This window comes from Podarcis pityusensis (genome assembly GCF_964106645.2).
Source record: "Podarcis pityusensis genome assembly, chromosome: 16".
NCBI classification, from domain to species: Eukaryota; Metazoa; Chordata; class Lepidosauria; order Squamata; family Lacertidae; genus Podarcis; species Podarcis pityusensis.
This window is the reverse complement of record NC_138041.1, coordinates 22,580,131-22,868,488: the sequence shown is the minus strand read 5'-3', so window position 1 is coordinate 22,868,488 and position 288,358 is coordinate 22,580,131. Positions and strand designations below refer to the sequence as shown.

At 46.1% G+C, this 288,358-nt stretch overlaps 5 protein-coding genes and 1 long non-coding RNA gene across 16 annotated transcripts; 2 read left to right on the top strand and 4 right to left on the bottom strand.

Moving 5' to 3' along the window:
• Positions 1-10,554: 10,554 nt before the first annotated feature.
• CASTOR1 (cytosolic arginine sensor for mTORC1 subunit 1) lies at positions 10,555-35,335 on the bottom strand. Of its 2 annotated transcripts, none has more exons than XM_080986456.1 (9): positions 35,153-35,335; positions 29,537-29,607; positions 24,634-24,827; positions 22,246-22,378; positions 20,174-20,297; positions 18,548-18,661; positions 16,034-16,116; positions 14,647-14,741; positions 10,555-14,169 (listed from the first exon to the last, which is right to left on the bottom strand). In XM_080986456.1, exons 1-9 carry the CDS (start codon positions 35,263-35,265, stop codon positions 14,104-14,106), a joined length of 993 nt encoding a protein of 330 aa, XP_080842582.1. In that variant the 5' UTR covers positions 35,266-35,335; the 3' UTR covers positions 10,555-14,103. The 2 variants fall into 2 exon arrangements, with proteins under 2 accessions (XP_080842582.1, XP_080842583.1); XM_080986457.1 differs by lacking the exon at positions 35,153-35,335 and adding an exon at positions 35,000-35,119.
• A 2,453-nt stretch (positions 35,336-37,788) lies between these two features.
• Positions 37,789-41,070, bottom strand: LOC308465248. The gene is made up of 2 exons (XR_013980385.1): positions 39,443-41,070; positions 37,789-39,064 (listed from the first exon to the last, which is right to left on the bottom strand). It is a non-coding gene; the product is annotated as an uncharacterized lncRNA (long non-coding RNA).
• An 8,045-nt stretch (positions 41,071-49,115) lies between these two features.
• Positions 49,116-99,034, bottom strand: TBC1D10A (TBC1 domain family member 10A). Its single transcript, XM_080986364.1, has 9 exons — positions 98,619-99,034; positions 71,252-71,351; positions 59,552-59,659; positions 58,397-58,503; positions 56,947-57,061; positions 55,994-56,059; positions 55,062-55,251; positions 53,191-53,345; positions 49,116-51,363 (listed from the first exon to the last, which is right to left on the bottom strand). The coding sequence occupies exons 1-9, from the start codon at positions 99,017-99,019 to the stop codon at positions 50,971-50,973; spliced, it is 1,635 nt and encodes a 544-aa protein (XP_080842490.1). The 5' UTR covers positions 99,020-99,034; the 3' UTR covers positions 49,116-50,970.
• Positions 99,035-112,070: 13,036 nt separating this feature from the next.
• TMEM233 (transmembrane protein 233) lies at positions 112,071-136,604 on the top strand. Its single transcript, XM_080986540.1, has 3 exons — positions 112,071-112,639; positions 124,979-125,113; positions 134,434-136,604. Exons 1-3 carry the CDS (start codon positions 112,418-112,420, stop codon positions 134,443-134,445), a joined length of 369 nt encoding a protein of 122 aa, XP_080842666.1. The 5' UTR covers positions 112,071-112,417; the 3' UTR covers positions 134,446-136,604.
• An 8,444-nt stretch (positions 136,605-145,048) lies between these two features.
• Positions 145,049-154,953, top strand: PRKAB1 (protein kinase AMP-activated non-catalytic subunit beta 1). Its single transcript, XM_080986481.1, has 8 exons — positions 145,049-145,200; positions 147,945-148,139; positions 148,703-148,869; positions 149,399-149,492; positions 150,122-150,236; positions 151,203-151,336; positions 153,236-153,304; positions 153,392-154,953. The coding sequence occupies exons 2-8, from the start codon at positions 147,984-147,986 to the stop codon at positions 153,467-153,469; spliced, it is 813 nt and encodes a 270-aa protein (XP_080842607.1). The 5' UTR covers positions 145,049-145,200; positions 147,945-147,983; the 3' UTR covers positions 153,470-154,953.
• Positions 153,745-274,656, bottom strand: CIT (citron rho-interacting serine/threonine kinase). 10 transcript variants are annotated; one of them, XM_080986144.1, is made up of 49 exons: positions 274,525-274,656; positions 272,709-272,863; positions 271,531-271,672; positions 270,286-270,461; positions 267,683-267,784; positions 265,332-265,474; positions 264,043-264,136; positions 259,946-260,149; positions 258,637-258,790; positions 250,875-251,055; positions 238,096-238,198; positions 237,068-237,211; positions 236,131-236,250; positions 235,626-235,805; positions 234,477-234,530; positions 231,488-231,541; positions 228,526-228,666; positions 227,196-227,321; positions 221,980-222,075; positions 212,374-212,490; positions 211,045-211,154; positions 209,417-209,591; positions 207,284-207,481; positions 203,512-203,565; positions 196,766-196,963; positions 192,969-193,162; positions 188,405-188,540; positions 186,905-187,009; positions 185,005-185,145; positions 184,753-184,860; positions 183,672-183,834; positions 183,244-183,408; positions 179,757-179,894; positions 176,944-177,124; positions 176,645-176,736; positions 175,526-175,630; positions 174,593-174,762; positions 171,762-171,842; positions 171,448-171,583; positions 170,414-170,553; positions 170,120-170,212; positions 169,083-169,191; positions 168,188-168,316; positions 167,804-167,884; positions 166,659-166,737; positions 166,364-166,543; positions 163,726-164,059; positions 155,643-161,952; positions 153,745-155,218 (listed from the first exon to the last, which is right to left on the bottom strand). In XM_080986144.1, the coding sequence occupies exons 2-48, from the start codon at positions 272,802-272,804 to the stop codon at positions 161,929-161,931; spliced, it is 6,246 nt and encodes a 2,081-aa protein (XP_080842270.1). In that variant the 5' UTR covers positions 272,805-272,863; positions 274,525-274,656; the 3' UTR covers positions 153,745-155,218; positions 155,643-161,928. The 10 variants fall into 10 exon arrangements, with proteins under 10 accessions (XP_080842270.1, XP_080842274.1, XP_080842272.1 ...); XM_080986148.1 differs by having other exon boundaries at positions 163,726-164,029; XM_080986146.1 differs by having other exon boundaries at positions 175,526-175,627.
• Positions 274,657-288,358: the final 13,702 nt, after the last annotated feature.

Sequence of the window (288,358 nt, the reverse complement as noted above, 5' to 3'; positions counted from 1 at the left end):
GACAATCTGACCTAGTTCACAGAAGCCTCCTGCATTCCTAGCTTCATTGATATGGCCAATACAACTCTGACTGACTGTTCGCTGAGATTCCCTTTTAGAATTTCTAAAGCAGCTCCCTTGGAACCCAATTTAAGGTGCGCAGGTTTGTGTTTAAAGCCCCCAAACGACTTGAGCTCTCAAATATTAAATACCTACTTCCCCACTGACCCTCTTGCAGGCACACCAACTCTATGGGGCTGAGGCCTCTATGTCCCCCAGGATGGGGTTCAGCCCCCCCCCCCCCATTTTAAGGGGGCAGAGCAATTTTGGTGGGATATTTCCCTGGAGAGTTTTAATGTATTTTCCACTGGTTTTAATATATGTATGCATGTTTTCTGTCTATGGCAAAAAAGTAATAAAAATAAATTCAATTAATCATTATAATTATTATTTTAATGTTATATTTTTATACTGCTGGGACCTTGTGGAAAAGGTCAGGTTCACCTTCAATCATTTTCCTAGGATCTAGGTATTCTTTTGTAGAGTTGTATCCTGGAAACCGTTCCGGGAATCCGTTTGACTTCCAAAATGTTCTGAAACCAAATGTGTGTTCTGATTGGCTGCAGGAAGCTCCTGCAGCCAATCGGAAGCCCCGTCGGACATTCTGCTTCCAAAAACAGTTCGTAAACCGGAACAGTCACTTCTGGGTTTGTGGCATTCAGGAGCCAAAACGTTCGAGAACTAAGCTGTTTGAAAACCAAGGTACAACTGTATTCCCTCTCAGGGATGGAGTTACTTCGTGCTCCGGTGTCAATCTGAAATAATTATTAGCATTTCCTTTGGGCCTCTATGGAAGGCTGGCAACAGCTTCCTCTGCTCCAACGTCATCACTTATTGTGGTTGCGTCTAAGCAACAGCCTGCTTCTTCTCAAGAATGTTCCTAGTCCGTTACTTGCGTATCTGCTTGCATGCTTGCGTGCGCTTCTGAAATGCTTTGTCATAGGAGGCAGCCTCAGAACAAGTCATGCCACTGGTCCATCTAGCTCAGTAGGCAAACTAAGGCCCGGGTGCCGGATCCGGCCCAAACACCTTCTAAATCCGGCCCACGGACGGTCTGGGAATCAGCGTGTTTTTACATGAGTAGAATGTGTCCTTTTATTTAAAATGCATCTCTGGGTTATTTGTGGGGCATAGAAATTCGTTCATTTTTATTTTCAAAATATAGTCCGGCCCACCACAAGGTCTGAGGGACAGTGGACCGGCCCCCTGCTGAAAAAGTTTGCTGACTGGCAGTGGCTCCCCGGAGGTTTCTGATATGGAGTTCCAACTCAACCAAGAGATGTCATGGGTCCTTCTGCATGCAAAGCAGATGTTCCACCTCTTCCCACTAGAGTGGATGCTCAGGCCTTTTGAACCAATACGGATCAGAAAATGTGTAGAATTTTCTTTGGGAGGGGGAACCCCACAACCATCAATGTTACAGAAGCCCAAAGGGCTTTAACTCTGGCGTTTAGCATTGCTGGTCCCATTTCAGCTTCCCAGCAGAGATTCACATCCCTCACTGCTAACTTAAGGCCATCCCTTGAAGACCTTTTTATGCTAACAAGCCTATAGAGCTGTTTCAACTTTCCAGTGGTGGTTAGTGTCTGCTGGGACTGATAGGGTGGAACACAGGGAGCCCAAACATTGGAACGCCCTCCGATCAGATGTCAAGGCCTCGGTCCAGTATACCTGAAGGAGCGTCTCCACCTCCATCGTTCTGCCCAGACACTGAGGTTCAGCGCCAAGGGCCTTCTGGCGGTTCTCTTGCTACAAGAAGCCAAGTTACAGGGAACGAGGCAGAGGGCCTTCTTGGTAGTGGCACCCGCCCTGTGGAATGCCGTCCCACCAGATGTCAAAGAGAAAAATAACTACCAAACTTTTAGAAGACATCTGAAGGCAGCCCTGTTTAGGGAAGCTTTTAATGTTTAGTAGGTTATTGTATTTTAGTGTTCTGTTGGAAGCCGCCCAGAGTGGCTGGGGAAACCCCGCCAGATGGGTGGAGTCTAAATAAATTATTATTATTATTATTATTATTATTATTATTAGGAGATAAGTAAATATACAACCTTTAGAAGACATCTGAAGGCAGCCCTGTATAGGGAAGTTTTTTTAAAAAAAAGTTTAATATTTTATTATGTTTTTATATATGTTGGAAGCCTGCCAGATGGGTGGGGTACACATAATAAAGTTGTTGTTGTTGTTGTTGTTGTTGTTGTTGTTGTTGTTGTTGTTGTTGTTGTTAAACAGGGGGTGGAACCAGAGCCAATGACAGGCAGAACCAATAATTCTAGTTTTGTCCGGATCAAGATCAAACCTTCAGTACTGGGCACCAGAGTTTAAGAAGGACAGCTAGTTACAAGCTGGAAAGTGGGCAGAGACAGATGACTAAGATGATCAAGAGTCTGGAAACCAAGCCTTGTGAGGAATGGTTGAAGGATCTGGGTATGTCTAATTCTGGGGAAGAAAAGGCCAAGAGATGATATGACAGCAACCTTGAACTACAGTAGTACCTCGGGTTAAGTACTTAATTCGTTCCGGAGGTCTGTACTTAACCTGAAACTGTTCTTAACCTGAAGCACCACTTTAGCTAATGGGGCCTCCTGCTGCTGCCACGCTGCCAGAGCACAATTTCTGTTCTCATCCTGAGGCAAAGTTCTTAACTTGAAGCAATATTTCTGGGTTAGCAGAGTCTGTAACCTGAAGCATATGTAACCTGAAGCATTTGTAACCTGAGGTACCACTGTATCTGATTTGTTCAGCAACTAAGCTGTTTGGGAACCAAGGTACCAATGTACATTTGATCTAGTTAATTTGGGCTACTGGTACTCCGGTATCTGGCAGATAGCCTTGTTAGAAAAAACTTCCCTTAAACTGAAAGTCTCTAGGGGGGGTCTAGTTTAAAAAAAAACAGATTTTATGCAGTGCGGTTTGAATAAGGCAGCCTATGGATGGATGTTCCCTCCAATTTATGCTGCAGTATGGATTACAGGAAAATACAACCAATAAGATACAACATATCCATGCTCTTTCGTTTCATCTTATTTTATTCTTATGACATCTCTGTTCATATGGTGTACACCTGATAAGAAAGCAAGGGAATTAAGATTAACACTTTTGCTTGATTCATCACACGTTCATCATATTGGTAATTGCCGTGTCATTTTCTTTTTCAAATAGGCCGGCGTGTTTCTTAAGCCACAATAATATTTAGGCTGTGTTCATATTCCATGTCTGCACTGATGCTGCATAGTGATTTTCTTCTGGTATCTTCTTTTCCTTCTGTAATTTTTTTCATTTATCATTTTAAAGCTTCGGCAAAAATGATAGTTAAAAAAATAAATATTTTAATATAAGAAACAGGTACGTGGCGGTGCTATTATTTTCTAGAAAAAGAGGTTCCGGAACTCACCATGAACGCTGCCTCCCTTGTTCTCTTACAATGGCAATGGCGCACACCTGAGGTGTGCCAGAACTGAGTTATGGAGAGTTCTGGCTGGAAAAAAAGCCCTTGCATTTTAATAACTTGTAAATAAAATGTGCCCCAGCACCATAGCCCTTCCCTTCCCTTCCCTTCCCTTCCCTTCCCTTCCCTTCCCTGCCACTGCTTTTACAGAAATGCATTTCTTTTTTTAAAAAAAGATCAGGAGATCTGAACTTCCACGTCATTCTAGCTGGCCAGACGCAATGTAGGCAGTGAGAAAGGAGGAATATTATTTGTCTCACCCAAGCGAGATTAAAAAAAAGACGAGTGGGCATTGGGGAATCCCAGACCACTGCTGGCGTAGTAATGACTGGGGGGGGAGTTCTGGGGGGCTCTCCCCGGCTTGGAAGGCCCTTGGCTTTGCCCCTTAAATTCGCTGGAAAAGGATAAGAGGAAACACTTTACACAGAATTCGGTTTAAAAATAGCCTCTGTGGTTGGCTGTAGACTATCACGGTCTGTGGTTTCTTAATCTTACTTGCTCTTCAATAGACGTCACTGTGGCCTCATGATTCGGGAAAGAGCAGGGCGGCATTGCAAGGGAGGGAGCGTCAAGCTTCACTAGAACTTCTCGAGAGTTGCCCTGCCCAAGCAAGTCCACGGCGGCGCTGGGCAGTTCAAAAACTGCTTGCCAAGGTGGAAACATTGCCACGTGAATGCCATGGTCTTCTGCATGACCCCAGCCATATTCAGTATGGCTGGAGGAGAGGGGAGGAGATGGACTAGGGGGCTGGGAGATTAACCCGCCACCCCACCCATCCCAAACTCTGGATTGCTGCTGCCTGTCAGCGTTGCCAACACTGAGCTAGGTGAGGGATTGGCAAGGTTTTACCTGCCTGGGGTGGTCAAGTCCTGCAGAGATCTCTGCATGGACCAGATCACACACATGTGCAATTTCCAGTGTCTGGGCATGTGCAGACGCGATTTCCGTTGCCGCGCCGGTTTATTTTTATTTTTTCCCAATTTTTTTTAATTGATTTTCCGGAATTTTAAAACAAACAAACATAAATCTTAACTGTACTTAATCCAATCTTAGTAACATTGTTAAGTGACTTCCTCAAATCCCCTTGGCTGAGTTTCAGTGTATATCATTGTAACAGTTTTCCCAACCCAAATTTCTCATCAAATTAACTTAATCACTTAACATCATTCTTCCTTTTCATTTTAACTTTAAACATATTATTCTCTAACATCACATATTTAAATCCTAAGCCTATATTGTATTTGCAAGTTTTCCCAGTTAAGTTATCTTAGCATATTTAACTAAATAGTCTTTGAATTTCATCCATTCCTTCTGGTACTCTTCCTCCTTCTGGTCGCGGACTCTTCCAGTCAGGTCGGAAAGCTCCGAAAAGTCCATCATCGGTTTAGCGCAGCATGCGAGAACTCGTCGAGCAGGCGGCTCGGTTCGGGGGCGGCTCGGGGGCCAGTTAAACCGCCCTCGGGGGCCACAGGTTGCTGACCCCTGAGCTAGGTGGACCAGCGGTCTGACTCAGTGTATGAAATGTCTGGGTTGGCTTTTACAGCCCAGCTCCTGAATGGACTCAGTCCCCCCACTCCCAGTCAATTATCTGTCAGAGAAGAATGGATGAAGACAGAAAACAGTAGAAGAAAATCAAGGAAGATCTTTATTTTTTCTTTTGCAACAGAGGTTCCCTGCCCCTGCCCCTGCCCCTGCCCCGCTCACCCTGCAAGGAGGTGAGGACCCTAAATAAAGGTGTGTAACAGCTTTTAAAGGCTTTAGAAATTGCCCAACCCCTTAACCAAAGACCACCCAAAAGCATCACATGAGCATCACAGAAATTTGAGAGTGTGGCTTGTCTCCTGTTTGTCAATATAATGCTTGCTGGTTGCATTATCCTGACAATCTGGGCTGTCTTCTGAAATGGCAAATACCCTAGTTTCTGAAACCATTGTCACAGAAGACCTCCCCTATTCATACACAAAATATGCTCTTTTGACAGCGTTTGAAGGATCTGAAAGCGAAAAGGAACTATTGGGAAAGGTTTTTCCGAGATACTTCTACTGCAGAGGAAATATCTGAGGTCATTAAGAGAGTCAAGATGGCTTCGGGATTGCTCTGGGTACACAGATAAAGCATATTTATTTTTCCTGGAATATTTCCTAATTTTGAAGGTGGGGGGAGGATTCTAAATATTGGAATAGAAACCGTAAACAATGCAAACTACCACATTCATTTTTTAAAAAATGAAATCCAGTTTTTTAAAAAAGGGCTGTATCCTGCGGGGGCAAGGGCAGACGGTGCAGCATTTTGTTGCAACAGGTCCCCCTTGCAGGAGCTGATTCTCAGAATAAAGAACAGCTTGCTGAGGAGTGTGGTTGTGCACTGCCTCGCGTCCCCTTTGTTCGAAATGCACCCTGCGACTCCATTGCATGAGTGGAATGGCATCCGAAGGGATAATGTGCCGCGTGACTTCAGCCTGCAGGGACCTGAGGAATTCCTGCGTGATTCACGGCCATACAGTGGAGGCAGTGATGTGGAGCAGCTTCTGAGATCTGGTAGCTCCGGGTGGAGCCTCCTTCCAGGTTACCAGGGATTATCCCAGTATGTAGTCACATCCTGTCACTTTCCAGTCACGGAGGGCAGAGGCAGAGTCGAGCGAGGACCTCAGGGCAAGGGCCGTTGGAAGCATCGTACGAGTGACGGCCAGCCCAATAACACGCCAAGTGGACGTCATTCGCCTGTTCCTCCATTGGCCCAGGGAATCATCTGCCAAGGACATCCGTCCTTGCTGGAACGCTGCAGATTTGTGTAGTTTTACTTAAGTCTCCTGTTTCGTTAGAAGGGAAAGCACAAAAAAAGGCCTGCTCTTTTTCATCAGCAAGGGGCAGGTCTGTTCACGTCCCTGAATTAGTCATCCAACTAGATTTCAGAGATTTTCTGCATCAAGGGCCCATCTCGTCTGACATTCCTGTTCACACAGTGGCCAACCAAATGCCTCTTCCTGGGGAGCCCAGGAGCAGGACCTGAACTCAGCAGCCATCTCCCACCCTCCTGCAGTTACCAGGAACTGGTATTCAGAGGCATAATAGATACCAGTCTAGCCTCTGGTGGAAAGTTATCTCATGTTAGTTTCGTACAAATGCATTCCTATCCTGCCTTTCACAGTATGAGAAAACTGTGAAAGGCGCCTAACATTAAAATCAAATTAAACATCCCAATTAAAATCTAATGCACATAAATATTTTTAAAAAGTCATTCCTCTTTCGAGAAGCCTTCCATAATCTTTTATCTCGGTTGGTGTTTGACTTGGATTTTAGGAATGGGTTTTTTACATTTATGAGTTATTATATTACATTATTATTTAATATTTTGTTTTATTTTGTTAATCAAGTTTATATCCCACCCTACCTCCAAAGGAGCCATGGGCAGCAAACACACAAATAATGAAACCCTTAAGACAGCTAAACATACGGTAATTCCAGTGCAATTGTTTTAAGTGTGTATATTTCTGTTTTATATAAGTAATGATATTGTAAATTGCTTCCTGATGCCTCATGGAAAGTGACTGAAAAATGAACACATAAATCAATGAGAAAATTAATACCCCCAAAAATGTCTTTTACACATCAAAATAACAGCAGCCCAAATCCCAACTTGTTGTTGCCCAAAGAGCAAAAGATATGTCCTCTTTTGTGGGGGCCAGCATGCCCCTCTGGTGGGAGTTTTACATTTTAAAGGAAATGTCTGGGATTTTTGGGGGGATGGATGGAGGAGGGAGGGATGTGTTTTTTGACTTGGGCTCGGGTGTGGGCTTCTCTGCATGCCATGGCTGCTGCCAGCCTGAGCTGGGGGAAAAGGCATGCAAGCATGGCAGCAGCAGCCCCACACACCTCTTTCCTGGCACAGGCTGGCAGCAGCTCAGGCTGTCCTCTTTTCCGCTCTTCAAGATATGGCAATCCTATCTGGCTCTCCAACCTCTGTTTGAAAACCTCCAAGGAAGGAGTCCACCATTTCTTGTGGGAGACTGTTCTACTGGAAAACTATCAAAGCAACATTCATTCATTCATTCATTCATTCATTCATCATTCATTCATAACCCACAGTTCTCCCTGATTGGACTTAACATTGGCTGCGTTTTCCCCAGTGCATAAAAAGGAGAAACAGCCCAATTCCCTCAAAAAGCAAGAGTCTGGCTCCCTCTGTTGACCAACCCTGTCATTTTCACATTAGCCAACTATTTTAACTCTGGAAGCAGAAGGAAAAACAACAACCCAAAAGCCTCTCAAACGTCTCCCCCCTATTTTCAAGCAGCAAAACCAGGTGCATAATTTTAGAAAATATTCTCCAAAGGTAGGAGAAATTGTACAGCAGCTTCTGAGGAAACAAATCTACCAAAAATGCTTTGAGGTGGTGGTTTTACAATCATGCAGTTTATGAAATAAATTATGAGATGAAGAGAAAGCAGTGATGAAGTTTGGGACCCGGTACTTTAAAAGCATCTAATGCAGTAGGGGCACCAAGCGGCAAAGAGAGGCAACAGGGCCAGAGGGGTAAATGACTAAAAAACCTTGAAAAGCTGGTATCATCAAATCAGCTCCATCCATTTTGCTGAATTAATTATAAACCAAATCGTTTCAACTGTATTTTGAACAAATGTGCAATTCCCTGTTTAGGGAAGTTTTTAATATTTAATGCTGTATTGTTTTTAATATTCGATTGGGAGCTGCCCAGAGCGGCTGGGGAAACTCAGCCAGATGGGCGGGGTAGAAATATATTAGTATTAGTATTAGTATTAGTATTAGTATTAGTATTAGTATTAGTATTTACTGTTTTGGATTCTGTTGCATCTTTACCATATTGGCCTGAATATAAGCCTCACTCCCCCCCCCCCCCCCCAAATTCAGACTGTGAAAAGTTGGGCAAAATATCCCTGCACTGCAGTGTGTTGGATTAGATTATCCTTGTGGTCCCTTCTAACACTGATTTTTTTATTATTATTATTTCCAGAGAATATTGTGGAAAATACCACCCTCTTTCTTCAGGGGGAAGCAAAGAAGTATCAACATTTTGGCTCGTGTCTTTTACGTGTCATGTCGATTTTCAGTCGGCTTTTCCATCCTGCGGATAGATTTACATTCTGGGCTGTGAATGTAAAATTTATTGCCCGTGTCTCGACAGCGTTACCACATAAACAGCTCCTGCAGAGCTCCCACAGGCCCTGTTCCCTGCCAGGGAGAAGCCGTCCTGCAAGAAAAGCTGTAAAAGAAATTCCTCTGCTGATAGGAAAGTCAAGTCCGGGTGTTTGCTGTTCTTTTAATGCCCAGTTTTCACCACCCGTCTTCCTTGCCGGTAGCTGCTTAACAGGACTGGCGTCTCAATTTTCAGGCTTGTTTTCCAAGGCTGTCATTGGCGGCTGTCATCCCGACCTTTTACTATGATAAATCCCACATGGGGTGGCTGTGATAATCTATACAACGTAAGAACAGTCTGTGCTGGATCAGGCCCCTGGCCCATCTAGTCCAGCATCCTGTCCTCACAGCGGCCAACCAGATGCCTGTGGAAAACTGGCAGGCAGGATCCGAGCACAAGATTGCTCTCGCGTCCTGTGATATCCAGCAAGTGGCATTCAGAATTGAAACTGAAAATACTTTATTGTCACTTGTACAACTTGTATACAGTGAGATTACACGAGCACCCCCCACTCAGCTCTCTTAATTCCCCTCGTTTACTGACGCACACCCACCAAACCCGAAAGTCAGTTGCCCTGTTGTTATCTTTTCATTCAGCCGCCTAACAGCCCACGGATAGAAGCTGTTCTTTACCCTGTTGGTGCGACTAATCGTGCTTCTATATCTTCTGCCCGAGGGCAAGAGATCAAGAAAGTGCCAGCCAGGGTGTGACTCATCCCTGAGAATTTTCCTCACTCTCCTGAGGCAACGTTCTTCCGCTATTTCATCCAGCGGATTCACGGGACAGCCCATAATACCTTGTGCTGTATTCACCACCCTCTGTGGGCACTTCCTATCAGTTGATGTCAAACCAGCGTACCACACAGTGATGCTGTATGAAAGAACACTTTCTACTGTTGACCGGTAGGAGGAGATCATCAGATGTTGATTGACATCGTTCTTCCGCAATACTCTGAGGAGATGGAGTCTCTGTTGGGCTTTCTTAACCACCTGGGTTGTATTGATTTTCCAAGTAAGGTCTTCACTGAGATAAACTCCTAGGAATTTGAAGGAAGAGACTCTCTCCACACAGCCCTCCCCGATGTACAGTGGGGCTAGTTCTCTCTTCCTCTGAAAGTCCAACACCATCTCCTTTGTCTTGCTGATATTAAGGTGCAAGTTGTTCCCTAGGCACCATGTAGATATTTTTTGGACCTCCCCTCTATATGCTGATTCATCTCCACCTGTTATTAAACCCATTATGGTGGTGTCATCTGCAAACTTAATAATTGCAGTAGACGTTAATTACTACATCCAGCTCTGGAGGCAGAACACTCAGCTGATAACACTCAGAGGGACACGGGTGGTGCTGTAGTCAAAACCACAGAGCCTCTTGGGCTTGCTGACCTTCTGATCAGCAGTTCAAATCCCGTGCAACCGGGGTGAGCTCCCATTGCTCTGACCCAGCTCCTGCCAACCTAGCAGTTTGAAAGCACACCAGTGCAAGTAGATAAATAGGTACCGCTGTAGCGGGAAGGTAAACAACGTTTCTGTGTGCTCTGGCTTCCGTCATGGTGTTATGTTGTGGCAGAAGCGGTTTAGTCATGCTGGCCACATGACCCGGAAAGCTGTCTGTGGACAAACGCCGACTCCCTCGGCCTGAAAGTGAGATGAGCGCCGCAACCCCACAGTTGCATTTGACTAGACTTAACCATCAAGGGGTCCTTTACCTTTTTACCTATAGCCATGGGTGTAGCCGAACACTCGGCTGAGCAATTTGTGACAATGTTAAAAATCCGGCAGGGGAAAATTTCTGTGGTGCCCCCCCCCCCGCCCGCTTCCCTTGATGCCCTAACCATGTGCTTATTCTGCTTAATGGTTAGTCCAGCCTTGATTAGACACAATCACCTGCCACAAGCATTATTTGCAAGAAATAAATGACCTTTATTGACAAAATGTAAAACTATGCGCACACGCACAAACACACACAAATAATGTAAAGGACTTTGCATTCTCGTGGCACGCAAACTGGCTTTCATTGGTGTAGTGTTGAAAAGAAGTTTCGCCGGGTAATTCGTCTTAGAACTGAGCCAGGAATCCGGAACTAGCAGCCAAAATGAGGAATGTCAGTAGCTGTGAGTTACCCCCTTATGAGAGCCCTTCGCTTTCTTGAGATCTACATAGGAGGCGATCTCCTTATCTGAGCACACCTATTCTCAGCCCTGTATTAAAATACTGAAAAAAAATTTCAAGGATGCCATCACTGGTCTCTGTTCCCTTGCGTTCTGCCAGAGGTCTTCCAACGGTGCTGGGTGGCTGCGCAGGAGTTCTCAGGCCGGGTTTAGTGTCTGCAAAAAGCTTCATTCTCTATATAAACTGGCACAAAAGGAATCCAGGACTGGGAGGGTCGATTTCAGGCTCTGTGGTGTGGAGAGAGATGAGGGCAACACCATCCCTCTGGAGGGCAGGCACACAGAGCTTGGGCCAGCCCACCCAGAGGGCAAGGACTCCAGCCCTGATCAAACCTACCCTTGACTTACCCAGCTCCCACCACTCCTTTGTGGCTGCCTGCTGAGACCTGGCCCTTCACCATGGCCTAGAGAAAGCACAGACAGTGTCACTTGGCAGCTGTGCTACTTCCCCTTCACCTGTGCGCCAGGTGAGAGGACTAGGGATGAGCAAAAAGGTGGCCACAAAGGGGGAAAGCATAAAGGAAACACACTGTGCAGCTCTTGGGCAGAGACTAAGAATGCCCAGTCAGCTCTAGCTAATTGGCAACCGTAGAAACCCAGTTGTGCAAATGACAGACAGCCACACCTTTTCCTAAAGCTCTTCCTGAAATAAGTCTGAAACCAGACATAGCTGTGAGACCTTACCCAAACTAAAGGGGTTGCACTTCACTTGGTTAGCAGGCCCAGATACAGTAGAACCTCTATTTGCGACCATAATCCATTCTGGAGGTCCATCTGGAGGTCAAAACGGGTCGCTGGGAGAGGCGCCATTGTGCACAGGAGCAGGCGGTGATCGCCCGCTTCTGCGCATGTGTGAACGGCGCTCGCTGCTCCTGCGCATGCGCGAATGGTGGCAAACCCGCCGGTTACTTCCGGGTTTGACGCGGTCGCGACATGGAACAACTGTAAGAAGAGGCAGTGGTAAGTAGAGGTTCGACTGTACTGGCAACCTGCTTTATTTATATTTATATATATTAAAGAGAAACACAAACAGAATAGGTTCCCTTTAGGCTAGCTTGCAAATGAAAAAGTTCCAGTGATGCAAGGCTGATCCATCACCACCAGGAAAACTACATTCAAAGCTGATTCAAAAAGTTAGCACCCAGGAAACGTCGAGAACTTGCCAAAGGCTCACATCTAAGCACTTCTGATTGCCCGAGGCCCAGCACAACAACACCCCCCCCCCAAAAAAAACCCCAAAGCAGAAAGGGAGGCAGCATTCTTCAGCTCGCTCTGGTTCCCTAGCGGGTTCATTTCAGCAGGCAAGGACCCTCAATGTCTTTCACCTGGCTGGCTCTCTTTGGGGAAACAAAAGGGCTCTCACCCCAAACAAGAACAGAATGAGGGTGCCTTTTTCCTTGAGATGAACCCCAGCAACTCAGGTTTGGCACTACCCTCCTTACAAAGCACCTGCCATCTGGAACAGCTCCAAAGGTCTGCATGATCTCGACTACCCCCTTCTCCAGCATGGAGTTCTTCAGCTGGTTTGGCGTTGGTTGTTTTCAAAACAAACAATACCCAAACCCCAAATCAAGCTCTCCAAGCTGGATCTGCAAACACATCAGAATAAGCTGGAGAGAGCTACGGGCACCAGTTTTAACTTGTTCGGAGCAGCTTCTGTAGGGGGGGTGGGGCAACCAAAAATAGGATCCCCACCACCACCACCCCACTTTCCAGCTTACCCCACCTTCTTCTGGTCCTGGCACTGGGTGCCCCTTTGACTGGGCTGCTGGCCCAGCTGCTCCTCTGTCTGTCTGTCCCCTCCTCCCCAAAATAAAATGAAACCAAACACACGGTGGAGGGCGATAAATTTCTCAGGGTACCGGCATGAGCTCCTTCGCCCGTAGCCCAAAGGAAGGAGGAGCGAGAGGAATGGGACTAACTTCATACATCATTATTTTGTAAAAAGTATATAAATGCTTCATGATAAAGCACAATAAGGCACCCTCAGGTTTTAAGGCCACATGAAATAGAGGAATTGGGGGGGGGGGTTGCTCAAGTCCTTCTCCTCACCCTCCTCCAGCTCAAAGATCTGACGAAGTATCCTGTCTATTAATGCATGGGGGGGGGGCCGGCACAGATGCTGACAGATGCCAGCTCCCATCAGCTCCAGCCAACCTGGCAACATCTGGAGGGAACATCTGGAGGAATGATCGTTGCCTTAATACTGTTAAAACATGGGGCACTGTCCCAGCAGAAAGCATAGGGGGTGCAGGACGTGCATCAGTGGTTCTTAAAAAAGCCACTGGTCAAGTGACCTACAAATGGGAACTTGGCGGAAGGTTAAAGTTAAAAAAAACCCCGACGATGATCAATCACTTAGGCCATAGTCCCACCATTCACAGTTAAAGCCCTGTGGTGCCCCTTTAAACAGTCCTAGCTTCTCTCAATGAATTATGGGAGTTGTAGTTTGTTAAGGGTCATTGGAGGAGACACGCCCCACATTCTTCTTCCAGAGCTACAACTCCCAGAGGGATAACAGTCAATCCCTCTCGCCAACGATCTCTGGGAAATGCAGCTCTGGGAGGAGAAATAGAGGGTCTTCCTAACAACTCTTCAATGAACTACGGTTCCCATAATCCTTTGGAGGAAGCCAGGACTGTTTAAAGCGGTATTCTAGAGCTTTAAACTTGTGGTGTGAACGTGTGCTTTTTGCCAACCACCTCAACAAGGAATGGCCCCAGTTATATCCCAATCTTAGCACTGTGGATCAAAAAAAAAAAAATCACAATCATAAGTAAACTGTGCAATTCCAACAAATTAGCAACCACAATGAAAACAACAACAAAAAGTTCCAGGCTTGTCTTCCTATTGGAGAAGCTCAGGTAATGTGCAAAAGAGAGAGAGAGAGAGAGATTCTCCAGAAGCCCATCAGGAGCAGGAATCTCCCTCCTTGGCTCCAGATACACAGCTAGGCCGAGGACCAAACGATAGGGCCGGAAGGCTAGAGCGGGGTTTGGAGAATACTAAAGTCTGACGCAGGCAATCGGAACTGATTCACCGGGTTCTGGGGAGTGTCTAGATAAGGCACAGGTTGGGGCTCCCCTCCTGGGAGCAAAGGAACAACAGAGCTCTCCTCCAGCTGGAGGGAGACGCACCAGTCGCTCCACGTTTCCAAGAAAACACTGTGAAAAAAGGACAGCTCGGCTCACACTCAGGGCAAGCGGCTTCCGCCTTGCTCCAGGGAACACCAGGTGTCAGGTGCAGCAGAAATCGGCGTACATACTGAGCCAAGGGGCTATCTCCCACTCTCCTGCCGTGTCTGAAGCACTTGGGTGACGTTATCAATGCCATCCTCTGGAACCTGGAAGAGATGGGGAAGGGTAGCAAACCAGCCGGACCAAATAGCAACTCCTCCCTGCAGTACAGCTCAAAAGAGGATTTAGAATATTTTTTCATTTAACAAAATTTATACAGTGGACGCTCGGGTTGTGAACATGATCCGTGTGGGATGCACGTTCACAACCTGCAGCGGCGCGTCTGCGCACGCACAGGTTGAGATTTGGCGCTTCTGCGCATGCCCAAAGTGGGATTTAACGTTTTGCGCATGCGCGACTGCCGAAACCTGGAAGTAACCCGTTCCGGTACTTCCGGGTTTCGGCAGTCCGCAACCCAAAAAAAGGCAACCTGAAACGTCTGTAACCTGAGGTATGACTATGCTGCTTTAGTTCAAAAGACAATCAAACAAGGCCTCTAAATAAAACATTAAAATGATCATTTAAAATAAAATAAAATAGGTAGGCAGCTGCTCACAATTTGGAAGAAAGCCTGACCGACTTACCAGGGCGTGGTCGAAGTTGAAGGTGCTAATGTAATACGCAGAGATGTCTGCATCGGCGAGAGGTTTGGCAATCTGAGCCACAATCCCACATTCATCTGGGGAGGCAAGAAGGCAGGTGATAAACTTGTGCCCTTTTAAAAATAGTAAGAAAAACCCTCCCCTTCTCTTAAGCACTGACTGGAGCACAAGCATGTGCCCTGGGCAGCAAAGGTCACATGCACACCACACATCTAAGGTGCTATGATACCATTAAGCAGTCCTGGTTTCCCCTTCCCCCAAAGGATTCTGGGAGTTGCAGTTTGTTAAGAGCGCTGAGAGTTGTTAGGAGAGCCCTGTTCCCCATCCGTTTCGCAGAATTCCATTTCCCAGAATTCCCTGTGAGGACAGATTGACCATTAAACCACTCTGGGAACAGTAACCCTGGGAGGGGAATAGGGCCCTCAAAACAACTCTCAGCACCTTCAACAAACTACAGCTCCCAGAACTGTTTGGATGTCTTCCCCATTGATTATAATATGGCAGCCAACACCTACCTTCCAGCGTTGGCTTAATGTTTTATTTTATTTATTTAAACACACACACACACACACACACACACACACATAGAATATCCCACTTTTCACCATGTTGGTTTCAAAGCAGCTTAGAGCAATAAAATATACAAACTATATATACCATGAGCACATGGTACATGGTAAGGTAGCTCTTAAAATAGCGTCACTAAGGCTGTACCAGCTGCACAAGGAACACATTTTTACTAGATAACCCACGCTTACCTGGTACAGGTAAAAAGGTAAAGGGACCCCTGACCACTAGGTCCAGTCATGACCGACTCTGGGGTTGCGGCGCTCATCTCGCTTTATTGGCCGAGGGAGCCGGTGTACAGCTTCCGGGTCATGTGGCCAGCATGACTAAGCCGCTTCTGGCAAACCAGAGCAGCGCACAGAAACGCCGTTTACCTTCCCGCTGGAGCGGTACCTATTTATCTACTTGCACTTTGACGTGCTTTCGAACTGCTAGGTTGGCAGGAGCAGGGACCGAGCAACGGGAGCTCACCCTGTCGCGGGGATTCGAAACACTGACCTTCTGATCGGCAAGTCCCAGGCTCTGTGGTTTAACCCACAGCGCCACCCGCGTCCCTGCCTGGCTTTAAGCGTGGCTTAAAAGGGAAGGGAACAGAAAGAGTCGGCTCTTGCAAGATCTCGCTGCCTGCTCACCTGGAGGAAATTCTAACTCGCCGCAGGCGATCAGGTAACTGAGCACTTGCAAGGCTGTACTTTATGGCTAGCATCTTATACTGTTAAAAACAACAGCCGTCCCTACGGCTATCAGTAACGCCACCCACAAGGAAAAGCAGAGCTCAGAATATGAGGATGCAGACACTTACCAAAGCCCAGGGGCTGGCCACCAATCCTCACCATCCTCCAGAGCTCCCCTGAGGAGCTGGTCAGCAGGAGGTCGCTGGGGAACCTGGGAGAAGGAGACAGGAGAATTTAGTCACTGCCAGCAGGCACCTTTTCTAAAGCCCCACACCCAAGTGACAGTCTGTGCCTTCTGCCCTTCGGCTCAGTTTTTCCTGAACACAGCAACACACCAGCACGATCGCATCCACACCACGCATTTAAAACACACGGCTTATAATTATATTCCAACCAAAGAAGAATGGTTGAATAAATTATGCAAATATTTGGGAATTAGCAAACTTGACCGATTTGATAAGACAAAAACCAAAAAATATAATCCAGAAACAATGGAAATGATTAAAGGATTATCTATGTAGACAAGGATTAAATGTAAGGTATTGGTTGTGTTTAGAATAGATTTATGAGAGATTTGGAAAACTTATTGACTAGAATATTTGTGTGAGATTGTATGGGGAAAATACGGAACAACAGATACAATCTTGCTTAAAATGTATATAGGAAGTGCAGTGTAAGCGATGGAAGTCAATCAATGAAGTTTTATTATTATTTTCATATTGAGATATCTGTAGAATAAACTTGGAAGAAATTCTTCCAACATTTCTTCTTTTTTCCCTTTTTTATTTCTTCTTCTTTTTTCTTCTTTTCTCTTTTGTTCCTTTTTTCATATATATGTGCTTATTTGAAATATATATGCATGTATGTATTTCTAACATTTTGCTTACATTTTGTAACAATTATGTTAAATAAACAATAAAATTATCCTAAATAAATAAAACACGGCTTAACCAGATAACCCTGGGAACTGTGGTACATTATCTGTGCTTTTACAGTGCTGCATGGAAATGACCCTTTATCCCAAGTCTGCCACGCGACAAATAGAAATCTCAGCCAAACCACCGCATGAATTCCAGCAATTGCCTAGGAACATAGCAGTGGGCAATTTCCTAAGGCAAAGTACGGGCTTTCAAGCAAGAAAGGGGATTCCTGCCCTGACAGACACCCCCCACCAGGAGATGCTTTGACTGGCACTGCACATTGCCATCATTTGTGAAAGACAACGCTGGTGATCATTCTTGGAATATACTGTGTATGCCGTTCTGGTCCCCTCAAAAAGGATATAGCAGCATTTGTAAAAGGTTCAAAAAAAGGGCAACACAAATGATCAAGGGAATGATGCAGCGCCTCTCTATGAGAAAAGGTTGCAAAGTTTGGGACTTTTAGCTTTAGACAAAAGTCAAGTAAGAGGCAACACAATAGACCTTTTTATTAAAAGATGCATGGCAAGGCAAGAGCAGACAGAGAAGATATTTTTCCCCTCTCTCAGAACACTGGAACTTTTGACTGATATACTGGCATGCTGTGCTAAATTTCATTTTGTGGGAATGTTCAGGGTGGCAGGAGAGGATATATTGTTTATTAATATTATTAATATTAATTATATCATTCCTAACTTTCGCTAGCAAGTTCCTTCACTTAGCAGAGTTTACATTCCCATTTACACAACAGAAAACTAGTTGCGAACTCGTGTGAGTTTCTGAAGACAATACGCAATTCAATCTGGCTTGCCCAGAATGAAATGTGTTCTAATATTTTCCTGATAAGGCCCCTGGAATCCCTCCTAAAAGAATAAAGACACCAGAGTCTTATTCATAAGCAATAAAAAGAAAGTTTGCTCGTGATCAGGCAGAGCACAGTGTGATCTCTGAAGACAGGCTTTAGGCTTTAAAGTTACAAACTTATACTAACAGGTTTATCCCATAAGGGAGATGAGCTGGGGGACTGCTTGGTTGGCAGCCAGCAGTTCATTCCAGGAAGTTCGCAGGACGAAAGGAAAATGGAAAATAGAGAGAGAGTGGCAGGATGCCTTGTCCTTTTACCAGGTCTGGAAAGGTCACGCCCACCCACTAGTCGCATGCAAGGAAGGATGCTCCAGGCCAGGAGGAACAGGAAGTTTCGACTGGCTGGGACAAACATACCCTTGCATGTCCACTCTAGGAAAACAAGGAATGTTGTATTTGACTGCTCCCAGTGGATTACATCCCACACATTTACACCAGAGGGCCTGGTAAGGCACAACAACAAATGTCATTCAATGTTGCCGATTCTCCTTATGCCTGTTTTTGTTCCTCCATGGAAACATCAAGGAAGAACTTGCACGCTGGTTTACTGCTCCAAATTTTGTCACTTTCCTCTTGCAAGTTTCTGATTTAGCGGGGCTGCAAACAGGGTTCCCCACTTCCTCGAAGCAATTAATATGAAAACGAGTGCGAAATTTCCATAATGTTCTGCTACGTTTCCCAGAAGCGGCTTCCAAGTCATGCAAAAGCTCAAACGTAATGGGGAAATTAAGAGTCAGGGAAATGTTAGGGACGTAGAATAAACTGCTGTGTGAATGCAGCCGTACTCTGAGAAAACATTTAATTTAATAAAAGTTTTCCTGCTACCTTCAGCAAAGCTGTCTACCTGACGGCACTTACTTCTTCTTGGTCTCAGCATCCATGACGATGGAGATGTACCCCTCGATCAGCGAAAAGGCAAAGAAAGTAATGGAGTCGAGGTCCTGGCTGGCTGAAGCAGCTTCTTTTGTGGGGCTGAAAAATGGGGTGAGGGGAAAACACATGAGTTGCCAAAATAAAGGACTGAGTAGCACTAACTGACCAGCTTTTTAAAAAACAGAGGGGGCGGGGTAATTATAAATGTCTATTAATTTTCAATTACACTCCAATAATAGCTTCATTATAACAATACCAATTTATATTACAATTATTAATACCAATACTTCAAATACCAAATTATATAATTTAGTTAAAGTGGGGCCCATTGGGTGCTAAATTGATGGTTTGATGATTTTATTAGTTTCAGTTACATTCCGGTCATAATAATGATCCCTTATTCAACAACTGCAATATTAGTAACTTCTATTCGTGTTGACAATTAAATGGATTTATAAGACTGCAAATGAGGAACTCAAACTATATCCTTGTTCTTCCTGTGTGGGGCAATTATTCTGTCCATGGTGTTTCTTCCTGTCCTTGTAAGATATTATGGCTTTCTTTCCCCCAATTTTTGCTGTTATCCACCATGCCTTGGGCAGAGCTGATATCCCATTGTGCTTCCAGAAATTTCTCAATCGTTCCATCCCATGCTTCGTTGTTTTGCACCGAGAACTTTAACAACAACTGCAAAAGTCACGCTGTCCCAGTAAACAAACTGTTGTCACCATTTCCCCGCTCAGCTTGGGAAGAAGAGAGGTCTGTCGAACTGCAGATGACTCAATAAAGAACCCTATCAGTTTCTCGGCAGTTCACACACTCCTTTCATCTTTCCTTCCAGCTGAAGATATATGAGCAATTATACTTCCAATTAAATTAAATTCCAAGTCCTCTTAGCATTATTCAGTTCACTCCGTAAATAATAAAGGATGGAGAAGAGTCAGCTCTTGGTTTCAACCGTAAACCTTTTGCAAAATAGAGCTTCCCTCCTTTTTTTATACACACCGTTCCGTTTGATGGATTATTTATATTCCATATTTATAATCCAATTTCTTCCATCCTCATTTGTATAAATATAATTTGAACTAACATTCAGAGGAGGGAAAGAAGAAAACTTTAAATAAAGAAACCGTAGGCTCCCCACCCCACCGTCTTTTGCACCGAATGAAGTCTTATCTCAAATTCAAACCTTAAAGTCCTTGCAATTGGTTTGTTCCGCAGTTTGTGATCTCATCTCTTCTAGCACACGCCTGTACTTTAGCCCAATTAAGTTCTAACAGGAAAACCTCTGCTTAATGGCGGCGTTGATTTTCGGCAGGCGAAGGGCTTTTACACTTAGCGCCTTCCTGCCCCCCACATTCCATGCCAGACCGAGAGCTAGGTACAGAGACGAACTGCGAGTGAAGCCCACTCCCCCCGTCCTTGTGGAGAATTTGCAAGGATGATTACCCTCAAACATCCTTGTTTTTCCTTCGCCAATGAACTCCCCGCTGTCATGGAGCCTGCTTCCACTAAGGCAGAGCAGAACCAGAAGCCCCCCAAAGAAGTTTTGATCTTTGCACAGAAAGCAGAACATGGTTGGTGTCCGCTACACCTCTGCTGTGCTCTTACCTGTGTGAGTAGAACAGGACGTCAATGAGGATTGTGGCGATGGCGGGCAAGGAGTCCGGAGAGATGCTCAAGATACAGAACCTGTTTTGGGGGCTCTGCACAGGGTGGACAGTGGGGTTCACGTCTAAGGACAAGAGACAAAAGTGTTAAGACACCCGACACGGAAACAGCCAGAATTCCCAAGGGACTGGCTTGGACCAGACAAGGGAATGCCATGGCAATGCCAGGAGAGTTTCCAAGCAGAGGAGCAGGGCTGAATTTGCACAACACCTGCAGCAACAGCCCATTTGGCTAACAGACATCTTTATTTTCTCCCTCTCTCATTGCACTAGAATTTGGAGACATCCAACAAAGTTGAATTTTGTTGTTGTTGTTGTTGTTGTTGTTGTTGTTGTTGTTATAATTTAATACCCACTATTCATCCACATCTCAAGTGTCAAAATTTCAAGCGCTGCTCAGATCCATATAGTTTGGTTACTGGATTCTTTTAACTGCCTGCTCAATTTTACCTTTATAGTTCTTTTATGTTTTAAATCTATGGTTCTCAATGTGGGGCACACGCCCCACAGGGGGGCAATTTGAGAAGAAAATAAATTGACTGGATATCACTAAATGAGGAGACTTGAGACTGAAGTGGACTAAATTGGTGCCTAGTTTAAAATCTGTCTGCAGCTGGCATGAAGCACAAGGATCTCACTAACTTTAAGTCTACTTATCTTGAGCTCAAATTGTATTTTGAATTTGTTAAAGGTAAAGGTAAAGGTACCCCTGCCCATACGGGCCAGTCGTGTCCGACTCTAGGGTTGTGCGTCCATCTCACTTAAGAGGCCGGGGGCCAGCGCTGTCCAAAGACACTTCCGGGTCATGTGGCCAGCATGACGAAGCTGCTCTGGCGAGCCAGACCAGCGCAGCACACGGAAACGCCGTTTACCTTCCCGCTATAAAGCGGTACCTATTTATCTACTTGCACTTAAAAGTGCTTTCGAACTGCTAGGTGGGCAGGAGCTGGGACCGAAAGACAGGAGCTCACCCCGCCGCGGGGATTCGAACCGCCGACCAAACGATCGGCAAGTCCTAGGCACAGAGGTTTTACCCACAGCGCCACCCGCGTCCCAAAATTGAATTTGTTAGGTACCTTTTATTTTAGTAATTAAAATGATCAAAGGATTACAGGAAAAGCTTCCATTAAAATTATTTTATATTTATGCATTTCAGTTTTCTATTATATGTTTTGAAACTTTATTTGCTATTTTTTCATATCAGTTCATATTACATTATTATTATTATTATTATTATTATTATTACTACAATAATTTCTTAGTGATTTCTTCCTCAGTACTTCATCTGTCCTTTTGTTCTTTTATTTTTCTCTTTCATGGATACCATGTTCTTTGGAAAGTTTGTTTAGACCAAGTTAATGGCCCTTTAGGCTTCCCCCACGTGAATAGGCGTTCACTTTTTGAATAATAAGAATTACTGTATTTTTCCATGTAGAAGACTAGGTTTTTTTATTTTAAAATTCTGCTAAAAATTGGGGGTCATCTTATACTCTGGGCAATCTCTCCCCATTTTCTCAATTTGGAGTCCCCAAAAAGAATGGGCTGTCTTATACACAGGGGCGTGTTATACATGGAAAAATATGGTATATGTCACCGGGGGGGGGGGGGGGACATCAGGATTTTAGAGATGCTTAGGTGGGGCATGGCCAAAAAAAGGGGGGGTTGGGAACCACAGTTTTTTTAAATGTTTCTTGGTTATGCTACTAAAAGAGTGGCGACTGAAAAATATATATTTTAAATCAGCCAACAGCTCCCACAGCTTTGTTTGCAAGGCTGCTGTTTGCAAGGTTAAAGCACAAACCCCACTATTGTCTAAGCAAAACAAAAAGATACTTTCTTCTCCTCCGTGCATCAACACAATGGATGAACTTTGTCCCCATCGGACTGGCCTGACATATTTTTGATATGGTGGCGGTGGAGACAAGGAATCCAATTACAAAGCCTCCAAAAGGAGGCCATAAGGTTACAGAGGCTGTTTCCATGCAGCCCTCTCTCGTTCCAAAAAAAACTCACCTTGCTTTGGCTTGAGGAACCCGTTGGTTGCGTCGTCGCAGCTTGCGGGGACCGGCTCCCCGTTCACCTCCTTGTAAATATCAAATTCGCCTTCCAGGGTGTGGATCACGACAGGGAGGTCCTTCTCCCGTACCTGGAAGAGAGAGCCAAGGTCGTCGCCGGTGCAGAGCAGCGGCTGGTGCCTTTTGGGATGGGTAGAGTGGAAGGCAGGGAGGCCAACAGTAGGTGGCGCCAGTGGCAAGCAGAGCCAACCAATTTGAGCATTTGTCCCCCATCCTCTTCTTCCTGGCTGAGTTCTACAAGGGGAACACAGAGGAGGAGGAGGAAACTGAGAGGCAGGGTCTCCCCCCTTCATCAGTTGTAAGAAGGCAGGCTGAGGTTGGTGGGGCACTGCCCCATTAACCCTAATTGACTAGCCTCCACTGGCGGTGTCCCAAGAGGCTGAAAGTCTGTAGTTCGAATTCTGGCTCTTGCCAAAACTCATCTGATGCGCTTAGGAGAATCTCCTTTTATTATGCATAAGATGAACAGCCTAGGACAAGAGTTAGGAACCTCGGGCCTAGATGCTAAGTGTGGCCTTCTAAGTCTGTCTATCTGGCATTCGGCCACACCCCACACTGACTTTGCTTCGTGCCCTCCTTGAGTGGTTCTGCCTGGCTGGAATGTGTCCTTAGACTCTGGTCATGCCTCTTGCTTGTCCAAGTGGAGGATAGAGAAGGACGGTGGGAATGTGTGCAGAAACTAGCCTACTGCCCAAAGGTAAAATTTACATTCATTGCTCTGCCCACTTTCACCTCGGGCACTGCCCAGAACTGAATGTGGCCCCCAAAAGGTTGCCCAGAACAGAATGCGGCCCTCAGCTTGAAACCAATTCTCCACCACTGTCCTATGACTCAAGAAAACGGTCTTTTTTCCCTCGGCCACATTCACACCAAACATTTAAACCACTATGGCGCCACTTTGAACAATCATGGCTTCCCCCAAAGAATTCTGGGAGCTGTGGTTTGTTTAGGGTGCTGAGAGTCATTAGGAGACCCCAACAATCCTCCAAGTGGTATAATAATAATCAATCCCTCTTCTCAAGGAGCTCTGGGAATTGTAGCTATGTGAGGCCTCCTAACAAAACTCTGAGCACTTTCATCAAAACACAGCTCCCAGAATTCCCTGACAGAAGCCATGATGGTTTAAAGTAGTATCACAGCACATTAAATGCATAGCTGTCAACCGTCCCTTATTTGGCGGGAAACTCCCTTATCCCAGCGCTGTGTCCTGCTGCTGTCCCTTATTGATGATGTCCCTTAAATTTCCCGGGTTTCATGCTCTCCCAGCTCGGGAGGGAAGCAGCGGCTCGGGGTCCTCCGCCGCGAGAGAGAGCGTGCGCGTAAGCTGCGTCTCCATGTCTCCCTTTTCCCCCTCAGGGGTGCATCGTGAGGAGATGGGTGGCAGTGGCTGGGCAGGCAGCCCCTCTCTTGCGAGACTTCCGCCGCACTGCCAGGGGAAGCTGGAGGCAGCGGCGGTGGCGGCGGCTGAGGAGGCGGCCTGAGGGAGGAGGAAGAGGAGGGGATGGGGAGGGACGCAGAAGGGTGGCGCTTCAGCGGCTGCCGCGGCGCCGCAAACACCTCATGCCAGGCTCGTGGGCGGCGTGGGCGAGAGTCTCTCTCCCTCCCCCCCCTCGGGCAGGGAAGGGCCGATGGAACTCCTCGCGACAGGACGGCAGCCCCGGCGTGCTGCTTTGCATACCCTCCAACCAGTGCAGCATCTTAATGTAGTGATTTCCCCCTTTGCATCCCTTTCATAACTATTTTTATAAATCATTTGTCCATCCATAGTTCAAATTTTTACTACAAGTTTTCTGTCAATCCTACCAATGTATGTAACTCTTGGCAATAGCTTTTCAAATAAATTATAAACTTTCCCCATTCTTTATTAAAGAGGTCCTCTTCCTGGTTTCTAATTCTGCCTGTAAGCTTTGCCATCTGGACGTCGTTCATCAGTTTTGTCTGCCACTCTTCTTTGGTCGGAGTTGTAGACCCTTAGGATCATCTAGTCCAACCCCCTGCAAAACACAGTCAGTGGCAGCCAAAGCAGCATGGCTCCATCAGTTCCGGATTTCTGTATAAGCTAAGCCTTATTTTGGCTGCTGATCCCTTATTTTCGAGGCTGCTGGTCCCTTATTTTCAAATCTGTAAGTTGACAGCTATGGTTAAATGTATCATGTGCACACAGTCCCAATTGTTTCTAGAGATGTTGGGGGTTGAAGTTCGGGCCTTTGGGAAAACAAAGGGCTCAACCAGTAAGTGTCAGCCCTTCCTCAGGTGGCCTCCTCCCTTTACAATTGTCAACTGTCTCCCCTGGGGATGGGGGGGAAGCCACCCCCCAAAGACTCACCAGGATGAAGTCTGTCTGATAGGTGGAGAGCATTAGCACCGAGACGTTGTGCTCTGCCAGTGGCGCGATGACCGACTTGGCGATCTTGGTGACCCCAATAGGCTGGAGGTTAGCGGAAGCGCTGCCGTTGGATGAGACATTGAGCACCAGCCAGGTGGAATCGACGACTTGCAGGAACTCAGATGGGGGCAGCTCTGGAAGACAAGGGTGGGGGGAGATCCAAGATTTGTTTTCGTGCTCCCCCCTCCAAAAAAATAGAATGCTACTGATGAAGTACAACTTACGTTCGTCAGATAAAATTACAAATATTACACACAGCTGTCTACGCAGGTCAAAACCTGAACTAAATCTCTTTATCTTCCTATATACATAAGAACGTAAGGCTGTCGTCACAACAGGACAGCAGGCAGGTAAGCAAGGAAGTGAGCAGTGCTGGTGGCCCAAGTGAGTTGTTTAATGGAGGGGGGCAAGCACTTCACAGAGGTTTAGTGAGCAGTGGGTTGGGCTTTAAAAGGGGGTGGGGCTTTGGTCAAGCTGTGAAAAGACAGTGAAGGAAGTGGGTAAGGTTTAAGGAAGGGGGGCTGGCAAAGGGGTTGGCAGGTAGGCAGGGCTGGCAAGCAGAACAAATGGGGCAGTAGCCCCTAGTAGCTACATAAAAGATTACCCAAACAACCATCTTCTTCGTGGTTTCTGAAGAAGTGTGCATGCACACGAAAGCTCATACCAATAACAAACTTAGTTGGTCTCTAAGGTGCTACTGGAAGGAATTTTTTTATTTTGTCCAAACAACCAAGTTTATCCCCTTGCACAGACCTGCAAGGTTACGTAGATCTGGGAAATTCTACTCGCAGCAATGCACCCTACTGAATATTACAGGGTGGTGACCCCAAAATGAGCATATTTTTGTATTGCACAGTCTGTAGCACTTAGGAATGTTTAAAAAATATTAAGCTGTTTAGAAGGACTTTTAATTAAATAAACAAAATGGTGCTGCAGTTTTTACACGGAAGTTGTTGGTTGTTTTTTTTAAAAAAACTTGTCTCTTATTTTTAAACGATCCAGGGAACTTCACAGAATTTTGAGTTCCAATGAGGTTTTGGAATCAGGAGCAGCAGTTTACTGCAAGACTCCAAGCCCAATTTCCTGCCAATGGGCTCTGATGCCTTTGGCAAGCCCGTTCCCACCTAAGACAAACTGTCCCTCTAACCAGAGATTTTAGCGCTCTCTCTCTCTTTCTCTCCCCAGAATGAAGCAGAGCCAAAAAGGGGCTTGGAACAGTCCCCAGTCAAGGAAGGAAGCAAGTACATGGTGTTCTCGACCAACAAGGATTCTTGTTGATTCAGCTACTCCAGAGGTTAATTCAGAAGATATGAACCGCCTTTGCTCGACCAGACCAAAAGACACAAGGAGGAAGAACAGGAGAGGATGCTGGATTAGACCACTGGCCCATCAAGTTCAGCATCCTCTTCTCTCAGTGGCAAACCCGCAAGCAGGAACCAGGCATAAGAGCACTCCCCCGCCTCCACCTTCCAGCAAGCTGCCTTCAGAGGCAAACATTAAGAGGTTTAACATAGAAGACGCCCGCTGAATCTCTATCGGAAGAACACCCCACAATTTAGAACCCTGCACTGTTCAAGGTTCTAAGTCAGAACTTTAACCCAAGGTTCTAACACTTACAAATATCCAAGAGATGGCTTCCTTCCCTACAGACCTTCTCAGGTGTTAAAAGCGGAGGTGTGTGTTTTCACCCTATTCCTGTGGCTGTAACCTGTTTTAACTGCTCTTAATTTTAAGTTTGAAATTGCTGTAACTCACCATAGGGCGTGCTGGTGAAGAGTGGGTAATAAATTTAGTAATAGTAATAATAATGATAATCATAATATTGATAATCATGATAATGATGATATAGAAGATACTTGCTGAATCTTTATTGGAAGAGCATTCCAGTTTAGAACCCTGCACTATGCAATGTTCTAAATGAGAACCTTACTTAACCCAAGGTTCTAACTCAGAATCTTAAGATTCTAACTTGCCCTCCGTTGCAGATATTCAGACGCAACACATGATAGGGGTGGGGCCAAGGGTGTCAAAGACGTTCCTGCTCCCCCTCTCGTGCCATGGGAAATGCACAAACGGCATCTGGCTTGGGTGTCAAAGCACAACCACATATCTACATTTATATATGGAGAGAGGGAGCGATGCAGGTGGGAAGCAAAGCTGTTGCGTCATTTGCCGGCGCTGCCTACCCTTCCCAGCGGAAGGCAAAGGGTTACTTTTGAATGGGCCTTTTGGGGGCTTCTGTTCCAAGGAAACAGGATGGAGTCGTTCAGAAGAACAATGGCCAACCAGGCTGTAGAAATCCTGGGAAGGAGAGCAAGGACTTCTCAAAAACAAAAAAAAACAAAAAACATCAACCAAGAAAGCACCAGAGCTTTTTATCCAAAGAATAAAACTGCATCTCTAGACTTCTAGAGGAAAAAAAAGCACTGGCAAATCAGCTGCTCTCAACTTCCAAGGGGGCGGGAGGTCAGAATGGCCCTTTTAAGAGAATCTGGTGTGAATGAAAGCAAACATCTTGGAAGCAAGTTATCAAAGGTTATGTAAATCCCCGTCACTGCCTGGAGAAAAGGCTAAACACTGGAGATTCCAGAAAAGGAACCCCCTCCCCTCCCCATGGCCTTTCCAGGTTGCCTATACATCATACAGTACTGCAGCACACATACTTTGGAACTCCCTGCCACTTGACACCAGGCAGGCATCTTCACTGCACTCTTTCTGGTGCCTGCTTAAAATATTTTTGTTTATACATGCCTATCAGGACATGGACAGCACACAGAATGTTGGGTGCTTTGATCTATTTTTCTGGAAAAAAATGTTTAAAATATCTTCTTTTTTACTGGTAATTTTATTGTTTCCTTCTTTCTGCAAGTTCTTCCGAGGTCTGCTTGTTTGTTTTACAATCAAGCGGTGCAGTATATGTAGAAGAAGAAGAGTTTGGATTTGATATCCCGCCTTTCACTCCCTTTAAGGAGTCTCAAAGCGGCTAACATTCTCCTTTCCCTTCCTCCCCCACAACAAACACTCTGTGAGGTGAGTGGGGCTGAGAGACTTCAGAGAAGTGTGACTAGCTCAAGGTCACCCAGCAGCTGCATGTGGAGGAGCGGGGAAGCGAACTCGGTTCCCCAGATTACGAGACTACCGCTCTTAACCACTACACCACACTGGCTCTACACCACACTGAGATAAATAAAATGGGGGGGAAACCCCAAACCATCCCTTGGCTGAGTAAAAACCAAGACTTCACCTGCCTGGCCCCTTCCAGCTTCTCTCACACAAGCAGCCAGGTAGCCACATTTATGCATCACTCCAATGGATGTGTGTGTGTGTGTGTTGCTTTTCCATGGGAACAACACCAAAAGAAATCACAGCTTGGGAAGGCCACGCCTTCCATCCGCTCTGAAAAATGTCCTGCCAAAGCCATTCTGGAGTGCATCCAGGAAGCAGTTATACAAAAGCTGCTGTTGTCAGCAGTGACCGGGGCGGCTTCCTATCTCCCTTCCTGTGGCCCTGCTCCCTCTTCCCCATGGGGTAAATAAAACAGACGCACAATACCAACATCTGCTCTCCATCTGTTCCCTCCTATACTTGGAAAAAGCAGAGAACAGCAAGGAGATTTTCTTTTTCCTCTCTCTCTCTCTCTCTCTCTATCTCTTGATAATGCTCAAAATTAAGTCCAGGGTGGGGTCACCTGGCAAAATTGATCAACAGCACATAGGAAGCTGCTTGCCTTACAATATCAGTGTGTTAAGTCCCTCCAGGCCAGTATCACCTGCTCTAACCAGCAGCATCTCATACTAAGGAAATATTTTTTTCTTTAAATAAAAAAAAAAGACTGGAGATGCCAGAAATTTAACCAGGGTCTGTCTGCATGCAAAGGATGTTGTCTGCCAACCCCCATTAAAAAACATCCTTTTCTCAGGGCTTCCTGGACTAGATGAACTTTTGCTCCTATCCAGCTAAGGCTCAGTGGCAGGGCCTAAATCCTTTTCCCACGTTGCTTTTTGTCCAGGCGTTCCCTGACCCATAAGGTTGGGTTCAGATTCATGCGTCTGAATCCTCAGAATTTCCATTTCTCTTTCTATTACTAGTGTTTTTATAGGACTGGTTTTACAACGCACTTTTGTTTTAAGGATATATTGTCCGGCTTTCTTAGATCATATGCGAAGAGATTTTTTTTTAATTAAGAAAAGTTAAGTGGCGTATGAATGCTCTTAAGTGTAGACTCCAACCAAGGTGCCAGTTAAGACCCAAAAGGCATAATAACCTTGTGGTGGGCCATTTCAGCATCAGAGAAAAGGCTCTCTTTTTTTGGTAAGCAACAAAAATTAAACCCAGAAAATTGCATAAAGTCAGGGATGGGGAATCATTCACTCCTCTCTATCTGGCATTAGGGACTCTCCCCAGGCCCCGCCTCCTCCCCCACCTTGCTTTACACCCTCCATGATTGCCTAGCAATAATCTTTTCTTAAACCCGCACCTCCAGCCAGATGTAGGAGAGAGGGGTGTGGGAAGAGTGTAGATACTAGCCTACCCTACAAAGGCATCACTTACATCCATTGCTCCCACCCATTTTTCCCTCTGGCCCTGCCCACCACTGACATGTGGCCCCCAGAATATCACCCAGAAAGGAATGTGGCCCTGAGGCTGAAAAAGGAACAACTTAAGCCCCAAGTATTCCTTTATCGGCAGGTATAAGCTCTTCCTTCACCATAACGTCCCCCTTGAGGGTTTCACGCAGCTACATGGAAGTAATCCCGTGCAGCGCACCCTAAATTAAACTGAATCAACAGCTGTCGGAAACGGTAACAATGCCACGCTGGGAGTCAAGGACAGACATTGGTACCTTTAAAGCCTTCTTCATCCAGCATGATTGTATAGTCTTCAGGAGTCTCTGTCAAGCTGAAGAATTTGCACCTGGGAAGACGGGAGAAGAAGAAGAAAAATCAGCATTGTGTTTTTTTAATTTTTAGCCAACTGCATGAATGTTTGCTAGCCTTTGAAAAAAGCACCCAGAAATTTCAAGTAGCCCAAGGTGTGGCAGGCAGGAGTTTTGTTTTTTTCGTTTGTGTGTGTATATATATATGCACGCTACATACAGTGGTACCTCGGGTTACATACCCTTCAGGTTACATACGCTTCAGGTTACACTCTCCGCTAACCCAGAAATAGTGCTTCAGGTTAAGAACTTTGCTTCAGGATAAGAACAGAAATCGTGCTCCAGCGGCGCAGCAGCAGCGGGAGGCCCCATTAACTAGTGGTGCTTCAGGTTAAGAACAGTTTCAGGTTAAGAACGGACCTCCGGAACAAATTAAGTACTTAACCTGAGGTACCACTGTATATATATTACTCCACATGCATCTGCTTCCAAATCATTTCCAACCCTAGCACAAGTGCCAGTTGCTACGTGCAACTAATGGCTGGCTAATGGGAGGCAAAGTCAACTCAGGAACCTGCCTATTACATTCAGACCACTGACCCCTCTAGCTCTGTACTGTCGACAGTCCGGAATGATTGGCAGTGTCTCTCCAGGTACTTGGGTAGGCAAACTAAGGCCCACGGGCCGGACGATCCGGGAATCAGCGTATTTTTACATGAGTAGAATGTGTGCTTTTATTTAAAATGCATCTCTGGGTTATTTGTGGGGCATAGGAATTCATTCTTCTTTTTTCAAAATATAGTCCAGCCCTCCACAAGGTCTGAGGGACAGTGAACCGGCCCCCTGCTGAAAAAGTTTGCTTATCCCTGGATTTCAGGCATATTATTATTATTATTATTATTAATACCCCGTCCACCTGAGGACTCTGGGCAGCTCCCAACAAAATACTAAAATACAATAATTCATCCACTATTAAAAGCTTCCCTAAACAGGGCTGCCTTCAGATGTCTTCTAAAATCAGAAATTTGTTTATTTCCTTGACATCTGACAGGAGGGCATTCCACAGGGCAGGTGCCACTACCGAGAAGGCCCTCTGCCTAGTTCCCTGAAACCTCACTTCTCACAGTGAGGGAACCGCCAGAAGGCCCTCAGAGCTGAACCTCAGTGTCCGGGTAGAACGGTGGGGGTGGAGACACTCCTTCAGGTCACCCCCCAGCCCTACCTGGAGATGCCAGGGATCGAAGCTGGGATGTTCTACAAGCAAAGCAGATGCTTTGCCACTGAGCTACAGCTGTGTTTGTTCTAGTTTTCTTCCCATTCTCTCATTCCCATTCTCCCTTGCAGAATTCCAGCAGGTAAAGGTAAAGGGAACCCTGACAATTAGGTCCAGTCGTGACCGACTCTGGGGTTGCGCGCTCATCTCGCTCTATAGGCCGAGGGAGCCGGCGTTTGTCCGCAGACAGCTTCCGGGTCATGTGGCCAGCATGACTAAGCCGTTTCTGGCGAACCAGAGCAGCGCACGGAAACGCCGTTTACCTTCCCGCCGGAGCAGTCCCTATTTATCTACTTGCACATGACGTGCTTTCGAACTGCTAGGTTGGCAGGAGCAGGGACCGAGCAACGGGAGCTCACCCCGTCGCGGGGATTCGAACCGCCGACCTTCTGATCGGCAAGTCCTAGGCTCTGTGGTTTAACCCACAGCGCCACCCGCGTCCCCTAATTCCAGCAGACGCTTGTGCAATTCTCACGCCAAAAAGCTTGAGAGGAGAAAAACATGACCTCCATCTATTTCTCCTTCCCTGGAACTTTTTGATCAGAGGTTGGATAGTCATCTGTCATGGACGCTTTAGCTGAGACTCCTGCATTGCAGGGGGTTGGACTAGACCAGGCTTCCTCAAACTCGGCCCCCCAGATATTTTTGAGACTACAATCCCCATCATCCCTGACCACTGGTCCTGCTAGCTAGAGATCATGGGAGTTGTAGGCCAAAAACATCTGGAGGGCCGAGTTTGAGGAAGCCTATAGATGATCCTTGGGGTCTCTTCCAACTCTACAATATACGATTCTATTATTCTATTTCACATTTCTAGGAGTCAACATCAATTACCCAAATAGAACTGTAACTGTTCAGTTCTGCTTCTACCAAGAGGGATGGACAAATAAAGACCGCAGAGAGTCTCCAAAGGATTGGAAATATACAGATATCGCTCTGGGAAGACACAGGACTCCTTGGCAAGAGACTTCCTATCTGAAACCTTGGAGAGCTGCTGCCAGTCAGTGCTGGCAAAACTCAGCTAGATGGACAAAGGGTCTGACTCAGTATAGTGAAGGGATGCTAGCTCAGAAGCGAAGCATCAATCGCCAGCATCTCCAGGTCTGGCTAGGGGAGACAGACCCTTGTTTAGAAACCCTAGAGGGTTGCTACAAGTTATGTGGCATTTCAACAAAACAAAGTTTAAAAACAAACAAACCACTGTTTACACTGATGCAACCTCAGAGATGTAACAGAAACTCCTGACAACCGAGAACTTAAAATTGTAACATACTAAGAAATTAAGGTAAAATATTATGAATGGCGAATAAATGTTCTGATTGCTGTAGAACTAAATCCATTGGTACTTTGCAGAAGAGAAAACCACTCCCCGCAACTCTGCAGGGAAGAAATTCAGATTATTTCACTACAGAAACCTCTTAATTCCATGTTGAAAATAAACCATGCAGTTGGGTGAGTTTTAAATGCATGATGTATTATAGTATTTTAATATTCTTTTGGAAGCCGCCCAGAGTGGCCGGGGAAGCCCAGCCAGATGGGCGGGGTATAAATAATAAATTATTATTATTATTATTATTATTATTATTATTGGGATCCTATGCAAGGCAGAACTCAATCCTGAGGATTTTAACAGAACTTGGGGCAGTACCGGGATTTTAAAAGGCAACAACAACAGCCCTTGATTGTCAAGAGACCAAAAATTTAACAATGGTGGTGCCTGAAGAATTTTTATTTCTCGGCTAACTTCACACACCCCAAACCGCCCCCCCCTCATTCGCTCTGCAGCGTCGGGGACTCTAAATCTTGATGTGATCTATTTGGACTGGACTGGGCTACGGGACTAAGAAACCAGAACATGAGCAATGAAATTATTTGCTTCAGGTCAGTGGCTCCCAAACTTTTTCAAGCCACCATAAACTCATTCCCAGTGCCCCTGAAGGATAGCTCCATCGGTAGAACAGAAGGCTCTTAATCTCAAGGTTATGGGTTCGAGCCCTAGGGTGGGCAAAAGATTCCTCCATTAGACTAGATGATACCTTTCAACTCGATGATTCAGCACCCTATAAAATGCATTATTCAGAACAGAGGTTTGCATGACCCACTAAGGAAGATATCAGCACAATAACATCCAAAACTGTAGCAGTTAATCATGCATTCATTCAAAATCCGATTTAAACTAAATTTAATTAATTCAACACAACTGATAAAACTTGATCCAGCGATACCAGCTTCCCAGAGTCTGACAATCATTTAGCAAGTCTTAGATAAGAGGCTTAGATTACCATCTTTAGTTAACTACTTCACTGCTCAGCAAACTCTTAGTGTGATAGATGGGCTTGACGAAGGGATACCAGTTTCCCAACATCTGGAATAGGTCACTCAGCAGAGCATGAGACTCTTTTAATCTCTGGGCAAGATTCCTGCCTTGCAGGGGGGTTGGGCTAGATGACCCTTGCGATCCGTTCCAACCCTACAATTCTGATTCTAAGTCACTTAACAGGAGCCTTAAAACACCACCTCCCGGTGACTCCCTATAGGGGGCAGTACCTCCTATTTCGGAAACAGCTGCTTTAACTGAAAGACTCAGCAAAAACACAGGGACTTTCTCTCCAATTCCAGAATCCCAAAGCAAAGGGGGGGGGGGCTCTTGCAAGTGTGGAACTCCAGAAATATTTCCCTGTGCTGACCAACTTCTGGCGTTCCACACTTGCAAGAGTCCTCCCTCCCAATGAGTTTAGATTCTGGAATTGGAGAGAAACCCCCTGTGTGTATTTATATATATTGGAAAGAGAGGGGCTGCCAGCCAACTGTGAGATCCAGTTGGAAGGGCTGATCTAATAACACCCTGTAATTGTTTGCTTATTCTCTGCAAGGCGGGTAAGAGGAGGGTGTTAGTTAGGTTGTTTTTGCCAGCCTTTGCAAGCCAACTGTAGGAGGAAAAAGTAGGGGGGGGGTCCATTTTCAATCCTGAGAAAAGGGAGGATTTTTCTTTTTTCCTTTAATTAAAAAAAACCACATTTTTTTCCACATTTGACTCCAAGCACAAAGTGTGGGAGTGCTTATAATAAGCAGAACATATTTAAAACCTTGGCCTGCACTTTGGAGGCACTGAAAGGCTTGCTTTGAAAAACAGGAGAAAGAAGCAGAGTCCCACGGGCTCAAACACCAGCAAGAATAGTCTGCTGTTACTACAGGAATATTATCACTTGCTCACCCAACACCCAGCTTTTAACCCTTAGTTTGGGAGAAGAGGCGCACAGAGACCAGACTTCCCTGTTTCAGGCAGGGTTGGGTCTTCAGCTGCTCTTCCTCTGGGTTTTAAACAGGGTAGCACGTTCTGTGTTACAAGATGCTGAGCAAAGATATTTGCTGCCCAAACAAGGCTCACTCCATATAAAGAAACAGAAGTGTTTTCAGTAATTCCCTGAGCCGAGTCTGCAGCAAAGCATCCTGCCTATCTTATAAGATCCCATGCAAAGCAAGAGTTTGGAGGCAATCCTTACTATGTCCAAGTGGGGTCAGGATTGCATCTGCCACCACACACACCCCTTCTTGGCTCAACAGCACAACCCTTTGGTACAAGCACAGAGGACCCAGTCCTCTCCCCAAATAGGTTTACTCAGAATGCTCCACACACTCCCTACAGCTCTCAGGTAGGTGGGCCCAATCCTGCAGTGACAAAAGAGGCTTTCGCACATTGCACTCAAAACAATGCACTCTTGTGTTTGTGCATTCCCACAACCTACTAGTAGACTCATATACACGCACGGAGGAACCCAATCCATTGAGAGAGAGGAAGAATGTAGTCCAGTTCTCTCTCAAACTCTCTCTCTCTCTCTCTCTCACACACACACACACACACACACACACACCCTCATTTGCTCCTCATTTGCTCACCAAAACAACCGCTTGGACCATATGTGCACGCGCCCCCCTTCACCCCAATCCACACGTTCAATATACCACCTTGATCCATCCCCACAACTTGCACCCAATCCTTTGCGGCACGTGAGCGCACCTAACAGGGACCAATTCTGCCCCTTCCCCAAAGGGCTTCACCCTGCGGACGGTCCACAACACTCAACACGCCTCCTCGGCCCAGCTTCCCACAACCTCAGTTTACACGTGCGCGGGCTTCTAAAATGGGTCTCGGCAACCTTCGCTCAATGAAGCCTTCTCCTCTCGAGACTCTCGCATCCCCTTTCCGTCCTCCTTCCTTCAACCCCTTGGTGTACACGCGTGTGTGTGTACGCACGACGACACGCATACACGCCGCTCGGAACCCGAGCCACCCAGTCCCTTTGGGGCACCTGCTTCGCTGGGGCAGCAGCAGCATCTTGAGCAGCGGGTGCGTGTAGAGCCAGAGGCCGCTGCGAGCCAGGCTCAGCACCCGCACGCGGGGCTCCAGGATCCGCAGGTCCATCGCGTCGGCGGCCCGAAGCGCGTGTCTCGGCAGCGGCGCACCAAGCAAGGCCGGATCGCAACCCCGGCGCTCGGCTATAGGCGAAGCCGGGGCCGCGGCGCCGCCTCCTCGGCCAGGCCTGGCCCGGCCCACGGGGTGGAGGCTCGCCGGCCCGGGATCCACCCACCGCCGCCTCCTTTCCGCCCCTTGGCTGCCGGCGGCCATGGGCACCGCTGGGAGAAGGAGAGCTGTCGGGGTTAAGGTAGCCCGTCTGAAAACGCAGGAAGCTGCCTTATGTCGAGTCGGACCCTGACCCACTAATAAATAATAATAATAATTTTATTATTTATATCATCTGGCTGGGTTGCCCCAGCGGGGATCCTTTAGTACTGAGAGCAATGGCTTTCCAGGGTTTACAGCAGGGCCGGATTTAGGTTTGATGAGGCCCTAAGGTAATGGGGCCCTTTATATGTCCAGCTGTCCTTTGTCAACAACAAATTGTCACTGTTTTTTGTGTTGAATATATGCTATATGGTAATTTATGGACCTAATAGGTATCTAAAGCCATTTGCACATAACAAATAGGAGCCTACACAACACAAAACACTGTTGCTGTATGTAGGTTTTAATTTATTTGTTTTTTATCTTATATTTTGGGAAAGTACATCCAGTTTTTTTCCCTTTAAATTTTTTGGGGGCCCCCAAGAGAGTGGGGCCCTAAGCTTTAGCTTATACGTAAATCCAGCACTGGTTTTCACAGACATACCCAGCCTGTGCGCAAAGCAGATGCCCCCACCACTAAGCTATAGTCCTTTCCTTAAAAGTAAGATTCTAGTCCTCATGGTCCTGTAAAAAAGAGAGCTGGTTTTCAATAGGAACCTATCGAACCAAACCATTGGTCCACCTAGCTCAGTACTGTTTGTACTGACCGGCAGCAATGGCTCTCCAGGGATTCAGGTGAGGGACAGCCCTGCCTGGAGATGCTGGGGAGTGAACATGGGACCTTCTGCATGCAAGATAGGTGCTCTGGCACTAAGCTACGGACCATCCATTAGGTAAAGGTAAAGGGACCCCTGACCATTAGGTCCAGTTGTGACCGACTCTGGGGTTATGGCGCTCATCTCGCTTTATTGGCCAAGGGAGCCCGGCATACAGCTTCCAGGTCATTTTGCCTGCATGACTAAGCCGCTTCTGGCGAAGCAGAGCAGCGCACGGAAACGTCGTTTACCTTCCCACCGGAGCGGTACCTATTTATCTACTTGCACTTTGAGGTGCTTTGGAACTGCTAGGTTGGCAGGAGCAGGGACCGAGCAACGGGAGCTCACTCAGTCGCGGGATTCGAACCACCGACCTTCTGATCGGCAAGTCCTAGGCTCTGTGGTTTAACCCACAGCGCCACCCGCGTCCCAGACCTTCCATTAAGGCAGAGTAAAAGGTGAGGCAAAAGATTCCTGGAGTACAGGGTATTGGACTAGATGGACCCTTGTAGTCCCTTGCAACTACAGTTCAATGATTGAATGAAGCTGGGAATCACCAATTTAAACCATGAGACCCTCTGTAACCACAAAACACACATCCTTTCACTCTGGATATGTTTTACAGTATTCCTCAGTACGTCTTAGGTCTGTATTCCATATTTCCTTGGCAATTGCAACACTTTATTATGCTTAAGCCTTCTTTCCTTTCCTTTTTTCTGGAACCTGTCTGTTGGGATTGAAATTCCATTTAAAAATATATATTTGCAAATAATTGGCAACGGGTTGGTGTGACGATGGTGGTTGTTTTTTACTTTTCAGCTATTCCCTGGAAAAGGGAAATCCAGATTAAGTTGTGGAGGGGAGGGATTTGTGGACTGGCGTATTACTGATGCTGCCAACATCATGTAGAAGCTGCAAAAATCTTGCATCCACAAGAGTGCAATAAACATGCCTCTAGAAGCACCCTCCTTGCTCTCTTTCCCTCGAATGAAAACGCTGAGCATGGAAAAAGTCGCCTCTCCCAAGTGTGGAAAATTTCAGCCCCGTGGCCAAATTTTGTGGAAAGTTACAGGCAGCTTTGACGACTGCTCAGTTATAAAGAGACCTGTTGTGCAACTGCCTGGCTACTAAGTTTTATTTCTGGTAAATCCAGGTTGTAGGATATGCTTTATCTCCAGCATTCAAAAAGTCAAGAACTGCAGCTGTCTTTCCGCTTAATCCTCAACACACCGCTATGTATCTATGTCATAAAGTTATAACACTGCCTTTGGCAACCTGGTGCCCTCCAGGTGGCTTGCACTACAATTCACATCAGCCCAAGTGCTGGCAATTCTCCCCACCTCCTTCCCCCTTTGCACAGAAAGGGCAAGAGAGGTCCTCAGAGCAAAGCAGCTGGGAAATTCTGTTTAAATGCACACACACACACACACACACACACACAAACATCAAAGAATCGTGTGTTACGGAAAAATCTAGGTGCGAGGCTGCTCAGTCACCCAGTTCGTCGGGCAGAGCCCGCGGTTCCCTGTGGAATAAAGGAAGGAGTCCAGACACCAACCGGAGCAAATAGCTGTAGACCAAAGTTTATTGCGCAACAGGTTCAAAGAGGAATTTTGAACCCCGAGGATGGGGTGACAAGGACTTTTAAAACTTTCCCACCATATCCCAGAATACAGTTCGTACAGCATCATTGATACATCACTGACATGTCACAAAAGGGGAGGGGTAAACAGGGGTTACACTAGTTTAACCTTGGCAAACATGTCCAGACAAGTCCTTGGTACAAGATTAGCATAAGCAGATATGTCAGGGCAAGACCCAGGTATAAGATTAGCATAGGAAAACACCTCTGAAGTCCCACCACCCAAAGTACAATAGAACTTCCTTTGCATGTCTGGACCCTTTGGCAAGTCTGGTGATGGGACCAGGCTTTCCTTGGCCAACAACCAGCTCAGCAATTGTCACCTCTGAGCACTTCCTGGGGTAGGAGGTTTGCTCAGCTTAACAGACACTTGCCAGACTGTATTTGAACAGGGAGGTGTAAGCCCCTACAGTCCAAAGACAGTTGGAAAGCTTTCCCCATTTCCTTCCTCCTTGCAGAGAAATATTTGAGGTCAATTTGGGAGAGTCAAAATGGCTTCAGGATTGCTCTCCTGTACTATTTCAGACACGTGGTTTAAATACTTATGTATGTGTTTGCCTTGTACATTTATGAATATTTATTCTGTATTTGAGACCTTAGAATTCTTATAACAGTGGTATGGAGGGTTCTGTTCTGTTCTGTTTCTATTATATATTTTGTGTTATTATCTTGTATTTTTATGCTGTGAACTGCCCCGAGATCTGTGGATGAAGGACGGTGTAATATTTATTTATTCAATCAATCAATCAATCAATCAATCAATCAATCAATAATCAAGGACCCCTTGGGCTTTCCTCAGAGCAAGACAGGAGCAAGTCAAAGCCTCATGAGATTGGCGGATGATGGCCAGCAGCAGCAGAGCAAGGGGATCAAGCAGCAGGAGAGCTATGGGGGGAGCCATTTACCACATACACCCCATATATGCCATCTGCCTAAGGCAATTAACTCAGCTTGATGGGAGTTGGAACCATAGAATCAAAGTCTTTTCAAAGGGAGGGACCATGAGCGTCATCTAGTCCAACCCCTTGCAATGCAGGAATCTTTTGTGCAACACAAGACTTGAACCCATGACTGAGACTAAGAGTCCTGCGTTCCACCAACTGAACTATGTGTCCAACAACATTTGGAGGGCGACAGATTCCCCCCTGCCCCGTAATCCTTGCAACAAAGCACAGGGTATTCTATAATTTGCAGTCAGCTCCTGCTGGACTGGGACGCGGGTGGCGCTGTGGGTAAAACCTCAGTGCTTAGGACTTGCTGATCGTAAGGTCGGCGGTTCGAATCCCCGCGGCGGGGTGAGCTCCCGTCGTTCGGTCCCAGCTCCTGCCCACCTAGCAGTTCGAAAGCACCCCTAAGTGCAAGTAGATAAATAGGTAACCGCTTTATAGCGGGAAGGTAAACGGCGTTTCCGTGTGCAGTGCTAGTTCTGGCTCGCCAGCTGCAGCTTCGTCACGCTGGCCACGTGACCCGGAAGTGTCTTCGGACGGCGCCGGCTCCCTGCCTCTTGAGCAAGATGAGCGCGCAACCCTAGAGTCGGTCACGACTGGCCCGTACGGGCAGGGGTACCTTTACCTTTTACCTGCTGGACTGAAGGCTGCAAACTGCATGCACAGTTGTCTTAATAATTATTGCTATAGATTTGGAGGAGACCCCCCCCAACCTCCAAGTGTCCATATTTTCCTGGGACAGTCCTGGATTTACAGAGGCCGACCCAGTTTCTGATTTGATCCTGGAATGTCCCGCTTTTCCTTAGGACGTCCCTATTTTCATTGGAGAAATATTGGAGCGCATGGTTTTATGAGACCCCTGAGCCGATAATATAAGTAACTATACAACCTTTAGAAGATATCTGAAGGCAGCAATGTATAGGGAAGTTTTAAAATGTTTGTTGTGGCTGGGGCAGCTCAGTCAGATGGGTGGAATATACAGTACATAATAAAATTGTTGTTGTTGTTGTTGTATAGGACGTCCATATTTTTATCAGAGAAATGTTGGAGGGTATGCTAAACCCTAGAAATTAATGCTAGGATTTTGATTATTTGGGGTGTGAAGGGAGAAATGCAAGCTGCAGAGGAATTCCTGGGCTAGCCTATGAAAAAAGGACCTGGCTAAGCTAGGGCCATCAAGAAACAATACAGGGCCATTGAGGACCATTGGCAATGCGAGAGTCCCTGCTTGCCCTGAAGTGTGAACAGAGACTGGGGGGTTGGAAGGCTGCCTGGATAACAGGGTGTGAGGTGACAGGAAAAGAGAGTTTTTAGCATAGCTGTCAAGTGTCCCTTATTTGAAGGGACAGTCCCTTATTCCAGCGCCATGTCCCGCTGCTGTCCCTTATTGATAGATGTCCCTTAAATGTCCCTTAAATGATGTCCCTTAAATTTCAAAGGAAGCAGCTCCTCTCCCTCCCTCCCTGCCGGCCAGGGAGGAGGGAGGCTCCAACTGTGTTGCTTGGCTGCGTTGCTCACCCAATAAGGAGTCTAAGAACGACTGGGGGGTGGAGCTTGCATGCCTTGTGTGCGGCTAGTTAATGCAAGCTGAGGGGTTTTTTCAATGCTGGACGCCATTTTGTTGCACGTGCTGCTGCAAACTTTGCAGTGCAAAGCCAGGCCGGGGAGCCATCTTAAGTTGAGGCTGCATAGGCCTTGTGGTGCATGTGATTCAGATTCTATTCAGTTGAACCTCTGGTTACAAAGTTGGTTGGACAGTGTTCTCGAAGCTACCAGCATGAGTTTGACCAGACTGCAGGAGGACAGGAAGACTGGAGTGCTTGGAACAGGTGAGGCTGCAGGTCCCTTATTTTGGCTGCTGGTCCCTTATTTTCAAATCTGTAAGTTGACAGCTATGGTTTTTAGCAAGGTGTTCTGCAGGGAAGAAGAAAGGAGAAGACAGACTGGGATCCATCTTGGGCAGGCTGGCCGCTTGCTGCCTGGGAGAAAGGCCTCGGACTCCAGGGCTGTACTGAGGTTCAAGCCCCTCTTGAAATAACCATGTTGCAAGATCTGGACTCCCTCCATGCGGCCCAGCCGTGTAAATGGGTGAATAAACCATATTTCTTCAAGCTGTGACCGTCTCCGCTGTGTCTCAATCCTCCGAAGGAACACAGACCCTGGGTGAGGGCCTGGAACCCCCTGAGATCTTGCTATTGCTCAGCAGAGAGTGGGTTGGCACCTAAGTTTTGTAACTTTATTATCATCATTATTAAAGGCACTCTCACTCACCGGGAGATCTATGCCTTCCACCTAGAGGGGTTCAGGCAAACCTGGGGACTTCAGGTCAGACCTGGAGATCTGGCAACCCTTCCTTTGTTTGCATGGATAAAGGACAGAGGAGCATGTGAATTCGTATGGAAACTACTCTAGTGTGCAAAGGACGAATTTACATCCAGTGCTGTGCCCACTCTTGCCTCCAGCTCCACCTGCCATGTGGCCCCTGGAAGGCTCTCCAGAAGGAAAGGTGGCCCCCAGTCTGAAAAATATCCCCTATCCTTATTTTGCCATTTTCTCCTGAACAGACTTCTTTTTCCTAATCCCTGCCACTCATTAATCATCTGGAGCCAGGGGGTTAAGCCAAAGTGGGTTACTTATTGATTTTGCACCTTTGTGTCGCCTTATCCCCTTGTCTATGATCAACCAGTTGCATTCTGACTGATGCCACCACCAGAACATAATTCATGCCCCTTAAGGAAGCAATTTCCAGAGGGGTCACCACATTAGACCTCTGCAGCAAAAGCAACCCTCCAAAAGCCTTGGGATTTCCTTGAAGACGGACACTTTTATTATAGCATAAGCTCTCCTGGACTCGACAACCTGGTCTGCTCCCATTCATTGGGCACCCCCTGAGTTTCCAGTGCTGAGGTTTTAATCTGTGTTCACATGGATAGCTCAGTTGGTTAGAGAATGGTTCTGACAACACCAAGGTTGCAAGTTTGATCCCCATATGGGATATTTGCATTGCAGGGGGTTGGACTGGACCAGGGGTAGGCAACCTAAGGCCCGTGGGCCGGATGCGGCCCAAACGCCTTCTCAGTCTGGCCCACGGACGGTCCAGGAATCAGCGTGTTTTTACATGAGTAGAATGTGTCCTTTTATTTAAAATGCACCTCTGGGTTATTTGTGGGGCACAGGAATTTGTTCATCCCCCCCCCCCAAAAAAAATAGTCCTGCCCACCACATGGTTTGAAGGATGGTGGACCTGCCCACAGCTGAAAAAGGCTGCTGACCCCTGGACTAGACAATCCTCAGGGTCTCTTCCAACTCTACAATTCTTTGATTCTGTGACATCCTCCAAAGGGCAAATGTATCCTGCGCTTGGTTAGAAAATCCTCGTGTCTGGTGGGTTGTCGCTCAAACCACGTTCGCACCTTCACAGGAAAGTGGAACCCAAATGGATTCAGACCCTCCAAGTGTCCTTATTTTCCAGACACAGTCCTGGATTTACAGAAGCCGTCCTGGTTTCTTATTTGATCCCAGAATGTCCCACTTTTCCTTAGGACACCCCTATTTTCATTGCAGAAATGTTGAAGGGTATGCCCTATGGGGAAAGGTTGCAAGTTTAGAGAACAGACTGAGTTTGACCAAACTGCGGCAGGCAGTGGAAGACAGGAGTGCCTGGCGTGCTCTGGTCCATGGGGTCACGAAGAGTCGGACACGACTAAACGACTAAACAACTGAAGTTAGATATCCATCATTTTCAGCGAGTCTCTACAGACGGCCTGTTGTTGGATAAAACCTTTACTAACTGTGGGTGCACAGAATGGGAATGATTTGGTGATTTAACAGGGAGCATTAAAAGGGGAAAGAGACTTGTCCCTTAGAAACCAGTTGGACCACGTGCAAAATACCACAAGTAACTGGATAAGACTATAAGATAAGACTGCAATCCAAAGGGTAACTGGAGCCCCAAAGTACGCAAGATAAGACTGTGATCCAATCATGACAAGTGTGTCCCGTTTGACAATGCTGTCTTTCTCCTTACCCTTTGCTAATCTAACACCTCTGTGGGGAAACAAGAGCAGAAGCAGCCCTGATTATATCAGAACTGAATAGAGAGGAATTTGCTGACACATTTTCGATTCAGCATTTCTACCCCAGAACCTCCCTTTGAAGTCTTTGTGCTGAGGCACTCCCACTTTTGAGGTTGCAAAGGCTGTCATAGCAAATGTCATCATTTCCCCCTCTGCTCTCGTTAAGTTCCCTTTTTGTATGTGTGCATGCTCTTAAAAAAACCTGAAACATAATACTTGAGAAATTGAGTCCACCACAAGTTTTAATTTATTCAAAAACCTAAGATGAGCCCTGCAGGATCAGGCCCATCGAGTCCAGCATCCTTTTCTCACAGTGGCCAACTAGATGCCCATAGGAACCCCGTAAGGCGTAAGCAGGATCCAAGGGCAAGAGTTATTTTGGGGTACCACCTTTGTTCTGGCAAAATACAGGGCAGGGCAGGGGGTTGCGGTGCAATTTATTTCCTCACCAGTTGCTGAAATGACTTCAAAGCAATCCATTACAATCTATTGCAGCCTAACAGGATGGCCCCTCTGGAATTTCACACAGACACACGAATTTGCAAATTTGTCTGTGCTTTGCTACCCAAGAGCTTAAATGCATGACCTCTCACACACATACAGCAATATACATTCCTCCCATCAGATGTCAAGGAAATACACAACTCTCTGACTTCGAAGACACCTGAAGGCAGTCTTGTTTAGGGAAGTTTTTAATGTTTGATGCTTTATTGTATTTTTAATATTTTGTTGGAAGTCGCCCAGAGTGGCTGGGGAAACCCAGCCAGATAAGCAGGGTATAAATAATAGATCATTATTATTATTATTATTATTATTATTATGCAAGCAACTGTCATTCAGAAGCTTCGCTGTCTCCAAACATGAAAGAAGCAGAGTGTAACCGTTATGGCTAGTAGTCATTGATAGCTTTCGTGAATTTGTCTTATCCACTTAAAAAACAGACAAGCCACGTTTTTATTAAATATTTTCTTGTGCTACAAAACAAACAGATGAATGGGGGGAAAGTATATCTTTCGTCTCCACTTTCAGTGAGATACACTTTTGTCATGGACCTTCTTCCTATGCTTGGCTTAAGTTGTGTCATGTTCAGAAAAGGCAAATGGGCAAATGGGATTCTGCCCTGCCTGCCTGCCTACTTAACAGCCAGCCTAGGGGGTGGGCCTGTCTATCCATTTCCTCCTCCTCAGGGTTGCCCCTGTAGAACTCAGCAGGGCCAAGTATGGGGACATGGCAAGGAGGAGTTGCTTTGGCCTGCCATTGGGCTCTGGCGCCACCTGCTGTTGGGCTCCCTGCTTTCTGCCCCTCAAGATTTCCAGGATTCTTTAAGATCAGTATTGTCCTCATTAGGTTTAAGTAAAGAAAAAGAAAACGTCCTTTAGCAGCAATGACTGTGAGCACGAGAAGATGCTTCCAGGAGTGAGGAAAAGCTAAACTTAGGAGTTTTCATTAAAGGCTAATGGTTCCTAGGTGCTAATGCAACGCCCAGACATGTGAGAATGGCAAGAGGGTTCTCGATGGCTTGTTGTTGTTGTTTATGGAGATAATTGCTGTTTTTTGCATTCATTCCTTCAAAACCCCATCTGGGAACGCTGGCGACCACACCTCAAGAGAAAGACCGAGTGTTGGAACTTTCAGGACAGACAAAATAAAGGGTCTCCTTCGCACAGGTGAACTATGTGAAACTGGCTAGGAGAGGTAGCAATGGGCAACAACTTGGATGGCTTTAAAAGGTGGTTAGGCAGATTCATGAAGGAGGCTGTCAGTGGTTACCAGATGCTGTGGCTACATTCTGACTCCACCATCAGGAACCACAGGAGGTGAGGGTGCTATCTATCTGTCTATCAATTGCATTTATATTCTACCTTTTTCTCAATGGAGCTCAAGGTGGCTTACATCATTCTCCTCCTCCTCATTTAACCCCCACAACAACCCTGTGAGGTAGGGTAGGCTGAGAGTGAGTGACTTGGCCCAATGTTGCCCAGTGAGCTTCATGGCCAAGTGGGGATTCAATCCTGGGTCTCCCAGGTCCTAGTCCAACACTCTAACTACTGCACCACCTTGACCGTCAAGTTCCTATTATGAGAACAAGAAGCCTGGCAGCAGGTTTAACACCTTCCTCTTCCAGCTACGGCTGGGTGAATCCGACACTGTGGATTTCTCTCAGTTTCCCATTTTCCTAATTTTAAAGCTGAGTTCACCTCATTTCCGCATCAGTTTGCAATTTTTCTTCAATGGCCTCGTGAAAATTCACCAGCATTTTTGGGCACACCTCTCCTAACAGACACATTTTTGCGTGCAATTTCCCCGGACATGATGCAACTCGCAGGATTTCCCTCTAAGACGTCTCCTTTTATGCACATGACACACCACAAGCTCTGCAGGCCTGGACTGACGCTAAATTACTTCTTTTTTATTTGCCCTATACTTTCTCTCTTGCTGGGCTCTGCAGAGGCAAGATGCCTCCTTCCTGTTCCAACCTGTCTGCTGGCATCACTGCAAAGCTTCTCCAAGTGCTGCTAACCCTCATCATCCAAACTCTGCCAGGTGAGAGAATGCTTTCTCCTCAACCGTTAGTGGTACGGAAAGCGGGTCTTGTGACAAGGGCAGCTTTCAGCCAAGGTGCATCTTCCACAGAGAAAGTCATCGCAAATGTCGATGGAATCTGCCTGGTGTCAGGGAATGGTCTGAAGACAAGGACCGGGGAATGCATTCTATGGCAGACCAGTTTCTCTCCAAAGGAGAGCAGGAGAGGGAAGAGTCGCTCCTCTTGTCCACAGCGTGTTCAGAAGCAGAGAGACAAAAGCTGAACAGCTTAGGGAGGAGTTATCCAGTGTCAAGATAATGACAACAGAACCAGAAGGGAGGGGGCAGGAAAAAAGCGCTGATTACAACCATCAAAACTTTGAATTTATCTAAATGCTGCCAGTGTTTTCAAGTGTACACAATTTCCCCCATATATTCAATAGACGTTTTCCAATCTTCTCTAAACGTATGTTCTTCTTGTTCTCTTATTCAGTATGTTAAGTCCGCAAGCTGCTTGCAATTTCTTCATCTCAAGACTCAACAGACGATATCCTCCAAATGCCATTTTTGGATGTCTATCTAGCATACAGCCCTTAAATAGTTTAGTCTTTGGAAGAAGATAATAATTGTAATGTCTTTCAGTCTTTTTTGTACCATTGTATTGACGCAAATCTAGCTGGACCACAATGCTAAACTGCTAGTAGGGAGCAGGTTTTAGCTCTGCAATGCATCACCAAAGCTGCAGTCAGTATTGCTGGTGTGATATATTTGCTTCTTGCTTTCACCCTTGGTGAAACTGAGTTTTGGAGGAACTAGGTTGCCAATTACCACCAGGAATTTCTTCTCATTAGATCACAGTTAAGTCCTGAAGTGATGGCTTCTTCAAGGTTTTGAGCCCAGTGACCCTGGCTTCCTGCCTAAGGCTTGTCCTTGAACAGCAGACAGAGTTGCATTCATCTCCCAAGTAACCTTCCCAACAACCGCGGACTGATAACTGACCTCCCAAATGTTATGTACTAACATATGTAGTGAGTTACTTACTTCAAGCTTACATACCGGGCTAAATTCAAGGTCATGGGTATGGTGTATGAAAGCCCAATACAACTTGGGACCAGGAGAGCTGAAAGATCCTCTCACCCCGTATATACCCAATGCATAATTTTATAAACTTCTGTCATGTCACCTCTCGCTAGCCTTTTCTCCAAATTATAAAGCCAATAATGCATGAGACCAATGGTAATGTTTTTTGAGGGGCTTCAGAATGCAGGTCCAAACCTCAAAGAACACTTCATCCAAAACCCATGCCCTTAACTTTGAAAGCTAGCATCACACAAGGCATCAGGGTCAAGCAGAATAAAATGGATGGGCAAATCCCTTCAATGATTTACCCATTTGCCACATTACATCTTGATCTCCAGCTTCATATTAACCAGCCATCCTCACAATTCGAGTTTTGTTGATCACATAACTGTCTTTTTGAAGGAGGTGCCAACACAGAAGTAGTTCTTACTGCTGGGATTTTCCACCATGGATTTTGCTCTTAACGCAAGACGTCGGGGACCTCCAAATGTTGTTGGACTACAACTCCCATCATCCCTGACCATTGGGCCATGCAAGCTGCAGCTGATGGGAATTGGAGTCCAACATCTGGAGCAGGGGTGGCGAACTGCAGGCCTAATTAGCCTTGACAGACTCACAAGGTCATGGTCACCTATCCTACACCACCTGGTATCATACGTCAGGTATGGAGCAGGTAAAAACTTGGCGCAGCTGACAGGCTTGTTTGTAGGCATTGGTGTTCATCTGATGGGCAGTGCCTTCACAGTGCAACATGAGGTAGTGCTATGAGAGGGGCTTCTGAAGACACCTCGCACAGCATTTTGAAAGAGGACATCAGAAGAGCTTGTTGGGTCAGGTCAATGGCCCATCTAGTCCAGCATCCTCTTCTCCCAATGGCCAACCAGATGACCCAGTGGGAAACCAGAAAGCAGGACCTGAGCACAAGAGCACTTGCCCCTCCTGTGGCTGCCAGCAGCTGGTATTCAGAAGCACTATTGCCTCTCACCACAGATACAGAGCACAGCCATCAGGACTGGTAGCCATCACTATCCCTCTCCTCCATGGATTTGTCCAATCCTCTTTGAAAGCCCTCCAAGTTGGTAGTCATCTCTATCAGGAGCTCGTCCTACACTCGAGTAGGACCCTGGCAGAGACAATAGTCCCACTTCACGGAACACAGTAACACAAACATCCTGTCTCCGTCTTTGTGGAGTCAAAATATACACCGTCATGTGAAAGACAACAATCCCATGACTGCAACCATGGAGCAGGAATTCTAACAATCCCTGCCTCCTGGGGAAGCGAGTTCCACAGTATATATATATGTGCTGTGTGAAGAAGTCCTTTCTTTCACCTGTCCTGAATCTTGAAACATTCATCTTCATTGGATGGCCACAAGTTTTAGTCTTATGAGAGAAACGTTTTTCACTATCAACCCCACCCAGGGTGCGTGGAGGTAGAAAAGAGTTCTCCCTATCCAGATTCTACAGGGGCACAGGTTTTCCCTCCAAGCCCTAACTAAAGAGTTTACTGAGAGTACAAGGCAGGGGAAACCAAGGAAGGGTTTGAGCAAAACCCTTTGCTTTTTTCCTTCAACTGTTGAGGCTCTGCACTCAATATTTTGCTTGCTGCCTTGCAAAATGCTTTCAACCAATCTAGCAAGTGGAGATGTTGCAGCGTGATGAACTGCGTGGGGAACACACCCTGTCTCAAGAGTCTGTTAGCTCTACAAATGATTCCTGGTGCAGGAGTCAGAAAACATTAAAAAAACACAGACACACACAAACCAACAGCCAGCTGGTTGAAGGTCGGAAAATGATCTACTAGCATGAAATACATGTGAGTTACAGAATAGCCTATACATGTATTTAGCCAGATTCCAGGGAAGGCAGACTAAGAACTCCACCACCATCCTTTCACTCACTTCCTTAGCAGAATGTCACTTTTGACGTCCCACTGCTCTGGATTAAGGATTAAAATGCAAGTGGAATTTGGCAGACAAGGAGAAAGCAGCCCCTTTCTACCTAAACACATCACTGGAGCGTCAAAACAGATCAAAGGTGATGGGACAGAGCTTAATTTTTCCCCAAAAGTCCCATGCTCGGTCTAGACTCCAACCCAAAGTCACGTTAACATGGATGCCATAAAACGAGTAACCTGCTTTCCAATGATGACCGCTAAGTCGACAAGCAGTATACATAGATCAGGGGTCAGCAAACTTTTTCAGCAGGGGGCCGGTCCACTGTCCCTCAGACCTTGTGGGGGGCCGGACTATATTCCTATGCTCCACAAATAACCCAGAGACGCACTTTAAATAAATGCACACATTCTAGTCTTGTAAAAACACACTGATTCCCGGACTGTCAGCAGGCCGGATTTAGAAGGCGATTGGGCCGGATCCAGCCCCCGGGCCTTAGTTTGCCTACCCATGACATAGATGCTTAGGAAAGCAACACACAGGGTGGGCTTTTCTGCAGCAAAGGCCACTGAGGAGAAAATCAAAACAGAATTTATAGAAGTGGCTGCAGGCTCAGCTGCCAAAGACACTCACAAAGACTACTTGCCAGGCGGCTACCAAATACTCACTTCTTTAACCGCCCCCTCTCCCCCAATACCCAACAGAAAGCCACTCAGTCAATGCAGACCATTTACATAATTATGGTTTTATTTTGCCTTTTGTACAAAACACTTTCAGCTAATGATTTCCCGTTTTAAAAAAAAATGCACAAAAATAACTCCAGACCCATCAGTAATAACCTAGCATTGGGGGAGAAGGAAGACAAGCCTCCACCTCCCCACCCAACCTGGACACACAACCCCCTGGGATGGGACGGTGCAGGCGAGGTCGGCTATCAGAAAAGATGGCCTCAAGTGCCACTGCGTCACCCCATCCTGACGGATCTGTGTTGAAGGAATGAAAGGGGGCCTGTGGAGAGGAGGGAGGGGCCTCTCCTTGAGCCTTCTTAATAAACTGCAGTCTCCCACTTTTTTGCTTTGGCCAGGAATTAAATTGTTGCCCATGGGAGCCTTCAAGAACAGGGGAGGTTCAACCTCAGCCTGCAAAGGGCTAGAGAGAAAATGAACAGTGAAGGGTTTTGCATTTTGGAACCAACCATTCTATGAACAGCACCATATCAGTTGGGAGGCAGGGCCACAGGCAGCAACCAATGGGTGCTGCTCAGTCCCTTCTCTCTGGCCATTCAGGGTTCCAGCTTTAATTCCATCAACTGGGGGAGGTTGTAGGTGAAGGACCAGGACAGCCTTCTGAAGAATGAGAGGGTGGGCAATGGCAATGACTAATGCCTTGGAAACAAGCTGCCTCGTTTTCCAGGGCGTCACCGGCAGAGCTGGACCGTATGTCAGCTCAAGCCAATGCTCAAAGACCCAAATCGCACACACGAAGCAGCAAAAGCTAAGACATTTCTGCAGCGGTTCCTTCTATAAAGAAAACTGATCCAGAAGTGAATGGTGATTTCAGTACTCCCGATTCCAGCATGGAAAAAAACCCTTTCGAGAAATTTGGTCAAGACAGCAAGGGAAGGTGAACGTGTTAGTTCTCTGACCTTCACAAAACTCTGAACCATGTCTGCACAGAACAGGTCACCCGATTGTTCCGGCGTACAGGGCAGAAGATACTGGGGTAGGAGGGGAAGAGGTCGGGCCCTCCAGGAGCAGAAGGATTTCCAGATCCAGGTCAGGGCCACCAGAGTACCAGCAGGCACCCGCAATGTTTGGGCAGTAGAAGGAATAGTTTCATCAGTTGATGTGAGGAACCCAAAGGGAAGGGAAGAAGGCCCAGAGGGGAATGTTGGGAAGGGAATGTCAAAACGATACGAGAGCACACAGCTACTCCCATGATTGAGTTTGGAATGCAAGTCCTGTAAGAGGCAAAGTCTCGACTGCAACCATGACTGCGTGAGGAAAGAGTGACAGGTGGCTAATAGGCCAAGAGAGTCAGAGAATGGATGCAAGTCCCATCCGCCTGAACAGAGAGGGCAGGGCCACCATCAGCCAGCCAACCTGGCTCCTGCCAATTCCCCACAGAACAGATACCCACCGGGCTGTCCCCAGCACTGCCAAAGCAATGATGGTGAATGCATAGCAGGAAATAAACCTGTATCTATACCTGCACGATCCTCACAGACCAAACCCTGCAGGTGTACAGCAAGGGCAGCGCCCTGCCCCATCCTGTGAAGACTTCCCAACAGAAGGCAGAACAGCAGCTGCTTGCTTTAGCCTTTCCCACCGGAGACACAGAGAGGTGCACTTGTTGTGCCTCACCTCCGGGCCACCGGGGGGCACTGCTGCATACAGTTAAGATCAAGCTAGAGAGCCCCTGCAGTCCTAGCTCACCTTGAGTGCAACAGCAGAAATTCTCAGAATCCCAGCTACCCACTCACCCCCACCTATGGGTCGTTGGCTCCCTCTGGCTGCAGAGGCTACTTAAGACAGGCGGCAGAGCAGGCCAGGGGGTGGTGGTCTGGAGCGTTCAGCCACCCAGTTTACAGGTAAGTGTCCTCGCTCTCCTGAGAGCTGAGGCTCTCCTTGGACTGGTGGAGGAGAGAGGACTCTGGCTCCAGCAATGTCCGAGTCCCGTTTTCTTCGGGGATGGGGCCGTTGACCGGGGTGCTCTTCCCTTGGCCCCCTCTCTTGTTCCCCTTCAGCGGTTTGGTCTTGCGGCCCTTGGGCGAAAGTGTGGTGCCGGGGGGCAGGATGATGGAGGGCGAGGGCTCCAGGGCTTTGCGGGAGTAGGGCTCGGCATCGCTGATGGCCTTGGCACCGTGGAAGCGGGGAGGGGATTTGCATTGCAGCTCCCCGCGGGTCTCTTTCCACTTCTTCAGCTGGATCAGGTGCTCTCGCTCTATCTGACGCTCCGTCACTGGCAACTCTATGATCTAAAGGAGGACCAAATAAATAAATACATCAATAGCCAGTTCCTCCTTGGGCATCATGCCAGAACATGATACGGAACAGAGGAATGCCAGCACCCAAAGTTTAAGGGTATTCTGTCCCCCTCCCCAAATATCCACCAGGTTCAGCTTCTTCAACATGGAAACGCATCAATATCCACATCTTAACTTCCATTCAATAAAAACCGAACAAATGTTGACTTCTGCTCTCAAGACGCAAGCTGAATTTTGAAGGGGACCAGGTGCACAAGCTTACTCAAAAGATGAAAGTGTGTCTCTCTTCTTGAACTGTCTGTGCCTCTCTCAAGTTTCCAGTTGCAAGAGCTCTGCCACACATCGCTCACCTCAGTCAGAGAGGGTTTCCTTCTGCCCTAGGAACACCTGGGACTGAAAACAGGGCCCACATCCCTCCACCTCTCTTTAAGAAGGGACGCTAAAGAGCCTATTGCAAGTGGGGGACCCTAAACTTGAGTCCACCCCAGGGGCTGCATGTCAAAGTGGGTGTGGCCAATTATTTTTAAAGGATACATTTGGAGGGTCTGGAGTGGGGGTTGGGTGGAGTTCACGGCACTCTTTTCACATTAGTAGGATACCCATGGGAGCAGCCAGGTATAAATAAACTGGAGGCTGGAGTTTCAGGTCACAAAAGAACTATTGGGGGGGGGGGCAGATTTGTCCCATCGTTACAAGGTTAGCTGCCCCTTGCCTAGGAGAGACACTAATATACAAGTGACTAATCTTCGGGATACAGCCCCCTGCAGAATATTGATTACACTTTGTGCTTGTTGAACAGTTAAGGCAAAAAGCAAGGCCTGCCTGTATAACACAGCACAGTGGCAACCAGGAAAGACTCTACTTTGATCTTTTGTAAGCCAGTTATAAAAAGGCTATTCCAGCAGAGGGCAGTGTTGCCTTGAAGACATCAACATCCCAACAGAAATAAAGTTTCTTTCTGCAGAGTACCCCATTGGTCTGCCTAGTCCATTACTGTCAGTTCTGGCTGGCAGCTTCTCCAAGGCATCAGGCAAGATTCTAGAAGCAGGTGTGCACAGTGAGATTGAACCTTCAGGCAGGCATGGGCTGTGTTTTATATTACTTTTACACACTCTGGGACCTTCTGCTGAAGGAATCATAGAATTGGCAGAGTTGGGAGGAACCACAAGGGTCATCTAGTCCAACCCCCCGCAAGGCAGGAATCTTTCACCCAACGTGGGGCCCGAACCCAGGACCCTGAGATTAAGGGGTCTCATGCTCTACCAGTTGATATAAACAAACAAACAAACAACAACAACAGGTGAGGGGTGGGCAGAAGGTAGACTTCGATCTACCTGAACATCTTAGGGTGATCTGCAGTAGATCCATAAGGATTTCCAACTCTCAACTGTTTCAGCAGGAGCAAAACAAAAAACTAAACAACACGCCCATGTGACACAGAATTCTACTTCACTAAGCTTGACAGAGTTCTGTGTAGCCTGGAAACACACACACTGCTTCAACTGACACAGCTTGTGGTATAGTCAAATCTGTTTTTTTGGAAAGGGAAGTAGCAGTTCAAAAGCAGCACATTTGCTGTGAATCTCAGGGAAATCCAGTTCTGGTTGCACTTCTCCAGAACCACAAGTTGGGCCTTTTTGGGGAACTCTGAGCTGGTGTGGCTGCCTACTGACTTGGGGGAACCAAGGCAGCGATCAGTGCTATGAGCTGCACTGGGGAAAAGTGACTCCTTCAGTCTGATCAGGTGACCAGCTTACAGCCGCGTGCAGTTAGGAAACCCACTGAACAGGCTGGGGCCAGGCCCGACTCCCATCTTACCTCTTGCACAAGGAAAGTCTCCTGCATGATCTTGGGGTTCAGGGCCCTCAGCCGTTCCATTGTCTCATACTGCCCCTGGCAGGACTTGAGCTTCTCAGAAGAGCCCAGGGTGTACTTCAGCAGCACCAGACCCACTCGGAATATAATCTTGACTCCTGGAAAAGAAGAGCAGGCTGTCAAGTTAACCATCAATATGTGGAACAGTCATCAAGAGGCAGAATACAAGTCAATCTACCTGCCCCTCCCAATTTATTTAGAATACAGTGGTACCTCGGGTTAAGTACTTAATTCGTTCCGGAGGTCTATTCTTAACCTGAAACTGTTCTTAACCTGAAGCACCACTTTAGCTAATGGGGCCTCCTGCTGCCACTGCGCCGCTGGAGCACGATTTCTGTTCTCATCCTGAAGCAAAGTTCTTAACCTGAAGCGCTATTTCTGGGTTAGCGGAGTCTGTAACCTGAAGCATATGTAACCTGAAGCGTATGTAACCTGAGGTACCACTGTACTTCTGCCTTGCTTTATAACCCTGAAAACAGGCATGGAGAAGTCCCAGTGCTGGGCGCCAAATACAGCGCCCCCCAGCCTCTCCACCCGACTCTCAGGACTCGCCCCAGGTGCCACACACCCTCCCTAAGCCACATTGCCTTACAGATCCTGCTGCACCTCCTCCAAGTGCTGTTGCCTGGATGGAATCCCATCTTTGAACTCTTGGCTTGTCTGGATGGGGGATGGAGAGGGGTGCCTGGAGAACTCTCTGACTTTGAGGTGTGTGCTCTATACAATGGTGAGACTCACCCACTTTTGCCTCGGGGCCCACTGAGGTTGCACACAAGGAACTGCAGCCTTCAGGCTGAAAAATGGTTCCCCACACCCCTGCCTCAGAGACAGAATTCGCCCAAGCACTGTTACGCTGGTAAAAACAGGGCCAATCTAGGCTTTTTAGTCACCTTCCTCAGCAGGAAATGCCCAATACCACCTGATCAACACACACTCAACATGCACAGAGGTCTTCCACCTTCCCATTCTTCCTCAAGTAAGGAAGCATGGCTTTACATTTAAGAGGAGAGCCATCAGTGTGCTGTAGTAGAAGGAAAGATAGTGTTAGATTTTGAGCCAAAGGGCTCAAATCCCCCCGTCCTCAGCTACAAAGTCTACTGGTGATCTTGGATCTCTCTCACACACAGACCCCACAGTGTGGATACAAGGATCAAACAAGCTGCATATTGCTGCCATGCAGATATACACAATCTGGGAATGAAGTTCTGGCATTCCTCAATATAAAGATGCACATATGCCAATTACCAGCAGGAGGCAGCATTTCAACACAAATGGATTCTCCCAAAGTGGAAGATGAAAGTTCAGCATTGAGAATGCTGCTTGCCCCACATCTGCAGTTTTAGGAGACCCTCACGCTTATGTGACCTAACCAGATATGGGGGACAACCTTCTGGGGGCCACTTTCCGGAGCTAGACAGGGCCAGAGGCAAAAATGGGAAGAGCCTGCTATAAAGTAGGACAAATTTGTTATCAAGGAACCTGGGAACAGTAGCCTGGTTCCAGAAGGAAACTTTCTCCAGTGGGCTTAAAATACAGAGACAGGGAAGCTGCGGCCTTCCAAACGCTCGTGGACTCACATCAGCCCTGACCACTAGCGATGCTGGCTACTCCTAGAGTCCAGTGATATCAGGGGGGTGGGGGGCACAGGTCCCCCAGCCCGGGCATAAAAAGCCCCCCTCTATGGTTGTGGAGCCAGAGACAGGAGGATAAGCTGGGATTATCCCTCACCCTAATGCAGCCAAGTGTGCCTCACCCCCTTGGTCTCCCCGGTCCACTTAGCAAAGCGATTCAAGGGGCCCCACCCAAGACGGTACCTTCGCAGAAAAACATGTCCCAAACGCGCAGCACAGAACTCCAGGGCAATGTCCTGGAGAAGGCGCACATAAACCACTCTGTCATGTACAGGATGGGGTCAATCTTCTGCTTGCTCAGATGCTTGTAGGCCACAGGGGAGACCTTGTGCAGGAGAGAGAAGAGGATCTCCCCATCCAGCTGGATGGCCTCCTGCGCATGGAGAGAGAGAGAGGGAAGGAACCTGGGTCAAGGGCAGGCAAAGGGGTAAGGAAAGGCCTGGGTTGTCACAGGACCACATGCTCAACTCCTGCTGGTCACATGACAGGTTGAAGGCCGAAAGGAACATAGGGAGATGCCTTATGCCAAGTCAGGCCATTGGGCCCATGCTGCTCAGGGCTATTTACACTGACAGGCAGCACCTCTGTGGCATTTCAGTCTCTCCCCAAGCTCTAAGGATTGAACCAGGGATTGTCTGCTTGCAAGGGCAATGCTCTACCACTGAGCATGATTTTGAGGGAATTGGGTGTGGTTAGCCTGCGGAAGAGAAGACAAAGAGCTGATACAACAGCTGTCTTCAAATATCTGGAGAGCTGTTCCATAGAAGATGGGAGTGAGCTGGTTTTCTGCCGCTCCAGAGCAGAGGACCCAAACTAATGGATTCAAATGACAAGAAAGGAGATTTCGACTAAGCATTATGAAGAACTTTTGAACAGAGGTTGGATGGCCCTCTGTCAGGGATTCGTTAACTGTGCTTGCTGCATTGTGGAGGTTTCGACTTAGATTATCCTTGCAGCCTCTTCCAACTCTACAATTCTATTATTCCATGTCCCCTTCCTCCTCCCTGCTGAATTCTACAAGGGGCAACACAGACTGAAGATCGAAGAAGTTGCCATCCCTTGGACTAGCCTGCCCCCGTCAAAAGGGGCATTCAGGATTGCTCCAGTTAACTCACCAGCTTCTCACTGTAGTAGCCAGGAAGGTACTTCTCACAGATCTGCACAAGGCACCAGAACGCTTGCTGAGGGCAGGAAGGAAAAAGGAGGAAAGGCATCACTCTGAAGCACAGCACAGAGCTGATTGGAGCAACATGCATTCAAAGTGGTCACTGTGCAGACTGATTTAACACCCACCCCACCGCTTTCCCCATCTGCGCAGTCCCATGATGGGAGGAGCTGCAACAGAGAAAATTTCCCCTTCTTAAGCAACTATTCATAGCTGCTTCATGCACCCCACTCACTCCCAATGCTCCCAGAGAGGCAACATTGTAAGTGAGCAGCACACAGAGAGCAGGAAGCAGCAGCCATTGGGACAGAGCAGCTGCCTGGACATCTCCAGCTGTTTCAACTACATCGAAGCGGGGGGGGGGGAATGCACAAGGGGCTTCTTCAGCTCACCATGTAGAGCTGTGCCTGACATGCAATACCTCGTGTGGATATGGATAAGTCTGGCTAAAGATTCCCGGGAGTTTGGGGTGCAAATCCAGGGCCACGGTTACTGGGTCCCAAATTGCTTTCAAAGCCAGATTCCAGATAAGAGAAGTGTGAAGTACGACTGCAGGAAGAACCGCAAGGACCATGTCAGAGCACAGAGACCCCCGCCCTTTTAAGCAAATTTAAACAGACAGCACAGGATGTGTATGGGGGCTGAAACACCTTCTCTCCCCAAGGGCTGCTGACCCAAACAATCTTGGCCTGCCAGGGGGTCCAATGAGGGTCTGACCTGTGGAGCCAAAAAGATTCCCTATCTCCGTCTTAGATGGAAGCGAGAATCAACCCAACAGGTTGAGTAGGTTGAACTATGAGGGGAGAGCTATGAACGGCACCTCAAGCTCCTTGGAGGTAAAGTTGGGATACAAATGTAAGAAATCAATCGGGGAACCTCTGTTCCGAGCAAAGCATCACCTACCTCTGCAGGCATGTGCATCAACAACACTGCAGCAATTGGAGCTTGGGCCTGGCAGTAACCTTCCTCTGGCCGATAGAGTGTGTAGGCCTTCAGTACCCGGAATAAGTCTTGCTGCCTGAGGGAAAGAGCAAACCATACCACAGGCATGAGAACTAAGGGAATGCAAAGTCTGCTGCTCATAAGTGGAGCCCTCAAGGACTCGAAATTGCACGCAAGCCAGGAGAGAGATGACGTCCACAGTAGGGATCACAGAACGAACTTCAGCTTACAGAGTCCTGGGTTCAAATCTTGCCTCTTTGCTGCTGCACCACCCCATCTGCCACTCTGGGGAGGCCTATTTTGCAAGGTTGTTTTAAGGCAAGTGTAGGAAACCTTGGCCCTCTGGATGTCACTGGACCACAACTCCCAGCATCTCTGACCATTCACCATGCTGGCTGTGGAGAGACGGGAGCCCATGAACATCTGGAGGGCCACAGGCTCCCATGCCCTGTCCAAAGAAGGATTGCTTTTACTGAAAGGGCTCTGAGTGGTTGAAAAGCGGTGTTAAAACAAAAAACAAACGTCATGTTTGGCTACCTGAAAACAATCATGCTTGTGGTTTGCTTAGTAGAATTTCCATTCCCTTGGCAGAGCCTTGGAGATTAGCTAAGCTTGGAAGTTCTCAATGAAATTTCAAAGCGGTTCTCCTTGTCCCTCACCATGAGCTGAATTTCAGTTCTCCAAAGAGGGAAGGAACCTAGCGATCAGAGTTGAGACTTTGGCCCCTTGCCCTTTTCCATTACTAGCAAAAGCAGGGAGAGGGAGGTAAGAGTACAAAGTTGTAGAACTACAACCGATGTAATCACACCAAATCATGATGCAAGCTTGCTTATTTGCCTGAGCCACGGAGGCAGCAGGATTCAGCTGCCCTTGGTGCCAAAAGGTAACCTGAAATACTGCACCAAATGCTCATAGCCCTGTGAATATCTCTAACAATAATAAAACAGATTGATGGCAGCTGATGGCTTCCATGGTCTGAAAGGAAAGTGAACTGCCTCTATTTGCCCAAGGGTATTGTTTTCTTCCCTCCCCAGGCAACCCTCCCACCCCAGAGATTTGTCAGGCATGCCCAGAACTGCATCTCTTTGTATGCCAGACGTGCCCAGGTGGTCAAGGCAACCTGAATACCTGGCAGAGAGAACTTCCTTATAGTCACTGCCCTCTGCTAATCCACTTTCCTCAGCCCCCGCCAGCAAGACAAGAGGGTCAAGTGGGGTTGCCAAAGAGATTTCAGACAATGCCAACAACGCAACGCTAGGCAACCTGCAACACACACCTAAAGAAAAGCTGGGAAGCCTGCCCAACGCTGGGGTCACCAAGCCACTGGGCGGGGAAGGTGGGTGCCCACGTGTTTGCCTTGAACAATAAGGATCAGCTGGTATTTGACAAGAGGAGAGACATTCTGGCTTACCCATGTCCTCCACGAGCAACAAACATTTCGTGGAAGGGAAACTGCCTGTGGAGATCCCGCTCGATCACATCCAGCCACTTGGGGTCTCCCGGCGCCAAATCCAGCTCCTGGGGAACAGACAGAGTACCCACTTTGTTAGTTGGGAGACTGTGATAGAAAATGAGTTGTTGGGAGAGGTTTTCCCCCAAGTATCCAAGGTGATCTCCTCTGGATTGATGCTGTTAAAGATACACCAAAGTGGATGCTTAAGAGATCCTTGTGCAGGGGGAAATAGTAAGATGGGCAACGACAAGACAGACTCTCAAATGAGGGAGTGTTGACACTGTGGGTTAAAGGTGAGGACAACAAACACCACCTCCCTCCACGAGTGAAGGAGGAAATGTACAGCTCAATAAGAACATCAGAAGAGTCAGATGGATCAGGCCAATGGTCCCTCTAGTCCGGCCTCCTGTTCTCACAGCGGCTACCCAGATGTCTGTGGGAGACCCTCAAGCAGGACCTGAGCACTTTCCCCTGCTATGGCTTCCAGGAACCGGTTTTCAGAAGCATTACTGCCTCCAGCTATGAAGGCAGAGCATAGCCATTGATAGCTTTATCCTCTGTGATTGACACTAGAGGGGTTGAAGCAGAAAACACTCTAGTATCCCTGAACTAGGGTGCACATAACAGGATCAGAGAAAGCTGCCTTACAGCAGGTCAGACAATTTGCCCATCAATGGCTATCAACCCTGATGGCAGTGTTTACCTCTTGATCTTTGCGACTGCCCATGTTTGTTCTCATTTATATATGCATGCACAATGCCACAGAGAAGGAACCCCTTTTCGTTACTTGCGCTAGAGAAATTATTCAGCACCAAAACGACATGTTCAATTTTTTGTTAAGGGTGCAATGTCCAGAGACTTGGTTACATTTTAGCGCCTTTTTGCAGACTTTGCCCTTTTAAAAAAAGTGAGTTGCCTCACAGGATCAGAGCAGGGTCCGAATTACACAAAGTGTTAAATGCATCTTTACAGTCCTCCTAAGTCACATGGACTTTTCCATCTAAGCAACCGAGAAGTCAGCACATCACATGGTAGCAGATGCCCTTGAATAACTCTGCACTGTAGGAATGGGGGCAGAGAGGTCGTCTTATCCCGCCTCGAGAAACGCCTTACATCAAACTTCCCGGAATTCTGCTCCAACTTGACTTTGCCTCCAGAGAGGTACTGCCAGGCCCTACCCCGCAGCGATGGTGGGATCCCCTTCTGGCATCGCAGCCGGATCTGAAAAGGCAAAAGAGTTATTGCAGAGGTGTGAGAAAGCCGTATTATACACAGCATGCAAGAATTGCACACGAACACAGAAAGCAGGGTCAGGCGTCCCAATGCCTGACTGGGTTGCTTGTAGGATGAAACCCAGAAGGCAGCTGTGTGTTTAGTAGCTCACAGGCCCATACAAAGGCCCCTATCTCTTTACCATGAACTCAGGGCCCCCTCTAGACATCTGTTTTATTGTGCATTGACAGTACTGGAAAGATGACATATGAACTTGTTCTCAATACTGCTTGCACTTACAAACACTGAGTTGGATGGACTGCTTCATTTCCAACAGTGCACATCCCGTAGCTTCCTGCTAAAACCTTGTAACTTTTCATGCCACAAAAGTTCAGAAGGGTGGGGGTGGGGGTCACCTACTTTCATTGAGCTGCAGTGCACAAGAGAGCCCCTCCAGGCAGCAGTATTGCTGCAACACTGGGGATGCATAGCAGAACAGCTAATAAACTGGAGCAACGTGTGGACAGTTCAGTATAAATCCACCATTAATGCACTATTATTGCATCAGTGATGTGCTGCAGAATACAACTGCCACAACAACAACAACAACAACAACAACAACAACAACAACAACAACAACACGACTCTACAGGAAATCTAAGCTAGGGTGACAGCAGCAGAAGCAAAAGTGGTGCTGCCAACTCTAACTACACGCTTGCATATTTTATCTGTGCTGCTCTAAAATGTGAATTTCTTTTTACTACTTTTCTGTGTTTGTCATTTTATTCATGATCTTTTTAAGTTGCTGTAAATGGCTTGAGATTTTCTTTGATATAGGAAGCAGTGAATATCAATCCCCTAAATCAAACACTATAGATTTGCATGGGGGTGGGAAGCTAAGGGGTTCCTTAGAAAAAAATCAAGGACAGACACTCCAAAACAGCAGAGCATGTTTGGATATGGATGGGGGGCGGGCTGTGGGCAGGCAGAGAGAAAAGTCAACACGGGATGCAGTTGCATTCATGGGAAGGCGCCAGAGATTAAATGCTGGAAAACAAAGGAAATCTGAAGGTCTAGTGCAGACAGAGGAGTCAGCAGTCTAAGGCAGGGCCTGGCCACAAGAGTCCACATCGACGAAAACCAATTGCAGGCAGACCTTTCTCTCTCCCCACCCCACCCATCCCAGGGTCTGTGGGAAAGGCAGCTTGCACTGCTAGTGCCAAAGGCAACTTCGGATGCAAACTCCTACCTCCTGCCAGACTCTTTGATGTTGGGGTGGAGGAGGAGCCAGGGAAAGCACAGGAGAAGAAACAGACAGCCTGAAAGGGGGAAGCATTGAAAAGTTTGCAGTTGTCAGGGCCCCACAGGGAGCAAGGTTCAGCCCATTCTAGGAAAGAGCTTGAAAACACAGTCGGTAGAGGCGATGGGCTCCCTGTAGGGCTGGCACATTGACAGAGCAAGTGCTGCCAGGAATTTGCAGTCACAAAGGGAAAGGCCTCCTCTGGGACGTGCCAGGTGCAAATTCAAAAGCTGACCTGGGGAAGTGGGCAGAACTTGACAGGGCCAAGGAGGCTTCAGAGAACCGCACAGTCCCTTTAAACCCACCCACCCCGTGCCCAACAGAAGTGGGGGCAGGCGTGATTTGGCACCATTGATTCAGGTTGCAAAATCCAGCCACCTTTTGTGCAGGTGAATACAAGTTAAGTTGGGCACAAAAATAAGAGGGGAAATGTATTTTCCATTGGAATGGTACTTGCAACATGCTTTTATTTATTCTGGTTCTCCCACCCAGCCACCCATAACCAGGGAAGTTGGCCTGACAGGTGCCCCCGAGCTACTTGCATTCTAACTCCTCTCGTTACTTAAGAGGGAAGTTGGGGAAAGGGGGTGGGGCAGGGCTGTGTCCAAGGCATAGCTGTGCCCCATATGATGAAGCATGGTGTCTGTTTCAATAGTTCCTACAAAATCTAAGCAGCATGGGTTTTTAGGACAAAAGTTCCTAGTCTTCATGGTTGCATGGTAAACCAGGGACTTTACCAGACGAGCCTTTGGTATCGTGTAGAAGCTACTAGTTTGTGCCCTACACACTTTGACAAGGCATGTCAGACACTGATCCAGTTCACCAATCTGATTACACTTCAGTTGGGGTTTCTATCTCCGTACACTCCCACCTTTGATCTCTCCAGAAAGGCGGCGGGGGGGGTGTTGGGCTGCACCTCCCAAAAATACAACAGAGGGATTTTTGTGTAAGAAGTGATCAAAGTATTTTGGGTAAGACAACCTGCTAGAATGTTTATGGCTACTTTCGCTACCTTCCAAACTCTGGCTCCGTGGTGAGGCTTACCCACATCAATCCCAAGTTCCTAGTTCTTCCATTTTAAGACTGCACTCTTAAAGCCCACTCTGATCACCTCCAAGGGAGGTTCTGCAGGGGGAGCTCTAAGCCTGTCCTATGCCACAGCTGGTAGGACAGCAGGCTCAAAAGTGCCAGGGAGTGTCCCAAAATACACACACAGCAGTGCTATCCTGCTTGGTGACTTCACAGGCAGGAAGGAAACAGACAGGAGGAGTTTAACTGGATGCCGCTTGTTGAAAGCTCTGTCTCAACAAAGCTGAGCCAAGCTCCTCTCGATTAGGGAAGCAGATGGATTCCAGCTTTGCATGGGGGCGGTGCAGGGAGACAGAACAATTAAAAGGCCCAGCAGGACAAAGGATCCCTGGGAATTTCTGGGTACAGAGTCACTGATCTTGGCAGGGATGGCAGATTCTGTCTGCACAAAGCAGAAGCTGTTATCATGGGATGAGCCGACAGTGTAAACAGGAAAAAAGGGGGATTCCCAGCCTGTGCATACAAGGGATTTGATGCAGGATAACAAGTCCTGTTGAGAGATCCCTGTCCACAAAGCCTGTATGTTTAGCAAGCCCCCCCTCCTATGATGGGGTTGAGGAGGGGGCACTAAGACCAAGAATGAAATGTTAACAGGAAATGCTTAGCTTCACCATCAAGCCACAATTATTCCTACTATTTTTGATTTTGCTTTGGGTTTGTTTGTTTTTTAATTCTTACTATTTGAGTCCAGAACAGGAAAAAACTTGGAAGACCTAAGAAGCACTTTAGGGCCAAGCTCCGTCTGACAAGTATCTTGAATCACTGCAGGTTGCTTTATGGCACAATGGATTTGTGAGGTTTATCAATGCGTTTGCTTTACTTGGCCAAGTTGGTCAGCATACCGATTATGAGGGACTGCAGTCACTGCTATGGAAGTCAGTGAGGATTATCAACCAGTAGAGATGGCTCTATTTGGTCACCAAACCACAATTCGGAAGTCATGCAAGTGAAGGCCCCAGACTCACATTCTGCAAGCTAGAATTGTGAACCACAGTTTGATCAGTGGAGGCTGGTTCATGAGGGTGAATAAAGTACTGCCCCATTAACCTCCGCCAGCCCTCACCAGCTCTGCCAGCGGGTGGCAAACCTTAGCTTCAGTGTTACCTTTGCAGAACTCAGTAGGGGAGAGAATGCCATCAAAACCAGAATTAGCTGGCTCTGCTTGTCTTTGTCCCTGGCTCCCTGCCTTCTATCCTACCAGCCACTGCAGTTTGATCATGGTTCAGATGTTTATAGTGAAGTGTGGTTTGTGCTAAATAGAAAAAAATAGAAGCCCAGAATTGTAGAGTTGGAAGAGACTTTGAGGGTCATCTTGTTCAACCCCTTGCAATGCAGGAATCTCAGCCAAATCATACATCTGCTTAAAAACCTCCAAGGAAGGAGAATCCACCACCTCTCGTGGTAGTCTGTTCCACTATCAAACAGCTCTTACTGTCAGAAAGTTCTTCCTGATGTTTTTCCTACAGTGCAAAGGGAATGTGAGGGTATGAGCTTTCAGTATGTCCCTGATCATGAGTGTCAGAGCTGCTTCCAGATCCTAGCTCACAGAGGATCACGCTAGCCAGCGATCATTAAATAAAAGTCTTTATTGAGTTACAGTTTCCATTCTCAAGCTGCTGCGTGCAACTCTACGTCTCATGGTTAGATCGGCGAAGCTCCATCTGAGTCTCCGCCCCTTGTACACCAACTTAATATCCTAGCCTTGCTCCACCTTTTCCGCCTGACTGTTCTTCTCTGGGTCCCTCTGCCCCCCGGGGTCTCTTCCTTCCGGGATTCCTCTGACGCTGACCCCCCTGACTCTTCTCCCTCCTTTCGGCGGGCTTTAGGACCTGGCTCCCTTTCCGGGCTGCCTACTGCGCCACCTTCCTGTGCATTTGAACTTGGCACGCGCGCCCAACCTTCCACCTTCCGTCTGACCGTTTCTTCGCTCCCCGATGGAGGTGTGGCCACTCCTGACTCGTGCCCTCCCCCCTGTTGTGAGCTGCCAGCGCTTGATCCCTGGCGCCCTTCCTCTTCCCTGCTCTCTGGCGGTGACGCTGGTCCTGATTTCCAACTGCTCCCCTCTGAGTCCCCTCTGGCTCTATCTTCCTGGGGTGTCCCCCTAGGCTCCCCCCTTGCCCTGGCCACTGGTGCTCCTTTCTGTGAATCTTCTGATTCACTGGAAAGACTCGGAGATCTCGGGTCGTCGTCATCACTCATCTTTTCTTCTGCCTCCTCTCCCTCGCTCTCTGTTTCCTCCCTTGCCCTTGCCTCTGCTCCTGAACCCCTGACATCCATCCCCCCCTCGAAGCCCCCTCTTCCCCCCTCCCCTCCTTCCGGTGCGGGATCTGGGTGCTGCCGTGTCAGGGGGACGAATGTCGGATACAGTTCGCTTCCCGTGGCGGGCCGCCATCCGAAGTCTTCCGGTTCTTCCTCCCTGCTCTCGTTGACGACGGTCACCTCCGCTTCCATCTCTGTGCCGCCGTGCTCGAAACCCGGGTCGTCCCCGAAAACGTCCATGTCCGTCTCTCCCTCGTTGCCTTCTGGAGACGTTGCTCGTCCTGGACCCTCCAGCCACCTTCTGCGGAACTGCTCCTCTGGTCGATCATCCCACCAATACGAGGGTTCTGAAGCAGATCCCGAGGGTGACCCCTCTGGGGAACGGGCGTCTCGTGTCGGTTCCTCGTCCGAGTCGAACCCCCGGAACGTGCTGGCTGAAAGCGTGGGCGTGAAAAGCCAGTCGTCGAAAAAGTCTGCTGGCATTGGCCTATGTGGGAAGAGGGCATGAAACTCTTCTTTGAGCAGAGGTTCGTCTAAAGCGTAGCCCGGCACCCAGCTGTTGGCACTGGCCGGGGTGCCCTCCTTGGCGAGAAGGTATTCTACCCCCTCTTCCCCCCATCTGGAGTCCAAAATCTCCGTGACTTCGTTGATGCGCTCCTCCTGTGCCACTCCCCCTTGCCCGGTTCTCTCTCGGAGCGGACCCGGTGCCGTTCCTGGTTCCTGAAACCTGTGAGGTGCCTTGTAGGGAGTGAGCACCGATCTGTGGAACACCGGATGCATTCTGGAACCCTCCGGAAGAGCCAGCCTGAAAGCCACCGGGTTGACCTGTTCGTCGACTTGGTAGGGCCCCAGTTGTTTATGCCCTAGTTTCTTCTTCGCCAACGACCTGGCCGGCACTGCGTGGGCTGCTAACCAGACCCAGTCTCCCACATGGATCTCTTCGCCAACCCTTCTGTGTTTGTCCGCTTGTACCTTGTATGCGTGTTTAGCCAGCTCCAGGTGCCGCCGCAGCTGATCGTGGACCTCCTGCAACTCCGACGCGAACGCATCTGCTGTCTGCGGCTCCCCCTCCCCCATTCTTTCCAGTCCCGGGAAGGTTCTAGGGTGCCTCCCGTTGTTGGCGAAGAACGGCGTGACCCCCGTGGACACGTGCTTCGTGTTGTTGTAGGCGAACTCGGCGAGAGGCAGGTAATCCACCCACGTCGCAGGCTGTTGATTCGCATAACATCTCAGGTACTGCTGCATGATGGCATTGACCCGCTCCGCTTGCCCGTTGGTCTGCGGGTGTCTAGCCGACGCCAGGTTGATCTTGACGTTCAGGAAGCCCATCAGCCTCTGCCAGAAGTTTGAGATGAACTGTCGCCCTCGGTCGGACAGAATAGACCGCGGCAGACCGTGAACCTTGAACACATGGTCTATGAACAGTTTGGCGGTTTGTTCCGCCGTGGCCACCTTCGCACACGGAATGAAATGTGCCATCTTGGAGAACAAATCCACCACCACCAGCACAGCCGTCTTGCCCCTCGAGCTGGGCAGATCCGTGACAAAGTCCAGGGCCACTCTCTCCCATGGCTCGAACGGAGTTTGCAGCGGTTCGAGCAGTCCGGCCGGCGGTCTGTGCACTGGTTTGGACCTCTGGCAGGTGTCACACCTCGCCACGTAGTCCGCGACTTCCCCTCTCATTCCGGGCCACCAGAAGTCTCTGGCTACTAATTCCACCGTCTTCTCCTTGCCAAAGTGCCCGGCAGTGGGCGCGTTGTGCAGCTGCTGCAGTACCTTGGCGCGAAGTTCGTCTCCCGGCACGTAGATGGCCCCTTTACGGATGAGCAAACCATCTCGCAGCTGGAACTCGTCGGTCGCTGCCGTGCCCCTGTGCACCTCTGCCATCTTTGCTTGCGCGAAGGAGTCATCCTGCAACGCTCGTCGCACCGCATCCAGGTCAACTGTCGCCGCCGCGCACGCCCACACTGTCGGTGCGAAGATGTGCATGGCGGCCGCTGGCGTTGCCTCCTCCAGATACTGTGGCTTACGGGAGAGAGCATCCGCCATGATGTTGGTGTCCCCCGGGACATACTCTATTCGGAAGTCGAAATTCGCAAAGAACTCAGCCCAACGTATCTGCCTCTGGTTCAGGAACTGTGCCGTGCGCCAGTGCTCTAGATTCTTGTGGTCCGTGCAGACCTGCACCGTGTGCTTGGCGCCGATCAGGAAGTGCCTCCACGCTTTGAACGCTGCATGAATGGCCAGCAACTCCCTGTCCCAGATGGTGTAGTTCTGTTCGGACTTGCTGAGCTTCCTTGAGTAAAACGCTCCCGGCCTCCAAACCCCCTGCGGGTCTTTCTGCAGCAGGACTGCTCCCACGGCTCTGTCCGAAGCGTCTGTCTCCACCCTCATCGGCCTGCTGGGGTTGACATGAAGCAGCTGCTCTTCCGACGCGAAGAGACGCTTGAGTGCCTGAAAGGACTGCTCCGCCTGCTCTGTCCAGATGAACTTCTTTTTCTTGGAGCTGAGCGTGTCCGTGATGGCCGCTGTCTGCATCGCAAAGCCTTTGATAAACTTGCGATAGAAGTTCGCGAAGCCGACAAACCGTTGGACCTCCTTCCGGTTGCGTGGGCTTTTCCAATCCAACACTGCTCGGACCTTGGCGCTGTCCATGGCGAGCCCTTTATCAGACAACTTGTAGCCCAGGAAATCCACCTCCGTCACGTCGAATTGGCACTTCTCCAGCTTGGCGTAAAGCCTATGTTGCTGTAGCCTGCTCAGCACTTCCTTGACGTGTCTGTCATGCTCCTGCTGCGATTCCGAAAAGATCAGGATGTCATCCAAGAAACAGACGCACGTCTTGTAGAGGAGCCCCGCCAACACGTGATGCATGAAAGCTTGAAAAACGTGGGAGCCATTTTGCAATCCAAAAGGCATAACTCTATATTCGTAGGTGCCCAGGGGCGTGAACATGGCTGTCTTCCACTCATCTCCCTCCCGCATGCGAATGAGGTTGTATGCCCCTCGCAGGTCCAACTTGGTGAACACTCTGCCCTTCCGTACCTTTGCGAGGAGGTCGTCGATTCGGGGCATGGGGAAGTCCGATGGCTTGGTCACACTGTTCAAGATGCGAAAGTCCACTACAAGTCTTTTTTGGGGCGTGTCCCGCTTCTTAACAAAGAATACCGGACTGCCCCCCGCTGCCTTGGACTCTCGGATGAAACCGCGCTCCAAATTATGATCTATGAACTCTTTGAGTTCCTGCAGTTCGTCCTCAGACATGGAATACAGCTTCCCTTTGGGCAGCGCCGCCCCCGGCAGCAGGTCAATTTTGCAGTCATATGGTCTGTGGGGGGGTAGCCTGTCTGCCTCTTTCTCGCAGAAAACCTCCAAAAATTCTGCGTACTTGTGGGGAACCGCTTGCAGCGTGCCTAGCTGCAGCTGTGACTCCTCTTCCCCTCCTTCCTGCCTGGGCACGATGCAGTGTTCAGCGCAAAAGGAAGAGCCGAAGGTCAGCTGCCTCTGGTACCAAGCCAGCGTCGGGCTGTGCTTGTCCAGCCAACTCATGCCCAATACAATGGGCGTGTCCGATAGTTGAGTGACATTGAAGCTGATGATTTCCCTGTGATTCCCAAGTCGCATCACCATTGGTGGCGTCTGCTTCACCACTTGCCCCCCTAGCAGCTCCCTGCCATCCACCGTGACAACCTGCAGGGGCAGCGTGGCAGGCAGCAACTGTATAGCGTGCCGGTCGACAAAGTCCTGCCCTATAAAGTCCGCATTGCTTCCGGAGTCAATGGTGATTGGCACGTCCATGGTGATTCCATTGGGCAGCTGGAGCGACGCGGTGAGCCTCACTACCGGTTTGGGCGGGAGGGGGTCCATGGGCTGTAAAATCTCTGGGGACTGCTTCACTGACACGTCTGGCTGGGCCCCAGTGCCTCTTCCTCCAACCAGACTCCGTCGTTTCCCTGCTGTGGTTGTCCTTGCTGCGTTGCTGCAGTTACCATTGCTGAGGCTGCAGTGTGCTTGTGGAGCCTCTGGGGACACTCTTTCGCCATATGCTGTGGATCATCGCAGATGTAACACTTCCTGTTCCCTCTAGGAGGCTTCGCTTTCACTGCTGCCGGTGCTAGGGCTCTGGCTGCTGACTGAGCCCTTGCACCTCCAACCTCCATAGGTTCCGCTCCTCCTCCTGGCGGAGGCGTGGATTGCGCACGCGCTGCTTCTCTGGGAAGGAAGGAGGAGCCCCTGGCTGGTTCGCGCCCTCCACGCCCTTCGTCCCTGCTCCACGGACGTCCTTCCAGCCGCACCCCCACCGCCAGCGCCCTCTGAACGATCTCCTGCGTGGTCCGGGGTCTCTCCCCCCTCGCAATTTCATCTTTAACCGAGCCGTGCAATCCCTCCCAAAACAGGTCTCTTACAGGAGCCGAATCTCTGTCCCATTCCAGGGCACTGACCAAAGCGAAAAAGCGGGCATGGTACTGCCTTACGCTGGCCCTCCCTTGCTTCAGTCCATGTATCTGCTGCCGAGCAAGATCCACGTCAATGCTTGATAAAAAGCACCCATCCATCGCTTTAATAAAGGCATCCGCATTTTGGAGCGCCGGATCCTTATCTCTCCACAAATTGCGCAGCCATGCTTTAGCATCTCCATGCAAATGGGACATGATGAATCCCACCTTCTCTTGCTCATCTCTAAAGTCTTTGTTCAGCAGTTGCAGTGCACACATTACATCTGCTCTAAAGTTGGGGTACTGTTGCAAATTCCCATCGAAGTGAGAGACCAGACCGCCTGTTCGTCTCCCCAACCCAATCCCCTCCGGTTTGGGTGTCAGTTGCCCTTGCTTCGTAAGCACTTCCAACCTGACCTGGAGATCCCTGTAGGCGGCAGCTGCGTCCTCCTCTCTCTTCCTGGATGCAAGAGCCTCGGCATTCAGTCGTGTCACTGCTTCTCTGAGTTCCACTATCTGCTGTTCGGCCGTCATGTTGTCTGCCGTTCGTGAGCTCGCTAGTAGGCACCCGCTTTCTCTCCTCTCCGCGAGGACGTAGATGCCCACAATCTAGGGATGGAGCTTACTGTCAGAGCTGCTTCCAGATCCTAGCTCACAGAGGATCACGCTAGCCAGCGATCATTAAATAAAAGTCTTTATTGAGTTACAGTTTCCATTCTCAAGCTGCTGCGTGCAACTCTACGTCTCATGGTTAGATCGGCGAAGCTCCATCTGAGTCTCCGCCCCTTGTACACCAACTTAATATCCTAGCCTTGCTCCACCTTTTCCGCCTGACTGTTCTTCTCTGGGTCCCTCTGCCCCCCGGGGTCTCTTCCTTCCGGGATTCCTCTGACGCTGACGCTGACCCCCCTGACTCTTCTCCCTCCTTTCGGCGGGCTTTAGGACCTGGCTCCCTTTCCGGGCTGCCTACTGCGCCACCTTCCTGTGCATTTGAACTTGGCACGCGCGCCCAACCTTCCACCTTCCGTCTGACCGTTTCTTCGCTCCCCGATGGAGGTGTGGCCACTCCTGACTCGTGCCCTCCCCCCTGTTGTGAGCTGCCAGCGCTTGATCCCTGGCGCCCTTCCTCTTCCCTGCTCTCTGGCGGTGACGCTGGTCCTGATTTCCAACTGCTCCCCTCTGAGTCCCCTCTGGCTCTATCTTCCTGGGGTGTCCCCCTAGGCTCCCCCCTTGCCCTGGCCACTGGTGCTCCTTTCTGTGAATCTTCTGATTCACTGGAAAGACTTGGAGATCTCGGGTCGTCGTCATCACTCATCTTTTCTTCTGCCTCCTCTCCCTCGCTCTCTGTTTCCTCCCTTGCCCTTGCCTCTGCTCCTGAACCCCTGACAATGAGTGTTGTATCTGAACCGAACTTTGAATGAAGGACGGTATATAAATTTAATAAACAACAACCTAGCAGGCAGGACTTAAGCATTCTCTCCTTGTCCCCCTCTTTCATCCAGCATATGGAGCTACCTAACAGGGGTGTTTTACAAATGAGATAATCAAAGAGTGCTCTATATGTGTCATGCATTAGTAGTCCATATAGAGAATGGACAGGGGTGTGAGTTACCGATTCCGGCAAGGTTAGGAAGACTCTTGCATGCCCATGCAAGCACAAATCCAAATGTTATCATCTTGGGATAAACTGACAGTATAAAGAAGCCCACAGCGGGTTAAGTACATCCTGGGATTCCCAGCCTGTGTAAACAAAAGCTTTGATTCAGGATAATAAGCCCTGCCAAGAGGCTGACTGGAAGCCTTTCCCAGCAATCTGCGGCAAGCTTTACAGCATGGCCAAGTCAGATCAAAGCAGAAAGGGTTTCGCTGACACACAGAGGCAGGGCAACACAAGCCCTGAGCCCTCATCACAGGGAGACATTTTGCATCAGGAAGCCTGCCTTGGGTAGAAGTATAGTTCAAGCCACCTTGCCTGTTTGAGTGCTCAGTCTGCTCTCAATCAAGATGCTGAAATGCAAGAGGCAGAAAGGGGAAATTGTGGGAGGGCAAGGCAGTCTGATTGCCCTTCGGATGCATCATCATGATACACTGCCAAAAGCCCTTGATGTGGAAGATGTTATGAAAAGCAGGATGATCTGCTGCTAAAACGGACCACCTGGGAAGGTGGAGTCCTAACCTGGAGCGCAGAAACAACACTCCCCCCCCCAAAAAAATATATATGGTGCACTGACTTTTGCATCATTCATGTGATTATCTCATGTTGCAAATTGTTTTGTTTTTTAACATTCTGGCAAAGAAAGGAAGCAAAGAGCACAGGAAACAGAGGAAAGGTAAAGTCTGTAGTGACTGGGTCACAGCATGTATCGCCCTGCCCAAGAGTGGCTCTACACATCAACTGCGGCTATAGCAGAAGACAATGTGGCACAGGAATGTTCAGCAAGTGTTAAAAAACATAATACGGTGAAAGAAAGAGGAAGAGAGCAACAGCCATCACCCGACGCTTGGCCAGCGACTCACCTTTTTGTGTTTCTTTGCCATCCACTTGTCCCAGTTGTTGAGCATATCTAGCCACTTGGATTCCCTCTGCCTCAGCACCTCCAACGGCACCTCCTCCAGCCTAGGAAAATGAAGGTAACAGGCCAATTTACCCCTCTGAAGGTGATCAGTCTATCACAGTAGTGAGAAAGCTGTGGGCCTCCAGATGTGGCTGGGCTACAACTCCCAACGCCAAATGTGAGAAGCAAAACAACAACAAAACCACACCATTGCCAAACTCCCATTTTCTCTCTGATCTATTTGCAAGCCCCATCTGGAACCACCCAGTTAACAGCCACCCTTCCCAGGCTATAGGAATCACTTCCATGTCTAAAAACCTTGGGCTCTTCCAGAAGACCTGTTCATTCATCCTGATTTGGTTGCACAAAGCTTACATAGCGGTTAGACTATGTCTGGTATTTACTGAGTTTTTGCTTGGGTCTGTTTACGGGGCAGTTATGCAAAAATTAACATTCATCCCAATTTGCTGTTAATCATCCATTCGTTCCATACTTTTCAATGTCTTTCCATGTGACTTTCCAAGCTGTAAAAAGCCAATTGCATACAAGAGATTCCTCAGCACTCCCCCATCCAGGTGAGACAAAAACTAGGCTCTGCTAAGTTTCAAAGATGACTTACACACTCATGGTTGTAGCCAGGATTTTTGTTAGGGGAGGGCAGAACCTCAGGTATGTATTGATTTCCCCCGAAAGGGTTCTTAATGAATCACCCCTCTAGTCTAGGGAATAGACAGGGTGAAGCAGAACAATTGAGTGTCTTGTGACCCCAGACAGCCTCACTCATGTCCTTTTTAAATTTATCCCACGGATCTGAAATGTCTAAACTTGTAATGCCAATAAAGGTATTTGTATGGTATGGTATTGTATTGTATTCATTTTTATTGATAGGGGCAGCTGCCCCCCCCCGCCTCCCTTGGCTACGTCCATGTACACACTGAGCTTCTTTGGATCATAATCCGCTACCTCCTGCACTTCCATCACAAAGCAAGCACCCTCTCTCAACTGTAATCCATGAGTCACTCTGCCAATATGCAAACTGCAATATTAATATTAATAATATATTTACATGCCACCCATCTGACAGGGTCGCTACATTCTGCCAAATATTGAAGGCACACCCACCACAACAATGGGACTGCTATAATCATAGTCCTCGCTCCCTAGGGATTCCTGGGAATTGTAGGCTGGAACTCAGCTTGGGAATTCCCATCAACCTCAAACCACAATTCCCAGGATTCCTTAGGGAAAGAAAACAGATGAACCAATTGTAAGATGCTGCATTCAGCAGCAGATACAGTCCCTGGACCAACCCCAAGCATAGCCTCCCCCGCCCCCCACAGCACATCACAGTAATTGGCTTAGTATACATGGAAACCTGGGAGAAGGGGACCATATTATCCTGCACCTCAGGCAGCAAATAGTCTTGAGCCAGCCCCAATAAACCCCATCTGTGCCGCACAGGAGGAGGGTAGCAGAGCTGGAGCACCCCATAAGTGAGGAAAGCAACCGCCAACACAGAACAGGCACCAGCTACGCAACTCCCTAGGTTCAGCAAGCACAACTAGTTACCATACAATCTGCAAATCAGGGTCAGGCAAAGTTTTCAGAAGCTGGGCCAGGGAATCAGGAGGCATTTTTTTAATAGAAAAAAAAGGAAGTAGACAAGGCCAAACCATCCCGCCCACCTTGGAACTGAGCTGGCTGCTCCCACTTTCTCTGCCGGAAATGTGCATTTATGGAATTTCTAACGCTGAAAAGCCAAAGCCCAGTCCACTCACTTCCTCCCCCCTCCGGGCCTCTTGCAATGCAAGAAGAGTAGCAGAAGGGAGAAGCCAGCACAGGCTGCAGTCAAAAGACTGGGCAGATAGGAGTGACAGCAATGCACAGAGAATGGCTGGTGAAGGAAATTGAGCCCTAAACATCATGTCCAGGAGTTCACTGGCTTGCTTTAAGTAGGGCAAAACTCTGTCCCCAAGCAATACCAAATACTGGTGTGTGTGTGTGACCCCAGTAGGATAAATCAAACCATTTTTTCCAGGTCACAAGGTCAAAAATTAAGAGGATTTTTTGGCCTGGAGAATTTTGTACAGATCCTTTCAACTAGCAGGAGCTTTTTCCAAGAGCACAATAAGGCTTGGCAGTGGTGACTGAACTCAATGCACGTCCTGTCAATGTACTATGAAATGGGGAGGGGGGATTTCAAGCACAGAATAGGAGCTGAACTCTCACCACTTTGTGGCTAACCTGGGGCCCTCCAGATGTCAATAGACTTCAACTCGCATGAGCAGCAGCCAGCATGGCCAATAGTAAGTGATTATGGGAATTGTAGTCCAGCGAGGGCCAAATGCCACCCTTGGTAGGAAGAAAGAAGGTGGGGAGAAAAATCTTCTTGGGGCAATGCACAGATGCGCTTGCCCATGATAAGTCTTAAGTCACCCTTTACAGAGAATCAGCCATAAACCACAGGTGGGGAACAAGGGCCACATTCCCTCCTAGAAAACCTTCCAAGGGCCACAGGCCAATGGGGGCAGAGCAAGCAATGCAAACTTTAGCTTAGTACAGCAGGCTAGTTCCCGCACACATTCACACTTCCCTCTGCATCCTCCATCCATGGAAGCAAGCAGAATCAGAGTTCAAGGACAAGCCAAGCCAAGCAAACACATTTCAGGTGTGAAGCAGAGCCAGTAAGTGGAGCAGCCTGGAAGGCCACTTTTGTTCACAGGATTGAGGTTCTCCACCAGTGCCCTAAACCTTCTCCAGGTGCTTATTTTAAAAACACATCCTCCCCAGAACTGGAAGGGTTCCCCTCCCCCACATCACACAGTTTCAATCTAGATTCCATTCTGCACACCTGCAGATGCAAGACATAAGCCAAGGCCTGCCGATAAGCATGGTAATCGGGCAACAGTGCCTCGATGTATCAATAGGCAGAAGTCACCACCAAGGCCAGTTTCCCTTGAACAAGTCTCAACAAGCAGCCAATAACTGTATAATCAATAACTGTACATGGTTTATTCATTTTTTTACCCTTTTGAGTCACTTGCATTCTCACAGTACTAGAGAATGTACATTTTAAACCCACTTACTCCAGCAAAGGCTTAAGGTAGGCAACAGAACTAAATGCCAAGAATTCCTTGGCTGATTGTGCTGAGATTGTGCCAAAGCACCTGGGATTTGGGGGGGGGGGGAGAGAAGAGAGAACCAGCTCTGTGCCTGGCTTAAACATGCAATTCAGCTGCGGGCACTGAGCGATAGGGAGCCTATAATGCACTCCTTCAACACATTCTGAGCCAAGCATGAAGGAAATGGGAACCATCCATTGCAGAAAGCCTCAAACATTCTCCACAGATGGCCAGCATTGGAAGCTGCTTTACGAAGAAGTCCAGCACCATCTGGAGGGCCACAGGTTCCTCATTCTTGGTGCAGGATGAACATGCGCTCTAATGTTTTTTCCTCCTGAATCATTTGGCTGAGGCAGTAAGGCCTGCTCATTGGGGGGGGGGGTAGAGAGGAGGGGGCTAGGGATCTTTTAATCTGATGCTTGGAATGGACCCAACTGCTTGAGGCTCTCAGGGCTGCCTAAACAGGCCTTTGTGTACCTCTGTGAACAGGCTAGACGATTCATTAGGAGTTCGGGGGGCTGGACAAGGTCCCCTTTGTTTTCACATGGGGGCTGGAAAAAAGCCGGGATGCAGAACGGCCTCAAGAGGAAGTAAGTGCACAGCTCACTGCCAGCAGACACACCAGGTTGCCTCTCTGATGGCCTTCTGGTGCCACACACAGTAGGAATGCCACCTAGGCACATTTTGAGGCCCCGGTTCAAGTGTGCCAATGAACTTGCATCAGGAATAGCCCACCAGGGCCAATCCTCTGAGTCTACAGTGATGCTAGGTGAAAGCACAGGAACATAGGATGCTGCCTTATACAGAGCCAGTACTGCCTACACTGGCTGGCAGCATCTGCCCAGTGTTTCAGAAAGTGAATCCCTCCAAGCCCTACCTGGAGATGCCAGGGATTGAACCTGGGAACTTCTGCATTAAAGCTCTCCCACTGAGCTATGACCCTTGCCCAATCTTTCTAGGAGAGCTAGCACACTGGTGATGAGACAGGGCTGTGAGCCAGCAAAGTCAACTCAGTTCACATCTCCCTGGTGGGTTCTGTCTTGTGCCACCATTAACCACCTTTCAGTGCCAGGTAAAAAAAATTCTCCCAGGTATTTGGGGAATTACTGCGGTTGTGCTTTCTATTAATGGCATGTTTTTGCTGTTGAAATCTTCCCTGTTTTTTCCATAGGTTATTGTATGGCTCTTATTGCAACTAACTGATCCCCCAGCCCCAATTTTATGTCAAGCTGTACACTCCTAAAATGTTTTAAGTCGCTCAGAGACTCTCACGCGCAAGCAACTAATAAACTGAATAAACATTAAACAGGTAAGTGCCTCTGTCCAGTGGTTCCAGCACCACAGTCAGCAGACGGGGGGCCCTAATGGAGCAGGACTGGCTGACCACATTTTGGCGTAAGTGAAGTGATACATATTACCAACAAAAGAGGGAGGGTGGTGGTAAGGTAATTAGGCTCTGGATTTATTAGTTTAGCTGCATGACTACCTGTTACAGACTGGCCTAAGGCAAGTTGTTTCTGTCTCAGCCACAATTGCACACACTCACCACTGCAATGGAAAGAATAGTGACCTACCTTAAAGGGGCTGTTAAGGATCACAGACAAAGTCAGCAGAATCATGGTGTTACTATGACTGGAAAGGACACGCCCTGGCACAGTTTACCTTGGATGGCAAGAACGAGCACTTATCCCCTTTCACCACAAATTTGGCTGCTAACCTATTAATTTACCCCAACAGCAGTCACATGGGGAATACCAGGAGGCAAAGGGCCATCCACACCTGCCATCTCTAGCCTGCCTGCTCTAACTCTGTGTTCATCATCTCAGGTCGTCCAGACGGTGACAGCACAAGAATGCATTTTTCAGTGGTAGCTCCCTACTTGTAGAATTTTCTCCCAAGGGAAGCAGGCCTGGCACCATCACAGGCTACTTTTAGGTGCTAGGCTTTTGGCCTTTAATTTGGAGGGCGGTAGACATCATGGTTTCTATTAGCGGGCGGGATTTGTTAGACTGCTTTTTATGTATATCAGTGTTTTCCGCTTTTGTTTTGGCTTTACATTGGTTTTAATGCTTCTTTATATTATATTGTATGCCATAAAAAGTCCAATAAGTAATTAATAATAATGATAAACTTAATCTAGAGAAAACAGCCATGTTTTTCTTACACCTCCTGACCTAGATAGCCCCATCCTTTTAATCCAAAATGGATATAGACCATCTGCTGTGGCCATAAATCTCTCTTCCATCCACTCATCCATACACACCCCATATGGGCAAGTCAAGAAATACCACTGACTCACTCGTAAGGGATCATGAGGAGACAGTTGAATCCCCTCCAGAGAGCAAATTCACTCATCCCAACCATGGTTAAGGGGTACATCAGCAGCAACCCTAACCACAGTTAACATCAACCAGGGTTCCTTCTTCTGAACCCTGGGCACAAAACCTACATTCAAACTGCTATGCTTGCACCAGGTCCACAAAGTCACCAAAGCAGATAATCCAAATCTGACTTCTTGTGTCAGATAAATAAACTGTGCTTGCCTGACCTTCCTGAGAACTTGAAGCCTGCACAGGTTGATTTGATAATACAATCTGCACCAGCTTATAAACAGTTTGGCGACACACTGCCTAGCTGCATTGGCCCTATTCCAGGCTAGATTACCGGTTTCAGGCTAGGGAGAAGGAGTAACAGACAATAATAATCTATGAATGTGGGAGAGGTTCTAGGAGCAGGAAGCCAAGCAAAGTTGCACTGACAGATGCAGTCTTAGTGCAGGAGGGTGACCGGAGGCACAGCTAACAGAACCAGCACAACTCAGTTTTTCCGGGTGTTGCCGAAAAAGGAGACATAACTCTAGAAACAAGCAATGCTGCCAAACCAGACTGAAATTAAAACTGGGGGCAGCCAGGACAGCACATTCCACAGAGATCTAACTGGCTCTTTGCACAGAAGTGTGTGGCCTTACTAAATCGAGAGTCCATGATGCAGAGGCTTCTCCCCACCCCATCAGCAGTTTAGGGGTTTCGAGAGCCAGCAAGTCTATGAAATTCCTAGATATCCAGCATGTCTAATAAAAACTGAAGCTAGAGCGATAAGCAAGGCAACTTTCATCCAAGACCTGCCCATTTTATTCCCCAGTGGAAAGATGCGTCAGTTTCTGTTAGACCTGCTGGGTTTCTGTCAGCTCAGAATTCCCTGTTTGCTCTTCAACTCCCGGCTGCTGATGGAAAAGCCAACATTACACCTACGTATGGGGTGAAAAATTTGGGTTGGTATGAATCTGAAAGTGAACCCTCCTAACTCATACTTGCTGAAACAATATGCAAACTTTAAAGCAGCCACCCTTCAAAACTCACATTTCTCCAAATTTTGCAGTGCATTCTCAAACCAAAAAATATATACAAAAGTACAAATATTAGGGGAAAGCATACATAAAATGCACATATTAGTAGAAAACCTAGCAAAATACATTTAATATAAGGCAAAACTGCTAATAAAAAAAGCATTATCAGGAGATTGTACACAGTAAAGGGCTGATGAATTTTTGTAAGAACTTTTTATACAGTCGTACCTTGGAAGCTGAACACCTTGGCTCCCAGAAGTGAGTGTTCCGATTTTCGGAAGCCAAACATCTGGCACGGCTTCTGATTGGCTGCAGGATGCTCCTGCAGCCAATTGGAAGCCACATTTTGGTTCTCAAATGATTCCAGGAGTCAAACGGACTCCCGGAATGCATTCTATTCGAGAACTGAGGTACGACTGTATTTTAAAAAATCATAAACTGATGGAGAAATGTAGAGAAGAGAACCTAAAGGGATGGGGAAATGAGAAAGTGAAATTGACAAATTCATCCATCTCTAGTTACACCCAGCTTCCACCTACATAAAGAATTGACTGCCATCAAAAACAGGCCCAAATATAGGAGTCTCTACAAAGCACTTCTGGAAAGATGCTCAGGCTCTGACTTTGGCAAACCTCCAAGGAAGAGCAGTAGCCACAAGATTTATTTATTTATTGGATGTGGTTTAAAACTCTACCTCTCCATGTGCTCAAAACTGCTTATTAACAAAAATACACATTAATTCTATAACCAAACCATTCTGGGAACACCCACACACAGCTGCAGCAGTATTTTATTTAGATATTGGACTGAGTGAAGGATTCTGACTCCGCTCTTAACTGGGGCTGGGGAGGGAGAAAGGGGACTCCCAGAGCAGCTTACAAATATCAATCCCACCAACAGTTAGCGCCCTCAATATTACGGTCTAAGAGACACAACACAAAAGGGGAAAGTGGCAGGAAGGGAAAAAGAGAGAGATGAAAATCAGCTCAAACAGTTCTGTCATTCCACCAATCCTTACTTAGTAGAAGCCTTGAAAAATATGGTAATTACAATTTTCTTCAAGGAGATGTACCAACACATGGAGTATTATTGCATAATTTGAGATTCCAAGAATTCTGCTAGCGATGTTTCAGTCTTCTGTAAAGGGATATATGGAGTCCTATGACATCTGGAGGGCCATAGGGTCAACACACACCCCCTCCTAGTATAGAGGGTGTGATCCTCTCCAAACATTACATCTCAATCTGCTTGCTGGATTTCCTCTACTGGACAGATCAGGATGAATTTGCACTCTCCCACCACCTTAACACTATTCAGGGCTCCTTGCTTCCTCTCTACTTACAGAGCAGAGAAGAAAGCAAGAGACCTGGGCATAAGAAGCATTTGAAATCTTTTCTTTGGGAGGGTGGGAAATTAAGGTCCTAATCTGGCTCTACTGGAAGAAGCATTTTTAGTTAAGGTATTCTCCCAGCCTCCTTCTCCGGGCTTGCTCCTTTTTAATCCTACAACCACCCTGTGAGGTAGGTGAGGCTGAGAGAGCACACCCAGCAAACTTGGGGGCCGGTGACAGAATTTGAACCTGGCCCTCTCTAGTCCAAACTCAACCTCCTAGCCTCAACAACACACTGGCTCTCCAAAGTAGTTCTGAATATGCACTGGCCATGCATGCACCGGGAATGCCAAGTCAGTGCTTCAAAGCTCCCCACTCTCTCTGCACCTCAGTCCCTGCTTGTATACGAGCTGCCATTTTACAGTCAATGACAATTGTCTCAAGAAGGATGGAAGGCAGTGTACAGGTACTCAGCCTTGCTCTTTTGCACAAGAATTGCCAAGTATGAACTCCTCCAAAATTCACGGGTGAGCTTTAACAGCAGGCTCATCCGCAGCTCCAAAGTGACACCCACCCACTCTTTTCACAAAAGCGAGAGATTTTCCCATTCCTCCTGTAGGAAGGAGATTCTGAAGGGAGCCAGATAAAGCTGCTTATCTGACAATGCTTAAGCCAAGTGCACATCAGTGTGCAAAAATCCTGCGCTTGAATGGAAAAACCAGTTTTGCAGCAGACAAGAATCTGGCATGGCTTGACGGAAACGGAACAGCAAGATCCTGGAGCCTGGAATAGCTGCCAGAGATTCATTCCCTGCAGATTCTAAAAGCACTGGGCCTTCTTCTAGCCCACTTCATGTAGCTGGTGCCGGCTAAACTTCTATTACTGGTGGTGGAGCAGATGAGACATCTATTTTTTTTTTTTTTAAAGCAATTTATTAAATTTTACAATAAAAGTAGACATAATAAACAATATAACAATGATCTTAACATATTTTCACATTTTCTTTGGACTTCCTCACATCTCCCGCTCCCATTTTCATCGTTGTAACATTTTGTCAGCAATTTATCATCTTATTTAAATTCTTATATCCCTTCTATATTTCATAATCTTATAATTCTCAGAAGGAGCTAAATTTCACAGTCTTACTTATTTTCTTAAAAACTTCTAAATTTAGTGGTGCTCAGTTATTTTGATCTAGCATCTTGTTTAGCATTCACTCAAATTACAGTACTTTTGTAAATAGTTCTTAAATTTCTTCCAGTCCTCCTCAATCCTCTCTTCTCCCAGGTCACGGATTCTGCCGGTCATTTCAGCCAGTTCCATGTAGTCTATCAGTTGTATCTGCCATTCTTCCAGTGTGGGTAGATCTTGAGTTTTCCAATGTTTTGCGAGAAGTATCCTTGCTGCTGTTGTTGCATACATAAAGAATGTCTGGTCCTTCTTTGCCACCCCTTGGCCGACAATACCCAAAAGGAAAGCCTCTGGTTTCTTAGTGAAGGTATATTTAAATACCTTTTTCAGTTCATTATAAATCATTTCCCAGAACGCCTTCACTTTAGGGCAAGTCCACCAGAGGTGGAAGAACGTTCCCTCACACTCTTTGCATTTCCAACACTTATTATCAGACAGGTGGTAAATTTTGGCAAGTTTGACTGGGGTCATATACCATCTATAAATCATTTTCATTACATTTTCTTTCAGAGCGTTACATGCAGTAAATTTCAATCCATTGCTCCACAACCTCTCCCAGTCCTCAAACATGATATTGTGCCCAATGTCCTGTGCCCACCTTATCATAGCCGATTTAACCGTTTCATCTTGTGTATTCCATTTCAACAGCAAGTTATACATCCTTGAAAGTACCTTAATCTTTGGTTCTAACAATTCTGTTTCTAATTTCGATTTCTCCACCTGGAACCCTAGTTTCTTATCATTTTTAAAAACTTCTTTAATCTGAGCGTAATGTAACCAATCTCGCACTTTGTCTTTCATTTTCTCCAAACTCTGCAATTTCCAATTGTCTCCATCCTTTTCTAGTATTTCCCAATATTTTGGCCATTTAGCCTCCATATTGGGTCTTTTTCGGGCCTTGGCTTCCAAAGGTGAAAGCCACCTTGGTGTTTTATTTTCCAGCAAGTCTTTATATTTTGTCCAGACATTAAACAATGATTTTCTGACAATATGGTTCTTAAAGGCCTTATTTGCTTTAACCTTGTCATACCATAAATATGCATGCCATCCAAAAGCATTATTAAACCCTTCCAGATCCAACACATCAGTGTCCTCAAGAAGTAGCCAGTCTTTTAGCCAGCAGAACGCTGCGGCTTCATAATACAACTTTAAGTCTGGCAGGGCAAAGCCCCCTCTTTGTTTTGCATCAGTTAATATCTTAAACTTAATTCTGGGCTTTTTGCCCTGCCAGACAAACTTCGAAATGTCTCTCTGCCACTTCTGAAAGCACCCCGTTTTGTCCAAGACCTGAAGTGTTTGAAATAAAAACAACATCCTTGGCAATACATTCATCTTGATAGCAGCAATTCGGCCTAACAAAGAAAGTTTCAATTTTGACCAACTATCTAGGTCTCTCTTAATTTCTGTCCAGCATTTTTCATAATTGTCCTTAAATAGACTTAGATTTTTTGCTGTTATGTTTACCCCTAGGTATTTTACTTTTTTAACCACGTTAAGTTCCATCTCATTCTGAAACTGTTCTGACTCTGTATCCGTCAAATTTTTCCCCAAAACCTTAGTTTTCTGTTTATTTAGTTTAAATCCAGCCACCCGACCAAAATCATTAATCAATTGTAATACTCTTTTCGTACTGGGCTCTGGCTTCTGCAGGGTCAAAACCAGGTCATCTGCAAAAGCTTTTAATTTATATTGTTTCTGACCGACCTGAATTCCTTCCACCAACCGATCCTCTCTAATCATGTTTAATAGCACTTCCAGAACCGAAATAAATAACAAAGGGGAAATAGGGCAACCTTGTCGTGTCCCTTTTTCAATTTTAAACTCTTCTGTAACCACATTATTAACTATCAGTTTAGCTTTCTGTTCTGAATATATCGCCCCAATCCCATTCTCAAAACCCCGTCCCACTCCCATCTCTTTTAAATTTCCCATCATAAATTTCCAGGAGATATTGTCAAAGGCCTTCTCCGCGTCTATAAAAATTAGGACTGCTTTTGTATTTATGTCTGTTTGCAAAAGTTCCAAGATATCAATAATATTCCTTGTGTTAGCAAACAGATGTCTTCCTGGGAGAAAGCCGGCCTGGTCCTTATGAATTACTTCATTTAAAACTTTTTTAAATCTAATTGCCAGAATGTCTGCAAATATTTTGTAATCCACATTTAAAAGAGAGATGGGACGGTAGTTCTTAAGTTGTGTCTTTTCAGCTTCCGACTTTGGTATTAATGTGATAAACGCTTCCTTCCACGACTCCGGTGCCCTCTTCCCCTCCATAATTTCATTGCTGACCTCCATCAAAGGTTGTATCAAATAGTCTTTTAATGTCTTATAGTACTTGGAGGTCAGCCCATCTGGTCCTGGAGATTTGCCAAGTTGCATGTTCTGGATAGCTTGTTCAATCTCTTGTCGTGTTATTTTAGAATTCAGGATTGTCCTATTTTCTTGTGACAATTTAGATAGTCCGTTTTTTACCAAAAATTGTTTAATCTCAACATCATCTTGCGGCCCTTGGGTATATAATTTTTTGAAGTATCTCTGGAAACACTTTCTAATGTCCACTGGATTCTGGATGTTTTTTCCATCAACCTCTAAGTTTGTAACAGTATTTAATCTTTGTCTTCTCTTCAACTGCCAAGCTAGCAGTTTTCCACATTTATTCGCCGACTCAAACGTTTTTTGTTTCATTAATTTAACCTTCCATTCAATTTCCTGATTTATCAATTTAGAATATTGTGTTTGATAAAGTTTAATTTCTCTCAGAGTTGGCTGTGACTTCGGATTCACTCTTAATTTCTTCTCTAATTCTTTTATTTTTTCCAAGATCTTATCTTTTTTCTCATTTTGTGTTCTTTTCTTTACTGCATTCTGTTGTATCAAGAATCCCCTCATTACAGCTTTACTTGCGTCCCAGATTATTCTTTTTTCCACCATGTTATTCATATTTATCTCAAAATAGTCCTTCAGAACTTTTTGGGCCTTCTTGGTAATTTCCTGATCTCTAAACAAATTGTCATTCATCTTCCATCTAAAGGATCCAGTTGGTAATAATGTCATATCCATCTTTACTGCATTATGGTCGGAGCAGGTCTTTGGGCAGATTTCCACTTTTCTGACCTTAGGTGCCAGGCCTCTGGAAATCCATATTTGGTCGATTCTTGTCCAGGTCAGTTGGGCTTCAGAAAAGAATGTTCCCTCTCTTCCTAGTGGGTTCTTTGTCCTCCAAATGTCAATCAAATCCATATTGTCAGTCATTTCAAAAAAGGTTTTAGGTAGTCTGCCGTCTTTTGTAACATTTTGACTTTGTGACTTGTCCATGTTAGTTGATACGACCCCATTCATATCTCCCATCATTATGATGTTGTTATAGTCTAGGTAGTCCAGCATTGTCTCCTGCAACTTCTTGTAAAATTCCGATTTCCCTTCATTAGGTGCATAGATTCCTAATATCAGCAGTTTCTCACCTTGATGTTGTATCTCAATAGCCAAAATTCTTCCATGTTCATCTTTAAATAAGAATTTAGGTGACAGGCTCTCTTTTGCATATATCACCACACCTCTCTTCTTAACTTTGTCGGACGATACAAATTCCTGGCCCAATCTTTTATTTATTAACACTTTTCTGTGGAGCCTCGTCACATGTGTTTCTTGTAAACAAATAATGTCCAATTGTTCTTTTTTTAATATATGAAATATTTTCTTCCTTTTTTCCGGAATGTTACAACCATTAATATTCCAGCTCAACAGTTGCAGAGACATCCTGAACTATCTGGTTATTTTTCAAGGGGTGGTATCTTCTCAGGGTCTTCAGGTTCCACAGATGCTGATGTTGGTACTGGCGTTGCCTCAGGCCCAGAAGGTAGTTCAATTCCTTTTTGAAGGTCTTCTCCGTATGTAGACAAGAATTTGTCTCTCTCTTCCGGTGTTCTCACTTTGACCTTTCTCCCTCTAAAGGTAAAAGATATTCCTTGGGGAAATTCCCACCTGAATGGAATTGCGTTGCTCCTTAGTAGTTTAACAAGTTCAGAATAGGCGGCTCTAAGATCAAGCAGTAGTCTTGGGATATCTTTATAAATTTCAATTCTTCTATCCAACACCTCCAGTGATTTTACAAAGTGTAGTCCCAAAATCTTATCCCTTTCCTCCTTTGATCTCAATGTTATCAAACAGTCTCTGGGCCTCTCCTTCTTTATAAATCTTCCAAGTCTGAAAGCTGACACAATTTTAAAGTCCTTTTCTTCCAAGTTCCAGAACTTGGAGAATTCTTTGGTCAAAAACTCAGTTAGATGTCCTTCTTCTGCCTCTTGTAGTGATCTAATCCTTAAGTTGTTCTCACGGTTTCGCAGTTCTATCATCGAGAGATAAATCTGGTGTTCCCCGACTTGTTTAGTGAGTGGTCTTACCTCTTGCTCTAAATTTTCAAATCTTTGTCTGGTGTCCTCAGTCAATTTCCGATTTTCTGCTGAGGCCTCCGTTAACTGTCCAATTGCTTGTGCATTCTGTACCACTTGTGTGGTTAATTTATTTAGACATTCTGTGTTTTTATCAATCTTTGCTGATTGCGCATCTGCTTTCTTGTCCAAAGCTTCCAATTTTTCAAAAATTTTGTCTAGTACAGAAACAGATGCTCCTGAGGCCATATCTTCCAGTTGTAACTGCTCTGCTTCGCCCTCTCCCTCCACTTCTGAGGGCAAAGTAGGCACAGATGATCTGCGTGTCTGTGAGGCTGAGGTTAGAGTTGTTAAAGTTGTTTGTTTAGCTCTCCCTCTTTTTCTTGTGCCACTCATTCCAACGTTATCTGTCAGTCAAGGTCACACTGAGTTGTTCCCATGGGAATGGAAAGGTCCAGAGCAAGCAAACAGCAAGGGAATCGAAAGTGAAAAGTGCATGTAAAATCACTGTTATAATCCAAACCTCTAGAGGGAGCCTAATCTGTCTTTCAGAGTCTAATTTAATGTCCAAGAACCTTCAAATACAAATGTTTAGCAGAGTTTATAAATGGTCACTTTGTTGCAGACAGTGCTTATTTATCTCCAAAAAGAATGTTTCAAATTTAAAAGGTCTCAATACCCTCAGATTGTTTCAAGTTCCAATATACAGTATCCAAATCTGCAGTGCTGACAGCTCCCTTAGTACTCAGGCAGCTCCTGACTCTGGGTTTCACCTTCTAATTTGTAATCCAATAAGAGGAGGAAAGTCAAGTGCAAATAAAAATCCCAAATCTTTAACTTAAAGTCTTTACTTTAAGATGCAAGTTCAATAGATGCTTAGATCTGTAAAACTTAGAGTCTCTTTCTTTCAGCCTCCACTCCTCCAGCTGATTGCTTTTTTTTCCAAGTTCAATGGCTGCGGAAGACGGACTTCCTGCTCCCACGTCTCTCCGCTCTCAGCCAAGTTCAAGCCAATTTAAGTTTCCCTTTTAAAGTCTCAAATTCAAGTGATTCAGTCTTTTACTCACAAGTTAGTTGCTTTTTCGTCCGGATCCGTAATTTAGCAGGAAAAGGGATCAGCGCTCACCGACAGTAGCAGCGCGGCTTCGCTCCTCAGGCTGTGAAACAGCTCACAGCGCCGCAACCCCCCTCCGTGCTCCGGAGCCCCTTACGGGGTTCCTTCTGCACTTGGAGGGTCGCTCTAGGCGCCCACCGAGCCTCAAGACCCCAGGCTCTTGCCGCCTGGGGTTTTCCAGAGTGGGTCTCCGCTTCGCCGTAGCGGACGACCCGTTGCCTGCGGAGCCTCCTCTCCCTTTCAGAAGAGGACCGCCATTGCCGTTCGCGCCGCCCCCGGAAGAGACATCTAAGCCATGTGCCTTTCCTAACTATCAAGGCCCAGCTGAATCTACATGCTCAGGCCCATGCTTCACTAGATAGGAAGCTGCCAAATACAGAGTCTGACCATCTAGTTCAGTGTTGTCTACACTGACTGGCAGTGGCTCTCCCAAATTTCAGGCAGGGGATCCTCCCAGCCCTACCTGAAGATGCTGAGGATTGCGCCTGGGACCCTCTGCATGCCAAGCAGAAGCTCTACCAGATCAATCAGGCCAGCCCAATTTCCACAGTGCCATTGAACACTGATGAACAAAGGTAAAATTTGCCCAACCACTTCAGTAAGAGGTTATTCAAATCTCCCTACCATCTTTTATACAGTGGTACTTCTGGTTGCGAACGGGATCCGTTCCGGAGGTCTGGCTGTATCCCAAAGTTTTCTCAACCGGAGAGACCGCTTCTGCACATGCGCATGCGGTGGTAGACCGCTTCTGCACATGCACGAGCGGCAAAACACTACCAGGTTTGCCGCTTTCGCAACCCGAAGTTTACGTTACCCGAGGGTAACGTAACCCAAGGTTCCACTGTATATAACTGTAACGTATGCATGAAGAAGCTTATTAGTTAAACTGATTAGGCATGTATGCCAAAAGGTGGGGTGTACTTTGTGCTTTAAACACAATATTGTGCACCAAAGTAACTCAAACTTTAAGAAGCACAACTTGTGAGTCATGTCAAATTACACAAAGCATGTAATGTCCAGTGGCAAAGCTCCTGGCAGTGATCGGCAGAGCTGCCCTGAAGTCTCTGGCTGCCACTGGCTCAGCTGCTCTGACTCTCAAGAGGTCATGCTGAGCTGCTCTTACCCTAGAGAAGCAGGGCACATGGATGGGCCTAGGAAAGGAGATGTAAGCAGCATGAATATCAAAAAAGAAGGTCTGAGAGGAAATGGTCAGAATGAGGGCAGAGGGGAGAAAAACAGAGGAAGGAGTCAGAGTTGGAAAACTAGGAGGCCACATAAGTCAGCTTAAGAGGTGAAGAGTCAAAGGATATAAGACTTTGGCTGCAGGCCTCTGAGTAAATCCCCAGCCGGTTGTTCCGACCACAGGCCAACAACACAATGAAGTTTGGAACACTTCAACCACCAGCATAATAAACCACCTCCTGCTAGCCAACTGCTCTCAACCATACCCATCTCAGAAAATGAGAAAAAGCCTTCAAGCTTTTTACTCTGGAAGGCGGCCTGCCACCATGCTTAAAATGGACTGTAAACTACACAACGTCCCTTGCCAACCCCTTTAGTCACTAGCTTCTATTCTCAAGTTAAGCCCTAGGTTTCTATACTCTGGACTCATAAGGCTTTACCCCTTCCTTCATTCTGATCCCTTGCTCTCAACAACCCATTTTCCTTTTAACTTCCTCAGGTTCCTGCTCTCCTCTGCTCCCCTTAACCTAGGTGTGAGGAGCCTCTGCCCCACCCCTTTGCACCATATGTTCCTGAACTACAACTCCCATCAGCCCCAGCAAAAGTGGCCAATGGCCAGGGATGATAGGCACTGCAGTTCAGCAATGTGTGGAGGGCCAAAGGTTTTCCATATCTGCCTTAATACCCACACACAGCTTTTTAATGACCAAATATTGGGAAGTGAGATAATAAAAGCTTCTGCTTCCCCATCAATCATGTACTGGCTTTATTGAAGCGTTTTCTAGCTTGATTTACACACTCGATTTGTTCCGCTTCTTTGTCAGAAAACAAACCAGTGGCACCGCTTGCTTCATTGCAATAAAACAGCTCAGTTAGAATGTGGCACATCTTTGGTGCAGGCCACCCCTAGGCTAATCACTTTTGCAACAGCATCCCAATCCCACCACTCTGCCTAGTGCAGCATTACTTTAGGAACTAGATGGGATTTTAATGTGGAGCAAAGGCCCTGCTTTGACCTAGTTTTAAACGCACAATTCACACACCCCACTCACCCTTCTTTTCTTTTCTTTTTTTAAAAAAGAGCAAACCACCAGATTCATTAGGCTAGATCTTGCTTCTGATGCTATTTGTCAGCACAGAACAGATGAGGATGAGCTGCTAATAAATCCAATTTTAAAAAGACATGTTATTTACAGGCAAGCTGTACAAGTATTGTCAAAACATATGGGGAGGACAGCTCCCCACATTATAATTTAAATGACAGATGCCCAGAACCTGACATCTCACTCTGCCCTTAGGGTGCAGGAAATGGTTTACCCAACTCTGAAGGGATATTAGACCTGCACCATTTGCAAACAACCACTGAGGTAAAAAAATGGGTCATTGCAACTTAGCATGAAGGAAGTTCTGCTTCTCCTCCAAGTTCAGGAGCGTGTTGTCTCAACAATTCCGAGTCAACCTTTCGTAGGTGCGGCCAGTTTTAGGGCTATAATGTCCACTTGCAGCAAGATGACGACTTGAGCTTTAACCTAGGCTTTAAAAAATAGCTTCTAGTTAAAGAAGGTTTTCTACATGTATTTGACTCAGCTGGAAAAGAAGAGCCTGGTCACTGGTCAGGCCAGTGGCCCATCTAATCCAGCATCCTGTTCTGGCCAATCAGATGCCCCAATGGGAAGCTTGTCAAGCTGGAACTGAGTGCAACACATCTCTCCCCACCTGGATTCCTGGTAACTGGCATTCAGAGGCATTCTGCCTCCTGATTGTGGAGGGATAACACAGACAAGGTGGTAGGAGGGAAGAGGGCTCCGGACATCTGCTTTTGGGGGAACAGATGCTATTCTTTTTAATAAAAAAAAATGAGGATATTTAAGAACTGCCCCACACCCAATTTGCAGGTATGCCCCACCCAGTATGTTTGTATGCAAACATAATATTACATGACATCTCCCCACAAGGAGACCTGCCCTGTCCAGGTCTTATTATTCATTTATTGTGGACGGTGATCTCTCAAGGCTGGATGCCTTTTGCAAAGATATTGCTTAGGTTTATCTCATTTACTCAAAGGGCAGGGGACTTTCTTTCTATTGAAGGCTATACTCCTTTCAAAGGTAATCAAGTGGGGGTCGTGCTGGTAATGGATGGGGAAAGGTTTGACGTCTGGGGTGAAATACCTTGACTTTTTCTCTCTGCCACCCCCTTTTCCTTCCCTCCTCCCCTGAACATAAGAAGACCCTGCTGGATCAGGCCAGTGGCCCATCCAGTCCAGCATCCTTTGCTCACAATGGCCAACCAGATGCCTTTTCTGGGAAACCCACAAGCAGGACCTGAGCACAAGAGCACTCTCCCCTCCTGTGGTTTCCAGCAACTGGTGTTCTGAAGCATTATTGCCTGCAGCTAACTGACCAACTGTGTTGCAGATAACTCTGTTTTGCCCCTGAATATAAAGCCTGCCCCCCTAAAATAAATCTTAGCTATGCCCATGTCCCCGGAACATAACCCTTATGCAAGTTGAAAGTGTCTTGTACTTTGCCTCCTGCATCAACCTAAGGACAAAAGCAGATGCACAGCCCCAAACAGGCAACTCCCAAATCACAAACAAAACTAGAAAAACAAAACAAAATCTCTTAATTTTTGTAGGAAGTGGGTCTGGAAAGACACCTGAATGGGAAAGGCTACATTAAGCATACTTTCAATGTACTACTCAAAGTGCTTAATGCAGTCTGCTGGTCAACCTCCCAGCTGCAGAGGTCTTCCACTGTTTGCCCCCAGGCACCCATCCAAGCAGGATGTATTTGCCTCCTATCACAGCTGCATCTGTTCTCCCTCTAATCTTTGTTTTTCTGTTCTCTAGCCCCTTTGTCACCATCTTTCCTGGAAATGAGAGACTTTGGACCAAAATAATATTTAAAACTGCAGCAAAATCAGAGAAATCTGGAAAAGGCACCAAACTGCTTCTCGCACATTAACAGGATGTGTATTCCGTGTGCGTGCATATAAATTATGTAGCATGGTCTCTCAATCCAGGCCTCAGGCCTCTCCCTAGCCATGCCTCCTCCCCAAACTTCGCCTCTCAATGTGTCCTTAAACTTTGATCAATGCTCTCTCCTACCTGTATTGGGGGGGGGGGCGCTGTGGGTTAAACCACAGAGCCTAGGACTTGCCAATCAGAAGGTCGGCGGTTCGAATCCCCTTGACGGGGTGAGCTCCCGTTGCTCGGTCCCTGCTCCTGCCAACCTAGCAGTTTGAAAGCATGCCAAAAAGTGCAAGTAGATAAATAGGTACCGCTCCAGCGGGAAGGTAAAAGGCGTTTCTGTGTGCTGCTCTGGTTCACCAGAAGCGGCTTGGTCATGCTGGCCACATGACCCGAAGCTGTGTGCCGGCTCCCTCGGCCAGTAAAGCGAGATGAGCGCCGCAACCCCAGAGTCGGCCACGACTGGACCTAATGGTCAGGGGTCCCTTTACCTTTACCTGTATGGGGAGAGGGGTGTGTATAGAACCCTTTGATGTTTGCTTGTCTGGAAAACAGAGTAATGTACAAAGGAAAGAGCCATGTGTTGCTCCAGCTACTTCTGCCTCTGATCCCATCTATTTTTTGCCCTGCCCACATCTGGCAGTGGCCCCTGAAAGGTTGCCCATGAGGGAATGCAACCCTCAGCATGGCAACTTCCTAGGTTCTTGACTCGAGCTATGGAATGAAGCACTCCTTTAGCACAAGCACACCTTTAGCATGCCCCGTGGCATATGCAAAGTGCCTGTAGCTACAGGGCAGTTCATGAAACAAGGATTAGGCAATGAGAATAAGATGAGAGTGTCACTTTCACAACAGCCACTTGCTGCTCACCTGCAGTGTGGAATAATTGCCTTCCTGGCCACCAGGTAAGGGAAGTCTGATAAACAGGAAGAGAGAGACTGTTGTTGGATCATTCAGTTTCCTTTCAGGCTGTTGTCGGGTAACAAGCAACACTACAGCATTATGTGTGGGCTAAAGGATAGGCTATTAAATGCTCGTAAGCCAAAAATAAGTAATAGGTTAGGTTTGTGGATTTATCTGCAAGCCTGAGATAGCAGAAGTCTCAGTAACTGTTTGTTCCAGTCAGTGGTTTCACTTGCAACCTTCGTGCCGGCAACCTAGGAATGTGAAGAGATCTAAAAGCACCACAAACAGAAAGCAGGGGGGAGGCACCTACAAGCCTCTAATCAAACTCTGATAACTGCCACAGAGCCGTGAGAGAATAAGTTGGTTTCTTTAGACCTCACAGCTGCAGAGACAGACTCTGGGCCATTTGAGAGCTTCTGAAATGCTTCTGAAAAGTTTAATGGAAGGTAGGTTAAGATGGAAGAAACCTTATACCCTTATGCTATTTTAAGGCAGAGACTGGGTGGACATTTGTTATGGATGCTTTAGCTGTGATTCCTGCATTGCAGGGGGTTGGACTAGATGACCCTTTGGCCCCTTCCAGCTCGGGGATTCTATGATTTTGTTTCTTTTGAATGGAGCTTTAAATCCATCCATGGCTACCAGGATAAGGTAGGACAGTAAAAACCTATTCTGCATCTCAGATTATTATTGCATTGTTTTGTTTAGAACAGAAACTCCAAGCAAAAATGATCATGATGAAAGTTCCTAAGAGATGCATTTTGCATACAGTTGCCTTGACTCAAATGTTTGTTGCCCTCTTTTAATATTTCCTTGTAACTCAGAGATAGAGCACTTTGCATGCAGGGGTCCCAAGTTCAATCCTTGGCATCTCCAGGCAGGGCTGGGAGAGAAACCCACTTGAAGTCCTGGAGAGCTGTTGCCTGTCAGTGAAGACAATGCTAAGCTAGATGGACCAATGCTCTCACTCAGTATAAGGCAGCTTCCTATGGGTCTTTCCCTTAAATTGCTACCTGATTTTTTGTTGTTGCCAGTTCCTTAAGAGGAGCAATTTTTGTCAAGGCTCCAGCCAGGGAGGAAAATCCCCTCTTCTCATTCATTCCATTTCCAGTGGGGAGAAGTAGAAGGCGGACTCTTATGTTCCAGATCAGGCATCCCCAAACTCGGCCCTCCAGCTGTTTTGGGACTACAACTCCCACCACCCCTAGCTAACAGGACCAGTGGTCAGGGATGATGGGAACTGTAGTCCCAAAACAGCTGGAGGGCCGAGTTTGGGGATGCCTGTTCCAATTGTCATCTTTCAAGTATACTTATGAGATGCACATAGGTTTTCCTGATCACTTTGACATGGAACTCTTCTTAAGACTGCAAAATAGCCCAGTTAATATTGCCTCCAAACCTCTGATCATACCCTTTGGATCGGTCAGTCAGGGATGGCACCATGTTCCCTAGCTAATAAAGATGCTTCTATGGTAATGCTGTGCCCATCCACAGTAGAGCAGCAGACTGCACTGTGGAATCCCAATACATCCTAAGGCCCGCCCTCAAGTTGATGTCACAGTTCATATGAGCAGGAGACAGGATCAATCCCTCATGGGGCCTCTGAGCTCAAAGAGGTAGTGGGGGACACAGCACCCAATTTGGGAGTCACTACCACACTCAGAGCAGCCAAGGTAACAGGGACTAATTTCCCAAATCTCCTTTCATTGCAACCTTTTCTGGGTGTTTTGTGCAACAGCCATAGCCTCCCAGCGAATGAGATTCATGCTCTCATATATACAACGAAGCAACAAGAGGGAGTAGCTCTGGCATCAGCACACTGCAGTAGTGGCTGCTTGCTCTCTCCTTCACTCTCACTTATCTCCTCTGCTACATATTCCAGACACTCCTCCTGCATGTTAAGGAGCTCTCGCAGTCTGGCAAAGGCTCTCATAAAAAGCAACATTCACTCAGCCTGCATATCTTCCAACAGCCCTGAACATCAACCGTTTGCTATGTGTGGGTGGCAAATATTGACTCCTAGTCTCCATGAACTCAACCGGAGAAACCTACACTCCAATCCCTACGCCTCTTTGATTCAGCGTACTATTTTCTTCCTAAACACACCAGATCTCCTCTCAATACTAGAAGCAACTGAATTAAGTCAACTGGGCCCGGTAAACAATGGCTTATCTTGGAACCCCCAACAGGAGGTAGCATGTTCTTAGATACCTCAGTCCATTTGGGGCCACAGTAAGAGCTAACAGGTCTGCTGTGATAGGATGATCAGGCTGTCCAGTTGTGCCCCTGCTCCTTTCAATACAAGGTAGTCAGAAAGTGCTGGACAATATTTCAGACCTAGGTATATTCACACCAAAAGCAAGTATCCAAGATGTATTTCCTCAATGAAGGCAGTGCCACAATTTTATTTTTAGTTGCTAGGAAAATACCAGTTTCTCTCCAGCTACCACATTCATTGAGATTCCTACCAGAAGAAGGAAAAGCACAGACAGTGCAGGCACCTTTTAATAAGTGGCAATATCTAATACTGTACAGTATAAGCCATGGGTAGGAAAACAAAGGCCCGGGGGCCGGATCTGGCCCAATTGCCTTCTAAATCTGGCTCACGGACAGTCTGGGAAGCAGTGTGTTTTTACATGAGTAGAATGTGTCCTTTTATTTAAAATGCATCTCTGGATCATTTGTGGGGCTTGCCTGGTGTTTTTACATGAGCAGAATGTGTGCTTTTATTTAAAATGCATCTCTGGGTTATTTGTGGGGCATAGGAATTCGTTCACCCCCCCCCCAAAAAATAGTACGCCCCCCCCCACAAGGTCTGAGGGACAGTGGACCGGCCCCCCGCTGAAAAAGTTTGCTGACCCCTGGTATAGGCTAATGCTGCAGGCATGAGCAGAAAGGGAAATCAGAGAGATACAAGTTGAGCAACACAAATTCCTCTACCATCCCATGTCCAACGCCTACACTGTCAGTAGATTTTGGATATATTGTGTAGACTCAGCGCTCCCTCGCAGTATAGCCCCAGTTTACAAGTTCGAATCCGAATCTATGTGTTTTTTTAATAAACAAAAACAGGGTGTTTTCACTGCTTTAAGTCTATCCTCCTCTCTCTCTCCCTACCCCCCCCCCCAGTCAGGGAGTGCCTCACCCATTCTGTGAATCTCTTGAGATTTTTAATCTGCCTACTGGCATACTGTTTGAAGGCCACCCACTCCCATTGTTCCAGGGTAGTGAACAGGATGTGTCATTTTCACTTCCTCATTTCTGACAGCAAAAGTGAAATTGACAAGCCCATTTGAAAAAAACAAAAACAAATCAATTCTGCGGAACTCCTTTACAGCCAACCAGGATCCACCTTCAATCTCAGGCTTCAACACAGAGCCCACAGCTGTCCCTGGGTGAGCTTCCACCACCAACCTTCCGGTTAACAGCTGGTCACACTGACCCATTATGTCGTAGGAGGTGCTTCTATTTCATATCTTTATTCTTTTCTGCTTCTGCTTCCCCCCCTCAGGTGGTCTGAACCATCATATTGCTTGCTGGTGTACAAAAGTGGCCAAAAGCAGCTTCACTCCATAGTGGAGTGTGGCTATTTCTGCATCTAACACCTGCTTTTACCCTGAAAAAGCAGCTACCGTATTTTTCGCTCCACAAGACGCACCAGACCATAAGACGCACCTAGTTTTTGGAGGAGGAAAACAAGAAAAAAAATATTCTGAATCTCAAAAGCCAGAACAACAAGAGGGATCGCTCCACAGCAATCCCTCTTGCTGTTCTGACTTCTGGGATAGCTGCGCAGCCTGCATTCGCCCCATAAGACGCACACACATTTCCCCTTACATTTTAGGAGGGAAAAAGTGAGTCTTATAGAGCAAAAAATACGGTATTATAAGTTGGGAAATGAGACAGTGGCAGCACCACTGATACACTCCACCCAAGGTCCATTTGCAAACCACTTGTGAGTCACAGCTCACTGAATGAAGCTCAGTAGTTTAGGTTCTGCAGTTAAAGGACCCAATGCTCCTATCCTAGGAAGAGGGGGACGAGGCTCAACAGTACTGTTTCCCCCTTCACAGCAAGGCATCTTGTCCCTATAACTCACAAAGGTTAGACATGGCAGGCTACTCACTTGGTCACCTGTAGGAAAAACAAAACAAAAAACCAATCATCTCTCCACATGATCCAACAGGGAATCATTTGGGAAGCGGAAAAGACAGCATCTCCACTTCAGCATGCATTCAAGTTTTTAATGTGCCACAAATGACTATATATATCCATATGCATTGGCAAGCAGGCTGATAAACTAAACCAGGTGTGAGGAAGCTTTGGCCCTCCAGATGGCAACTCCCACCATCCCTAAACACTGGCAGTGCTCTCTAGGGCTGATGGGAGCTGAATTTCAGCAACATCTGGAGGTTGAAAGTTCCCCACACCTGATCTAAACAGCCATGGCTCCTCCTTCCCCCACCACATGGGCTTTTGAAACACCCCTTTGTCCCGAGGGTAGCAGAAAAAGAAGCTGAAAAACAGCTGCTTCAAAACTCCCCCCCCCCATTTCATGTATACAAATTTTTTATTGTCTCGTTTCATTGTTCAAACATTATTGTAAACTGCTTTGCAGGATCCATTTGACAGAAAGTATATAAATGCCTTATAGAAATATAATAAATTATCCGCGGGTTTATTTGTAAGGCTGGGTTATATTTTAATTGCTGGGTGGCTATGAAAGGAAGGCTGCCCTATGGGAAATATTGCTATCGAGACATGCTTTTTACAGCGTCACGTGGGTAAGTGAACAGTGCCAACTGGCTGGGATGGGCCAGGTATTGGATGCTAGCCAGCTTACCACCTTTCCACAGTGACCCTGCTCTCACCAAAACAGGTATACCTACTCTCACACAAGAGATGCTGGAATGCAATACACGTCTCATTTGCAAGGTGTGCATTAATCATTCTCCAGGCTCGCCCACCCCAGAGTGTCATGGGTTACGTGGCTTCTTCCCCCCACCTTTACTTCAGTTCAGAGGATATCATGCTCTTCAGTTCCAAAAAAAATCATGCTGAAGGGAATGTTTCCTCCTGGATCAATTGTCTTCTTTCAGAATGGGGAGGAAGCAGGCCACAGAGTCAAAGCAATACAAAGCAAAACAAAACAGTTGCTGCTTCTGTGGCGCAGCAGAAAAAATGCTTTACAATCATTAACCTGCCTCACGGTCAACTGAGAGAAGGGTGATTATCCAAGACAACTGCCTAGTGTCTTTGGACATGATCATCTATGCTTTACAGCAGACCAGCCCCTGAGAGGGAAAATTGCTTTGGGGAAGCCCAGTTCCAGGCTGGCTCAGATAGAGTAAAGGGACACAGACTGCAACTTAAGGAGCTTACATAAGAAGTCAAAACATCCTACAATGGAGGGCACCCCCTCCAAAACAGTGCATGAAGACTTGGGGAAAGAGGTTGATTTTAAGAGGCCCCATGTAGCAAGTTCTAGCCTACTGCCACCACCCACCCAGTGGAGACTGGGATGAAAGGTATCCCAGAGAAGGGGGATTTGGCAATCAAGATCCATTCCCCAAGCCACAACATCTGCATTCCTAAAGCCTGCCTTACTCCGCTACCCTCAGATAAAGCTCCTCTTGACTTCAAAACAAGAATACTCCCTGCACTGCAATTCCCACGCACTTGTGGCCCAGTTGCCCATAGACTGGGTTTGCTGCCTAAAGCCTCCATCCCTCAGTTGTTTCAACATCTCAGAAGGGCTCTGGTACTGTTAAGAGGGGAAGTTCAGCAGCAACTTCTCACTACTGTTGCACTGAGACAATTTCCATTTTTCCTCCACCCCTCACTGGGAAGAACAGGGGAGGCCTCCCCTAAATCTGGCAATCCAAAATCTACACATCCTCCCCATTCCATGCCTTAGTACTCAGTCCCTAAACCAGTTTCCAGACTCAAGAGTGCTAAACAGAGGGAGGGAGAATAAAAAGTGTGAAAACCCAAGCTCATGAAAAGTGCCTTCTACGCAACCATACCCTGGGACATCCCAGGGAGAAACTGGATAGGAGGCTTCAACCAAGTAGGCTTGGCCCCATTTTATTCTGGACCACAGTGGAGTTTAGAGTAACAAGAGGTCCTCAGAATCACTTTAATCACACATCCCTCCAAGCCAGGTGGTGGGACACACCCCAATCTAGGCAGGCTGGAGCCCTGGCACCTCTCTGAAGGCAACATACATCTGTAGCCAAAAGCGATATTCTTCAGCCTCGGGTCATCCTCAGACACAATTAGACTCCAACTCTCAAAAGCAAAAGAACCTCTGCCCATGGGAAAAGCTCCTCCAGCCCATCTGAGGTTACATAAATAGGAAGCTCTTTGTGCTTTACTACCAAAGCAATTGCTTACCCACCTCGCTTCTGCCTAGAAACAACTTTCAACACAGCCCACAAAAGCAATACTATCCCTGCCCATGGACAGAGCACCCCTGGCCATCAGGGTTACATATGCATATAGCTTCCACCGACCGTTCTACCTTCACAGGGCTCCCCGTCAGGGCTCATCCCTTTGGGATGCAAACAGCACCCCTCCCCACCCCATGAAAGAAGTGCCCCCTTGCCCTGGCTGCTGGGGATTACAGAAATTTACAGCCACTGGTTGTCCAGCCTCACCCACCCACCCAGCCTGCCAGCAAGACAGGACAATTCCCAGAAAGGCAAGAGTGCTCCTGCCCATGGCAAAAATGCCTCAGAGAAACTTGCCCTCACCACTCCGGGAAGGGAGACAAGCCCATTTCCCCAAAAGGCAACGGGGGTTATAACTCTTGGGTGCAAACCCCAGCCCATTGGGGGAGGGGTGTTACAGAAACTTAAGTCACCAGCTGTTCACCCTCACCCACACCAGGAGTGACAGAAGCCAGCTCCCAAACAGGGAAGAGCACCTTTGCCCACAGACAGAGCGCCTCTACACCACAAACATATAGCTACCACTTGCAGTTTCCCTTCCACAGGGTTTTCCTACCACAGCTCATCATTCTTGGCACAGAGAGTGCCTCCTGACCATGGCAAGAGTGCCCTGCTAAGTGTGTGTGTGCGTGTGAGTGTGTGTGAGAGACAGAAACTTCCACCTACCACCCTCCCCAAGATGATGAGATGCCAACTTGAATAAAATACAGTGGTACCTCGGGTTAAGAACTGAATTCGTTCTGGAGGTCCGTTCTTAACCTGAAACTGTTTTTAACCTGAGGTACCACTTTAGCTAATGGGGCCTCCCGCTGCCTCCGTGTGATTTCTGTTCTCATCCTGAAGCAAAGTTCTTAACCCGAGGTACTATTTCTGGGTTAGCGGAGTCTGTACCTGAAGCGTCTGTAACCCGAGGTACCACTGTAATGGGAGAGGTAAGTAAGCCCCACCCCGTATAATCGATCGCATGGTGCTTTGCACGCGCACACCATTCGTAAGGCAATGTCCATCAACTTTGGGGGTGGGGGCGGCCCCCTCGAATATTTTATTGGGGGCGGCGGCGGCGGCGGCGAAGGAACCTATGCCAATAGCAGAGACAGGCCAATCTCCGGGGAATGGCAACAGTGCCCCTGCGCATGGCGAGAGCGCCTCTGCCGCACTTGAGCCTACTACAAAGAGGTGGGGACCGAATACCACTTTCCTCCTGGTTCTGGCCGGCCACTCCCGGGCTCGAGGCGAGCCCATCCCCACCCACTCCCGAAAGGGGCAAGAGTGCCCCTGCCCATGGCAAGAGTGCCCAGCGCGCACCCCCTCCCCCGCCGCCACTCACGGCGCCTCCTGCTCTGGTCCGTCTCCGCCGTCGGCGACGAGGAAGCCGAACTTGTCGACGCGGCGCTCGCCGTCGGAGCTGCTGCCGCCGCCGCCGCCCAAGGAGCTCCGCGAGTCCATCTCGCTGGCCGCTGCCGCCGACGCCGCCTCGTCTTCGGCAGCGTCGTCGTCCTCCTCCGCCTCGGCCAGGGGTCCGCGGGGCGCAGAGCCCATGCCTCCGGCCTGGGCGGCGGAGGCAGCCTCCCCGTCGTCACCGCCGCCGCTTCCTCCCGCTCGGCTCTTGGCCATACGCGGCCGCCTCAGCGGGAAGGAAGGGGCGCCGCCATCGGACGAAACCCACAGACGATCCGGCCGGGCCGCCTCTCCCTCAGCCGATCCGGCCACGCCCATTGGCTGAGCCATCGCTCTCGAGCCCGCCCCTACGCAGCCGGCATTGGCTCTCGGGCGCGGGCGAGGGCCGGCGGCCTCGCAGGCCTCTTGAATGGAAAATGGGCGGGAAAGGGAGAGCGAGCCGGCAAAGCTCTTGGCCGTCCCAGCTGCCAATCAATTAAACGCTTAAAAGAACCCCATCTCCTCCTGCTTCTCACCCGCCAATCCAGTTGACCAGGAGGAGCGCGGTGTTTCCTCCTCCGCACCCGCCTCCCCTCCTCCACACTCCTCTTCCATTCACTTTCCACGTAGGACAAAACTTGGAGAAACGCGGAAGGGGCAGGAGAGGAAGGAGGTGTTTTCCAGTGTTACGGTCCTGTGGAATATATGCAGCTCAAACGTATTCAACAGAGTGGATTCAATTTAAGGATTACTTAGTTAAATATGTTAAGTTAAATTAACTGAAAATTGCCTGCAGGTACTTAATTGGCTTAGGATTTTATTTATGTTAAGTGATGAATTAATATGTTTAATTTCATAATGTGAAGATCTAAGGATGTTAATGTTTAAGTTAAATTTTATAAGAACTGTGATTTGGAAAACTGTTAAAAGGATATGCAGTGAAATTCAACCAAGGTGAAGCGAGGAAGTCACTTAACAATGTTAATAAGTGTAATTTTCAATAAGGCTATGATTTATGTTTGTTTGCTTTATGTGTTTGTTTGTTTATAATGTGAAAACCAATAATAATAATAAAAAAACACAAACGTATTCAACAGCAGGCTGCAATCCTATATCCACTTTTTTGGAGGGGGGGGAGAGTAAGCCCCATTGAATTCAGTGGAACTGATTTCAGGGTAGGCATTCATGGGATTACTTTGTCCTGCTTCGGACAGGCGGTTATGGAGAGGAGATGCAAGTCCTGTTGGGTTCTGTAATACAGCAGCGTTTATAAACCATCAAAAACATACAGTATACTACTGTATAATCTTGAATGGTAAAACAAGCCTACTCAGCTATGTAGAATGCTGGTGTGTCTTTTAATGTGTCCCCCTCCAAAAAATATTTCAATGTTTTCACTTTTTTATTTATTCAAGGATCACCAATAAGCATTCAACCATCTCCCCCCTCACCACCAACCGAAACACCAAACATCTATTTGATTACAATAAACTTTCACATCATTTCAGTTTTTAAACAAAAGTATCATATGTTTTATTTCACTTTTAATTTTTCTGAATGTTTTACAAAGTTGCTTTTAACTGTTTTTACCGATAATTTTATTGTTTTATTCTCTTTGAGGGTTGTTGTTTTTTTACAAACAGTTTATAAATTTAATGAAGTAAATAAATTAATTAAAAATAAAAGTGTGTACATTTCCTATCACCTGGGAGCATAGAATACTACCACTTCTCCTTTAACATAAAAAAACCTTATGGATGAGTTCAAATCCTACTGCTCATGCCATGTCATAGAAAGTTTGGAGGACAGTCAAGAAGCTAGACAATAACTTTCTGGTCTGTTTCAGGCAAAAGCAGAACAGATACAGGGAACTCCAGACAACAGCTAAATTAAAGTAAGTCCAGTGCCATCTAGTGGCTAAATCGTATACCAACTATATATATATATATATATATATATGTACACAGCTAGGTCGCAGAAATGTTTGGCTGCCACCCCCACTTTCAGTAGGAAAGCTTAAAAGTAAAGGGACCCCTGACCATTAGGTCCAGTCATGACCGACTCTGGGGTTGCGGCGCTCATCTCGCTTTATTGGCCGAGGTAGCCGGCGTAGAGCTTCCGGGTCATGTGGCCAGCATGACTAAGCCGCTTCTGGCGAACCAGAGCAGCGCACGGAAACACTGTTTCTACTTGCACTTTGACGTGCTTTCAACCTGCTAGGTTGGCAGGAGCAGGGACCGAGCAATGGGAGCTCACCCCGTCGCAGGGATTCGAACCGCCGACCTTCTGATCGGCAAGTCCTAGGCTCTGTGGTTTGACCACCCACGTCCCAGGAAAGCTTAGGCCATAATAAAATTGGTAATTTCTAAGGTGCTGCAAAACTCTTTGTTGTTTATGTACAGATGCACCACACCAGTTGGCACTGCCACCACCCCCTAACTCCTACAAAGGGCACATTAAAAACCTCCTACAAAGGGCACATTAAAACAATCTGGAGCTTGGGGGGAAAGGGCCATAGCTGAGTCAGAGACCATCTACCTTGCATTATGCAGAAGGTCCCGGGTTTAACGTAGGACTTGGAGAAGCCCCTTCCTGGGACCCTGGACAGCTACTGCCGGTCATTGCAGACAGGACTGAACTAGATGGGTAAGTGGGTCTGACTCAGGGTGAGACGCCTTCCTATGTTCCCAGCCCAAACAAATGTCACTGCAATTTTCCTTTATATTCAACTTAGCTGGCGACATAAGAACATAAGAAGACCCTGTTGGATGAGGCTGGTGTCCCATTGGCTTCAGCATCTTCTTCTAACTGTGGTCAGCTAGATGCCTTAGCCCAGTATACCTGAAGGAGTGTCTCCACCCCCATCGTTCACCCCCATCATTCACCCCAGACACTGAGGTCCAGCTCCAAGGGCCTTCTGGTGGTTCCCTCTGTGCGAGAAGTGAGGTTGCAGGGAACCAGGCAGAGGGCCTTCTTGGTAGTGGCACCCGCCCTGTGGAACGCCCTCCCATCAGATGTCAAGGAAATAAACAACTATCTGACTTTTACAAGACATCATCAGGCAGCGCTGTTTAGGGAAGTTTTTAATGTTTGTTGTTTTATCGTGTTTTTAATAGTCTGCTGGGAGCCACCCAGAGTGGCTGGGGAAACCCAGCCAGATGGGCAGGGTATAAATAACATCATATTATTATGTGGGTTGCCCACAGGCATCTGTGAGAAGTGAGGTTATAGGGAACCAGCCAGAGGGCCTTCTTGGTGGTGGGGCCACCCTGTGGAACGCCCTCCCATCAGATGTCAAGGAAGTAAACAACTATCTGACTTTTACAAGACATCTGAAGGCAGCCCTCTTTAGGGAAGTTTTTAATGTCTTAATATATTATGTTTTTATATATGTTGGAAGCCACCCAGAGTGGCTGGGGAAACCCAGTCAGATGGGTGGAATATAAATACAGCAGCTGGAGGAGGAGGAGGAGGAGCAGCAGCAGCAGCAGCAGCAGCAACAACAACAGCAACAACAACAACAAGCCACTATGAGAATAGGATGCTGAACTAGATGGGACATTGGCCTCATCCAGCAGGCTCTTATGATGTTCTTCCTGGATTTCTTATTAACTGGAAATACTTGGGACTTGCATATATTTTATCAGGGAGAGAGGATATTGAAAGGTGAGGCACAACGTGAATGCAGCTTACAGCGGGATAGTTTTGTCAGTCCTTTGCAGCATCCAAACGTAAGAGTCCGCCGGATCAGGCCAAATGGCCCATCTAGTTCATCCTCCTGTTCTCACACTGGCCAGTCAGATGCTTCTGGGAAACCTGCAAGAGGCACATGAGCGCAGGAGCACGCTCTCCTCCTGTGGATTCCTGCAAGAAGCATTCCGAGGCACGTGAAGGAGAACATGGTCATTGTGGCTATGAATTTGACCAATCTCTTTTTGGAATGAGCACCCAAGTTTTCTTCTTGCTTTCAGGCAGGGCTCTTGCAACTTTCCCAACTGCACCACAGCCAGAAGTTCAGCACGTTGAGCTTTTTCCTGCAAGTGCTCTCCCCAGCCTTCTGGCACAGGGATGGTGGCTGTAGAATAGATCAGTCCATTTTTTGAAAGAAATACAGTATTGATGGCTGCTGCCACCTTCTGGTGGCAGGCTAGCATTGGGTTGTGGGAGAGAAAGGAAGCAGGGCTCATTCCACCAGCTGAATTGTTTCCAGCTGCTCCTTATAAGAGTAAAATATACTCGGAGTCAGGAGTGGATTTCATGCTCTTTATTCAGCTCATAGTGGTGAGGAGGAATGGAAGTTCCCCCACAATATCTGCTTTATATACATTATTTACACAATGGGCTGCACGTGATTGGCTAATTCCGGGATTCTCCTGTAGGCCAATCAGGTTGTGGATTCACTTCCACCTGGAGCTGGATTGGGTGGCTCCTGCGGACCAATCATACTGCTGCATTGTTCTAGGACCAATCAGACTGCTGCATTCTGAATCCTATTGTTCTGGGACCAATCAGACTGCTGCATTTTGGATCCTATTCAACTCAGTACATAACAAAGAGCTACTATTTAACTTTAAGAATGGGCACCTGACTTGTTTTTCCCCCTCTTCCCTCCATGCCCTTTTCCTTTTGTGCTATGGCTTTTAGAACGCAAGCCTGAAGGCAGAGACTGTCTTGTTTTTAACTGATTGTATGTGAGTTGCTCTGGGAGCCTTTTTATGGATGAAGAGTGGGGTACAAATGCCCTAAATCAGAAATGGTGCAGGGACCAAATACGACCCCCCCCAGTGTCTCTGTCTGCCCCATGGGCTTCTTGCCAGCCAACCGCCTTTCGTCAACCCTGCTCACACAATCATTTAGTGTTTTTCTCCTGGCTAAGATGTATCCTTCAACCCTGAAGACGTCTTTGCTTGCCTCAAGTACAGTGGTACCTTGGTTCTCAAACTTAATCCGTTCTGGAAGTCCGTTCGACTCCCAAAACCGTTTAAAAACCAAGGCACAGTTTCCGATTGGCTGCAGGAGCTTCCTGCACTCAAGCAGAAGCTGCGTCGGATGTTCGGCTTCCGGAAAACTTTCACAAACCGGAACACGTACTTTCAGGTTTGCGGCGTTTAGGAGCCGATTTGTTCAGCAACTAAGCCGTACAGGAACCAAGGTACCAATGTATATACAGGGGTGTATAGAAACTAACTTACTGTACAAAAGTAGCATTTGCATATGTTGCTCCACCCACTTTTTTCTCTGGCCTTGCCCACCACTGGAATGCGGCCCCTGGAAAGTTTCCCAGAAGGGGCTGGGGCCCTCAGAGAGCCAGTGTGGTGTAATGGTTAAGAGTGGTGGACTCGTAATCTGGTGAACTGGGTTCGCTTCCCTGCTCCTCCACATGCAGCTGCTGGGTGACCTTGGGCTAGTCACACTTCTCTGAAGTCTCTCAGCCTCACTCACGTCACAGAGTGTATGTTGTGGGAGAGGAAGGGAAAGGAGAATGTTAGCCGCTTTGAGACTCCTTAGGGTAGTGATAAAGCGGGATATCAAATCCAAACTCTTCTTCTTCTTCTCCTGCTCAGGGTGAACAGGGTACCCCACCCCTGCTACAACCTAACCACCTGGAGACTTACGATGCTTCTATAATATCTGGATTTATTTACAGATATGCAAGTTGAGTATCAGACACCTTAAGATGCCAGCATGGTCTTGTACATGAGATCACCACCAAGAAGCACCCCGGCCACTCCAGGTGCTTCTTATTCACCAGAGCTCAATGCTTCCCCCCTGCCAGCTCTGTCTGCAAAACTGCAGCTTCTAGCTGGGCTGGCCCTCCCATTGGCAAAGGGAAACAGCTGTCTCAGGCGGCAGATTCAGCAGGGTGAGCAGTGACAGCAAGATATTGGAGGGAGAGTGTGGACCACATAGCCTGCTCTGTACTTCCCTAACGCTCTCGGGTTAAGTGAAAGGTGGTGTGCACCACCACTGCTGAAGTAAGATTCACCGCATGGTTTAGTCAGCTTGAGCAAAGTTCTGCAGCAAAACAGGCCTGGGTTGTACACAGGGCCAGCCCTACAATGAGGCAGAGTGAAGCAGCTGCCTCAGGCGGCAGATGCTGAGGTGCGGGGATGACTGCTATCAAGTGCAGCGGAAGATACTGTCACCAGTATGGAAGTTAAGATTCGACTATCAGCCCTGCTGGCTTCCACATCTCCTTTGCAGGAGGAAGACATCTTGCCCTTCGCCTCAGGCAGCAAAATGTATTGAGCCGGCCCTGATTCTATTAGTCCTTTCTCAACCACAGATCCTGTTTATCTCATCCTTAGTTGAGAGGGGCAGGGGAAGATGTGGCATTGCAGGGAGCTGTGATTCCTGGATTGCAAAGGGTTGGAGTAGATGACCGTTTGGACCCCTTCCAACTGTACAATGTTTCTATGATTCCTCCAAATGGTTATCACCTGCCAGCAATTTACTAACCATTCCTGCGAGCCTTTAACCTTTCATTTCCCTAGCAAGAGATGGCGCCTGGTAACTAGAGAAGGGAGATAAATTCAGCTCAGTTTGCCAGAGTCTTTTGAAATTCGCTTTGCTCAAAATTGTGCACTGCACACAACGCTTTCAAAAGTGCATCTTAGGGGGAAATGTGCATTGGTGAAAGATTTAACCTGGGACTCTCTGCATGCAAGAGAGATGCTCAGCCACCGAGCTATGGACCTTCCTAGGTGATGAAGGGCAGGTAAGACATGCAAAACACTACTAAATCTTAGGTTACATAAATACAATCCTGGTAACAACACACCCAATGTAACAGGCTGTTTTTGACTATGTAACTTCCATTTCAAACACAACTCAACATATAATATCTCACAAAGTGTAATCCCATAGACCAACACATCATGCAAACAGAACATATGAGAAATTTTGTTCCATAATAATAATAATAATAATAATAATAATAATAATTTATTTGGCGGCTTCCAAAAAAAATATTAAAATACTGTAATACATCAAACATTAAAAGCTTCCCTAAACAGGGCTGCCTTCAGATGTCTTCTAAAAGTCTGGTAGTTGTTGTTCTCTTTGACATCTGGTGGGAAGGCGTTCCATAGGACGGGTGCCACTACCGAGAAGGCCCTCTGCCTGGTTCCCTGTAACTTGGCTTCTCGCAGTGAGGGAACCGCCAGAAGGCCCTCGGTGCTGGACCTCAGTGTCCGGGTAGAAAGATAGGGGTAGAGACGCTCCTTCAGATATACTGGACCGAGGCCGTTTAGGGCTTTAAAGGTCAGCACCAACACTTTGAATTGTGCAGTGTTTCCGTCATACAAGAATATGGTATGTAAACTTGTTGTTTAACTGGTATGTTATGTTACTTAGTTTGTATAAGGATTATGTTATATTGTGTTTATTTAATTTAGGGTATGCACGGCTGATGAAGCCTGATTGGGTGAAACAAGGTATTATCCTGGAATCCTTGTCGTGCCATACCTTCAAGTTTTCCATCTGATCCGATATCTACATACAAGGAATGTTAGAATCGTCAAAGCAGCGATACCATAAGATAAGCATAGCATATTGTGGTTATTGCCGATATTGCCAATTTAGGAACCGAATGGACTTTATCTCCTGACCATCCATCGGACTTTAATTTATCTTGATATGTTCTGTTTGCATGATGTGCTGGTCTATGGAATTACACTTTGTGAGATATTATATGTTGAATTGTGTTTGAAATAGAAGTTACACAGTCAAAAACAGCCTGTTACGTTGTGTGTGGGCAGGTAAGACAGTCAGCGGAGGAGGATAACCTAGGAGTGCAAAGTCCCTCTGCAACTTAACAGAAGGAAGGACGTGGGTAAACTGCCCTGTTTTTCCCATCCCAAGGTGGAGCGGTACATTTTCTCCCTCGCTCCCATCAGTAAGTGGAGACAAATTGATGCTGTTTAAAAATTGATCAATTTCCTGCTAAATGGCTGCATCGCATCATTGGCTTTGAAAAGTGCTTTATCAGGCACATGCGTGAGATCCCTCTGTCTCTCCCTCTCCTCTCTGAAACCCCTTGATAACAAGAATGTCATTTCTAGCAGGTCTGGTGTCACCATGCATTATCTTTTAAGAGCTTGACACCCCAGGCAGACTTACTGGAAAGCGATGCCTGCTCTGTCCTAGGTTTGGGCTTACCTAGGGTAGGCAAAGTGGTAGAGCAACTGCTTCACATCCAGGTTCAGCCCCTGGCATCCCCAGGTAGGGTCTGGAGAGATGCTGCCAGTCGGTGTTGGCAATACTAAGCAAGATGGGCCAATAGCCTATCTCAGTATAGAATTCAGTATTAGGAATGGTGTGGATCAATGGGTTGAGCATCTGCTTTGCATGCAAAAGGTCTCAGGTTCGACCCCCAGCTTCTCCAGGTAGTGTTGGGAGAGATCCCTTGGCTGAAACCTGGGACAGCTGCTGCCAGTCACGGTTGGCAGTACTGGGCTAAATGGACCAGTGGTCTGATTTAGTAATAAAGCACCTTCCTATGTCCTTATATGCAACTAACTGGCTGTCACAGAGTGAGTTGGTCAGTAAATCACACAGATCAGAGTTGGAGTTAACTCTTTAGTAGCAAAAACACGATCTTCACAGACTTGGCTGAGTGTCAGGCCTAATGAGCACAGCAGCTCGTTCTCAGTAGGTCTTACTCCATGAAATAATTGCCAAGACCTCCCCATAGCCGCCTGTATCTCTTCCTCCCCAGGGTTCCCCCCCCCCCCCAGCAATCAGAGACTGTGCCTTCCGGAGACTGTGCTCTTCCCATTTCGCACCTCTTCTGGTTCTGGGGTTGGTGGGGGGAGGGAGCTTGTCACAGCAGGAAGGGGAGGCACCCATGACTCTTCACCAGCCTGACTCATCTCTGCCTCTTGGCCTCCCTCCTCCCATTAGCCTGCGTCAGCTTCTGCCTCTGATTCTGGACTGCTCTCTGCCACAGACTCTCCCTTTTCACTGAGCCCTGTTACCCCTTCGGCTTCCGACACCTCCTCTTCCCATCTTCTCCCTCTGACCACTCATCGTTGTCCCACCACCACCACTCCCCGGGCTCTGAGCCTTCTTCCCTTGGGGGTTTCCCAACTAGTTCCTCCCGCCATTTCTCTGCGTCCAACCAGCAGCGATGATGACCACTATTGTAACTTGACTGCAACTGACTGGTGAGATTTCATTCCGTTTCCTATGTTTTTGCATAGCTGCCCATCCAAATCCTTCAGCACTGGGTGGCCTACCTATCTAAATGAATTAAAATAAATAAATAAATAAATAAATACATACATACATACATACATAAATGGTCAGCTCTTACACCAGCTATTTCTTTGGTGATCACTCATAGCTGAGCAAGATTGTCTTCCATAAACACGGTTTTAACAATGAGTCTGTAAGTGACTGTGAAGGCCAATTCTGGACCCACATGTCCTTCCACAGTGGGGACATAGGTTTCCGGATGGGAGTTGATCGCAGTGTGGATTTGCCAAGTGAGCCTTCCTCCTAGCACATTTCTCCCTTGTGTCCTGAGTTCAAGTGTCTTCAAAACCCATGACACCTTTGGTAAAGACTGTTCTCCAATTGGAGCGCTCACAGGCAAGTGTTTTCCAGTTGTTGGTGTTTATGTCACTTTTTTTAGATTTGCCTTGAAACGGTGTTTAAACCTCTTTTGTTGACCACCAGCATTACACTTTCCATTTTTAAGTTTGGAATAGAGTAGTTGCTTTGGAAGACAATCATCAGGCGTCCACACAAGTTGACCAGTAGATCTCCCCACTCCATCCCCCACCCCCCAGTTTGTGAAGGGTCCTGAAGAGCAGTGGGATAACCGTTATTAACAGACCAGAGGCCACTGGAGAAAGCGGGGATTCGAACCACTGACCTTCCGATCAGCAAGCCCTAGGCTCTGTGGTTTAGACCACAGCACCACCCACGTCCCTATATAATAGATTACATCAAAAGATGCAGGAACAAAATAGAGAAATGGAACCCATGGAGGGAAGGAAGGAGGTCTGAAGGTTCGAAAGAACCACTTTTTTATTTTTGGAAATGTTATGTTTGTTGTGTATACCTTTCGTGTAAAACTAATAATAATAATAATAATAATAATAATAATAAAGCAGTCATGGTTTCCCCCAAAGATTTATGGGAGCTGTGGTTTGTTAGGAGTGCTGAGAGTTCTTAGGAAACCCCTGTATTCCCCCTCCCAGAGCTCCCTGTCTATCTTGATTGTTAAACTACTCTGGGAATCATAGCTCTGGAAGGGGGGATCTAGGGCTCTCCTAAGAACTCTCAGCACCCTCAACAAACTACAACCCCCAGGATCCTTTGGGAGAAGCCACGCCTGCTTAAAGTAGTATCACGGTGGATGGTGTGAATGTGGCCGTAGAGAAGTCCCCAACCTTCAATAATGCTAGTGCAAAGCTATTATACTTTCAGCAGAAACCCCTGAGATCAAATCAGCCTGTCTTGGAGAGTGCCAAGGAGAAGGTGGAGGAGCTGCTTCAGGATTAATGGGCAAATTGGCAAGGAAATGAGCACGATGGATCTGTGCCTTTTCTTGGAGATCAAGAAACGTCTGTCGGATCAGCATTTCTGTTTTGTTTCACAGCAAGAGGAAAGTGTGGCGAGAGGCAGCGGCGTCATCGTGATGACAGTGTTGGGTGAGGGATTGGGTGGAGTCCAAGCCAGGGTTCAGATCCTCCACTCTGTCGTGGTGCTTACGTGGTGTTCATCAGTATGCGGATGATACCCAGCTCTACCTCTCTTTTAAATCAGAACCAGTGAAGGTGGTGAAGGTCCTGTGTGAATGTCTGGAGGTGGTTGGAGGATGGATGGCGGCTAACAGGTTGAGGTTGAATTCTGACAAGACAGAAGTACTGTTTTTGGGGGACAGGGGGTGGGTGGGGGTGGAGGATTCCCTGGTCCTGAATGGGGCAACTGTGCCCCTGAAGGACCAGGTGCGCAGCCTGGCATGCATTTTGGGCTCACAGCTGTCCATGGAGGCACAGGTCAATTCTGTGTCCAGGGCAGCTGTCTACCAGCTCCATCTGTTATGCAGGCTGAGAGCCTACCTGCCCACAGACTGTCTCACCAGAGTGGTGCATGCTCTAGTTATCTCCCACTTTGACTACTGCAATGCACTCTATGTGGGGCTACCTTTGAAGGTGACCCGGAAACTGCAACTAATCCAGAATGCAGCAGCTAGACTGGTGACTGGGAGTGGTCGCCAAGACCACATAACACCAGTCCTGAAAGACCTACATTGGTTCCCAGTACGTTTCCAAGCACAATTCAAAGTGTTGATGCTGATCTTTAGAGCCCTAAACGGCCTCGGTCCAGTATATCTGAAGGAGTGTCTCCACCCCCATCATTCTGCCCGGACACTGAGGTCCAGCTCCGAGGGCATTCTGGTGGTTCCCTCACTGCGAGAAATGAGGTTACAGGGAACCAGGCAGAGGGCCTTCTCGGTAGTGGCGCCCTCCCTGTGGAACACCCTCCCATCAGATGTCAAGGAAATAAAAAGCTATCTGACTTTTAGAAAACATCTGAAGGCAGCGTTGTTTAGGGAAGTTTTTAATGTTTGATGTTTTATTGTGCTTTTAATTCTGTTGGGAGTCGCCCAGAGTGGTGGGGTATCAATTTATTATTATTATTATTATTATTATTATTATTATTATTATGTGACCCTGGGCCAGACATAAGACCATAAGAAGAGCCTGCTGGGCAGGCCAATGGCCTATCTAATCCAGAATCCTAGCCACCAAGATGCCCCAAGGTGGTCACAAGCTCAAAAGGGGTCTCCTCTCCTGTGGTCTCCAGCAGCTGGTATTCCGAAGATTGCTGCCTCCTATAGAGCACAGCCTTACCACAGTGCAAGTGGCTTCCCTCCAGCAGGCCAGAAGGCCACCATCCAATCCACACACCATCAGCCTCTGCGCTTTCTCCCTCGTAATCATGTCCCTCCCTGGTTTATCAGGAAAGGAGAGCAATCTGCTGGAGAGAGTGTGCGTCATTTTGGAGTAAAGAAAGACCAGTGTACTGTGCAGTTTTCCAGTGCCCCATTGACACATAGAATCATAGATTTGGAAGGGACCCCGGCGGTCATCTAGTCCAAGTCCCTCCACATAGCCATCCCTGAGTGGGCTCGAACCACCAACCTTCTGGTTCACAGCCAGACACACTGACCTATTATGCCAAGAGATGTGGATGTAAAACAGGGGTCAACAACCTTTTCCAGCTGTGGGCCGGTCCACCCTCAGACCTTGTGGGGTGCCAGACTATATTTTGAAAAAAAGAAAATGAACGAATTCCTATGCCCCACAAATAACCCAGAGATGCATTTTAAATAACAGGACACATTCTACTCTTGTAAAAACATGCTGATTCCTGGACTGTCCGTGGGCCGGGTTGAGAAGGTGATTGGGCTGGATCCGGCCCCCGGGCCTTAGTTTGCTTACCCCTGCTGTAAAACATCGCTTGATTGTCACGTCTCACACGGGAAGCTGCCCTATACGAAGTTAGACCACTGGGTCTATCTAACTCAGTTCTGTCTACACTGGCTGGTAGTGGCTCTCTGGGGTTTCAGGCTGAAAACTTTGGCAGCCCTACCTGGAGATTGCACCCAGGACTTTGGAAGTGTTGAGATGTAACTCGGCTTGCACCGAAGGCTGATGTGTCTGCATGGGAAAGAGCAGACAGAGAGGGGAAACCTCCACATTCCCCTCTTCCTGTTGCTCTGAAGCAACTGATTTCAGTGGTATACTGCCATTGGCTCTGGAGGTTCAGGTCACATCCACGCAACACATTTAGAGCACATGGCTTCCTCCCCAGAAATCCCGGAAACGGTTGTGTGGTTAAGGGTGCTGGGAATTCTAGCTCAGTGAGAGGTAAGCTAGAGTTCCCAGGATTGGGAAGCCGGCCATGTTGAATTTGCTTTAAATACATGGTGCAGATGTGACCGTAGGAGGCAACTCCTTGGGGCTGAGGGCTCTTTTCCGCCCCTCCAATAAAATATTTGAGGGGGGCGCCCCAAAAGTTAATGGTCATTACCATTATGGTCATTCAAATGGTGGGTGTGGGTGGGTGGGTGTACCATATCGTGTGATCAGTGGGGCTTACCTCCAGCCCCCCCCAAATATTTTATTGAAGTTGGCACCCCTGGATGTGACCTCAATCATCCCCTTGCCATACTGCCTGGAAAGACCGTCTAGCCATCCTGGCTCAGAGCCATTTCCCCAGCCCTCTCCGCCTCCTCCTCCCATCTCCCCACAATACCTGATTGGGTCGAAGAGCTCCGTGTAACTCCAAAGTGGGCGTCCCTTCCCTCCAATCAGACGGCGCTCCGAGTGCCTTGGTGCTGCTGCTACTGCCGCCGCCGCCGCCGCCGCTGGCCATACCAAAGGCGCTTTTCAGTCCTTGCTGAGCCCGTCGGGAGCGATCTCTTCTTCCCCAAGCCGCCAACCTCTTCGGCTTGGCCGGGGAGCGAAACCTGAGAGTTTGCCCGGGATCGAGGTGGGCTTGGCTCGGTCTGTCTTTTGGCTGCCGTCCCTGAACGGAGACAGGAGCGAGGAGGAGAAGGAGAAGGAGGAGAGGAGCTGAGCGAGGTCAAGCGGCTCTCTCTGCGGCCGACGGAGCAGCTCTTTCCGCCGCAGGGGCAGCAGCAGGCGTGCGCTCCTCCTCGGCTCGCGTCCGCCCCGTCGAACTTCGTTTCTCCCGTCTTCTTCTTCTCCTTCTTCCCGCGCCGGCTTCATGGAGGGCTCCTCTTCGCCGCCGCCCGCCTACTCGGACCTCAGGCGGGGCCTGGGGAAGAGCAACAGCGGCGCCGACCTGCAGATGAACGGCGACGAGGAGGCGCCGGGCCCCGAGGAAGAGGAGATCCACGCGCCCAAAAACTACCTGTGGCTCAGCATCCTTTCCTGCTTCTGCCCGTCCTACCCCATCAACATCGTGGCCTTCGTCTTCTCAGTGATGGTAAGCCTTGTGTGGTGTTTTTTGGGGTGGGTTTAAGGGGGCGCCGTCGGGGCTGGAGCGTCCCTATCTCCACGATTGCGCCCCTCCCCAGTCCGTCGCCTCCTACTGGACAGCTCTTACTTGGAAAGGGGAAGGACAAAATAATAATAATAATAATAATAATAATAATAATAATAATAATACCCCACCCATCTGGCTGGGCTTCCCCAGCCACTCTGGGCGACTTCCCAAAAAAATATTAAAATACTGTAACACATCAAACATTAGGGTTTAAAAGGGTTGTATTCAGCTGGACCCTACTCAGAGTAGACCTTTAGATTTCTTTCCAAGCCCTACTCAAGAGAATATTGGTTGGACTCAATGGGCATGAGGTAGCCATGCCCGTTGGCTTCAGGGGGTTTACTCTTGAGTAGAACCAGCATTGGAGAGATTCACTGACATTAAAAGGACACCAGTTAGCCATGTTCCTTACTTTTAGTGGGTCTAATGACAACCCCAGCTGACCCGTGATTCCCCTGGACTATAGAGGGAGGGGACACAACACCCCCTATGAAATTTATTTTTCAGAACCTCTCCTTTCCAGCTTCAGTCTCCACTGCATCTTTAGATACTGATCCGCTGCAGGTGTAACTCAAAAGTCCCATGGAGTTCAAACAGGGGCTTGCATCTAACGAAGCATGGATGTAATGGCAGCCCCGACCTATTAATGGTTGGCCCAGAAGCAAGCTTCCTGGGTGATATTTAGCTGGGCTTAACTTTCCAGGAAGTGCAATAGATGGTTTCAAGATGCAATGTTAGGGAGGGAGCCTCCAGATGTCCTGTCATTCCATTGTCAGTCCACGCTTCCCCAAGCGTTTCTGCACTACTTTCCTTCCTGAAAAAGCCCCCCTTTTTTAAAAAAGGCGAATTTACTGCCCTATAACACTTTAACCCACTTCTAATTGCTCAAGCCTAAATTTGCAGCTATGCAACTGAATCTTTCTCCCAAAAGAACCACAGGCTGTGTGTACATATTGCTGGCTTAAAATCCAGCTAGGTTGTTCTTTTCCCCCCAGTTGGGATCAAAGCCAGGGTGGGTGTGGTTTTTTTGGGGGGGGATTGCAGCATTTTGTAAAAAATAATAATACAGAATCATAGAATTCTAGAGCTGGAACCTGCTCAAAGGGGTTGTCTAGTCGCTTCTCCCTGCAATGGGGGAATCACAGTTGAGGGTAGATTTTACCATTATTTATTATTGCATTTCTCTCTCTCCCCCACCTTCGTCCCAAAGGGGTTCAGAGCAGCAAAAGGCAGGATAGATGTGGATTGAACCCAGGGGTGAGAGTGCAGTGGGTGCAGAGTAAAAGGGAAATGTGTGTTTACACAGCCCCAGTCTGGAGGGGACCTGCATTTACTCCGGATCCTAAGCACTGCTGAGTTCAGTGGGGCTCACTGTGCTGTTGGTGCAAGCCTATGTTAAGGTTGTAACCTTTTGTCTCAAGATTTTGTTATCAATACAGTGGTACCTCGGGTTAAGTACTTAATTCGTTCCGGAGGTCCATACTTAACCTGAAACTGTTCTTAACCTGAAGTACCACTTTAGCTAATGGGGCCTCTTGCTGCTGCCGGTTCTCATCCTGAAGCAAAGTTCTTAACCCGAGGTACTATTTCTGGGTTAGCGGAGTCTGTAACCTGAAGCGTATGTAACTCGAGGTACCACCGTACTGGATAGAAGTTGTGGTTTCTGTAGTGCAAAGATTCTGCTTTTCAGTTACTTGCCTTGATTATCTGACTGTCTTGTTTCTGGAACTTGTTCTCCTTCTGGTGCCCAGTCCATACAACAACCAGGGTGGTGTGGTGGTTGCGGCATCAGACTAGGGATTCGGGAGAGCCGGGTTCAAATCCTCCCTCCCTCACTGGGCGACTTTGCGTCCCTTCCCAACTCTCTCTTGGCCTAGCCTCCCTCACAGGGTGGTTGTGAGGAACAAATGGGGGAGGGGAGAAGAACCTTTGAGCTCTTTGAAAAGTGGGATATAAGTGCAATTGAGAGCCAGTGTGGTGTAGTGGTTAAGAGCGGTAGTCTCCTAATCTGGGGAACCGGGTTCGCGTCTCCGCTCTTCCACATGCAGCTGCTGGGTGACCTTGGGCCAGTCACACTTCTTTGAAGTCTCTCAGCCCCACTCACCTCACAGAGTGTTTGTTGTGGGGGAGGAAGGGAAAGGAGAATGTTAGCCGCTTTGAGACTCCTGAAGGGGAGTGAAAGGCGGGATATCAAATCCAAACTCTTCTTCTTCTTCTTCAATGAATAAATACAATTTCAATAACATGCACCATTGGTTTTGTTTTCAGAGTGAGAGAGGGATTTCAGATAATGAGCGGCGAGTGATCGTTTCTTGTACAACACCAGGCATAGGAAAGATAGAACAGCAAAGTTAAAACCAGAGAGCCAGTGTGGTGTAATAGTTAGCATGTCAGACTAGGACCTGGGAGACCAGGGTTCAAGTCCCCGCTTGGCTATGCAGCTCACTGGGTCACCCTTGGAGGCCAGTCACTCTCAGCCTAACCTACCTCGCAGGGTTGTTGTGGGGACCGAATGAGAAGCAGGAGAAGCACATACACCGCCTTGTGTGGATCTGGGTTGACCTGGGATTTGGGTGGATCAGACTGAGGCAGCCTTGGATACCCTTGGCTTGGATCAAGTCCACCTGAAGCAATCCAGGGCTGTCAAAATGCAAGGCAAGGAAAGCAGGGAGAAGGAGCCCTGTGTGACTCTGTAAGGTTCCTGAATTGGGTCAGGGGCTGGATCCAAGTTGGGTGCAAGACAGGACGGGAGACCCACTCAGCCCTCACATGCACACATGAGGAAGATGGGCACAAGTCTTTTATAGTGGTGCATGGTTTGTTGGCAAGTTGTCATCCTTGTTATTGTTGTTTAGTCGTTTAGTAGTGTCCAACTCTCCGTGACCCCATGGACCAGAGCAGGCCAGGCACTCCTGTCTTCCACTGCCTCCCGCAGTTTGGTCAGACTCATGTTTGTAGCTTCGAGAACACTGTCCAACCATCTCGTCCTCTGTCGTCCCCTTCTTCTTGTGCCCTCCATCTTTCCCAACATCAGGGTCTTTCCCAGGGAGTCTTCTCTTCTCATGGGGTGGCCAAAGTATTGGAGCCTCAGCTTCAGGATCTGTCCTTCCAGTGAGCACTCAGGGCTGATTTCGTTAAGAATGGATGCGTTTGATCTTCTTGCAGTCCATGGGACTCTCATCCTTACCCCCCTGGCAATTCTAAACTTTCTTCTCATCCCATTCACTATTCTTTCCATTCCAGTGCCTTAGGTGTGAATTTCAGAGCAGAGGGTGGTGAACTCCCTTGCCCTGTGTTCTGGCAGATTCTAGGCTATATGGAAGTGAGATCCAGGAAGCAAAGATGGTTTAGGAGCTCTAGCCTGGAAAAGGGTGTGAGATCGCCTCATCGGTCCCCTCTACCCACCCTGCAATAAAAAAAATACCACAAGCTCTGGGGTCCTGGTAGGATGCAGTTTGTGATCAAATCTATAGGTTTATTACAGCAAACTTAAAGCAGAACTTTTAAATTCTTGAAGCATAACATTTCCAGCAGCTGATAAAAATGATCATTAGTTGCTCTGATGAAAAGGATGATTTTGAAACTTCTGTTTTGTCCGTCATTATAATATCTCTCTTTCTCTCTAGTAGGTGAAGATCTGTGGCCCATTTTGGCCCATTTTGCAGTTCTGCCTGTCTCAGGGGTAGAGAGTACACCTTCTGCATGCTAACTGCTGTCTCCTTCCCGACATTGGGGTAGGGTTGGGGTCAGGGGTACGGCATCCGCCTTGCATTCAGAAGGACCCAGATTCAATCCCCAGCATCTCAAGGTAGGGCCAGGAAAGACCCCTGTCTGAAAGCCTGGGAGAGATGCTGCCAGCCAGTGTAGACAATACTACGCTAGATGGACCAATGGTCTGACTCAGTTTATGGCCGCTTCCTATGTTCCTAGCTGCCAACCCAGAAGCCCAAGAGGAGTGTGAAGGCAGAGGTTCCTGTGGCCAAAGGACCATTCAACAGCCCAACTTAGCCCTGACTGTCATTTACCAGTTTGAAAGATTTTGACCCCTGCTCTTCAGCTGGGGGTGGGAGGAAGCTTCCCAGAGTGGCTTACAGCTACCAATAATAAGACTTGGCTTATAAGCTAAAAGATACAATGCAAAAGGAAAAAGGAGGAGGAGGGAGGAGGAAGAAGAAGCAAATTCAGGTGCTAGGTCTTCGCTCTGGAGTTCAGCTGTAATAGGTCAAGGAGATGAGGTGCCAAAAAAAGTCCCGTGTGTGCATGTGTGTACATGTGTGTGTGCGGGCGCATGCAGGCACATAGAGGATTCGGGATTCGGGAGATCAGAAACACTTCCAGTTGCAACTCTTTTTTCAATAAGAGCAACATTGGGCTGTGCATATGAGACCCTTCTGCAACAAATGTACACTAGATTGTTCTCCCCGTATTGATTGCTAGAGGCTGTGCCCCTGCTCACTCAGTTCACAAACCTCCCACCATTTCTCTGCCCCCCCTAGAGCTTCCCCTTCCCACCTCAAGTGACTGCTAAGCTCCCTATTGTTCCCCATTTTTCTCTTCTATTCTGCAGTCCCACTCTGCACCCCCATTTTCACAGGCATGCCCATGACTATGCCCCCCCAGGTTCCTTCAGTTCCCTCCATCCCTACTTCACACAAACCTCTGCTCTTGTTTTCAACCACAACATTTCACCTGTCAATGCCCCTCCCTCCTCGCTCCCATGACATGGCCGCTGGTGTTGTGCAGCTTGTCTCCTCACCCCACCCTAACCTCCTGCAAATCTGGGATTTTGATGCGAGACCCAAAATCCTCCCAATGGGGGGGGGCCTACGTGACGACAACCTTACATTTTTATGCATATAGGAAGATAAGTGTAGAAGTGTGGGTGGATACGTGCACGACACGGACCATCCATTCCGAGAGAGTCCATTTAGCCAACCTAATGGGTTGCGGTCCATTACTTGCACGAAGGGAGAAATGGCTGGCCGTTTCAGAGCCCTGAGAGATTAGGAGAGGCTAAGGGTGTGTGTGCCAAAGAACCTCGAAGCACGTTCCGTCTGCAGTTGGCAGGACGGTGGACTGGAGACAGAAGGTATTTCGCTAAGAGAGATGGCTTCTCCCCCATCTCTCTGGGGACCATAAAGCTTTCAAGCAGCAAGGGTTATTTGAGAGCTCAAAAGAGATGCCTCGAATCACTATATAGATATCTCACCCTGCTGATCTGCTCTTTAAATAATGGGTACCATTTTCTCGCCATCAGAGTTAATGGCTCAACAAAAAAACAAGTACGAATGGCACCAGCCCAGTACAGCAATATCCAACTGCCTTGTCCACACTCGTTCCTCTGCATCAAAGGTAGGGAACCTCTTTCAGCCTGAGGGCCGCATTTCCTTCTGGGCAATCTTCCAGGGGCCACATGCCAGTGGTGGGTGGAGCCAGAAGGAAAACTGGGAGGAGCAACAGATGCAAATTGGACCTCTGTACAATAGGCTAGTTTCTACACACACACACTCATATTCCAGGCAAGCAAGAGGCACGATCACAGTTCAAGGACACATTCCAGACAGGCAAAACACTCAAGGAGGGTGCAAAGCAGGGCTGGTAAGGGCTGTGGCCTGGGGAGGAGAGATGTGGCTGGAGAGGGGTGTGTGATATGGGCATAGGTGTAGCCAGGATTTATGTTGGGGGGGGCAGGGCACCCCACCTGGCATCATCGTCCGTCTGGCTCTGATACCTAGCACATTTGGAATGAAGGGTCTCAGCTGTTTTTAAGTGACTTTCTTTTGACCCCAAGTGCTCAGGAAAATCTGTCCAATTCTTTCTCCAATTTCTATTTTTAGTTAAGTATTTTTATTTATTTATTTGATGGGCATGGGGAGAGTCTCAGGGGCCATGTGGAGGGTTGAATTTGGCCCCCAGGCCCAAGGTTCAATAGAAGCTTATAAAATTATACAGTGGTACCTCGGGTTACATACACTTCAGGTTACAGACTCCGCTAACCGAGAAATATTACCTCGGGTTAAGAACTTTGCTTCAGGATGAGAACAGAAATCGTGCAGTGACAGCACGGCAGCAGCAGGAGGCCCCATTAGCTAAAGTGGTGCTTCAGGTTAAGAACAGTTTCAGGTTAAGAACGGACCTCCAGAACGAATTAAGTATCGTATTTTTCGCTCTATAAGACACACCAGACCACAAGACGCACCTAGTTTTTGGAGGAGGAAAACAAGAAAAAAAAATTCTGAATCCCAGAAGCCAGAACAGCAAGAGGGATCGCTGTGCAGTGAAAGCAGCAATCCCTCTTGCTGTTCTGGCTTCTGGGATAGCTGCGCAGCCTGCATTCGCTCCATAAGACGCACACACATTTCCCCTTACTTTTTAGGAGGGAAAAAGTGAGTCTTATAGAGCAAAAAATACGGTACTTAACCCGAGGTACCACTGGACACAGCTGGGAGAAAGTGGTGCAGAGCGGTATGAAAGCACCTTAATAAATAAAACGAAACAAACGTCTTTAACCGAAGCATATTTAGCTTTCTCTCCAGCTGAAAAAGCCTCCCACAGTGGTTGACAAAGATCAATAACAAGGCAACCCTGACTTTTTAGAGTTGCGGCCTAAAAGGCACGTCACAAAAGGAAAAATGAATGTGGAGGGAGAAGGGGGGAAGCCTTTGGGCTTACCATAGAAAATACATGAAACAGAAGGGGGCGGGGGAGAAATGAAGCCATTTCATTTAGGAGAAAACAAACCACAATCCTTGAATCTGATGTAACACAAAGCCAAGGCTTCTTGGTTTGTTTGTTTATTCTGCTTCTACCAGCGGATGATAGAAGAGGAGGCAATTGGGCAGTATATACCCGCCTGCTGTTCTTTCACAATAAACCACAATAAGTCATAACATCTGGTTTATCATTACGTGCAAACATGGCCATCAACTCATACAAGTCTGGGTAGGGGAACTTCAGGCCCAGGGGCCACAACTGGCCCTCCAGCCATCCCTGCCTGACCCCTGGCACTCTCCACAGGCCACACCCTCCTAGAGGTCAAATTTAAATACGTTGCTCCACCCAGTTGTGCTTCTGGCTCCACCCATTTGGCCCCCAGAAGGTTCCCCAGGAAGGCAGGAGGCCCTCACTCCCGTAGAAGCTGCAATGTATTCGTTTTGTATTGTCTTATGGATAAGCTCTTGCAAGGCTCCCACAAAACCCAAGCGTAATGAGAAGCAGAGGAATGCCCACATGATATATTTGCTGCATTGCTTCTGAAAAAGGGCCAGAGGAGACACTTGATCCACTAGCAATTTCCCTCCGGGCCTGCAATTCAGCTTATGCAGCATGCCGTCATCGCATGTGCAGCTGAGTAGACCTCTGCCTAGTTGTGTAGCCGATAGGATTTATTCTGTCTGCTGAATGTCTTCTTGACGCCCTGGCATTCTGAAAAGCTTGCATCCGTTGTGAATCGCCTGTGCTCCCAACCTGCCACAATTTATAACAATTCCTCTGAGGGGAGGAGAAATAGGATGCCTTATACTAAGTCAGATTGCTGATTCCAGCTAGCTCAGAATTGTCCGCAGTGGCGGAGGAACCTGGGGCGGGGTGAACCGCCCGGCGGCACACGCGCGACATCCCATACGGTCACTGTGTGAGCGGCAGCCCGTGCGAATGCCACGCAAGCAGTGCCCATACTAACTGCGCATGTGCCCTCGGCTGCTCTACAGCTGGGGGGGCAGCGGGCCATCTTGTCACCCCCCGAGTGGTGCCCGGGGCGGCCTGTCCCCTCCACCCCCCTACGTACTCCCCTGATTGTCCGTCTTGGGAGTCATTCTGCTAAGAAACAGTAAAGATGCTTGTACCTTTAAGAACTGTTTCTGTAAGCTCTGGGCAGATTGGGTACAGCTGGTCATGACTACAAAAGGAGGAAAAGTTGCAGTTTGAATCTGCCTGCAAGGACTAACACCCACAAGCTTTGTTGTTTGTTGTTTTGTAATGAAACCTTTATTGAATTTGGTTTTACACCGGTCTTATGGTGTCGTAGTTTCTGTCACCTGCCACCAGCGGAAAAAAACCCTCTAACAGTCTGCACTGATGGAAGTCTCTCCTAGCCCTATCTCAGGAGTCTGCAACCTTTAAGACAAAAAGAGCCACTTGGACCCATTTCCGAAGGAAAAAAAACAGGGAGCCGCAAAACTCGTCATTATAAAAATAACTTTTTTGTCACTTTTTTTTTATTATTTCTTTGTTTGACCCCTCAGAATTACTCCTCCTCATAGAAATAAACGTTAAATTAACAAGTTACCTTTTTTTGTGTGTGCGTTCTTCACTCCCCTTCAAAACAGTGACCAGAGTACATGCCCCTTACAATGTAGCGGGCGGGCGGGCGGGAAGGTGACGTCGGGACGGTGCGTGACTAACGCACGCACCGCCCCCATGCGACGTCACAGCCAGTACAGCGCCCGCCACAGTGGGGAGTGTCGGGGCACACAATGCACCTCCTCCCCTCGCTAGTATCCGCCCCGGAGCCGCAGCAAAGGTGTAAAAGAGCCACATGCGGCTCCGGAGCCGCGGGTTGCAGACCCCTGCCCTATCTGGAGATGCCAAGAAGTCAACCTGGGGCTTTCTGCATTCGAGGCAGATGCTTATTCATCATGGGCTGGCCAAGTCGGGAAAATGCAGAGGGAGGATATGGGGGAGGCCTTCAGTGGGATGTGGGGCATCTGCTGGGAGTGGGGGAATTTGCTGGCAAGGATTGGAGGGTGGGGCGCTTCCTCAGCCTGCTCTCTCCCCTCCTCCCTTTCCAAGTTTGGTGGAGAACCTCTGTCAGACACAGCTGTCTGATACTGGGGATAGCTCTGCCTTCCCAGGAGAGAATAGTTCACCAGTCCCAGCCACCTCTCAGGTGGTAGCGACTTGTTCCCTGCCACCCAAGTCCAGTAGGAGCCCAAAGAGAAGGAAACACAGGGCTCTGCCTACTGAGCATTGCAAGAGATTGCAGAAACTCTTTCAGCCTTAAGATGAGCGCACCCTGTCTTTATGTATGCTACAACAGCAGCAAGAATACTTATTGCAAAGCATTGGAAGACACAAGAACTACCCACACTGGAAGAATGGCAGATGAAAATGATGGACTACATGGAATTGGCGGAAATGACTGGCAGAATCCGAGACCAGGGAGAAGAGTCGGTGGAAGAAGATTGGAAGAAATTTAAAGACTATTTACAGAAATATTGTAAAATTAATGAATGTTAGAATGATGTTGGATTGAAGTTAAGTGGTTTCTAGCTGTAATGGTATAAAAGAACATGGAAAAATTGGATTTTCAATACGTAAAAATTCAATGCCATAATATATTAAGATTAAAGATCAGGATAAAATAAGGAGGGAAAGGAATTGCTGAACTAATAAATTGAACTGGAATACAAAAAAGGGAGGCATGAGGAGGTCCGGGAAACAAGTAAATGAAAGATATGTGATGAAAAAATGGAATTGTTTTTAAAAAAAAATTTTGTATTTTTCTTTTCTTTATTTTTTTTATTCTTATCTATGTAACCTTTTTTTTTTGAAACTTTAATAAATATCATTAAAAAAAAAAAAAGATGAGCGCACCCTGTTCCTATATGCAGGATAGTCATCGGATCAACTTTCAAAGCTTTGCCAGCTGGAGTTCCTGCCTTTGTTGTAGCTGTTATTGAGGATTAGCAAAGAGTATTGCCTAAAGTGCCTTAAACCAACAATCTGCCTATATACCACAATAATCTAAGCATAAAAGCCTTTGGAAAGAGTGTATCAATTTTCTTCAGTAACTGGGAGCCAGGACAATGCTCTGCTACTGAACTATGGTTTCATCCTGCTCTGATTTGAGGGATGGGTGGGGAGGGGAAGGTTCCAGCACCATGGAGAGCTCCGAGCAAACCACTTGTTCCATCAAAGGTAGAGGTGGACCGAGGTCCTCGTGTATATTCATGAAAACAATATACAAACGTGAATTAAATTAGGGTAAATGTCTTGCAAAAAGAGATGTGTATATTTGCCCAACAGGCATGCAAAAATCTGTCTATATACCTTAAGAAATGTCCAGATTGGTGCATTTTTAAAATGTTGAGTCTGCCATATTGATTCACAATGGTGGCCAATATCAAAACATAGTTGAAAAACTGCTCCGTGATCTCAGGAGCCATTGTGCCAAATTGCTTGTGTCACCTTAATCATAAATAAATAGAGGATTTAGCTTTTTGCCCTCAGCTTTCACCTGACCTTTTCGTAGTTTATATGCCAGGAAAAAACCTAGAACTTCTACATGTTGCTGACCATCACTGGCTCTTGTGGGAGTGAGTTCCGTAGTTTAACTATGTCCTGTGTGAAAGAGTCCTTTTATCTGTCCCAAATCATTCAGTTTTATTTTATGTCCCTGAGTTATAGCATTAGGAGAGAGGGAGAAAAGCTGTTCTCCATCCATTTTCTGTGTGCGATGCATCATTTTACAGTGGTACCTCAGGTTAAGTACTTAATTCGTTCCAGAGGTCCGTACTTAACCTGAAACTGTTCTTAATCTGAAGCACTATTTTAGCTAATGGGGCCTCCTGCTGCCGCCGCGCCGCTGGAACACGATTTCTGTTCTCATCCTGAAGCAAAGTTCTTAACCTGAAGCACTATTTCTGGGTTAGTGGAGTCTGTAACCTGAAGCGTATGTAACCTCAGGTACCACTGTATAAGGTTCTATCATGGCACCTCTTTCTCGCCTTTTCTCTAAACTAAAAAATCCCAAATGCTGCAAATTTTCCTCATGGGAGAGTCATTTAAACCAAAGTCAGCTACAATTTAGGAGCAAATAAATGTCAGTAAAACCACACCTAAAAATAGTTTGCCCTCTTACTCAAATGCCTGGCCAGTATCTATGGCCTCCAGGTAAAACCAGAATCCCTTTCCTCCTCCCCTCCACCTCGCGCTGCTCAGATGCATATTCTCTCAAGTGGACAGCCGAGCCTTCGAAGGGCAGCACTTAGTTAAATTGCTGTGGGATTTATTGATCAGCTATGGTGGAGCAATGAACTGTACCACAAATGCAGCAGTAATAAACAGCTCCTGGATAAATGGCCGCTTCGTCCCTGGCGTTGATTGGGAATAGCCAGTGTGGTATAGTGGTTAGAGTGTCAGGCTCTAGCACCCGGGAGGTAAAGGTAAAGGTAAAGGGACCCCTGACCATTAGGTCCAGTCGCGAACGATTCTGGGGTTGTGGCTCTCATCTCGCTTTACTGGCCGAGGGAGCCGGCGTACAGCTTCTGGGTCATGTGGCCAGCATGACTAAGCCGCTTCTGGCGAACCAGAGCAGCGCACAGAAACGCCGTTTACCTTCCCGCCAGAGCGGTACCTATTTATCTACTTGCACTTTGACGTGCTCAGGGTTCAAATTCCCCACTCAGCCATGGAGTGCATTGGGTGACCTCAGGCCAGTCATTAACCTACCGTATTTTTCGCCCCATAGGGCGCACCTAGTTTTTTTGGGGGGGAAATAAAGGGGAAAAAATTATTTCCCTCCCAGGCGCGGGGCTGGGGCGGGGGAAGCCCGAGCTTCCCCCGACCCCAGCCCCCAGAACAGGCTGCTATCCGCAAGCCTAGGGAGCCTTCTTGATTCAAAATGGTTTCCAAACATATCCAAGCACAGACCAAAACCTATGATCTTGATCACAGGAACCATTGTGTAAGAATTGGTCACAATATCTTTTAAGAGATGTATGACAGCTTTCCAAAAGATATAGTAGATTTGGGTGGTGAGGAGAGAGGACAGGAGAATAAAAAAACTGTGAGCTGGTTGTTAAAGTATTATGCCGATGATTTATTCATTACTGAATTGATACACAGCCCTTCCTCCCCAAGGATCCCAGGCAGGCAAACAGATACAAAACTGTAAAAAGAAAAAGAAAAACATTATAAAACAGATTAAAATGTCCTAAAATCAATTGCAATCAAAAACATACTTCCAGCCTATGCTCTGGAGGTGGCCAGGCGCAGTATTCTTCAGCCACCAAATGCTTGGGTGAACAGGGACATTTTCTCCTAGGGAGTTAATAATGATAGAGACAGGCACACCTGGCTCAACTGGGGGGCCACCACCAAAGAGGCCCCTTCACAGAACACTGCCAACCACGCAGCCTTCGGTGGCAGTGCCTCCGGCAGCAAGGCCTCACCCGCCAATGGTGACAAAAGGAGTGAGAATGGAGGCACAGGTTGGTTGGTTGGTTGGTTGGTTGGTTGGTTGGTTTTTTTAATGAAAATTGCATTTCTCCTCTGCAGGCATTAAACAGTTACACACAGGGAGATATAGAGGGGTCAAAAAGACTGGGCCACACCGCACTCCTGGTTGCTATCGCAGCGATCCTCATTGGCCTTGTGTTGATCGGTATCCTTTGTGCAGTTCATTTCACTACGGTAAGTCAGATTTTGCCATTCTCCAGCCAACGCGCTAGAACTTGATGCCATCTTTAACAACGCTGTTAATTTGCAGAGAAGGGAGAGAGGGAGAGGGAGGACAGTTATTTCTAGTACTGTAGTGGCTACGGCAGCTTCTAAGATTATGCTCTCTTCTTTAATCTGTGTTTCTTGTGCTTAGAGGGCCAGGACCAGCACTCAGGAGTTGGCTTTGCTGGGTATCTACCAGTGCCCACATCCCAGTGTGGGGACCACTGCCAACTCCTGGAGCTCCAGGAAGCATGGATAGGAGATGAGAGAAGAGGAGATGGTCTCTGCCCACCTTGCCCCCTTCTCTTTGGGCAGAGTGGGCCTAGAGGAAGAGGGTCAATCAATGGGGAGTGGTGATTTGTAGCGTAGCGGCAGGCTCAAAGCCACCAGCCCCTTCTGAAAACAGTCTTATTAATTTTCAGTAATTAGGGGTGCATTGCAACGATCAATGCAGATCTTCATGGGTTGCCTTCCAGCTAGTTCTACAGTGTTCCATGCACGTACATGGGCAAATGATTTGGATATCTTCTTTTGGAGCAAGTTACATTGTGTTTTCTGTGAAGGTCCATTGGATGAAACAGAACATCTGGTGTTTTCAGTCTTCCCAAATGTTTGGGCTTTGGAGCAGCTCTGGATTTTATTTTATCTTCAATAATTTTTATTAATTTGGCGTAATATTCACCGGAGTCAACATTTTCCCCGAAATGCTTCCTCGGACTGGCGGGCATGCCTCAGCGATACTCCAATTACCCAGATTCATAAAAACAAAAACAAATAAACACACATCGATAAAGTAACACTATATGTGGAGATTCTTCGAATCTCGCAACTTCCCCCCATCCCGTCTATGGAGTCTTGTTTTAAAACATCTACAACTGCATATTAGTTTGTACTCCAGTTTTATATCAAACCATATTATCCATAATATTTTTTTACACTACCAGTACAGTATGTCAAAATCTCTTGTTTCCATCTGCTTACAGTGGTCTCCTAAATAACTTGTAAATTTCCCCCATTCATTTATAAAGTTTTTTTTTAAAAAAATAATATTTATTAAAGTTTCAGAGGATACAAAAATTACACAAGAACAAAAACAAAAAGTAAAAATACAAAAAATAAAAATACAAAAAATAAAAATACAAAATACAGGAAAATAAAAATACAGAAAAAAGAATAAAGAAAAAACAAAACAAATTCATTATTTTCAGACCCTTAACTGTCATTTCCTTCTTTCTTAGACCTCCTCCTCCTCCCTTCCTTTGTATTCTAGTTATTAATTATCCCAGCAAATCCTTTCCTTTCCATATTTCAAAAAATTCTATCATTACATTACCCTCGACTAATTTAATCCTATCTTTCTATAATAAACTAAACCTTAAAGTTTAAAACTTAAGTCTTAACCTTACCAGCTTCTTGTAATCATAATATTCTTTCATAATTCTTTATGCATCTTTACTAAAGCCAGGTAATTTCTTCCAACATTTTTCTATCATTCATCAACTTTGTAAAACATTCTGATAATAAAGAAAAATAGGGGGGAAAAAGATATAGACAAGTCCAATCTTTATCAAACGTCCCTTCCTCCTGGTTCCGGGATTTGTCAGTCCTTATTCCCATCAGCTTAACCCGGTAACCTTATGTCCGAGGCCCTCAGGTCACTTCCATGGCTCTTCTTCATACTTATAGCTGTAATTTCCCTTATCTCCTCGTAATAACTCCAGCTTGACAATGTCTCTTGTTCGTGGTAACTCCAACATAGTAATGTTTTTAACCCTTCTCGTCAGATCAGACCCTTTTCCATATTCATCGCTGCATTCCATATGGTATTTAAAAACATGTTTTTATCCTCTTGGTTTCTGAGTTTTCCAGTCAGCTTTGCCATTTTAGCATCGTCCACCAGCTTGGTTTGCCCTTCTTCCCTGGTAGGGAGCAGCTCTGGATTTAGGGCAGTGTGGGCTGTCTCCCCCCCCCCAGCACACAGGATGCCCAGCCGAGGGGCTGCAAAACAACCACCACCACTTATATTTATAAGGGTACCTAGTGAGAAGATCCATACAAATCAACTGTACCAAAAGGAATTACGGTATTGTGAAAATGAGAAATATTTCTGGGGGTGGGGGAAGCATCAAATTTTGTCCTTGCTCAAGGGTGTCATATTACCAAAGTCCACCCCTGTTTGGAGCATGCAGAACAACAACTCTTCACCCCATCCTCAATGAGCCCATCCTCTTCAGCCCATCCTCAATGGCTAACTCAGCTCCTTTCACTCCAGTTGCCTCCAAGAGCCAGTGTGGTGTAGTGGTTAAGAGCAGTGGACTCATAATCTGGTGAACTGGGTTTGCTTCCCCGCTCCTCCACATGCAGCTGCTGGTGACTTTGGGCTAGTCACACTTCTCTGAAGTCTCTCAGCCTCACTCACCTCACAGAGTGTTTGTTGTGGGGGAGGAAGGGAAAGGAGATTGTTAGCCGCTTTAAGACTCCTCAGGGTAGTGATAAAGCGGGATATCAAATCCAAACTCCTCCTCTTCTTCTTCTTCTTCTTCTTCTTCTTCCAACCAGCACATAGTGGGAGAAGGCTGCTTATCAGTAGCTAAAAAAGCTCCTCTTTCATGCTGATTGGGTGAATCTAGGAGTCTAGGGACAGGGACCCTGCTGCAGAAATATGAATGGGTCTTTGACCCCAACATGACCCCAGACCAAAACACCACTGGGCAACTCACAGGCTCTGGTTAAATTCCTGAGAAGCCAAAGCTTTCATTTTAAGAAATAAAGTCTCTAGACCTCATGAGCTGAAACTAGTGGAGCTGTTTTTTAAATACCAAAAAACAAAACAAAACAAAACACCCGCACAAAAACAGATCAAAGGAGCAGGCAAACAGCACAAATACATTAAAACATTATTTTGTGATTTCAGGTTCTGAATGAATAATAATGAGACTAGTGGTAGCAATGACATCTGAGTGTGCAACCCTGTGCACACTCCCCTGTCTCCCCATAAATCTTAGTCCTTCCTCCGGATATCCCGAGGAGGAGGCCAAAGCTGCAACCCTATCCCCACTTTCCTGGGAGTAAGCCCCATTGTACCCAGTGGGACTTCCTTCTGAGTAGACACGGATTGGATTGCACTGTAAAGACCCCAGAACTTCAGGTCAGGCTGCATCGCCAGCTGGCAGCCTTACCTTGTCACGATGTAGGATCTGAAAGGGAAAGTTGCATAAGGGAAAGGTGGAAGGAAGTGGATAAATTTAGCCCAAAGAAGATTAAGGGGGGAATTCCGTCAAGTATCTAGAAGGAAGATGGGAAATGCTTGCGCTTTCTGCCTAAGCAGCGAGGAGCAGAGGCATCTTCCCAGAGGTATCTGGTTGGCAGCTGCAAGGAAACGATGCTGGGTGAGGTGGACCTTTGGCCTGATCCAGAACCCAGGCCTTCCCTCCCCTGTCAGAGCCAGTATGCTTCTGAATTAACAGTTGACACGGGGAAAGAAGATAGAGGAAACTTTTCTTCCCTCTCTCCTAACACTAGAACTGACCAACATCCAAGGAAGCGGAAGATATGGGATGGATTAAACCAGGGGTCAGCAACCTTTTACAGCCGTGGGTCGGTCCACCGTCCCTCAGAGCATGTGGTGGGCCAGACTATTTTTTGGGGGGGGGGGGAAAGAACAAATTCCTATGCCCCACAAATAACCCAGAAATGCATTCTTAATAAAAGGACACATTCCACTCATGTAAAAGTACGCCGATTCCCGGACTGTCCATGGGCCGGATTGCGAAGGTGATTGGGTCACATCCGGCTCCCAGGCCTTAGGTAATAATAATAATAATAATAATAATAATAATAATACAGTGGTGCCTCGCAAGACGAAATTAATTTGTTCCGCGAGTTTTTCCGTCTTGCGGTTTTTTTCGTCTTGCGAAGCACAGTGTCGGAAAAGTTTTGGAAAAGCTTCAAAAATCACCAAAGTCTTCAAAAACCTCAAAAAAGGCTACCACACCGCGTGCTATGAGTTGCTCCTGGAAGTCAAGTCACAACTGTCTTAACAGTTTTAAGAAAAAGGAAACAAACTTGCAAGACGTTTCCGTCTTGCGAAGCAAGCCCATAGGGAAAATCGTCTTGCGAAGCAACTCAAAAAACAAAAAACCCTTTCGTTTTGCGAGTTTTCTGTCTTGCGAGGCATTCGTCTTGCGAGGTACCACTGTATACAGTGGTACCTCGGGTTACATACGCTTCAGGTTACTGACTCCGCTAACCTAGAAATAGTGCTTCAGGTTAAGAACTTTGCTTCAGGATGAGAACAGAAATCGTGCTCCGGCGGCCCGGCGGTAGCAGGAGGTCCCATGAGCTAAAGTGCTGCTTCAGGTTAAGAACAGTTTCAGGTTAAGTACAGACCTCCAAAACGAATTAAGTACTTAACCCAAGGTACCACTGTATTTATTTATACCCCATCCATCTGGCTGGGCTTCCCCAGCCATTCTGGGCGGCTTCCAACAAAATATTAAAATACAGTAATGCATCACACATTAAAAGCTTCCCTAAACAGGGCTGCCTTCAGATGTCTTCTAAAAGTCTGGTAGTTGTTGTTCTCTTTGACATCTGGTGGGAGGGCGTTCCACAGGGCGGGGGCCAGTACTGAGAAGGCCCTCTGCCTGGTTCCCTGTAACTTGTCTTCTCGCAGTGAGGGAACCACCAGAAGGCCCTCGGTGCTGGACCTCAGTGTCTGGGTAGAACGATGGGGCTGGAGACGCTCCTTCAGATATACTGGACCAAGGTTGTCTACCCCTGGATTAAAAAAAAAAAGGACTTCTTCACGCAGCACATCGTTAACCTGTGGTACCCGCTCCTGCAGGAGGCAGTGATAGCCACCAACTTGGATGGCTTTAAAAGAGGATTAGACAAATTCATGGAGGAGAAAGCTCTCAGTGGCTACTAGCCATTATGGCGAAGCTTTGCCTCCACGGTTGGAAGCAGTAAGTGCTTCCCAATAGCAGTTGCTGGAGACCACAGGAGGGGAGAGGGCTCTTTTGCTCACATCCTGCTTGTGAGTTTCCCAGAAAAGGCATCTAGTTGGCCACTGTGAGAAAAGGATGCAGGGGGCTGGATGGGCCTCCTTTGGCCTAGATCCAGCTATAGGGCTCCCCTGGCGTTCTTACGAGTGTGAAACAATAAGGCTGATGGCCTGAACCGTAAGAATGGAGCAGGGAATGAAGGGAAGGCTGGTTTCACACATGCAGGTTCATGGCAGTATCATCAGGTGGGCGGAAGCAGCCATGGTGGCCCAACAGCCATAGGCAAAGGTGTTCCATCACTTCATTTTCCCACGGAGGTGGCTCACCCACTCCGCTGAAAGGCTGGGGGGGGGTTGTAGCTCAGTAGTAAGGCATCTGCCTTGCATGCACATGGTCACAGGTTCAATCCCTGACATTGCCAGGTAGGGTTGGGAATTTCCCCAGTCTGGAACCCTGGAGAGCTGCTGCCAGTCAGTGCGGACAATACTGAGCTAGATGGACCAAATAATCCGATTCAGTATAAGGTAGATTCCTGCAGCTGAATAATCCTATGCCTGAAACATCATGTACAGCAGGTATCATCAATCTTTTCAGGCCCATGGCTCACTTTTAACCCAAACAGGCTTTGGAGGCCTCATTTCTTAATCGTTCGCCATCTATCTGCATGGCTGTGATGTTTCTGTTGTGACGCACTAGTGGGTCCCAGCTGACCAGCTGAAGACCAGTGATGCACAGGCATGTGTGAATCTACTCATGGGTGCTGCTTGTGCAAGTTGAGTGCAGAATTCGGTATGGGGTGGGGACCTCGATTTTCATTAAAGAGGGGATTTAAGTTCCTAGTCCCTAAGACTATGAAGAACATGTTGAAAGTGTAAAACAGGCATAGGCAAACTCGGCCCTCCAGATGTTTTGGGACTACAACTCCCGTCATCCCTAGCTAACAGGACCAGTGGTCAGGGATGATGAGAATTGTAGTCTCAAAACATCGGGGGGGCTGAGTTTGCCTATGCCTGGTGTAAAATCTCACGTGGACAGAACCTGGGTGAAAGGAAAACCCAGAAGTCAGGAGGTTGCGCTTGGGTGCCTGCAGAGCTCCTTACCTATTGCTGTGACTAGTCAAATAAGGTATGCAAGTGAGAAGATCAAATTATCTAAAGTAATACAGTATTTTGAAATGCAGTAAGCCCTTTCTCCTCCTGTGAAGAGGCTGCATCCTAATGTTTTAATGTTGTATTTTAAACTTGTTTTTTAAATTGTATTTTAATCAACTTGTTTTTATTATTGGTTGTTAGCCACCCTGAGCCCGGTCTTGGCTGGGGAGGGCGGGGAATAAATAATAATAATAATAATTACTACTACTACTACTACTACTACTACTACTACTACTTGTGTACAATCAGCTTTATGCAAAATAAAATAGAAAGGGGGCGGGCATCCAGGAAAAAAGACTTTAGCAATCCCACTTGCCATTGGACTTACAGTGTTTTTAACTAGATGCAATTTTGGCTTTAGGGGTGATACCTGGAATGTTCCCCCTGTGTAAACTGGGCTTACTGTATGCATCCCTTTTGGTAGGTAGGGAATTGGGGGGAGTGGATGCAAAAGGGGACCGTGGCTCCTTCACCTTCAGGGGCAGGAGCCTGCCACCCTATCCAATTAAGGATTGCTCACATTGCTACTTATCTCCAGAATCTTCACAGCACTCCTGTAAGGTAGGCCAAAGCCTAGCATAGCCAAAGACTGTAGCCAGAGGTCCTGCACCTTTAAGAGCTGAACAGAAGAGGGGATTTCAATACTATTAAAGGTGCAGGAGCATTTTGCCTCTGTTGCATTTGGCTACCTTATCAGAACCAGGATTGTGAAACCTGCGGCCCTCCAGATCGCATCATCTCCAACTCTTGGCCACCTGGAAACTGCAACGTAAAAGACAGCTTTCCTTGACACAGCCTTTTGGTTATTTCTCTCCCCCGTATAAAAATCTCTGTGTCAATGACCTATGCACGTCCCTAGATGCTGTTGGACTCCAACTCCCATCATCCCTGACCATTGACTAAGTTTGCCAGGGATGATGGGAGTTGGAGTCCAACATGTGGAGCTCCAAGGTTGAAGAGTGCTATCCTGCGCTCTCATAGAGCAGCCTTTGCTAACCTGGTGCCCTCCAGATTCTTTGGAATACAACTTCTTCGAGAGCCAGTGTGGCGTTGTGGTTGGAGTGTCGGCTCTGGACCTGGGAAACCAGGGTTTCAAATCCTCGCTCGGCCACGTGAAACTCACTGGGTAACCCTGTGCCAGTGGCTGCCTCTCGGCCTAATTTGCTTCACAGGTTTGCTGTGGGTATTAAATGGGGAGGGAGAGAACCACATACAGTGGTACCTCAGGTTAAGAAGATAATTCGTTCTGGAGGTCCGTTCTTAACCTGAAACTGTTCTTAACCTGAGGTACCACTTTAGCTAATGGGGCCTCCCGCTGCCACCATGCGATTTCTGTTCTCATCCTGAAGCAAAGTTTTTAACCTGAGGTACTATTTCTGGGTTAGTGGAGTCTGTAACCTGAAGTGTCTGTAACCCGAGGTACCACTGTTCGCCACTTTGAGCTCCTTGTAGAATAAATAATATAAATATAAATGCAAGAAAGAAATAACCCCAAAATATCTGTAGGGCACTCTGTTGTCAAAGAGAGATTGCAGGGAGATGCCACTCATGGATGGACACAGGAAGTTAGTTCCTCTGCTGTACAGCCACGTTCTGGGTGTCTGGCAACCTTCGCTGGCATATTTACATCGCTGGCTCTTCATCCTGGCAGATGGAATTACCAGCTGTCCCCAGAGACACAGGAGCAGCAGAAGGGCTGTGGTGGGATGTTTCTGCAAGACACACAAGTTGAGATGGGCATGAACTTTTCACCTCTTTCTGCTGGACACCGTGCTTGAGGAGGATGGGTTGTGTGCGTTTCTCTCCCCCACAACCGAAACCAGAGCTCTCAAGAAACTTCCTAAATAATTAGGCCTGCATGCTTGAAACTGTTTATTACTTAGTCCTTTTTTAAAACATCTGCCCTGGATCTTCCAATAATCAGCTCCGTTGCATGTCCAAAAGTTCTTCTGTCATAAGAGAGGGAGAAAAACAACCTATCCATTTCTTCATGCCCTGCATAATTTTGTGAACCTATATCTAATCCTTGCTCACTTTTGCTCTAAACTGGAAAAAGTCCATAATACTTCCATTAGATGTGGTAGAAAATGTGGGAGGCACATACTTACACAATCCATTATGCAGTCCTTTGGGGTCTTTTCCCTGTGCTGCAACTGCTATGAGGGAGACTCCTGGTGGAAACCTCAGGGGTCAGGGGTCAGCAAACTTTTTCAGCAGGGGGCTGGTCCACCATCCCTCAGACCTTGTGGGGGGCTGGACTATATTTGGGGGGGGGATGAACGAATTCCTATGCCCCACAAATAATCCAGAGATGCATTTTAAATAAAAGCACACATTCTACTCATTTTGGAACTACAATTCCCATCATCCCTAGCTAACAGGACCAGTGGTCAGGGACGATGGGAACTGTAGTCTCAAAACAGCTGGAGGGCCAGAGTTTGCCTATGCCTATAGAATCTACCACTGAGCTGTGACTCTTCTCTCTCCTTAACTATGACCTTCCTTTCCCCTTTAAGTCAGGTGTGGGGAAACTTTGGCCCCCCTGATGTTGCTGAACTGCACCACCCACTACCCCTGGCCATTGGCTCTGCTTGCTAGGGCTTCTGGGAGTTGTAGTCCAGCTGGGAGTTGTAGTCCCCCATTCCTGCCTCTGCGTTACAGCTGTGCTTTGCCGTTATGAGCACCAGCGGCTCTGGTAATTGCCCAGGGTGTGGCTGATTGCTTCTTCTATGTTAAAACAAGGAAGGCTTTATGAAAACACCAAAAAAACAAAACAAAACAAAAGCCATTAGTGAATATCAAACCATTTCCTGACAGTCAGGAATCCATTGATTTTTCGAGATCGCCCTGATACATAATTCAGCACGAACTGGCAGCGAGATGACAGCTACCAGTGGAGACTTAATGCTTGTGATTCAAAAGAGTATTGAGCCACTAATGCAGTGAGTTGTTTGTTTAATGGGAACAAGGGCTATTAAATAATGTGTCCATTAGGCCTTGAGGATGAATAATTTAAATAAGGCAATCAAACTTTCTAACTTTCTCTTCTTCTTCTTCTCTCTCTCCCCTTCCCGAATTCTCCTCTTCTCTTTGTGGGAGGGAAAAACCGCCATTATTTTTAACACCAATGCAGCACGTCATCTGACATCCAAGACTTAAGATGGGAAGCATTGCCCGTCTTCAAACCTCTGGGAAAGGCACAGGGAATCTCTGGCAAAGGGAAGGAAAACAAGGATCCTTCAGTCCAGACGGTTTGATTCCAGTCGCTGGTGAACAGATTGCGTCCGCTATCGCTGTCCACAGTGCTGCGTAAACCGAGACGAGCATTAAAAAGTATTTCTTAAGGAATGCTGTTAATAGAGAAATGCTTCCAATTCGCTTTTCAAACCCCCAAACTCCAGGCCTCCGTTTTCATGTATGTTGGAGGTGGTACCTCTATTCCTGCAACACACACAAACTCCTCTCCCTCCATCCTACATCGTAGGCATTCGGGCTCACCCTTGTGTGCAACATCGCCCAGGTCAGAGGCGTTTGCTGGCTGAACTTTTTGGATCACTGATGGATGCAAGGACCGAGCTGGAGGAGCAGGCCGGACAAGGTGATTTTTGGGTTGACTTCTGCTTCAGGTCCATTGACCCCATTGGAGCCTCTCAGGACAAAAAATGAGAATGCTTTCCCAGCCCATCATACATCTTTGATCTACTGCGGCTCCACCCTCTCTACAGCTTCAGAGTTATCATCTGAGTTTCTCAGTCTAGCATGGATATTTAGAAAGCTGCCTCGTTGGTCCATCTTGCTTAGTATTGTCTTATGCAGCCCTCCAGGGTGTCAGTTCTCTCCCAGTCCTACCTGGATAAGCTTTGGACTTGAATCTGAGACTTTCTGCATGCAAAGTAGATGCTCCACCAATCCACTCTCTTTCTTCCTGAACTGCCTTCTCTCCAGTCCAGCTTTCTCCCTGCTCTTTCTGTAAAACAGGCTTCTTCTTTTTCAGGAATGTTTTGCTATCTCTTTTTACAGACTCCCATTTCTTTGATCAGGCCTCTGCTACGTGTTTGTGCTTGTCCGGCTGTGTATGATGTCATGTGCGACTCAAGAGGACAACTCGTCCTGAGAGTCGGTGAAGGATGGTGCTGGCGAAGGGAGATCAGCCTGGCCTGCTCACGTGCCTTTAAGAACAACTCGATCCACAGAAATGAGCAGGCGGAGCTTTCCTCTGCATGGAAATTACATTTAAACCACCTAACTTCCCCCAAAGAATCCTGGGAACTGTAGTTCTGGGTATTGTAATCCTGGGCATTGCAGCTTGGGGGTAAACTACAGTTCCCAGGATTCTTTGGGGGAAAGCCATGTGCTTTGAATGTTAAACTTGTAGGCAGAGCACATGACTGAAAATCAAACTTCAGTTAAAGGCACCAGCCAACTTTGGGGTGGCTGTAAATTGGCAAGCGAAATGTAATCAGGCTTGACTTGCATTTTGATACCCTGTAGGCTAGGCATCCCCAAACTTGGCCCTCCAGATGTTTTGGGACTACAACTCCCATCACCCCTGGCTAACAGGACCAGTGGTCAGGGATGATGGGAATTGTAGTCCCAAAACATCTGGAGGGCTGAGTTTGGGGATGCCTACTGTAGGAAATACTTTTTTCCCATGCCAGATCCTGAATGGAATGGGTTATAGCCAATGGTCAACCTACTCAGAGTGGATCCATTTAAATTAATTGACATGTTTAACTGAATTCTATTAATTTCAATTGGCTAACTCCAACTTAGTTGGATACAACAGAATGGAAACTTTCTATGGGGTAAGGAGAATAATTTTTATTTTATTTATTATTTATTAAATTTGTATACCGCCCTATAGATCTCAGAGCGGTTGACAACATAAAATGCATCCTCCCACCTGTACAAGTAAGGAAATATAAAAGTTTTATCCCTTCCCTTCCATCACCATAATCTAACTTAAGGGATGTTACAAGGAACTTTCCCCAAGGGATAAAGGGTAATTGTGATCACCCCGTGTCTGACTGTGGATTTTTTTTTTTTAATTAACACTTAAATGTGATGTCTGAAAAAAAAGGGGGGGATTCAATAAACTTGTATTGGTTTGTATAATTCTTTGTTCAAATAACTTTAATGCTTTCTTGAGGACTTCTGTAAAGGATCTGCTCCCCAGCGCATGGGACACAACAGAGCAAGAAAAGGGTCAGAAAAGGGTCACTGAAATGATTGTGGGAATGGCTGAAGCATTTTCCTTACAAGGAAAGGCAAAAATAAAATGAAAAGCACGTGGAAGAAAGACAACGAAGGATGATAGTGGTTTATAAATTTATATGTGGTGTAGAGAACGGAGGAAGAAAAGATGTATTCTCCCCCCCCTTGGGTGACTTTTATATGAAAAAACCCTGCTCCTTTCCCCTTATAGGATACCCAAGAGCCCATATGGGGACGCAGGTGGCGCTGTGGGTTAAACTACAGAGCCTAGGGCTTGCCGATCAGAAGGTCGGTGGTTCGAATCCCTGTGACGGGGTGAGCTCCCGCTGCTTGTTCCCTGCTCCTGCCCACCTAGCAGTTCGAAAGCACATCAAAGTGCAAGTAGATAAATAGGTACCGCTCCGGCGGGAAGGTAAGCGGCGTTTCCGTGTGCTGCTCTGGTTCGCCAGAAGTGGCTTAGTCATGCTGGCCACATGTACGCCGGCTCCCTCGGCCAATAAAGCGAGATGAGCGCCGCAACCCCAGAGTTGTCCATGACTGGACCTAATGGTCAGGGGTCCTTTTACCTTTAAGAGCCTGTATAGAGTCCTTATGTAGGTTCTCTATCGGTAGGAGAAAATAACAGAGGCCAGCCCAGAGAATATTGAGAAGCAAAGCAGCTAGTAAGCCTGATCTTTATTAAAGCTGTTGCAACAGGGTGCTCATGCCCCACCACACAGGAGGGAGGAGGAACCCAGAACAATGGTGTGCAAGCCCTTATGTAGACTTTTGAAATTGCCACCCTGTAGCTCACCACCCCCCAATACATCATACACACATCACAGAATGGGGCGGCCTACAGAATCCTGTCTGGCATGAAATCTGGTGATCAGTTTACCTGGACAGCCTAGCCATTCGTTTGTGATGATAAATACTTACCGTATTTTTCGCTCCATAAGACGCACCTTTTCCCTCCTAAAAAGTAAGGGGAAATGTGTGTGCGTCTTATGGAGCAAATGCAGGGGGAAGGCTCTGCTCAGCGCTCCCTTTAAAGAGCCGTGTGGAGTGTGTGTGTGGCTCTTGGGGGCTTTTCCCCGAGGAGGGAGAAGGGCAGCCCCTCCGTCTCTTCCCCCACCTCGCGGAAAAGCCCCCATGAGCTGCGTGGAGCGTGTGTGCGGCTCTTGGAGGCTTCTCCCTCCTCGGGGAAAAGCCTGCAAGCGCCGCACACACGCTCCGCGCGGCTCGTGAAAGGGAGCACTGAGCAGAGCCTGGGATGCATATAGGCTCTGCTTAGTGCTCCCTTTAAAGAATATTTTTTTTCTGGCATTCCCCCTCTAAAAACTAGGTGCGTCTTATGGTCTGGTGCGTCTTATAGAGTGAAAAATATGGTGCTTAATTCCTGAGTCCAGGTCACAGGCTCACTCTGTTCATACCCAATGTGCCCTTAAGGCAGGATTTGTGAGCACAGAGACAATGGGGAGGCTTTTCCCAGTTCCATCCAAACTGCAGAGGAATATTTGAGGTCGCTGAAAGAGTCAAAATGGCTTTAGGACTGTTTTCCTGTACTGTTTCAGACATGTGGTTTATATATTTATGTATGTGTTTGCCTGGCACATTTATGAACATTTATTTTATATCTGAGACGTTATAATTCTCATAACAGTGACACAACCAGGGCTTTTGTTAAGGAGGAACTGACAGGAACTCAGTTCTGGCACCTCTCAGGTGGGTGCCATTGCCATTCTAAGAGAATGAGGGAGGTTTTCATGGCGAGTTTGAGCATCTTTTTTTCTAGAAAAATAGCATTGGACACAACTATAGTACTTAAGTCTAAACATCTCTACACTTTACATTAGTTTTCCCAGTGTTACCTCATTATTGTTGACCGTTAACTGGAGAATAAGGGACGCGGGTGGCATTGTGGTCTAAACCACAGAGCCTAGGGCTTGCTGATTGGAAGGTCGGTGGTTCGAATCCTCGCGACGGGGTGAGCTCCCATTGCTCGGTCCCTGCTCCTGCCAACCTAGCAGTTTGAAAGCATGTCAAAGTGCAAGTAGATAAATAGGTACTGCTCCAGCGGGAAGGTAAACAGCGTTTCCGTGTGCTGCTCTGGTTCGTCAGAAGCAGCTTAGTCATGCTGGCCACATGACCTGGAAGCTCCCTTGGCCAATAAAGAGAGATGAGCGCCGCAACCCCAGAGTTGGTCACAACTGGACCTAATGGTCAGGGGTCCCTTTACCTTTACCTTTACCCCCCATTTTTTTGGGGGGGGGGGGTTCAGGTCAAAGTTGTTGAGCTTTGTCTACCTTTACCTTAACTGGAGAATAAGTGTTGTAGCAGTAGTCTCTCTAAATATCATAGCCCAAGAATCTGATTATGACAATTCCAGCACATGTGTATGAAATTCCCTCCAGCAATTGTAATTTCTACTCTTCATTAAGCTAGCCATAAAGGAATCAGATGTGATCCTGGGGTTTTTTTGTACTATGGTGTTAAGGTTCCGTAGCTCTGGCAGTATTCAGACAGGTGTTTTTTGCAGAATCATTACTGCTCAGGCAGGCAAGACCTATTATGCAAGATCCACAGGATGTCATTGGCATCAAAATGCCAGGCTGCTCCCCCCCCCATTTAATCAGGATTTACCCTTTCCGTGGGAAATCCAGTGAGTTTTAAAAAACGCCCATTGCAAGCAACCTGTTTGTGTTATCTGAATTTGCAGTATTAAGCCCCCCCCCGGGGGGGGAGAAATGTTTTTAGTGCCAAGTAAAAGATGGATGGCAATGTTTGCTCGCTGCCTGGGGTGAGTAAAGGTGATCTCAGACCAAACAGTCTGCATCAGGAAGGGCGGACTAAAGAGCCTTTGACGTATGTGTTGGCTTGGGAGAAACCAGCTGAGGTCAGAGTCATCAGGTCCACATTGGGTCCCATCCAGGTTAGCAGCACACAGGACCAGATTTGGGCAAGCCACCAGCTATCCACCCCAGTCATTTGGTTTATGAAGTCCAAAGGATGTGTACTCCTGTTTGCCTATGAGTGGAGCAGGACCGTTTTTATCCACTTATTTGCTTCAGGCTTTCACTGCCTCATGATAGTCTTTCTCTGTCACACACACACACAAAACATAAAATAGTCTCCTTTTATTTACCACCTCAAGTTCTGCTGTGCCATTCCCTGTGCCGCAAAACCAAGCCTGCCCGCCTGCCCTGCCACACACGCGTTACAGGCAGAGACAGATGGGAAGGCAAATTGCTGTCCTCAGCTCCTGGATCAGATTAGCCTCCTCCAGGTCTTCAGGACAGCTGGGCTCTGTAAAACAGCGATGTGTGTGTAATTCTGATACGTAACTTTAGATCAGGGCAGCTAAATATAAGAGATGAGGGCCCAGTGAAGATTTAAGCAGCAGGCTTCTGCAGGGCTCCTTTCTCCACCAAATAGTAGCAAATTATCATCAATAAGACAAATGCGCAGGCAAATCCACTCTTCGGTAATGTTCATTCATAAAAGGTAAAGGGATCCCTGACCATTAGGTCCAGTCGTGGCCGACTCTGGGGTTGTGGCGCTCATCTTGCTTTACTGGCTGAGGAAGCCGGCGTACAGCTTCCGGGTCATGTGGCCAGCATGACTAAGCCGCTTCTGGCGAACCGGAGCAGCGCACGGAAACGCCGTTTACCTTCCCGCCAGAGCAGTACCTATTTATCTACTTGCACTTTGACATGCTTTCGAACTGCTAGGTTGGCAGGAGCTGGGACCGAACAACGGAAGCTCACCCCGTCGCGGGGATTTGAACCGCCGACCTTCTGATCGGCAAGTCCTAGGCTCTGTGGTTTAACCCACAGTGCCACCTGCGTCCCTCATTCATTCATAGAATCATAGAATTGTAGAGAAGGAACCCCAAGGGTACTCTCATCCAGCAACTCTGCAATGCAGGAAACTTATCTAAAGCAACCATGACAGAGGGCCACCCAACCTCTGCTTAAAAACCTTCATTCCTTTTGTTTACAAACTATCTTTCCTCCAAGGAGCTCAAGGGGGTGTATTTTGTGGGATTTCCCCCTCTCCGCTCTATTCTCACAACAGGCCTGTGAAGTAGGCTGGTCTAAGAGATAGTGAATGGCCTGAGGTTGCCCACGAAAGTTCACATGGCTGAGTGGGGATTCGAACCCTGACCTATGCCAGGTCCTAGCAACACTCTAGCAACTACACCACACTGGCTCTCTATAAACACGAACATTCCTTCGAATGTTGAATTGCCCTGGTAAATCTCAGCACTCCCCTTTAGAAACCGGTCCCTAAACTAAACCAACCGGGACAGAAATGTGAACGCACTCACGCTTGGTGCCCCTAGAAAAGGAAAATGGAAGCCCCTTTTGCAGAGGAAGGAAATCTTTGGTAATCTGGAGGAAAGATTTAGCCACAGCCCTACCACTGACCTATCCCTTGGCTATCTGTTGAATGTGAGCAACTTCGGAAGTCCTCAGTTACCGTATTTTTCGCTCTATAAGACGCACCAGACCACAAGACGCACCTAGTTTTTGGAGGAGGAAAACAAGAAAAAAAATATTCTGAATCTCAGAAGGCAGAACAGCAAGAGGGATCGCTGCGCAGTGAAAGCAGCAATCCCTCTTGCTGTTCTAGCTACTGTGATAGCTGTGCAGCCTACATTCGCTCCATAAGACGCACACACATTTCCCCTTACTTTTTAGGAGGGAAAAAGTGAGTCTTATAGAGCAAAAAATACGGTATATCTCAAGCGGCAGAGAGCCAATTGCACTTGCAGAACTTCGGCCCTCCGCTAAGAAAGGCCACCCTGCTCCTTCCTTGCTCCACAAGGGTCCTCCTATGCTGCTCAGCTGCACCGCCAAGGCATTTAGGGAGTGAAATATCATCCCCACGCTTGGGAAGTTGTTAAACTGAGTAGAGCGGAGAGGAGGAACAGCTTGTATTTAAACAGCCATCAGAGACTTCCAGGGCTTATCCAAGGTGTCAGCTTGCAGCCCTGGTACAACATGCATATACTCTGCTTTTGTATTGGGCCATCTAATCTTGGAAGCGCTGTCACAGTTCTCAAGCAACAGCCCAGGGCTATCTCAGGAAAAACTTTTCTATTAGGGCTAGTGGGGCACTGCCCCACCAACCTGTCTGCCCTCAGCTGCTCCACACCTGCCTTCTTAAGTCCTCGTAACAGGAGGAAGATGAAGGCAAAAATTAGAATTAGTCAGCCCTGCCTGTCATTGGCTCTGGCGCCACCTACTGCTGGCCTCCCCATCTTCCACCCTACCAAGTCTCAGCAACTAGGTTAGGTATCTATTTGGATTGATCCAGTAGACAGTTGCTTTCCCCAACAAAACAGGCTCGCCTGCAACCTGATAACTAAAAAAAACAGAGCAGGTCAGTGCCTCTTCCATAAGACCACAAGGGAAGTCCAGCAGTTGTCCTGTCAGGAACTCCCAGAGCCCTCCTATGTAGCCTTAAGAACTGTTGCTTCTGCAAAGGTGAAGCCAACTGAAGCCTTATATACCTTGACCAGGACCAGTAGTTCAGTGAGCTCCACCTTCTCCAGAGGAGCCAGCTGTCTGTTAAAGGGCCCTTGCCTTATTCAGCAGTCTTTGGTTCCTGTAGGGCTGGGAATCAGAGGATGGTAAGCCTGTGTCTTCCAGGTGGGATGATTCAGAAGGCAGCCCTGGCAGCTCTTCCCCCAGGGACAACGGCACCCATCTTGCCAGCTTCTGAGCTTATTGCATGGTATCTGGGTTCTAGAACTGAGGAGCTGGGTGGGATCCCAAGGATCATCTAGTCCAACCCCCTGCAATGTCATGGGTCATGACAGACAGTTGGAGGGTAGGAGGGCTAAGGGAATGGGGAAGAGATCCAAGGGCGGACCAGATCAGAAGAATGGACATTATGAGGGGCTGAGTCAGCGGCGTAGCGTGGGTTGTCAGCACCCGGGGCAAGGCAAGTAATTTGCGCCCACTAACCCGGGGCAAGGCAAGTAATTTGCGCCCCCTAACCCCTAACCTGCCACCGCTGCCAGCTTCTTCTTGCTGCTGCCTGGTCTGGTCTGGTGTGGTTCTCTCCCGCGCTCAGCGCTGCGCTGGGCAGCCGCTGCACTGTCCCTCCCCCAGATAGTCCCTCGTTCTCTCTCCGCACCACACGCCTGGCACCCACCCCCTCCACAGTGGGCGGTGACCCGGCGGCTTGGATCGGATTCGCACAGCCAGCACTGCAGTGAGAGAGAGTGAGTGAGCCAGGTAGGGGCAGAGAGCTGCGAGTGCGCGCCCCCAGATGTTGCGCCCGGTGCGGCCGGCCCCCCTGCACCCCGACGCTACGCCACTGGGCTGAGTACATGCCTATATCCTGTTGCAGGAAACCCCCCCCAATCATTCAGTTTGTACAAACACGACACACACACACTCACACACGACATATGCGAAGTTTCTGTTATAAATTCATAGTAAATCAACCGTACATCGGATGTACACCGGTCCACTTTTATTTTGCTCCATGAAGGAAGGACTATCAAAGGGGGACGGTTTGATACAGGATGGCCATAATCCCTTAACCGTACCAACACATACTCAGGAGCCCTGCCCAGTTGGCATGGCAACCTTGATGGTTCCAGACAGAAGACCATCAAGGACACAACGGACTTTCATATGGGAGTGGATTCAACAGGGACTGGAACAAAGGACAATGATCAGATCTTCCCTCTGGGGGCAGGAAACTGCCAGCTCCCCTTTGTCCTCTAGAAATGACTCATGGGGAGGGGGAAAGGAGGAACTAGCCAGGTGACAAGATACTCAGGTTACTTCCACAACCCCTCCCTCAACCCCTCCTTTTTGTGATGTGTCAATGATGTAGTCATGATGTAGTTGTGATGTAGTTCTAGGGGTGTAGCTTGGGGGATTAGTAGCTAATAAAAGTTGGGGTCTTCTTTTGTTCGGGACTTCCATCTTGCTTCATCTTGTTGTGGGTGGGAGTCCTGTCGCGACAGTTTTCAATAAAGGCCAAGCCTACAGGCTGCTGTTTTGCTCCAAATTGTCCTGGTTGGTGTCTTTGTCTTTTTGTCCAAGGGAGCCCTCAGATTCCTCTGTTAACACGCCAAACTGGGCTAATGAGAACTGAGGTCCAAACTGGAGGGCACCAGGTTGTGGAAGGCTGTGGTATGGAACATGTTTCTGCGGTTTGCAGTCCACTGAATCAGATCCACTGAGTGTGTTGGTGCCTATTGCTAAACAGTCTGTTGCACCAAAACTCCAAATACAAGGATGGGGAACCTGTACCCCTCAATCTCCAAATGTTGTTGGACCCCAGTTCCCATCAGCCCTGGCAAGCATGGCGAATGGGCAGGGGTGATGAAGTCCAGCAACCCCTGCGGGGCCACAGATGTTCCTCATCCCCGCAAGAGTCTTGAAGCATCATTCCAAATACATTTGTAACCAGAGGTACCACTGTATTTTATTTAAGACAAGTCATGGTTTAAGGTTCAAGGTGTGACTATTAGCATCCAAATCCACAGCTTGGGGCCGGTTTACTCCCAAGATATAATAATAATAATAATAATAATAATAATAATAATAACAACAATAATTTATTATTTATACCCCGCCCATCTGGCTGGGTCCCCCCAGCCACTCTGGGCGGCTTCCAACAAAACACTAAAATACAATAACCTATTAAACATTAAAAGCTTTCCTAAACAGGGCTGTCTTTAGATGTCTTCTAAAAGTTTGGTAGTTATTTTTCTCTTTGACATCTGGTGGGAGGGCGTTCCACAGGGCAGGCGCCACTACCGAGAAGGCCTCTGCCTGGTTCCCTGTAACTTACTCTATATATGCTCTCTCGACCGCTTCAATGGGTGGAACTGGCACTGTTACAGGTGCTACATAATATATGTAAAATGCTGATGTGTGTGTGTGTGGGTTTTTTAAGCTTATTGCTGATTATACTTTTCTGAATGTTTTGATTGTTTTCACTGATCATTTTATTTTTCTATTCTTCATGCAAACTGCTTTGAGGTTTGTTACAATCCAGTAGTATGGAATCTTTTTAATGAAATAAATAACTAATTTTGCTACCAGAGCAGGCAGGAGTTGGGTACCTGTGGGCTTCCAGGTTTTGTCAGTCTGTAGCACTTGTCCTCACCTATAAACATCTGACCAATGATCAGCAATGGGTGGTGATGGTGGAAGTAATTTAATTATACCCAAAGGGCCACAGGTTCCCCACCTCTACTTAAGGGTGTCACACAAGGTTTTATTTTTATTTTTGCTATTTTACTTCTGAATAAGCACATGTATGGGCTGGCTGCCTCTGAGCGCGTACAGAGGGAGCCTCTGAGCATGTACGGAGTGCAATTTCCTTCTAATCATTTAGATTCCTCATCCATTTCCAGGAGTCTGTTGGGCGGCGCGGGGCTGGGAACAAACTAGACGATGAGACTTGGGGGCGAGTGGCGCTTCCTAGAACTCTCGCCGCCGGAGCAGAAGGTAAAAAGGCGACGCGGCCCCTTTAAATTCCGGCAAGCTCCCGCCCCGCCTCCTGCCTGCTTCGCGCACCCGCATGTGTAATAAGAACTCGAGTTCAGCTGCGCCGCCAGGATCTTCCCGAGACCGGAAGTTGTTTCTCAGGCGGCCGGGGAGAAACCGGAAGTGGCGAGAACGGCTGTTGCCCGGGGACCCCGAGAAGAGAGTCGCGGAGCCGCTTGCAGGTGAGTGAAAAGGAAGCGGGCGGGCGCTGCGGCGAGTCCCTCCTCGGTCCACGGCACAAAGAGGCTGCTTGAGCCCCGGAACCTTCCCCCCCCCCCGGGCAGGAGAGCACCGGGCTCCTGAGCATGTGCAGAGGATAATTCTTTGCCTGCTGTTTAGCACGCGAGTGTTGCTGTTTAATGCGAGGAAGGTCCAGGCTGAGAGGAGGGGACTGGCCCAAGGTCACCAAGCGAGCCTTTTGAAAAGCCCATTTCCCTGCGCAGCGCTAGAGGTGAAAGGAAGGTTCTTCGCGCACATCCGGTGCCACTTGCCTCTCAGACTTTGAATTAATGTTGTTATTTAGTCGTTCAATCATGTCCGACTCTTCGTGACCCCATGGACCAGGCACTCCTGTCTTCCACTGCCTCCCGCAGTTTGGTCAAACACATGCTGGTAGCTTCGAGAACACTGTCCAACCATCTCGTTCTCTGTCGTCCCCTTCTCCTTGGGCCCTCCATCTTTCCCAACATCAGGGTCTTTTCCAGGGAGTCTTCTCTTCTCATGGGGTGGCCAGAGTATTGGAGTCTCAGCTTCAGGATCTGTCCTGATTTCCTTCAGAATGGAGAGGTTTGATCTTCTTGCAGTCCATGGGACTCTCAAGAGTCTCCTCCAGCACCATAACTCAAAAGCATAAATTCTTCGGCGATCAGCCTTCTTTATGGTCCAGCTCTCACTTCCATACATCACTATTTGAATTTATATGTTAGATTTGAATTTATATGTTAGCTATATTAGGAACTGCCTCGAACCGGATCAGATTATTCGTCCCTTTAGCCCAGTGTTTTATAGTTCCACCAACAGTGGCTCTCTGGAGTCTTTGGCACAGAGGGGTCTTTCCTTTCTTTTCCTGCTGGATATCCTTTTTATAAGTGGGGATATTTAAATAGTTGCAAATATTAGGGGCGGGAGGTGGGTGGGTGGGGGGTGTCAAAGGGTGAGTCATTCACAACTTGAGCTAAACCTTCAACAGTTGTAGCTATGCCAGTCCTTTTGTGGTATAAAAACGTAAGAGCCGTACTGGGTCAAGCCGACAGCATCCTGTTCTCAGAGAAGTCAACCAGATGCTAAGGCATGGGTTCGAGCCCCACACATTGGGCAAAAGATTCCTGCGTTGCAGGGGGTTGGATTAGATGACCCTTGTGGTCCCTTCCAGTTCTATGATTCTATGCATCTTCTGCTGGATGTCCTCTTGACCGGTGGTACTTAGGGGTTGCATATGTTACTGGGGAGGGAGGGTCCTGAAGGACAAGTCACAGCTTGAACACAACTCACAGCAGGTGAGAGAGCCTTGCTGGATCAAGTGAAAGGGACTCGTCTGGTTCCAGCATCCTGTTCTCACACTGGCCCAAAGGGAAGCTTTCAAGTAGGGCCTGAGTACACTAGCACTCTGCCCACCTGCGATTCACAGCAGCTGGCATGCAGAGGTGTTTACTGCCTCTGACAGTAGAGGCTAGCAGCCATCTAGAGTAGAAGCCTTATCCCCCATGAATTTGTTGAATTCTCTTTTAAAGCTGTCCAAGTTCGTGACTGTCACTACATCCTGTGGCAGCTAATTTCGCAGATGAATTAGATGCTGTGTGAAGAAGGACTTCCTGTTTGTCTGTCCTGAATCTTCCAAATGTTCAGGTTCCCGGGTTTTTTTTGAGTTGTGCATGTTTAAAGCTTAATAGCTTTATTTAGTAGAGCGCACTTTGTTGGGACCCAGGTGAAGTGTTTTCCTCATTTGGAAGATATAGATTGTTGTGTGATCTTGGTCCAGTCATACACACGCAGGCTCACCTATCTCACAAGAGATGGGAGAACCATTATGCTATCTGTAGCTTCTTAGAGAAAAGGCTGAATATTTTGCTGGCATCCGTCTGTCTCGGGAGACAATGGAGGAGTGTGCCTTTGTGGGTGAAGTCAAACTATTGGAAGGTTACAGTGCCTGTTGTGGCAGTAGAGATTGATAAGGGAGAGACATGCTTTGTTGCAGCTGGGGCAGATGACAGTTAAAAAGAATATATTTGTCTTGCTTGGCCTTCTGAGAAGCACAGGTTGCAGATTCTATTTTATCTTCACAACAACCCTGTGAGGGAGATTAGGTTGAGAATGTGACCCAAGGTCATCTAGTGATCTTCATGGCAGATGTTGCTCCTTTCAGCTGGAGATGCTTCCAGGGACCTTCTATGCTTTCACCTCATTCCATTTTTATTTTTTATTCCATCCTTCCACCAATTAGCCAAGGGCCTTTTTGCTCCCTTCCCCATTCTCGCCTTTCAGTAGCCCTGTGAAGTAGTTTAGGCTGGGAGGGGTGGGGAGTGAATCAAGGTCAACTATTGAACTTCCTGGCTGAGTGGGATTTGAACCCAGGTCTCTCAGGCACTTTAATTGTGACACCACACAGGTTCTAAGCTTCTCTCTCTACAGGACACAAGCCTTGTGTGCCTGGTGTTCATCCCCACCCAAATGGCATCATTGGCTTCAAGACAGGAACAAACAAACAAGAGACAGTAAACCAATCAAACAACACATATAGTGGACTTTGTAGCTCAGCAGGGCTTTCAAACCAGATCTCTGCAGTCAAAAGCCAGCAGTAAACCACACTGGCTCATTTTCACCACCAGCTTGTCATTCTCCTGCCCATTGCTTATTAGATTGTGAGCTGGGCTGTTTGTTTATGCCGACTGAACAGCCTCTGGTTTCTCCGGCACCTGATTTGTTGCAGAGATTTGTGGCTGTCTTTCTCTTTGGGATCTGAAGAGCAATGGGGAACACGAGCAGTGAGCGGGCCGGTGTGGAGCGTCAAGGCAGCCACAAGACACCTCGGAGAGATAGCGGAGGAACAAAGGATGGAGACCGGCCGAAGATCTTGATGGACAGCCCTGAAGACGCCGACATGTTCCACGCCGAGGAAATAAAGGTATGTGACCTCAGGCGTTCGCCCTCATTCACTGGGAAAGCCGAGTAAAAGGGTTCATGCTGCCATTTTGAAGGATGTGAGACAGGCGCCAGTTTACTCTTGCAGAAGCTCCAGCAGCCAGTTGGTTGTTTGTCTTTTTAGAGAGGGGGAATTGGCCATTGGGTTACATCAAGCGTTAGTACCACTCAGAACAGACCCACTGAAAGCAATAGACATATCTAACTTGGATCTGTTAATTTCAGTGGGTCCCCTCCAAGTCAGACCTAGGCAAACGCTGAGTCATTTGAATGTCTGTTTCCACCTCCTTCACCCTCTGCTAGGAGGCGGTCAGATAATGGTATGTAGGCCCAATGGAGCAAAGGTCTGCTTCAGAAGATTGTGGGATCCTATGGATAAGATTTTGGGAGTGCCTGGAGAAGGGATAGGAAGGAGAAATCCAGCTATGCAAGTGGACCCTAAATGACCCACCCCTTAGCCACTTAACCTAAAACAGATTGAGGAACCGAATTTTTACCAAGACTTGGCCATTACACCACATACTCCTCCCTCCCTGTCCTACGCAGCTTGGCAAGGAAAAAGAAGAATTCCTGGCCTGGCAGCATGACGTCGAGGTGAATGATAAGGCTCCTACACAAGCTCGGCCAACTGTTTTTCGCTGGACCGGAGGAGGCAAAGAGGTCTTTCTGTCTGGCTCTTTTAACAACTGGAGCAAACTTCCACTGACGCGGAGGTGAGCATCTTTGTGGCTTGGTCTGGGCTACCTTTGTTTGCCGTCTTGGTGAGGATGCCCAATATGTTTTAAAGGGTATTTACAGTGTCTATCCTTACTGCAGTTTCCTACAAGAGCAGGAAAAGTGGGCTGAGCTTGGTGCCATGCTGTTATCAAATACTGGTGGTGAAGCCAATGCTCATTTTCAAGAGCAGCTCACCTTTATGGGCATGGGGAGCCAGTCTTGCAACAAAACATCGCTGCAAATCCCCAGCCTCTAAGCAAGAGCGGCCTACAATCGCACTCACAAAGAGCTGTTGGGGTTTTGCTTTTGGTGGGCAGGATGGTACTGTGTGTTTCATTCCAGTATATTGGGGTGGGTTGTCTGCAGAATGGGAAGAGGCAAAAATTGTCCTTCTGATTGGACCACTCTTCAGATTCAGACTTTTTAATTATTATTTAGCTGACTCACTTTCTACGGTAAAGGATTAATTGTATCCCCTCCCTCTCTCTCTTTCTCTTTTTAATCCCCTCCCTCTCTCATTTATAGCCACAATAACTTTGTAGCAATTCTCGATCTCCCAGAAGGCGAACACCAATACAAGTTTTATGTGGATGGTCAATGGACACATGATCCTGCAGAGGTAATATTGCCTTTTTCAATCGTCTTACTTGGCCATCATGAAGGGCTGGTTCATGCATCCATGCCTCCGCCTTCTTTAATTTCTCTGTGATTGGTGGCTGGCAGATGAACATGCGAAATGCCGGGTGCATTGGAAAGCGTGTTGTTTTAGGGATGATAGTTCACATCAAAGGTGGTGGCCCTTTTACATATGTAGGCCATCACTTGACGTAGCAGCATAAAGTCACGTATATCCATGCGCAAATCAATTTTGACAACTGACTTCTTTCTGTAATGAACCAGTGGGGCACCTGCCGTTGGTCAGACACTCAGCCGAAGACTTCTCCTTTTTAAAAAAATCTTCCTACATCCTTCCCATGGGAAGGCCTGAGATTTGGTCATGGATGGGGAGCCTGTACCCCTCCAGGTGTTGCTGACATCATCCCTGACCATTGGCCACTCTGACCGGGGCTGATGGGAGCTGGAGTCTAACAATCTGGAGGTTCCCAAAAGCTATGGGGTGGAGCCCAATTTGGAGATGCAAAGTAGAGCTTTGCTGGTCTACATTCTGTTCCTTCTCCTTCCCCTCCAATCTCTTCCCATGAGGCACCCCAAAGCAATTTACAAGCTGCCCCTTGGTTTTCTTCCTAGCCTGTAGTAACCAGCCAGCTGGGGACAGTCAACAACGTCATCCAGGTGAAGAAAACAGACTTTGAAGTATTTGATGCTTTAATGGTGGACTCCCAAAAGTCCTCAGATGTATCTGGTAGGTATCTTGGTGTCGTGCTTCTCCATGGTTGGGGGTGCTGTGTTGCCTTGGTCCAGGGTTTAGTGTCTAGCTGTGCATTTTGCAGAAGTGACATCATTGAACACTATTTGTTTCATGGCAGTGGGGATGGTCTGAATGCACAGTTAATCCTGGAGGACTTTGTTCCTCCCGGCACATTATTGAGAGTGTCAGTAACCACACGGAAAGTGGTGATCGAGCAGACATTGTGCACTTAAGAGTCTCGAACAGTTCTTCAGCAAGGACTCCCGAGTAAGCTTAGCAATCGTGAGATAAGATCCCTTATGGATCAAAGAACGGAAAGCACAAGATAGGAATAAATGGACATATCTCACAGTGGAGAGGTGTAAAAAGTGTCCTCCTCAATGGAATTGGTATTGGGGCCTGTGCTTTTTAAACTTGGCCTGGCGTTAGATGTGAGCAGTGAGGTAGCGAAGTTTCCTGAGGGTACCAAATTGTCCAGGGTGGTAAGAACAGCAGCAGCATCCAGAATTAAAGGCATAATATATTATTCGCCCAAATGTTGTTCTGCTGTCTTGGAACATCCCATGGATGAGCTAGAAGAAATGATCTAGCTATACAGATGTTGATCAGTTACATTCTAAACCTTTTAACTGTTTTTAATCCGAAGTTTTAAATTCTTGTAGCCCTCCCTGGGACCTGGTGGTGAAGGATGGGCAATAAATTCAACAATGATAATGATTTTTGTTATTGAAAAAGGCATTGCAGAGAGTGCCAAAAGGATCTCTCTCAAATGGGCAAACAGGCAGTAAAGTTTGCTGAATAAATGGCATTCAGTGGTAAAGTGTAGAAATCAAGTAAGGAAACCTTTGGGGATTCAAGACCACGGCTGAAATGGGAAATTGTTTAGAAGTGCTTTCTCCCAAATAGACCAAGGTTAACCACAGGAACCTCCCCTCTCTCTCCCCTCTCCTCCCTGAGCAGAGCTGTCGAGTTCACCCCCCGGACCCTACCACCAGGAACCCTACATCTGTAAGCCTGAAGAGCGCTTCAAGTCCCCCCCCATTCTTCCTCCGCACCTCCTGCAGGTTATCCTAAACAAAGACACTGGGATTTCGGTGAGTAGAGAAACGTGAAGATAGAAGCAAGCCCCCGCTTTCCCCCCAAATCAAATTCACTGTGTAAGCTGGTGTGTCCTTACCAGCTTTGGGCAGTTTTTATGTGGGGATTCTCCATTTGAAAACAGAGGTGGCACAGTGAGACTGAAACTCTGAATTGTTTGACTTAACCTGGCGAGGAGGGTTATTGGTTTCTTTTTTTCTTATTATGTGTTTTTATCTTGTATTTTTATGCTGTGAACTGCCCTCAGATTTACACATGGAAGGGAGATGGTATACAAATATAATAATTATTATTATTAATAATAATAAGCCTTGCCGCACCTTGCATCCTGTTTTCTTAATAAACTGGTCATGCTTGGGTTTGCATTTCAGAAGCTTCCACAGGAATGGAAAGTTTCTTTCATGCTACAAAAAAAATGTATTTGGTAGATGTACAAGGGTCCTCTGGTGGCCCCTAGTGGCTTTCCTGATTTTGCATTCAAAGTTCTAAATAGGGCTAGGCGACATATTGTCCAAAAGTGGTTTGAAGTCCATATTGGGATATCGGTTTTATAATTTTTGACCTGGCAATATATCGCAAATTACAATGTGTGTGTGTGCTATGCACAAATCACAGTGTGGGGAAAACCATGGAACCAGCCAATGTTTCTCTTGATTCCTGCAGCGCATTAACTCTGCTCCACTGCCTCGTGCTGGGGGCAGGCGAATCACAAGAGCAGGCGCTGGCAAAAATCACGATGCGGGGAAGACCGTGAAGCCAGCCATTGCCTCTACATAGCGCCAATCCTTATTTCAGATATTGTGATATATTGGTATATCACAATGCTTTGCTGGCGATATATCACGATGCTGAAAACCAGATATTGCCCAGCCCTATTCCTAAATCGGGATGCGGGTGGCACTGTGGTCTAAATCACAGAGCCTAGGGCTTGCCGATCAGAAGGTCGGCAGTTTGAATCTCCACGACGGGGTGAGCTCCCATTGTTTGGTCCCAGCTCCTGCCCACCTGGCAGTTTGAAAGCATGTCAAGTGCAAGTAGATAAATAGGTACCACTCCAGTGGGAAGGTAAATGGCGTTTCCATGTGGTGCTCTGGTTTGCCAGAAGCGGCTTAGTCATGCTGGCCACATGACCCGGAAGCTGTCTGCGGGCAAACGCCGGCTCCCTTGACCTATAGAGCGAGATGAGCGCCGCAACCCCAGAGTCGTCCGCGACTGGACCTAATGGTCAGGGGTCCTTTTACCTTTTAGTCCTAAAGAGAGCCAGTGCGGTGTAGTGGTTAAGAGCGGTAGTCTCGGAATCTGGTGAACCGGGTTCGCTTCCCCGCTCCTCCACATGCAGCTGCTGGGTGACCTTGGGCCAGTCACACTTCTCTGAAGTCTCTCAGCCCCACTCACCTCACAGAGTGTTTGTTGTGGGGGAGGAAGGAAAAGGAGAATGTTAGCTGCTTTTAAACTCCTTCGGGTAGTGATAAAGCGGGATATCAAATCCAGACTCTTCTAAATCAGATAGAGTGCTTGGGGGTCAAATGCAAACCTCTGGGGCTGTGTACCTGGCCCTTCGGAGTCTCCCTTAGCCACACCCTCTCCTTAAATTGCTCGTCTCCCCCCAAACCACACCTTCACTCTGCCCTTTCCTCAGAAGCCTATGCCTGGCTGGAATGTGTCTGTGAACTGCGACAGTGCCTCTGACTTGGTTGGGTGGAGACAACAGTGGTGCAGAAACCTGCCCCATGTGTATTGCTGGAATGCAGCGATGCTCCACTCACTTGACTTTGGTGCCACCTGCAACAGCCATGTGGCTCCTGGCAGGCTCCTCGAGAGGGAACGTGGCCCTTGAGCTGAAAAAGGGTTCCTCATCCGTGTCCTGAACTACTCTCCTTTGTCGCCCTCTTTAGTGCGATCCTGCCCTGCTTCCCGAGCCGAATCACGTCATGCTGAATCACCTCTATGCCCTTTCCATCAAGGTAAGTTGGCGGCTTAAGTCCTTGCTGTCTGCCTGTGTTTAGACGGTTCTGTCTTCTGATCTCCCTCTCTTTGCAACTCTCTCCTAGGACGGGGTCATGGTGCTCAGCGCTACCCACCGTTACAAGAAGAAATATGTCACTACGCTGCTGTATAAGCCCATATGAAAGCAGAGCTGGGTGCCCAGGCCGATGGAGCAGCGGAGGGAACAAATGAGAAGCGTATGCTCTTTGAAACAGTAGCGGACTTGCTGTCGAATCGTAACGCATATTTATATATATATATCTTTATATTTTTTAAAAGAGCCCAAATTTGCCTTGCTCTCTTTCTCTCCCTCCTGCTTTGAATGTTCTTTAGCCCCACAACCGGGAACCCACTTGTGCTGCCAATCAAGGCCGTGGGTTTTTGAGGGGGTTCGTTGCCCTGTAATATTGCGGGCGGGGGGGGGGGGATCTATGAAGACGCACAAGCTGCCAAGGGCATTTAGTTTGCAGAGTTAATACAAACGAATTTTTGAACCGGGCACTCGGGATGAATGGACACCTTCAATCGTCCAAAGTCCCCAAAGTGGCTTTGCTTTTTTTCGTACAGCAATACGTGTAAGAGAAGGTGTCTTCCTTCTGTAGCAATCTGGGCATACCCTTATAAATAACTTTTTATTTTTCGTTCTCGTTCGTCCCTGCCCTCCCCGCTAGTCACCTTTTGTAACCTGGGCGCGACTTGCCAGGTTTCAGATGACTGGCAAAGGCAGCCAGCTTTGGTTACTTGCCAGCAGAAAATGCTTGGCACATCTTTCAGTTTACTGCAGCTGGACTGATGGCTTTAGGTTGGTGGTTTCACTGTCCGGTGGGCAGCAGGATCTTACGAAGAGGCTAGAAGAGTCGGACACTGCTGTGAAGCTTCGGGACCAACCCTTTCTGGGTCCTACAAGCCCCCTAACTTCTTGGATAGCTTGCTCAGAAATGTGGCTCCTTCCTTTCCAAAGATTAGAACTCCCAAGCAATATTGCTGCCCTACTCCAGGGTTGCTAGGGGAGGTGGGCTTTGCACCCCAGGCCTTCACATGTCTCTACGCTAAGGAATCAGGATGCTTCTCCTCTCAAACAGCTGTAGCCTCCCCTTGTTTGTGGCAGGAGGCTCGTCAAGGGGCTACACCTCCCATAAAAGATAAGCTGCCTGCTTGTCTCCCCCCCCCCCCAAAAGGCCAATTAATGTGTTGTCTGTCACACCAAGGTGCACACACTCCCTAGCCTGCTGTGGCACCAGCTTGTGCCTTCTTAGCCAAGCGAGCCCTGTGTGGTTTTTTCCCCTTCTGATTCCTTACCAATCTTTTGAGGCCACCAGGCAGTTTTATTGCTTTGAGTAGCTGAAACTGATATATAGGTAGAACAGGCACTCTAGAACAGGGGCTGGCTAACCTGTGGCTCCTCCAGGTGTCATTGGGCTGCAACCGCCTTCATCCCTAACCTAGTCTGACCAGCTGTTTGGGACAGATGGGAGCTGGGCGGCTCCAAGCTCCCATCCCTGCTCTAGACCGCTGTTGAGAACAGTATTTCACGTCTGCTTTTTTTAAAAAAATCTTCTGTTTGCTGTTTTTTCTCTTCAGAAATCAGTTTTTTTAAAAAGAAAATAAAATCAGTTTACATAATGAAGAGTGAGCATTTCCTCTGCACCTTTCTTGAAAGGAACACAGGTTAACTTCCCGACATTACGGCAAAGGTTGCAACCCATACTGTCACCTGTGACCTGTTGCAATATGTGAGAGGAACATGCCTGTTGGGTAGGGCAAGACAAAGGTGGAGGGTGGGGGTTGTATGGTCGGGTTTACCAAGTGCTGGAGGTCAACAAAATGATTGTCTCGCAGTGGAGCTAAGTTAGCTACTCTACAGGAAAATTTAATGGTCACTATATAGTAGCCTCCATAAAGAAGGCTGATCGCCGAAGAATTGATGCTTTTGAATTATGGTGCTGGAGGAGACTCTTGAGAGTCCCATAGACTGCAAGAAGATCAAACCTCTCCATTCTGAAGGAAATCAGCCCTGAGTGCTCACTGGAAGGACAGATCCTGAAGCTGAGACTCCAATACTCTGGCCACCTCATGAGAAGAGAAGACTCCCTGGAAAAGACCCTGATGTTGGGAAAGATGGAGGGCACAAGGAGAAGGGGACGACAGAGGACGAGATGGTTGGATAGTATTCTCGAAGCTACCAGCATGAGTTTGACTAAACTGCGGGAGGCAATGGAAGACAGGAGTGCCTGACGTGCTCTGGTCCATGGGGTCACGAAGAGTTGGACACGACTAAACGACTAAACAACAGCAACAACAACAACATATAGTAGCCTCTCAACCTGTGATCCCTCTTGTTCCAGGACGGTTAAGTTATTTCAGCCTGAGGGCCACATGTCGGTGGTAGGTGGGGCCAGAGGCAAAAGTTGGGTGGAGCAACAAATGTAAATGCTACCTTTGTACAGTAGGCTAGTCTCTACTCAAACAGCCCTCTCTAATCTCCATCAACAAGGGAGAGACATCATCAGTGTTCAAGGACAAACTGGAGGGCAAACTGCACAGGTCTGGAGGGCTGTATTTGGCTCCCGTCTGAGGTTCCCCACCCTCTGCTCTAGTTACTTTCACTATGATGAGGAAGATGAGCTAATCGAAAAGATCAGGCTCTTGGAGCAGGCAGGCAAAGAAGCAAATGTCCAGAGTCATGCAGATTAGGGCAAAACGAATTCCTAACTACACATATGTGCTTGTAGTGACTGATCAAGAAGAGAGTTCTGGAGGCTATAACTGATAGCTTGGTGGAAATGTCAACTCTGCATGGGGCAGTGTTTTTTTTTGGGGGGGCGGGATGTAAACTCCATCTAGGTATTGCTAGAGAAAGGGTGGAAAAAATAAGACTGCCACTATCATTATGCTGTTGTACGAAAGCAACGGTGTGACCGGTTGAGATACCGTAGCAGAAAGACACACAGTGGCAGAAAAGGTTGTGGCATTTGAAGAGTTTCAGCTTAGCAAAAAGAAATAAAGGAAGGCAGGTGGATATTATAGATGTTTAAAACTATGTACTGTACATTGAAAATAGAGAGAAGCTTTTTTCCTGTATTCGTAACACTAGAAGCTGAAGGGTCATTCAAGGAAGCTAAAAGAGGGTAGGGGGATTCAGGACACAAAACAACTTCTTCCTGCAGCACATTTAACTATTTCTCCAAGCAGAAACTTTAAAAGGGGTTTAGAAGTATTCATGGAGAAGGGTATAGAGAGCAACTAGCCACAAGAGCTGCCTCCAGGATGAGGCAGGATGCTTTTGCCTTTATGTCCTGGCTTTTATGTTTCTCACAGGACATTCATTTGGTCACAGCGGGAAACTGGATTCAAAACTAGATGCAGTCCAAGCAGAGCAGCTCTTACGCTCTGACATCTCTAAAACTGCTAGGTTTATGAGCAACTACTGGGACATTTAGAACATCAAAAAAGCCTTGCTGGATGAGGCCAGAGGTCTATCAAGTCCAACATCCTGTTCTCTGGCTGCAAAGTTCACAAGCGGGACCTGAAGACAACACTGCACTACCTCTCTCTACTTGTGATTCCCTGTATCTAACATACAGACGCATGCCAACTCTTGACAGTGGAGACTATATCTGTTATGGCTCATGTAACTATGGCAAATCCTCCTCGAATTCATCTAATCCTCTCTTGAAGTCAGTTAAGAATGTAAATTCAACCATGCTGGATCAGATTAACCATTAAGGGCAGATAAGAGTTGAAGTCCAACAACTGCAGGGCCACATGTTCCCCACCCCTGCGTCAAAGGTATAAAGCGACATTTAAGAAGTCATAATGAGCAAGCTTTTCACATTAAAACTTCTCTGCTGGCTCCATTTTAAGCATCCATGCATAAACAGCTCTTGCAGAGGCTGAATCACCATACCTAATAACATTTCTCTCTCATATAGACACACAACACCCTTTTTCTTACATAATCCCAAGCTCTTCTGAACTCAATAGATCTACTGCTTTTTTTGCCCCCATATTTTTTTTACACTTTTTAAATTAATAAACTAAACCAAATATTGCACATCTGTGTGATATTTTCGCCCTAATAAATGGCATGAGATTCGCTGCATTTGAAATCCTCCCCAAGACTACGACTGAAATCTTCCCCACCTGCAATTTTTGGTGACTATAAATATAAAACTGGGGAGATAAAGGAAGTGAGTGGCCAGTTTTAGGTTAAGGGGAAAAATCTGCTGGGCGGCAACTCCCAACCCCAGCCAGCTCTATGCACAGCTAGCACAACTCGTTGCCCTTGACGTTTCATTGTTGCAGACCACATCCACTAGCAGGAAGTACAGCTGTGTTCACCAGGAGTTGAGCAACAGCACAAGTGTATTCTCAGAAAGTTCCCTGTTAGCTCCAGGGGCATGGGGAGGTAGATAAGAGCCACCCTCCTGTTAGAACAGCCTTCCTCTCTCATCTGTGCCCTAGTCAGTTTAGCCGGTGGTCAGCAGTGGATGTAATCTAACCATTTGTGGAAGGCTGTGGTAATTTGGAATGGGAGAATGACTGCTACGATGCAGTACGGTCATGTAAAATTCAGTTGCCCCAGAAACCTCTGGCCCTGCCAGCTTCAAATATGGAAGTGTGTGGGGCGGGGGCTTTGCAGATGAGATCATAGAATCATAGAGTTGGAATAGACCACAAGGGCCATCGAGTCCAACCCCCTGCCAAGCAGGAAACACCATCAGAGCACTCCTGACATATGGTTGTCAAGCCTCTGCTTAAAGACCTCCAAAGAAGGAGACTCCACCACACTCCTTGGCAGATCCCAGAAGTCAGGTGAGTAACTGAAGATGTGCAATGCTTGGGGGCAGGCCTTCAAACCCTGCGTACCCCTCCCCACTGTGAGCAAAATGCAGAATTATGCACAGCTAGAGATGATGGACAAAGGGTGGGCAGCCCAATTGCTTTAAGTGCGGGAGAGCAGAGGAAAGAGAATGCTTGCTTTGTTTAGTTCACCAGCAGTCCTCCCCCCCAAAAAAACCCCACAGTTTGATTATGAATCTTATCGACAGGACTGAAACAGTGAGTCTTAAATAAGTATATTTATGTGCACATTGAAAGAAAAATAAAGGAACATTTGTAAACAAGCTTGCAGTTCATTTATACATTCAAGATTAGGCACAACAGAAGTCAAAGCAGTTTGGTTTTTTTTGTTTTGTTTATGCAGAGCATCACTATGAGCTATATGGAGACCAAAAGGTGGTGGTTAAGGTGGTGGTTGGGGCGGGGCTGGGGGGGGGGCATCGCTTACTGGTAACCTACCCACAGCAGGCTGGGAAAAGGTTAGGTGTACAACTCATCAGGAAACACACTTCAGTTCCTGTAAAGCCGATAGTTAGTAATAGACACACACGATCCCTGTAGAAGAATACATCAGACCCTGTATAAACTGGCTTCGTTTAAAAATAGAAGTATTTACATTATAGTCTGAACTTGCATTCTCTTGCCAAGCGTGACTTGTTTTGAGATGTACAGTCTGAATTAACACGGGCAATAAGTTGTTTCTTTTAAAAAACAAACAAACTTGAAGCTTTAGGGGTGTTGTTGCTAGGAAGAGGGCAAGGAACTATTCCCCCTTTGTTATTTTAGGACGGTGTTTATGGGAAGCCATTGGCTCGTGTGTGTCTGCCGGGACCGCTGACCTGCTGCTCGATGTTTAAAAATGGACAGGTTGGCTTCCTAATGGGGACGGGATAGCTTACTCCAGGACTGAAGATGGAGAGCTGGAAGTTTAGCAATTACTGCTGCTGCTGCGTTCTAGAAGGCCTGGCAGCTTTTATCCTGCAGCAATGGAGAGGGTTGGGACGCTCAGCTCATCCCTGTGACTTCAGGTAACAACCATGGAAGCCAAGCACTCACAGAGTAACTTCTGACAATTTATAGTCTTGCTACTTGAAATATTTATAACGCCACCTTTCTGCCTGACGACAGGCCTCCAGGATGGCAGACGACAAGTGAAAGTTAGTATATAATTTTTTTAAAAAATCCCCCCCTTTTAAAAGGCAGTGGTGAGTTATAAAGGCTCTGGGAGACAACGATGGAAGATATGCTCTCCCACCCGCCTTAAGATGCTGCTGCTCCTGTAGGAAGGAAAAGGTCACTGCACCATGCCAGTCCGAGTGAATTTTGTTTTTATTTGATTATTGTTAACAACAAGTTCAATACTTTTCCAGGTGGAGTGTGAGTTGCTCCTGTTGTTTCTTTACCTTTTCTGCAACTGTTAAAAGGTAGTGACGGCAAATTCTATATTGTAGTTATGCTCGAGAACCTCACTGATGCTAGCAAGCTTCCGCCTGCAAATTTAACGTTACAATTATTTCTTCGTGGGATTCCTGGAGGGTGAGGGCGAGGCCCCTTCAAGTAGCTGAAGACGCCTTTCCCCAGCCACCGTTAAAACAAAGGGCTGGTGGTTGAAAATAAAGATGCACACTTTACAATAAAAAAGTAGAAACTGATTTGATTTCCTTTTTTTTGTTTTTTACGAATATAAAGTTTCTTGTAAATATGTACAGTCCTTTGAGCTATTCTATAGCAGGAAGCATTTCACAAACAAGACACAAGATATACACTCTCAGGACTCGACAAGCCGAGCTTTCAGGTCACGAGGGACTTTTTTTCCATGAGATGCAAAGACCTTAAAAACCTTTCAGAACACCCAGACCCAGAGGCAGAAGTCTCAGCATGTTTCCTGACAAACCATCTGATATAAAATAGCCTGGATATACAACAGACCAGACCCTGTAATCCACAAGACCCTCCAGAAGGGCACTGATTGAAGCAGAAGAGATTTTAGGTGCCTCTCCAGTAGGGCAGCACCAGCTGGCAAAAGGAGTAAGCAGGAGAGGCAGAGTGGGATTTTTGCTCTTGCCAGCTTGGAGTGAAACGCAGCAGCTAAAGCAAATCGAACGGCCGAAAGCCTAAACTTGGAAACTTGTTTGCCTCGGTGGCTCAGCAACACCCGAACGTGAGAAGCTATAGAGGGGATTGCAGCTGGGAGGCAAAAAGTGATGGAGAAATGTTTGGAAGAGTTCGCCAAAGCTGTTAAAATTTGCCTTTATCCTCACTGCCGGGAAGGGGTGGTCTGTTGCTGTACTAGGGATGGGGAGCCTGCGGACCTCCAGAACGGGAGCCAAATGGGGACCTGACGAAGGCAGGAGCAAATGGCACGGTGAGAGCACCTACTCCCCAAAAGCTGCTGCCTGCCTTTGACCGCCAGGTGAAGCCATCAACCCATTCCCACTGACTGTGGGCCTCCAGATGTTGGGCTCTGTCTCCCATCAGCCCCGGCCAGCGGTCATTATGGGCCCAACGCCAACAGGAGGGCCAAAGGTTCCCTGTCCCTGACCTACCCCAAAAAAGTACAAACCACAGTATGGCTTGTTTTGTTTCGGTTCCCCACCCCCTTCTTTGGTAGCGTCTGAGCGCTGGTTGCACCGCTGCGGCAAGGAGGCCTTTCCTTTAGCTTAGCCTTTATCCAGGATATAGTGATACGTTTGTGAACAGGATCCTACCTAGTGCAGGCTGGGGATGGGAATGTCGTCATGCCTCGCTAAGTTCTGTTGTCGTGGAATCGAGAACTGTTAAAGCTCATTCTCCTTCAGTGCCAGTTTCCCCAGTAAACAAGGATGGTTATTGTTGCAGCATAATCTATAAAGGCTTCAGTTTAGTTAACACGGGAGGTACAAGATACAATATCTAGCAAAAGCAACTGAAAAGGAGACTGCAGCCAGGAGGATGGTGGTGTATAGGAAGCATGCAGGGAGCTGCCATGCAGAAAACCTGGGTAAGAGAGGGAGGTTTTACACCTCCATACTGCTTTAGTGCAGAAGGAGAGAGTGAGAGAAGTGGATCACGACCACTTATTCTGTGTTATCGTGGGATATTTGGGGAGAGCTAAAACAGGACGTTCCCTTCCCTGTAACCCGGCTGACGGCAGAGCTGCACTTAACGGGTATCTTTTTCTTTGGAAATCCTAAATTCCAAAAGGTTTTGGAAGGAGCGGATGGACTAAATTGATCAGGCTTTCTCTAAAAGCTCTACAGCAGAAGCTAATGATGTTGGGTGTGGAGACACGAATCGCTGTGGCCTTTTGCCGGTTAAAGGGCCTTCCCAGAATTCCAGCATCTTTCCCAAATGCTGATATAGCCCACCTTTCAAGACTTAGGTGAGATCCCCATCCCATCTGACTTCTGTTGATGGGGGTGGGGGGGTGGGGTGAGGGCGGGCTGGTAAAAGGCTAAAAGCGAAGTATAAAAAGTCCATGAACTGCTTGAAAGAGCAACGGTAGTAACAAAGTGCTCAAAAAGAGGGAAGGGGCAAGAAGAGAGAGAGGGGAAGAGAAAAACCGAACTGCAGGAAGCTGCAGGAAAAGAAACTGAGATGCAAACGATCCTTGCGAGCAACTTGAGTCCTGGTGGATCGGATCCTGTTGCCAGAGCAATTATTTGGGGCCCAGTGCTGTTGGCTGGGTGGGTACCTGGGCAGCTAAGTTAAGAAGTGCATCTACTCAGTACATTTCCTCGGCTCTTCCTGCAGTTCAAGGTCAAGGGGAGGCTTGTGTAGCTTATACTGACGATTGGTCCCAGACCTGTTACAGAAAGGAAGAAAATGATATGAAGTTCGGCAGATGCACTTGGCGTCAGAGTTCCTATAATTGTTTACAGCAGTGCTGGACTGAGATTCTCAAGCGCATATTGCTTAGTAGTAAACAAAGGCTACTGCCTTGTGATCTTCAGATGAAGGGCGGTATAGAAATTTAATCAACAACAACATTTCCCAATAGTGCCTTTCCCCAATATTCACCATTTTAGGCCCTACAATCAACAGTGAGGCCTTCTTGGTGGTGGCTCCCAATTTGTGGAATGCCCTCTCTAGTGAGGTGCATTGGCCTCCCTCGTTACTAACTTTTGGAGGGAGATTTAAAACATTCCTGTTTAGCCAGGTATTTGAGAGCTGAAATACCTGTCCCTGGCAACCTTGAAATTATTAGACTTGAGAGTAGGTGACTTACTTTTAGAAGTTTTAATTGTATTGTTTTAGTGTTGCTAGGTTAGCTGTCCTGGGCTCCTTTGGAAGGAGGGTGGCATATAAATTTAATAAGCATTGAATCTGAACGCACAGGGATGTATTGCTTGATTGCAAGATTTGCCCCAGCCACCTAGACCACAAAGCCAACTCCTCTGGGATCATTCCTATATATAAGGGATTTTTCTAGTATGAAGGGCAGAATTGCTCTCTGGAAATTGCTACGATTTGAAGCTATTCCAATGGCGCAGCCAATTAAGAGATTTCTGCTGAAATATGAAGCAGCATACAAGTTAATTAAATAGATGACAGAGCTGGGGTTTTCAAATTGTAGTCCATAGAAGCTCCATTCAAGTGGTTCATAGAAAATTTGCAGAACAAATCAATAATAAGTCCTCTACTTTAGCTCCCCCCCCCCCCGATGACAATATCAAGGCAGTTTTGACCAGGAGTAGATTCTCCAACAAGGAAATAAGGCCCTGCCATAGAGCCCATGATTTTCATAAGATGGTTCTGGGGAGGTCTACTAAATTTCCCCTGAAAAATTAAAACAGTGATCTGGCCTAGTGCCCGTGATTTTTCTTAATATGGCACTGATTTCAACAATGACGCCTGTGCTGAAAGAAAAGTTCAGTTTACTTCACATTTAAAATCCAGAAGCAAAACTTGGTGTGTCCCTCCAAATTGTTATCAACCTAAATCAGTATCAGAATGGTCCAATTTTGTCAGCTGCAAATTCCTGGTTTACACTGGATACATTTTGTCAGATAGCCTACAAGGGCGGGTTTCACTGGCTGCGGTTCAGCTAACCCACGCGGACTGTTTGGACTGATTACATTCTACAGCGGCGTGCTCGTGAGGGTTTTATGTGAGTAATGCACTTCCCTTTGCAGAATAACAAGATAATAAATTTTAAGTGACCTTTCAAGCCCCACTGCAACCCGCCCAGCAATTTTCAAGTGGTCCATGAGAAAAGAAACGTGTAACAACTGCTGTAATAGAGAGATCGCTACAGAGGAGAGAATCTACTGGAATCATCAAGGGGCACCAGCTTTTCCCTCTGCCTGGGATCCTTTTAGGGAGGAGCCGCTGCTTGAGTATTTACTCTGGCTCTCTCTCAACATTTTTGTGGGGAATGTTCGTTGCCCTATTTTCAGGAAGAGGAATGTATTTGTGTTTTTTTAAAACAATCCATTTAAGGTTTTGTTTTGGATTTCTATCTTCTGTATTGTTTGCATTTGCATGTTTATTGGAGGGGGGGATGCCTTTTTGGCTAAAAGGCAGCATAAAAATAAACTGTAAAGTACGATAAATGGTGCAGGACAGTCCAGCTTACCTTGTTGACTTGGGAGAGGGGAGTCCTTGCTCCCCCCACCTGCATCCGTCCCCTGCTGCTCTCCTCAAACAGCCTCCCAGGAGACCTTTCCCTGCGGGTGCTCAGGACCCTGCCAGGAGATTTCTCCCTCTCTAGAGGACGCCCAGGAGACTTGTCCCTACGCATCTCCGTCCTTCCCTCTCGATAGCGATGGGGTGTGCTTGGCTCCCGAGGGTGGCTTGGACCTTCCGGAGGCCCAGGGCTTGACGCTACCCGCTTGGTTATGTGCTCGTTATATGTCGGGGGGCCTCTCTTGTTCGGACTGCTGTCATTCAAAAACAATGGACGTGGACAGCTGAGTGACAATAAAAACCTTAACGTTACATTTTTATTTACAACAGCAACCCGCCCCCCACTGTGCCTTTCCCCTTGCTCTGCGAGGCCGTTTTCGGGGACGGACACAAGCGTGCCGCTGCGTCTGTAACAAAGCAGAGCTGGCAGACTGAAAGGGGAAAAGATTTCTCTGTTGTGGACTCTTTAACATGTGGCAGAAACCCTGCACTGCTGTGTAACCAGCCCCTAACATGTAACCTTTGGATCCAATCTAGTTCTGCCTCTGGGTTACCATCCCTCTGTCAATCACCAAACTTCCAGCTCTTTTCACATGGAATGCACACATAAGAACATAAGAAGAGCCTGATGGATAAGGGAAAATGGCGAATCTAGTCCAGTTGTTTGCACACTGGCCAAGCAGACGCCTGTGGGAAACATGCAAGCAGGATCTGAGCACAACAGCACTCTCCCCTCCGGTGGTTTCCAGCACTTGGTATTCAAAAGCATTCCTGGCTCAACTGTGGAGGCAGAACATAGCCAGTACAGCTACTAGCCATTGATAGCCGGTTAGAATTTATCTAACCTGCTTTTAAGGTCATCTAAGTTGGTGGCGACCAATGCCTTCTTGTGGGAGCAATGATGGCCACACACTACTGCTCCCCGCCTTAAAAACCAGCAAAAACCATCTCCTTTACATAGCCTGATCTCCTTTTCACCTTTCAATATCTGGATTTGTACTTTGCTCCCATTGTCTCAGCTTTCTCTTTTTCCTATACCTCTCTCTTGAGATAACACAGTCTGGCTTCCATCCACTGCATTCCACTGAAACAGACCTCACTTAAATAAATAAATAAATAAATAGCCTTGTTCTCAGATCTAAAAAAATCTTCGCTCTTCCATCACCATCCTTATCCTCTCAGCCACCTTTGACGCAGATGCTTGTGAACATGCTCTTCAGGTCAACACCTTCCCCATCTTTGGATCTCTGTAACCCTGATAGTTTCATTTGAGCCCAGCTGAATGCAGCCTGCTTCAGTGTTTTCCCTGGAGGTCTTCCTCTGTTCCAGAGGATTCTGCCATGATCCCACATCTATCTAAACACAGGGTGATCTTCATCAGGTCTCTATGCTGAAGATATCCAGATCTCTCTTCCCTACCACCAACCTCTCCCTCTTTCCTTCTGCTAGTCCTTCAGCGGCTCATCACTGCCCTCAACATGCCCAAGTCTGAACAGCTCCTCTTTCCCCTTCATCTTCCCTCTTGTCATTGGGTGTAGAGAGTAGCTGATATTACCACTACCTACCCAGCTGAGTAAGGGATGCGAGTGGCGCTGTGGGTTAAACCACAGAGCCTAGGACTTGCTGATCAGAAGGTCGGCGGTTCGAATCCCCGTGATGGGGTGAGCTCCCGTTGCTCGGTCCCAGCTCCTGCCAACCTAGCAGTTCGAAAGCATGTCCAAGTGCAAGTAGATAAATAGGTACCGCTCCGGTGGGAAGGTAAACGGCATTTCCGTGCACTGCTCTGGTTTGCCAGAAGCGGCTTAGTCATGCTGGCCACATGACCCGGAAGCTGTACGCCGGCTTCCTCGGCCAATAAAGCGAGATGAGCGCCACAACCCCAGAGTCAACCACGACTGGACCTTATGGTCAGGGGTCCCTTTACCTTTACCTTTACCCAGCTGAGTGAGGTAAGGCACGCTCAACTTCATCTTCTATTTTTTCCTCCTTTTTTCCTCTCTCTATTCAACCAAGACCTAAGCAACATTGTAAACATCTGTTCCTTCCCCTGCATCTTCTTACTTAAGACACAGGCCCACATTCTCATCATCACTTGGCCTGGACCACCACTTTCTTTCAGTGGCATCCCCCTTGTTATTACACCTTCTTCTTCTCCTCAACTTGTCCCAAAACTCTGCCTCAAACTACTCAGTTTACCTCTCCCTTTGGGGAAGAGGCATAGCTGAGCGGTGGAGACTGTAAAAATGGGATGCTGGACTAGATAGGCCATTGACCTGATCCAGCAGTCTCTTCTTATGTTCTTAATGGGTCTACGCTGAGCAGAACTTGCATTGGCATGAACCACGTATCTTTCTCTAAGGCTTTTCTCAGCACTGGTGATGCATCCTGCTTTCCATGCAATCTTTAATCTTCTCCACTTTTCTTCCCCAGTCAAACTGGCATCTCGGTAGGTGAAACTGCATCTAGCTCATCATGTCCATCTACTGCCACCATGCTTTCCCCATCCTTCCAAAGTAGAGGGCACCTTGGGGCAGGGGTCTCTCTTTCCCCCTCTCCTATAAGTGTAAAGCTGTAATATTACTTCTTACCTGCGCGTAGTAGAGGGGACTCGGTGGAGTTCGTTGTTGGATTCCTTCACCAAATTCCCCTTGCAGCAAATAACTCTTAGTTTGTCCTGGTAGGAAGAGGCCAGGTAAATTGCTCCTGATGAAATCGCTGGACCCAGGTAGCGAGGGCTTGGAATATCCAAGTGGGCTCGTGCTGGAGTGCTGGGGTGGGGTGGAGAGGGAAGAGTGCCTTTAAAATTGGCTCTTAAATCTTGCTTTGGCCAGTTTGGCCTCCACAGTTGTAGAAGGCAAGCAGTGAGGCGGCGTAATTACTTACCCGAGGGAGGCACGTGCTTGGATCTCAATCACTTCAAGAGAGTTGAAGTGCGTCACAAACAGGTAAGGCTCCCTGTAGGCTACAGCAAGAACAGTGCCAGGAACAAAGATGAATAAAGTAGTCAGGGAACTCACAAGAAAACATCCTAAGAGCCTGGCTGCTGATTCAGGCCAATGGCCCATCTTGTCCAATATCCTGTTCTCAACCAGATGCCCCAATGGGACACCAGCAAGCAGGACCTGAGCATAACAGCGCTCTCCCCACCTACTGGCATTCAGAGGTATACTGTGTCCAGTGGAGGTAAAATATAGCCATTGTGACCAGTAGCCACGGACAAGCTTGTCCTCCGTGAACTTGTCCAATTATCTCTTAAGAAGCGCATGTCTTGTCCTCCTACAGCCCTACTTCTGAAAATGTTTTAGATAGTTGTTCTTAACTATTTTTACCAATTTCTTTTACAATCAAGCGGGACCCCACATTTAAATTCTTCCCTGGTCTCCCAGCTGGCCCTAGTAGGACCAACTTGGCCAGTTAGCCCTGGTGATCATTTGATGTCTGCTGACTGGGGTTCTTGTTCCACCCCCCCCCCCAAAGAAAATGACCCCTGAATTTTTTAATTTTATTGATATTGATGCTGCATTTTATGTTGTATTTATGCTGTTTTTAAGTCGCATTTTAATCAATGTTTTATATTTGCTGTTAGCTGCCCTGAGCCTGGTTTTTAAACTGGGAAGGGCGGGGTATAAATAAATTTGTTGTTTGTTGTTGTTTAAATTTTATGAAATAAATAAAACCATGCCTCAGATTTTTGAGTTTTTGTTTTGTAAAAGAACACATCTTTTTAAGCCAGGGATGTGGGAACCTGTGACCTTCCAAGATCTAGCTAGATTCCCAGCTCCCAACATCCTGGACCAGATCTAGCTAGATTCCCAGCTCCCAACATCCTGGACCACTGGCCATGTTGGCTCAAGGCCATCCCCACCAGGAAGGCCACAGGTTCCCCCTCCTTCTCTGCTGAAGGTCCTTCTACAAAAGGAAAGACAAATGCCCCCTCGCTATTTCTACAACCCTCGGCATCTCTGAACACTAGAAAAAGATGGGTGCACAAGTAATCACATGACAATGAAAATCACACAAATGCTTACCGAATGCTAAAGGCAGACGACTCCATTTCAGGTCATCTGAGCGACTGCGCCTTCCATAGGAGTCTACAAAGACGCCAAACTCTGCAGGAGGGGACACACACACACACACCAATCACCACCATTCCATTTCAAGCTATTATTCTTAAGAGAAATGAAATGTGAGTTTGCCAGGATTCCAGAGCTCCACGAAGCAGTAATTGGCAGTTGTTGGGTGTGGGAACAATTTCCCTTTGAAAAACCTAGAGCATGCGCTTGAACATGCAGTTTGATCTTTGAAACTAAGCTGGCCTGAGAGTTGCCAGTACCTGAATCACCCTGGAAAGGAGCTCTGAGCTCCTTGGGAGAAATGGGCAGAAGCTGAGCAAGACGCTGAACTAGACTTACCATGAAAGCAAAGCAGATACTCCTCCCTCTGCCCTGTAGGGTTCACCTGGATGATATTGATTGGAAAACTGTTGGTGGATGATGCAAACACAGCAGAAGCTAAAGTATGGTCATTCTTGTCCAGGAATTCTAGAAGGCACAAGAGAATTAGATCAGTGCCTATTTCATTTTAAACAAAGGTCATAGCTCAGTGCTAGAGCATCTACTATACATGCAGAAGGCCCTGGAATCAATCCTCAGCTTTGTCAAGTGAGGCTGGGTCAGACTCCTGCCTAAAACCCAGGAAGAGCCATTGAAAGTCAGTGTAGACCACGGGTAGGCAAACTAAGGCCTGGGGGCCGGATCCGGCCCAATCGCCTTCTAAATCCAGCCCACGGACAGTCCGGGAATCAGCGTGTTTTTACATGAGTAGAATGTGTCCTTTTATTTAAAATGCATCTCTGGGTTATTTGTGGGGCCTGCCTGGTGTTTTTACATGAGTAGAATGTGTCCTTTTATTTAAAATGCATCTCTGGGTTATTTGTGGGGCCTGCCTGGTGTTTTTACCTGAGTAGAATGTGTCCTTTTATTTAAAATGCATCTCTGGGTTATTTGTGGGGCATAGGAATTCGTTCATCCCCCCCCCCCCACCCAAAAATAAAAATAAATATAGTCTGGCCCCCCACAAGGTCTGAGGGACAGTGGACTGGCCCCCTGCTGAAAAAGTCTGCTGACCCCTGGTGTAGACAGTGCTGAGCTAGATAGACCAATGGTCTGATTTTGTTTAAGGAAGATTTCCTACACTCCTATGACCAAGGCAGGGCAGGCATGAAGGCGACAGCCCACCCCTGCCATACATCCCGCTGAGGACTTAAAGCACTAGCTCTCCAAAGCATAGTTAGGAAGTGACACCTACCCTCAAGGGTGTACTGCTTCATCTCAATTTCATAGAACTTATTTGTTCCAATGATGATGCTGTAACTGGTGAAATGAATGCAGCTGCAGGGCTCCGAGGTTTCAATCTCCTGCAAGGACGGAAACAAAAGAGCAGACATACGAGCCTCAGTTAGCCTACTTGGATTATACAGCCCCCTGACTGGAGCAGAGAAGGGTGGTTAAGATTAAGAAGATCCTAGGAATCTGCCTGGCTGCAGTCACAAAATCCAAGATAGGTCTGGAGTTTCTGGGCTTGGGAATGTGACAACTGCATTGGCTTGTTCAGTCTCACTTTGAGGAGAGTGGTAGAGGATTCTGGGTAACACTGCTGGGACAGGGATTGAAATCCTTGCTCTACAGGAACAAATAATAATGCAGCTGCCCACTGGCATCCTTCCAACCTGTTGGCTTAAGTCTCTTTCTTGAATTATGGGGTCCAGAACAGACCTCAGCTTTCAAGGTACAGAATTATAAACTGAGTTGCTGCATTTAGCCCCTTGCAACTAGACTACCACGTTCTTGTTTACTCTGTGTTAAGTCTCACCAATGCCCTGCACAAAACCAGGCCACATTGTGGACCACACTCTTCTCTGCAGCTATACGTTTCAGGAGACCGGCTGGTTTTCAAGGATGCATGTCCACCGTTACTGTTCTCCAAACTGATGGATCGCTAGTAAGCACCTGTGGGATTCTTGTAGCACAGATTAAATATCAAACGGGCCTATATATCCTAAACTACACTGACAGGCCAGTACAGGATCACCACTACGTACTTTTGCATCAGTCTGATTCTGTGTGGCAACGTGTCATGTCCAGGGGAGTAACTTACACTGAATATTTATGATGAAGACACTATACGGTTGCAGCTTGGTCAGTGCAAAGGCAAAAATGGGTGGAAGGCAGGTTTAGTTATAACTAATGGAAGAGTGGGCAGGCTATTCACCATGTCAGAGTTGGGACCAACTGTTGCCAGCCTCTCGCGGGCAAAAGGGGACTGCATTGCACTTGCAAATTTACCTTCCTGATGCAGAACTTGCTGAGGCTCTCATTGTAGCGCAGAACCACCACTTTGTTGGGCATCGCTGCACAGATGCACAGCCCATTCTCAATCTGCATGTGAAAGATAACAAATAGTGCTATTTTGTTGTACTCCGCCTTGAAATCTAATATGACCCAGGGTGACATACAAATGTCTTAAACAAATAGTGGCTGCATGGTCTTGAGATGGGTCTAACAACCCTTTTGATCATCATACCCTGCGTTCCAGGGATCACTGCATTAAGAGGCAAATGCAAAGCTTGGGGGTCTTACCTTGCCAGCAGCAAAAAGATGACAACCTTTCACAGCCTCGAAAACGTTTGGAGAGACATCAGGCTGGGCTGGCAGGTGGGACTGGGCTAGAGACTGCTTAACTTTCTTCACGTCAACAAGACACAGTGCCCTCTCATCCCCTGAGGAAAGACACAGAGGAGCAGAGAAACATTTCTAGCTAAGCCAAGGAGCAAAATTACAGAAGTAAAAGTTTCATGCTGCTCCCACACTTAATGGCACCAAATCACTAAGAGCTGGTTTCTAGAAATATTTTATGTCTAAACAGCACTGGAACTCGTTCCGTTCACTGAAAATGGGTTAAGTCCTACTTCACAAGTCAGAAGGATCATCAAAGAAAGCTTAATAAACTTTTATCAACTTCTGTTTATTAGCTTAATGGAGGAGGGACCATAGCTCAACAGCAGAGCACCTGCTCTGCATGTAGAAAGTTATCAGGTACAATCCCTGGTCAGACTGAGAATATTCCCTGCCTGAAAACCTGGAGTGCTGCTGCCAGCCAGTGTACCCAATACTGAGAATACTAAGCGCTGTGTAAGGAAACTCCCCAATTTCCTAAATTTGATGATGCAAAAGATAGTTGAAGGTGGTTGCATACAAAATAAACCATCCAAAATCATTGAAAGGTGTTTCAAAACAAGGACAAAATTGCCGATGCAATTCTATATGACTAAATGCAAACAAAAGGAAACAAAAACAAAACTGCCCCCCCCCCGGGGGGGCAAGGAGAGTTACCAAGGTACACACACACACACTCACACACACACACACTGCAGTCCTGAGAGTGCAGAAATGCCACACAGAATGCAGCATCAGCCACAAAATCTGCCATCATATAAACTAAGGGTTTTTTCTCTTTTTCTAAAAGCAAGTTTCTAGCTATTATGGTTGAGGTAAGGTGTGCCTGGAAGAGTGCAGTCAATGTCCACTGAAGTTTCAGGAGCCTGATGAGGAAACATTCAAATTGACATATAAGAGTTCCATTATAGCAGAATACATGGCTTCCCTAACTCTACCTGCTATCATGAGCAGCTTCTCCAGATCCTTGATGAGGTGCACTTGGAAGACGGCACCAATTCCTGGGACATGTGTTAAAGAGTTCTTCAGCACATTCAGGGCATAAAGGCCTTCCTCAGCGCCCACTAGGACCACCTACGAAAGGGGTTTATGAAGAGTCAACACACACAGAGAGAAAGGCTACAGGGATGCTATTAAAAACCACCACCACCAAAGGAAGAAATCCCAGAAGGTCCAAAACTAAATAGGTTCCTTGTTCAGTTTGCTTATTCCCCAGCATGGCAAAGCAAGAGTTGGCAAAATCCCCCATTACCTGGTCACTGAAGGGCAGTGTGCAGTTGATATCCAAACGGTCCTCCCCCTCCAGCTTCAGGAGAGAATTTCCAAGGAGCTTCTGTGCATGAGGGAGAGAAAAGGAGAACTAGCACGGTGCACAGGAACGATACAATGGAAACTTCTTAAACCCACCAATGAAAAGCTGTATTTGCCAAAGACGTCACCGGGAGCAGGCTAAGACTAAGGATGGCCGAGTCTGAAAGACCACAGTGGCACAATCCTTTCTATCTAACCTAGTCCATTTTGCCATGGGGTTGACACATGCCAGTAATTCTGCATGGCTACTAACAATAACAACAACCATAACAATAAACAACACAGTGGTACCTCTAGTTGCGGACACGGTCCATTCTGGGGTGCCGTTTGCACCCCGAAAAGTCCGCAACTAGAGCGGCGCTTCTGCGCAAGTGCAGAGTGCGACAGAACGCTTCTGCGCGTGCGGCGAAACCCGGAAGTATACACTTCCGGATTTGCCGTGTTTGCAAGCTGAAAAGACGCAACATGAACCTAACGCAACATGAGGTATGACTGTACTTTCCCACCTTCTTCACAGAAGCACATGAGAGAAGAGCCCTCGGGTACAGATCTCACCCTGTGACAGCAGATCTTCACTCCACAAAGGAAAAAGCAACGCGGGGCCACTGGGGGCGCATCGGAAGATGGCTGACAATAACATCTCTCCGACCCACACGAGGTAATTTGGAGGCTATGATGGGAGTAATTAGCCTCCCTAACCCCCCCCAGGACGGTGGGGGGGGGCTGCCTTTGCCTGCTGTGCCCTATACCACCCCCGAACTTGTGGGGATGGGGGCACTAGGCACAAAGCCCTCCTGTGGGATTCCGGCACTCCTGGATGCCGTCCCTGATTCGCGCCACTAGCTGCTAGAACTTCAAAAGAAAACAATTTGGATGAAGGAATGCACATATTTCAAGGAAGGAGGGGAGTAAAGACTGCTATAGAAGAGATCTCTGATAAAACAAGACAAGAATAAAACATGAGAAGATATGCCAAGACACGGTATGGCAAATGACTGATGGGGGAGGGGAAAAAAACCTTTCCTTTCTTTTCTTATGTGATTAACAAGAATCCCCTCCCCTCACAAGTCACGAGTCAGAAATGTCGTTTTAAGGACTTAAGCTGTGGATTTAAGGCTGTGTGGAGATAAATTTTCGAATCAAAGCATGTTTTAAGAAGAGCGAGGAATGTATAAGAGCTTGGGAATGACGCAGTTAAAAATGCCGTCGCCATATTGGGAAGTTCTGTCGGAGGTCTTGAGTCTGGGAGGAGAAAGAGAGAAATAGAGCTGTTTATATATTGTGGGTGAAACTCCTCAGAGGGACTTAAGAGCGACAGCTTTGCGAGATGGAAAGAGCGATGTTATCTGTGAAGGCGATGATATATGGAAACCATCTCAATTTGAGGAATGGAAGAATGGAAAATTCACACAGGATTATTATTATTATTGGTGTTTATCGGCTTAAGGAGACCATCAGAAGAGATCATAAAGAAAAAAGAGAAAATATATAAACAAGATGTGATGTGGAAACAGCAAGATAAGACTGGATAGAATTATGAACTCTGTTTGGACTGATTTGGATTGATTTGGACATTAACGCAGTAGCAAGAAGATGATCAGAATCCCCCTTCAGATCTTGAAATATGGGTCCCCCCAACAAAATTTAAAATTCGGCTTTGTAATTCGGAATTTATGTGATGTGATTTAATTTGATTTGATTGGCCGGTTAATAAAAATTATTTTAAAAAAAGAAAAGGAAAAAGCAACGCAAGCACATACCTTCTTGCCAGCTCCACAAAACTAGTTGCATGCAAGAGTAGATGCCAGGGTTCCTTTTGCTAAGAATGTAAGAAGAGCCTGTTGGATCAGACCAGTGGCCCATCTGGTTGAGAACCCTGAAAGCGGCCAGTCAAATGCCTATGCGAAGCCTACAACAACAGCACTCTCCTCCTGCAGTTTCCAGAAACTGGTATTCAGAAGCAGACTTTCTTTGACAGCAGACGGTATTCCATGCTCCTCAAGGGACACATATGCAGCCTCCAATCATATGTCCAGTACCTCTTTGTCCCTCCTCCCATGGATCACACAGGCTCTCTGGTTCTTTCTTTCCCCCACACTTAAATGTTTGCATTCTGAGAAGGAAATAAAATATCTTCCTGAATGGCAGAAAGGCCGCCAAATCAGAACTGTGCATTGCTCCTTCAGCTGCAAACCAAAACACCATGTTTCCCCAGGGCTAGATTAAAAGATGCATGCCCAAAGCATGGCGAATATGCTTCCACAGCAGGCTCACCTTTCAAATTGTGAGTGTCTGGGTGCACCTGCAAAACCCAAGCCACGCCTTAAAAATATATATTTCCATTTTGATTGCTTGATAAAAGGCCTAGAGTGTTGTGGTCATTAGATTTATTTTGTGCTTTAGGCCCTTGGTCAGAAATGTGATGCAAATGGTGAGTACCCAGGTTAGGGTACGCTGGGTGGTGATGGCTGTAAATTGATGGGAAACAGGAATTGCCTAAATGCAAATAATATTCTGTTTTGGTTAATTAAAACAGCTTGAGTTAAGTTTTAACAAAATCAGATAGTGCCTGTCCAAGAGCTTATTAATCATCCCACATAATTAGTTAGGATGCAGAAAGGGTGGAGATTTACTTACTGAGCAAATGGGATAGAATTCTCCTTGTCTATTTTTTTCCCCTTAGAGTACTATGTTAAAAAGGCTAGAAATATCCTCTTTTTAAAATGAAAGAGGATCATCCCCCACCCCCCAACCTTCAATGTTTTTACTTACAGCATCAGCCTCAGCCTTTTCCCTGGAGACTCTTCCTCCAGCAACTATGGATTCCAGCGCACTGACCCAGCGTTGCTTATCAGGAAAAGTGGGTGTGAGTAAGTAGAGAGTCCGGCCAGGCCAACACGTGGTATGAGGATGAGATTCCAGCTTCAATATATAGGGCACATCTGTTACCAAAAAACACAGACAGAGGTTTAGGAAATGGGGTGGGTGGTGGGTGAATAAAGACCTAGAGGTCAAAAACGGCTTAGGGTGGAAAAGAAGTCTTCAAGGTATCTTGAGAAAAATGCAATCAGGAACTATGAGCCTCAGAAATCAAGGTCACAGACATTATTATTATTATTATTATTATTATTAATAATAATAATAATAATAATAATTTATACACGGCCCATCTGGCTGGGTTTCCCCAGGCACTCTGTGCGACTCTCAACAGAATATTAAAAACACGATAAAACAGCAAACATTAAAAACTTCCCTAAACAGGTCTGCCTTCAGATGTCTTCTAAAAGTCAGATAGTTGTTTATTTCCTTGACATCTGATGGGAGGACGTTCCACAGAGCGTACCTTCCTTGCTCTTCCTGTTCACTAAATACTGTTGCCCCTTCAGCATCCAGCCTCTCCTCCCAAACCTTTACCTCTGACCTCTCCTTAGCATCCCACCACCCAATCCTCTGGCCCTGAGCCTTCCTCCTCTGGGGTTTCCCTTGTCCCTGACATCATGGAGCTAGATGGACCAAGGGTCCAATTCAGTATATGGCAGCTTCCTGCATTGCATGGCTCAGGTTTGTAACAATTTGTTAACTTAAATAACGAATGATAGGACCACACCGTTATTTTCTTTAAAAAAGATATCTGATGAAAAAGCCAAGGTTCTGCCACAGCCAGCTGATGTGTTCACACATCAGATGAAACACAATTGACCTCACCTGTCTTAGCAGTGTTTAGGAGCTCAGTTGCGCCCACAGCTCCGTGGACGGTCACATCTCCGTCTGGAGGACACAGCTCAAACTCCTCTGAAGGCCTCTGTCCTGCTTTGGCAAAGATATAAGTGGGAGGACAAGAGTATGAAGGGGGAATGGAAACTTGGATGACAAATAAATCAGAGACAAAAACAGGTGTCTGGGGAGAAGGCACTTCACACATTCAATTTCACATCATTCTTGAGGGCTGGAACAAATGTAAGACAAAAGGCCCCTCCAGACGTACTTTTGATTGCGCATTCACAGTGATTTGTGTGCAAAATGCTATTGGGGCAGTCATACACAATTCCACTTTCAATACTGTTTGCACTTGCAGAATGGTTTTTTTGGGGGGGGTGGGGAGGGGGCATCATCACACTGCTCCATTTCCAGCTAATGCGCATCCCTGCTAAAATCAGCATCCTTTTTGTCCCGCTTTCATTGCACTATAGGCCCTCTGGGTAGCAATAACGGGATAGCCTTGGGGAAGAATTGCGGAAGGGACTAAAGCGGAACCAATCTGCCGCTAAGGAACTCTCTACCGTTTCAACAGCATGTTGCCAACTAAACCCACAATAAAGCACCAGCCTGGAGGGGCACTAAGACAACTAGAGCAGAAGTTTTCAAATTGCGCTTTGTTCCTAAGGGGCGGGGAGGCTCTGGGTTATCTCAGGGGTGGGGGGAGAAGATCAGTAATGGCAGAGAAGCACCCCTGAAAGATAACGTACCTGTCACTACTGATCTTCTGATCAATGGCTCAGCCACAGAGAAGGTTGGGGGCATGGTCAGTTTGTGTGGCGCAACAGCAATCAGCGCCCCATATGTGCGGCAAATGCAGCCTAGAACGCACTCAGGTTCCTTTGCCAATCGTAGGGATTATACCGGAGGCGCCCAGTGGCAGCTCCTTGGCGGTCAGATGCAGAAAGGTTTCTCCAAGTGCGAGGCGTTACAAAGAGTGATGTCCTAGAGTATTAAGCCAATCTCCCCACTTCCACAAAGTTCAAAGGTTTTTGTTCAGACAAAGTTATGCATTGAGAGGCCATGTCAGAGGAGACGGGGAAAGCGAGTCAGATGTTAAGAGGTTACCTTCTCTTGCTTCTGTGTCATAAACAAGCACTTTAGTTCCTTCCAGAACTATATACTTCCTGTCCCAGCCCTGCTGCCCACGCTTATTATTTCTGAAAACACAGAAAAAGGACAAAACTGCGTTAGAGGGTTGCGTCAAAGGTTCCCGATTAGCGTGGTCAGCCAACCTCCCGTAGGAGTTTTCACCAGCGAACAAGAGAATCGGCTTCACAGCTACAGTCTACGGAGCGGCTCCTCCGGCGGCGGCAGCACCAGCAGCTCTGGGCAAGCAATTTTAGCGCAGAGACTCACGTTTGTACCTTGGCACCTTCATCCATCCTTCTAGCCGTAAACTGCTGCTTGGCTCTTTCAGCTGCAGACCCGGAGAGTTCAGTTTGTCCCGGCAGAAGGCTTCGGAGAAATGCGTGGCGTATTCGGCAGGCAAGCCACAAGTAGCTGGCAAACAGGTTGAGCACTTTGGATGGCACATCATCTGGCATTCTGGCAGGGGGAGGGTAGAAAGGGAAGAGGGGAAAACCTTATAGAAACATTAGGATTTAAGGGCTATCAAATGTAGTACTATATTAGTTGCTTAGCGGTATACTTGTTGCACAACAAGCTTCTGCTAATGTAACTGCTGCGCTGGATTTCTTCATTGCTCAACCTTTAAACTCCACCACCTGCTAGTGCAAAGGCTCTTGTGATAGCAGACAATGAATGTTGGATAGAGCCCTGCACTTAAAAACTTCAGGTAAAGGATTTTTCACAAAATCAAAATTGCTTGGACTCAAGTCTGCCCCGACCCAGTATTAAGCTGAAGAATCTCAACTAACTTTCCTATTGAGTATCACCATATGTTCTGGTTCACAACTTCTTGGTGTTAGGTACAGTACATCCATTCTTCCCTTTCTGGTGCCCTATCCAAGCTGCTTTCCAAGGTCTACTGATAACCAATTCCAATACAGTGGTACCTCAGGTTACATACGCTTCAGGTTACAGACTCTGCTAACCCAGAAATAGTGCTTCAGGTTAAGAACTTTGCTTCAGGATAAGAACAGAAATCGGGCTCCGGCGGCGCGGCAGCAGCAGGAGGCCCCATTAACTAAAGTGGTGCTTCAGGTTAAGAACAGTTTCAGGTTAAGAACGGACCTCCGGAACGAATTAAGTACTTAACCCGAGGTACCACTGTACATTCTTTTCCTGCAGCAATTTTTGAAGGGAGTCATGTCATATACTAATTCATGCTTAATGTAAAACTGTCAGTTTATGAAAGAAAGTTGACTTGTTACTGACATGACTTTAAATCAGGAGTAGCCAACTTGTAGTCCTTCAGAAGTTGAGGACTACAACTCTCATCATCTCTGATCATTGTCCTTGCCGGCAGGGGCTGAACAGAGATGTACAGTAGTACCTCTGAACTTGAACGTAATCTGTTCCGGAAGACCGTCTGGCTTCTGAAATGTTTGAGTTCTGAGGTGCGGCTTCTGATTGGCCAAAACAGCTAGGTTTCTGCACAGCGGAAGCCACGTCGGATGTTTGTGTCCTGAGGAACGTTCAGAAACCGGAGCACTTACTTCTGGGATTTCAGCATTCGGGAGCCAAAACGTTCAAGAACGGAGGCATTAAGAGTTCCAAGGTACCACTGTAGTCCCAAGCCTCTGGAACGTACCATACCGGCTACTCGAGCCTCAGACTGACATAACATACAGCTGAAATCAGATCAGCTGCTTGACAGGAAAGCAGAATCCAGGAATCTGGAGTTACTGTGCCTACATAGGCTGTAGAAAGCTTGCCTTGGGTCGTGTTTAGAGATGGGAAGGCCTGGAAAAAAACGGAAAAATTGGAAAAAACAACCAGGTTTTTTTCCTAAGCCCCTTTTTTTCTGGAAAAATACAGCTTTGGAAAAAAACAGGGGGGAAACTGGTTGCCCCCCCAATTTTTGCCAGTTTTTCCCCAGGCCTTCCGACCTCTAGTCACGTTTCATTTTATTATTCTATGGAACAAAAGGTTTGTAAGTTAAACTTATAAACCACACCTTTTAGGTACTCACTGGTACTAAAAATAATATTAAAGAACATTAGTAAAACATTTAATGACAGCAAAACATACTTGATTGCACCCAGAGAGGTCGCTTTGGTACACATGGGAGGCAGCTGTTATGAGCTACTGGTCTCTGCAGCCACAGCAGGCGCTGTGATTCTCCAGCGGTTTGACTTCCACCCCTGGAGGTGCACTCCATTGTCTTTCAAGACAGATGGATGCCAACAACAAGGCAGCAAGTAAAAGCTAAGAACCTGTTCTGTGCTAGTTGTGAAATGAGTACTTCTGCAGGAGACATGATCAGCTTTGTCCTCCAAGATAAAGCCTGCTTAATAAAGGTCGCCACGGTTTTCCTAAAATGCTTGAAATCCATCCATGTCCCTTTCCCACAAAGCTGAGAACCTTATGGCATTACTGTTGAGGCCTAGGACCCCATTTTGTAGCGAGAGAGAGGAGATGCTGTGCTTTCGGCATCATTTTCCACTGCCTTTTTATTTTGGCACGATAAGTAGAAAAGGATTGACCTAAGGAATACAGGATGAATACTGCTAATTCATGAAGTCTATTAAAAAATAATAATTCATGAAGTCTCCAAAGCAGTTTACGATAATTTTGGTGTGCGGGGTAGGGTGTGTGCTTATTGTGATCTTAGAACAGTAATGAATTAAATTGAGAAATTGTGAATTTGCAGAAAAGCCAACTCCAGATTCCCCAAACTCTTAGGTAAATTTGGGCTGCAGTCTTTGAAGCTGCTCTAGCTAGTGATTAAGAGACTCTGGCTCCAACTGATGGAAATGAGCCCTCACCAGGCATTGGTGTAGCTGTTGCGGTGTTATGGAACGTTTACTAACATTCTAAGGAATTCTTTTTAAATAATAATATTTTTTTAAATTGTCAGCCTACAAGGCCCAAGGACAAATAGGGCTATATCGGTGAAAACCTTTCTTGAGGCAGAGAGGACAGGAAAGGGAACACAGATAACAAGCTAAATTGGCCAAGAGAACAAAAAATTAGACAATATGGACATAACATTAGGTATTATTACTCTTCCAGTTCGGCCCTGTTACCACCTTTGTTTCCTTGCCATTCTTACCAAGACATTTAGACGCCTGTCGTCCAAAGTGAACCGTATCCAAGCAAACTGCACATTTAGTTGCTCTCATGTTCAGCCCCACATTGAACCGGTGAGGGATATTGTGATGCATCCGTTCTTTCAGACGCCGGTTAAACTCTGGGGGGAAGGAGCAAGTGGCAAAGCACAGTTAAAAGCAGCTCAGCAGCTATCAGCACTTCCTTCTCCCTCGGCTGGTTTGGTTGGTACCTAACTAAAAGGTCTTTTAGGTAGGGCCACGCAGAGAGGTAAATCTTACAATCCTCCCTAAGGCACAATATGCATATGCCACCAGCAAGCATATGGCCAGTGGTGGCAAAAGCAGCACACATACTCGGAACTCAACTGGCCAACACATGTGAGAAGGAGACCTTGGGAACGTAAGAAGATGCTTTTTGCTGGTTCAGACTATTTGCCCAATCCTGTTTGGGAGTGGCTTTCTATTGTCACAGGTAAAGGTCCTTCCACTCCCCAGCCATCTGATGGCTTGAACTGGAGGCTTCAGGAATTGAGCTGGGGACCTGCAGCCAAGGCGCACGCCCTACTACTGAGTTAGCTGCCCCTTTCCATTTCACCAAGCACTGCCACCACCAGCAAGGGTATAGCAAAAGAACGCTTCTGTGAGGCAGAAAAGCAGCCCTTTGATTTAAGTTGAAACAGGCTGCTCCCACCCCTAAGCGCAAATAACTGAATGCGGACGCAGTTGCTTGCTTGTTTAAACAGCGATACCTAATCCGTTTGTTGTTTTTCAGAGGTTTGGCAGAGAGATCGCGCCAATTCTACAAAAAAATAATGCACTGTGGAAATAAGTGCTAAATGAAAGGGTTTCATGCGGCAACATGGAGTAAGAAAGGATGATGATTTAACAGCAGCGAGACTCAAGCAGCGCTGCTGTTAGCACTCAAGATATATACTCGGGTTTTGGCAGGAAAGTTAATACGTACCAAGTGTTTAGAGTTGGGGCACACCGGAGTTTAAAATCACAGGCCAGCCAGTTAATTTTAACTTTTGCAGATGAAAGAACAACTAGCACTTACAGTGCTTGGAGGGTTCAAAGCACGTCACGTAATTATCTCAGCGATCCTGATTATTGTGTAAAGCACAGGAGGCTAACATCTTCCGGCCAAAGGGCCACGCTGCCTTTCTGAAAGGCCCTTGGGGGGCTGAATGCTAGTGGTGGGTGTGGCCACCCCACACTTATGCACACACCATAGCCCCCTCTCTGGGGAGAGAGGTTGCAGAGAAAGGATAAAACTCTCCTCACTCTTGCTCAGCGGGTATATCACTGGGCTCTCTGACCCCTTGGTTTTCCAGACAGGAGAGCCACGGAAATCTTTCTTCTTCTTTGCCAGGAACTCCTTTCTATTACCTGAGCCCTTGGAGAGGGATAATTACCAATGCCACTGGGGGAGTGGGGCAGATAAATTGCACTGGGGCTGGCAAGCCGTTAGAGAAGGTTTGATGGGCCAGATAAGGCCTGTGGTTCATCACCCATGTTATAAGGTATGCCAGAATTATTCCTATATTTTAAATAGGGGGTTGATGCTAAGAGACACGGCTTTTGTAAAAGGCATACGTCATATTCACAACCGATAAGAGGTTTAAGCTGGGGGCCTTTCTCTCGGCTCAACAGTACACAATAGCCCTAGATCTGCAAGGCCTCTAGACCGGGCACAACAGTACACCAGCTCTAGACCACACGACTGAATCACACCGACAAGTACACCAACAGACCTGCAGGGATGGCAGACAAGCCGTACGTACTTCAGACATCAATAAAAGGGAGACAAGCACTGCAGAAGAAACACGGAGAAGTAACACACGCTGGAGAGCTGAAAACTTACGCTGAATGTTGTTTTTTTAAGGGGCAAAGCGTTCAAGTGCTAATGGCTAAACAGATCTGGAAAGCTAAAAGAAATCTTAGAGGCATGAGATACTGGAATAGTCATGGATGGGCATGGAAGACAGCCAAGTAGCTGCAGAAGCAGGTTGTCTGAAAAGGGTTCCCGAAAGCCACGTCACATTATTGGGGGTTTTTGGGGGGCGGGGGGAGAGATGGCTCAGCATTTGAGAAAAGATGGCTCAACAGGAAATTGCCTCCCCTAGGCAAAAGAAGGAGGACCCCAGATTTTCAATGGTTAAATCAGAATAACCCAAGATAATGCCTGAGGGTGCAAGTAGGAGGAACTGCTCACGAAAGAGACTTGGAAGCTGTAGAACAAGTTCGGACCAGAACAGGATATTAGGATAACCACAGCTGGGTAAGATGGGAAAGCCTCTTATTCAAACTTATCACCAATAATTAGGGGGAAAAACAAATTGTTGGAAGTAGAAAGTTCAAATTTTCAGAAGATAAAGGCAGTATTGAAAACTATTAAAACAGATCACTATCAAGAGAACAGGGTGGGTCCTAACATGTATCTCAAGTGTCAAATGCCAGGGTAAAGAGGTGCTCCTTCAGCATATTTCTACTAGGAAGAAACCCTTTCTTTATGTTGTTGTTTCTGTTGGAACTAAAAACTTCTGCTTATTATGTATACAGCTCCATCACGGTATGTGGCACTTTGGAATAAAGTAAGCATCCTGCAAAGAGGCAGGACCAGCCCCAAAGAGCTCAGCATTTCTATATACACTTGAAAGGGAAAGGGAACAGAAGAGTTAAGTCTCCTTCCATGGACAAACTGAGCAGTTCTATACGTATTTGCCAAGCATCAAGTCCCTTTGTGTTTAGTGGGGTTTGCTCCAGAGTAAGTGTGCTTATGATTAAAATAAAGAGATCACCCTTACATATAACACTTGTACTTTCAAAACAGAAAAGCACAGAATTTTCCGCCACTCCAGCCTACACCTGCCATCATCCCAGCTGATTTGTGTTTCCAAATTGACATTTTTACTATTTCTTTATTATGATCTTCATATTGAGCAGCTCTAAAGCCTACCCCAGGCCCTGCTACCAAGTCTCTCTTAATAGGGAAATGCATTAGACCGAGCCTGGCACCTCCTACGTGCAAATAATTTTGCTGTGTGACAAAGCGACGAGGGTCCTTGAAATGAAAAGAAGAAAAAACTTTTCATTTTCTCTGGAACTTGTAGTTTGCAGAATGAATCTTATAGCAGCCTTTATTTTAAGAAGACCCTACTTGTTCTCTCCCTTTCAACCAATTTCCATTTAAGTTATTTGTTGCTTGGTCAAGTCAGACTTTTAGGTTGAAGAATAATATAAAAAGAATAATTATGAAGGCTTGGGTCACGATAGAAGAGGAAGTGATTGGGGCGGGGGGACATTTTCATGGGGATATATATATATATATTTCTCTCCCTAACAAGTCTCCAAGCCTCCCGATTCCTTTAAGGTTGCCAAACTCATGGATATGCTTGGTTAGAATGTGCATAGATGAAAGGAGGGTGTTGAGCTGAATCAAGGGACAGGGACTCTTCCCATACCCAACCCGCCCCCTCGAAGCCTTACCCTCTGGTGTGGAAGACTCCTTTCTGCGGCTTGAGGGAGGAGCAAGCAGACTGATGGGCGTGGGCTGGTGTTCTGGTGACCGGACTATGGCAGACATGATGATCTGCTGCCTGGCCGTGGCAGGAGTGGATGGGTGAGGGTGGTCTGTAATTTTCCTATGGGCAGCTACAGATACACATAAATAGTTAGTCAACTCCTCCCCGGCACGAGGAGCAGCCGTGGTTCTAAGGCAGCCTTAAGAGTTACAGCCTGCAGCAAAGGTGTTGCTCTATTGGATCCTCAACAGCAAACAGGGGGAAAGGGGGGAGAGGATTGGGGGGGGGGAGAGAAAAACATTTCACTGCTACAGAAAACACAAAAATATGAGACACGCATTTGGACTCAAAACGGCCCTTCTCTCCAGATGCAACTTTTCAGTAGCCCCCTACCTTCCTCTCGAGCAGATCTGAGCTCGATGCGAGTTTTCTGAAGGGCCTCCTCCAGCTCAGCCGAACGGGCCTTCTCCTTCTCCAGCGCCACCTTCAGCTCATTGTATTGCAGAGGAACCTGTGTGGGTAAACAAGGGTCCTCTTTCCGTCGACTAAACAGGCCCTAGCAACAGAAACACACAGACAGCTCCTAACTCCTAGTAAGTGATGGTTTAAACTAGGGGAAGGGAAACCTCACTAACTGCAGACCAGAGGGTCTGATGGTATTCCTCATCTCAATAAAGAAAGAGGTTAAGGTGTGGCAGCGGGGAGAAGCTCTCCCCCACTCAAATTGTTTTCGAGAAGCTTATCCGGGCAATTGCTAACATTTTCCATCTAGCTCGACGGAGAATTCTGTGGGGGGGGGGGGCATCCAACTGGCGCTAAAAGCTGAAGTCGCTTAGTGGCATGGTTGTTCCGCCGGTAAAATGTTTTGCACCAGGGGAACATCACTGTGCAAGGGAATGCATGAGCAGGCTGCTGGTAACTTTATTTCACAATAGATTGAGCAATCTGTTGTGCGGAATTGCTTCAGCGGATGGATAAAGCTGCACACAGCCCTCCCATCTCCACTGCCGCCTCATCTCTGTCTAAGAGCTTGCTAGTAACAAAGGCGACACCCGGCCGTGATGAACCTGAACAGCCACTCCTGCCCTTATTTGCAAACATTTATTTCCACGGTTTGTGCTCACGTTTCAGCATAAAAGCAGGGAAAGTGTGGACTTTCCCCAAATTGTTCCAAGTGGGTTCGCTCAGAGAAGAAAGAGCAAAATACTCCACCGTCATGAGCCGAAACTGTCTTTACAGCATCCTCTTATAGCTTGGGCATGTTTTTCCTTCAGGTTATGGCTTAATATCAAGACACCGCAGCTAATCATTTAGGCCAGGCTCCAAAGACAGACTTCAGGCACACGCAGGGGGCTTGCACACACCCAGCAGGATTCTGGGGCACACGGAACTAGCTGCAAGTGTTCTTTGGACTCCAGCCTTAGGTTTATTTATTTTTTAAACACCATGTGTAACAAACCGCCTGATTCCTCACCTTTTTCTTTTTGGCTGGCTGGTCCATCTTTGCTTGCAGAAAGTCAATGAGCTTGGTTTGTTGTGAAATGGTGCCCTCCATTTTCACCTTTTCATGGGAATAGAGAACCTTTGAAGTACAAAAAAAAAAAAAAGGATGAAAAGGAAAGATCGGAAAAAAACCATATATTGTGACACATGTCCATGTAGACAGCAAAACAATCCCAGTGGAGGATGTGTGAAATCCAGAGCATAAGGCATTGTCTCTTCTCACCTGGATATTTTCTAGCTGGTACTCCAGGTCACTTCTCTCAGTCTTCAGAAGATCTGCCCTATCCAAAGCCTCTTGCAGGCCTTGAGTCAGGCGGAATATGTGATTTTTCTGTAGATCCATTTGTTGCTGCAGCTTTGCTTGCTGTTGGTAAGAAGGAGAAATCCAGATTCTTTAAGTCAGGGGTGGTGAACTTCAGACTGGGGAGGGCAGGTGTCGAATGTGGCCCTCTAGGCCTCTGTATATGGCCCTCAGAAGTCTTCCCAGGCCACCTAGCCAGGTCACACACCTACTGCATGAAGGTTAAATTTACATTCATTGGCCCACCCACTTTTGCTTCTGGCCCCACCCACCACTGATATTGGGCCTTTGGAAGAGGTTGCTCAGAAGGGACTAAGACCCTCAAGGGGAAAAGGAAAGAACCCTCAAGGAGGTTTACAAAAGGAATAAAGCAGTAAAATTATCAATAAGAACAGTTACAGCAGCTCTATTAAAATATTCAATAATTAAAATCAGCAATAAGCTGAAAACAGGTCAAAACACTTTCCAACATCCTACTTATCTGGGTAAGCTTGTCTAAGCAAAAATGCTTTGAGCAGGTGCCTAAAGTACAGTGAAGGTACCTGCCTGGTGTCAACAGGCAGGGAGTTCCAAAGTGTGTGGGTGCTGCCACACTAACAGATCAATTTCTTACAAGTGCAGAAGTAGTATTAGTGTCACTTCTGCAGATTAAAGTGGTCGAGTGGGTATATAAATGGGGGGAGATGAGTTCAGTGGCTTTTGTAGTGGCTTGATCTCCCTTCCCTGAGACCAGAAACGTTTGCAGAATACTAAAAAAAACTTTCAGAATAAACGAAGTAAGGATTAAGAAAAAATATGCATGAAGTATTATTGGATGTGGAACATGGGCTTTTGTGGTGCAGGAGTATTCGAAGACATTCATCTACCCTTTCCTTGTCCACAATGATGAAAGAGAGTCAAAAATTCAAAAATCTATGAAGAAGTCATTGAAAACAAATTATGCAGATCAAGTAGAGTGTATTTATGCAGCATTTAGTTAGTGGAGAGAATATATTCCTATTAGAGGATCTGGTAATATTCCAGTGTTCTAAATCCCTTTTGGCCTTAAAACTATGCCCATGCAGTCTGCATTTTAAATAGAATCCTCTGCTTTTCCAAACGCACAAAAAAAATCTAAAGACTGATATATAGAAAAGGTCAAGGTGGTTGTGACTCGGCAATAGAGTATTATTAACTGGCATAAATACACAGCAGTGTCATTTTATTTGCCTTTCCAGTGGCAGACTTCTTTATTAAGGAAGAGAGGGGAGGCAACACTTGGGAGTTAAAATAAGCTTCCAAGCCTCCTCCAAGATCTTAACCTCAAAACCTAACAGTGCAACCCTCTACATGTCTACTCATAAGCAAAACCCAATGAGTTCCATAGGATCTACTTCCAGGGAGGTGTATACAGCCTAAAACAGTTATGCATCACTATCTGGGATGGCTTCTCTCAAAAAATATTAGGAGCTGAAGTTTGGTGAGATGTTGAGAATTCCCTGCTAAGTAACCCAATCTTGCATCTCCCACCCGCCATCAGAGAATTTCAGAGTACAGACTGAAGGCAAATGACAAACACCACCTTATATGAAGCTAAGTGAGCCTGGGATTGATCAGTGCCTGGATGGCTGACTGCCTGGGGACCACTATGATGAACGCAAAGCATGATATAACAGCAAGCAAATATGTGCATGCATAAAAATTGTAATTCCCAGGGAAGATGGAGTTATTATTAAACCAGTAAAGTCTGTGGTGTAAAATACCCGCTGTGTGAAGCTGGGCGATTTCATAATCTCTCCCAATACAGATGAATGGCATCTCATTATGAGTTGAGTATTATTACCTCTTCCAGAAGCCTCTGCTTGAGTTCACGCTCCGTCTCAAGCTTCTGTTGCAGGCTACGCGCGTTCATCTCCAGCATAGCATGCTTCTTCTCCAAATCATTAAGCTAGATAGAACAGATACACGGACATTAACACTTCCTTCCCCACTGGGAACAAACTGATCCTTATTTTTAAAGGATCTCCATCATTTTTCTTATCTTCCAACAGGCCTACAAAGCTGCCTTATACAGTGGTACCTTGGCTGTCGAACGGCTTGGCTCCCGAACAAATCGGCTCCCAAACGCCACAAACCCAGAAGTGAGTGTTCCGGTTTGCGAACATTTTTTGGAAGCAGAACGTCCAATGCGACTTCCGCTTGAGTGCAGGAAGCTCCTGCAGCCAATCGGAAGCTGCGCTTTGGTTTTTGAACGGTTCCGGGAGTCGAACGGACTCCTGGAACGGATTTAGTTCGACAACCAAGGTACCACTGTACAGAGTCAGACCATCAAGTCCATCTAGCGGGGCATTATCTATCCTAGCTGGCAACAGTTCTCCAGGGTTTCAGGTAGGGAGTCTTTTTCACAGCCATACCTGAAGATGGCAGGAACTGTACCTGGGACCTTTGGCCTGCAAGGTGAATGCTCCAACCACTGAGCTATGGTCCTCCCCTTTGCTCCTTTCAGCTCTACCACACTGAGCTGCCCGAAAGTCTCCAAATTTCTCAGAGGACTCCACCCTTACTCCCTTGCTGACCTGTTTAACTCCCTCTGGGAACACCTAAGTAGCTTCATTTCTCACTTCCACTGGATAGCTTTAAAAGAGGATCAGACAAATTCATGGAGGTTAAGGCCATCGATGGCTACTAGCCGTGACGGCTATGCTCTGCCTCCACAGCTGGAGGCAGCAACACTTCTGAATATCACTTCCTGAGATTCGCAGGAGGGGAGAGGGCTCTTGTGCTCAGGTCCTGCTTGCATGTCTTTGACAGGCATCTGGTCAGCCACTGTGAGGAGGCTGGACTAGATGGGCCACTGGCTGATCCAGCAGGCTCTTCTTATGATCTTATGTTTCATCTTTTCTAGGAGGCCTCCAGCTTAATACAACTTCACTGCCTGGCAGATGGCCTTCTTATTAAACATCTCCAGCCAAGATCACCTCCCTAGACATTCAGTTCCACCCTCAAGCGGCTCCTATGTCCCCTTCCTTCTGCTGCCCACTCCCCGCCTCTTTAAATTTTAGACTATAAGCTCCATGCAGGCAGGGACATGTCTCTACTCTACAAAACATATTATATATTCAATGCAACGTATCAAAGAAACAGTAACTGTCACACATGAAAAGAGCGATTTGCATTCATTGCATCTAAGCCAAATTAAGGTGAACTCTGGCCAGACTTTTGGCATTTCAGAGCCGTAATTATAACATGCTAAAATATTTTTTGGCTGTGATGTAGCCTCTGGAACAACTGATTTTGTCAACGCTGTATGATGGAAAGGTGCTTAAAAAACCAACTAACTAACCTTGTCAGAAAGGCTCTCAGCCTTGAGTTTTTGCTCCTTTAACGCTTGCTGGAGAGCCAAGATTTCTGCTTTATGTTCTTTCACAGCAAGCTCTACCACCTGACGGGATTCAGTGATGCGCTGATCTGCTCGCACCCTGCATGAAAAACAAGAAATACGTTTTCTTAAAGACTCCTTTCCTGGGAACAGATTTCTTCCAAGGATCCCATGGTATCAGATGGGATCAATGGGTAGGAACTGTTCCAAACGTCTGCTTTAAAGAAAGCCATCATTATGTGGCGCTCCCCATTCAACATAACTTATCCACACCTGCTGTGCTGAGAGAGATCCAAGTTGCCACAGTGAGACTCTGGAATCAAAGCCTAGCACCATATGGCAGTACAGAAGAAGACAGTTGGCAAATCACCAGAGTGGCCGTTTTCCAACTCCACATCCCTTGTATAAGCATAAAAAGGGATCTGTAACTCAGTATAATCCATATTAAAACTAGGGCAGGCCTGGACTTTAATCTTTGTCCCCAGCTTTCATGGCCCCCGCTCGTGAGCTGTGAAAGTAGAGACGTGAGTGGGGATGGCTTCCTGGATGCCTGCTGCTGGTTGCCATTTTTATTGCCTCAGAACAATGAGTTGTGTTGCAATATCTCTCTGAGAGACATTTGGGGAAAATAAAAACGTTGGCCAGCAAAAGGAAGAAGACTGTAGCACTGCCTTCCTCCCCCAAAAGGTGAAAGTTTCCCCACACTTTCATCAGAACCCTCCTTCTGCACTCAGGCTGGTCTTTTGGCATTTCAAAGCCCTAGTTAAAAGATTCCTAGCTTGCAGCTCTGTAGATCAATTTGGATTTCACCCAAAGGAAATTGGAAGCTAATGTGAATATTTAAGCTCAACGTGCTTAAGCATAACAAGTCCTCAACCAGTAGTCAGGCCACCATTATGGACCAGTTGTCCCACTCGCTGGATCATCACCTTGTCGTGGTGAGTGCGCTTGCATGTTCCTATGACTCTTGTGAGTGAAGCTGTCGGGAATCTCATACTCCCAGCAGGGTCACCCAAGACAGTAAGGTCAAAGGGAAGGAGCAAGACAAAGAATGATCCAAGAAGTCCTCAATGGCAGAACAGGCAGATGATAACAAGCGGTATGTTACAACGGCTGTGAAGGCGGATGAAAGCTGCAGTAGATAAGAATCTACCGGTTTGTCGTGACTACTTCATGCCATCGGAACAGAGCCCTACTGCGAAGACTGTGCATTGGTCGGCATGCATCTACACACATAAAACAAATCCACACACAGGCGTCTTCCAAAAACCCAACCCAAACCCCAAAAGTCCTAACACGCTCCACGATGGCTATCAAGATTATACCTCAACACAGGATTCAAGGAAGTAAACCAAGGCACAAAATGAACACTCAAGCCCTTCAAGATCCCATTAAGCGGGACTGCTTCCAAACGACTCTTAAGGACCATCTGCTTTCAGAATTCCCTGATAACATCGAGGAACACTGGACCAGGCTAAAAACATCCATTATTGCAGTCTGTAAACAAACTATTGGATACCAAACCAAGAAACACCAGGACTTGTTTGATGAGAATGACAGTTAGATTGAACGCATGATTGACAAGAAAAGGAAGGCCTTTCAGATCTGGCAAAGAGATAGAAACTGTGCCACTAAGAAAAAAACCTATGCCAACGCTAAGGCTGAGGTTCAAAGAAGAACCAGAGAACTAAAAAAACACCTGGGGGATAAAAAAAAAGCTCAAGAGATCCAGCACTTAGCCAACACTCATGATGCACAGAGTTTCTTTCAAGCCACAAAGACCATCTATGGGCCAATAAATCATGACATGTGCCCCCTACGCTCAGCAGACAGTACCACACTTCTAAAAGATAAAGAAGCTATTGCACTGTGCTGGAAAGAACATTACCAACATCTCCTTAACTGCAACTCCCCTGTAGCTGCTGAGGTCCTCTCACAAATTCTGCAAAAACAAGTTAGAGAAGAGCTTGCAGTATCTCCAAATCTGGGAGAATTGTGTACAGCTATTAACCAAATGAAAAACAACAAAGCCAGTGGACCCGATGGGATACCTGTCAAAATCTTCAAAGTGGGTGGAATTGAACTTACACAAGAACTTCACAAGCTCATCAAAAAAATCTGGGAAAGAGAGGAAATCCCAGCAGACTTTAGGGATGCCAAAATTATCAATCTCTTTTAAAAAGGTGACAGAACTGATTGTGGAAACTATCGAGGCATCGCTCTATTAGCTGCGGCCACCAAAATTCTTCCAAGGATCTTAGCAAACTGTCTCGTAACAATATCCGAGGTGACCCTTCCTGAATCCCAAAATGGTTTTAGGCCTTCTGGGGGACAGTGGACATGATTTTCACCACTCGACAGCTTCAAGAAAAATGCAGAGAGCAAAACCAATCCCTGTATATGGCATTTATTGACCTGACTAAGGCTTTCGACACTGTAAATCGTAATGCCCTGTGGACTGTTCTTCTGAAAATTGGCTGCCCAGATAAATATATAATCATCATTCGGCTCCTCCATGATAATATGAGAGCAACAATCGCAGATAACGATGGTTCTCAAAGTGAACCGTTCACAGTGGGATCAGGTGTTAAACAGGGTTGTGTTATTGCCCCAACTCTATTCATTATTTTCATTGCCATGATCCTACACTTTGTCGAAAGGAAACAACCCACTGGAGTAGAAATCATATATTGAACAGATGGAAAGCTCTTCGATCTGAGCAGGCTGAAAGCAAAGAGTAAGGTTACCATAACTTCCGTCACAGAGCTTCAGTATGCTGATGACAACGTAGTGTGTGCACGCTCAGAGGATGACCTCCAAACCATCCGAAATATCTTTGCAGAAGCTTACGAGAAGCTCGGCCTATCACTCAACATCCAAAAAACCAAAGTGCTGCACCAACAAGTACAAAATAACCCCTCTGCAGTGCCACAAATCAATGGTGTAACGTTGGAAAATGTCGATCACTTCTCTTACCTAGGGAGTTATCTTTCCACAAGGGCAAACATTGATGCCAAAATCCAGCATCGCCTGAGCTCTGCGAGTGTGGCTTTCTCCCGATTGAAGTGCAGAGTGTTTGAGGACTGGGACATTTGCAGGGAAACCAAAATGCTTGTTTACAAAGCTATTGTACTACCAACCTTACTATATGCTTGTGAAACATGGACCACTTATAAACGCCATCTCCATTCCTCAAAAGATTCCATCAACAGTGTCTCCAAAAAATCTTACACATCACTTGGGAAGATAGGTGAACCAATATCAGTGTACTGGAAGAAGCAAAGATCACCAGTGTTGAAGCAATGATTCTTCAACATCAACTTCGTTGGACTGGTCATGTTGTGCGGATGCCTGATCATCGTCTTCCAAAGCAACTACTCTATTCCGAACTTAAAAATGGAAAGCGTAATGCTGGTAGTCAACAAAAGAGGTTTAAAGACTGTCTCAAGGCAAATCTTAAAAAATGTAGTATAAACACTGACAACTGGGAAACACTGGCCTGCGAGCGCTCTAGTTGGAGAACAGCCTTTACCAAAGGGGTCATGGGCTTTGAAGACACTCGAACTCAGGATGCAAGGGAGAAACGTGCTAAGAGGAAGGCTCGCTTGGCAAATCCACACCGTGATCAACTCCTGCCCAGAAACCAATGTCCCCACTGTGGAAAGACATGTGGATCCAAAACTGGCCTCCACAGTCACTTACGGACTCATTGTTAAAACCGTGTTTATGGAAGACAATCTTACTTGGCTACGAGTGATCACCAAAGAAGAAGATGGACCAGTTGTTGTTTTAAGAGGGTTCCAAAGGCAGCCCCCACCTCCTGCACATTGAGGAACTGTAACCTGGATGTTGATAAGGCATGGACGATGGCAGCCAAATCAATTTGTCCCAAAGGGGATGTAGTGCACCAGCTATGTTTCTGCACCATCAGCTGTAGGTGCCACCTGAACATCTGACTGTTGTGTCTGTTCCAGCAGCAAATTCCTGGTTGAGACCTTGTGAAGATTCTGTCCCCAATGGCAGAGGCAGAACCAAATAGTTAAGGATGTCAAATGAAGAGGAAGGCAAGCCCTTGGACACCACTTCCTGTTCCTAAAATTAGAGCAATCTGCATGTGGCTGCTTGTTCTGGGACAGAACCTCAGAGCTGGCAATACTTCTAAGTACCAGTTGCTGGAAGCCACAAGAGGGGAAAGTGGTCCTGCTTGCCAGTTTCCCACAGGCATCTGGCTGACCACTGTCAGGACAGGATGCTGGTTTAGATGGGTCATTGACCTGATCCAGCAGGTTATGTTCCTCCTCAACCCTGTACAGTCGTACCTTGTCCAACACGACTTCTGTGGCTTCTGATCAGCTGCAGGAGGTTCCTGCAGCCTAACAGAAGCCGCGCCTTGGTTTCCGAACGTTTTGGAAGTTGAACAGATTTCTGGAACAGATTCCGTTTGACTTCCGAAGTGCCACTGTATTTACTTACTGCTTTATATAATGCAGAGCTCTCCACCAAAGTGTGCAGAAACAAAAGTCCATACCTGCTTTGTTTCTCTGTATCCAACATTCTCTGCAGCTCTCGAACCCGACATTCGAACTGGGTCTTCTCGTCCCCCAGAACACTCCGCCAAGCCTCCCATTGGCGCTCCTTCTCAAGCAGCTCGTCATTCAGAGCCTCCAGATCCATCACTTGCTCTTCAAGCATCGTGCAGGTTGTCTTTAAGGCCTCCATCGTCTAAAAACAAAGCCTTTCATCACTTTTCTAATCTCTGCCTCTGAACCACTGCAAAAATAAGCCTCCTTCATGATGGCATTCTAGAGCGAAACCTTCCTAGATCAAGAAATATGTTTATATATACACAGTCCAAGCTTCTCCAAGTATAATACATGAACACAGACAGACAGTTCGGCTGGTCGTACTCACTCTTGTCCTCGGCCCAGAGGCAGCTAAAACAAAGGAAAAGGAAGGATCAGGGCTATGGGGGCTGGTGGTGTTATTCAAGGTCAAACCAAGAAGGGGTGCCATGAGAACAAGTAAAACAGACTACAGTTGTACCTTGGTTCTCGAACAGAATGTATTCCAGGAGTCTGTTCGACTCTCGGAACCGTTTGAAAACCAAGGTGCGGCTTCTGATTGATTGCAGGAGTGTCCTTCAGCCAACAGGAAGCCGCACCGGACGTTCGGCTTCTGAAAATCGTTCAAAATCCAGAACACTCACTTCTGGGTTTCGAACGTTTGGGAGCCGATTTGTTCAGGAGCCAAGACGTTTGAGATCCAAGGTATGACTGCAATAGGAAGTGGTCCAGAATGGAGCAACTGATGCAGCTGTACCCCTGACATCCAGGGGTGGGGTGGGAATCTGACCTAACTGAACTGAGACTATTTGTTGGTAAATATTTCTATTGAATAGTTTTCTGAACAGAAAAACAACAAAAAGAAGAATCACAGTACTTTTACTATAATCATATTCACTGTGACATCCCATTGATTAACTTAGAAGAGTAACTTTAATTTTGAGACTTCTGCAAAAGAAAAGGGAGGCAAATGTCTGTTCCTTTTTTGCCTGAAAAAGCATGACCTAAAACACACCCAGTGTGCTCTTCCTGCAGCTCTATGTGGCAAAGAACTATAGTAGCGGTGTGGCCAATGTGCCTTTCAAGGAAATGGCTATCCCAACTGGCTTCTTGTTGGAAATCCCCTTTAAGGTAAAGGTAAAGGGACCCCTGACCATTAGGTCCAGTCGTGGCCGACTCTGGGGTTGCGGCGCTCATCTCGTTTTATTTAGCCGAGGGAGCCAGTGTACAGCTTCCGGGTCATGTGGCCAGCATGACTAAGCCGTTTCTGGTGAACCAGAGCAGCGCACGGAAACACCGTTTACCTTCCCGCCGGAGCGGTACCTATTTATCTACTTGCACTTTGACGTGCTTTCGAACTGCTAGGTTGGCAGGAGCAGGGACCAAGCAACGGGAGCTCACCCCATCGCGGGAATTCGAACCGCCAACCTTCTGATCGGCAAATCCTAGGCTCTGTGGTTTAACCCACAGCACCACCCGTGTTCCTTATGGAAATCCCCTTTAGTTAATTTATTTTCTGCCCTACCTTCCAAAGGAGCCCTAGGCAGCAGACACAGAAGTGATAAAACATTTAAAACACATTTGAAGGAATTCCAATATAGATGCAGACAAAGAAAGACCTGTGCTTGAAAAGCTTGTGAGAAGAGGAAGGTCTTCAAAAGACAGTGCCTGATATTTAATGGGAGGGAATTCCAAAAGGGAGGGGCCACCACACTAAAGGCCGGTCCTCTTGATAAGGCCCTCATTTGCAGATCACAGTGATCAGTTGGGTATTTAAGGAATGAGATGATTTTTCAGGTATCTCTGATAAGCTTCAGAGAAACTGCAGAATCCCCCAGAAGTAAGTACAAAAAACCATTTGTGTTGTGCCGTATAATCTTTACTTCTCTGACATCAAATATGGTCATTATTATAAGTCAAAAAACTCAATGAAATTGTATCTGTTTTCTGCCCTTCAGTGAAAACCAGGATCAGGTTGGTTTATAAACAAATTGGCAAAAATATAGCAAGTGATAAAACAAGAAACACATTAAAGCAAACAATCCGACACCAAAATCCCACTAGCAATTTCAAAGCCTGGTATGAAAAAATGAAAAGCCCAACAAGGCAAGCCCCCTTGGGGAGATAATTAAGTGTGTAGAACTGTGTGATGTAGTGATGTGAAGACAAATGCTTAAATAGGCTAAATGGCTCCCCTTCAGTGCCTTCCTCTGACCCTAAGGCTGAGGAAACAGGAACATGAGATGGTGAGCTATGTCAATGGGAACATGTCTCCTTGTGGCAGGCTCTTGTGCTTACGGATGGAATCTCTTGTGTTCATTAGCAATGTCTCATACATATTTCTTTTCCATTCAATTTTACTGCGTACAAAGTCTACTGCCAATCAGACAGTTGACTAGACAACTTGCTGTTGACTCTAAGTGATGTTCTGCTATCAGTTTGCCACATGCCTTAATAGCAGCTGCCAACATTTCGGATGCTCCTCCTGTATCTTTCTGGGTAAGGTTCAGACTATGGATAAATAAAAGCTTCACGGCAACCACTTTAGAAGTTAATATTTATTAAAAAAAATTTTTAAAAATCAGATTTTCAAATACCCTTCAATCGAACAGATGTGTGAAATTCACCAAGCAAAGAGGCTCAGTAAAATCTTGCCACCATCAAGATTAGTAGATAAGGTGTTCACTCTCTGGCTTTCCTCCCCATGACAGTACTTACTGGTACAGAGTACTGGCATCTCTCTTTTTGCTGCCTATGGCAGTCGTTTTGTGCTGGCACCAATGGCACTTTTATCAATGTATGTGTACCAGCACCTCATTTTTTCACTTACAAAAGCACTATACCGTATATAAAACTGTCTCGGTTAATTAGGTGAAAGATTAAAGCAAGCCAAAGTCAAGACACCATGACCTGTGATTTAAGCAAAATATTTACTTCTTGTTAATTAGAAATTTGCACATGCTCAAAATAATGGTATAGTGAAGAGAACTGCTACTTTGTATGCAAACCCATTACAACTTTAAAAGGTAAAAAAATCAACTGCAAAAAGAGGAAGTCGGACAAGATTAGATGGCAATGATGGTGCCTGCCCTCTGGAAAGCTTCTAGTCTCTGCCTTCATATTGACCAGCCCCAAACCTGCCAAGTTCTGTGTAGTACTTGACTGCTGTATCTCACACTGTGAAAGACTATCAATAAAACGTGAGTTTTGTCTTAGCAGATTCCATCTGTTCCACTGTCTGACTTTAGAAGGGGGAAAAATGAAGTTCTGCAAATTATACAGATAATTCGTATTCTTATATAGTAGTTATAGCTTAGATAATTTGTATTTTTGTGTTTTGCATGTACACACTCATGCGTGTTTGCATGTACTTTTGCTTTAACAACAATGCTTTTTATATAATTTCATTGTCACTTTGATTCCTGTGACTTCGTCCTTTGGTTACTTATACTTTTGGGATCCCCCTCCTCTGTTATCCTCTCCCCCAACCCTATATTTTGGTCGCATATTTGGTCTACACTCCAGTCCAACAGGCAATTCTTTAGGTTATTCTGCTTCTGTTGTCCAATTCTGGCACAATCTGATTCAGGATTGTGTGCTTTTAATTGTGAGACGAGAGCTGGCGATAGGAGAGTCTTGACTCTGAGGAGGAGGCAAGCCATCATAGCCCTACAAAGACCTCCAGTGACTGAATTTTTAGTCTCACATTTAGACAAAAGCCTTGAGAAAGTTGGACTTTACAATGCAAATTCTGAACACCTACTTGCTTCTGGCTGGTCAGCTGCATCTCTCGCTCCGTGATCTCGCGACGGAGGTGGTCTACCTCGCTTCGCAGCTGCACTACCTCATCATTTGCCCCCGAAGCCTCATCTAGTTGTTTGGACAGGAAGAAATTCTGGTTGTTCAGCTCAGCGTTGTCCTCACTCAACTGATTCAGCTGCTCTTCCAAGTCTGTAATCACCTAAATAAAAATAATAAGCCAGAGAACCTAAGATAAATGGGGACTAAGGAAAAAAGGTTAATAAGGCCAAGATTCTTAAGATAAATGGGGACTAGCCAAGTCTTTTTTGAAAGTCAAACTTCAAACCCTAAAGAATGGGTTTCTGTAAAGCTCTGTATACTGTCTTGTAGGCTGATACATACCTAACAGATACACACTTTGAAAATCTGGGGACTTCAGGGAGAGGAACACAGCAGACCGAACATCTTCTGCCGGCAAGTTGCCGATGTGAGATAATTAAGACAAATCTTGGCTATTGAATTCACTCTGGAGATGAGTGAACAGGGGATTAACCTCTGATGCTCTGATAAAGCCATGAGTGCATTGCCAAAAGATTGTCGTGCAACTGATTGTACAAGAGCCAGCTGTTGCACAAGCTTCTGCTAGCACAACTGTTGCGTTCGATTCCTTTGTTGCGCAACCTTTAAACTCTGCTATCTGCTAGCACAAGAGCTCTTGCACCAGCAAACAAGAGAATGTCGGATACAGCCCTAAATGGCTACGTCTAAAAACGTCAAGTAAAGGATTTTTCACCAAGTAAAAATTGCTCATACTAAGTCTGCACCTACCCAGTTTTAAGCTGATGTAACTCAACTTGCTTCACTATTGAGCATCACCACACTGTTCAGGTTCATACTTCTTGGCTTTAGGAACATCCATTCTTCCCTTGGGCAACTTTTAAACTTTGTCATCTGCTAGCACAAGGGATCTCACCCTAGCAGACAGAGAACGTTGGATACGGAACTTTGTCTTCAGAAGAGCTAAGCTTAACTCAGCCTTAAGGTACAAAATACATTGCATTGTAAAATTTTTGTGTCCTATGGCATGACTTTGAGAGCGCATCGTTGTGGCAAAATCCAGGAACTGGGAGTCCACAGTTAATGGTCTTCTCCCCAAACTTGCTGCATGGTGATAAAAGGGCATAAGCAGATTGGTTTCTCTCTCCAAACCTTACACTATGCTATCTGAGGAAAGGTGATGCTAGCTTTCAAAAGAGAGATTTTCATAATACCCAACAGAGAGCTCTTTGAAGAGAGGTGCATTATCTGGAATGCCACTCTCTTAAAGCGTGTTAAAAAGAAGAAAAAAGAAAACCAAGCAGAACTCGCAAACCGCTAGAAAAAGCCACACACACTGATTTAACAAAGACTGGATTTCTAATGTCAGCAGAGTTAAGGACAGCAAGATGAAACGTGAGGGAAAATGTTTGGCAGCACAACAGATTATAAGAGGAAAGTCAATATCAGCGTTAAAATAAGAGATAAGAAGCAGGCAACAATGCTTTTGTGCAAGCAAGTGATGTCCAGTATTTTAAGCAGTACTGTAGCAATCTGGAAACATCTCCCCACCCCCAGCAAAATGCTGAATTCAACTATCCCATGTTAGTACACAGCTATATTGGGACAGGGGTTGGGGTTGGGGAGAGAGAGACAGAAACCAAACAAAAAACACAGAAAGTCACAGTAACTCTGGAATAAGAAAAGCATGGCTTTCTTTTAACACCTGCTCACACTATTCCACTACAGACAGAGGCAATACTCGCTATAACCACGGGAACAGATTAAAAAAAGCTGTTCTAAAAGACACTGGCCACCTACTAGTCTTCTAAAGCACAACCACAGCAATTTTTAAAAATTCTTTTTTGGAAGTGAAGTTTAAGGGAAACAGTTTAAGGGGAGGGAGAGGGAAGAAAATGAAGAGGAAAGAAAGAAGTGAGGGTGGGAATATTTAACAGGAAAGTATGCCCCATATTACCACTTAAATGTGGACCTCCTCCATTTTAAAAAGCAGACAATCCCTTTTCTTATGTGTAACTTAAAGCACACTACTGTAATTTTGCAGAACAAAAAAGGTATAGTAGAATAGGTATGGGTGGAAATTTTGTTCTTTAGAAAACATATAACGCTGATAATATCTTCCAACTGGTGGTTTGGAAAAGTTGCTGGGAGAGGATGAGGGGCAGCAGCAGGTGGGGAGGAGAAATTAGGGGAAAGTGCTCCTTCAGTGTTGTAAATGAATACTGGTTTGGACTGAAGGTCGTCATCATGGGGTAAAAGGGTCTGTACATTTTATCCTGGTGCACTTGCTCGAGCTGTTTGAAATAGGATCCCTCAAGAATACCCTTTGCTCCCAAAGAGGACAATTAAACTAATCTCACAAAATAAATTACTGATTTCTAGTACCATCCAGGAGGACTTCTTCCCCTCTTCTCTTTTTAAGAGGAAGGTGTCTGCGTTAAAACAAAATCACTGAGGAGTACAAGGCTTTTTCTTCTAGATATTTTGATCCAGGAATAGTCAACATGGTGCCATCTAGATGCTGCTGAACTACAACTCCCATCATCCCTGATCATTAGCCAATGCTGGCTGGGGTTGGTAGCAGTTTTAGCCCATTAAATCTGGCAGGCACTATGTTACCTAATCCTGTCCCAGTCCAACTGCTTGTGACTTATCAAAGGTTAGGTGAACAGTTGATTAAAAAGGGTGTTGGGGATTTCTGTTAACATATTACACACATAACTCTGAAACGTCAGGCCAAGAATATTCTTTTATCATGACTAACAGTGGTACAGAGGACTTGCTTCCTTTACGAATGTTCCTTTATACGCGGACCCAGATTTTATTCAGTTTCTAAATAGCGTGGACTAAAAGAAAACATGAATATGTGTTGGCAGATCTCTCATCATGTTGCTACTAGCTTAGAAGGAATTTAAATAACCTAAAACAATATGTTGAAAATCACTCTGAATACACTGGAACTCATTTAACTAGCAAAGTAGACATCAAAGAAGGCATACAAAAGGAAGCACTTCCTATTTCAATGTATAATCAATTATGAAACTCATTGCCACAGGAAGTTGTCATGGCAACTAGCCCCTGTGCATATATCTATCAGTGGCTCAATCAGGTATGATAAATAAAATGGAACGGATTATATTGAGGTGACATGACCCCAATTAGCAGGTGTGCAGAGGACAAAAGCAGCAATGTATCACTTCCATCCTGATATCTTCTTTTTGAGTTTCTCTGTGCTGTTTGGGCTGATCTCTACTGTAGACAATTGCTAGATTAAGCGGGCCATTGGTCTGATCCACCAAGACTTTGGGTAAAAATTCTTGTCCACTGACTCATCCCCCAAACCCTTCCCTTGACAGATAGTTAATAAATGCATTTCTCATGTGCATCATAACTACAAGTGCATAGCGATCCTTACAGTGCAAGGCAAAACACTATGACTCTGCTCAGAAGCAACACTAAACCAAGTGAACCCAGGCCAGGGAGCACACATACCATCAGATCCTCAAAGAACCACCAATGGTCTGATGGAACTGTTGGGGCAGCTCCTTCCACACCTGCTCCGCAGCCTGGCCTGAGTAAAGGCAGGAGTGAGGGAGCACAGATACAATACTTACATACATTCCAATACAGATGCAGGCTGGAAAAGATCCCTACTTAAAATGCGTGTTGGAAGAAGGGTTTCAGTAGGCACTGAAAAGGCAACAGAGACGGCGCCTGCCAAGGGGAGGGGATTCCAAAGGGCAGGTATCGCAGGAGGTGGTCAACTATATAAAAGGTGTGAAGCAATTATTTCGGGTATGCCCCCATTTCCTCCTGTCTTCTGGGAATAAGCATGACAACAGACATATTGCACCCTTTGCTTGAGGATGAAGTATAAAAAACAGTCTTGATGCAGTATGGTCTCTATATACATAAACAGCAAAATATGGTAGCACAAGCCATTCATCTTTTCCAAACTCCAAACCGCCCTTGGCTTGTTCATCTAATTCCTTCATCTAGGAAAGCAACTGCAATCTGCAGCTTCCAGTTCTCCATCAAGAATCATCACAGATGGGATCTGGAAGCAAAACCTCCAGTATCAAGGCCCCAAAAGCTTAGGCACAAGAGATAAAACAGTGAGGGCCTAAATGGAAGACTATGCTCCAACTTCCTAAGGAAGCAACCCACACACAGTTGTCTATTAGCCGAGCTGATGCAAAGAAGCAATTGCTTATATAGCTGAATTGAGCATAGACCAAAAGCTATGAAAGAGATGTTTGGGTTTATGAGAAGTCATGGCAAACTCCTTAGCTTTCCATATTTGTATTCTCAATTTTTACATGTACACCTCTATCCTATTGGCAGACTGTGCATGAATAAAACGATGAGACACTTAGTGGGGTTGCAGACTATTTTGAATTTGAATAAAAAATTGACAGGAAAAAAAAGTTGTCCCTCCAGCACACAGGAAATCACACCAATTTCAGCTGCAGCTTTGGTTTCCCATTTACCCAAACCAGGCATGCACACCCAAGCTGAAGCTCACAGGGAGAGGAGAAAATGCCAGTTGCTTGGGGAAATGTTTAATACAGTCCCAATAGGTTTTGGGATATAGTCCTTCTTCAGGGGCAGGTTTAAAGAAGCAATTCTCATCAAGTATGTGAAACGACGAATGAATTACTATAGTGGTTCAGGCACTCTTGATGAGATCTGTTATTTGAAACCTCCTTTTTCCTATCACGTGAACAACATAACCCTTAAAACCTCCAGAAGTTATCTCAACCTTTTTGGAAAGCTCAGGGGAACATGAAGGAGGCTCCCAGAGAAATCCCAGAAACGGCAACTTATTTGGTGACTATTCCACAATACAAGAGAAAATCAACTTGCACTGAAGAAAATGCCCAATTTCTTCCAACAGGCTTTCATTTCCATGTCCTTTTTGCTCCTCCAGGGTTCTTTGGTCAAAGTCCAGGGTTCTTTGGTGATTATTAGCAGCAGGGAATGGTTTTTTAATCCAATTCCCTTTTCCTTGATTTTTCTTTCTTTCTTTCAAAAAAGCAATGTGGCTTTGCTGCAAAACAAAGCCTTCAACCTCTAGCCTTGGCCTCCTCTATGGTGTAAGGTTATGTCTTTCCTTACAAACCAAGTCAGCCTTGGTACCAATGACATTTTGAGTCATTTATTTCACCTTCCCTATTATTTGCCTAACTCCAGTAGCTTCTCTCACTATTGTTACGTTATGACTTCTGCATAAGGACACGCAAAACCTATGCAACTATCTAGTTCCCTACAACGAGAACAAAAAAAAGTTTCTACTCATGCTTTTGCTCACAACAGCACTCCTTCAAATTCTTCAGCATCTTTAGTAAGGATAACCTCCAATACCTGAAATGTACACTAGACAACAAAGCAGCTGAATGTGTGAACTGGAAAGCATTGTATTTGAGGTGATACAGTGATGTGACAGTTCAGTTTGTGGTGTAGTACCTGCAACAGACCCTTCCACAGGTTGAAATCGCCACCTGATGTTGCGGTCATCAAATGATGAATATGCATGCATAAACCAGCACTTTTTTTGCTAACTTAAAGAACAGCTAAAGGTTACACACAAACTGGTAAGAGATATTTGGAGCCACATGGCTGTAGTATAGCTCTATCATACTGAATGATGTGTGAAAGGAGATCGTTTTGGTGGCATGTATTTTATGAAGAAATCCAGTACATGAAGCAGCCAAGATGATAAAGGAGGGAATCTTCCATTTCTAAAAGCTGCTTAGTTACTACTTTTGGGGTACACTTACCTCTTTTACAGAGAGTGCTTAGCCATAAGCCTTTCCTCCTTTTACTTACTTGCTTTCTGATTTAAAAATCTAAAACACTAGAGACATTTCAACTCCTAAAAAATATTTATTTCAAGGCAGACCACTTTGGATCTGTCTCTTGAGGGCAAACTACCAGGAAAACTCTCTCTCTCTCTCTCTCTCTCTCTCTCTCTCTCTCTGTGTGTGTGTGTGTGTGTTGTTCAATTGCACAAAATGTAGAGGTCTTGAAAAGCAGTCAAGGAGCCTTAAGAGGCTCACCAAAATGCTGATGGCAGGAAAAGGAAACTGAAAACAATAATCTACATATGCATGGTTCTGTAGGAAACTTTAGGGCTACTTCACGTTACACACCTCAGTAATGGAAAATAAGACTACATGCAACAATTGCTTGATCTGTTTATTGGCACACCCATGTCACACTTCAAATGTGACAAGTGTACGTACTGTTTCTTACATATAGATGAAATACTGCCACTGCTGCAGTCTACAAGTCATTTGGTAGTCAGGCTACATATTAGGAACATTTGAGCCTAGCTAAATGCCCTCCTTTGTCTTCCATCCTACTGTACTATGATAGTTCCCTTCACCTGTAACGGGGGAAATGTTATCTCTATATATACATCACTTGTTGCAGCTGCTACACCATTCTTATTAGCTGCACTACAATGAGATTTCATACTGGCTTCTTCAAAAACTTGAGAAACACTGTCAATTTTAAATCAGGATAAAATCTCTAAGCTGAGATTCACCTGAGATCTAAAGAAGCAATCCAATCAGTCTTGGTCCTGCTAACTCCTTGAAAGCAAAAGGCCATGTCATGAACCCTTGTCTTCAAGGAGCAAAATTAAGATTGTTTTCCTTCCTTCTCCTTAATTTCAAAATAATTCAATGATCCGTATTTAATACTCACTGTGCAGCTATTACGAAGGGCTTCAAATTTACGCTGGATTTCATCTCTATGAGCCTAAAGGAGGTAAGAAGTTGATCATCAATTTTTTCATACATTACTTTTAGAATCCAACAGCTGTTTTCTTTCTTTCTAAATGAACTGCAGAACAATCTACCAGCAAGCAAAGTTAAAAAGGCAGATGCTGCAGGCTATGAATGCTACCAGGACAAAAGAACCAAACGTTGTGTCGACTTAAGGCATCCTCATGCTTCCGTGTTCTCAGCTACTGGAGCTAAATGTACAACTGAATGCACTGCTTCGTGGCAAATGCCAAAATATTCCTTTTCAGCGGCCTTCAGAAGGTAGTTGCCATTTAATAAGAGTTTTGAAATGGTTTGCCTTGTGTTTTTTATTTCCACATCTGAGCTACTACTTCATGGGATTTAAAAATAAATAAATAAATCCTACACATGTATTTAAGAGTCCACACACAAACACAAAGTGTTAGAAAAGCCTATCATGGAGATTAGGCAAACTTACCAAGCAATTCAGCCACACAACCACAAGCCTAACAAGCAGCCTGATGCCTTTCCAAGGAGTGACCAAACCAACTAATAATTTTATGCTTATTATTGCTTGGATCATGGAAGTCTAACATTCAAAGACATGAAGCATTTCGTTTCAAGACAACTGCGAAAAGGCATGCACCGTTTTAAGTGTTTTTGCAAGCAAAGTGTGACACAAAGACAAAGCTCATCTTCCAGCCACTGGACCCTCTCCCATCAGTCCGATTGAGGCAGTCTCAAGCCGCAGCAAAGGGACTCTCAGGTCACTGGTTGCTCATTGGACATTTCTTCTTTATTCAAGCCAACCCATTCATTCCCAAGACACCCAAGGCGGAGAAGCTGCTCAACCCAAGTCTGAAGTGAATGACTAGAAAATGAACTTTTTCTTCCACCAATCAGCTGAAAGAGGCTAAACGAGACCCCCCTCCCCCCTTCCCAGCATTCCACTACATTTAATACCCGATTCTTAATGGGGTGTTTGAATCATTAGACTGAAACAGGAGCTCTTTTGAGGAAATGCAGGTTGTCATTTTAGTGCTAAGTAAAATCATCTCATACAGCATGCCCCTGTTTCTATTGGCCTAGAAGCCAAGTATTCCACATTTCCGTATCTGCACTGGAAAAGATCGGATAGAGAAGCAGAGCAGTGGCCAACCTTTTGCAAGTGTGTCAGAAGTCCAACGTACAAAACATTGCCATTCTAACAGGCACTACAGCGCATGTGTAGATCTCTCCCACCACCCTCCAAAAAACGAATAAACCATTGGGCTAGGTTTTGCCTCGCATCCACTGAGCCAGAGAGTAGGCAGCAGCACAGCATGGCAGAGGTTGGCACTATGGGTGTTTCCAAGCTGCACTGTGACCCTTTCCCATGGAAAGCTTCCTTATATATTTGTCCAACTGGCCCAGCATTTTCTACTCTGAGCATCAGTGTCTCTCTTGAGCCCCAGGTTCCATTAGTTTGGGAACAGGCAATGCAATTATAGATTCTAGGTAACTTTGGACAATCGCATTACAGAAAGCATTACAGTACAACCACCCATGTGAAAAGCCACCCTATGCTCTCTAACATGACCCACGGACCCTTGGGCTTCAGTCCGGGAGTGTCACAAACTCCTACTGCCTGTGCCACTTATGGCACCCATGCCTCAGGTTGACCACTCATGGGATAGAGCACGGCATTCATTACTCACAAGTTTCCTGCGCTAGTAGTACAGTTGCATTTCCTAATAGTTAGCACTCAGCGTATGTGCATCTCTGAACGCAGAAGAGGTCGGGCTTTCCTTCCCCAGGATACCAATACCACAAGCAATACATGCACAGGTCTACTGCTTAATCCCTCAAGCCCCAAGGTACAGCTGCAAAAGCGGTTAAAGGGGTCCCTAATGAAAGACACTGTTCCTTTCATTAGCATCCACTGAGACACAAGCCCACTTCCAGCACTGCTGGATGCACGAAGCCACAGCTGGCAGCCAAAGCAGGAGTTAATAATCTCTACCACCCAACAATTTGGCAAACCTTAAAGTGAAAATCCAGCTTCATAAAGCACATAGTTGTTTATTTGGGTTTTTGTTTTGCAAGGGCAAGATCTTTTTTTAAAAAAATCAGTAGCATATAGTATACATTTAGGTTCAGTTCAGGGGAGGGGATAAAAAATGAAAGAGTACCTTAATGAAGGATTCACTATTTCTGCATAGTAAGATATACAACTGACACCTTTGTTAGGGAACAAGTATAAGGCAACATTTATTTCACCAGCTTCCTTTAAAAACGGGGCAGCACAGCAGCATGAAACTACAATATTAAAGAGAATCCTCACCCACCCAAACAAAATCTCAGTACTTCTGTGAAAAAAGGGACACAAATCCACAGGAATGATGGTTCTGGAACATCAGTTACTTACCTGTAACCAGCCTTTTTCAAAGTTAAATCTGACCATTAATTTATATATATATGGGCAGAATGTCACCAAACTTCCATGAAAATAAAGACATTGTACTTCAATAATATGCTGTATTTGGAGGCTGAGAAATCTATGCCCTATACTGGATTATCTCAAGGGAAATCCACACGAAGCTGGCATCAATTCTCAGAGCTACTGCCCTTTCGGGGGTTGAATAGGGTTACAGAGGGACCCTTTTGTCGCACTTCTTGCCTCTAAACCAGGATATTTCAATGCCAATGCTGTGCAATCCTAAAGCAGTTATGAAAGGCAGAGCATATGGTATTTCAGAATCCAAGGAATGCTGGATAAGAGCAGGCCCCAGCTTGAGTTCAGTGTTAGTTTATATTCTGATATCAAGGCATGATTCAGAGCACAGAGAAGAAGTCTACTGCAGGCATTTCTTCCCCCTTTCAGAAGCCTTGATCAATCACTCTCCCAACTTTTCCTTCTACAGCTTCATGACAGCAGCTCAACTCACGTAAGGACTTTAGGTGCTCTCAATGCACTCTTTAAAACAGAGCACTCCAATGTTAGTCCACTGCTTGTAAACCCACTGAAAATAATAGACGTGGCTAATTTAGGTCCATTAATTTCAATGGGTCTACTCGGAGTACAAAGCTTAGCTGGTTACAATCCTCATGTTATGCTGGGTAAACTCTTCCGAAAGATCATTCACCAACGGATCATCTTCCCCTCCTCTAAAAAGGCCTGGATGTAAAAGCCTTTGTGTCTGGACTGGGTTTCAAAATGGCAACAGAAATGGGAGTTATACTTCTTCTCAATGTCACTTAGCTGTGCTCCTGTTTCGAAGAAACAGGTAGGAGGAATGAGACTGGTGCCCCAAAGGAGGAATTTGAAGACACCATATATGGGTACTTTCACTGAACCCAAAATGACTGTCTAAATCTTGAACGTGCCAGATGACAAGTAGAAAGTAGAACAATGGCAACGTTCTAGTCCTTAAAAGGAAGTCACCATGCCTGATCAGGCATATTTCCTTTACTCTGAAGAGACAAACCCAGACAAAGAAAAACATCACATCTATGGAGGCTGATCCATATGAAAAAAAGTAAGTGTAGATCTGTTAGGAGCACATTTTCAACAAACATCAGAGACATAAGATGAAGCAAAACAAAACAGATCAAGCTAAGCCATCTGCAGATGATCATTCTCAACCAAGGGTATATTTCAATATTACAATTTCAAGCCACTCAAGAGCATCACTGGATCGTATGCTTCAAGGGCACAGCTCCTTACACCAGCCCAGAATTCTGGAGCTTACCGTCAGAGCTTGGATCTCCTCTTCTGCCTCAGCCGTGGTCTCCTCTAGCTCAGTTTTAGCCTCCCGGAGTTGACTTTCCAGGGCTGCCCGGGCAGCCTGCAACCCCGAAATCTGAGATTCCCTCTCCTGGAGGGTGAGCTGCAATTCTGTAAGCTGCCGCTTCAACTCCAATTTTTGTTCTTCGTGTTCAAGGCTAACCTGAAGAGTTTAAATACAGTATTGACACGTATGAACTTCAAAATGGAAGTTTGCTTAAGATCTTTCAGAGTGTCCTTCTGCTGTTTATGTAGGACAAAAAAGTCATCTCCATGCAGAGTAACACCTGGACATAAATCTGATATTAGACAGGATAATATTCACAAAGCAGGAGAACATTTTAATCTCCCTGGATCCTCTGCTTCTGACCTGATGGTTGTCATTCTCCGGAGGAATTTGAAAGGGTGAAATAGCTGAATTTATTTGGGTCTGAAATGAGACAGTGGTTTCCTGTCCTGCTACAGGCCTGAACACAATCATCCTAGCACTGCTGAGTGAATTATCATGAACTACCACTGCTATGCATGTTCAATGGGCTTATTTTGCAAACATTGAAACTCTAACTGAATTGTCACAAATTGCTTTTCTTACATGTTACCATGACAGCTCTATTTTTTGAAAAACGTATACCAAGGATCATACTACACCTCTATTGAAGTGGCCTCTGGTCCACAAAAGCTTATGCCTTGACAATCACAACCCACCACCCATGTGGCCAAATGTACATGAATTGCTCAACTGCATGCAAGGACAGGCTTTCATTTGGAAACCTTCCCCACCACCACCTTAACTCACTGTCATATCCCTTTTCAACAACACCTGCATTCCTTGCAGCTCATTCATCCAAGGAAAACCACCCTCGGAATATTTGCCTCTCTCCATACACAGATCAACATTAATTTTCACTTCTTCCTTCCTAATACTATGGAATGTCAATTTCTTAATAAATTTACATTTTTGAGTGAGGATATAAAAATAAGTGATATAATCTGATACAGGCGGCTCCCCACTTACACAGAGGTTACATTCTCCACCACATACTGTGTGCATAGATCATATAAAGTGGGGAGCACCGTCTAAATACCCTTTAAACGCGCTCTATGCCACTTTCTCTTCAACCCATACCAAAAATACTGTATCCAAAAATATCCACAACTAGAATTGAAACTCTGGGGCTGGCAGGAGGCTGGAGGATGCACAGGAAAGCGGCTGTTGCTGCTGCAATACCCTGCACGTCAGTTAGGCAGGGAGGCTGAGCAGTGTAAACAAAGTCCCACTGTGCCTCTGGTCTCTTTGGGGTTTCCTCTGCCCACACTGACGTCCTCTTTGGGCTCTGGGGAGGCCACAAGGACTCACCAGCTCTCTCCCGCCATTTCTGGGTTTGAACTGACTTATTTATTTTCCAGCACCATGAGTATATAAGTCAGAAGTGAACTGATCGCACATAAGGGGGTGCCGCCTGTAGTTGTCTAAACGTCCAGCTAAGCAGGCTGTTGAGTTTCTCTCTCTGTCATTTCTTGTTTCGGTTGCAGTTCAAAAAGCATCAGCAACACATTTTCAAAATCCAAAACTGATCTTCCATCTGCCGTAAGCATTGCCACTTCTGAATAATTAAACCTGTCAGATGTTTATGGCAACCAAGTAGGTTAACATGCAGTTTTAAGGATGTCACCCTAGAAAAAGCTTCACGTACTGTTCTGAAGGAGGCCGACATTAAAATATACAACGAGGAAAAAAGAGTCACTTGTCTAGCTAGTCTTCAGACCCAAATTACACATTGATCTACTCTGCGTACCACTGAAAACTATGCCCAAACAGCCCGGTGAAAGCCATTCCAATGAGACCTAGAATAATCATGTTGAGCAGCCACCCTACTTTCTCCCATGACAAGAGGCAGTCTCATCTTGAAGTTATGAACAGACACTCCACAGTTATTATCCTGTTCAAGGGGGTTGAGAAGCTTCACCTTCATTCACCTGGAGCTACCACAGGGACAGAGAAAATCTGCCACACTGCCATTTTGCCAGTGCCAGCTAGACAATTCAGTTTCATTTATAGAAGCAGCAGCAATACCGACATTGGCAAGCAAACTTTTACCTCTCGCAATCTAGTCTCCAGCTCCAACAAGCGAGCCTTGTCATTGTGGTCCTGATGACTGATTTTCTCCAACTGTTCCTCCAGCTTACTGTTCTGGGCCTCCAATTTTCCGGCTTGAGTTTCCAGATAAAATTTCTGCTGTCTGAGCTCAGAAATCATTTCTTCTTGGGCTTTCCTGAAAAGGGGGGGGGGGGAGATGTACTCTAGTCCTGGCCAAAAGCCTTTTCTTACATTGGGGTGCAGAACAAATGGCTCCCTAGGCCAGGAGTGCTGATGCATCAGCAGAGTCAACCCCATCCAATCATATGAACACTTTTATTTTGAAAAGGTCACATTTATCACCAAAACTGCTACTATAGAGAACGAATGTAACTTGAGTCTTCTCCTTAATCACAAAAATATCTGGCCATTTCCCCAATGAAAATTGGCTAATCCTACAACTGGGCTTTAGGGACGCGGGTGGTGCTGTGGGTTAAACCACAGAGCCTAGGGCTTGCCGATCAGAAGGTTGGCGGTTCGAATCCCCACGACAGGGTAAGCTCCCGTTGCTTGGTCCCTGTTCCTGCCAACCTAGCAGTTCGAAAGCACGTCAAAGTGCAAGTAGATAAATAGGTACCGCTCTGGCGGGAAGGTAAATGGCGTTTCCATGTGCTGCTCTGGTTTGCCAGAAGCGGCTTAGTTATGCTGGCCACATGACCAGGAAGCTGTACGCCGGCTCCCTCGGCCAATAAAGCGAGATGAGCACCACAACCCCAGAGTCGTCCGCGACTGGACCTAATGGTCAGGAGTCCCTTTACCTTTACAACTGGGCTTTAGGACAACAAGCTAACTGAATGCCAGTTGCTGCAAACTACAGAAGAAGTGGGAGGAGAGTACTCTTGTGCCTAGTTCCTGGCTTAAGGGTTTCCCATAGACATCTGGTCAGCCACTGTGAGAACAGGATGCCGGACTAGATGGGCCAATGGTTCTTATGTTCAAAGTTAAGAGCAACCCTTAAGAGCTGCTCCCCCTTGTGACTTAATGCTGCTCACAACCACAATACTGACAACACACCTGGAAACAGTAGTATATCTGCTTTTCCCCTGCTATTTAACTATAAGCCTCAGGAGTTTGTCCTGTTGTATCCAATTCCTATCCTACTCAAGAGTAGATCCAATGAAACGAATGAACTTGACTATGTCCTTTAATTTCAATGGGTCTCCTCTGAAGAGAACTTAAGTTGGATACAAGTCACAGCTGTTATTCTCCTACCTAAAGCTATCATTGCACGCACAATAAATTTGCGTAATCTCAATTTTCCTCGCTCAGAAAATGTCTCAGAGGTTCGGGAACTGAAAATGAAAATTTAAAGCAAAAACTAAACAAGTGGCATACCAAAAAATAAAAAGAGGGAAAGGTTACTAAGGCACCTCACACCAAAGGGACATTTCTGACTAACAAGCGTTAATAGACACAGTAGCCGAACAGAAGGCAGTGGAGATTTCAGGGAGTTTCTCATCAGCTAGAAAAATGCCCTCGAGTCACTGGTTCTTTATGAAAAGCACAGAAAAGGGCTTGTTTCACTAGCAGTTACAGGCACTTCAAACTTCCCCAGGGGGCTTTGAGCCAAAGGACAGCTTCATGCTTACATGTTCCTCTGCGTAAATAGGCTGCTATTTGCTGCAAGCTTATTAGCTTCAGACAGTTCCACTATTCTCTGTTCCAGAGACCTAATCTTTGAATCCATGGCATTGAGCATCTGAAAGAAAGATACCTACAGTTAATATGACTTAAGGGTGGCTTTCAAACTATGTTCTGAAGAGCCCAGAGGTTCCTTGGAGGCTTAAGCAAGGATTCCTTACATAATAAGTTTAGTGGTGGCTGACAAGCTCACTTACCATTACTGAACTTCCTTTGCCATACAAAACTGGGACACATTCTTAATTTGGAGAAGGGCTCAGAGGCTACTCATCACTTCATGTTAGTTGTGTGCGCACCCTACAGCACTCCCCAGAAACTTCTGCTGTATGCAGGCATTCCACGGCACATGTGCACAGGGATCCTGCAGACAAGCTGATGTCATGGGGGATTTGAAAAATGCTGTGTGTGCTTCTTTCAGAACAAAGCAATTCTCTCCAGATATGAATATATAGCATGGTGTCTTGCTGAAACAGATCAAATTATTCAAGCTGGGGAATGCAGTCACAGTTAACTGCTATATGGAGCATGTCCGGTTTAGCGAAGCCAAATGGGGATTCCCATACAGAGGCACCAACAATAATCTGCTCATATTTATTTCTACAGGAAACTAAAACTAGATTAAAAGTACACTACCCCTTGGATATTTGCGGACATATTTCAAGGGATCCCAATTTAGCACAAACAAGCCCTTTGGCTAAGGACCACACAGAAGCTGTTTACAATGCAGTACTCTCAAACTGCTCTTAGGAAGCTCTTCAATGGCCCAATTCTAGGAGATGCTGCTCTAGAAATAAGCATTTAGGATGAGTGCATTGACTGCATCTCAAGCAAAGCTGATCTAGGACACCACACTGCAATATAAGGGCGTCTTTCAACACAAGCTCTTGTGCAGCACAGGTTAAGGTAGAGACGAGCAAGGCAGTGATATGACAAGGTTTAAATAATTATGAATGGCATGGAGAGAGTTGAGAGGGATATATTTTTCTCTCACACTGTCACCCTAGTGACACTGACTGACAGAGGCCCAGTTCGTGGAAATCAAATTCTGGCTTAATAAGCCAAGATACGCACAAGCTCCATTCACCCATACACAGCCCCATCAAGTGAATGGGGAGACAAGCCAGGAAGCTGCAAGTTAACCATAGCTTCCCATTACATGCAAACCAAGAACTGTGGTTCACAGCTTCCAAACAAGCCAGGATTTGAAAGCCAACTTTAAACCACAACTTCATATCCCAGCTTGTTTGTGTTTGTAAGTAAATCGGAGCTTCACATACTGCCTTCTGTTCTGCAAGAATTTTGCATTTTTCATGGGCTTCTTCCTCATGTTTTCTCAATAAGTTCTCAAGCGCATCCTTGTCTGCAAGATCTTTTTTCATCTGATGGTCAAGCACCTAAAAGAAAAAGAAATACATGCTTACTTTCTGCCTTCGTGCCTATTGCCAGTCGTCATCAAGGGGACCATTCCAGAATTAAGGCTGGCACAATACATTTTGGTGCCTGAATCTTTTCCTATGGCAAACATTAGGAATATAAGGGAGCTGACCTACGCCAAGTCTAACCACTGGTCCATCTAGCACAGGGCAGTCTATATTACACTGACTGGCAGTAGTTCTCTAGGATTTGGGGCAGGAGTCTTATGCAAAGCACTATGCCCTTCCTCCTTTCTCGCTTCAAAGAAAAGGGCTGTAGCATGGAGGCAGAGCACAAACCTTGTGTACGAAAAGGTCCCAAGTTCAGTCCTCGCCACTGTCAGTTAAAGGAACTGAAGTAGCAGGACCAGTAATGACAACTGCCTCAACCCTTGGATACTTGTTGTTAGCCAAAGTAGACAGTTGCTTGACCAGGCGGGCCAGTGGCCTAATGCAGCTTAATGTTAAATAAAACATTCTTCCCTTAATGAACATCCAATAATTTGGGAAAGGCAGGAGAAACTAATGAAGTCAGAGATAACTCAAGTGGAAAGTGGTCACTTTCAGCTCTGGGAATTATCCTGAAGGTATCTTGGTTAATTGGCACATTATTAGATGTTAGGATATAATCTATGGTGCTAGTAAATCCTCTGGGGGAGATAAAAGTAAAATAACCCTCTTGATCCCCTTGACCATGCCCATTGCATAACAAAAGGTTATGTTCACAAAGATATTTCCCAGTGCGGTTAGAGGTGGTGTCCATTGCTGCCCTCTGACAGATTTCAGGTTTGTCCTCCAAGTTTAGTCCAGATGATATTGTATTTTGTGGGGAAACAATGCCGATCCGGGCATTGAAGTCGCCTCCCAAGACAAGGCGAGGGTTCGGTGACAAAGAGTCTATACTTTCGAGTAGTTGGGCCCTTAATGAACATGGGACACTACTGGGAACTAATAAATGTGAAGTAGGAGACAGATTTGACCTACTGGAGCTGACTTGGGAGAACTGAAGCTGCTCAAAATTCCCACCAGCAATTTGTGCTCCATGGACCAGAACTGTCTCTCACTCTGCCAGTAAGAATTCCCAAAACCCACTGCACAAAGCAGCTTGGGGCCACCTCTGTTAAAGAGGTCACACTCCCTCCGGTTACTAGGTATGCTCAGGTCTGCTAGATAAAGTGTTTCGATGCAATTCATTTTCCCTTCGCAAATATATCCAAAGGTGTTTTGATTACTGTCAGAGTTGCTTCCAGATCCTAGCTCACAGAGGATCACGCTAGCCAGCGATCATTAAATAAAAGTCTTTATTGAGTTACAGTTTCCATTCTCAAGCTGCTGCGTGCAACCCTACGTCTAATGGTTAGATCGGCGAAGCTCCATCTGAGTCTCCGCCCCTTGTACACCAACTTAATATCCTAGCCTTGCTCCACCTTTTCCGCCTGACTGTTCTTCTCTGGGTCCCTCTGCCCCCCGGGGTCTCTTCCTTCCGGGATTCCTCTGACGCTGACGCTGACCCCCCTGACTCTTCTCCCTCCTTTCGGCGGGCTTTAGGACCTGGCTCCCTTTCCGGGCTGCCTACTGCGCCACTTTCCTGTGCATTTGAACTTGGCGCGCGCGCCCAACCTTCCACCTTCCGTCTGACCGTTTCTTCGCTCCCCGATGGAGGTGTGGCCACTCCTGACTCGTGCCCTCCCCCCTGTTGTGAGCTGCCAGCGCTTGATCCCTGGCCCCCTTCCTCTTCCCTGCTCTCTGGCGGTGACGCTGGTCCCGATTTCCAACTGCTCCCCTCTGAGTCCCCTCTGGCTCTATCTTCCTGGGGTGTCCCCCTAGGCTCCCCCCTTGCCCTGGCCACTGGTGCTCCTTTCTGTGAATCTTCTGATTCACTGGAAAGACTCGGAGATCTCGGGTCGTCGTCATCACTCATCTTTTCTTCTGCCTCCTCCCCCTCGCTCTCTGTTTCCTCCCTTGCCCTTGCCTCTGCTCCTGAACCCCTGACATCCATCCCCCCCTCGAAGCCCCCTCTTCCCCCCTCCCCTCCTTCCGGTGCGGGATCTGGGTGCTGCCGTGTCAGGGGGACGAATGTCGGATACAGTTCGCTTCCCGTGGCGGGCCGCCATCCGAAGTCTTCCGGTTCTTCCTCCCTGCTCTCGTTGACAACGGTCACCTCCGCTTCCATCTCTGTGCCGCCGTGCTCGAAACCCGGGTCGTCCCCGAAAACGTCCATGTCCGTCTCTCCCTCGTTGCCTTCTGGAGACGTTGCTCGTCCTGGACCCTCCAGCCACCTCCTGCGGAACTGCTCCTCTGGTCGATCATCCCACCAATACGAGGGTTCTGAAGCAGATCCCGAGGGTGACCCCTCCGGGGAACGGGCGTCTCGTGTCGGTTCCTCGTCCGAGTCGAACCCCCGGAACGTGCTGGCTGAAAGCGTGGGCGTGAAAAGCCAGTCGTCGAAAAAGTCTGCTGGCATTGGCCTATGTGGGAAGAGGGCATGAAACTCTTCTTTGAGCAGAGGTTCGTCTAAAGCGTAGCCCGGCACCCAGCTGTTGGCACTGGCCGGGGTGCCCTCCTTGGCGAGAAGGTATTCTACCCCCTCTTCCCCCCATCTGGAGTCCAAAATCTCCGTGACTTCGTTGATGCACTCCTCCTGTGCCACTCCCCCTTGCCCGGTTCTCTCTCGGAGCGGACCCGGTGCCGTTCCTGGTTCCTGAAACCTGTGAGGTGCCTTGTAGGGAGTGAGCACCGATCTGTGGAACACCGGATGCATTCTGGAACCCTCCGGAAGAGCCAGCCTGAAAGCCACCGGGTTGACCTGTTCTTCGACTTGGTAGGGCCCCAGTTGTTTATGCCCTAGTTTCTTCTTCGCCAACGACCTGGCCGGCACTGCGTGGGCTGCTAACCAGACCCAGTCTCCCACATGGATCTCTTCGCCAACCCTTCTGTGTTTGTCCGCTTGTACCTTGTATGCGTGTTTAGCCAGCTCCAGGTGCCGCCGCAGCTGATCGTGGACCTCCTGCAACTCCGACGCGAACGCATCTGCTGTCTGCGGCTCCCCCTCCCCTATTCTTTCCAGTCCCGGGAAGGTTCTAGGGTGCCTCCCGTTGTTGGCGAAGAACGGCGTGACCCCCGTGGACACGTGCTTCGTGTTGTTGTAGGCGAACTCGGCGAGAGGCAGGTAATCCACCCACGTCGCAGGCTGTTGATTCGCATAACATCTCAGGTACTGCTGCATGATGGCATTGACCCGCTCCGCTTGCCCGTTGGTCTGCGGGTGTCTAGCCGACGCCAGGTTGATCTTGACGTTCAGGAAGCCCATCAGCCTCTGCCAGAAGTTCGAGATGAACTGTCGCCCTCGGTCGGACAGAATAGACCGCGGCAGACCGTGAACCTTGAACACGTGGTCTATGAACAGTTTGGCGGTTTGTTCCGCCGTGGCCACCTTCGCACACGGAATGAAATGTGCCATCTTGGAGAACAAATCCACCACCACCAGCACAGCCGTCTTGCCCCTCGAGCTGGGCAGATCCGTGACAAAGTCCAGGGCCACTCTCTCCCATGGTTCAAACGGAGTTTGCAGCGGTTCCAGCAGTCCGGCCGGCGGTCTGTGCACTGGTTTGGACCTCTGGCAGGTGTCACACCTCGCCACGTAGTCCGCGACTTCCCCTCTCATTCCGGGCCACCAGAAGTCTCTGGCTACTAATTCCACCGTCTTCTCCTTGCCAAAGTGCCCGGCAGTGGGCGCGTCGTGCAGCTGCTGCAGTACCTTGGCGCGAAGTTCGTCTCCCGGCACGTAGATGGCCCCTTTACGGATGAGCAAACCATCTCGCAGCTGGAACTCGTCGGTCGCTGCCGTGCCCCTGTGCACCTCTGCCATCTTTGCTTGCGCGAAGGAGTCATCCTGCAACGCTCGTCGCACCGCATCCAGGTCAACTGTCGCCGCCGCGCACGCCCACACTGTCGGTGCGAAGATGTGCATGGCGGCCGCTGGCGTTGCCTCCTCCAGATACTGTGGCTTACGGGAGAGAGCATCCGCCATGATGTTGGTGTCCCCCGGGACATACTCTATTCGGAAGTCGAAATTCGCAAAGAACTCAGCCCAACGTATCTGCCTCTGGTTCAGGAACTGTGCCGTGCGCCAGTGCTCTAGATTCTTGTGGTCCGTGCAGACCTGCACCGTGTGCTTGGCGCCGATCAGGAAGTGCCTCCACGCTTTGAACGCTGCATGAATGGCCAGCAACTCCCTGTCCCAGATGGTGTAGTTCTGTTCGGACTTGCTGAGCTTCCTTGAGTAAAACGCTCCCGGCCTCCAAACCCCCTGCGGGTCTTTCTGCAGCAGGACTGCTCCCACGGCTCTGTCCGAAGCGTCTGTCTCCACCCTCATCGGCCTGCTGGGGTTGACATGAAGCAGCTGCTCTTCCGACGCGAAGAGACGCTTGAGTGCCTGAAAGGACTGCTCCGCCTGCTCTGTCCAGATGAACTTCTTTTTCTTGGAGCTGAGCGTGTCCGTGATGGCCGCTGTCTGCATCGCAAAGCCTTTGATAAACTTGCGATAGAAGTTCGCGAAGCCGACAAACCGTTGGACCTCCTTCCGGTTGCGTGGGCTTTTCCAATCCAACACTGCTCGGACCTTGGCGCTGTCCATGGCGAGCCCTTTATCAGACAACTTGTAGCCCAGGAAATCCACCTCCGTCACGTCGAATTGGCACTTCTCCAGCTTGGCGTAAAGCCTATGTTGCTGTAGCCTGCTCAGCACTTCCTTGACGTGTCTGTCATGCTCCTGCTGCGATTCCGAAAAGATCAGGATGTCATCCAAGAAACAGACGCACGTCTTGTAGAGGAGCCCCGCCAACACGTGATGCATGAAAGCTTGAAAAACGTGGGAGCCATTTGGCAATCCAAAAGGCATAACTCTATATTCGTAGGTGCCCAGGGGCGTGAACATGGCTGTCTTCCACTCATCTCCTTCCCGCATGCGAATGAGGTTGTATGCCCCTCGCAGGTCCAACTTGGTGAACACTCTGCCCTTCCGTACCTTTGCGAGGAGGTCGTCAATTCGGGGCATGGGGAAGTCCGATGGCTTGGTCACACTGTTCAAGATGCGAAAGTCCACTACAAGTCTTTTTTGGGGCGTGTCCCGCTTCTTAACAAAGAATACCGGACTGCCCCCCGCTGCCTTGGACTCTCGGATGAAACCGCGCTCCAAATTATGATCTATGAACTCTTTGAGTTCCTGCAGTTCGTCCTCAGACATGGAATACAGCTTCCCTTTGGGCAGCGCCGCCCCCGGCAGCAGGTCAATTTTGCAGTCATATGGTCTGTGGGGGGGTAGCCTGTCTGCCTCCTTCTCGCAGAAAACCTCCAAAAATTCTGCGTACTTGTGGGGAACCGCTTGCAGCGTGCCTAGCTGCAGCTGTGACTCCTCTTCCCCTCCTTCCTGCCTGGGCACGATGCAGTGTTCAGCGCAAAAGGAAGAGCCGAAGGTCAGCTGCCTCTGGTACCAAGCCAGCGTCGGGCTGTGCTTGTCCAGCCAACTCATGCCCAATACAATGGGCGTGTCCGATAGTTGAGTGACATTGAAGCTGATGATTTCCCTGTGATTCCCAAGTCGCATCACCATTGGTGGCGTCTGCTTCACCACTTGCCCCCCTAGCAGCTCCCTGCCATCCACCGTGACAACCTGCAGGGGCAGCGTGGCAGGCAGCAACTGTATAGCGTGCCGGTCGACAAAGTCCTGCCCTATAAAGTCCGCATTGCTTCCGGAGTCAATGGTGATTGGCACGTCCATGGTGATTCCATTGGGCAGCTGGAGCGACGCGGTGAGCCTCACTACCGGTTTGGGCGGGAGGGGGTCCATGGGCTGTAAAATCTCTGGGGACTGCTTCACTGACACGTCTGGCTGGGCCCCAGTGCCTCTTCCTCCAACCAGACTCCGTCGTTTCCCTGCTGTGGTTGTCCTTGCTGCGTTGCTGCAGTTACCATTGTTGAGGCTGCAGTGTGCTTGTGGAGCCTCTGGGGACACTCTTTCGCCATATGCTGTGGATCATCGCAGATGTAACACTTCCTGTTCCCTCTAGGAGGCTTCGCTTTCACTGCTGCCGGTGCTAGGGCTCTGGCTGCTGACTGAGCCCTTGCACCTCCAACCTCCATAGGTTCCGCTCCTCCTCCTGGCGGAGGCGTGGATTGCGCACGCGCTGCTTCTCTGGGAAGGAAGGAGGAGCCCCTGGCTGGTTCGCGCCCTCCACGCCCTTCGCCACTGCTCCACGGGCGTTCTTCCAGCCGCACCCCCACCGCCAGCGCCCTCTGAACGATCTCCTGCGTGGTCCGGGGTCTCTCCCCTCTCGCAATTTCATCCTTAACCGAGCCGTGCAATCCCTCCCAAAACAGGTCTCTCACAGGAGCCGAATCTCTGTCCCATTCCAGAGCACTGACCAAAGCGAAAAAGCGGGCATGGTACTGCCTTACGCTGGCCCTCCCTTGCTTCAGTCCATGTATCTGCTGCCGAGCCAGATCCACGTCAATGCTTGATAAAAAGCACCCATCCATCGCTTTAATAAAGGCATCCGCATTTTGGAGCGCCGGATCCTTATCTCTCCACAAATTGCGCAGCCATGCTTTAGCATCTCCATGCAAATGGGACATGATGAATCCCACCTTCTCTTGCTCATCTCTAAAGTCTTTGTTCAGCAGTTGCAGTGCACACATTACATCTGCTCTAAAGTTGGGGTACTGTTGCAAATTCCCATCGAAGTGAGAGACCAGACCGCCTGTTCGTCTCCCCAACCCAATCCCCTCCGGTTTGGGTGTCAGTTGCCCTTGCTTCGTAAGCACTTCCAACCTGACCTGGAGATCCCTGTAGGCGGCAGCTGCGTCCTCCTCTCTCTTCCTGGATGCAAGAGCCTCGGCATTCAGTCGCGACACTGCTTCTCTGAGTTCCGCTATCTGCTGTTCGGCCGTCATGTTGTCTGCCGTTCGTGAGCTCGCTAGTAGGCACCCGCTTTCTCTCCTCTCCGCGAGGCTGTAGATGCCCACAATTTACTGGGATGGAGCTTACTGTCAGAGTTGCTTCCAGATCCTAGCTCACAGAGGATCACGCTAGCCAGCGATCATTAAATAAAAGTCTTTATTGAGTTACAGTTTCCATTCTCAAGCTGCTGCGTGCAACCCTACGTCTAATGGTTAGATCGGCGAAGCTCCATCTGAGTCTCCGCCCCTTGTACACCAACTTAATATCCTAGCCTTGCTCCACCTTTTCCGCCTGACTGTTCTTCTCTGGGTCCCTCTGCCCCCCGGGGTCTCTTCCTTCCGGGATTCCTCTGACGCTGACCCCCCTGACTCTTCTCCCTCCTTTCGGCGGGCTTTAGGACCTGGCTCCCTTTCCGGGCTGCCTACTGCGCCACTTTCCTGTGCATTTGAACTTGGCGCGCGCGCCCAACCTTCCACCTTCCGTCTGACCGTTTCTTCGCTCCCCGATGGAGGTGTGGCCACTCCTGACTCGTGCCCTCCCCCCTGTTGTGAGCTGCCAGCGCTTGATCCCTGGCCCCCTTCCTCTTCCCTGCTCTCTGGCGGTGACGCTGGTCCCGATTTCCAACTGCTCCCCTCTGAGTCCCCTCTGGCTCTATCTTCCTGGGGTGTCCCCCTAGGCTCCCCCCTTGCCCTGGCCACTGGTGCTCCTTTCTGTGAATCTTCTGATTCACTGGAAAGACTCGGAGATCTCGGGTCGTCGTCATCACTCATCTTTTCTTCTGCCTCCTCCCCCTCGCTCTCTGTTTCCTCCCTTGCCCTTGCCTCTGCTCCTGAACCCCTGACAATTACGTAGAGCAAAGCGGCACAATATGCCATATTGGCTGTTAAAAGGAATATCAGCGGGGTTCCCAGAATAAAATACAAAGATTGCCTTTTTGTTACATCACCAGAAATTACACCCTAGAGGTGTGGGTTCGAATTCCATTTCTGACAATCACCAGAAATTACATAGCAAACTAACTTCTAGTAGTGGTATGCGTGTACTGGTATCTGAAAATTGTTTTTAACCACTGCTAAAATACGAGTATTTGGCAATTTGGAATTAATCTACCTTCCCCCCACACACAGTCACATAGTTTGTGTGTTTCACAGTATAAAAATGTTTGTATTTTTAAGTTTGAAGGGGAACCTAAGATAATGGAGGTTGGAGTCCAACTGTTCAGGCTTCTATTGCTGCTGTAGTCAAATACTTCAGTGCCCACTCTATGCCTTGTTTTCAAGTACCTGCTTCAATTTAAAGGCAGCATATAAGAGATTTTAGTAATAAATAATAACAACCTGACATCCATATAACTTTTCCCCCTTTCCGTGGTATTTAAGAAACATCTTTAAAAATCTTGAATCATGCTTTAAGCAAAGGTGTTTTCAGCAATTCTAAGGAGTTTCCTTCACATATCAGACTACTGTGTAAATGGACAGTAGAGCTACTCACATCATAAAGGGTGAGCTGGGGTGGGGAAACCAAAGGACAAAAATTGTGCAATTTGAGTTTCCCCAATAAGTGGCACCTATCATTTAATTGAGATGGTGCAGCATAATTTCACTCGTGTCCCCCCCCCCCCAAAAAAAGTGAGCAGATGCATCCCTTGAGTCACTGGCAGACAACACTGCTCTGAAAAAACTTGACTACAGTGGTACCTTGGTTCTCCAACGCCTTGGTACTCAAACAACTTGGAACCCAAACACTGCAAACCCAGAAGTGTTCCAGTTTGCAAACTTTTTCAGAAGCCGAATGTGCTCCATTTTGAGTGCCACATTTCCGTTTTGAGTGTTACGCTGAGGTTGCTCTGTTTTTGCTATTTATTTTGAGTTTTTGTAGCTCTTTTTTGTTTCATTTTTGTGACTCTGCGGATCCCAGTTCAGCTACTGACTGACTGACTGATGGATTGATTGATTGTGTGGATGCGGTACATTGTTTATTGCCTTCATTTTATGGATCGATGGTCTCGTTAGAGAGTAAAATTCATGTTAAATTGCTCTTTAAGGGGTTGTTTTTAAAAGTCTGGAACAGATGAATCCATTTCGCATTACTTTCTATGAGAAAGCGGGCTTTGGTTTTGGAACGGACTTCCGGAACCGATTAAGTTTGAGAACCAAGGTACCCTTGTAGTTATGTGACCCAAACACAGCAACTCTTTCCTCACTCCCCCTTTCTGATTTTCGGCCTTTTAAGATTTCACAAATAAGCAATACTTTATTAAATAGCATTGCAAAACTACTTCTGATACCTGCAAAGCAACCATCTCCAACCACATGGCACCACCAGCATGACAGAACAAGTCAGCTAAGCATGTTTACCCGCTCCAAACACTGAGAGAGACAGAGGCAATGCCTCAGAAGTGCAGGAGCGAGGGAGAAGGAAGCTGGAAATTTTGAAAGCACAACTACTTGGGGTTTTGTGCAGAGGGCCACGCATCTTTTAAGCACGCCTGAAGATAAGAAAGGTATCTTTACTTTGATCCTCTCTTCATACATCTGCTCTTTCTGTTTCAGATGCAACTCCAGGTGCTGCGCGGAGAGCTGGGCCTCCCGATGCTTCTCTTCTAATTCCTGGAAACAAAGGTTTAAACGTATCAAAGATTAAGGAAGAGGAGGAATGGCACCGCAAACACACTCACGAAATGCACACCACAAACTACGCATTTCTTGCTCCGGGGGAGACAATTACGGGCCAGGCCTCATCAGATAAACGCCCCATTTGGATGGCTCTTTTGCAGATGCTGGAGCAACAACACACGCTGTCACACAAGTACACATTTTTAAAGAGACTTAGGCTACAATTATTTTGCTCGGGCACAGGTCAAAACTGATTTCAGACACTCTCTTGATTCAACAGCCTGCACACACAAAAGAAGGGTTGAAACAGCTTTCAAGGCCTTTGGGAAGTGATGCCATCAAGAAGTCACTGAATGGTTCGAAACATTACTGAATCCACTTGCATTCATGAGAGGCAAATGCCTGAAATGCATATTCATGAAAGTATATAAATAGTATGCAGCTGTTTAAACATGTTCTTGAGAAGCCAGCCACTTTAATGATTGTTTTGCAGTATTTCTAATGGCTTTTATGGTTTTCTATTGCTGTATGTTAACCTGAAATTTTATGCGAGGGTGGTATTTAAATACTTTTATAAATAACTGAACAATCTAAGTGAGATATTTGAATCTAAGGCCTGGAATGTAATGCTCTTATTTCAATAAATAAATCCAGAGCATCTCCTTCTAGGCCACAGAGTGCAGCTTCATATTTAACTTACAATCGGTATTATAGCGTGTATCTGTGCGCTTGTGGGTGTGTCTGGATCCTTCCCGAGTTGGGGAGTAGCCACTTAAAAGTCAATATAAGCTCAGAGGCAAAGATAAATAATTTTAAAGGATTGTTCTTCGCCCGTTACCATAGCCACTGACAGCATCCACCTACACTTCCAAAAAACCTCAGACAAAATGTATACTTGGCAATTCTCTCACTTGTCTAGCTTTAGTCTTTTTCAGAGCAGATCCCAGTTTGAGCGGGATCTTTTCTTAGTCAAGAGAAACGGTATGGTGCCCATTTTTCCAATAACTTAGGAAGTTTACCGTATTTTTCGCTCTATAAGACACACCAGACCACAAGACGCACCTAGTTTTTGGAGGAGGAAAACAAGAAAAAAAATATTCTGAATCTCAGAAGCCAGAACAGCAAGAGGGATTGCTGCACAGCGATCCCTCTTGCTGTTCTGGCTTCTGGGATAGCTGCACAGCCTGCATTCTCTCCATAAGACGCACACACATTTCCCCTTACTTTTTAGGAGGGAAAAAGTGAGTCTTATACAGCAAAAAATACAGTATTTATTTACTTCCTCACCGTTTCCTCCAAAGGGATCCCCAGTTCCCAGGTCTTGAGTTTGCTCAAGAGGAGATAGGAAGATACCCTGATTTGGGACAGCTCATCTAGAAGCATGTGAGAATATATTGAAAGGGAATCCCACCTTTAAAAAAAAAAGTGTGTCTAAAGCTGCTTGCAAACAAGACACATTTCTTTGCCAGTTTGGATAGATCCCCAAAACCACAGCTTGCTCTATAAGCGTGGCGGCTTTAAAATGGAACTTCCGTTTTCTCGACTGTTGTCATCAACAACCGCTACGGCCCATCTATATGCACCAGCTTGCAAGGATGTTGTCAGCATCAACTAGAGAGAGTGAGGATAATTTCCTATGCTACAAGGCAGCGCTGAGGCTGATCCATCTGGCTGATCCAGTGGTTCATTAAGCAAGAGGGGCCTTTCATTTCTCTGGTGTGTCCTTTTCTAACGCCATCATTCATCTGTTGTGCCCTTCCTAATGTCGCCAATGCCTCATCCTTCAAGGACCACTTCAGATGTGACCCATTTCCTCTTTGAAAAGCACCTCTTTGTAGGGTGAAGCATAAAAACTTTGCATGGATATTACCATGCCTATTTTGCAGCATGCAACATCCCCGAATACTCCATGTATTATGATCTAATACATAAGAGGCTTCACATTTGAGTCCAGAATGGGTAAACAAAATCCAGGAAACTGATTGGCTGATTTCCCCAGGGAGACTTGCCTCCCACCCACACATACACCTTTTTTAGTTCTAGCTAATGCAATGAGAGGTTAAAAGGTGTAGCTTTTGTCTCAATCTGGTGCGTTGGGACTTAACTGAATTCTGTTCTGAGCTGTCTAGCCTGGAATATCACTGAATCACATGGGTCGAGAAGCAGCCTGCAACCCCACACTAATGATACAAAGACATGAAACTGCAGTACCCTCCCCTCTGGAAAGGTTTAAGCAGTTCAGACACCTACTGCTGAACCTTAATTACAAGAAGGTATAGATAACGTCATGTTGTTGTTTTTTCATTTGAATGCCTACTTAGAAGTAGCTACCTCTTTTATAAATAAAGATGTTCTGGATTTATTTTAGACTTTTCAAACTGTCTTATTGCAAAAGGCTTTATTTATAAGCCTAAGCAGGTTTCATACTATTGAGAGCTATAATCTGAGGTCTGAAGAGAAAAGTAGAGGGTGCACAAATTCCTCAAGCTTAGCCCTCCCTCACCCTGAATTTTCTCAAATTAACATCATCATCATCATCATCATCATCAGGTTTTGTTTTTGCAGCAGCCTTTGGAGGATGATGGCAGTGATCTGCTGAAATAGCTTCTCTACAATTAAGCAGGTTTTTTTAAATAAATAATGTTCTGTTCCCTTCCCACCCCTCTCCCCAGGGAGGCCCGCCTGGCACTAATCTTGCCATCGTTTCAGTGCCGAGCAAATATGTTTTTGTTTTCCTGGGCATTTGGGCCTCACAAATGATACACTGTCTCATTCAATCTGTTTTTAAACCTGTTTATGTGGTTTTATCATTGTATTTTTTGCTTGGTTGTAAATTGTTTTGGGGTGCTTGTGTGATTGGGATTAGTAAAGCCCTGCTACAGAAGCTAAGAGCTTGTGTAGGCGTTCATATACCTTGGGGGCCCTCACAGGGGGGAAAAGACAGTATAACTGTTTCTATAAACAAACAAAAATGAGCAGGCATATATGCATGTGCCTGAGTGCAGACAGGCAGACAACCACAATGTATATATGGATGCACGCATAAGCAAACGGAGGATTATGTGCACACACAGATGCATGTCTAAGGATACGAATGGATGAGAGTGAAGCATACGCACCTACACACACACACACACACAGTTTTTGGACAGGAAGACTGACGCAAAACGAATGAATCTGAAACTGCTGAAATGTCCCTGGGTTGATCCTGCAACAACAGCTGCAAGTCCCTCTGCCTGGCTCCCCAGTGAACAAAATTCATAAATAACAATCACAAGCATCATAAATAAAAAGTGAAACTCATGTACAGCAAAGAAGGAAATCCTTTCTCTCCCATGCACTGAAAAGCATCCAACCATTTCTATTTGGAGAGGAAAGAGTTACGATGACTCATTCGGTTCTTCAACAGGGAAGATGCAGCAGACATTGCAACACAGGAGAGGTTGCCAAGACTTCCCAAGCTGGGCTCTGCAGATTTTATTGTCACACAACTCAAAACACAGGATGGGTACGGAGCTTCCGAAACATGCTTTATTTGAGTTCTGGAGCTTCTGTCGAAGCAACTGGAAATTGTAAGTCTCTCTGACGTGGCAAGCAGGCGTTTTGAAATAACGTTGCAGAAAGGGTTCCCATCAAATCCCACTTATAATGGAATGTTAGAGGGCTACCAGGTGAGTGGGCAGGGATTTCACTGTTGTTGTTGTTGTTGTTGTTGTTGTTGTTGTTGTTGTTGTTTAGTCGTGTCCGACTCTTCGTGACCCCATGGACCAGAGCACGCCAGGCACTCCTGTCTTCCACTGCCTCCCGCAGTTTGGTCAAACTCATGTTCGTAGCTTCAAGAACACTGTCCAACCATCTCGTCCTCTGTCGTCCCCTTCTCCTTGTGCCCTCCATCTTTCCCAACATCAGAGTCTTTTCCAGGGAGTCTTCTCTTCTCATGAGGTAGCAAAAGTATTGGAGCCTCAGCTTCACAATCTGTCCTTCCAGTGAGGGCTCAGGGCTGATTTCCTTAAGACTGGATAGGTTTGATCTTCTTACAGTCCATGGGGCTCTCAAAAGTCTCCTGGAACCTATATTACTTCTGACCAGCTCTGTCTAGTTCCCTCAGTGTTGCCACATCAAAGGCCAGTAGAGCACGAATAAGATAAACTTATGTGCACTTCACTTAGCTGTGCCACAGCTATCTCGCATGGGTGCAATTTGCTTGGTTGCACTGCAGCATGGGCACTATAGTGTACTGCAGATTACCTGTGACAGGATGCAGATGATTTTGGCTTATGACTTGGGGACAGCCCAGGCACAGTCTCCAGGTCACGGCTCACATGGCTGCATGTTCCTCCATACAATAAGGTTCCTTTCATATGAACATGAAAGTAACAGGCCTCTCTGTGCTGCTACTCAGCAGCTGACATTCAGAGGCACATCTTGAGACATGTACTTGGGTTTAAAGTGGGATTAAAAGCATCTAAAACCAGATTTGCAGGGAAGGAGGACACTGGCACAACCTTGTCCCTAACATGTTAGTTTCCTATGTGGAGCAATTCCTTTATTTTTGTACTAAAGAACATTCCATCATGTGAACCACGGTGTGAAGTGGTACATCCCATACAAAGATAGATCTCATTGAGAACTAGGCACTAGTGAATCAAGGCTAAGAGAATCTGGGCCCCATATAATCCTAATAATATACAATGTCAGTCTGACTACGTGTCAGCCCAGAAGAGACAGAGAACAGGAAGACAGCCTCTGGGCCCTGCCTTGTTACAAAAAGCAGCTATAGGTTAATTGAGAAAAAAATATCCAAGGCCTTCTACCAGCTTCCATGTGTCTTCAGCTTGTTGTCAGCCACTGAGAAGCCAGATGGACTCTTCTTTCTGCCACAACAGCAGAGTCGTGTTACATCTGCACAAAAGGCCTCCTACACTAAATGTTCAGCCCAAGAATCTGCATGAAATCCCTTCATTTGGTTTCACCTGGCTCCGGCTACGCATTTTAACATCTAGAAAAAAACTTTTCAAAATGTTAACACTTCCCACTGCATCTTATGGAGCCAGAAACTGTGCCCACTATCCCGCTCCAGTCTCCCAGTCTACCATTTTGTAATCACTACCCACCAAAATTTTATCCGCCATCTGCTGGATCTGCTGAGATTTCGTCTGGATATCTTCCTTCAGTCGGTTCTCTCTGCGTTCAACCGTTTCCAATCGCTTCACTTGGTTCTCCAGAGAATGGCGCCTTTCCTGTCCGACATTCAGGAAAGCAGAATTGAGGCTAAAGGAGCCCTGGGTGTTCACACAGCAAGCAGCAGTCACAGTAGAACCATTTCAGTACCACTCCCTAAATTACATACCCACCCCCCTTAAAGTTTAATTTAAAAAGTAAATCCAGCAAAAAAAAAAAAATTCTTTAGAGAAAAAACAGTACTTGAACACAGAAACAAGGATAAATATTGTTTGCTTTAAAAACAAAAAAACAATTCTTTCATTTGACAGAACATAGTCCAGTTCAGATATAAAAATAAAGGGTGGTTTATGGCAGGTGTGGGGGACATGTTGCTGAACTAGTAAAGGTAAAGGGACCCCTGACCATTAGGTTCAGTCGTGACCGACTCTGGGGTTGCGGTGCTCATCTCGCTTTATTGGCCGAGGGAGCCGGCGTATAGCTTCCGGGTCATGTGGCCAGCATGACTAAGCCGCTTCTGGCGAACCAGAGCAGCGCACGGAAATGCCGTTTAACTTCCCGCCATTGCGGTACCTATTTATCTACTTGCACTTTGACGTGCTTTCAAACTGCTAGGTTGGCAGGAGCAGGGACCAAGCAACAGGAGCTCACCCCGTCGTGGGGATTCGAACCGCCGACCTTCTGTTTGGCAAGTCCTAGGCTCTGTGGTTTAACCCACAACGCCACCCGCATCCCTGTTGCTGAACTACAACTCCCATAATCTCTGGTCATTGACCATGCTTTGCTAAAACAAAGGAAGAGCCTGATGGATCAGGCCAATGGTCCATCTGGTACAGCATCCTGTTCTCACAATAGCCAACCGGATGCCTATGGGACACCCACAGGCAGGACCACAGAACTCCCCATCCCTCATTTCCAGCAACTGGCCTTCAGAAGCATTATTGCCTCCAACTGGGCAGGTAAAGCATAACCATTGTAGGTAGTAGTTCTGGAGGGTCAGTGGTTCCTCACCCCTCATCTATGGTTACAAGCACAAGCCAATATAAGTCTCAGACTCACACAGAAGAGGGGTTTAATAAACCTTCCATTCCTGGTTTAGTCTAAACAGCAGCTTCCCATTTCAACCACACTCAAGAAGCCTGACCTGTACAACCCACAGGGAGTTAAATAAGCCAGGATATCAAACCAAGGATGGGATTTGGTATGCCTGAAGTGGACTTTCCGGTTACCCAAACAACTTAAAAGTTAAAAGCTTTTGCCAACCTCTGCTTCAAGCAATTTCTTTTTCATGCCTTCGTTAGAGTCTTCCCGGTTTTGCAACTTCTCCAGTTCTTTCTCGGCTCTTTCTTTTGCTTGGCGTATGTTCTGAAGGAGTTCAGTAGCCTCCGAGCTGGCTTTCATTGCCTTGAAGAATAGGGAGAATAATGCTAAAGTTTTTAACGTGTATAAGATTGCAAGCGCCAATATCCAGCATTCCAGGAATAACTTAATGAAGCAGCTAATCAGTGACAGAATTTGATACTACGTGTGTGTGTGTGTGTGTGTGTGTGTGTGTGTAATAAGCAGTCAAAGCATTGCTCTCTGCATTACTCTCAAACTCTGATCATTGCAGTAGAATATTACTGACAGATGCTTAGAAAGTTGAGGTAATTCTAATCTGTTTTAGTATTTTAACTTCCACATGTTTTAAAGTAATTTTTTATTGATCTTACTGTTACATCTTTTGTAAGCCACTTTAAGGTTTTTACAGTCTAGAATTGTCTACATTTTATGATATATATATATCCACACAAGTTTCCAGAAATTGAACTAGACTTCTTGACCCAAGTAGTAGTACACACATTTAAGTTAGAACCTTAAGAAAACCTTAATGGGAGCATTAATATAATTGCATGGCAGATGAGCAGACTTTCCAATTTACTCAGTGTTCACCTGTTATGCTTGCTGCAATTTATGGCAATTGCCTTTGCTTTAATTTGTCTGGGAGAGGGAGGCACCAATGGGAAAGTGGCATGGAGAAGAGAAGGCAACTAACTGCTAGGCTCTGACGTAGGTTGGTGGAGCGGCTAGTTTTGGGAAGGGCCTAGCTAAACAAAACACATATTAAGCAAAGCATGACAAGGCTTCTTAAACCTCCACTGAATGACTGCAGTGCAAAGTGCTTCTAGACCTAATACCAGAACAACTCACAGCCAATCCTTCCATGGGGCGATACCCACCTTCAAATAAGATTGTAGTGTTTCTGCTCAACCTGAAGCAGCCAGCAACACACCCCTGCAAAAGTGCAATACTGCACATCTACTTAATTACTCATTAGTGTGACAGGTGCTGTTGCTCCTCCTGCCTGATAATGAAGCTCATGTAATCCAACACAAACCTTTGTGAATATTCTGGTCAGCTTGCCCACAGTAAATGAACGACTAGCCAGAAAGTAATTAAATCTGAAGTACTACAACTAAGAGCATCCCTTTTGCAGAACTGGAAAAATATAGCTGTAAAATAGCAGACACATGTATGTTTTGACATTCCCCACATGTATGTTTTGACATTCTGATATTGTATCTTTTCATCTTTGCATAGCTGGGAAAATATCCCCCAAACACCCGAAATTACTCTGGGCAACGAAAGTTAGGCTGAAATCTTACTGTCCGTTCAACAACTGGAAGCACATGTGGCCAATCCGTGGCCCATATTTAACTCTTGTGGGTGCCCAATGTAGCTCCAAAGCAACAGCTACTGATTTCAGTACACCTGCCCTGCCTGCCCTCTTGTGGTCTAACTAATCTAGAAAGCTACATTTCCTGTTTCCAGGCCCAGAGCACTCCTGGTATGCTGTATGGTCAGACAGCATCACAGCTTGGTGTTCTGTGTTCAGATTTTGAGGAGGAAGGCATGACCGAAGTGAGAGCAGAGTTGCAATGGGGGAGTCAAAGCCCAGTCCAACCTCCCCTGTGTGTCCTTGCCATGCCCCCCCCCCCAAATGCACAAGTGAGAATGAGCTCCGGCTCTGATCCAGCCACACCCACTACCACGCTATGCCATGCCTTATCTTTCAACATGTACATACACAGCACTTCGAAATATTTTGGATGCTCTACAGGTGATAAACAGCAACATCTCTAACTCATGAAGCAGGTTAGGAAATTAGCGGCTTGTCTCAGGCAAGAACAGCCAGGACTCCTTAGCCTAAGTCTCTACACATATCCACTGTGTAATGGTAGTTCCTTCCTCTGCAAAAAGTCTAATTCCAAGGGGAAACACTCAGCAGAGAGGTAGGCTTATGTTGGTGGCAAAAGTGTCCATGCATTTTGCAACCACATGTGCACAATTGCATTATGAAGTTTGAGGCAAGGTTTGCTGTTCAGATGTGAACTGGCATGTTATTTGCATGGGATTACAGGAGTTCTAAAAGGAGATGGGGAACTTTTTTCCTTTTTTAAAAACACAACCTTTAAAAAAGTATATGGAGAAAATAGAAGGTGAATTTTGAGTGGTTTGTGTGCCTTTGTTTCCATGGGAAATGGCTCTCTCTGTGTGCCCCCAATAGCTTTCCACCAGCCCAATGTAAACCTCATCGTGAAAAAGGTCCACCCCCCTACATGAAACACACACTTTACAAGAGAAATTAAGTTCAGTTTTAGTATCTCATTAGTGCTGGACGTGTCTCAGATTGCTCAGGGGCTGCTCTAAAAGGCTTCACACTTTGTATGCAAAGTTCCAGAACAGATGCAACATCGTCCACAAATTATGATTTGGCACCCACCCCATTCATGAAAAGTAGATCCAAATTAAGCAGTCGCAATCTGTTGCTGCTTCAGGGTTCATTCTATTTTTATAATGTGGCCCCCAGTACTGAAAAAGCTCACACCTGGTGCAGAGCGCCTGATCCGGCTTTCCAAAGTTAAATCTCTACCAAACATTCCAATTCTGGCTCAGCTTCGGTTTTAAAAATAAACATAGGATGACATGTTGTGAAGAGGAGAAAGCACTGAGATCATCACGATTTTGGATCCCAATCCCCCACCCTTCTTCTCCCTTTCCTACCCAAAGCACAATGACTAATTCTGTTTTTGAACACGAGACACCACTCCTCCCCTCCTCTGCATTACGGCTTGCTGGTAAGTCGAAGGAGGAGATGTATAAACTGCACAAGAAGCGACTCACAACTTTTAACTCACACGCAAAAGCAATCAATTCTCTTAACACGCACCTATCCAAACCTTACCTTTGTCAGCTTCTCCTGTAGCTCCTGGATTTTGACCTGCTGTTCTGCATTCACCTACAAGGAAGAGAGAGGCGTGGAAATACTAGGTAGTGTAATGCTACATTGAATCACTTCAGTCCAATGACTGCAGTCCCCCCGCACTCTCACATGACGCTTTCTTAAAGCAGGTCCTCTTGACTAAGACATCCTCCTCCTGGGTGCTGTTGAATTACAACTCCCATCAATCCCAGCCGACATAGCCAACGGTCAGGGATGATGGGGGCTGAAGTACAGCAATATCCGGAGAGTACCGTGTCAGCTACCCCAGTTGACCAATGAAATATGGAGAATGAAAAGGGACCCAGTTTGATTCTGGTTGGCTAGCAAAATATTTCTGGGAATGGTACAAAGTTTCTCTTTGCAAGGTGGAAAGGACTGAGAGTTGGTGAAAAGCCATTTGGGAATATAGAGCATTCATTGCTTTTCTGGCAATAAGTCATGTATGGAAAGAAACACCTAGAAGGAGCAAAGGTCTAAGGAAAATAGGGTTTGGCTGGTTCCTTATCTACCAACCACACTGCCCACTTGTTCTCCTGCTGCCCCTGGGCCCAATCCTCACTCCAACCAAGGAAAGGAAATGACAGCCAAGTGAGCTGGCAGAGATGGCTGCCGCTCTTTCTCACTCCCATTGCTTGATCTACATTGCCCTCCCTTCTTGACCAGAGGAAGAGAATAGGAGGCAAATGTGAAAAGGAATAGCAGTAGAGCCAGAGGCTCAACGATGCCTAACCAGATGCCAGCTCTGCACCTAGCAAGATGTCAGGGATTGGCAAGACACTGATGAGTGTGCACTGGGGGAAGCGGGGTTGAAATCTGACTCAGGAGAGGGGGCAGTGAGTTGTGGGGAACTGTTGCTGCCATGAGGCAAGAGTCGGAGGCTGGGAAGGCTTCAGAGCTGGAGGGTGGAGCACAGGATGGGTCAGAAGAAAAGGAGGAAGAGGCAAGCCAGGCAAGTGAAGAGCCAGGAGCTTCTCCACCCATTGTTTCCTAGAACCAGAAGGGGATTGAAGAGGGGTGAGCAGAGGAAGCTTCCACACAGGCATAGACTTTGGCTACCTGCGCGCAGTCGATCGGGGGGAGGTATATAAACTGGTAGAGGGAGAGTGGCCCCCTGTCGCTGCAACTGCTCCATTGAGTGATGACCTGGGAATAGCTGCCTAGACACTAGTCCTATGCGTGGGCATTCAGACCCATAGAAATGAGCATGTGTCAGCTTTGATAATAAGGAGTTAACTATCTGCTGTGTCCACTCCTTTGGCTGGGGAGCGCCTTTGGCACAAACCTATGTCTCCTTGGCACTGCAGACCACAGTACTCCAGTACTAAAGGTAAAGGTACCCCTGACCATTAGGTCCAGTCGCGGACGACTCTGGGGTTGTGGCGCTCATCTCACTCTATAGGCCGAGGGAGCCGGCGTTTGTCCACAGAGAGCTTCCGGGTCATGTGGCCAGCATGACTAAGCTGCTTCTGGCGAACCAGAGCAGCACACCGAAACGCCATTTACCTTCCCGCCAGAGCGGTACCTATTTATCTACTTGCACTTTGACGTGCTTTCGAACTGCTAGGTTGGCAGGAACAGGGACCGAGCAACGGGAGCTCACCCTGTCGTGGGGATTCGAACCGCCGACCTTCTGATCGGCAGGCCCGAGGCTCTGTGGTTTAGACCACAGCGCCACCTGCGTCCCTAGGACTCCAGTACTACCGGCCCCTTATTTCTGGCATTCAATTCACAGTTCAACTTTCTCCTTGGACGCTCCTTTCTTCATCTCCCTGCCCGTTTTCTCTGGCCTCAGGGTTTCAGTCTACTGCCGCAACCCTTTACCACCCCAGCTTTCAGCCAGCTTCCCTATCAATTCAGAAGCAGCACTCTTGCCTCCATCCCTTCCTGCTAACACACTGGCATACAGGGGTTTCACCCTATAGCACCTCATTTTCTCAACTCCAGATCTCTGTTTCATATGCCTACCCTTCCTTAAGGTTCCTGGGTGATACCCATCTAAACAGCTCCACTAGCATCATGAGTTTCAGCTGTGCAATGGAACGACCCTGCCCCCTTTTCTCCTTGTGTGCCCCTAAACTTGTTCCAGGAGCTCCCCCTACCCCCCAGAGCAGATTTATGGGGTAGGCAAAGGGAAGAAAGGGCAGAGAAGGCACCTAAAACTCATTGTATCAGAAGAGCTGTTAGGATGGATAGCTCTCCATTTCTCAGTAAATTGTCAAGTATAGCTTGCTTCTCTCATCCACCCACTCTGCCTCTGGGTTCTCCTACCCACTAAGTATCCCTAACTTGGATATTTCTTTCTCTTGAACTTTCCAGTCTTCTGCCCTGACTTGCCCACACAGCTTGTGCCTGGCCCTAAGCCAGCTGCTGCAAGTTCATTTCAACTCACAAACGTTGAAATGCCACAAAGAGTACAAGACGGTCAAGTGCTCTTAAGCAGCTCAAGTTTTCATGAAGACATCACTACAGGGCATCAACACAGCGCGGAGGGTTAAGATGTTTCATCACCCACACTGCTTACCACAAAATCCCCATGCATTAGAATACAGTGGTACCTCGGGTTAAGTACTTAATTCGTTCTGGAGGTCTGTTCTTAACCTGAAACTGTTCTTAACCTGAAGCACCACTTTAGCTAATGGGGCCTCCCACTGCTTCTGTGCCACCAGAGCACGATTTCTGTTCTCATCCTGAAGCAAAGTTCTTAACCCAAGGTATTATTTCTGGGTTAGCCGAGTCTGTAACCTGAAGCATCTGTAAGCTGAAGTGTATGTAACCCAAGGTACCACTGTATACATTTTCTTACATATATACATCTCCCATGTGCCGGGGACGGGGACACACCACCTATTGATCAGGCCTACTTCAAAATCAAACCACAAAATCACTAAATGAAAAGCCCATTGAATTCATACTGGGGTACTATCAGTACAAAACACCCAGAGGAACATACCTTCTCCAGTTTGGAATACAGCTCTCCTACTTCCGTTTTCCCTTGATCTTTAACCTTTAAAAGCAAAGATGAAAGAAAGATGAACCACCCAGCCACAGGATTCAGATCAGACACCGCAGTATGAGCAGCAGTTCCTCAGTTTCAAAGCTATCTCAATCTATTCTTTCTTCAAACGAACACTAAAAAGTGCAGCTCTAAATGGGTCATGTTTTTTTAAAAAAAATATTACTGGTATTTAAAATGAATAAATGGGGTCAAAATAAAAGTGCTGCGGTTCCAAACTGCCAATGAATCATGTCTGTAGATTCATTATTAAATTATGCTAAGAGGAAGGGGGTAAATTGATAAAGAGTGGTGAGAATGGACTCTTTCCTTTTGGAGAACAGGAATTCTGGAATAGATGCATCTATTCCAATTAATTTGCACAAAACTTTTCCCCCATGAACCCTTGATAGGCAAGCAAGAAAAACTGTTCGGTAACAGAGAAAAAATGTAGATTATTAATGACTATCAGATTTCTTGGGTATTTTTTTTTAACCATTGCTGCCCCATATCATGCTATTTTTCTACTCATTAACAAAATAACAAGTCTGAATTTCTACCAAAGCCATGCTTTTTTATTTGCAACCATATGAAGAGGCTGCTGAATCAGGCCAATAGCCCATCTAGTCCAGCATCCTGTTCTCACAGTGGCCAACCAAATGCCTGTGGGAAGCCCACAAGCAGGATTCGAGCACAAGACCATTCTGCCCTCCTGCAGTTTCCAGCAACTGGTACCTCTAGTAACGAACTTAATTTGTTCCGGAGGTCCGTTCTTAACCTGAAACTGTTCGCAACTAGAGGCGTGCTTTTGCTAATGGGGCCTCTTGCTGCCGCTGCACTGCCGGAACACGATTTCCGTTCTCATCCTGGGGCAAAGTTCTCAACTCGAGGTAACTCTTCCAGGTTAGCGGAGTTTGTAACCTGAAGCGTTTGTAACTCGAGGTACCACTGTATTTGGAAGCATTGCTGCCTCCACCTTTGGAAGCAGAGCAGAGCAATCATGGCATGCAAACGAAACCTAATGAAGTCGAATCTATTCTCAATACATTGGTGTGAGGAGCAAGACTGCCAAAATTAACCCCAAAAACAGAATTATAGCTCCCTGACCTTAGCTACCTTCTGGAGCCTGTTGTGACATTCTGTGGCTTTACGTTTGAACTCTTCAGCAGCCAATCGGGACTCTCTCAATTCCGATTCATAAAGATCACTCCGTCTGCGAGCTGAAATGAGGTCTTCTTCTAACTGATTCATCATTAGCCTCATCTCTTCTACCTGAGCCTGATACTCCTGTGGGAGGAAGTGGGGTGTCACACACTTCAGAAAGAACAAAGGAAAAAATGGCAAACAGGCAGTTGTGTAAGGAAAAACACAGAGGGAGAAAGCACACAAAACCACACAGAGTGAAACACATTTTTGCCAAACACAAAGGTTACGTCCCCTTTCATTTAAAAAAAAAAAAGTGTATATATGGAAAGCCACACATGAAAGAGAAAAAAGTTTTTAAACTCCACCAACACCCTGGATCTATTCCTAGTGTGAGAACTGGCTAGCACAAGCCAAAGCCAAAGCTATCATCAGCCACTACATTCCTCTGAGAAGTAGCTACACACACCTGTTCTTTGATTTCCTGAAGCTTCCGGCTCTGTTCCCTGATATCGTGAAGGAGCTGCAGTGCCTTGTCATCCTCCTGAGACACTTCCATCCGAGCCTGCTCCAGACTTCGCTTTAAGCTCTGCAAAAGCGCAACGTTTAATACACAGCCACTTTGCATGCAGCTGCACCAAGGAAAATGTTATCAGTTATGGATAAAAAAACACACCAACAGGACAGCAAAACCCAAAGCTTGCATCTTAGCTTCTGTTCAGCTCCAGTCTCCTGCCTTGACAGCAACAAAAGAACACGTCCACTTGAATGAAATATGGTATGTTGTTTTTTAAAAAACACCATTTTGGAGTACAATTTAAAGAGCTACATGAGCAAGGAGGACACCGGCAACTATCCCTGTTAAAGTACAGAATGGAGAAAGGATCTGCTAAAGAGCTGTGGCCTATTTATGAACACAAGGTTCAATCTCTTGACACCTCCAGTTAGACCAAGAAATCCTTGGAAAGTCAAAGTATAGGCAGTTTCAGATATGCTAATACTACAGAAAGAAAAGGATCAATGTAAGAAGATTCTTTGCACAGACTTCCCTACCAGTGTCAAATAAATGCTTCTGAATCATGACTACCTTGCTTCAGATATGGTTAAGGAAATAGTCCAAAGTATGTAAACTCCAACAAGCACCATATCCGCTGCTATCTTCTGCATGGAAGACTCAGGCTAAATTTCCTTTGCCTTCTCTGCCACGCTGTCAACTTATCAGGTCATTAATGAATTAAAACCATGTAACAGGCTTACAGTGCTTTGCCAATTAACCACCCCTATTTAATTAAGACAGCTGTCCTTCTTAAGCTCCCTCTGCCATATGCCTTACGGAGACATCCATAACAGAAAGGTTTTAGACCAACGGAAGTCAGTGACTTCAGGGGGAACAGGTAGAGGCTCACACTGCATTCTGTGATGTAGGTAGCCAGGTCCTGCTCAAGGAGGGATCGCTGGGTCTCGGAGGCTTTCAGTTCCACCTCCTTTTGGCTAAGTACAGCCTCCACCTCCGATACTCTGCGGTGCAAGCGCGTCATTTCCTGCTCCATCTGCAACAAACATTAAAAGGTTTAAAAGCATTTTCCAAGGGTCTACAAGCAGACAAAGGGTCGATGCACAACTCGGGAGGAAAATCTGTCTCTGGAAGAGAGACAGGCTAGAATTCTGTTTAAATTCAAATACCATGGTTCTGCTCCTGGGGATTCACAGTTCCTTCTCAAGGAAAGGCAGTAAGTCTAGGTCACCCCATTCATTCAAGCCGCTTGTTCACATTCAGTCACTCTTCGAACCCCAGTTAGCAAAGAAGCCACAATCATTTTTTCACCTGATTATTTTTTTTTTCTCCAGAGATGGGTCACTTTAGCTTTATCCCAAATCCATGTTGGACCAGAGGAGGGCTCCCCCCCATGTCCTTCTGAGGGATCAAATGTCAAGTCCAGCACAGAACAGAAAGAGAAGGAACTGCACACTCTTTAAAGTCTCTCAAAACAAAGAGAGGGGTTTAAAATGTATATCCCAGTGAGTTTTCTTTCAGCAACAGTTCTCACTGTCAAATCAGTGAAGCGGCAACAGTTACATAAGCAGAAACCGAAGGACGAAAAGAGGAAGCAGAAGAAGAGAGACTTCGTAGCATTCAGAACAGAACCGAAGCTGCTGAGCATTTGATGGAAGAAGAAATGCCACCTGCTGGAAACCACTGCCGTCACCGCCAGGCCAAGCAAAGGTCTAGAGAAAATCCAGAGCCTCCTTTTGTTATAAAATTAACGGATCTAGAAACAGACATGACCTAAACTCATCTCCCTCATCTAACTGGTGAGGAGGAAACTGCTCCACCGAAGCTGTGGACCCATCAGCAGCATCTGGTAGGTCCTTTGGCATACACAGGTTGAAGATCCCTGGAGCAAGGTGGGAGGCTGGCCATGTAAATAAATACCTTGTGGCACTTATCCTGGGTGTCTTGCAGCTCTTTACTCTTAAGAAGGATTTTCTTTTCCATGGAGTTAATCTTGGCTGGAGAATCCAAACCCAAAGCAGACCTTTAAAGGAAAAAAAAAACCCCCGAATAATAATAATAATTTGCACATATTTATGTACCACCACACCAGAGCAGTCGAAATCGTTTATAAAAAGATCATTACAAACACACACACACACACACACAAACACCCCAAAAAACTGGTGTTATCTAACTTTAACTCAGAGCAGGCCCATTGAAATTAATGGATCCAAGTTAGTCAGACTATTTTCAATGGCTCTACTCTATATGATTATCATTGGATGCAACTCTGAATATCAGATAATACAACAAAAGCAAAAACATAGCAGCACATTTTGATAATACCTTTACAGTCAGGTAAATGACTTAGTAACCCGGCCACCACATACTTTTTGTTGTGGACGGACTATAAGAGACATTATTTATGGAAGATTACTTATGGATATGAGCTAAGAGCTGTTTCCTCCCAGACGTTGCTGGACTACAATTCCCAACTCCCATATTCTTTGACCATTGGCCATGCTGGCTGGGCCTGATGGGAGTTGGAGTCCAAAACCCCTGGAGGACCCACAGGTCCTTCCTCACCCCACCCCAGAGGATGCAAAGACCCACCAGAACATCCCTACGAACCTTGTTGGGATAGGTTGCAAGATGAATATGAGAATGCCCTAGTTACAAGAGCTGAGCCACTTTATGTTGCTATTAAGCATCACATAAAGACTTTTTTTCTGGGAAAGGTGGGTATATTATTATTTTCACAATGGCCATCACAATACATGGCAATCTTTATGGCTGCAATTTAGAAGCTAGTCAAAGGAAGTAATGGGAAAGACATGAAAAAGGTGTTGCTGAGATAGAAAGACCCCATGGGGTTTTCAACCATTAAGCACAAGCTCCACTTAGAGTACATTATTGAGGTCTAACCTAGAGGCATTACTAGTAGCTTGCACAGTGTTTGTTAGCATTAGAAGAGCGAAGTGTTAAAACTCTTCATGGGGAAAAAGAAACATCCAGAGATGTGTTTGATGGCTTGAGAAAGACTGGCCTGGTTCAGACATCACCATCTCAGTGTGATAGACCAGGCATGGAGAACCTCTGGCCCTCCAGATGCTACTGAACTACAACTCCCATTATCCCTGGCCATTGGCCATGCTTGTTGGGGCTGATGGGAGTTGTAGTTCATTTCTCCACAACTACAACAGACAAAAGGCAGAGTAAGACCCTCTTGCCCCTTACAACCTAGCATGCAGCTCCCAGAAGGTTGTCTATGTGGGAATGTGATCCTCTGGCTCAAAATAATACTAGCTATCCCAACCCCTATACAACGTTGTTGTCTAAAAAAATCAAAACCTACTCTACATGCCAGCACTGTACAGGGCAAACACTGAAATATTCTTTCTGGAACTGGAGCTATTTGTTGTTAGATACTTTGTATATTAAGAACTAGATTGATAAAACAGGTTTATACTCCCCCGCCCATCCTTGAATGCTTACCATAATAAAAGAAAAAGGAAACCACAACATGCACACACAAAAGCTATTCACAGCAGCACAGTCTATTTAACTAGGCAATTAATAAACTGGTTGTAGATCCCTGGAGCGAAGAGGGAAGTCAGCCATGGAAATAAATACCTTGGGGTAGTTTGAATAGCAAATGCTTACTACTAGAGGAATTTGCAGAAGTACAAATGCAAAGAAAAAGCAGGTCACCTGTCCATACACATACACTTGCCAAGGTGCCATTGGTCACTACCTTCTTTTTGTCAGATAACAGCACCCCAAAAGTGTGGCAGCTCCCCCAACTTCAAGGTTTCCCTGACTTTGGAGTTTCTACGAGGCTTACTGCAAGATTAGGGAGAGTCCCTGCCTTTCTCCAGACTCCAGTTGGGCTTGACCGACAGCAAATCATACTGACATTTTCTGATCCTCCCCATGGCTCTACGTAACAGGGACACAAGTCCCAGTCTCCTTTCCACACAACTATGAATGGGGGGGGGGGGGGACATCTGCCACACCAAGCCTTCAAAGTTTACCTATGGCATTACAAACAAGACATTGCTTTGCTCTCTCGGAGGAATGGACAGAACCAACGGTGAAAGCACTTTGGTTGGTTAACAGAACCAATTGCTATCTGTAATTTGGTGAAATAGAATGTTTTCTCCATGAAGGCCTGCCAAACCATACCCCAGCTTAACTTTTGGGTGGTAGGCAACTTGAGATTTTTATGTTTGTTTCATCTTAGTTGCTGCTTTGGTGATATCATTGTGTTGCTGTTATCCTGCTTATGCACAAGTATGTAAGAGTGGCCCTACTGGATTGGGCCAAAGACCCACCTAGTCCAGCATCTTGTTCTTACAGTGCCCAATCAGATGCCCATGGGAAGTCCATAAGCAGGACACAAACCCCCAAGTATTACTCTTCCCTCTTGTGATTCCCACCAGTATGAGTACAGAGGCATGCTGCCTTCAACAGTTGAGGGAGAACATAGCCAACATAGCCTCTGTAACCTAGTCATATTTATCTTTTCTATCTACCCATATCACCAAATTTCTTTCTTCTTATTTCTCTGGATAATTCCTTCCGCACCTGTTTGCTGGTTTCTCAAGGCTTCCAGCTCCTGCTTTCCTAAGCTCCTGCTTCCACCTTCCTTATCTAGGCTTTCAAAATGTTCTTCCTGTCAAGGATCTAAGGAGCCAGCATTCCTTCTCCCTATCGTACTCTATTGTACTTTGACTCATCTCAGGCAGTCAATGTAGAGTTTCACCACCACAAATGCCACTTGCACCCATAGCAGCCCTAGGAAACTGACTTCAAGATTATAGATTTCATAGAATTATAGAGTTGGAAGGGACCCTGAGGATCATCTAGTTCAACCCCCTGCAATGCAATGAAGCTGTCCCATACAGGAATCAAACCTGCAACCTTGGTGTTATCAGTACCATGCTTTAACTAACTGAGCTTAGATTCACTAACTCTTCTCCCTGGCCCACCATTTCTTAAATCAAACTGGTGGGTACCAAGGACAGGGCCTTTTCAAAGCTGGTGCTACAGCCCTATGGACATCTGCTACACACCTCTTGCTGACTTTAGCCGTGCTGCAAAAAACACTCTGCTCAGAAATCCTTTCTATGCTTAATCCTTAGTGTCTGTTTAGGGTGGCCCCTTAAATTCTTTGTATTGCCTGTGTTGTAGGACACCTTGGAAACATTTTATTTTGGAAGGTACAACTGACTGACTGAATTAATGAATGAATGAAAAAGCGTTTCATCCCATTTTTAGAAGTACATACCCATCATCAACAGACTTTCTAATCTGAAGCCAGTTACTAAGGAACTACAATATGCCCAACTACAAGAGCGTTTAGTAATACGTATTCCAGTGACTACCCTGCACTACATAATTAGGAGAGCCTGCTCCAGATAAAGAAGAATTTAAAAAACGATCAAGAGACAAAATTCTTCTGACATAACCCAAACTAAGAAAAGGCACACAACAGGTCATATTAAAGCATGAAATGAACTTGGGCCATAACTTTGTTCCCAAACAAGCACTTACTTCAATATGCTGAATCCAGCTTCATGCAACACATGGGAAGCTGCCATACATTGAGTCAGACCATTGGTCCATTTTGCTCAATGCAATCTACACTGGCTGGCAGCAACTCTCCCGGATTTCAGGTAGGGGACATTCCCAGACCTATCTGAAGATGCTGGGGGTTGAACCTAGGACCTTTATGCAAAGCAGACACACTACCACTGAGCTATGCCCTTCCCCCAAACACCTACCCATTTCTTATTTCTTACATTTATATAACTACTCCCGCGCCCCAGGAGCTCAAGGTGGTATATATGGTTCTCCCCTCTCCATTTTACTCTCACAACAACCCTGTGAAGTAGGTTAGGCTGAGAGACAGCAAGTGGCCCAATGTCACACCCAGTGAACTTCATGGCTGAGCGGGGACTTGAAACCTGGTCTCCAAGGTCATAGTCTGACACTCTAACCACTACCCCACCACTGACTCTCATGTACATCATCACTAAACAGTTTTGACAGCTCTGTTCACTGAAAACAAGAACTCAGATTAATGGGCAGTAGCACCACTGAGGTGTGGCATGAAAAATAAAAGCTATCCAAGTCACATAGGATCAGGAAACTGCAAGACTGTTGCTGCTTCTCTTCAGACATCTTCATTTATAAAGGTTTCGAAGTATTGCCCTAGTTCATACAAACAGATGCAGCAGTAGGACTGTTTCTCAACTATATCCTATCAGACTTCCAGCAGGTGACTGCAGGAGTCTTTTCCCAACCCTACCTGGAGAGACCGGGTATTGAGTCTGGAAACTTCTGAACTTCCAAATCCTCTTGGCTTTAAAAGCAGATTAGACAAATTCATGGAGGAGAGGGCTACTGATGGCTACTAGCCACAATGGCTATGATCTGCCTCCATAGAGAGAGGCAGCAATGCTTCTTAATATCAGTTGCTGGAAACCAAAGGAGGGGAGAGTACTCTTGGGCTCAAATCCCAGAGGCAAGTGTTGCCACAGGCGCTGTGAGATCAGGATGTTAGACTAGGTGGACCACTGGCCTGATTCAGCAGGCTCTCCTTATGTTCTTATGTATGCACAGCTCTACCCACCAAGTTACAGTCCCTCTCGGTCATGCAATACCACTTCCAGTTGCTAGTGGGGAAACGTTTGTGAACTTTACCACCCTATAGGCTATTGATATGAACTGCTTAAATTGGGGACTGATCCCTGGTTTCTTTCTCTTCCTACAGAATTTTTTCTCTTCCTCAGAACTCTATATACTCTGTTGATGGAACTACCAAAAAGCCCCCTCTGCAGATCATAAAGCCCAAGAAGGCCAGTAGGGAAGGAGGTCATTTATCTGTTAACTAATTAGAAGGGGAGAATTAACTAATTTAACCCACTGAGACCACCAATTTTGGTAGTACTAGCTTAAGTAACAGCCCATCTCAGTTTTCCCTAGAACCCTTTTCACATTTAATAACTCTTCAGTACAATATAATTTAAGTGCCTAAGCCTGCTGAGGAAGTATTTTTTTCCACAGGCTGCCTAGAGTTTTTAAAATGTCTTCCATTTAATAAAAGTATAGCAAATTTGTTTTTCCCCTACATTTCAGAACTAATTAGATTTTTTTCTACTGCAGTATATTTGAGGAAGGCTACACACCTGGCATCCTGTAGGTTTAAGACTATTGTGGTTTGCTCCGTGTGGAGCTGCTTATGGAGACAATCCAGAAACTTCCAGTCACCCAGTACGTTCCCTAACTGGTGTTCTTTCATTTTTTTATTCTATTCTATTTATTTATTTTTAAATTATTTTAAATGAATAGCAGCAGCTAGGATGCTTATAGCACAAGTATGGAGGACGCCACAAGGCCAGCTAATATCTTTATGGCATGAAAACATACGGAACCTGGCCATCGCGGAAAAGATAATGCATAATATTGTTATGAACTTTGCAGGGGGGAAGGCTAGAGCCCCCTAAATGTGTTGTGGGTTTGTGTCATATCCTCCCCATAATTCTTTGCTTTAGTACAAGTCAGAATTAAACAAGGTTTGATTACACCGGGCCAAACACGGAAATTCCTACGTTTAGCGTATGCAAACAAACCAGGCTAGCAGGGCAGGGCCAGCTGAGTGCAAGCCTTTAAGGCTGGCATGGCCAAACTTGGCCCTCCAGTTGTTTTAGGACTACAGTTCCCATCATCCCTGACCACTGGTCCTGTTAGCTAGGGATGATGGGCGTTGTAGTCCCAAAACAGCTGGTGGGCCAAGTTTGGCCATGCCTGCTTTAAGGAATAAAGCAGAGTAAATGGCCCATCAATGGAAACCATCACCAGGGCAGAAGACTCCCAGCCAGTCAACAGAGGAGGGCGGTTTCCAAGGTTACAGGGGGGGCCCCTTCTTTGCTGAGTGCTAGTAGACAGAGGCAAAGGCCAGGTTTAGGATTTCTAATAGGAATGCTGTAGGGCCAGGGATGTCCAACCAGTAGATTGCGATCTACCAGGTTTCTTTATACAGTCTCTTGGGAGTTGGACATGCCTGCCGTAGGCTTTGGGAGCTCCTTGGAGTCAGACAGCAGTGAGAAGGAGGAAGAGGGGCAAAGCTCCATGTGAGCTGGGAATGACAGGCTGGAACTAAGAGACACGGGGAGATGGTGTTTTGGCTGCCCTGGAATCCAATACTGCACTCCTGCAGGAAGCAAGGCCACTAGAGATGTGAATGCTTTGAACTCTCCACAGTAGATCCAGGTGTATATAAGTGCAAATAAAACCCTGTAACTTAAAGATATTAGTCTCTGCCGTACCCAATTTTCCAAGCCCAGCTGGAATCTTGTCACTGCTAGGCAGAGTTTGGGGGTGGCGTGCAACAATATAAAAGTCTCCAAAGGTTTAGAAACCACAGAACATGTTTATGTGGTATAGTCCGATTTCATTTCTAATGCTACAATACTTATCTCAGGACTCTTTGTCGCCACCAATGTGGAAGTGTGACAATCTTAAAAGCTTATTTACAGGTGTTTGCTCATGTTTTCTCACCTTGTACTTAAGAAAGAAACTGATGGCCCTTTATTTGAGTTTCTTCCTCTTGTGTTATTTTTTGTGCATGATTGAAAAAAAGTTTATTTTACTTTTTTAAGAGTGAATTCTTACCCACCCTTCACCACAAGGTCCCAGGGCAGGTAAGAATCATATAGTATTAAAATCTAATAGAACTACTTGGAACAAACTAAAGAATATATACCAGATAATAGAGTTGGCCTCTCTCACACACAAATAAATAAATCACACAAAAACTTAGCTGTCAATGTCGAAGCTAAAGACGAGTACCTTTTGGAACCACATTCTGCCCATCTTAGAAGAATTTCATTAGCTGTGAAGTTGTTTCAGGACCATGAAAACCCTAGACTAGAGAGTCTTGATTAAGGGTGTTTCAGAAAAAACCCACTCCCATACAAGCTCCCCACCCCTTGCAAGGTGTTAAGGTCTTTGGATGAGACCCTGCTATGGTTTACCACTCAAAATGGGCCTTTTTAAGTAATGGAATATCACCTGCCACCAGTGTTCCCCTTGAAGTCCACAAGGTGGGCCCATTCCTGTGGTTTTTTGATGAAAGGTTTGATGAGCTATAGCCAATCATTTTTTTAAAAAAATCCTTTTGCTGCCTTGAAAGTTTTTAATGGGTCCCAACTGTTACTAAATGGTGTTGTAGATGTCACTGTTTACATTGCTTGTAAACAACCTGGTTGGTCTATTTGGGGGCAGAAAGGCAGTCAGGAAACAAAAATAAAAATTAGCCATCTCCTGCAAAGGCTTGCTCTAAATCCTCAAGAGGGCTTTCATGCAAGAGCATCTTCTACAGTCTCTGTCAAAACATTAACTAACCAATAGTATCATATATTTGCAAAAGCACGCAAACTATTGCATTGCTTGAACCATGGATGTTTGCCACCTTGGGCTACTTTGGGAGGAAGAGTCGGACAGAAATAAATAAAATAAATAAATAAGCTTGAGCTTCTGGCAGACGAGCACAACAGCACCCACCAGCCCTGTCTACAACTTCAGCTTCCTTTGTGTGCATCTGATGCAATCTCTACAGTACACAGGGCAGAATTCCAGATGCATAGGCTTAAGAATGCATGTGACTTTGGACATTGTCACAACTCCTAATGCCGAGATGCAATGATCATGCATCAGAGCCAATGAGGCAATATGGCGCGGGATGGAGGAAGAGAGATGATCCCAATGTAATACCTTAGTTTACATCATTGATGTCAGGAACCTGTGGCCCTCCAGATGTTCATCAGCATGACCAATGGTCAGAGATGCTGGGAGTTTTTGTCCAACACCTTCAGAGAGGACCACAGGTTCCTCATCCCTGCTTTACACACACATTAATAGGCTGAGTAAATGCTGGTTTTCTCCAAAGCCAGAAACCAGTTTCCAATGCAGAAAGTGTTTTATTTACCAAATTCTTGAGAACCCCAGTTCCTGCTTAAAAAGAAATTCCATTTCCTATGCCTCATCAATGTATCTCAGTTACAGCAACACATAAACAGCAGCTTTTAGAGGGTCACTGAACAGGAAGCCTCAGATGTTTAAGGAACTTAGCAGACCAGCTGATGACATTTTTCAAGACTGTGGGTGGTTCTCTCATGACAAGAAAAATCAGCCCATATAGACATTCTCCCACCAGTTCTCAGCTCATTAAAGTACTTAGTTTGGTAATTACCGTAGTTCTAAGCAGTCCTTGCCCAAGACATCTCACTGGTTGAAGCAGAGCCGAACTCCACACACAGCTCACAGGAAGATAGCAACCCATGTACCACTTCAGACTGTAGGTGGGGGAATCACATGACAGAATGCCCCTATCAAGTGATACCAAAATAAATTCCCTGCATGTAGAAAACGAGAATGTCGACAACAGTCTTTTCCCTGATATGCTAGTTTTCTATGTGCAGGGAATTTTAGTTACTTCATTTGTAGGGAGCGCCCTTGCATTGTAAGACTCCTTGTACCAGCACTCCAGAGTGGTACACGCCAGACAAAGGTTACCACCACCTCAGTGAAAGCAAGGCCCAAGATTGCACAAGGTAAGGATTCAGCTTCAGAGCTTGCTGCCCTCTCTCATCCCCCTCCTATACTTTATGGCAACAGCAACCCTCCAAATGCCATCACTTTCCTAAGCAGTGCACTAATGTGTTATTAAGACAAGGGAGATTTCACACTCCAGCATGGGTGGCACTGTGTCACATCCATGCTCGCTAATTCAATCCATGTCTAGTGTCTACTAAACAAGCAGTTATTGATCAAAATAAATCAAGGCATGCACATGGCCTTGTGATTTGCAAGATGAAGTCTATAAGCAATGGACTGTGTTACAACCCAGAATTTTCCTTATCAACTGGAATGCCACACAGCTTTTCTGAATGTGGAATTACGAAATTCTGGTTCCAAATCTGCGTGAAACCAGGATTCCTGGTCACTGACAGGCATCTGAGACCCGAAGCAACTCAGATGGATCTCAGTGGGGAGTTCAGTCCTTGTATCCAATGTCTGTCTAGCTCACAATAGGTCTGTTGAAATTGGCAGACCTGACTAACGTACTATGTTTTTAAATGTGTTGGAAGCCACCCAGAGTGGCTGGAGCAACCCAGCCAGTTGGGCAGGGTATAAATAATAAAATTATTATTATTATTATTATTATTATTATTATTATTATTAACTTTGATAAATTAATTTCAATTAGTCAAACTGAGTAGGACTAAGATTGGGTAGAATCCTTGTTCTCCCACACAATATACTTATCTAAAATGCCCCAGTTGACAAGCCTGCTGTTGAGCTATGTCAGTTAACAAGCAGAAGGACACCGTTCCTTATTATTCCAGGTGACCCAAGCACTCATAGAAGCATCCTAATCTTCTGAAATTCACTTTATCTTTTCTACATGAAATATATAGCCATTCTTATAAGACATCAAAAATGATAATGGTATTCAAGACTGAAAAATGAGAAGGGCAATTAAAATCATTGCTTCCAGATGTATGGCCATCTCATAAGCACCTCTCTCATTATTTTAAAGGGCAAGCTTATCAACCATTTCTATGCACAGTGTCTAGGCTCTTGTTTCATCTCAATAGCTGGAAGACCCTGTTGACTGAGAAGTACCTGCCATACTCCACAGTTAAGAAAAATGGTTCCCCAAATTTTAAAAATACACAGAGCATATCAACACCACATAAGTAGTGTGGCACACACTATTGTCATTTTCTCTCCCTAGGGAATTCTGGGAACTAGTTCTGTGAGGAGGGAGTAAAGCTTTCCACCAGAGAATTTGCAGCAACTGCACAACACTACAATTCCCATGATTCTTTGGGGGAAGCCATTTCACTTAAACCAATATAAAACTCTATAACGGTCTGCAGCATTGCTATTTTTCTGGAAAAAGAGGTGCCGGAACTCAGCATGAACACCTCCCTCATTCTCTTAGAATGGCAATGGCACCCACCTGAGAGGTGCCGGAACTGAGTTCCGGCTGAAAAAAGCCCTGGTCTGCAGTATAAAATAAATCCGGAGAATCAGAATGTCTAGGCATATTCAGCAACACGACTTGGAATCTTGAGAGGTTTCCTAAAACTATCATAACTGACCTTGCTACTTTTTAATTACGCCATTTGAAGATGCTGCACCTAGCCAGAAACAGACAATTAATCCTCTGGTTCTGACAATAAATGACAAGAAATAAACAGTATCTACCGGATGTACATGGAATTAGTGCAATACGTTTGTTAACGTTTCTCTTTAAGAAATATCTGCTATTGCAAGAAAATCTTACTAAATCTGAATGAAATCATTTTCAATGTATCCTAAAAATTATAAGGTAACCACAGAAACTGTCCAGCATCCAAGCCAAAGCAAATCAACCACAACCCTTTACTGTACAGGCATTGCCTTCTCACACATCCAAGATAGTCTTCACCAAGTTGCATGCCCATGTCGGAGGTGAAAAAAATCCATCGGACAGCCAAGCTATCCCATGGGTCATCAATAAACTAATGCCATAAAACATGATCCGTAAGTCAATGAACACAGTATGCAATCTGGACTTCCAGATCAACTAAAATGGCTCAAGTATCCTGGCAACAATGGTCTATATATCTCTGTACTGAGATCTATAATCTCAGTTATGGACTAATTTTCTGGACAAGATCATACCAAAGAGTTTCATCTATTGGTCTCCAACTCAGTGCTAAATATTAATAGCAGCATTTGTAAAATGCTTTCAGATGTTCAAAGCACTCTCTTATACATTATCTTGTTGCAATCCTTACAACAATCCTGCGAGGTAAGCTGATGCAATTAGCTGCACAAGGCAGATGGGGGCCACAGGCTGAGAGGGAGATGCTTGCCCAAAGCCAGAACATGATTTTATGGAAGAGGCAAGATTCAAACCAATGCCTTAGCCACTCTTTATTTCTATTGCAATCAGAGCAGATGTTCTGGAGCACAATTTAAAGTCTCAGGAAAAGTCTCTGATCTTTTATTTCAAGATCTTAATTGTTAATTTGATCACTATTCCTAGTCTAATCTTCAGCTTCCAAAAGTTACATTTTTAAAAAAATATAAATTACCTCCTTGATTAAAGGTTCATTTGTAAGAAACAGTAAAAGCCCCGGGGAATTGCCCTGCTGGATCAGACTAAAATGACTAGAAGTCTCTGGGCAGTCGGATGTGAAGGCGACAGCCTCAATTTTATTTTATGCCCCCAGCATTAGGTATTCACAGAGGTATACTGCCTCTGAGCATGGAGGTTTCAGCCAATAGCCATGGATAACCTCCACGAATCAGCCAATATAAACCCCACCGTTCCATCACATAGGTAGCAGCAGCTCAAGACGCCTAGTGTGAAAAGGAAGATCTCCAGTCTAGCAACCATCTTCCTAGTTCTTATCGGAACATTTTAAAAAGCTTTTCAGGAGCGACAATGCCAAAATTGAGCACAAAAGACATCAAGAAAGGATTGTCTCACTGGCGCAGAGGCAACAGCACCACCTTCCAATTCCTGCTTGGTACTCCCTTGTCTTCCTCCCCCTCCAGAAAAGACACACCTGCGAGTAGGAGGACACCACAGGCAGTCAAGAAGCTCCCTTCTAATTGCTGGCCTATTTAAGGTTCCTCTCTGACTCATAACACTGGGAACATCGTTGGTGCCAGGAGAGAAATCAGATTTGGTTTCCAGGCTTCTCTTTTAAACAGATCATCTTCCACACATGCCCCAAGAGTTCACATTTAAAAAATAGAGAGACCTGATTTGGTTAGACTTTCCACCCCATAATACAACTTGCTTTATACTGAGACATCGGGGGCGGCTAACAGCACACTGTACATGGAATCCCAAGGAAAGTCTCTGCATTTATCTGACCGGCAACCCTATAGCCGTTCTTCAATTGGACGTGCTATATACTCATGCTTTACTTCTGGGCAGTAGCGGCAAAAAAAATTAAGGGCCCACCAGACCAGAAGGGGCATCATTATACAACTGATACTCTTCCCTGTACCACTGTCGTATAGGACCTTCTATCTTCCCATAAGACATCCAATCGCTATGGACCTCTGCATCATCCATCCTGCAGCTCCAATGCCTCTTTTGACCATGAGTTTTGTCGATACCTTGCTCTCAGTTTCAATGGGTAACCTGAGCTGCTAGTTTGCTCCCAGGAAAATGAACTCCACACCTCTGTGCCTCACTGGACCAACCTTGTAGACCTAGAGTGTTTAGCAATGCCCTAGCCATTTCACACCAATCAAACACACCCCCATCCCTCAAGATCTGAAACTCTTCTAAATTTCTCCTAAATTCCTGCAAAGCCACACAGAGAGAGAATTCAGTCAAAACCGTTCACTTCCCTCTAGGATGTAGCAGACAGATTCTAAGACGAGGAACGTTAGACTCAGAATGAAGCATTCCTTTCATGCAACAATATTGGGAAGGGGGGTGAGAGCCAATGACATGAATCACAGCTAAAGCAAAGCCTGAATCATCTTCCTATAGCAGAGGGAAGACCAGTCAAAAGCTGGGTATTCACATTTCCCCAACCTACCCCCCCCCCTCAGTCCCCGTTCCACCGCCAAGTACATCAAGCACTGATTTTCTCCTATTCATTCTCTACAAAACAGCAATTCCTACTTACTCTGTTCGGAGAATCCCCAATGCCTTGATGAAGGAGAACCCTACAAATGGCAAATCTTCTCCTGAGAAACCTGCAGGGTTCAGCTGGCACAGAGAGGATACAATTCGTGAATTCTTGTCTGGTTCATCGAAATTTGAGGTGTCATCATCAGACTTGATGGTAGGCACAAAGGGGGGAGGAGCTGGTTATTTCATAAAAAAACATAAAGAAGAAGGAACAAAAAATTTTTAGCTGCAGTTTGCTGTCAAAGTCCCTCTCGTTCAGCATTGTCAATGGCACTGCAGCTCCTGCTTTTAATCTTGCTAACACCAGCAGGCTGAGCCACTGCTCTCCAACCTATTACAGCAACAAGAGATTAACCCTTCGGCTGCCAACATGGCTACCATTCTGCAGGCAGAGAATCTCTTGCTGCTTTTGAACCAGCCTTGCACCTTCAAGAACAAGCCAACGACCACAATATGTCAAGTTTCAATCTTGTCTGTCTGCAGGATGCTTCCTCCTGATCTCTTTGGACAAGGGAGATCCATCTAAGCAACCTGAATCAATGAAGCAAACCGGCTGCTCTGCCTACAGATGGGGTCGTGCCAAACAGAACCAGTAGCACCCGCAGCCTGGATAGCAGACCCTCGCCTCCCATTACTAAATTAATCTTGTCTGTGGAAGCACTGCAGCTGATAAACCTCAACCCTTTTGAGAATTCATGTTCCCAGCTTTGCTAAAACACTACTGATGGGACTCCACCGCAGTCCAGCTTCAGCGCTATCAACTCTATCAAATAGGCAACAGTAAGAATAATTTCTCCCCCTTTAGCTGGCACCCTTAAAGCTCCTGCTCTCAAACTGCTTCATTTTAGCCTTCCTTTAAGGTTTAAATAAAGCAGCAGAGCTACAAAATCTTGAAGAGATAAGCTTTCCCTAAACCATGTTCAGCAGCAGAGTTGCTTGCTGGTCTGCATGTATACAGAACGAAGCCCAGCTCATTAGAATTATGCACCTTCGTTCGTTTCAAATATGCATTTAATCAATCAATGCAAATCATTGCAAAATGCAAATCAGCCAGGTTCTCTTTTTGCTCTGTGAAGCAGAATCCCTTCAGCCAGCTCGCTTCTCATCACAAGCTGATGAATGTATAGTGTGCTAATGCCGTTACCATGGATTCCGTATAGATCTCCGGCAGCTGAAGGGCTGATGGGAAATGAATGCTGGGAGCCAGCATTACAGTCCCTGCAGTGCAGACTCCCTGCTCCTCACTTTGTGCATGCTCCAGAGTTTAAAGCCTGCCTGACTCCCTCTATTCCTGACAGATGCTGATACTTATCTGACTGACACAGGCAAAACATGAGTCACTACTGGAGCTTACTAGCTCCCTCTAGGCTGCCAGAGCCTTTTGCAGCCCAGGTTTTTTAACTCTTTGCTTTTTTATACATACTTTTAAACCATCATAAGTGAATGGCCAGAATTAATAAGCCAAAAAAAAAAAAAAAAAAAGTGTCTTCCTAATTCAAATCACCCAGAACACATATTGGCAGCCTTTCATAGAGAAAATGCTGACACTGCTTTCACAAATAGATGAGCAAGCTGATTTTCTCAGAGGTTAAAAGTAACTAAGAGTAAACGGCAGGGTGGATAACGCAATGAGGAGATTTATATTATAAGATACAGCCTAACAATTTTACATACAGGGATGTAAAGAATGGGTTTTTTAAAGCATTGTTTTTAAAAGTTGGTTAAATTAGATTTTATTTTCGCTCTTCAATAGGTGTATGGCAGGGACGTCCAACACCCAAGAGACTGCGATCTACTCACAGAATAAAAAAGTGGCAGTGATCTACCTTTTTGGGGGGGCGGGGGGGGATTGAGGTCAAAGTTGTTCAGCTTTTTCCAGGGAGGGAAGTCAATCTTGCATAAATTTTCCTCCACTGTTAGTTGATGAAACAAGGATAAAATGATGAAAGTATCTTTGTATTCTTTTGAAACGCAAAAGGCCCATTGCAGACTACTTGCTTCATGACCTCTTAACATATGGGCTTATGTGCTCCCTCAGTTTTCAGCCTTAACCACGGTGTAAAAATGCCTGGAACAAGGCAATGCCCAATCCATGACTACCTTCTTACCCAGATTTAAAGTTGGTAGCCAATGGAAAAATACCCTGTGGTTTAATGCTAACAATGGAAGAAAGGAGGGAACAAGCCTGTGGAATGTTCTGTAATTTCTTAACCATGGTTAAAGATTGGGAAACAATCTTGGTGCTGCTAACCAAAAAGCAATATTAATCTGCACTCGAGTTGAAATAGTCTATGACCTAAAGAAATAGCAGGTGCAGTTTTTAGCAGCTCTGTATTAGGAAAATACAGTGGTACCTCTAGATGCGAACGGAATCCGTTCCAGAGCCCTGTTCGCATCTAGAAGCAGACATAACCAACGATGGCACGTCTGCGCACGCATCGCTTTGAGCCACTTCTGTGCATGACGTCATTTTGAGCATCTGCGCATGCGCAAGCGGCGAAACCCAGAAGTAACGCACTCTGTTACTTCCGGGTTGCCGCGGAATGCAACTCGAACGCGCTCATCCCGAAGCACATTCAACCTGAGGTATGACTGTACATCAGAATGTCTTTTTTCTGGTGCCTGGACACAATCAACTTCTGAAAGTTGGTTAAGGAATTTCCTTTCTACAGAGATTTTCCCTGTCCTGTAAAATTTATTCTACTTGTATCTTTGAAAACATGTTGAGTTCAGCAGCCCCCTTAAGTGCTTGCCAGTAGAATGAGCCTTGAATTCTTTCTGCTGCCTGAAGGCAACCAGCTTCCTTATCCCCTTGCTAGTCTTCATTATTCAGCTGCCAGAGAACTTGAGCATGGACCCCTGTGGATCAAGCACTGTCTCTGTTCCAGCTCTGGGTTTTGGTCAAATGACAGCAATTCCAGCCTGAAGGTGCACATCACAGCCACAGTGCACCTAGTCTGGGAAGTCAAAGGACACTAGAGGGCCAATCTGGTGTCACTAACTGGCATAAAGACTCTCAGACCTACTGACTTATTTCAGTATGAGCAATCTGTCATTGTGGGAACCACTGAGTTCTCACACCATGTTGCCTGGTGATTGGCCTCCTGCCAACCTGTTTGTCTCAAAGGCACTTGCCCACCCTCAAGGCTAAGCACCTGACACACTGCTGACTTATCTTCCAAAGACACAAGCACCTGATCTCCCAGGACAACCTAGAGACTGATTTTTATAAAGCAAGGATGGGGAACCTGTAGCCCTCCAGATGTTGCTGGACTCTATTAACCCTGGGCATTGAGCACACTGGCTAGGGTTGAAGAAGAAGAGGAGTAGTTTGGATTTGATATCCCGCTTTATCACTACCCGAAGGAGTCTCAAAGTGGCTAACATTCTCCTTTCCCTTCCTCCCCCACAAAAAACACTCCGTGAGGTGAGTGGGGCTGAGAGACTTCAGAGACATGTGACTAGCCCAAGGTCACCCAGCAGCTGCATGTGGAGGAGCGGAGATGCGAACCCGGTTCACCAGATTACGAGTCTACTGGTTTTAACCACTACACCACACTGGGTTGATGGGAGTCCAGTCCAACTTCTGGAAGGCCACAATTCCCCAGCCCTGTTATCAAGGCATAACTGCTTGAAATATTTGGCTACTGTCCTAAACTTGCACAGCTGTTCCCCTTTCCCTGGTTTCTGAATCCAGTCCAACACAAGTCCCTTGAAGTTGCAAAGCAAATCAGGGAGCTGTTTCCAAAGGAAGAACTGTGAGGTGGGAGAGACTTTGTGCTGACCAGGCAATGGCTTTTCCCACCTTCCTTGCCCCACCTTCCAGCCATAGGAGCCTTTAGAACAGAGCTGCTGCCAAAGGCATTACAGTGGTACCTTGGGTTAAGAACTTAATTCGTTCTGGAGGTCCGTTCTGAACCTGAAACTGTTCTTAACCTGAGGTACCACTTTAGCTAATGGGGCCTGCCACTGCACCACCACCACGCAATTTCTGTTCTCATCCTGAAGCAAAGTTCTTAACCTGAGGTACTATTTCTGGGTTAGCGGAGTCTGTAACCTGAAGCGTCTGTAACCTGGAGCATCTGTAACCCGAGGTACCACTGTATGTGTATGTGTGAGGTGAGGAGATGGAGTTGATCAACTCCCACTCGAAAACCTATGTCCCCACTGTGGAAAGAAGTGTGGATCCAGATTTGGTTTCCACAGTCACTGACAAACAGTTGCACCTAGTAAGAATAGCTAATAGCACAGTCACTTACTGGTGATTTGTTAAATATTCTATGATTTATGTTGTGTCAGTTTGCATTTCTTAGTGTAGAAAGTATTGATCTGATGTGTAGAGATCTTTCCTATTCTACTTAATTCAAAAGGGTTCTGGAAGCTTCTCTGTATGAAAGAAACAAGCAGAACGTTCATAATGTTTGGGTTATTCCTTCAGAGAAGCTGAGTACAGCTGGCTTAAACTGGTTCTGTTATCTCTTCTGTGTCAAGGTCATGCTGGCTATAATAAGAGGCCAGAAGGAGCCTGGGATCCACTCTTTTCTCTCTCTCTCTCTCTCCTTCTGGTGTGGTGTTCTGCACATAGTATGCTTAGTGTTAAGGTTTAGGCTTATTATAAGTTATTGTAAGTTTAAGTTAAGTCTGCTGCAACTGAATTTCTTCTGGACAGTGCCAATCCTGAATGTATTGGATTTGTGACCATTATGCTCATTTGCCTTCAGTAGCAGTAAAGCTCTTCTGGATGAAATCTTAATTGCTTCTGGACTATTTTTTGGGAATCCTGCAACGTGTTTAAGTTTTTACTCTGCTAACTATACGTTGGAATCTGCTCTGGATCAATATTGTGTAGAATTCCATGACATGTTGTACTTGTGATGTTCTATTGCATTATTGTTATTCATCATTTGTAAGCCAATTTGCAATTCATGTGAATGAAAAGCAGCATAGAAATATAATAAATCGAATCAAAATCCCGGTATTCCACCTGAGGCCTGGGATGCAGATCCTCCTTTCCTGGCAAGACTTAAGTCACTTCATGGCAATTTCATCTACTCTTGGAAGCAAGAAAACCTTCTGCTTAACCAGGGATGCAAACAGGCTAAGAGAAACTGGCAAGGGCAAGATATAATGATGGATGGGTGCTAGAATCAGAACTCTGACCCTTGGAGCTTGCTCTTGAAGGCACTGTGGAGGCAGCATGGGACAACATTTTAGATGTTATCGTGTATCACAGCTAAGAAGGAATCACCTCTGAGAAAGCATGAGATAAACATAACAGAAAAACAGCAAACAACTGTTTGCTCAAGGGAGAGGTCATTTGCACTTAGGTTAATTAGATTCTCTCCTTGAGAAATGAATGCTCCTTCCCATTTCTCTTCAGTAGATGGATTCATCTGAGACACTTTCAAAGGGCCTTAAAACATTAAATGGTTTATAAATGAATGAATTATTTGAAAAACGAGAATACAAGACATCCCTTTCAAGGTCTTGGATTCTCTTGCTTATTTATCTGTTTAAGATTTTTACCCTGACCTTCCTCAAAAAATTGATATGGCTAACACTTCAAATGCAACAACACTGGCAGAATTAAAAAGAACACAAAGGAAGTCTCAGAATAAAAGTGCAACAAAAAGCAAAGGGAGGGGTGGCAAAATAACTTTAGGACAGTGACAAACAAGTCAAACTGTGACATCATCTAAAAATAATGCAGTGATTGTTTAGCATTGAAATATTTTCTGATTTTTTTATCCACAAGACTAAAAATATGGCATTGGTGTTCAAGCTACCAACCCTAGCCCAATTGACAACCATTTCAAACAGAAAGGCCCACAAGCATTTGTGGACCCGGCAACTCGAGGCTAGTCCCTTCATGAACTGCAAGGGATGAGTTGTTCATGTTATACAAGGAAGCTGGCAGTGTATAGAGGGAAATTAAGAGTATATGGCTCTTCCATTCATGGTCCCAAAGCACTTTCCCTTTCCACCAGTGTTAGGGAAACTGTGGCCCTCCAAATGTTGCCACTGTACAACTCACATCATCCCTGATCAGTGGCCATGCTGACTGGGGTTGATGGGAATTGGAGTATGTGGCGTTTGCCCTCCTAGGTGTGTGACATCATACTGGGTTCATAGGGAAAGGGTTAACTAATTGTAAAATGACTAACCAATGGGAACCCAAGGGGAGGAGTTAGAAGGGAGAGTTAGAGTGGTTGAGAAGTCAGTCTGAAGAGACAGAGAGGATAAGTCTGTGGGTTGGGCTAGTCTGATGAGAGAGAGAGTGAGAGAATTTGTTAAGAGGAGTCAGTCAAACAGTTGAGATAATCAGTCAGAAGGTATTAGGAAGGTATAGGCCGGTAAAGAAACTAAAGTTAAGATAATGACAGGAATATTATCTGAGAAACCATAAACTTGTTAATGTTTATAAAATAAACTTGTTTATTTGGTTCACTTTTAACAACTGTCTGGACTCAGTGTTTTACCCGAGAGTAATGGGTTGGTGGCAGCGGTGAAGCGAGCACAGTGGTGGCACAGGGATCAATAGACCGTTAAACGTCTGGGGACCCTGTGTGATCGCCACAGAGTCCAACAACAGCCTGAGGGCCACAGGTCCCCCAACAGTGCTTTAAACGCACGCTCACAAACTCTGTTCCATTGCAATGACTACTGTTGACTGGAAGAAATCAGCTTGGGTGCTCGTTGTCCGCAGGGCAGCAGTTGGGCATCCCTACCCTCTATACTCTCAAAAATAAAGTATCTTCATTCTGGCTTGTAAAGAACTATTCATTGGTCACCCGTGATTAATAATAATCTCCAGGTGAACAAGAAAATAAGATTCATGAAAGCTGGGGGGAGGTCATTTTAAGCAACAAATGACTTCTCCCACTTTTCTTATGGAAATGACTTAAAGCAGCTTAAACTATAAAATCATACACAAAACAGCATTAAACACCCTCAACCAAACACCTAACAGGAAAAAACAGAAAGTCAGCAGGATTTAAAAGAGGGAAAGAAAACCTATTAAAAGAAACAGAAGATGATTCCAGTAGTCATCTGCATAAGTCCCTATGAAGAGCCATATTTTGAGAAAGCAGCAAAAAAGGGGGGAGGGGGAGATAGTCAGGCATGTTTCCTTGGGGGAAGGCATTTCATGATGTCACAGATAAAAAGGCCCTGCACCTTCTACTCATCAGGTGAACCCCAGGTCAGCAACAAAATCCAGATCAGGACTTCAGATCTTGATCTTAATTAACAGCGATAAGGTACATGTGTTGGCAGATGCATTCATGGAAGTATTTGTAAGCCAACGACTTGACTTAATTTGCTAGCCAAGTTTAAATACGTAAAGGAAGTCTTGTGTGTCTTTGTCTTAATAGCATTCAGGGAGGTCCAAGCAGCCTTCTCAATGCACCACTTGACAAAATTTCACCCACTACTTGCATCCTTACCGAGTATCTCAAATAAGTATAGCACATTTCAAGCACATAGCAAAGCAAATCATTTTCCCTGCATCTCATTTTGTACAACGACATTTGTGGCAGTTCAGTGCAAACATCAACAAAATTCCCTTTGTAAATTATTGTCTCTCTTTATTCCACTCATACGCTCTCTCTGCCATGATAGTACTCATGGTGGCATACATGATGGAAGTGAACGAAGGAAACACCCCAGAAAGTTGCTGCATAATGTTCCTTTGGAGTGTGCCCTGGGAATTAGCCACCAACCAAGGCCCTAAATTTCATCAGGAACATGTTACTCACAGTTACGGATGCAACTCCAGTCAACTGTAGAAAAGAATGGATGACAGCAGAGGCTTTCATAATCTAGTCTCTCTTTCTGCCCACACAGTAAGCTCTGCACTAGATCAAGAAATTCTTTGCTGACTTTCACATCCTCAGGGAACTTCAGGAACCTCTGAAGTTGAAGCAAAAATAAATCTTACTCAGTATTAAAGAAACCAAAAGCTGAGAGCTGGGATCCAAAGAACTACTTTCGCCAAGCCAAAAAGCTTGCATACCCTGAAGTGGGCCATGTGGATTTGTATTTATTTTAACACAACATCCCATTAAGCTATACTGCAAACTGCTTTTGAAACTTCCTCCACACCTGAAAACAAAATAAGGAGGCAGCTGTTTGGAGAGACGACAGCCCAGAGTCCTTTCAGGTACATGGGATGAGCAGCACAGTTCTTTGGACCCCAGCCAAAGGGTTTCAGTATCCTTCAAAACATCCCCAAAAAAGTAGTTAATGAAAGGGATATGCACATGCAGCAACTTCACAAAAGCACAGGAAAGCAAAAAATATTATTATTAGCTGATTGTGATGTTGTTGTTGTTGCTACTATATTAGCTATTCTTATTCTTATTCTTATTATTATTATTATTATTATCTTATTATTATTAGGTGCAGCATACAGAACATCAGATTTCACTTTTTAGTAATGAAAGTTTCTAGCCCTTATGCCAAGGATGGGGAATCTGTGGGTCTCCAGATGTTGCTGAAGTCCCAACTTCCATCAGTCATAGATTTAATAATCAGTAGTCAGGGGTGATGGGAAATGTAGTCCCATATCTGGAGGGCTGCAGGTTCCCTGTTCCTGCGCCATGCAAAGCAATGTTTGAAAGCATGTTGACAGTTCCTGATGATGGAGACTTTACCAGTGACTCTGGATGGGGCTTTACTGCCCCTTCCCAAGACTAACAGAAGCAGACTAAATAATGCAAGATAAATGATGAGAAATGCATAAATACCCATCATAGAAACTCACTTATTTGCCACAGAATTTGGGTCAATGGCACAGAGTATCTTGCTTTTAATCATGCAAAATGCACACAGTCCTAGGTAGAATTAAATGTATGATTGAACGAAGTTTTAGTATTGGCTAATCAGCACTAATTTCACAAAGTTCCTGTAGCTAATAATACATCTGTCAATAATGCCCAAAGCACTAGTACAGCAGGAAATAACTAGCAAAAGCTATGCAGGACGCAGGACCATACAGACAAACGCTTGGAGCAGTTTTGTTCTGGCAAATTCCACCTTCACATGTACTGAGAACGTTGTTCGTACCTGAAAGTTCATTATGTTATTGAAGGTTTTGCTTGAGGTTCCTTCCGTAAATGGTGATTTTCCATACATCATTTCATAAGCAACCACCCCTAGAGACCACCAGTCACATTCTGATCCATATGAACCCTTGCCATTGCTATTCAGAACTGTTAGCATCTCTGGAGCCATATAATCTGGGGTGCCAACTGGCAGTTTGGCATCCACCTGGAAAGTAGAACACAATGGGTGCAGTTACAGCTTATTCTATTGTTAATATACTCTGGAAACCAAGCATTCATCATGTTACTTATGAAATGAATTTAAGATAACATTTTCTGTATACATCCCTGAACAAGAAAATAATGGATTGCATGCTTAATACAGCATTAACACGATGAACCAAGGAGGAAAATGGAAATGTGTGTTACATGGGGGGAGTCTGTATTTCAAGTCTTTTGAATCATAACAAAGCCAAATCTTTTTACCATGGATAACAGATTTTGAAAAGATTGTGATATCACACATTCCTTCCTCCCAGGCATTTGCCTCAACAGCAAAAATGCCTCGCATGAATTATCCACAGTTAATGCTTTTGTCAGCACCAACTTTAGTCATGGTTAATGCTAACCATAATTTCCTCTTTGTCACTTCACATAGCGCCCAATGTATCAGAAGAGGTTTGTAATAGGAAACAAGAACTTCGTCCACTCAAAAATGCCTTTAACCAACTAAATGCCTTTGGCTAACAGCAGAAGAAATGGCAGCTCATCTCATTCATTCAAATTTAGCTGCATCTCTCCTTTCCAATGTGTGAAAATTGCCATGCTACCATTCCCTTCAATAAGCTTAGGTTGCTAGATGCCTATCCCGCCCGAAATAAGCAGTGGCTTCTACGTAATAGAGGATTCAAGGCATCCTCCAAGTAGGCACACAGGCTTATGAATTAAGTGAAAATTTTTAGCACTCACATAAACTGCCTGGGAGCCGACAGAAACTGAAGCACTTGAGTCTACCAATTGATATGAACAAGCTTCTAGAAGCAAGGATGGGGGAGGATGCTTCTCCTATCTCCTGATCTGTGTCCCCTACTACTTGCTGTAAAGCTGCAAAATACATTTTTTAAAAAAATTATTGCATATCACACCCTTCCTCCAAAAGCAGCCCTGGTATGGAGGTGGCAACCCTCTAGCACTATATAGCATAGCAGACGGAGGTTGGGGAGAGTGAGCTATTTTTTAATGCCTTTCCCAATACTAAGAGTCTGAACAGCACTACAAGGCTCCTACTCCAATATGCCTGAAGATAAGAATAGGAGCACAACCACTATTTATTATTGAGTAGCCCTCTAGCCTACCTTTCCCAAGAAAGACTACAACAAATAATATGCAAGAAGAAAATGGCAAGACTGACAAAACAATTAAAAACTGTAACAAAAGAACACACTCTAGGGTTTTCCTAAAGGACAACAGTTCTTTAGATGCCTTTGGCCCAAACTGTTTAGGGCTTTAAAGGCCAATGTTGTTGCTGTTTAGTCGTTTAGTCATGTCCGACTCTTTGTGACCCCATAGACCAGAGCACGCCAGGCACTTCTGTCTTCCACTGCCTCCCGCAGTTTGGTCAAACTCATGTTCGTAGCTTCGAGAACACTGTCCAACCATCTTGTCCTCTGTCGTCCCCTTCTCCTTGTGCCCTCCATCTTTCCCAACATCAGGGTCTTTTCCAGGGAGTCTTCTCTTCTCATGAGGTGGCCAAAGTATTGGAGCCTCAGCTTCAGGATCTGTCCTTCCCGTGAGCACTCAAGGCTGATTTCCTTAAGAATTGATAAGTTTGATCTTCTCACAGTCCATGGGACTCTCAAGAGCAGGGGGCCGCAACCTAAGGCCCATGGGCTACAAGCAGCCCACAAGTGGGGGTCGTTTAACTGGCCCATGTGCCGCCCCCGAACTGAACCGCCCACTCGGCAAGTCCCCACGCACTGCGCTAAACCGGCACAGTACAGCGCAGGGACTCGCTTTCGCAGTGCAGGAAATCGCGTCTGTGCAGATGCAGTCACCGGAAATCACGTCTGCGCACGCTCACACACACACACGATCTGGCCCACAGAGGGATCTCTGCTAGAGTGAACTGACCCAGGCGAGATAAACCTTGCCGACCCCTTCTCAAGAGTCTCCTCCAGCACCACAATTCAAAGGCCAATACAGTAGTACTTCCGGTTACGTACTTAATTTGTTCCAGAGGTCCGTTCTTAAGCTGAAACTGTTCTTAACCTGAAGCACCACTTTAGCTAATGGGGTCTCCCGCTGCCGCTGCGCCACCGGAGCACGATTTCTGTTCTCATCCTGAAGCAAAGTTCTTAACCCAAGGTACTATTTCTGGGTTAGCGGAGTCTGTAACCTGAAGCATATGTAACCCGAGGTACCACTGTACAGCACCTTAAATTGGACCCTGAAGCAGACAGGCACCCAGCATAACGGATGTCATATGGTTAGGACATCTGTCCCCTGCCAAGTGTCCTTGCTGTTCCATTTTGCCCCAGTTGATGTTTCCAGACTGCTTTCCCCACGCAGAGTGCATTACAGTAAGAACGCATTGCAAGATATTGTTACAAGTCCCATTCGTACAGTACTGTGATTGCACTTGTTCTGTTAGTGCAAGGATTCATGCTTGGGCAACAGAACTTCTGCCCTTCTGCTCCCCAAGTCTGCTCTGAAGGACTGGGGATACCCTTCCCCGGGAATATCTAAGAAACACATAGGGAAGGAGAGGAAAGACAAGGTTGCACAAGCATAAAGCCTTGCGCTAATGGAACCATTTATTTAGCACTACGTTGGGTATTAATTGTTTACAGATTTTCCACTATCGTAACTCTTTCCACATCAACTCCTTTAACAAGGAACCCATGCACATTGGGCCTGTGTGTTGCAAAGGATTCTGGGACATGTAATTATTTTTGCTTAAACCAACAAGCACAATGACTCAAGAACACTGGCCTCACTCAGCCTACTTGAGTTGCATGTATGAACACACCACACACTCTCCTAGATGGAAGGGAAATATTATTTCCTTTAAAATAAGCTTATTTGACATTCCTGGGAACACAGTCTGAAGACCACTGTTCTTTTAGATTAAATATGCATTAATAAATGCTGTTAGTTTAAGCAGCACACATTTCCAACTGGCTTTTAAACGAAAAATTAACAAAAGAATGTAATAATATTATACATCCAAGGCCAGGACTGGCAAATGTAACAAGATGAGTAATTAGCCAATATTCATTTCTATATCGAATCACATCCGTTGCATTAGTTTAATCAAGAAGCACTTGTTAGCATCACAAGAGACAAACAGTTCTAACTGTAATCAAAAAGACCATTACTCACCATCCACCAGACCTCAGCTACTTAATTACCCATTTCAGTTTCTTCCCAAGTTAGCAGGAACATCATTAAACTCAAGAACCAGGGTACACTCTAGCTGCCTTGCAGTGCTATCCACTACACTTCAGTTTTTTTAACTAAAAGGCACAGCTCTCTCTTTGGAAGTACAGCAATATGACAAAAACACATCAACTTAAGCAGAAATCCATACTAATAATGAATATGTAAAACACTCAAAACTCATAGGTAAGGAATTTCAAGAGCCCACAGTTTCCTGAATACGCATTCAGAGACAATCTGCACTGGGGCATTATTAATATTTACTTTTGGTGTCTGCCACACAGTTATCCATATAGAAGGGATGGCTGACCCATACCCTGCGAGCTGCCCAAGGTTTTTTTGTGCCACTCCCAAAAGTTGTCATTCTTAAAAAGGTTGCTAGCGTTTTCCTTACCAACCAATCACACAGCTCCCTGCTGTGATTCTGCGATGCCGAAAGATCCAGATACAGAGGAACTACGCACACACTCAAAGAACAGTAAGGCTAGACATAAGCAATTTGGCGAATTAAATACTTTCAGCTGTGCTAGCATTGCTTACATTTCTTTTAAAGAAACAGTACACTCTTGCCTCATTACTAATAATCTGTATTAAATTAGTGACAACTACAATAGGCACCCACAGCCAAAAATAAAAAAGCTGAGATGTTTACTTTCCCCATCCATTCTAGACCTTTATTACCTTTTTATCCGCCGTCAGTTTGGCGGCAGACCCAAAGTCCACCAGCTTGATGTGTCCTGTTCGGTCAATAAGAATATTCTCTGGCTTAATATCTCTGTAAATAAAAAACCCAAAGCAATCAATAAAAGCTTTTCACAAGACCATAAATGCTTCCCTGTTAACACATACTGTATTACAAAAACCATTAGAGTGGTAAAAAAATAATCCAAAAGGGATGTAGTCAAACGCTAGTTCTCAAACTAGTCAGACTAACACTTTGCATTACCACATGCATCTCACAGAGAGAGAGAGAGAGTATTTAGAAAGCAAATACTCAAGCAAGTCAACCTGGAAACTATATTCCAACTCCAACTGAAGATGGAAGGTCCAAACTGGGGTTCCTCATGGAAGCACCTGCACTGTTCACAGTCCTTTCTTTAGCTTGGGTGTCCTGTCCTGTCCCCCACCACATCTTAGAGAGCCAGCGTGGTGTAGTGGTTAAGAGCGGTAGACTCATAATCTGGTGAACCGGGTTCACTTCCCCGCTCCTCCACATGCAGCTGCTAGGTGACTTTGGGCTAGTCACACTTCTCTGAAGTCTCTCAGCCTCACTTACCTCACAGAGTGTTTGTTGTGGGGGAGGAAGGGAAAGGAGATTGTTAGCCGCTTTGAGACTCCTTAGAGTAGTGATAAAGCGGGGTATCAAATCCAAACTCCTCCTCTTCTTAGGCAATAAAGCTACTGAGAATTCTTCAGTGAACTCAGGAAAGTTTCAAAAGCTGATGACGATATTGCAACAGGGTGTGCTGTTCAAATTCTAGAAACCCACTGCCTAAAACAGATGTTTTGACTACAGCAATCTTAGTAGTATCTTAAGGGTAATGTCTCCAAATACAGTTAGAAGTATCGATAGTTTCCAAAACTGTTCCCTTCACTGATTTCCAAAATGATCCATTATTCCCAGTGTTGAATTAAGCCTACTGGTGTGAGGCACAGCAACACTTACCGGTGGGCATCAGAGGTCACAAAGAGAAAGGAAAAATATATGAAAATAACAACAAGAGATGTGGAAAAACAATAAGAAAGGACTGGATAGTACTGTGAACATCATAAGGTTAGATTTGTGGACATTAAAACAGCAGTAAGAAGCAAGAAGTTGATTGGATCCCCTTCGGAATTTGAAATATGGGTACCCCCAACAAAAATTTAAAATTCAGCTGTGTAATTTGGAATTTATGTAATTTGGTTTGATTTGATGTGATTGGTCGGTTAATAAAAAATTATTCTTAAAAAAACCCAAAAACACTTACCGGTGGGCATAGCCCATTTGATGGACACTATGGATGGCCAGAACTAACTCTGCTAGATAAAACTGAATAGTGCTTTCATCAAGTTGATCCTCATATCTGTTTAGGAAGGACAGAAGATCTCCTCCAGGCTCATATTCCATAACCTTCATGCAATTTCAAAGTAAACAGACAAAAAGAAAGCAAAGCTTTGTGAAGCTCTTCTACTATGAAAAGCACACAGCATCAGCAAACAAACAATTAAAAGAACATTTTCTGTGTTCTCAATATATTCAGCTTTGCTACAACAAAAGAAATTCAGAAGCTCTAATCTTTCTTACAACCCGGTAATTAAAGTTGGAGGACAGGACCCTAGTTGCATCAAAAAGTATTTCTTTTTAACATGACTTGACTACAAAAATGACTGTTCCTTGGAAAATGGCTGTTAACTATAGCTGATGGGTACTGATGCTTCGTAACTTATAAAGTAGCACTATATGCGTTGGCAGCTAAGAAGATCAGGAGAAAAGAACTAGATAAAATAGCGGTCAATTGCAAAGGTGATTCAGACATTTAAGCTGGCATTCTACCTAAGAACCCCTTGTTATTCTATCGTATGCAACAAATAATTCTTAGGAGACGTGATCATGGTTTATTGTATCTGCAGTGGCTGATGTTTTTATGGTTATTGTTGCTTTTCTTTTTGTTCCCTTTGTGAATGATGCCATGGCCTTTGGCTAGTGCAATAAAGTTTATGATGATGATGAAAGTTTATATAGCTGATGGGCTTTGTAGTCCAAAAGAGCTGGAGGGCACCAGGTTGGAGAAGGCTGGTTCTAACTCCATGCAGGCCTGCATAGGATTGCAGTCTTGGCCCATTCATTTATGTCTGAGGTACGCATACATTTTTCAGGATGTGGTTCCAAAGATAGGCTTGGGGGCAATACCATGCTGGCTATGGCTGATAGGAATTGTCATCCAAAGTGCATGATCTCCTCTGTTCTTTCCCTGTGCCTATTTTAAATTTTAAGCTTCTTAGGGAAGGTCCTGTCAAACCTTTGTGAAGTATCACACACACTGATGGCTTGCTCAGTCTCTTCTCACATTCACCAGTGTGGCATAATGGTGGACTAGGAACTAGGAGAGACCAGGGTTCAAACCTCACTGGGCCATGAAACTCACTGGGTGGCCTTGGGCCAGTCACTGCATCTCAGCCTAACCTACCTCACAGGGTTGTTTTGGGGATTAAAGGAAATGGGGAAGAACCAAGGAACCTTGAGCTCCCTGAAGAAAAAGGCAGGGTATCAATGCAAGAAATACAAATACAAACACATGCAACAAGGCTCAAGATGATACGCTGCCCTGCCCCCTTTGCCTTCTTCGTGCATAGCAGGTAATGCTTTTTTATTTTAAAATTTGTACCCCCCACTTCCTCCACTGGCTTACATCTCCCGCAAAAACAAACTTCACCAGCCAATCAAAATATAGAAACAAAAAAACACAGTACGATTCCAGGCATGGCCAAACCTGGCCCTCCAGCTGTTTTGGGACTACAATTCCCATCATCCCTGGTCCTGTTAGCTAAGGATGATGGGAGTTGTAGTCCCAAAACAGCTGGAGAGCCAAGTTGGGCCATCCCTGGATAAAGCAATATACCAGCATTAAAAAGTGAAGTATAAAACAAACTGTAAGATATAGATAATAAAAACAGTATTGAAACTTAAAAACCAAGAAGAATTAAAAACTGCAGAAATAAAATAGATTCATTTGAGAAGCCTTAGGAAAAAAGAAAAGTTTGCAGTCAGGTGTCCCCAAAAATAACAAAATTGAGCTTGCTTTGTTTCAATGGGACGAGAAGTCCAGCCACAATGCTAAAAGCACATGCTTGAGTCATAGCATGGTTTACTGTAGAGTGTGGCTTAAACCAGAGCACCCCACAAGTATTTCAGCATAGTTCAATAGCTGCTTCTGTATACACAGAAGAGAATAAAATTCACTCTCCACCGCACTGTGTACAGTGGAAGGGGAGAAGTATTACCCATGCAGGCCCGATGGTATCAAATTCTTTATCAATCATGCCTTTCCCCTTCTTCTTAAAATGTTAACATTTAAATAGTTTGATAATTGAAAAAAAAAAGTTAATTAACTGTCAAGGATTCTTCATTCTCGGATTGAAGTATTCACTGTTCTGCAGAAAGGCTCCCACCTTTCCTAACAGGAAGATTTAATGACTAGTTTCCTCCTGTAATTGCTTTGAAGTGAATGTGGTAGAATCAAACTCTACCCAGTGGTCTCCAGCAGCGAGCAACTTGCCTGGCGTGTGAAAGTAAAAGCTGTCAGCCCACTTGAAGTGATGCTGCAAATACAAAACTCACCAAATAAAGATTCTTTTTGTCTTGAAATGCATAATGCAACTGTGGAATCCAAGGGCTGGTACCCTGGGATAATATATTCCTTTCTTCCTCAAAGAATAATACCTGTGAGGAGTAAATATTAATAAATCATCAACTCCTTGGAGGAACAATAAAGTGAGTGCAGATTTGCATTTTGAAGATTCAGCAGCAACAGTCACTCACATCTAAAGTCTTTCATCTCCTATGGCAGTGGTTTTCAACCACTGTTCCGCGGCACACTAGTGTGCTGCGAGATGTTGCCTGGTGTGCCGTGGGAAAAATTCGAAAGATTTTAAAAAAATAAAAATTCAAATTTTCGCCCACTAGGCGGGCGCCGGACTGTGTCCTGGGTATGAGGGGGTGGGGTTTTTGACCCCACCCTCTGCCAGCAGGGGTGCAGATTGGCACTCCTCAGGGGGACACCCTCCACTTTTCTGATGTTCGGGCTGTGATTGGTCCAGACTCCAGCCTGGACCTATCACAGTAGGACATCATCTTCTGACTTCCTTCCTGCCCAAGCACAGTGTGCGCAGCAGCGGAGAGAAGAAGACGTCGCGACTCGAGTCACCAGGAGGACCGGAGAAGTTGTCATTTTATTTCTCTTCAGTCTCCACTGAATGCCTTGACTGGGTTAGGACCCTTATAGCTCAGCATCAGTTGGTGGAAAGGACATAACTTTACAAGAGCAGGAGGAACTAACTGAACTGAGACAAAATCGTGGTTTCAAGCTAAGATTTGCTGATCTACCTTTGGACAGTTTTTGGTTGGATACTACCAAGGAGTTCCCCCTTCTGGCAAACAAAGCTATTTTGACATTGCTCCCATTTTCCACTACATATCTGTGTGAGATGAGCTTTTCAAGCATGATTGCTATAAAAACTAAATACAGAGAGAGACTGAGAGCTGTTGACGAAGAGCTACGTGTGTGTCTTTCTTCGATTCCAGCCAGAATATCAGCTTTGTGTTCAGCCAAACTGGCCCAGGTTGCGCACTGAATAAAGTATTTTATAATTTTTCATATTTCTGTTTACTTACTATTTCATAATAAAGTAATTATAAAATACTTTCTTTGTGTTTATTTGATTCCTATTCAAGAGAATTACTTTATATATAGTCAATATAGGCACAGAGTTAAATTTTTTAACATTTTCTAATGGTGGTGTGACTCGTGATTTTTTTCATGAAACAAGTGTGCCTTTGCCCAAAAAAGGTTGAAAAACACTGTACTATGGATCTAGCTTTCCTTTTCTGAAACTGTCAGCCTTCGGATTTTAAAAACCAAGTTCCTAGCCATCATGGAGAAAGCTATATATTTTGAAAAGTTGCATGTTTAAAGTTCCAGCATTCGTGGTCTCCAATTACATTTTCCCTTCCCACACAGCCTGTTATTCACTTTTTCACACAATGTCTCTCCCTCCTAAAGAGCATCTTTTGTGCTCTTTGATAAAATACTATATGATTCACAACACATCATTTGCACATCGTACTAATCTGCAACATTTGAATGCAGAATGACTTTTCTGGGAATTATTTCCTTAGCACAGAGCTTAAAGAATTCAACTGCCTATCTCTTTTTTTAAAATCTGATGAACCTGGCTGAATGACCAAGCTTCTCCATTACATAACAACCTACCTGTTGTGTTTCCAGCAGCCTCCATACAGCCTATTCCAGAATGCACTGATCGCTTGGTGTATTAGGAGTAGATGAGAAAGCTGTCTCAGCTCTCACCTTTTATCTTCCTGGGTTGTTGAAAGGTGCGGGTGGCCTATCTTTCGCTGTCTAAATGTTGGGCGTCAGGTGTCCCATGCATCAAAACTCTGTCTCTACAGGTGTGCCCAAGGCCACACAGCCAAACCTGATCAGAGGATCCATCTCCCTCCCTGACAACCCTCTCCTGCAATTCTACAGTTAAAAAGAGGGGGGTTATTATTCCCCATAGAAATCCTGTCGGCTTCTGTGTCATGTAGCATCCTGCTTTCAGGAGGGTCGTGTATAGTTCCTGAAAGTTTGAGCTTCCTTTTTAAGACTACTTAGCTTATGTTACTTAGAGGAAACGGGGAGTGGGGGGGGGGCTTATGCTACCTGTTTCCCCTCCATTCTAATCTCAATGACGCCTCTAAATTTGGAACCTGGGATTTGACCGTACAATTTTTGACAACTCAGATCTTCTGCTGCTTGTCAGACCATATTTTCATGCTATATGCTTTGACCAAGGGGAGGTGACTCACTCCATTATGAGTGGGAAGTTGTCCCCTCCCAGGCAGAAATTTAACCTGCTACTCTTCTGAGCTCCTCTTACTCAGAAGTTAGGATGAAGCAGGAGGTGGTGGCAAATGTAAGTTGGGGCGTTGCAAGCCCCACAGCAGCCAAGCACTTTAGAGTTTTGCACTTCACACAGACGCCAAAGAAGCCCGTTCTCTACCACTTCTATGGGCACAGGTTATTTGATCTTGCTCTGGGGCAACTGTATATTTAAATCTGGATCACAACTGGAACTCCTGATTCCATACCCTGTTAGCAAGCTTTCTCACTATGAAAATGTTATGAGCAATTTGAAGATTATAAAAACAAAACAGGAACTTACATGATCCTGTGCCAGCAGCCTCTCCTTGCTCATCACCTTCATGGCGTACACATCGCCAGTTGCCTTCTCTCTCACTACCTGCACTTCTGCAAAGTGACCACATCCCACCAGACATCTGACTTCAAAGTCCTTCACACTGGGCTGAAGTTCTCGGAATGCTGCTACGGAGTCCGAATCTGCGCAATATTAGACAGACACTTTACGTTGGGGAGAAGCAAACAGTGAAGTGCAGTGCAGAATTTAACTTAAACAGCCATGGCCATCCCATCAATAAAATTGTTCCCATGTCCTCTCCTCAGTCCAGATCTAGGGGACTAAAACTGTTCATGTCTCTTTTTATTAATTTTATTTCATAACATTCCTATACAGTGTTCAAAACTCCCATTGTTCTAGGCACATTTTGCACAGGAAATTTCATTATTACAAGCACGCTTCTGAGCTCTGGGCACAGTACTGCGCCTAAGATTTCAGATTAGAACTGCAGAGTGGAAGGAAAGGAGGGCCTTTTTCTGCCTCCCCACTTCCAGCCACTCTCTGAAGACTGGAAAAGAGACCCTCTTAAGAATATTAGAGGGATGGGGAGGAAGGACTAGATCATGTGAAAAATTAACATAGTATTTTAGCTGCATTTTCAGCTTTGCATTCTTGTTTTAAAAAACTGTGCATGGACATTCCATTGTTGCACTCATAACCTAGCCTTAAGGTGCCATTTCGTTCCTGGTTTTCATATCTCAGTTCCTAACACTGTTCATATAACATTTGATTGTGATTCCCCTTTGTACACAACAGTCAACACATATATCATGCCAAAACTATGCACAACAGCTGCCAGGTAGCATCTGCCCAACTCTTCAATTCACCAGACTCTTGCATTTGGGAATATTATTTTCTACACTGGGTAAAAAGGAAGGATGCACATACAAGCCGAATACAATATCCTGCTGTTACGACATGGATTTCCTCTGTTGCAGTGGGGCTGCAGCTCAGTGATAAAGTATCTGCTTTGCAGGCAGAAAGCCCCAGGTTCATTCACTAGCATCTCTAAGTAAGACTGGCAAAAACTCCTATGTGAAACCCTGGAGAACTGCTGCCCATCAGTGTGGGCAATATTAAGTAAGATGTACTGATGGTCTGGCTCAGAATAAGGCATCTTCCTATGTTCCTAATGTATATGCTGAACAGGTCCATCACAGAATAAATTCACTCTTGCATAAAAAAAGCTGTAAGAAAGCCAACAAGACATACACTTTTTAATGAAATTGCCCACATGCTTGATTTTCATTAAAACAGGGTTGCTGCATTCTTCAAAAAGCACCATTAGGGAGTCCAAAATGCCTTCCCTGGAAAATGGAGACATCTGCTGCTGTGCCACAGAGGGCAGCTTCCCCTGGTAACGAAGACAAATACCAGTGAGAGACAAGAATGGAAGAACATTGGTAGACAATTCATAGTTGCTAGCAAAATTAGAAGCATATGTTACAACAGGTCACTATGTGTATATATAGAACTGCTCAATTTCTTTTTCTACTTTTAGGGTGAATAGTTGAAGTTTTTGTGTGTGTGTGTGTGTGTGTGTGTGTGTGCACGCGCGCGTATGTGTGTGCTAGTTACAGTTACCATATATTTCCCACCTTTTCCCTAAAGAGCTCTGGGAAACATATATGGTTCCTGAACTCTCAAATTTATCCTCACAAACCTGTGGAGGTAGGTCAGGCTGAGAGGCAATGACTGGCCCAATGTCACCCAGTGACTATTTGAACCTTCCATCTCCCGACTCCTATTCCAACACTCTAACCACTACACAGCACTGCTTTAATGACAACAGTCTACTGTCACACTAGTTAGAGATGGCAATAGAAGTATTGAAAGGCAATCATTAATAAGACCACCCTGAGAAATGAAGAAGGGGAAAAGTGTCACCACTGCTGTCTCTGCCTCCTGTACTCCCTTTAACAGAAGACTTTTAAGAGATACTAAAAAAATAGAGATAAAGGGTGGAAGTTCTAATATGAACAATGTACACAAACTGTAGAATGTACAGAATTCCGGGAAGTACCATTTATTTTTCTTTATTTAACAACATTTGTAAACTGTTTAACTATAAATAGAACCTCTAAGATGTTTACCTGTGCCCCCCTGACCAAATTGACCAAGCTCCAATGCATCAGATATTGCCCAACTACACCCAACTTTTGTGATCAGCTGGTGGCTGATGATACCAGTCAGTGGGGTCCCAGAGGGTGAAGCAGTTGTTGGCCCCTCCTTACTGCATGGGAGGTACAGAACTTTGAAGACAGCCACAAATATTTGGCCACAATAAATGTTACTCCTTCAACACAACAGAAAGTTGAGTATTTATGAATTGCCGGTGCTGATGTGAAACCAGTATAGTTTACACAATCTGGGACAAAATAAACATTTACCTGTAAAAGCAGGTTAAGTCTAGAGACACGGCTGGCAATGGGCTCCATCATGCCTATCTCCACAGGATTACGCACACCATACTTAAACTTCAACATCTTCAAAATTCACCACCAACAGACACCTTCCAGGATGGATGCTGTAGTTTGTTTTCAATCTGTATTAGAATTATTAATTTCAAGAAGTTATAAGAAGTTTTGGCTTCCTTCAAATCACACAATTCTAAAGGTATAATTGAATGTCATAGAACGGGACGGGGAAGCTGTAGCCCTTCAGATGTTAATGGACTCAACTTCGATCGGCCCCAGCTAGCATGGCCAATGTGTCAGGGTTGACAGGAGGATTTAGAAGACTATGGTTTACCGACCCCTGAATTCCCTACCCTGGGAGTCCATGGATCTCACTGGGTAATCTTGGGTTAGTCACTGCCGCCTAGCCTAGCCTCACAGGGTTGCTATGAGAGCAAAATGGGGAGAGAGAGAACCACATACGACACACTGAGCTCATTGGAAGAAAAGTGGGATTGAAATGTAGTAATATATATTTATTTGACCACTCATGTGCAGGGTTGACTAAGATGTGAAGCAACAACAACTGTGAGGCGAAAGGTCGCCCTTAGGTGGTAGAACATCTGCTTTGCATGCAGAAAGCCCCAGGTTCAATGCTTGGCATCTTCAGCTAAGGCTGGGAGAAACTCTTGTCTGAAACCCTGAGAGAACTGCAATCAGTCAGCAAACTGAGCTAAGGTGGATCCAACTCAGTATAAAGCAGCTCACTATGTTCCTGGTTGCAGTTCATCTGCTTTGCATGCAGAGGTCTCATGTTCAATCCCGTTTCTCCTGCTAGCGCTTGAAACAGCCCCTGCCCCCGATTTTTCTTTTTTATAGAGGACTATAGTTCAGTTCAGGGACGGGGTGAGCTCCCGTTGCTCGGTCCCTGCTCCTGCCAACCTAACAGCTTGAAAGCACCTCAAAGTGCAAGTAGATAAATAGGTTCCGCTCCGGCGGGAAGGTAAACAGCGTTTCTGTGCGCTGCTCTGGTTCGCCAGAAGCTGCTTAGTCATGCTGGCCACATGACCCGGAAGCTGTACGCCGGCTCCCTCAGCCAATAAAACGAGAAGAGCGCCGCAACCCCAGAGTCGGCCACGACTGGACCTAATGGTCAGGGGTCCCTTTACCTTTTTATAGTACAGTGGTACTTCGGGTTAAGTACTTAATTCGTTCCGGAGGTCTGTTCTTAACCTTAAACTGTTCTTAACCTGAAGCATCACTTTAGCTAATGGGGCCTCCTGCTGCCGCCACGCCGCTGGAGCACAATTTCTGTTCTCATTCTGAAACAAAGTTCTTAACCTGAAGCAATATTTCTGGGTTAGCGGAGTATGTAACCTGAAGCGTATGTAACCTGAGGTACCACTGTACAGTTCAATCCTTGGCAATTTGAGGTAGGGCTCATTGTCACTGTAAACAATACTAAACTGGATGGATCAGTTCCCTATGCCTTTAGTTGGAGCTCAAAAGTTGGAGCACCTGTGTGGCACACAGAAGGTCCCAGGCTCAATTTCCAAACTCTCCAGGTTACGCGCGTCCCTGTACATGTGCAGTGTGCCTTTCGCCGGTTACCCGCACCCTTGATGTGTACGCGACTTCCAAGGCAGGCTTCAGCCACGATTTGAAATCCTCCTCCCCCCCCCCCGGCGCTCTCCCTCTCTCTCTCACTCACACACATATATATATCACGTTACTATAATGCATAAAGCACTTGCATCCACCCCCACTTTGGATAGAAGGGCAGGACAGACATTTAATAAATCATCATTACCCAGCGGCATGTCAGGAAGGGAGCCCCCTGAAGCCTCAGCGCCCTTTTCCCCCAAACGCAACGAGCCACACCCGCCGTCGCCTCAGAAAAGCGCCTCCTCCGCCTTTCCCGCCATCCGCGTTTGAATGGACGAAGCCGAGGAGGGACGTCACCGGCTTCCTTAAGCCACGTGACCAGAACACCCTCCGCCAATCCGCTCGCCGGGTGACGTCACGCGGAGGCGGGAGCGCGCCCTTCTGTCTCCAACGCTCCCCTTTCGAAACAGCAGGGAGAGGCGTGGCCACGGAGCGAGATGGGGCGTGGCCAACTCAAAAAGCGTCTTAACGGCTTTTCCTCTCATCCTGTCAGAGCTCGTATTCGGTATTCCCACACCCTGCATATACTGTAATACAAAAGGCTGTAGTGCTTGAATACTGTAATAAGATACAACTATTTCAGGGAGGGTCACAAACACAATTCCCCCCGCCTGTCCTGGATTTGTCTTCATGTGGTGAAATATACTCGGAGTCGAGTGTGGATTTCATGCTTTATTCAGCTCATAGTAGTGAGGAATGGAAGTTCCCCTGAAATGTCTGCTTTATATACCGTACATTATTTACACAATAGGCCCCACGTGATTGGCTATTTCTGGGATTCTCCTGTAGGCCAATCAGGTTGCGGATTCACTGCCACCTGGAGTTGGATTGGGTGGCTCCTGCGGACCAATCAGACTGCTGCATTCTGGATCCTATTCTAGGACCAATCAGACTGCTGCATGTTGGATCCTATTCAGCTCAGTACATAAGGTGGCAAATGCTCCACCACACAGACAACAGCTAGGAAGCCCCCTCATACTGTTTGCATCGTGTAGCAAAATTAAGAGTCACAACTCTTGCCCCGCCGACTTTTGCCTCTGGTCACACACACCCTGGCATGCGGCCCCTGGAATGTTGCCATTGAAGGAACATAGCCCTCAATCGTGAATGTACCAGACGTGGTGGCTGGTGTCCATTGGGACTAGCAGAGTAGAAGGCAGGGAGGCCCAGCAGTCAGTGGCGCCAAAGCGAATGATGGACAAAGTCCCCACAACTAAGTTGTAAATATGGAAGCAGGGTTGACAGACAGCAGACTGAGGGTGGTGGGGCAATTGCCCTCATAGACCAGCCTCCACTGGGTTCACGGATGATGGTGTGGCAGTGGCCACAATAAATGTAATAATGTGTACCCCTGTAAATCCTTGAGTGCGCTTCTAATACAGAAGTTATGGTAGCCTCTTACTTTATGAAACATTATTTTGCAAGTTGCTGCCCCTGCCCCCGCCCCCACTGGGGCAGAAATACAGCTAATATGTGAATTACAAACATACAGCTCCAAGCTAGAACATAAGCTGCTACATGGTGCAAATGGCTACATGTAACACAGGTTCCCAACATGCACAACTAACACAATGTAACAGAACACGGAATCAAAACTTAATCAGCAGGAATTGCCAGTGCTTATTGCACATGTGTATTAAACATGAAATGAGGTAATGATGTATATGATTGGTGGGAATTTAAATGCTTTGTTTGAAATTTTATAAATACCACTGCCTGGATCACTGGGCAGGGCTGCAGTTTTGCAGAACAATCCGACTGTAACCTATTGCTTTGCAATAAACAACGTTGGACTCCTAACGCCTCACATTTCTGAGTATTCTTGAGAGAGCAAGTACAGTGGTACCTTGGTTTAAGAACAGCTTAGTTTATGAACAACTTGGAATAAGAATGCTGCAAACCCAGAAGTATGTGTTTTGGTTTGTGAACTTTGCCTTGGAAGCAGAACATGTTCCGCTTCCCTTTTTTTTTTTTTAATAATGTTTATTACTTTTCCAACAATTTAAACACTACAACACACAAACATAAAAAAAGAGAACAATACAAGACATTACAAAAACACTACATAACACTAACACTAACAAAACAAAACAAAAACAATTTAAAACACATCAAACAGTTCCAATATCTTATCTTTCATTCACTTATTTCATCGACCTCCTCACACCTCCCTTTTTGTATTCCAATTCTATTAATTGTTTCAGCAATTCCTTTCCATCTTCCTCTGTTTTCTATCCTGTAATTATCTTAACACATTCTAACCTTATTTTTTCCTTTAATACTCTGTTAATCTATTTGTACTTAATTCCTTATAACATTTCTACTAAAGCCATATAACTTCATTCCAACATTTTTCTAACATTCATTAATTTTACAGTATTTCTGTAAATAGTCTTTAAACTTTTTCCAGTCTTCTTCCACCGACTCTTCTCCCTGGTCTCGGATTCTGCCAGTCATTTCCGCCAGTTCCATGTAGTCCATCAACTTCATCTGCCATTCTTCCCGGGTGGGTAAATCTTGTGTCTTCCAATATTTTGCGATGAGTATTCTTGCTGCTGTTGTTGCATACATAAAAAAAGTTCTATAACATGTTCCGCTTCCTGTTGAGTGTGTTCCATTTGTAAATTGAGTCCCCCGCTGCTAATCAGAGGCTTCCTGTTGAGTCTGCCAGCTGTTGAGTCCCAAGCACCCACACAACACAGAAGTGATATTTGGAGCTTTTGTTTTTGCTATTTTTTTGCGTTTTTGTTTGTGTGGCATTTTCATTTTTTTCACTGTGACTTGTTCTTCGTTTTATGGGACTGACTTGTGACTGTGGCTTGTGACTTCGTTTTTGTGACTGTGGCTTGTTACTTCATTTTTGTGACTTGTTTTTGTGGAACCCAGTTCAGCTGCTGGTTGATAGTGTGACTGCAGAAATGGATAAAAAAACCCATCCAAACAATGACTATCATCAGTGCACGTAAGAAAAAAAAATAATTTTAATCATCTACAATACTGTCTTATTTATTTTATAGTACAGTACATTGATTATTGCCTTCATTTTATGGATCAATGGTCTCGTTAGATAGTAAAATTCATGTTAAATTCCTGTTTTAGGGGTAGTTTTTCAACGTCTGGAATGGATGAATCCACTTTCCATTACTTTCTATGGGAAAGCACGCCTTGGTTTAAGAACGCTTTGGTTTAAGAATGGACTTCTGGAACAGATTACCGCAAGTTCGTAAAAACGTTTTTTTTTTTTTTAATCAGCTCTGATAAATATGGTTTACTTGATTGGGTTCTTGCTTACAACTTAAAAAAAGAAAAAGAAGCCCGAAAATGCCTCCCCACTTTATTCAGTAAAAGCCAAACAAGGGACCTTCTGTTATTAGAACATAAGAAGAACCCGGCTGGATCAGACCAAAGGTCCATTCTAGTCCAACATCTTGTTCTCGCAAATGCTCTCCCCATTTGTGATTCTCAGCAACTGGTATTCAGAGGCATACTGCCTCTGACATTGGAAGTATTACACAACCATAATACAGTCTCTTTTAAAAACACTGCTGACACATCACTGGTTTGTGGCTGATGCTTTGTGATGTCATTGCTGCCAGAGCAACTGTGTGTCCACATCTGTGAAGGTGCCGTCTGTCAGTAGAAGGGTATGGAAAAGTGAAAGAGGAGACACACATCTTGAGTCTCACAGGAACATGGCACGGGTTCAGCAGAAAGAACATTCTGAGTTTGAGTCTCTTATTCCAACCATGATGGCTCCAGACATTGACTGGTTGCACTGTCGGGCAAGCCTGTGTAAAGTTAACCTCTTCAGCAGTGAAAAACTGAAAAGTGACAAGGAGCGGAAACTGGTTTGCTTTGTGGATGTCTCCAGCCTGAACGCAAAAGAGAGAGGTCAGAATTCCAAGCCGTCTACTAGTGAGTCCAGTGACATGGAACCTATTGGTGGATTTGATCTGGAGGAGAAGGAGATAGTGATAATAAAAGATGAAAACAAAAATTCAGCCAACACTGAAGGAGCTGTCTGCTTTTTCAAGCAAGGCCGCTGTGAGAAAGGCAATGTGGTGAATTGGCTGAGTTGTGACCTTCAGAAATATGCCGCCGGATTCCAGCATGCGCTAACCCCTGCGAATTTCCCTCAAAAATCCAACCCTTCTGATTCAGCAGCAGAAACAGTATCTCAGGACAGCAGTACTTCAACTTTCAACTGTTCTGGTGCCTAAAGAAGAGCCCTAGATGATCATTCTGTCAATAAGCTGTGTCTTCTAAACAGCCTGCAAAGAGATCAAGGAAGATCATCAATAAATTTTTTTAAAAGTGAATAGAAGAGGAGAGAGGCTATTTCATTTCTCACTCCAGCAGAGCTTGACAAACATAATCAGCAAGATTCTAACAAAGGAATTTATAAGATAGTGTCAAGAAAACCCAGATTAATGCTGCAATCATACATACATTTGCCTGCAGCGGAGGCGGGTTTATTAGGGCAAATGCAGACACTGCCCAACCAATCTCAGTCTGCTCTCAGGCAGTTCCCATCTGTCTGCCTTCTAACTTACAGTCCAGAGGGTGACAGCATTGCCCATTAGCTTCCTTCTCCTTAGTCTCAGTACAGTGGTACCTCGGGTTAGGTACTTAATTCGTTCTGGAGGTCCGTTCTTAACCTGAAACTGTTCTTAACCTGAAGCACCACTTTAGCTAATGGGGCCTCCTGCTGCTGCCACGCCGCCAGAGCATGATTTCTGTTCTCATCCTGAAGCAAAGTTCTTAACCCGAGGTACTATTTCTGGGTTAGCGGAGTCTGTAACCTGAAGCGTATGTAACCCGAGGTACCACTGTATTGCCCTTGTACAATTCAGCAGGGAGGAGGATGGGACAAAAGTAAAATTAGTTGGCTCTGCCTGTCATTGGTTGCAGCTCCTCCTACTGTCAGGATCCCTGTATTCTGCTGTTCCAGGTCCCAATGAGCACCAGCTACCACTGCTTACCTGAGTGTAGGAACATATGAAGTTGTCATTAGTCTATCTAACTCAGTATTGTCTACACTGACTGTGTGTATCCAGGGTTTCAGACAGGGCTATTGTCCAGCTTACCTAGAGATGGCAGGGATTAAACCTGGAACCTCTGCATGCAAAGCATGGACTCTGCCACTGAGCTACAGCCTTTCTAACTCAACAGTAATCCCCATCAATCTCAGTTACAGATAGGTAGCCGTGTTGGTCTGCCACAGTCAAAATAAAAAAAATCCTTCCAGTAGCACCTTTAAGACCAACTAAGTTAGTTCTTGGTATGAGCTTTCGTGTGCAAGCACACTTCTTCAGATACACTGTGTATCTGAAGAAGTGTGCTTGCACACGAAAGCTCATACCAAGAACTAACTTAGTTGGTCTTAAAGGTGCTACTGGAAGGATTTTTTTTATTTCCCCATCAATCTCAGTGGTTCTTATTTCTGAATAAACATTTATAGGATCACGGTGTACATGTTTCTAATCAAACTTGTCCCTGTAGTTAGAGGTAGGGTTCTCATTAATCTGGAAGAAGTTCCAGCATTGGGATTGATCGGTATTAACCCAGTAATTAAACAAACCTGTAAAACGAAATAGACATTCTACAAAACATAAAGACAAGGGTGAACAATGGAGAAAATACATACAGTTCAATTACACACCATGTGTGGAGATTGAGGCATAACTACAGGTGGGTGTGGTGACCAAGGCTGCCATGCTAACCCCACACCTGGGAGCAAGTCCTACTTAATTCAGTAGGACTGCTAAGCATAAAGGTAAAGGTAAAGGGACCCCTGACCATTAGGTCCAGTCGTGGCTGACTCTGGGGTTGCAGCGCTCATCTCGCTTTATTGGCCGAGGGAGCCGGCGTACAGCTTCCGGGTCATGTGGCCAGCATGACTAAGCTGCTTCTGGCGAACCAGAGCAGCACACGGAAACGCCGTTTACCTTCCTACCGGAGCGGGACCTATTTATCTCCTTGCACTTTGACATGCTTTCAAACTGCTAGGTTGGCAGGAGCAGGGACTGAGCGATGGAAGCTCACCCCATCATGGGGATTCGAACCGCCGACCTTCTGATCAACAAGTCCTAGGCTCTGTGGTTTAACCCACAGCGCCACCCGCATTCCTAAGAATACATGGTTAAAATTACAATGATTTGGAAGAAGCAATAAGGCGGCCTCACAAAAACTGTGTGGTAATTCCAGGCATAAGGGAGAAAGTGTAGAGTCATTTAAGGAAGCACAAAGCCTTAGGAAAACTGAATGTTGGGGGAATACATTAGGATGGTTATATCATAGGGATGATGATACTTTTTCAGTCTGAGGACTGCATAACCTTCTGAACAACCTTCCAGGGACCATATAGAAGAGGACGTGTCCAGAGGCAAAAATGGGCAGAGCAATGAATGTACACTACCTTTGTGCAGTAGTTAGGGGGCTGAACTAGATGACTCTTAAGGTCCCTTCCAACTCTACAATTCAATGATTTTAAAAAATAATAATAAATGTTTTTATTTAATTTCCATATTACTTTAGGTCCAGTAAAAAAAATTGCTTCAGTAATATACAACAAACAACCTCAGTAGACTGCTTTCTGCATACCTTTCTATCTTCCATCTAGACAAGCAAGGGTCCGAAGACAAGTTCCAGGTGGGCAAAAGATCTCAAGGATGCTGCGAAGGAGGGCCACTGAGAAGTGTGGCCTGGTGAGAAGAGGAGTAGCTGGGGAGGGGTGTGATGTGGTGAGGGTCAGACTGAGAGACCTGGAGGGTCTTGACCTTCTATCCCTGCTGCATCAGGATATTACGGCAGAGTGAGAACAAATGAAGGCAAGAACATTAAAGACTTTGAAAGCAAAGATGAGGAGTCTTCATCCTGAAATGGCATAAGGATCTACAGTGGTACCTCAGGTTAAGTACTTAATTCGTTCCGGAGGTCCGTTCTTAACTTGAAACTGTTCTTAACCTGAGGTACCACTTTAGCTAATGGGGAGTCCTGCAGCTGCCACCGCGCCGCAGGAGCCCGATTTCTGTTCTTATCCTGAAGCAAAGTTCTTAACCTGAAGCAATATTTCTGGGTTAGCGGAGTGTGTAACCTGAAGTGTATGTAACCTGAAGTGTATGTAGCCCAAGGTACCACTGTATACTCTTCAAAGAAATGAAATAGTGTTGTTGTTTTTTAAATAACAACCCAGTGTTCATGTCTGAACCCCTCAGACAGCTAAAATACTCCTTTGGGTCCCAGCCAGAGTACAGGGCAAAAGCAAAGGATGGCATTGAATTGCAACTGAAGTTCCTTTGATTATACCCTGTCAGTTTCAGAAATTCAGCCAAGTTTGCTAATCTTTTCTTTTACAAAAAAAGATTACTAATTGAAAAGAAAGGACTAAAAAATGGATTGGATTTTTCTTTTATTTTTTATACACATATGCACTCGCTGTTGAAGGACAGGAGAACCTTATAGGCCAATCCTATGCAGATTTAGATGCTCCCAAAGATAGTTGAAGATAGTCTCAACTTGTTAACTGGTCTTTAAACTAAATTCTTAAAATCTTTATTCCTCAAAATCTCAAATACTGGATCTAGAACAAGATCTTGCCTTATGTTCTTGCATGATATTTTGGACCTACAATATTTTTTCCTCTAATCTTGAGTGTTCTATGTCAACAAAACATTCATCCATTTAATTTGCAACCATGAATCTATGGTCCATGTTACTGGTTCTGCCTTTCCCATCACAGTGCAGATTTGAACCCTGATTCACAGTTTAGTGTAGTAAATCATGCAAGGAAGGGGAGACAAAGAAAAGGATGCATGGTGTGGAGAAAGCTGAGAGGCTGAAGGTTTTTCTTCTCTCATTATACTAGAACTCAGAGTAATCCAGTGAAGCTGTACATTAGAAAATTTTGAACAATATTATATATTATTGTATTTTAATAATGTTATTTATCCCCTTATTACATGTTTACATTTTCTTATGGGATTAAAGTTGCATTTAGCCTGAAAAGTAACCTGAAAAAAAAAAAATTTTGATTAAACACACACACAAAACCTAGATCCCTAAACTTGCAGCTGCTCCTATTCAGATCTGTCCCACCGTTTAATCAGCTATAGCTTTTGGTTTACTGTATTAACCTACCAAGTAACGCTTGCAGCCTTAATAATATGTTATGAAGCTAATTTCAAAGAACACGGACATAAGGTATACTTAGTTTTTAAGCTATATAAATCAAGAAAGACACCCAAATCTTTAATTTTCCTGTATAGTGCGGCTGACAACTTCCAAGCAAAAACACAGCACGTGAAGCAAAATTGGGAATGATTGCAGTGGGCTGAGTCCACACACTGCATTGTTCAGAGCTGGCTGTGCAAAAACAAGAATGCCTGTATGATGAGAAGCATGAAAAGAACACAAATGACTAATGCAAGTCCTTTGTTTTTAGTGTAGGCAAGATCAACTGTGACAGGTATATAATGCAGTGAATTCTTTTCCAGACAAAATCGCAGAAAGGCTACAGATATGATTGCCCATAGTTGTTATTCTGAATCATAGCATTTGGGTTCTGCACACAGTTAAGATGTCCCCTTCCTAAGTGGCTGAACTTATTTCTGTTTCAGTAAAGCTTGGCAGAGCCTCCTACATGTTATTTTATTTCTCCCCTAAATTAATAATTATGTGCTGCTGCTGCTGCCTCTGTCAGACTTGGCTCTGAAATCCTTTAGATTATTGTTGTTGTTTCTTCAGTAATAAATAGCTAATTAAGTCTATTGTAACCAGTTCTCCCCACTGATGTTTGTGCTGTTTTATAAACATACTTTTTATAAAAAAAAACCCATAATCTAAACATAGCAGTAGCATAAGGGGCAGCAAAAACAAAAATAAAAACACCTCATAAAAAGAGGTCAAAATCCTAGCATTAGTTTTTTATCAATGACAGGTCACCATAGCATTATATTTGTTTGTTTCATTGATTTATATACTGCTGTTCATCCAAGGATCACAGGGCAATTTACAGTATAAAGGTAAAGGTCAAGGGACCCCTGACTATTAGGTCCAGTCGTGGCCGACTCTGGGGTTGCGGTGCTCATCTCGCTTTATTGGCCAAGGGAGCTGGTGTTTGTCCACAGACAGCTTCTGGGTCATGTGGCCAGCATGACTAAGCCGCTTCTGGCGAACCAGAGCAGCGCACGGAAACTCCGTTTACCTTCCCGCCGGAGCAGTACCTATTTATCTACTTGCACTCTGGCGTGCTTTCGAACTGCTAGGTGGGCAGGAGCAGGGACCGAGTAATGGGAGCTCACCCCGTCGCGGGAATTCGAACCACCGACCTTCTGATCTGCAAGTCCTAGGCTCTGTGGTTTAACTCACAGCACCCACGTCCCTGTAATTTACAGTATAAACACACACAAATATACATGGGCGTAGCCGGGGGGGGCAATCAATACAAATTGAGGTTCTGCTCCCCCCTAACTAAGCCACCATCCTCACATCCAAGGCAAGTGGCTCAGACTGAGGAGATAGCTTTTGACGCTAGGCTTTTATAAGGCCCAATGGGAAGGGATTAGCTTTTAGGAATCAGCTGACAGAATGCCGAGGCCAGCTGGTACTACAACACAGTGGTACTGAAGCACAGAGGTCAATTTGGAAGGCTTGCCCTGATTCATGACCCTCATGCACATACCTTATTTCTTGCACTTTATAGAAAGTCCTGCCCATCTATGTCGGACTTACAGAGGAGAAATTTATCCTGGCAATCGTGTCACTTTTGTGATATGGCCTTTCCCTGCCAACCCGTTCCTCCTCAGCCCTTAGCCTAGCCTAGCCAATATTTTGTTGGCTGTTTATTCCAATCTTAATGTTGTTTCTATTTGTTGAAGTGTCAGCTATTTATAGTAATCACTTGCAACTCTGGCACAGCAGCCATTTTAAATGTGAGTGCTTTTGTAGTCCCAGACTTTTATGTTGCCATTCCACAGTCCACTAGTCTGCTTCCTCACCATCATGGTAGCCACAGTTGATATCAGCATCCTTAAGCAGCTGACAGGGCTCTGGCAGGGTCCCCTACTGATTCCTGCCCCAGGCTCCTTGTTATGTACTGTGTTGAACAGAATCCAAAATGCCGGTCTGATTGGTCCTAGAACAATAGGATTCAGAATGCAGCAGTCTGATTGGTCCTAGAACAATAGGATCCAGAATGCAGCAGTCTGATTGGTCCTAGAACAATAGGATCCAGAATGCAGCAGTCTGATTGGTCCACAAGAGCCACCCAATCCAGCTCCAGGTAGAAGTGAATCCACAACCTGATTGGCCTACAGGAGAATCCCAGAATAGCCAATCACGTGGGGCCCATTGTGTAAATAATGTATATAAAGCAGTCATTCTGGGGGAACTTCCATTCCTCCTCACCACTATGAGCTGAATAAAGAGCATGAAATCCACTCTCAACTCCGAGTATATTTCACTCCTCTTTATATTTTCTCTGGCCTGGTACTCCAAGCAGCTAGATCTATCAGCATTGCCTAGATAGGGAGGAGAATGGGACAAAACTAGAAATAGTTGGCTCCACCTGTCATTGTCTCTGGTCCTGCCTATCATTGGCTCCGACTCTACCTACTGTGGACATCTCTGCCTTCCAACCCATCAGTTCCAATGAGCAGCACCCGCCACTAGCTACCACCATGCACGGAGGAGACTCTAGCCTCACCTGCTGGTGGCCTCCCTGCCTTCCATTCTACCAGTCCCAATGGGCACTGACCTCCATTTTCATTTCCCACAATGCCCCTGACCTAACATTCTGGGGCATTGAAGAATATTTTAAATGGTGGCTTTATTCAGCAATGGTGTAATGCCACCCCAGTTAGGTTAAGCCTAACAGAACATGCTGCCCAGGGACCCCTCAGATATGGAGCTGCCCCTGTTGGTGGCCTGGAGGCTGTAACTGTGATTGTGACTCTTGAATACCCATGTCTCTTGTGGTTTCCAGAACCATGTGGCATGTATGCTGTCAAAACTACAGTGGTACCTCGGGTTACAGACGCTTCAGGTTACAGACTCCGCTAACCCAGAAATAGTATCTTGGGTTAAGAACTTTGCTTCAGGCTGAGAACAGAAATCGTGCTCTGGCATTGTGGCGGCAGCAGGAGGCCTCATTAGCTAAAGTGGTACCTCAGGTTAAGAACGGACCTCCAGAACAAATTAAGTTCTTAACCCAAGGTACCACTGTACTGCAAAATTCTCCTATGCTAACTGTAGTCCTGTTTCCTGGCTAGCCAGGCTAAGGCTGATGGGAGTTGTAGTCCCAAACACCCTGAGGGCACCTAGGTTAAGGAAATCTGTGTTAAGGAATCTGCTGCAGTGTGCATGGGTTCTGTTAGTCATTTGAAGGGTTTTTCCACGGAGGAGTTGAAAGCAGGAAATTAGAAAAACACTGCTCTAGATAAAATTTAAATGTACTTTTTAGAGATATTAGCTACCGAGTTCAAGAAGTCTTTTTTTAGGGCATTTAGTTTCTTTTTTCTTTTTCAATAGGAGAAACAGTCATCTTGTTATTCTGCTATTACAGAAGTGAGCTTAGCAGGGGTGTCAGTGCAGAATCTCTCTTGCTAACAAAGTCTTTGAATCTAAAATTCACCCACACAAAATGGGTGTTGAAATAGATAATTGATATAGAACATATCAGTGACAAACCAAGGCCTGTGCACTTCCTAAAATATCTGGAAATATACAGTCTAATGTAGTGGGTGAGGAAAGCGACTAGTATAGAGAACTTCTTACCTTTTAAAACTTTTTTTTTTTCATCTAGAAGAAGGGGGATGAACTTTACCTACAACTCCTCCACCAAACCTGTTCATTTCCCAAGATTAATGAGCCCAAAATGTCAATCTGTTTCAGAAGCTTGTTGCCAGTCCTCAAAACACATGTGATGGTGAAATCTTGGCAACAAACTGTATATATATATACAGTATATCTATAAAACACCCTGTAGACTGCCAGGATTTTCTCCCCCAGTTGGTGGAATAGATCAAGCTGCCAAAGAGACGACAGGTGTGTCACTGAATTCTACCATTTTCCAGGGGATGGAGGGCAGCAGGACTGACCTCTGGTAGCATATGTATCATACATTTAAAAAAGATTCCCCCCCCCCCCCTAAAAAAGAATAATGGTAACTGTGGTTTGTTAATGATGCTGGAAATTATAGCTCTGCAAGGTAAGGACTAAACTACATTTTCCAACATTCTTTTTTGGCAGTGGTGGGGTGTGTGAGATAAATGGCCTCGGCCCAGTATACCTGAAGGAGCGTCTCCACCCCCATCGTTCTGCCCAGACGTTGAGGTCCAGCACCGAGGGCCTTCTGGCGGTTCCCTCTTTGCGAGAAGCAAAGCTACAGGGAACCAGGCAGAGGGCCTTCTCGGTAGTGGCACCTGCCCTGTGGAACCGCCCTCCCATCAGATGTCAAAGAGATAAACAACTACCAACTCCACCTAGTACGCAGGCTGAGACCCTACCTCCCCGCGGACTGTCTCGCCAGAGTGGTGCATGCTCTAGTTATCTCCCGCTTGGACTACTGCAATGCGCTCTACGTGGGGCTACCTTTGAAGGTGACGGAAACTACAACTAATCCAGAATGCGGCAGCTAGACTGGTGACTGGGGGCGGCCGCCGAGACCACATAGCACCGGTCTTGAAAGACCTACATTGGCTCCCAGGACGTTTCCGAGCACAATTCAAAGTGTTGGTGTTGACCTTTAAAGCCCTAAACGGCCTCGGCCCAGTATACTTGAAAGAGCATCTCCGCCCCCATCGTTCTGCCGGGACGCTGAGGTCCAGCGCCGAGGGCCTTCTGGCGGTTCCCTCATTGCGAGAAGCAAAGCTACAGGGAACCAGGCAGAGGGCCTTCTCGGTAGTGGCGCCCGCCCTGTGGAACGCCCTCCCATCAGATGTCAAAGAGATAAACAACTACCTGACATTCAGAAGACATCAGGGAAGTTTTTAATGTGTGACATCTTAGAGTATTTTTGGTCTTTGTTGGAAGCCGCCCAGAGTGGCTGGGGAAACCCAGCCAGATGGGTGGGGTACAAATAATAAATTATTATTATTATTATAAATTATTATATGATTTAAATGTATGGTGTGAAGGCAGCTTCTGTCCAGTTAACAGCCAACCATTCTACCTGTGCCTGCTTAATAACACCATTAATTGATCTTCATTATAAAAGAGTAATATACATTTGTCATGGACTGGATGGATGAACAAGAGTGGGGGGAGGCAGCAGGTGGGGAACCCCCAAGGGAAGAAGGCTCAGAGCCAGGGGATTAGTGGTGGGACAGCAATGAGTGGTCAGCGGAAAAAGGAAGCAAACTGGGTGGAGGTGTCAGAAGCTGTAGAGGTAACAGGGTATAGTGAGAAGGAAGGTGGTGTGGCAGAGAGCCGTCCAGAATCAGAGGCAGAAGCGGAGGCTGGAGAGGAGGGGGGGGGGCAAAAGGCAGAGATGAGGCAGGCTGCTAGAGAAGCCAGGGAGTTTCCCCTCCTGCTGTGACCAGATTCCCTCTTCCCTATTCTCAAAGAACCAAAAGAGGTATGAAGAGCATGGAGCATAGACAGGCACAGTGATAAGTCTGTCACAGTCCAGTTCACGGGCGATCAAAGTCCCGGCTGGGGACATCGGGACCAGGGGCAAGAGGGCAGGGTGGGAGCAGGAATGGGAGTCCAGAAGCCAGGAGTCAAGAAGCCAAGGGTCCGAGGGTTAGGAAGCAAGGAGTCACAAAGTCAAGGGTCCAAGGATCAAGAAGCAAGGAGTCATGAAGTCAGGGGTCCGAGGGCCAAGAAACAAGGAGTCAAGGAACCAAATGCAGCAAGGCAGGGAATGTATTGCTGTGGCAAAGAGCCGAAGGGAAAATGCTGGCCTTATATCTCTTCCCGGCTCTTGCCACCAGGTGCTGTGAGTTACCAATCGGCCTCACTTGTGTGGCCGCGCCTTG

Bases quoted from the DNA above. Each gene is read 5' to 3' on its own strand.
- CASTOR1 (XM_080986456.1), bottom strand. From the start codon at position 35,265: ATGGACCTGCGGATCCTGGAGCCCCGCGTGCGGGTGCTGAGCCTGGCT. The intron at 20,298-22,245 runs GTGAGTTTTTTT...TCTTGTCCTTAG, and splicing joins GTTCCTCAAGCCAAAGCAAG to ACGTGAACCCCACTGTCCAC. The intron at 18,662-20,173 runs GTAAGAGCACAG...CCCATTTTTCAG, and splicing joins GTCCTGTTCTACTCACACAG to CCCCACAAAAGAAGCTGCTT.
- TBC1D10A (XM_080986364.1), bottom strand. From the start codon at position 99,019: ATGGCTCAGCCAATGGGCGTGGCCGGATCGGCTGAGGGAGAGGCGGCC. The intron at 55,252-55,993 runs GTGAGTTAACTG...CTCCATGCGCAG, and splicing joins GCTACTACAGTGAGAAGCTG to GAGGCCATCCAGCTGGATGG. The intron at 51,364-53,190 runs GTAAGATGGGAG...GTCCTCCTTTAG, and splicing joins AGACTTTCCTTGTGCAAGAG to ATCATAGAGTTGCCAGTGAC.
- TMEM233 (XM_080986540.1), top strand. From the start codon at position 112,418: ATGGAGGGCTCCTCTTCGCCGCCGCCCGCCTACTCGGACCTCAGGCGG. The intron at 112,640-124,978 runs GTAAGCCTTGTG...TCTCCTCTGCAG, and splicing joins CCTTCGTCTTCTCAGTGATG to GCATTAAACAGTTACACACA.
- PRKAB1 (XM_080986481.1), top strand. From the start codon at position 147,984: ATGGGGAACACGAGCAGTGAGCGGGCCGGTGTGGAGCGTCAAGGCAGC. The intron at 148,140-148,702 runs GTATGTGACCTC...TGTCCTACGCAG, and splicing joins TCCACGCCGAGGAAATAAAG to CTTGGCAAGGAAAAAGAAGA. The intron at 149,493-150,121 runs GTAATATTGCCT...TTTTCTTCCTAG, and splicing joins GGACACATGATCCTGCAGAG to CCTGTAGTAACCAGCCAGCT.
- CIT (XM_080986144.1), bottom strand. From the start codon at position 272,804: ATGTTGAAGTTTAAGTATGGTGTGCGTAATCCTGTGGAGATAGGCATG. The intron at 271,673-272,708 runs GTAAATGTTTAT...CTTCGTTACCAG, and splicing joins GACTTAACCTGCTTTTACAG to GGGAAGCTGCCCTCTGTGGC. The intron at 193,163-196,765 runs GTAGGTGTTCAG...CTTTGTTTTTAG, and splicing joins AGCTGACCAGCCAGAAGCAA to ACGATGGAGGCCTTAAAGAC.